This window comes from Erythrolamprus reginae, chromosome 1 (genome assembly GCF_031021105.1).
Source record: "Erythrolamprus reginae isolate rEryReg1 chromosome 1, rEryReg1.hap1, whole genome shotgun sequence".
NCBI classification, from domain to species: Eukaryota; Metazoa; Chordata; class Lepidosauria; order Squamata; family Dipsadidae; genus Erythrolamprus; species Erythrolamprus reginae.
In genome coordinates, this window is record NC_091950.1 from 354,502,297 (window position 1) to 354,746,873 (window position 244,577).

The 244,577-nt window shown below is 39.6% G+C and overlaps 2 protein-coding genes across 3 annotated transcripts; both read left to right on the forward strand.

Annotated features, from left to right (window-relative positions):
• The first annotated feature begins 3,426 nt into the window (after window positions 1-3,426).
• On the forward strand, window positions 3,427-137,470 carry PLB1 (phospholipase B1). Of its 2 annotated transcripts, XM_070740930.1 has the most exons (57): window positions 3,427-3,472; window positions 4,664-4,722; window positions 6,561-6,609; window positions 7,061-7,119; window positions 8,032-8,072; window positions 10,214-10,257; window positions 12,248-12,329; window positions 13,572-13,623; window positions 15,570-15,644; window positions 17,282-17,344; window positions 19,620-19,702; window positions 21,620-21,698; window positions 22,803-22,907; window positions 25,078-25,173; window positions 27,028-27,096; window positions 33,192-33,272; window positions 33,461-33,527; window positions 36,761-36,819; window positions 38,722-38,795; window positions 42,229-42,272; window positions 43,741-43,849; window positions 48,674-48,725; window positions 50,725-50,805; window positions 53,984-54,049; window positions 54,798-54,898; window positions 55,631-55,712; window positions 57,770-57,874; window positions 60,841-60,936; window positions 62,330-62,401; window positions 63,639-63,762; window positions 66,355-66,413; window positions 68,446-68,519; window positions 73,079-73,122; window positions 75,741-75,849; window positions 78,082-78,133; window positions 79,806-79,886; window positions 84,552-84,617; window positions 85,870-85,970; window positions 88,157-88,238; window positions 88,806-88,910; window positions 89,473-89,568; window positions 89,999-90,070; window positions 92,412-92,489; window positions 93,440-93,500; window positions 95,540-95,598; window positions 101,103-101,170; window positions 102,141-102,184; window positions 106,178-106,277; window positions 110,559-110,610; window positions 117,648-117,728; window positions 118,029-118,094; window positions 120,999-121,093; window positions 122,034-122,115; window positions 123,886-123,990; window positions 129,284-129,379; window positions 134,265-134,339; window positions 136,684-137,470. In XM_070740930.1, the coding sequence occupies exons 2-57, from the start codon at window positions 4,699-4,701 to the stop codon at window positions 136,900-136,902; spliced, it is 4,356 nt and encodes a 1,451-aa protein (XP_070597031.1). In that variant the 5' UTR covers window positions 3,427-3,472; window positions 4,664-4,698; the 3' UTR covers window positions 136,903-137,470. The 2 variants fall into 2 exon arrangements, with proteins under 2 accessions (XP_070597031.1, XP_070597040.1); XM_070740939.1 differs by lacking the exon at window positions 134,265-134,339.
• Window positions 137,471-200,985: 63,515 nt separating this feature from the next.
• On the forward strand, window positions 200,986-240,569 carry PPP1CB (protein phosphatase 1 catalytic subunit beta). Its single transcript, XM_070734294.1, has 8 exons — window positions 200,986-201,462; window positions 215,478-215,609; window positions 218,656-218,886; window positions 219,071-219,175; window positions 230,661-230,732; window positions 231,808-231,959; window positions 232,469-232,603; window positions 237,678-240,569. The coding sequence occupies exons 1-8, from the start codon at window positions 201,411-201,413 to the stop codon at window positions 237,780-237,782; spliced, it is 984 nt and encodes a 327-aa protein (XP_070590395.1). The 5' UTR covers window positions 200,986-201,410; the 3' UTR covers window positions 237,783-240,569.
• The last annotated feature ends 4,008 nt before the right edge of the window (window positions 240,570-244,577 follow it).

A 244,577-nucleotide genomic window follows, 5' to 3' on the forward strand; every position in this document is an offset into this window, starting at 1 on the left:
GGGGAGGGGGGAGTTGGATGGGAGGGGAGGAGAAGACATTACTCTTCACTGTATCTTCCTGAGGCACAGTTTCAAGGTCGTATGCGGGGGAATGGAAAGCAGCTGCATATCAACTCACACTTGGAGTGGAAGTTCCAAAAGCATCTTCTTTGAATATGATTGGATGATGGGGGTGGGTGGGTGGAGCAGAAATGGGAAGTACTCAAGAGGGGGAAAGTTTATACTTGGGTAATTAGGTGCATGAATTTCAGTTCTGGCTTTGCTTTATTGTGTTTCGCGTGACCTTTAGCAACCTATAGCTTTCTCAACAAAGGGATTCAAGATCGTTCTTGCATAAAGGTTCAAGCCAAGGCGAGTCTGACAGTGTGCTTCTGATGGAATGTAGTGGGCCACATTCCCAGGAGGAAGGGGCAGTCTGTCCGTCCATCCATCCATCCATCCATCCATCCATCTATCTATCTATCTATCTAATTTGACTTCTATGCCGCCCAATCCCAAAGGACTCGGGGCGGCTTACAACAGTATAAAACTACAAATAACAATAACACAAAAAAGAAGACAAGAAAAAAATGAACTAATTTTTTAAAATCCTAATTAAAACTTAAAAACAGTTCAACAACACACGTATTAGTTATTCATACCAATTCATATACAAGGACAAACTAGTAGGCCTGCCGGCATAGCCAGATCTTCGTGGCCTTACGAAAAGCCAACAGGATGGGGGCCATATGGACCTCGGGGGGGTGAGTTGATTCAATAAATTCGGGACAGTAACAGAGAAGGCCCTCCCCCATGGTCCCGCCAACCTGCATTGTTTAGCTGATGGGACCTGGAGGAGGTCTTCAACCTTGGCAACTTTAAGACTTGTGGACTTCAATTCTCAGAATTCTGGGAGTTGAAGTCCACAAGTCTTAAAGTTGCCAAGTTTTGGGACCCCTGCCCTACCATATGTCAGACAAATATTTGCCCAATGTAAGTGTAGTGAGCATGCACATGTGAGTGTAGTGAGCATGCACACGCACAAAATGATGTGCATACAGCACCCAGGAATGAAGATAAAAGGAACCCACTGCTGCTTTAAACCTATGGCTCTAGCCACTAACTTGACTACTTTGGCATATTTTATATACTTTATTTTCTTCTCATCTATGAAATAGTTGAATAACCAGGCTTTTGTAAATTTGCCATTAAAAATTAAAATACGTATACAGTAATCCCTCTTTTTTCACGGGGGATGCGTTCCAAGACCACCATGAAAAATGAATTTCCATGAAGTAGAGGAAATATATTTTTTTATGTATTGAATGTATTGGACTCCCTTTCTACAACTACTAAATGCAGGTGAGTCTTGCTTTATGATGGGTTATAAGAAATAACCCTTGCAATTAATGAAATTTATTATTTATTATCCAGTATGAGAATTTTTGTGCTCTTCATTGTGGAGGTAAAAAAATAGGGAAATTCCAATATTTACAACACCTACCAAACTAAGGAAAGCTGTAGAGCAGTTACATGCAGGAAAAACTGATCTCGTGAGACTATTTATGTACCCTATTAAAAAAAGAAACAAAAAAAAATTAAGATGATTTACTCCCCAAATCTTAATTTTATCTTCTCAACTTAATATATTTTCTCTATATAAATTCTTCATACATTTCTTATCTATGAATTGTTCACATAAATTCTTGGTATATTTTCTCTAATACTCCAATCTGAAAGACTGATATCTGGCGCTGGAAAACAAAATCAACCATGACTATTACTCCAATTTAGCATACAAGAAATAAGTGCAGAAATAATGTTATCCATATGTTATACGCAGCTGATATATTTGCACAGATTTATAGTTTGCGATAATTACACTTACATATCATTTATTTAGTATACTGAAGCCATATGCATATGACCAATATTCAGTTTATGATATAGTTGTAAAATATCTCCTTTCCCCTTTTAAATTTAAGACTAGAAAAACAACCCCCAAGGAGCAAAGCTCTTATCATTTCTCTGAGAAGCAGGGAAGCACTGTTTCTATCCCAACTAAGAAGAACATAGCCAGCTTTGACTGCTCTCAAAAGCTGGGAGTTAATAATTGCATGGAAGATAACAATGAAAGCAAAGTTTAATCTAGAAGTCAGGAGTGGTTACAATATGTCTAATCAATTCTATCCATAATTCACATAAACCAGGGGTAGGCAAAGTTGGCTCTTCTTCCGTCCCCTGTCCAATTGTCTCTCCTTATCTCATTTATCTTTTCTTCCTTTCTAATATGTTTACCTATACTTTTATATCTTTTCTTCTATTCTTTTCTTTAATTATATTATTACATATCTTTCTCTTCAATGTGTATTATGTATTGGACAAAATAAATAAATAAAAATAAATAAATAAATAAAATGTGGACTTCAACTCCCAGAATTCCTGAGCTTGCATGATTGGCTCGGGGATTCTGGGAGTTGAAGTCCACAAGTCATAGAAGAGCCAACTTTGCCTACCCCTGACATAAACAGTGCAAACTTAGCAAGAATTTAGCTGTAAATCTATAGGTAGATCTACAGAAATCTATATCTTGGAATCTACAGTTATTATACAGGTATTCCTCTTCTTTAAATTCTCAGGAGACATAGAAATGTAATTCCCAGTTTTGAATTAAATGACATTATAAAGCAGAAGATTGTAAATACAAATGTCCAAAGAAACATCACTGAGGAAGCAGTTCAGTTTCGACCAATTTTTCCATAATAAACTTATATAAAAATGGGAAATTGCAAAGTATCGTAGGTTACTTGCTTAAAGAGCAATTGCTCCTTTTTATTCTTTCTTTAAAAATGGTTTTGAAGTATGTAAGAGTCTTCTTACCTGGGGGCATCAAAATGTTAATATTTTATCACTTCGCTTTTTAAAGTTGCATTTTCAAATGAGAAAAGAGCAATAAATTTTATGGCAGCTGAATTATCTGCTCACCAAGTTATAAAAACTGGCACAGAAGAGAAGGCAATTTCTTGACCACGGAATTGTCATTTGGCAAGCAAAGCAAACATCTTTCCAGACACATTCGTTCAAAAAAGGAGCAAAGAATGAAGACGCTGCCGTTCTTCGTCTGTCTGCCCTTTTTCTTAGGTAAGATGCTTTTCCTTTATAAACTTCCCAGATATACATCAAGCAGCAACTCATTGAAGCAACTTATCTGAAAGCCAAGGCTGATAAGCACATCTTTGATGGCTTACATCAGAGGTCTTCAAAGGTGGCCACTTTAAGACTTGTGGACTTCAATTCCCAGAATTCTCCAGCCAGTTGAAGTCCACAAGTCTTAAAGTTGCCAAGTTTGGGGGCCCCTGGCTTACATGCTGAAGCAGAGAAAACATAACTAACACTAATTTAAGTTAGTGAGATAGATAATATATTTGAAAGGAGCTGCTTTATATTGTAACACCAAGATAGGTGTGTGTTGTGTTTTTTGCGGATGACAAAGGTAGGAACAATGGAGTGATAGTTATGAGGCACAGCTTCTTGAGAGAGATGTTTTCCCTATCACGATTTTGGATTGTTAACCATGGTTGGAATAAAATGCAGGAAAATGCCCAGGTCACATAGCACTTTTAAATTTACCTTCATTATTAGTAGAATGAAAAAGCAGGCAAGCCTTCATCTAACTAAAATAAAGCAAGTCTTTCTTGCTGGTTGAGTTCCAGTACTATGAAATGCTGCATACTTACATTAAAACTGATGGTCTTTCTCTTCAAAGTATTTTTTTAAAATTGTACTGGGTAAATACTAAGATTGGAAAACACCAGTCCTGGTAAAACTTGTATATACCGTATTTTTTGGAATATAAGATGCACCCCCCCCCCCCCCAAAAAAAAGTGGCTGAAAATTTGGGTGCATCTTATACTTTGTAGCTTTTTTGAAGCTTTCCCCCCCCAGCCCTAATGAGGTACTAATGATCTTCCCAGCTCTTTCTGGCTTGAAAGCTTGTTTTCATTGCTACTCCCTCTGAAAAAGGTTTTTTCAGCCCTAACAAGGTGCTAATAATATTCCCGGCTAGCAGGATTTTTTCATTCCTACTATCTCAGAAGAAGCTTTTTTCCAGCCCTAAGTCTTTGCAGGCTTGTTTTCATTGCTACTCCCTCCAAAAAAGGTTTTTTGAGCCCTAACAGGGGATAAAATAATGTGCTGAAGCTGACCAGACTAAGGACGCTAGACAGATAAATACCTAGTAGGTAGATTTTCCCCCTATTTTCCTCCCCCAAAACTAAGGTGCATCTTATACTCTGAAAAATATGGTATGTATTCTGTAATTAAAAGTTTGAAAGAAGTTCATAATAATATAATTTCAAAATTTGTGTTGTAGCCAACCTCTTTTTTTACACATTCTGTGCAGTTGTACCCTTCCCTATGAGAAAGAGCAACAAGATTAAATGCCAGTTCCACTGATGTATTTATGCAATTGTTTGATATTTTAATTAGATGCTGTTATTGGAAGAATTTTTAAGAATCAACAATCCAATAATTAGCAAGGGTATATGTTGAAACGTATCTGGTTATTTGTGTAGAAATTGAACGTTTACAAGCACAAAGCTATCATATGACACAATCACTATAAATCAAAAGAAAGTCCACTAGAATAAGGAAATAAATTAAACAAACACATTTTTTCTTAAAGGCACTGCAGCTCACATTCTGGCAACCAAGGATAAAATGAAAGAAGAAATTGAATTGGACGTAAGTCAATGTTTCTGCACAATTACAAGATAAAAAGGGATCTGTGACGTCTCTCAAACATGATCTATCATTCAGATGTGGCTATTTTTGAGCACAGGCATAAAGCCAGAAAAGCCAGTGTACTCAGGCCTCTAGCTTCCCAATTATTGAATCTGACTGGCTTGGCATATGAATTTAATTCCTATTTATTGGCCTCTATTAATTAAGCAGAGTAACCTAGCTTAGGCTTGTAAGGCAGGTAGATATAGGACACACAAAGCTGTGCATCATTATGTAGAGTAAATAAAAAAAATAATGGGAGGCAATGGGGAGGGATGTTATTCATATTTGGTTCTGAAATTTCTGGTTGCCCTGCTTTGTTTAAGTACATAGCCAACACGTTTGAGGCAAAAATTAGTTGGTAGTTCAGCAATGATGGAAGATAGTAGTCAGCTCTTTGTCCTAAAGAGAGATAAACTTCCTAGTCCAACTAGCTTACTATATGAAATCAAGAGAGCCACAACTGTCTTTCTCATCTCAGATTTCAAAGTGGTTTAGATGAACCTTATCTATCTAGGCTTCAATGTCAAATCTTGATTGATGAAGATAATCAGAATCTTCATTGTGCTTAGAATATCAAGTCCATGCTACAGTTGTTCTTGAATACTTAACAGAAGTCCCCACATTGATTAGGGAACTGTGGATTCTAATTTTAAGACTTCAGATTTTCTTTTTTCCCCAAGGAGTCTCCAAACTCTGCTAAAGGGTGGTTAAAATTACTAAGGACTGTCTGGTACCAGAACACATTGGTATAAACAAAACATCAGTGAAGGGCTGCAAAGAATTTTACTGCCACATTGTGGTTGTGGCTTATTGTGTGGGTATGGCTTGATGGTCATGTGACCAGGTAGGAGTGGCTTGCCAGCCATGTGGCCAGGTGGGAGTGACTTGACAATCATGTGACCGGGTGTGTGTGTGACTTAAAGGTCATGTGACTGGGTGGGAGTGGCTTACCGACCAAGATAAGTTTTTTAATAGGTGCTTGGACTCTTTTTCAGTTGATACTCAACCTTAAGGTTCAGTATGATAACAGATTAGCAAGTAGCTCAATTTTCTTTAATTGCTATAAAAGTTCAGTACTAGATAATAATTAAAATGATTAAAGCATTTTATGGGTATAAACATACTATTTAATTATTACCTATTTTAAAAGTAATTAAGGATCACACTTAGGTACTAGAGAAGGAAGGACAATAAAAAAATCCTATTAAGTATTCAATAAATAGTGCATAACTTACTACCCCCACTGTGTCACACACACCCCCGCCCCGGTGGGGGCAGCAACCCATTACTGCAAAACATGAATTAGAAGGTAAACAATAAAACATTAAACATAAAAAATACTGAAATTATTTGGAAAGTATCGAGATATTGATGATAAACACTGTGCTACCAGGCAAAGAGCCATGATGGCACAGCGGTTGAAGTGCAATATTGCAGGCTAACTGTAAGAAACTCCATCCTGACTGGGTCAAGGTTGACTCAATTTTCTATCCTTCTGAGGTTGGTAAAATTAGGACCAGCTTGTAAATTTGTAAACTGCTTAGAAAGTGCTATAAAGCACCATGAAGTGATAGAGATATCTTAAGTACTGTTGCTATATTTGATGAAGAATGTACACAGCCATTGTGATGATATGTCCTTGCAGACACACTCTTTTAATATTTTAAGTGACATGGTTTATAAACAAATATAGAGGATGAACTTTCTTGAAGAGGGGATGAACTTTCTTATTTTAGTATTGTGGATCTGATTGTCCATTATTGAGTGTCATTTCAATCATATTGTTTTTCCTACAGCCTCTAAGGAACTACAAGTTACAAAGTTCTCATCAAACTTCATCTTCAGGTATTTGTCCCAAGGAGCATATTCAAAGTAAAAGATAAGAGTTATCTTATTGAGCACACAAATGTGGAAGTCAAGTTTAGTTATGCCATCCAAATCCTAGATAAATCACCAGGGGAAAAATACAATTCAGATCAAATGAAAATGAGTGAAATAATGGATTGTTACTTTTTAATTGTATTTTGTTTTATTAGAATAAAATATTTAATCCTTATTATTTAGAATTATTCCAATCAAATCTTATCTGCTTTGCACATAGAATTTAAGAGTCTGTGTGTAGGAGTGCAAAATACAAAATATACCTATACTGTATCTACTTTTAGAATAAAGCAATATGCATGTGTAAAAGTAATTGCAATGTTTTGGATTTGCCTTTATTTTAATTTAAATAAATAGAGATAAGGAAAACTATTATTGTACTTGGTTAACTAAAGACTATGCTTTATTTCTTCAGTTCACACACTGCAACCATCAGACATTCAAGTAGCTGTTGCTATAGGAAGTTTGGGAAATGTGAGTATAGCAGTGAATTCTCTTGAAAAGGGATTGTGCAAAAGTACTATAGTCTTTAACCAGATAGAAAAATTATTAGTCAATTGAATCAAAGCAAAGTGGCCAACATGAGTTGGCTCTTACCCAACTACTTGATCTGCAGCATTCCTAACTTTTCTCTACCTATCAATCTGACATCTTTTCTTGAGCGAATTACTGATTTCTCAAGCTCCATACATCTAAATGGATTTATAAAACTTTCTGCCTTTCCCCCATGTTTCCCTTTCTTCATACATTCTTTTTTTCTTACTTGTAATATTTTCATATACTAAAGTGGTAGAAAATCCACCAAGTATGTAGTCTGCTTTAATTCTCCTATTCAATTTACAAAGTCTCTTCCTTAGGCTTTTTTTTTGTAGGAACCAACTTTTGTTCCTTCATCTCAGCAGTTCTTCTGATGCAAACTGGCATTCTCTTCGCACTTTTTCTGCTTGCCTTTTGTTCTTCATTTCTGTTTGTGGGGTTACGGATCACCATCGGAATGGGACTGTTCACCTTCTCCTGTTGGCTGCAGCTGTTTGGTCTCCAGCCTTCCGCCTTGAACAATTGGGTGCTGCCTTTTCTCTCTTGCTGAAAGGCCCCTAGCTCTTCGGCCCAGTCCTTCTGCCACAAAAAAAACCATTCAACATCAGCCTTTTGGCCACATGGGACACTTTGCTGCCAGCCAATCAGAGCGGTGCTCACAAAAAGCTAATTTGCAAACAGTCCTAGACCCAATCATAAGAGTGGATCAGGAACATAATTCATTGCCATCATTGAATTCTCCTTCAACTGTAGACCTAGAAACCTAGGTCTCTCTCCTTTTCCTCACCCTTTCTTTCCTGGTAATAGTTAAAAAAACGTTGGCATCTTCCTTTTTGTCTTTATTTCCAGGTGGGAGATTCTGGAAAAAAGGAAGGAGTTCTCTTCCAAAGGTAGTATTCTTTTTTAGGTTCTGAAGACATGTTATTTTCCATCTCTTCAGAATTCCAGATCTTTCCTTTAATAATAATGGTAAAAATCTGCCTCAGGCAGGAATCAGTATAGAAGGAACACAATATTATAAGAGAAGAGACCATCAACACTTTCTGCAGGCCCAGTAAATGGAGCAAATATATGACCAACCCAGCTGGAGAGCTGTTCCAATTGATAATATCTATGCAGTGATACCTTGTCTTACAAACTTAATTGGTTCCAGGACGAGGTTCGTACGGTGAAAAGTTCATAAGACGAAACAATGTTTCCCATAGGAATCAATGGAAAAGTGATTAATGCGTGCAAGCCCAAACTTCACCCCTTTTGCCAGCTGAAGCGCCTGTTTTCATGCTGGTGGGATTCCCCTGAGGCTTCCCTTGCTGGGAAATCCCACCTCCGGACTTCCGTTGCCAGCGAAGTGCACATTTTTGCAATGCTGGGATTCCCCTGCTAGGATTCTCCTGCAGCATCGCAAAAACGCGGAAGTCCAGAGGTGGGGTTTCCCATGGATGAGAGCCTCAGGGGAATCCCACCAGCATGAAAACGGGCACTTCACTGGCAATGGAAGTCCAGAGGCAGGGGATCCCAGTGGCGGTGGTGGGTTCATAAGGTGAAAACAGTTCGGAAGAAGAGGCAAAAAAATCTTAAACCCCGAATTCGTATCTCAAAAAGTTCGTATGAGGAGGGGTTCGTAAGATGAGGTATCACTGTGTAGTCAAATATATACCATAACATTATGATTGTATTTCCTTCATTTCTGTCCTAATACTGAACAGGGAACATACTGAACAGATACATTGGGATATTAGATTTATATCTGACAATGGTTTCTTTTTTAAAATGCAATTTACCACCAGTCCTAAGTGGATTAACTAGTAGGAAAAGAAGTGTCATGGTCCAGGTTCAGGATTCAGATTCTTGAGTTCCAACTGAACGTGTGGTATGTCAGCCTCAGAAAGAATTACATGAGGCTCATCCAACAGGCAACACCTGAGCAGCTGGAAGAGACGTGTAAAGTAATATAAGACCTTCCAATTGATGTACCTGTTGTTGTGAGAGGAGAGCAGAACACCAAATGTCTATTAGGCTTCTCACCAAACAAAGAAGTAGACCTTCGTGCCAGCTGGCTGCAGCTTATATAAGTATCTGCTCTGCCTCTCTTCTCTTTGCTGGAAGTAATGTCTGACTTCTGGCTTGTGTGTGAATTCTGTTCTTCAACTTCTGACTCTCGGATGGGCTGACAATCTTGACACAGAGCTTTGAAACGTGGACACAATTTTGGATCATTCTTCTGGAACGTTCCTGTTTTAAAACAAACTTTGCTTTGTTGACACTATTTACTTCTTTGATAACTATGCTCCCTGAAAGCAAAATTGATAATGTTCCAAGAGAGCATGTGTGTTGAAATTTGAAGCGTGACAGTGAGAATGTTTCCGACATGTCAGTAGAAGTTACATTTTCTCATCCTGAGAGCATATTGGATGATCAAAAGTCTGGGTTAGCTGACATATTTTATGTAACATTCAATTTGTCATATCTTTCTATATTGAATAATAGCAATTAAGATTTTAAGAGTGATAAGAAGAATAGATGAAAAGAAGGATCAGGGGAGACATGATAGCGGTATTCCAATATCTCAGGGGTTGCCACAAAGAAGAGGGAGTCGGGCTATTCTCCAAAGCACCTGAAAGTAGAACAAGAAGCAATGGGTGGAAACTAAATAAGGAGAGAAGTTACTTAAAACTAAGGGGAAATTTCCTTAGTGGAACAGCTTGCCTCCAGAAGTCGTGAATGCTCCAACACTGGAATATTTTAAGAACATGTTGGACAACCATTTGTCTAAAGTAGTGTAGGGTTTCTTGCCTGAGTAGGGGGTTGGACTAGAAGACCTCCACTGTCCCTTCCAACTCGTTGTTGTTGTTGTTGTTGTTGTTATTATTATTATTATTATTATTATTACAATCCTTTTAGGAAATATGATATCCTAAATATGACATTAAATGGAGGGGAGGGAAAAAGACAAAGCCTAATACAAAGCTTATATACTCTGGGACCCATTATTCTGTATGAAGGAATAATTAATTGATATTTTTATTTTTAGATCAGAACAAGAGTTTATTCAGGGAAGCATGAGAATACTTACAGGTATGTCTTAAATTCTTGGCAATTATTTTGTTACTCAATGATTAGAAATTTTTAAGAAGAGAAATGGTTCTCATTGTTTAGCCTCAAAGAGGAAATTATTTTCCCTCCTTGTTTAGCCTTGATCTTGTTTAGCCTCATGATGTTAGATAGTTAAAGCTGATGCCAATCTTGTAGATAATCTAACCCATTCCTTTATTGTGTACAGAAAATTTAGAAATAGACCAACAGTTCAACTGTAATCCATGAGCATATTGAAACAAAATAACAATGCAATAATAATAATACTGTATAAATCCCATGTATTACTTTTGCATTAGATCAATTATGGTGAAGTTTGTTGTGTGGTATTCTGTGAATTTAAATAGAGGTAAAATCAATTGCACATATGTGGTTAAAGGGTGGGGATCCAAACAGAGATCAATGGATATGAAATCTTTAATGTCTACCATTATTTATGTGGTGGTTTGTACAAGCTTTTTATGACAATGAATAGATTAAATAATGAGAGCCTGAGCTGGAGCACTTCAAACAAATCTCTCTCTAGTCTTTGTTTCTAGAACTTCAGCATGGAAGAATCATAATCTCCCTAGAGAAATAGCTTTGCTAAAGTGTACTTTCTATGTTTAAGCCCACTTGATACAGTCCTGATAGCAAGGGTCATGGAAAATATGTCTTTGCTTATTTTTAAATAACATTTGAAGAGGTATAAGAAATATGCCAGTTAAATGCCAGTTAAGCACTTAACATGCCAGTTAAGAGTTATATGAGGGATCAGACTAGAATCCATTTGAAGCTACAAACAAACTAAGTCCAACATCCCTTAAATTCCTTTGAGCCTTATTTAAACCCAAGCAAGACCCACCTATATCGCCAGGCATAGGGGAACTGAGACACCTCCCCCAGGTTTTTATATTTTATGTTTGGTATGTATGTGTTGTATGGTTTTAATTGTTGGGGTTTTATATATCTTTTCTTATATATCTAATATTAGATTTATTTAGATATTGTTTTTATTATTGTTGTGAGCCGCCCCGAGTCTTCGGAGAGGGGCGGCATACAAATCTAATAAATTGAATTGAATTGAATTGAAGTGTGAAGATTCTGGTACATAAACATGATAAGCAATAAATCAGTTTAATTGGGCCTTCAAATATGACCTATCTTTCATACCTGACATTATCCCCCATTAAATTTTTTTCTCCTGACTGAATTTGTCTGTACCTTTTAATTTTCCCTCATAATTGTTTTTATTTTATTAATTTTTGCTCACTTTTACCTTCTGTGAAATTCATCAACATTTTCATTTATATCTTTGGAAGTGCTCATGAACTACACTCCACCACCCTGTCCCCCAGTTTTGTGTTGTCTGACAATTCAATAGGTATTCCACCATTTCTTCTAGTGAAACTGGCCCTTTAGCTGTAAACTCAATTTCCAGCAGCTGCTCCTACTGAAACATTGTGCCCAAAATACAGCTAAATTCCATCCACTTTAATTTAATATGATGAAGAATCATTAATTAGCACTGTGAATATGAACTAATTATACTTACTTTATCTACTGTGCAATATTTTGCTTATAGCATCATTAAATAATATAAATTTCAGTTTTAGCCAATGTCAAAAATCTATGTTAGTTAAATCTGGCTAGTACTAAAATGAGAGCTTATTTGAAAATTAAAGGGTTGCACACTAAGAAGAAAACAATGACAAACTATTTCCAGAATAGTTTCATTGAAAATTTCAAGGTAGTAGCCATTTAAATTTTCAGGGTATAAGTTTAACTCAAAGGAAATGTTACTTCATTATATTACAATTAATATTATCACTAGCCATGATGAAAATTTCATTTAATCTTCCTTCTGTATCCCTTTAAAAAAAACAACTACTACAAACAATTCCCTAATTTGTTGCCTAATGGTTTCATTGTCATGTGTGCACAAGCAGTTCCAGAGCCTATAAATAAACTGAACCAAATTTATGTCTTTCAGCTCTTATTAGAAAGTATAATCCTTCTGTGAAATATTACTCTCCCTTGGGAAACAGTAAAATTTTATCAAGAAATGGAACTATGTAAGTTTATTTTTTTAATGTACTGGGCTGCTTCTTGTTCATCTGGATGTCATTGTTGCATTGCTGAATGATGCTGTGTAGATGAAAATTATGCAGAAAATGAAAAATGAAACATAGTTTTGAAATTGGACTAATTACCTGTTTATTTACTTGCTGCATTTCTCTGAAATGCTTTTGCTTGCTTTTCTTTTGGAAAATTATCAGAAGCATTCAATACTAAAAAAAAAATAATTACAGGGAAGATAATTGACAGGAAAAACAGGAAAAGAAAAGAAATGGTTAAAATCATTAAAGTACTAAGAATAACCATTAATTGTTATTTCTTTCATATTCAGGACTGTTAATAAAAAGGAAATTGTACATACAGCCCAAACAGTTGCTAAATGAGTAGTTGTAAATCAAGGGCTATGCCTAGGAAAAGGCGCTTTAAAAGCATTTCTGATTGTCATCAAATATGATGCTATTGGTTCCACCCATCCAATTACAGCTTTTCAGAAGCTTGGAAACAGGCTTACATTTCTGGCTGATTGCAGAGTCCCACAGTCATGTGATCATAATTTGTGATTTGGCAAAATAATAATAATAATAATAATAATCAGGAGAATTGATTCAGACCTACGGCTGTGTGATTTGCTCAATAACTGCTGTAAAAATAGTTGTAAAATTAGGTCAATTTATAACTGTCACAACTTATAACCAAAATTCCAATCTCAGTTGTGGTGGTAAACTGAGGACTACCTGTAATGTTATGTAGGAATGAGCTTGGGAATGTGGGAAGGGAAATGCTGCCTAGGGAATAATCCAATAAGAGATGGCATAGCCCACAGCTGCATAATAGAAAGAGAAAGAGACTCATAAAGTATCCCTCTTTAGTTCTCAGTCTATAAAGGAAATGGTGGGATATTTGTACTTTTGTAGAACCTGTTAAGGTGGCATTACAGTAAAGTGGAATCATCTCAACTGGTCATGTTTCCTTTCTGCTCTACCTGGGAAGGCTCATATGTCTGAAACTACAAATATCTCACCATCCTCTTGAGTAAAGTCCTTTAGACTTTCTAAATACTGCACACTCTACAGTACTTCTCATTCTCTCTTTTCTTGGCTTCTGAAAACATCACTTAAGAAAGGGCCATTTTGTACTTTGGAATGGCCTAGATTCTGTAGATTAAAATTCATCTTTCTACCTATAAAGAAAAGAACATTCACCTGCTTAGTCATTTCTCTCTTTGATTTGTGATACAGTAATCTTTTGGATCAAGCAAAAGAACTTGTGGAGAGTATGAGAGAGACCAAGGTATGTATATTGTAACATGTTAAAATACAATCTGTTTATATTTATAATCTCTTGAAATATTCAACGCTGGGCAAAAGCATTTTAATCCTTGTAGCATATACATCTGCTAGAATCGACATGTCTTTCCTGTGCATTCTGGCAATGGTTCTACCAACATTTGTTGGTTTCTCATGTCACACTTGTGTTGTAGGATCAACACTAATTAATTGTAACTTGAAATTATGCTTTGGATTCTCTGTATGGAGACCCTGACAATTTAAGTTGGAGTTAGGACACCAAAACACTAAGGACACAAAGACATTGAAGACCACCAATTAAGTTTATAATAATATCCTGTTGTCTTTTGCTTTTTCTTGCTTATAATATGATGATGGTCAAACTGTAAAAATTAATATATTTATACAAAATAGTAGCATTAATTTTTGGTCCTATGGAACTAGATATAATAGAATAGAATTCTTTATTGGCCAAGTGTAATTGGACACACAAGGAATTTGTCTTTGGTGCATATGCTCTCAGTGTACATAAAAGAAAATGTACATTTGTCAAGAATCATGAGATACAACACTTAATGATTGTCATAGGGTACAAATAAGCAATCAGGAAACAATCAATATTAACATAAATCATAAGGATACAAGGAAACAAGTTACAGTCATAACTGGGAGGAGATGGGTGGTAGGAATGATGGGAAGACTAATAATAATAGTAATGCAGACTTAGAGGTTGTACTACCAGGGAACACATTCATATTTCATGTACTAGGACAGTGATGCAGAATCTTTTTTTCCTCGGGTGTTGAAAGCACATGTGCGAGTGCCCACACTCATAATTCAATGCCTGGTGACAGCAAAAATGGCCTCCCCTTCCCCCCCCCAAACAGAGGTCCTCTGGAGGCCTGAAACAGCCCATTTCCTAACCTCTGGTGAGCCCAGTAGGCCCGTTTTTCATCATTCCCAGGGTCCAGAGCTTCTCTGGAGCCTGGAGAGGGATAAAATGCTCTCTGGAAGCTGAAAATGCCCTCCCAGAGCTTCCAGGTGAGCCAAAAATTAGCTGGCCAGCACACAAATACACATTGAAACTGAGCTAGGGTAATGGCTTGCATGCCAGCAGATATGGCTCTGTGTCATAGGTTCGCCATCACTGTACTAGGATTAAACAAATTGATATTTTTTAAAAAAATAAGGAATCAAATACTGTATATTAATATAAATTTCTCAGATGATGGGGAATTCTGAAGACCCATTCATATTAAAGAAGCATTTTTAATGAGAAACCCCATTCTAGTCACTCCCTCTTATCTGGGCATCATTCATTTTTTTTTCATGACAGGAACTTTCAGATTAGAGTCTAAAAGATGCTTTTTCAAGAGGGAACTGGACTTTCTGGCTTTTCTTTGGAGATATTTTGTTTCTTATCTAAGACGCTTCTTCAGGTGTGGATAAGAAGCGAAACTTCTTCAAAGGAAAACCAGAAAGTCCAGTTGCTTCTTGAAAAAGCATCTTTGTAATAACCGTGAATTGGATGACTGAGAATATCCAGGCTTTCAGATTTTTTCCAACATTTAAACAGGTGCTATTTTCATACTATCATAGTTCATAATATGGATAAGTGATTAAGGCATTATGTAGAATCCAGGAGACTGAGTTCTAGTAAAGTTTTAGGCATGAAATCCAGCTAGATGACTTCTGGCCAATTTAGCCCAACTCACTCATAGGATTATTGCTGTGGAAAAAATAGTTGGAAGAAAGAGTATTAGGTACGTTCACTATGTTCACTTATTTATAAAAATAATAATAATAGGATTAAAATATTTTTTTAAATGAAACAAATTGCTTAGTATGGTTATTGGGATTTGGCCATTCAGAATATTAAGGACAAGTGTACCAGCTGTTCCCTTTAACCTCTTCAGCTTCCTTGTGATTACTTGTGTTGTTTCCCTTTAGTTGTTTGACTATCAAAATGACTGGAAGCTAATCACAGTTTTTCATCTGTGTTCTTCACACAACTCTGACTCCCAGGTAAGTAAGAGGAGTGACTTATTATGACATAGGTAAATAAGAGGCATGATACAGTGGTACCTCTACTTACGAATTTAATTCATTCCGTGACCAGGTTATTAAGTAGAAACGTTTGTAAGTAGAATCATTTTCCCCCATAGGAATCAATGTAAAAGCAAATAATGCATGCAAACCCATTAGGAAAGAAATAAAAGCTCAGAATTTGGGTGGGAGGAGGAGGAGGAAGCAGAGGAGGAGGACAGTTGCTGCCCAGAGCAAAGGGAGTGTTTCTTTTCTCTGGGCACTGGCAGAGGTTTATTCCCTCTCCAAACACCCAGAGAAAGGAAAATGCTTCCTTAAGCACACTGAAAGGCTCCTCTGGCAGCCCAGAAAAGCCCGAGATGGCCGGGATTAAAGGGGGAATGGCAGGAAACTGACCGGGCCTTCGTGCCGCTCTCAAATTTCCTGGGAAATTTTTCTGGGCTTGTGTTCTTAAGTAGAAAATGATTCTTAAGAAGAGGCAAAAAAATACCCAGTTCTTGTCTAGAAAATTTCTTAAGTATAGGCGTTCTTAAGTAGAGGTACCACTGTACTTGGGAAATAGACTAAGAAATTGGATTAAATAATAAACAAATGGTGGATTTTGATGTTTCTTGGATGATGCCAGCTTTCTTTAGAATATGTAAGCCACCCTAGGCAGGGGCACCTACAGTGAGCAAAAAAGTCAAGATGGCAGGCATGACTATGTGGTCAAAGCTGAGCTCCATAATGCCCATTTAAAAAAGGGGGCTCGAGTTTTGATTACCTGGTCATTGCTGCTATATTGACTTTTTTTTAAACCACACCTACAAATGGACTTTCATGCTGTGAGTGCCATAGTTGATCACTTAATATGGAAAAATCATTTTATTTATTATTGCAGTCAGATTAAGTAGCAGATAAGAAGCACTGATATCACAGTGTTGAAATTTAGCAACAAATGATTTTCAGCAGTATATTTGGAATTTTTGCCCTTTTCATTTCATGAATAGAGATGTATAAATAATATGTAAAGCATATTTAAACTTATACCTACTCGGCCCCTAAATTCTCTTATACTATTCATGTTGATCCACTTCTGATGTTCTCATTGCATTGTTATCAATGCTTCTAAAGTACATTTTTATTTTTATTTTAAAAATTCATGCCAAGTCATGGATAGATTGCCCCTCTGCCTTACATAACAATTAAAACTTCAACAGACATTGTGTAAAATCAATCACAAGCCTAGAAAAATGTATACAGCTTTAATACATATTTAATACATATTTAATACATATTTAAAATATTTGCAAAATATGATAATTTTAGCACAAGAAAAATCTAACAGGGTGCCTGTAAAAAGTATATGCCCAGTTGGAATTAGGATTTAATTTTAATTATTGAATATAGATTAATGCAGGAAAGGAGACAGTTAACCCATAACCATTTAATGTATTGATTAAATTAAGAAATGGAGGATTCCCACTCTTTTCAAGACATATTTACTTGAGATTCCTTTCCACACTAGTGAAATGACAGATATGAGAGGCAGGCATTATTCTGAAATGTTTGATTTGGAGTGGGAAAAACATGTATTGTTGACCATTTTCTCATATAAATTGCTTTATTTTGAACAGGATATTTCCCGCCTCAACAGCATAAAGGAACTTGAAAGAGTATTGGATTTTTTATACAGAGAAGTATGAACATTTTCCCAGATTCAATAATTTTGAAACACTGAAATTATTCATATAGCCTTATGTATAGCAAATGCATATGCTTGTATCTGTGACAGCCAGTGTAATATAGTAGTTAAGGGAATACGAAAATCAAGTTCTTATAGGCATGGAAGGTAACTGGGTGATTATTTAAATCCTAAATTGAAAAGTTGAAAAATTGGGCTAGCAAAATAGAATATGATCTATAACAGTTTCCTTGAGTGCTGAAAGAGCATGTGCACATGCGCAATCGCACATGCGTGAGTGCCCACTCCCATAATTCAATGCCTCAGGAGGGCAAAAATAGCTTCTCCCATCCCCCCAGATGCCCTCTGGAAGCCAGAAACGGCTTGTTTCCCAACTTCTGGTGGGCCCAGTAGGCTTGTGTTTCACCCTCCCCATGCTCCAAAGGCTTCCCTGGAGCCAGGGGAGGGTAAAAATGCCTTCCCCCATCCCCCTGGAAGCTCTCTGGAAGCCACAAACGCCCTCCCAGAGCCTCTGTTTGAACAAAAAAATCAGCTGGCCAGCACACACATGCACATTGGAGCTGAGCTAGGGCAATGGCTCGCGTGCCAGCAGGTATAGCTCCGTGTGCCACCTGTGGTACCTGTGCCATAGGTTCACCATCACTGATCTATAACCTTCAATCAAAGGAGCTTCATCCTGCAATGGATTGATTCAGGCTGATATTATTATTACTATTATTAGTAACCTTATACTGTACTCACAAATATATATAGATCTACAGATATTCTTCCCACTATTATATTTGCCCCAAATATTGTAGTATAACAATAAATATGAGCTCCACTCAAACTATGGAACATGATTTTTTTCTATTTTTACAATAAAAACCTGTAAAAATGGTAGTATTTATAATAAATTTGTTGCCCATGCAAAATATCCCCTGTGTTCTGACTAAGCTTTAGCAGAACCAAGAAACAGACTCCTGTCCCCCCAAAAACCTTCTTGATTTAACCATTGTGAATTCATGGCATTCACACACAGAAAAATCCAGGCAATAATCCTTCCAAGGGTTAATTACAATAACAGACCTTATCAGTCCTTGGATAATTGCCAGATCCAGAGCTTCCAGTTGCAAAGCTGTAAATTAATTCCTGGCAAGAAGTCTCTGACCCACAAACTACAACTAAGATAAGCAAAGAAATACAAACTGTTGTCTCGTGTAATCACAATTCCCCTTTTGCTGCTATTTATTGCCCGGCCACGGAGAGGGCATTCAGCATCCATGTATGCCTTTCTTCCTGAGTCAGCCTCTGTTCCTCAGTTGTTCTCCTCTCCTGACAGTTCTGCATATACACACATCTGGAACAGGCCCCAGCTGTTCTTCTTCCCCACTTATCTCCGACTCTGAAGGCAGCTGGGCAATGTCAGACAACCCTGGCTCTATCTCTGCTTCCAACACAGAGCATCCCTCAGACCCTTCCCCAGACTCCAAGACTGGCACAAGTTCCTCCCCAATCTCCTCATTGTCTGTGTTTCCCATCAGCTCCCCTGGCAGCTGGTGGACCACAACACCCTGTGGGAAAATGTCTGATGGCCTAATTTATTCACATTGTATTACAGAGGCAGTTTCCAATGTTGCAACATGTATTGGTGTGCATAGAACAGTCCTTTCCCTCAGGTTGGGGAAAGTTGTTTTATAGTTTAAGGAAAGGGAATAAGAGCCAGCTCAGTCTAAAACACCTTTCTCATTATACTCATACTGTACATCACCTCTGTTGTATCTAGTTTGGCCTACAGATAATTGCTGCTATTATTTTACAACCCAAAAAGCTTAGTTTCAGTTATGTACAGTTATGCACATACATTAATGACATGTTTAACCTAGATACTCACTTGATCCACAATACACTAAATTCACACTAATCAAGTAGGTTGGGTATGTGCTCAGAAACCTAACCAAGAATAATACCAAACAACCTGTGGATTGGGGTGAGCTTCTTTGGTATGTTTTCAATTGATTTAAATATTATTATTATTATTATTATTATTATTATTATTATTTAGATTTGTATGCCGCCCCTCTCCGTAGACTATATGAATATTGTTTAAGTTCTTTCATAGACTAAATCGGTATCCATTGTCTCAGTGAAACTTCTTTATCATTCTCTTCCATCCTGAAATAGTGAGCAAAGATGCAAAGCCACAAACATTTATAGAAAAGATTGGTGGTAGAAGTCATTTTTTCTAATAGGAAATTATTATTTATTTGGCTATTCTTCTATCAATGCAGGTTCCTAAAGTCTTTGTAAATGTGGTGGATTTTACATTGCTACCAATCTCAACCCTTTCACACACAGATCAGAATTATGTCAGGTAACCCAAATTTGTTCTATTTATAAATTGAGACATTTTTCCTCTTCAATATTTATGTATTTGTTTGTTTGTTTGTTTGTTTGTTTGCTTGCTTGCTTGCTTGTTTATTTATTTATTTGTTTGTTTGTTTGGATTTATATGCTGCCCATCTCTGAGGACTCGGGGCGGCTTACAACATATAAGATATGTATTATTGTTTTCTTTAATTTTTCCTTAGAGGTTTGTTCCAAAAATGCTCTGTATGATTTGGCAATTCATTAGTCATTTAAGGCTTTGTTCATAAAAGATTTCCCTCAGGGCCATTTTGCCCATTTTATGTGTTACCTGAACATATACCATATGTGCCTGTTGATTAGCACTTGGTAGAGGAGTCTTCCTTAATGTGGTGCCTTTCTAGATTTCCCAGGCAGTTGAGGAATTCCCAGGTGAGGGATGTTTATTCTACTTTCTTAGACATGCCAGTAGAAACCACAATGACTTGCTGTGAATCATGCTAATGCATAAATGACAACTTATGCAGTTTGCATGATAACGCATGGTTTTATATAAGCAACTGAAAGTTCGTTTGATTACAGTATGATGGAAACACATTTCCATCATATTAAAAGGGCCTCGGTTGTGCAGTGGTTAGAGTGCAGTACTGCAAGCTACTTCTGCTGATTACCGGCTGCTAGCAGCAGATTGAATCTCAGTAGGCTCAAGGTTGGCTCAGCCTTCCATCCTTCCAAGGTTGGTAAAATGAGGACCCAGATTGTTGGGGGCAATATGCTTACTCTCTGTAAACCACTTAGAGAGGTCTGTAAAGCACCGGGAAGCGTTATATAAGTCTAAATGCTATTGCTATTTTTATTTAGGAAATGTCGTTTCCCTCCTTCTGTCCCTCTGGACACTTTGCTCTGTGGTATCAGATATCAGACTAGGAGTAGGTGCAAGTTCAAAGCTGTTCACTGATGATTCTCCATAATTTAGAGCCAGGCACTTTCTCTGCAGAGGAGTATTCTTGTGCTGAAGGAAAATGAAAGGCGAGAGAACTATTTTGTAAATTTAAGTTCCTTCTTAAAGTAGCATACATAAACGGAATGGAACATAGCATTCCATAAATGGAATGTAAATGGAACAAACATATTTGTGATAGATTGTTTCACTTTAAACATTCTAAAATGACTGAAACAAACACAACAAAAAATGAAGCCCATAACCTATTTTCTTCAAAACAAAAGTGAGTCTTAGAACCTATAAATTGACATATATTATGCATGACGATACCATTTCTTATGTGTACTTAATGTAGCACTTTGGAACATTTTTATCTATTTTGAGCATTTGGCTTTTGGGAATCTCAGAATTTTATCTGTTTAGCCACCCGATGTCCTTCGAGAGTTGGGGGGGAGCATAGAAATACATTAAATTAATTATCTGTAAATAAATATCTACATAGGAAATAATACTAACAAATGAACTTCTATTAAGTAGTTATCATGTCAGAAAATTATATCGATCTTTTAAAGTGGAAAAGTATATGCAAAATATTTTGAATCTGAAATATTTTAAGCTTGAAGCTTCCTATTTCAAGTTAAAAACAGTTGTTCTGAACTTCCTGGATGTGTTCCCATTCTGTTCCTGAGCCCTGGAAGTATTCCAAATTGAACAGCTCTTTGAATAATTGATTGGAATCAATGAAACTGGAATATTTCCAAGAAGAACACATCATCCAATTTTGAGCTTTGATTGAGGTAGTACAAATTCAAAACATTTTGCACACTCCAAAGGAAAAGATAGACTAGTTAATTATGCCAAGAAACTGTCTATTGAAAACACCCATTCTTCCTTTGCTAGATTTCAAGAAATTTTATGTTTTAAATGGAGATTTTATGGCCTTCCATGTTTTTACTTTGCTTTCCTATTGATGTATTCTAGGAATATAGTTCCTAATTCGTGCATTTGTTTCAAACAATGTTCCAAATTGGATGAATCTGTACAGAAATGGGTGTATCAGGTGAGTAAATACCAAGTTTAGTGAAAAGAGAATGTGCCTCCCATCGTATATTATAAATAGACAACCTGTTTTTAGGGTTTCATATCCCTTTCTCGTGGTATTATCCACTTCTACCAAGGAGTCTATCATGACCAGTTTGAGAGTGTTTGGAACAACATTGTTACCAGATCACCATCATTTGCCAAGCTGATGGAATGATGCAATCTATTGCTAAATATGTCTGATTACTTAGAGATGGCAAGAGTGTCACTGGAATGTCCTCGTTTTTGAAATACCTGCAGAATATGGAAAGTCTAGTGTGAAATCCAATGGTCTTTCTAGGGTTATGCTTTTCTTAAGAAAATGGATTTACGTGAAACATTTCATAGCTATTAGGGTAGCATTCATTCATTCATTCATTTATCTATCTATTTATTTATCTATTTATCTATTTATCTATTTATTTATTTATTTATTTATATTTATTTATTTATTTAATAAAAAAGTAATTTTATTTCAAATATACATTTAAAAGGACATTTTCTCAATCATAGCATCTTTACATTCATCATCAAAACAGGCAAAAAAGGTAAGTGAAAGAGAAAACCAGAGACAAGACAAAAACAAACTCTATATAACCCACCCCACCCCCACTGTCTAATTGACAGCTTAGTTTAAACTCATCGGTTTATCATACTGTGAATACTACCAGCGGATATTATTTGGTCATAAGTATAACCAAATTTCAAGTATTTTGTATTTATTCAGTCCTTTTCTTCGCTATCTACTCTCACAAATGGTCAGTTATTACAAAATTCTTAAATAAATCTAATATTTTTAAACCCTTTTAAACTTATTCATAAATCTTTTATACAGCTTCCTTTTCCCTCCTTTTGTCAAGCCAATCGTAAAATTTTCTCCATATTTCATATGCCATTAGGGCATTTTTAATGGTTGTTAAGGAATAAATTATTTTCCCTATTTCATTATTTTGACTATGCAGTTTTATTATTCAGAGTTATTAGACACGATAAATGGGTTTTATTTGATTTAGGGAGAAATGTGTATATTGCACTCAAATCTCTGTAGTTTTTTTAAAAAAGCTCTTTTTATCCCTTTCTATAGGATGCTTTGGAAAAGCTATTGGCATCCGAAAAGTATGACCTCAGGAGTGATTTTGCTGCAGGTCTCCAAATTTCATTCGAAGAAGTAAATATGCCATTTGCAACAGTAAGAATTGCAAGTTTCTTATTCTATCTGGGCCTTCTTCTTTTTTTCTTTTTCTTTCCCTTTTTTCTTTTTTTTTCATTTTCTTTTATTCCTTGTTTTCTCTCCCTCCCTCCCTTCCTCTCTCCCTCCATGTTTGTGTGTGTATGTGTGTGTGTGTGTGTGTGTTTGTTTGAGTCAGTATTGATTCCTGGCAACTGCAGTTTTCTTGGTAGGATTTCAGAAGTAGTTTACCATTGCCACCTTCTAGGGTTGAAAGAGTAGGACTGGCCCAAGGTCATCCAGCAGGTTTTGTACCTAAGGTTGGACTAATCTAGAACTCCCAATCTCCCAGTTTCTAGCCTGGTGCATTAATCACTGTAACCTAACTGTAAACCATTCCTCCTATCTCTCGCTCTCTGTGTGAGCACAGCAATCAGCAAATGGGGTATAAAAAGTTAGGGTTTTCTCTCCCTTTCCTCTGTCTCTGCTGTAGCTGACTTCTTTACATTCAGTGGCCTGCCTTACACCTGCCTGTCAGAAGTGGACTGCTAAGGTGGAAAGGTGGCATGTACTCACCCCCATGGCTCTGAGTGCTAGCAGAGTCCAGCACAATTCTGCTACTGCACCTGGGCATACACCTGTGTGTTCGTGCACGATTTCACTACCTGCCCAGGTGCAGTAGCAGAATTGTGCTGGACTCCGCTAGCACTCAAAGCCATGGGGGTGAGCACACGTCACTGTTCCACCTTAGCAGTCCACCCTGGTCTTATCCAGTGTCTGTTCAGGAATCTATGCAGTGTTGGCTCATCTAAGAAGAAAGTGAGTGGAGCAGGCATTAAGGAACAGTAGGATTAGCAGCTGATGAGCAAAGCACAGGGAAGGAGTATTGTGGAGAAGGCCTGTACCAAGTCTTCCTTTTCTAGCAATCAGTGCAATTATACTGCTGCTACTGCTAAAAGTTACTATGGTCCTGGTCTTCTGCAGACCTACTTATGAACATCCATCCTTGTTGCAAGTCAGAGGACTTAGGGTTGGAAAGTTAGATTAACCATCAGGACAGTCTTTGGAATTTGTCAGTCATGGATAGTCAAATATTATTCTATGGGGTTCGATTCCTCAAACCCTAGGAATTGAGTTCTCAGACCTTTGCCTTTTAGAGCAATAGCAATAGCAGTTAATATTACCTACCACTTCATAGGACTTCATAGCCCTCTAAGTCCGTAACAATTTGGATCCTCATTTTATTAACTTCAGAAGGATGGAAAGGTGAGTTAACATTGAGCTGTTCAGGATCGTTTATAGAGAACTATATACAGTAGTCCCTCACCTATCGCTGGTGTTACGTTCCAGACCTGGCCGCGATAGGTGAAATCCGCGATGGGGAATTTATCAACTGATAGTACTTATTTAAGTATTTATATTGTAATTGTTTGGTAATTTTTCATTGTTTTAAGTGTTTATAAACCCTTCCCACACAGTATTTATTTTAGATACAGTATTTAAATACAGTATTTACAATTTTAGATTTTTTTTTTTAAAAAAAACCTGCCGATCGAGTTCGGTGGGCTGTTTAAATCTGCCGATCGACTTCCTCAGAAACCTGCAATGAAGTGAAGCCACAGTAGGTGAAGCGCAGTATAGCGAGGGACTACTGTACCTAGTTTTAGAAGCTATAGTGCTAGCCTGCAAGAAGATTTGGAAGGAAGATCATGGATTCTAGGTGCCAAGTTGTCAAAACGTCACTGGGAGCACAATAGACATGAATATTGCAATATTTCACCACTGCAAAAAAAATCAATAAATAAATGGCTAAAATTGACATCAAAGATTCTTCATATGATGGACTGAAAACCTTCCCTTTTCCAAATAAACAATTATGCAGATACCAGTAGTTTTGTCGGAGGATTGTTTATAAATTAAACATAATCATTTTCCTATTTTTCTATTGTTAAGAAGATAATTTAAATGTTAATAATCTAATTTTAGAATGCAAAACACATATAGGATATGTATATAATTTATGTAGTTATGTAATACATATGAGATGACCTATTTGTGATTTTTTTTTAAAAAAATGTGTGCTTAATATACAAGCAAAATGTATATCAAGTAGTTGGGTTGCTTGGGTTGCCTGTTTTAAAATTTAAATGCAGAAATATTCAGTTCTCTTCCATTCTTAATTATGTTGCAGGCTAATCATGATATGGATTATTCAAAAAAGGAGGCACCGCTGAAAATCTCAAGAGGGGGAATTTCTGTTGTAGGAACAGGACTTTGGAACAATATGGTAAGAGGCATGAAAATATATGGAAGACTTCACAATCTTCCAATTTCAATCTAAGGAAAAGCCACAGTAAGAATGGGTATAGCCCTTTTTTCATGATGAGGTTTGAGATAGTGACTAATCAGAGGCATATCATCATGACTAAGCAAGAATTTGAATTCAGATGACCATCAAGCAAGTCTGTCATTCTGATTACTTCCTTTAGATAAAACTTCTTAAGCCCGGTTTCTTTTCAATGCATTGCCTTTCAATTCAACAGCCTCATAAAGCAGATACCCGTGACTTCTCCTGTAAATGATGAGCTCTAACTTTCTTTTGGAGGTGGGCGTCCTTCACTTTAATGACCCTATTTATCTGATATGGTAGGACAAAAGTTAAATCCTTGAATCAAGGTTGCAATCTCGGAGGACAAGAGCTGCATTTAGTTATCTTGATGATCTCTCTTTTATCCATAAACACACATAATGATGTCAAAGTTCTTGTCTCAGCCCTCCATTTATTGCAAGTCAGATGCCCTGATAAGCGAACAAAGGGTGGTATGGTAGATTATTAAATTTGATTTGATTTTTATTTTAATCACAACACCTGAATTCTCATTTAAAATCTGACTTATATGTTACTTGAGCTAGAAAACTGATTGTTGAATCTCCCTCCTTTTTTAAAAAGCCCAATTAAACAGTTTGCGATCTAAGTGTTCCAGTATTTTAAAAGAAAAGCTTTATTGCTAAACCATAAACTCCCCATTTCCCAAGTGGGAAATTTCCCATCTTTTGCTCAACTCTCCCTTTTAAGCAGTGAAGAGCTACCAAAATTTTTACTACCACACTGTGGGCTTGGCTTATGCATTTTCTTTCAACATCTTTCAGTGCAAATTGGGTGCTCTAGGGTGGAGCTCCATTTTCGCTACCCCACTGCGTTCCCCCCCCATCCGGGCAGTAGCCCACCCCTGCTTTTAAGCCACTTCCCATTCCTCTTTTCATAATTCTTCAAAGTTTCCCAATGAGCATCTCTCTGGGTGTCTCTGTATTAATGGCTTCAAATGGTAATATTCAAAAGATACTGTATAGCTGTCCCATTTGTTGTTAATACAATTATTGTAGTAGGAGAAAAGCCAGGGAAGCAGTGTGGAAATAAGGAAAGCAATTGTTAGACGAAGACATTGTCCACAGCATGCTACAAATTACGCTAACTTTACAGGTCTTGAGGCTGGCCTTGAACAATTCTGAAAAGAGGCAGAACACCACTTTAACCTGGTCTAAGAATTGTTGTCCTTCACTATCCAGGTTCTCTTATTACCAGAAGAAATTATCAGAGGGGTCCTCTCCCCCTTTATGTACTGTAGTTTGCAAGGGTGTGTGATCCATACAAGTGAAATGTCTGATACTGCAGAATTAAAAGGGAAAAGGGGGCATAAGAAAGATGACCTTATCAGATCAGCATCTCTAACAAGGAGGATTGATGCTGCAAAGAAAACACTCCACAAGAAATAAAAATAACAGAATAACCAAATCCTTGTAGGCAGATTGTTTTTCCTTAGTTATTTATTAAATTCTATTTACTTATTTATTGCCTCTATACCACCAGCCCCAAGGGACAAATGTCTTGTTCTATGAATCTTACAGAGAGAAAAATAGAAAATTACTTTATATCTCTCTATATTAGTGGTTCTTAAACTAAGGTTAGGACCAGTTTAGCCAAGTGCTTCAACTAAGAAACGCCTATTGTTTGTAACTTTTGCATTCAGAAGAAGGCTCTTGTAGTAGGCTTACAAGTCAATTCTGCAAAGGAAGAATTGGAGGACTGATCAGCTCAGCAAATCTCACCTATGGTTTTCTTTCTTCCTTTTTTAAATTTTAGTTGACTCCAGCTGGTCAGAAGAAGCCCTATTACTTCACAGAAGTACCTGACCCAAAGTGTCCTTCTCAGGTAGGAGAACAATATGTTCTACGCGTAGCTTTAATCTTATCCCTTTTTCTAGATAAATACTTTTTTCCCACTGGGGTGAGTAACATGCTCTCTGTAATTGGTGAACTACAATGTCTCATAACTCCAGCTGAGATGGCTTTTGCAAAGGCTATTTGATGTTTCTGTTTCAACAGCATTTACAAGATTGATTTCCACCCTTGCTTCAAACCAAGATTTATATCTAGTACCTTTCAGATTGTGGATAATAGAAATTATTCTCCAACATATCTTATGGCCATACATTCAGGAAAGCTGTTTAAAGAAATTTAATGCAGTCTTTAAAATCTGCTGATATACAGATAAGATTTTATTTCTCCCCCCTTTTCACAGTACACTATCCACTAAAAGTATTGCACTATGCCCATAAAACATGTAGCAAAATGTATTATAAATGTATATTTAGGGGTTTTAAAAAAGTAAATCTGAATAGATTTGCATGTAATTTTAGTGCATTTTAAAATAAAAATCTAGGTTAAGACAAAAACAGAACAAAATGCACAAAATATCAAAAAGAGAGATGCATCTCTAAATTATTGAGTACTTACTGTATTCTGTAACATAATTTCCTTTTTGGAACAAATAAATTGGTACATTCTATCCTTTGACCAGCATGATTTAATAACCTACTGAAGTATAGTCTAAAAGCTAATAAACAGTTATAATTAATCCCAAAGGTTAAAGGAAAGTGATTATTTTCAAAAAATATACCCCTTGCTGGGGAGCAATAACAAGAGAAAGGTGTTACATTTAAATCTTGATCCCATTTTTTTCCAGAAACATCTGATTGGCCATATGTAGTGATATGATGCTGTCTTGTTCTGTGAAAAAAACTCCATAGCAACCATTTTGAGCATAACAGTTCTGGAGCCATTTTGGACTAACAATCCTCTGCATATAGTCCTCAACTTGCAACTACAATTGAGGCAAACGTTCTGTTGCTAAGTGAAATGACAACTATCTCACTAAGTATTTTGGCTCATTTTATGACCTTTCTTGCCACAGTTCTTATATAAATCACCAGTTGTCAAGTTAGTAACATGGTAAATAAGTGGTTTCCCCATTGATTTTGCTTGTCAGACAGTCACAAAAGGTGATCACATGGAAGAATGGGTGTGGCCAATTCCATGGTGGCATAAAGTTTCCCTCGCTCCAGAGGGGAATCCTGATACACCCACCATTTGGAGACCTGGTTCTTTCAGAACCAGGTCAGAACCACCCAGAAAGGGTGGGGAATAAGAGGAGCACCTGCCAGTGTACTGAGAGGGGTGGCAAACCCCCCAGGGAGCCAGAACAGTCTTCTCGGCCAGCAGGGTTGGGATATGACTGTGAGTTGTGCTTGTGCTGCGGCAGCCACTTTTGCAAGGATTGGTATTGTGAGGTTGGAGTCATCTTGGAAGAGAGAACTGAAGATTTGTGCTAGAGATATAGAAGAACGGAGGCGGGTGAGTTATTTCGCCAAAAGAAAATAAAAAAGAGATTTTGAAATTGTTTAAGGGAACAAAAGGACGGAAATTAAGAAGCGGTGGTCCTGGTATGTGGATACATGAGAGAAACAAAAGTAGAAGGGATATATAACTAAAGCCCATCAATTAAAGATTTTGAATCATTTAAAAAGATTGGATGAAAGTCAAGAAATTTGGTTGGAAAAATTATGAAGGAATCACATGACCCCATCTCACTTCAGCTCTCATAAATATGAATCAGTTACCAATCAGTATCCAAAAGTTTGATCAGGTGGTCATGGGTATGCTGCAATGGTCATCATATATGTGAAATATGGTTATAAGTCACTTTCTTTAGTACTGTTGATACTTTGAACAGTCACTAAAGGAATGGTAGTAAGTTGAAGACTACCAGTAGTGATAGAATAATGCCAGGTCCCCTCTATCTTTGCATTTCTTTTTTTGTGTGTGTGTGTCAGGCTGATGTCTTACAGTATAGGAAAAAAACCCAAGTAGGGTTGGTTAATCATGACTTGAAGGGGAGATAGCATCACTGAGACATGAGGTAAAATTGTTCGATTATTCTAGTCATGCTGTAAATAGCTGATGAAACAGGGTAACAATCATCACCATGTTGTCACCACCAAACCTTCCACAAGAGTGGAATGAATTCCAAAGTCTAATTCAGGACAATTTTAAAGACAAAATTGAACTGCCACTTGACTGGTGTGCTATAGGGTTCTTGCTTGGGCAGGGGGTTGAACTTGATGGCCTTCATGGTCCCTTTCAACTCTAACAATAAACAAATAAACAACTGAACTTTAATGCCATGTCATTAAACATTGCAAGAACCCAAATTTTGGCACTCAAGGTACTAGCAGTTCCATATAAACAAAAAATATTTTGAATTAGAACATAGGAACTTAGGCAATTGCCTGTCTTGCCTAGTGTAATCTACAAAATCTGTCAGGATTCTCGAGAGTTTCAAGCAGGACTTTTCCAACTTCCAGAGAAATCCTGAATTCTTCCTGCACACAGCATATACTTTACAATGGAGTTTGCTTCTCTCCAGCCATTATGATCAGAATCGCAGCAACTGAATACATAGGAAAATTATGTTCCAGACTCATATCGGTGGGCTTTCAAATCTGTCCCCAAGGGCATTTATTCATCAGCAGGCATCAATTCTTCATGGTGTTAGTGTGTCATTGAAAATGGAAGAAAGATCTTTAAGTTCAACTGTGTTTCCCAGTTAAATGTACATTTTACATTTGCTATTTAATTCAAGGAAAAACAAAACTGTAGCCTGCTTGCGTGTGAAAATCTATTATAGTTGCTTGTTTAAACAAACGTGCCTTCTAGGGATGGTGTTCTTCTTTAAAAATAGAATAATAATGTAATAAAATAGAAACAAACTTACACCATTTTATTTGCACCATAAAATTACAAATTCGAGATCCCACATGATAAAAATTAAATGCTGAGTCAAAGTAGTAAAGATGAGGTTCTAAGCTCAGTCATGGAATAAAATAGCAGTTAAGTCACTAATGGTAGGTTAAATGGTAAAGATCTAAACTGATACGGTTAGCTTGTCAAAACACACCTTAAATTTCCCCGTGGGAAATGTTCCACAATTACAGGGCCATTAGCAAGAAACATTTTCTGTAAGAGTCTTCCCTCTGAGAAATAACCTCCTTGCATAACTACTGTGCTTCAGCATGCTTAAGAAGCACATATAGGTTCTTTTCGACTTACTACCACAATTGAGCTCAACATTTCTGTTGCTAAGTGAGAAAGTTGTTAAGTGAATTTTGCCCCATTTTGCAACTTGTCTTGCCACACTTGTTAAGTGAATCACTACAGTTGTTAAATTAGTAACATTGTTTTCAGCCCTTTGTAAGTTTGAATAGTCACTAAATGAATGGATATAAGTCAAGGACTATCTGTACTGAAGCCTGGCTCAAAAAGAGCTTTAGAGATCCAAATTACCATGTAAGCTGTTCTGTCTGGGTCCCCCCAGACGCCAACACCAACCAAAAAGAGTATCCAGACACACTGGTAAAAAGCAAAGGCAGTTTATATACTGGAAAGCAAACACAGGTAACAAAAACTGTCCTTACAGACAGGAACACGATGAAGCTTCACAGAGGTTTCACGAAGGCCAGGCAATAAAACAGGATTCTTACTGGCAAAAACAACACTGAAGATAATAAAACCCACGCCTCCCCCAAGTCTTTCAGCCTTCTAGGCCACAAGCCAAGATCAGAGACGCCAAGAATCGAAGCAAGGTCACAGGACTCCCAGTTGATAACTCTCCACAAGACTGTAAGGGCGGGCCTGCCTTTTCAACCCTGCTGAGGAGAACCACACCCAAACCCAGCTGTTGCCAATTCAGGGATGGAAATACCTTTCTACTTGGCCCCTTCTTTGAGCTGCACGTCTCTGCCTCATGTCTATTATAGCCTGTGCGTCTTCATCCAATGAATCCAGGTTACTAGCTGGGGAGAGGGCCCCCCCGGGGGTCTCAGGCTGCTCTCCCTCCTCCTCTTCCTGATGTTCCTCTCCCCCGTCTGCCTGGTCCTCCCCCTCCTGGTCACTGTCCTCCTCCTCTGGGCATGGATCCGGCAGAGCTCCAGCCGGTCCCTGAGGAGCCTCAGGCTGAATCACAACATAAGCAATGCTTGGAAATAAACCAAGTGTCACTACAAGTCACAGAGAGTATTACGAAAGAGCACTTGATACCAGTTAAAATCTTGCCATCAGGTTCTGCATTCGTAGGGTCGCGTCAATTTTTTCATCTTTCAAAAAGTTGTGACATACCTTAGGGATTGTCAATATGTGTGGTTACTTCAATATAATTTAGATGTGCTTGGTAAGTAATTATATAAATATCATAACTTTTCAACATCTTGTTTGTTGCATTAGCCATAATTCCTACTTATTCTGAGAAAGAGATGGGCAATACATACCCATATTTCCTAAAACTAAAAGAGGGGTAGAAATAGTGATGCATTTTATATACCGAATGCATCCATTCTTGGCCTCCTGAAGCCCCATCCCTGTATCCCATTTTTGCAAAAAGAGGGTTTGGGAGGCCTGCAAAGTGCTCCTAGGGACTGGGGGGGGGAGGCAAAAACACCCCCATCTTTGCAAAAAAGCAGGCAATAAATGGGCCCCTTTTTTGCAAAAATGGGGGCATTGTTGCCTTCCCCCAGCCCCTAGCTACACTTTGCAGGCTTCCCAAACCCTATGTGCAAAAATGAGTCAATTTTTGCAAAAAACAGGGATCATGGATGGTTTGGGAGGCTTGCAGAATGCTCCTGGGAGCTGGGGAGGACAAAAACATTTTTTCTTACTTGCCTCTTTGAAATCTTGGTGCGTCTTATACACCACTGCGTCTTATAGTCCAAAAAACACAGTAATTTGATAAACAAACTGACAAAATATTCCTACTATAGCCTTGTGTACAAAGGCTGCTGGCAAGTCAAAGAAATCAGCAGCTGCACTTTCCTAGCCTCTTTCTGAGAAATAATAATCTTATAGGATAACAAGCCTCTTTCATAGCCAGGTTCAAAAATAAACTCCATTTCATTCAAGAAAGTTTAGTTCCCAATAAATCTTGCATAAAAAGTTGACAGGGCTAATTTCAGTTACAATTGCATTTTGATTACGATTTAGCAATTTCTCCTAATCGATATAAACTACTCTATTTCACAGGTAAGGCAAAGAATTGTGATTTGGGGAGTTACAGTACATGTTTAAGAGAAGCATTCTATGTGTTATATTTTACCCATCTGAGTTTTATATGGCATGCTCTGTCCCTTCTTAAATTCATCTCTTCTGTGTCTTGATTAGATTTTGATTAGATTTATTGGATTTATATGCCGCCCCTCTCCGCAGACTTGGGGTAGCTCACAACAATGGTAAAAAACAGTACATAGTAACAAATCTAATATTTAGCAATCTAAATTACAGTTTTAGGTTAAAAAGTCCAAAAAAAGAAACCCCAATATATAAAAAACAAACACACAATCGAATCATACACAAAAACTACATGGGCTAGGGGGAGATGTTTCAATTCTCCCATGGCTGACAGCAGAGGTGGGTTTTAAGGAGTTTACAAAAGGCAAGGAGGGTGGGGACAATCCTAATCTCTGGGGGGAGCTGGTTCCAGAGGGTCGGAGCTACCACAGAAAAGGCTCTTCCCCTGGGCCCCACCAGATGACATTGTTTAGTCAACGGGACCTGGAGAAGGCCAACTCCGTGGGACCTAACCGGTCACTGGTATTCTTGAGGCAGGAGGCGGTCTCGCAGATATCCTGGTCCGATGCCATGTAGGGCTTTATAGGTCATAACCAACACTTTGAATTGTGACCGGAAACTGATCGTCAACCAATGCAGTTCCTCTTACTGCCCAGTATCCCTGACTTTCTCAAAGATCTTGACCATCCATGGAGGAATCAGATTGTAAATAATATATTTTTAGTACTTGGACCTCTCTCTGTGGATTGACCATAGAGACTTTCCATCAGTTGAAAAGATTGCTCTCATGACTTAATCTCTGATACCAAATGTTTACTTATTTTAATTGCTTTCACTATCTTATCTTTTCAGGAGTACCCGTACATCTTCACATACAAGAATAGTAATTACTCACCTTTTCCTGTGGTGTCATGGAGTGAAGAACAGCCTCAAGTATGGAAAACATTGGTTGCACAATATTTTATTATTACTGATTAGAGACAAAAGGAGGTTTGGCACAACATGTTTTGTGCCTCATTCTTTTCTAAGGAGGAATTCTGCCTATCTGTTCAACACATTCATCTTTCCCAGTACTGGAATACTGGAGATTGTGTATAATTCATTATTCTGTCTCTTTTCAGGAAACAAACTTTGGAACTATTATTCCATGTTCTGATCGTAACCCTTCTAACACAGTTCCTGTCTCAGGTACAGATTCTGTTTATGCAGTTATTTTAGTCTGCAAAGTCTGGAATCTCTCAATATTGATTAAGACAAAGATGGGAATCTTATTTATCTGTGAACTTGAGGAGTTCAAGGCATATATCCTCTACTGTCCGAATTTAGCAGAATTATAAGCAAAAATGCAAGGTCTTTTGATAGACTTTATAAGATGAAATGTATTCAGCATATAGAGGAATTAATATTAATAGTTTCTATAATAAAAAATAGTTGCACTGAGAATGGGAGATTTTTTAAAAATAACATACATATATACACCATCAGTCATGGGATAGTATAAGCCATTTATTTTATTTCCTTTTTTTGCATGGAATGAGGGTGAGGTCGCCAAATAGATAGATAGATTTTTTATTGGCCAAGTGTGATTGGACACACAAGGAATTTGTCTTGGTGCATATGCTCTCAGCGTACATAAAATAAAATATACATTTGTCAAGAATCATGTGGTACAACACTTAATGGTTGTCATAGGGGTCAAATAAGCAATGAAGGAGCAATATTAATAAAAATCTTAGGATATAAGGAACAAGTTACAGTCATACAGTCAACATGGGAGGAAATGGGTGATAGGAATGATGAGAAAACCTACCGTGTTTCCCCGATAGTAAGACCCCCCCGATTGTAAGACATATGGGGGGTCTCAGGGGGGTCGGCTAATATAAGCCATACCCCGAAAGTAAGACATATGTCTTACTTTCGGGGAAACACGGGGGGTATTGCCGCCGGGCCGATTGTCGAGCGGGGACGGGGCGCGGGAGGAGGCAGCGCTGCACCGGACCCCTCAGGCTGCTCCGCCCGGGATGGGGCTCCTCCCGAGCCCCCTTGCGCCCCTCCGGAGGAGCCCCATCCTGGGCGGAGCAGCCTGAGGGGTCCGGTGCGGCGCTGCTTCCTCCCGCGCCCCGTCCTCGCTCGGCAAGAGAGGCACGAAACCGCTGCTTATGCCGGGCGGCCCGCCTGGAACACCAGCAATGCCGCCGGGCCGATTGCCAAGCAGGGACGGGGCGCGGGAGGAGGCAGCGCTGCACCAGACCCCTCAGGCCGCTCCGCCTGGGATGGGGCTCCTCCGGAGGGGCGCACGAGGGCTCGGGAGGAGCCCCATCCCGGGCGGAGCAGTCTGAGGGGTCCGGTGCAGCGCTGCCTCCTCCCGCACCCCGTCCTCGCTCGGCAAGAGAGGCACGAAACTGCTGCTTATGCTGGGCGGCCCACCTGGAACGCCAGCAATGCCGCCGGGCTGATTGCCAAGCGGGGACAGGGTGCGGGAGGAGGCAGCGCTGCGCCAGACCCCTCAGGCCGCTCCGCCCGGGATGGGGCTCCTCCGGAGGGGCGCACGAGGGCTCTGGAGGAGCCCCATCCCAGGCGGAGCAGTCTGAGGGGTCCGGTGCAGCGTTGCCTCCTCCCGCGCCCAGTCCTCGCTCGGCAAGAGAGGCACGAAACCGCTGCTTATGCCGGGCGGCCCGCCTGGAACGCCAGCAATGCCGCCGGGCCAATTGCCGAGCGGGGATGGGGCGCGGGAGAAGGCAGCGCTGCACCGGACCCCTCAGGCTGCTCCGCCCAGGATGGAGCTCCTCCCGAGCCCCCGTGCGCACCTCCAGAGGAGCCCCATCCCGGGCAGAGCGGTCTGAGGGGTCTGGTGCAGCGCTGCCTCCTCCCGCGCCCCATCCCCGCTCGGCAATCGGCCCGGCGGCATTGCTGGCGTTCCAGGCGGGCCGCCCGGCAGTCCAGGTTTCATCATTCATTTATCTCGGCTCGGAAATTATGCGGGTCTTTCAATCCTGCTGCTTCTTTTTAGCTCCTTTCCTCCTTTTTTTCGGTGCCTTTCATCAGCTGATGGACCCCAAACATTGCAGACCCTGTGCTTTTCTGACTTACCCTCATTAAGGATGGAAGGCTGAGTCAACTTTGAGCCTTCAGGAACGCGACCCTTTCAATTTTTTTCCAATATAAGACATACCCCGAAAGAAAGACATAGGGGGGCTTTTTTGACTCGTGCAGTATACAGGTCCTCAATGGAAGGCAGGTTGGCAGCGATTGTTTTTTCTGCAGTTCTGATTATCCTCTGAAGTCTGGGAGTACTCTTGCCTGTTGATTGAGGAATGTTCAGAAAGCTGAGAGATGGAGGTTGATCTAAGGTCAAATAGATGTTCAACTCAAGATGTCCAACTTTATGATACATTCATCATGTTCCATAGGAAGATTTCTGTGTTTTGATTTTGGAAAGAGTTAGCCAAGGATCACTGCAAAGAGATAAGCAGCTTTAAAATTAGGTGACCTCTTCCAACTATTGGGAGTAGGGAATCTGACTCATTGTGGGAATCCTCTTCTATAAAGTATTAGAATAGAATTACAGAGTTGGAAGGGATCTTGAAGGTCTTCTAGTCAACTCCCTGTTTAGGCAGGAAACCCTATACTATTTCAGGCAAATGGTTATCAAATCTCTTCTTAAAAACTTTCAGTGTTGAAGCATTTACAACTTCTGGAGGCAAGTTGTTCCGCTAATTAATTGTTCTATCAGGAAATTTCTCCTTCGTTTTAGGTTGCTTCTCTCCTTGATTAGTATCTTCCACTGCATCTTGTCCTGCCTCCAGATGCTTTGGAGAATAGCTTGACTCCCTCTTCTTTGTGGCAGCCCCTGAGATATTGGAACACTGCTATCATATCACACTAGTCCTTCTTTTCATCAAACAAGACATACCCGGTTCCACCAACTGTTCTTTATATTTTAGAAATCTAAGCATTTGTAGGAATTTTCTCTTCCAGTTCAGTTATTCTTGTTGAATTGCTAATTATGCAAATGTGTTCCTTGCTTATGTTATATATTGGTTTTCCAATTATATTTATGTAGAAACTGGAAGGGTAATTTGTGTAAAAATGTATCTTTTAAAGGTCAATCTAGCTTCCTGTGAAAAGCTTCTAAATAATTTGATAACAACTGCTACAAATCAAAAACCATTTAATTTACTTGTTTTTTTTTTAAAAAAAATACAACATGCAAATTGTTTCTTGAGAAATATCTAGGAAATAATGTTGCATTAATTTCTTTGGAAGAAGAATTGGGGAAAATATAGTGTTCTGATTAGAAGGCTAAATTTCAAAGTTTAGTGAACATAACTTTTCAGGTTCTTATTAATTCTCCAAAGAAGTATATTTCAAATCCTAAAGATTTTCTAAAACTTATATCGTTCTCTTTCCTTTTTTTATAGTTCATAATTTGAGGCCAGGAGACATAAAAGTTATAGGTGCCCTTGGGGACTCATTAACAGTAAGTGTGGATCACCAAATGTACAGTGGTCTATCAGACTGAGCAATATAAAAAGCATTTTTGAATTCCAATTTGAAAAAGGAGGAACAATTGATTTTCAAGGCCAAATGAATTTTCAGTGTTTCCTTCTGCTATATTCCCAATGACACTGGGTTATTAATCGTCTTCAGGCTAGAAATACCATCTCTCTTGGCATTGTTTCCTATTTTCACATGGTAGCTAATGCAGCTTAATGGACACTGCAACATTTTTCTAGCAATAAAAAAATAAGCATCCTGATTGTGTAGTTAGCAAATAACTTGTCTAGTATGATTTTATTCTCAGTAAGTGGCAAATCTGCAAGCAATAAACATACAGGTAGTCTTCAACTTACAACTACAATAGAGCTGAAGCTTTATGTTGTCAAGTAAAAATGTTAAGCGAGTTTTGACCAATTTTATGACTTTCCTTGCCACATTTGTTAGGTGAATCATTACAATTTTTAAATTATTTAAAATAGAATAATAACATAGTTGGAAGGGACCTGGGAGGTCTTCTAGTCCAACCCCCTGATTAGGCAGGAAACCCTACACCAATTCAGACAAATGGTTATCCAACCTCTTATTAGAAACTTCCAGTGTTGGAGCATTCACAACTTCTGGAGGCAAGTTTTTCAATGATTAATTGTTCTAACTATCAGGATTCCCCCCCTTAATTCTAGGTGGCTTCTCTTCTTGATTAGTTTCCACCCATTGCTTCTTGTACTACTCTCAGGTGCTTTGGAGAATAGCTTCACTCCCTCTTGTTTGTAGCAGCCCCTGAGATATTGGAACACTGCTATCATGTCTCCGCAAGTCCTTCTTTTCATTAAACTAGACATACCCAGTTCCTGCAAGTTATACCATTGTTAAGTGAATCTTCTCCATTGCCTTTGCTTGTCAGATTACAGAGGTGATTACATGATCCCAGAACACCGCAGTTTTAATAAATGTGAGATAATTGTCAAACATCTAAATATAAATCATGTGATCATGGGGATGCTACAGCAGTTATAGGTGTCAAAACCTGTCATAAGTTCACTTTTTTCAGTGCCATTGTAACTTTGAACAATCACTAAGCAAACTGTTGTAAATTAAGGATTACCTATATTTTGCTTAAAAGCCCTGGGAAGGTTATGTGTGCTGCTACTTTTGTATGCAGTACAGATCTTACCTGTGAAAGCCCTATGTGTATGTCATAACACACACAAAAAGTCTGACATGAGCCTGCCAGATACTTATCTCCGATTGGTGTGTAATCCAGACAATAGCAATGCCAGTATATGGGTGTTGAATGGAACCCTTATTATTTCTTCCATTTTACCATCTCCTCTAAGGAGAATATAGTAATGTGTAGGATTTCTCCCAATCTAGTGCCAGAGAGTACCGCTTAAAGAGATGGTGAATCAACAGTAAGCTGTTTAGCTTTCTCATTGATGCGACTATGAACCTGGACATTATGTCAGTTTTGGACTGAGTTGGATCTTTGTAGCATTAGCAAAATACTTAAACCCACATTATGGGTTTCTTCTTTAAATTCATTCATTTCACCTTGCATCCATTAATTTTAGGCTAATGGAAGCATTTATCACTTGGATCAAAATGGGTTATGATTTTGCATTTCTGTGCAATTAGTATTCTTGAGAATGGAATACTATTGTACTGTATTTCTTAAAGGATTTATTTCTGATTTGTTTGATTCATAACCATCTCCTCACTTACTTTATTTTAAGTAAAGATTCTTATATAGAGCCAATTTGTTTGTCATTCTGCTTCATCCCATTATGAAGAGGCAAAATACTTTGAAAAGCAAATGTTGGGGATGTGTTCTTTGGATCATACTAGGTCACCTTCTAATCATTAATTCTGTTCTCTTGGTTATTAGGCAGCAAATGGGGCTGGAGCTTCATCAAATAATATGCTTGATGTGCTGGTAGAATATCGAGGTATTTCATGGAGGTGAGCACTCTAAATACTTTTGATTATACAAAATCTGCAATCTGTTTTGTTTTGTTTCCATGGGTGTTAAAAATCAGTTTGCTACCTGCTCATATAAACTATCAGAAGTACGTTTCTAATCTGTTTTGGAGTAATCCTGAAGTTGTCTCTTCAGTAACAATTTAGTAATGTTCATAATAATTGGTCAGCATAGGTCTACTTGCAATAGCAGATCAATGCTTAAAGAGGACTATAAATTAGTTGTGTTCAGAAAAGTTGCTGTGGTTTATAGATTGAAATTGTAAAGTATGGTACTAGTTTTTAATGTACAACTTAGCAGAGCTGTTGGAATGTCTATCCTGTATGTCCCTTGGATCCCCCCAGCTGCTATTTATTTTTATTTTATTTATTTATTTATTTATTTTGTCCAATGCACAATACATATTGAAGAGGATAGACATGAGTTATTATATATAAAGAAAGGATATAAAAGTCCAATACACAATGAGGGTTTTAGTGGGTATATATCAATATACACATAGTAAAATACATGATGAAGGTTATAGAGGAGATACTCATAGTAAAATATATCTAAGAAATAATAGAAAAGAAGATATAGGAATAGAATATATCAATGAAAGAATAGAAGAAGAGATATAGGAATAGAGGAAAGGTATATAGGAGATATAGGAGAGCAATAGGACAGGGGACGGAAGGCACTCTAGTGCACTTGTACTCGCCCCTTACTGACCTCTTAGGAATCTGGATAGGTCAACCGTAGATAATCTAAGGGTAAAGTGTTGGGGGTTTGGGGATGACACTATGGAGTCCGGTAATGAGTTCCACGCTTCGACAACTCGGTTACTGAAGTCATATTTTTTACTGTCAAGTTTGGAGCGGTTAATATTAAGTTTAAATCTGTTGTGTGCTCTTGTGTTGTTGTGGTTGAAGCTGAAGTAGTCGCCGACAGGCAGGACGTTGCAGCATATGATCTTGTGGGCAATACTTAGATCTTGTTTAAGGCGTCTTAGTTCTAAACTTTCTAGGCCCAGGATTGAAAGTCTAGTCTCATAGGGTATTCTATTTCGAGTGGAGGAGTGAAGGGCTCTTCTGGTGAAGTATCTTTGGACATTTTCAAGGGTGTTAATGTCTGAGATGTGATATGGGTTCCAAACAGATGAGCTGTATTCGAGGATGGGTCTGGCAAAAGTTTTGTAAGCTCTGGTATTCTTCTGCACAGGGGAGCCTTATGATTAAGCTTCATATGAGATTATTTGGGTGATTTGATTTACTATAATCAACATACTAATAAATCCTGTATCTGCAACCTTTAGCTGAACAGATCATTGCATCATAAGATAAAACGTTTTCAATCAAGGTATCTCTCATGGACTAATTTATAGAACGCTTAGACTCACTGTTTCCAAGGGAATGAAATTTGAAATTTCTGGGGGCATCAACACTGCCACACTGATGCAGTCAAATGATCCTGATTTTCAATAATCCTAGACAGTTTTTACCTGGGCAGAAGAGGGAAATAGCCACCCCGAGTTTTTGGAAAAGGGCAGCATACAAATCTAATAAATTGAATTAAATTGAATTGAATTGAAATGGAAGGAAATTTTAATTTTAAGTTTTTTTAAAAAAAATTCACATACAGACATTTTCACATATTTATCATTTCATTGCTCATTTCATTCTTTTACAAAATCTTTACACATATATTCTATATCTTATTGCTTTGTTAGTTCAAGGTTGCTTTTTTTAACCATCCTCCCTTCTCATCTCATACAGCCCTCCCTTCTTTCTTACCCTCCCTTCCTCTTCCTAAACCTACTTCCCCTCCCTCTCTCCTTCTCCTCTTCCTTACTTCCTCTCCTGCCCTCTCTCCTAACTTACTTCTCTCCTCTTCTCTTTTTTCCTCCTCCTCTTTCTTTCTTCTTTCTTCTTTCCAGCTTCCCACAAGGAAATTCAACAGAGAAGCCAACAAGAAGTTGGAAGTCACTCCTGTTCCTACTATTTTTTCCTCTGCCTGTGATCATTCAGTTCCCTGTTTAGATTAGGAAATATCTCTGAAACAAAGACCCAATGGGTCATGGCTTATCAAGTTTGCCTTTGAAAACAAAAATAGTTAGAGCATTTTATATCAGAGGAAATGTAATTTTAGATTGAATCAATGTTTAGGGGACAAGTGAAAAGGAGGAGGAAAGTGAAATAATGGGTCCCCCCCTCTTGCTTTCTTCTTCCCCCATCTGCTTTCTCGTGAGTACCAAAGTCTTGATATCCAAGATGGTATCCAAAAGTGGCAAGCTATTGATCTTCAAAGGCATAGTAGATGTTGTGGTTGGATCACAGACAGCTCCTTTACTCACAGACTCTGAAGAGGAGGAACCAAATAAGCATCTTAGGCCTATGTGGCTGTCAGAAGAGTCAAATAGTGAGGATGAGGAAGGGATGGATAGAATATAGGACACCCTGCTAGGGCCTTGTCTAGGTCTGATGAGGAGGGAGAGTTATGGATCCTATTTTAGATACATGGGTGAAAAGAATGCGTGGGAGACAAGAGCAGTTATGGAGACATAGAGGGAGGCCTTGAATACTGCTGTGCACAGTGTGTAATCACAGAGTGTTTAAAGGGGGAGGAGACTAGGAGGTTCCCTTTGCAGAAAATCAATGTTTATACCTACAAGAGGGAAAATGCAAGTTTAGAGTTTTTTCCCCCTCTCAAATATTGCTGCAGTCTTGAAAAAAATATAGTTTTGAGAAGTCTGTGAGTATTTCTGCTCCAGCCAAGCTAAATACTTTATGTAACAACTCTGTTTTGGAACATTTCTTATCAGTTTTGCCACTCGCTTTGAATTTTGGCAGTCGAAGGACATTCTTTACTTTAATTTGTGGTTTTCAACAAGTTTGCTTGTACAATAGACTATTATACTTCCCAACTGTGTGTCTGAGTATTAATTGGAATCTAATTGCTGGCTGGTCCTTGAGTCAGACAGAACAGTAGATACACAGATAGCAATTAGTGTTTATAAGGGAAACAGTCAGATATTACTTACCATAGAAGTGCCGATTTTTCATCATGCCCTATATTGCAGATTAATATAGTTTATGATTTCCGAATCCACAGCAGCCTTCTACTGAAGCCTGACAATCACCTTCCATTTTATTTGGATGGGGATTCAAAGTAGGCAGCAACAGAAAACTGAACAACCACTGGATCTTCAGATTCTGGGAAAGCGCTGGCTGAAAACATCTGATGCTGAAGTTTTGCTGAAGCTGAATTAGAACCAAGAAGTGCCTTAAATAAATAGGAGTTGAGTCTCAGGTCCAATTCCACAGTTCAAATAAAAAGAGATTTTTAAATGTTTGAAATATCACCAGACTTATTCTAAATAAACCTTTCTTGTTTGCTTTTTTTTTTGCTTTCCTTACCCCCGTCCCAACTCTGCAGCATTGGTGGAAACGAAAACCTAACAACAGTCACAACTTTATCAAGTAAGTATCTCTTTCTTAGAGGCTGTTGTTATTTGCAAAACTCTTTCATAATCTAGGGAGAAGACTTGAAAAAATGTTTAGCAAACTGTCAGATGAAATTATTTTGCATTCCAGGATCCAGGACGAGTAGGAATATAGGAAGCAGAAAGCTGCTGTACCCAAAGCTCTAATTTGCTGTCGTGTTTGCATTCACCATTTCGTAGGTTCTTAATAAGTTCTTGTTACATACTGACATATGGAGTAAATTTGCATAGCCGTTGCTGATTGGCCAATGTAGCGGCAGCAGAATTAAACGTCTGTCACTGGCAGCCAGGTTTCAGGGAAGCACTTAAAAGTGGCTTCCCTGCAACTCGCTGGCAGTTCTTTCCTAGTGAGAGCTGAAACTCAATAAAGGTGCTGAACTGTTCTATGTCTCGATTCTTCATTCCCATGCAAATCTAACAGTTCTGTATGCATATTCATGAGAAACCTGCAAAGAAGGTACCCCTAATGACCACTGGCACTTAGGCCTCCAGGAGCATGTTAGACCAAGAACAGTCCTTTTAAAGCAGTTGTTCTTAACCTGGGGATTGGGATACCTTTGCGGGTCGAACGACCGTTTCACAGGGGTCACCTAAGACAATGGAAAAAGACAAATTTCCCATGGTGTTAGGAACTAAAACTTCTATTCTGGCATCTTGGAACATATTTTTATAATCCGACCAATCAGGTGAAATATATTCCTCTATGCCCATAAACCTTTTTGCATCCAAACTAGGCTAAACACAAACAGACACATATCCAGATAGAGCAGTGATTTTCAACCTTTTTTGAGCCGCGGCACATTTTTCACATTTACAAAATCCTGGGGCACACCACCAACCAAAATGACACAAAATGACACCCTAAGACACTCTCCTCTCTTTTTCCATCCCTGTCTCCTCCCTACCCTTGTGTGTGTGTGTGTGTGTATACACACACTCTTGAACCAATTCCAAAAACAGGTGAGGGCTGGGGGTTTTCTCTTATTCTTTGGGTGCTTTTTATCATATGCTTTAAATCAAGAGTCACTTCTCTCTCTCTCTCTTTTGTTTCTCTCTCTTTCCTCTCATTCTCTGTCTCAATCATTTTCTCACTTCTCTTTTTCCCTCCCCTTTTTGCTCATTTCTCTCTCTCACTCTCCCTTCCTCTCCTTTTCTCTTTCTCTCTCTCTTGCTTTCTCTCTCTCGCTTTCCCTCTCTTTCTCTCTCTCTTTCTTTCTCTCTCTCTCACTCTCACTCTCTCTCTCAGCAAAAAGTTGCGAGACCGGAACCTGAGCTTCCTTCTTCGCGGCACACCTGACCATGTCTCACGGCATACTAGTGTGCCACGGCACACTGGTTGAAAAACACTGAGCTAGAGTATATAACCAGACAAGTTTGCGGGTGTTTGTTGTTGTTGCATCCAAGTGAAAAAGAAATGTATACATTTGCCTTTCATTTTTTCCTAGACATTATTCGTGAGTTCAATCCTTCTCTAGTGGGCTTTTCAACTGGCACAGGAAATGAGGACAAACCTAACTCTTACTTGAACCAGGCTGTAGCAGGAGCTGATTCTGGGTAAGTAACTAGAAAGGTGTCGGGAAGATCAGTTTATCTGTGTGTCTTGTGAGAGTAATTTATTATTTTAATACTAAAACTACTATTTTAATAACATAGTTATTGGGCAGAGATAGAACTTTGTTTTTATTGGAACTTTGCTTTTATTATTTTATTAAATAATAATCCATTTGTGAAGAGTTGGGGCAGGTTAGTAAGTATCAAGTTTACAACTTGGGAAAGAGTAATTTTAGCTGCTTCACTTTTTAAAAAATGATGTACAGTGAACCCTCGAGTTTCGCGTCCTCAAGGATCGCGAAAGGGCTATTTCGCGAGTTTTCAACCCGGAAGTAAACTCCACCATCTGCGCATGCGTGCCCTTCCACGCAAGCGTAGATGGTGGAGTTTCCCCGCCGGGCAGAGGCTTCCCTGGGTCTTCCCCCTCTTGCCCCCGTAAGACCCCAGCGGCGGCGCGAGCAACGGCGTGGGCGGGCGGGCGGCACGCGCGGGGACACCCCAGCTCGGCTCCCCAGCTGGGAAGCGGCCCCAGCAACAGCGTGGGCGGGCGGGCGGTGCCCGCGCGCTTGGGGACATCGCAGCTCCGCTCCCCAGCTGGGGAGCCGAGCTAGGGAGTCCCCACCGCGCGCGCGTTGCTGGGGAAAGCGCGCGCGCTTGGGGAATCCCTAGCTCCGCTTCCCAGCTGGGGAGCGGAGCTGCGATGTCCCCAAGCGCGCGCGCTTTCCCCAGCAACGCGCGCGCGGTGGGGACTCCCTAGCTCGGCTCCCCAGCTGGGAAGCGGAGCTAGGGATTCCCCAAGCGCGCGCGCTTTCCCCAGCAACGCGCGCGCGGTGGGGACTCCCTAGCTCGGCTCCCCAGCTGGGATGCGGCCCCAGCAACAGCGTGAGCAACGGGGTGGGCGGGCGCGAGCAACGGGGTGGGCGGGCGAAGGGCGGGCGGCAGTGGAAGCAAAAACACCATCTGCGCACGCGCAGATGGTGTTTTTACTTCCGCACCGCTACTTCGCTAAAAATCGATCATCGCGTGGGGTCCTGGAACGGAACCCTCGCGATGATCGAGGGTTCACTGTAATTGGTTCTAATTTATCACTGTATTTTTTCTGCCAGGACAAATCATTTCTTTTGAAGAACTTTTTCCTCAATCCTACCATTCTTTCCTAGGCTTGTGTTGCAAAGATATATATTTCCAGTACAGTTATTGCTCTGTGCCCATTCCTCCTTACCCTACATTTTAACCCAGCTGCTGTGGCCTAGAGGTGGAGCTCTTGCCTCAGAATCAGGAAGTTGTGAGTTCAATCCTAGGTAGAGGCAAATGTAAGATCTCCTGCTTGGGCAAATGGCTGGACTAGATGACCTGCAAGGTCCCTTCCAATTCTGTTAATTCTGTTAATTCTGTTAATTTATTCAGACTCTTGATCTGTCATCAGAGCAGTTATATTAGCTAAAGCAACCTGTGCCTCTCTCAGTGACATCTTGGTGGTGTGTTAAAATGAATCAGTTTCACAAAAGCAACATTGTACCATCATGACACAAGTTCAGTCTCCTTTGTACATTTATCACGACAGCACATGTACATACAAAAAGGGAATGCTGCCACTGTGCTTATTTTTTTATTTTTTTTAATCTCATCAGCCCCAATTTGGACAGCAGAAATAGTTCCACAAACCTCATGAGAGCCAAAGTATCGCTCAGAATTTCTGGGAGTCAGGTAGCATATTATTATTGTGTGATAGCGCACAAGCACACTCTTTGGGCACCTGAGGAAAAAAAGCTTTGCCATCACTGCTCCAGTGCAATTAGTTATTTTAATACTTAGATTTTAATACTTAGATTTCAATTTCTGATTGAAATCTTCTGATTCAGTTCTGAAAGGGAAGACAGATTTCCTACTTTAGGAATTGAGCCATAGCGACACCTGGGGTTTGTCATTTCTTTTTACCTTACCTTATCGACAGAAAAAGGTGATTAGAAACAACCATGATGTAAGCCTATTACAAAAAGGCCTTTCTTTATGGTATTAAGCTGCCGTTGGAGATATCAGAGAGACCAGTCCTCTAGAATAGCTCTGTTGTGGTTAGCTCTGGCCCAGCTCCTGCCCCAAGGACTGTGGATGTGGGGGAGACATCCACATGCTGCAGGCCTGTTTTGCCACAGGTGGAATCTTCTGATGAAGGCTCCTCTGACCAAGAAGACATGAGTGACAGGGAGGAGGAGAGTGTGGCAGACAGCTCAGAAGGAGATCAATTATCTAGCTCCTCCTTTGATTCAGAACAAGAGTTAATGATACAGCCACGCATGCGGAGAGCGATGCATAGGCAACAACAACTGAGAGAGTATTATCAAAGAAAATGAGGCCACCTGTGGTTGGGTGGGGCTGTGGTAATTAGTGAGGCTGCTATAAATAGCAGCCTGTGGGTTTGGCCATTGTGGAGGATTATCTGATCGTTGTGTTTCGCGACTGCTTTACTGATTTTGACTTTTTGTGTGCTGATTTTTCCCCACTTTGAAACTAAACCAGAGCAAAGTGTGTTTCACTTTGTGAAAGAAGAAGGGCTGTGAATTGCTTCACAGCTGCAAGCTAAGTATCACAGAACTGATAAGGGACTTGTACAAATTACCAGTTTGGTTGGAGACGAGTGCTCTTTGCTAGACCAAAAGAGTGCTTAGTTTAAGTGAATTTTCATTATAAAGAACATTGTTTTGAATTTTCAAACGTGTGTGTGTCTGAAATTTGTACTTGTGAATTTTTGGGAGGAGTCTACCAGAGAGCCCGACAGAACAAGTTCTAAACCAAGGTCTGTTGGCTGAAAGCTAGTGGGAAGGTCAGAATTCAATTCAGACTGAAATAAACATTAATTACATGGTTTATTTAAAAGTGGTTTTAATCTCTATTGAAGCACAAGCGAGGATGTCAGAGCAGAAGGGTTTTGAAGCTTATAATCTGTCATAATTTGTAATAAAACAAAAAAACCATAATTTCCTCTTACAGTTGGACCGCAACAACATGTGGTGAAAGGAAAACATCAGCCTCCTTGTGGGTACACTACACAATATCTGAACCTAGGACATAAGAAGGAAGGGGGATGTTTATAACATGTGCATCATTCATCTGAAAATTAATTGAAATTTAATCAGTTGCCAAAGTTTATACGATTAACAGTGTAAAATATATTTGGTCAGATAACAGTTCTATTTCAGATCTTATTTGAGGAAAGGAAGGTTGTGGTAGTCAGTCCAAATTATAGCTGCTTTAGTTAAATTCTGCCTTTGGGAGTAGTGTCACAATCACACCATTAGCATCTGGAGTATAAGGGGTGATAACTAACATTTATCACAAAATTGTGTTGTGGAATACCAATTCTGTGCCTAAGGAATACAGGAGACACTAGATAAAGAAAACTTTATTTATTTTATTTATTTATTCATTTGTCCAATACACAATACATATGGAAGAGAATAGACATGAAGTAATATATATAATGATAATATGTAAAAATAGAGGAGAAGATATATGAAAGGAAGAAAATATATATGATATATGAGATAAAGGAAAGACAATTAGACAGGGGACGAAAGGCATACTAGTGCACTTATGTACGCCCCTTACTGACCTCTTAGGAACCTGGAGAGGTCAATCGTGGATAGTCTAAGAGAGAAATGTTGGGGGTTAGGGGTTGACACTATTGAGTCCGGCAATGAGTTCCACGCTTCGACAATTCAATTGTTAAAGTCATATTTTTTACAGTCAAGTTTGGAGCGGTTAATATTAAGTTTGAATCTGTTGCGTGCTCTTGTGTTGTTGCGGTTGAAGCTGAAGTAGTCATTGACTGGTAGGACGTTGCAGCATATGATCTTGTGGGCAATACTTAAATCGTGTTTTAGGCACCGTCGTTCTAACTTCTTCAGAAGGAGGAGATATCAATACTGAGATGATTATAGAACTTTTATAAATGCATAATTCCATGGATACATTTCTCACTGGCTTATTTTGCCTTATGTATCAACCATGGATATAAAGAGAGTCAACTTTTATGACTATCTTAAGCAGTACTTGATCATATCTTTTTTCATTTGTGCATAATGTTAATGCGAGAAAATCTATAGTTTGAATGGTTTGATGTTATTGTCACTTTACAATCACTGTTTCCATGTATAATAATAGGCAGGACAGCTTCTTGTGAGCATTATTAAGTATCAGCTATCATGGCAAGGATTAATTATCTTTGAAAACAAAATAAAAAAACCCCTTTTTAAAAAGCCCCATGAACAGTATTTACTGTATCCTTGACAAAGAATCTTATCTGAAACACATCACATTTTGAACCATAACATATTTACTCTGGCATTTGGATTCTTTTTCCTTTCTCCCTTTTCTTCTAGCACTATAAGCAAAACACAGGATGCAATAAATCTACTTTATTTGGCAGGGACATTTTACAGAATCCTGTTGTAGTAACAAAAAGCAGACTCATTGCTTTGTATTCAGTATGTAGAAACACATAAGGGCTATAACCAGACTAATTCTTTGTACATTGAGAGATTCAATCTGTAGGTGCGTTGCATGCAAGGTGTCAGTTACCATGTTGCTCAATCACATGAGTTTTTGTTGAACAAAGTAACTTTTTATGGGTCATTTATATCAGTCTCCTTACCATTATTCATTCTTGTTCATATACTCCAAATTGCTTTATTGTTTGCTTGCAAAATTCATCTGTGCAATAGGCTCTATGTCCCTGAATTATTATTTCTGCTTTGTGTTTTCAGAATGATAGTCTGAGTAGCTCTGTTGCTCCTAATATTTTTTTGCCTCCTTTATTTTCTTTTTTAGTGATATCGCAGATCAGACCAGGAGGCTAATCAATTTGATGAAGAGTGATTCTGTGAGTTTCTGCTGATATGAACATTTTTTCAACAAGTAATTGTGACTTTTTATTGTTGAAAGAGGGAAGATGAAGTTCTGTCCTTTTGTATCTAATTAGTGGTTGCTATCTTTAATTGTTTCATTGAGAAAAGAAATAGATTTGATCCTGTTCAACAATTTAAAGTCTTATTGGCAGAAGTGGGCTGCTGAGGTGGAAAGGTGACATGTGCTCGCCCCCGTAGCTCTGAGTGCTAGGAGAGTCCAGCGCAATTATGCTACTGCACCTGTGCAGGTAGCAAAATCACTTACAGAGAAATAGGTGCACCCATGTTTCAGCACACTTTTTGCTTTCGTGCATGCGTGGAAGCAAAAAACTGCACCAAAACACAGGCACATCGGCATCTCCGTGCGTGGTTTTATTATTATTATTATTATTATTATTATTATTATTATTATTATTACTATTATTTATTGGATTTGTATGCCGCCCCTCTCCGCAGACTCGGGACGGCTAACAACAGCAACAAAAACAGCATGTAAATCCAATCCTAAAAATATCTAAAAAAAACCCTTATTTGTAAAACCACATATACTTACAAACAAGCATACCATGCATAAATTCCCCCAGGCCTGATGGCAGAGATGAGATTTTAGGAGCTTACGAAAGGTGAGGAGGGTGGGGGCAATTCTAATCTCCGGGGGGAGTTGGTTCCAGAGGGTTGGGGCCGCCACAGAGAAGGCTCTTCCCCTGGGCCCCGCCAAATGACATTGTTTTGTTGACGGGACTCGGAGAAGGCCCACTCTGTGGGACCTAACCGGTCGCTGGGATTCGTGCGGAAGAAGGTGGTCTCGTAGGTTTTGCTACCTGCACAGGTACAGTAGCATAATTGCGCTGGACTCCGCTAGAACTCAAAGCCATGGGAAGAGCACAAGTCACCGTTCCACCTTAGCAGCCCACCTCTGCTTATTGGTAACAGCATCTTACCAACTTTGGCTGATCTCAAAAAGCTAGAGTTGGACTTGAATGGCAGATTGTCAAAGATCCAAAGCTCATAAGAAAATTACGGAATTAAAAAAAAACTATTCTGGAAAAAGACAACCACAAACTCCTAATATAAATTATGTGATGTGTCCATGAAATCATCTGCAGTTGAGTTTGGTTTGAAAGAGAATTTATTTGAAAAAGATTTAAATATGCTTCATGAACTTTTGGAATTCCCAATTAATCAATTAACATATATTTTTACAAAATTATGTAAGGTAGCAAAAATACAGAAGGCAACTAGATACTGTCTCACAAGTAGTACTCCACTTTTGTTCTTGTACAAAAGAAAATGTCCCTTCAAATTATCTATCATCTCTCCCTCCCTCCCCCTCTCTTTCTCTCTCTGATTTTATCTATGTCCAAATTTATGCAAAACTAATTAGTTTAATTAATGTTCATTGAATTAGAGGTACTTACTACTACTCCTGGTCACATGCCTTAGACTCCAGGAACCCTACTACAGTTTCTAATTAGATTTGAAAACGTACATGAAGCCCCCACTCGTCTTAGAATTTTTCCCCCTCTGACTATTGAACAGGCAATACTGAAAAGCGAGCCCTAGATTTTCATTGGCAAAAGCTAACCTTTAGTACTACAGTGTTGGTACGATACATTGGTATACTTATTACCATCAAATCAATTCAATGTACTTCTTAAGTCTGGTGGTGTAGAGCCAATTTCATAATGAAATAGTATCGTAATGAACCAGGCATGATGGCAACATTCTTAGAGCAGCAGTGCTTCGTAGCAATTGGATTTCAAAGAGGCTTCTGTAAAAGAAATCTGTGATTTTTCATTTTATATAACTGATTAGTATATTAAAACCACACTTAAGATTGCTGCCTTGGTTTCCTAGCTACATGCTGATCTAAAAAACCCCAAACTGACTGTCCCCCTAATTGTTCTATTAACTCTTTCTAAGATGTTAACTCGAGCATTTTTAAATGTCTATTCTCTTTTCCTCCTAATTCAGAACATAAATTTCCAAGAAGATTGGAAGCTCATAACCCTTTTTATAGGAGGAAATGACCTTTGTGATTATTGTAATGATCCTGTAAGTTTCCATATATTTTACATTATTTCTAATATATTTCTTCCTATTCCCCTCCCCTATTTTTTTTAAAATAATGTATGTAATTTAAATGCTTACCTCTAGATATGCAAGTAGGAATTTTCCAAGTGCTCGATGATATATGTAAGAATATGATGTGCATAGAATCTGTCCTTCACATGGCTTCATTTAATATTAGACTTGTTCCATGTAATATCATGCCTACTGAATAACATTCAGGTTTACAATAGGAGATGGTAAGATAGTCATTCATTTCACATGAAGCTATTGCAGACATGGCACAAAGAAATAGAAATATTCTGGTAGTATCTTTTCCAATTTATAATAAATGGCATGAGTTTTCATGAGGTACCATAGACCAGTGTTTCCCAACCTTGGCAACTTGGAGATATTTGGACTCCAACTCCCAGAATTCCCCAGCCAGCATTCGCTGGCTGGGGGATTCTGGGAGTTGAAGTCCAAATATCTCCAAGTTGCCAAGGTTGGGAAACACTGCCATAGACTAACTCGGCTTAATCATATACAGTACAGGAAAACTCTCAACAAGAAATTTAGGCTTAGACTTTGCAGTTCCACTCAAGAAGAATTACACTGGAATTAACTCAAAACCTGCTATTGATGCTTTCTTAGATCATTTGTAGCTAACTCAATGAAAACGCTACCTTAAATGGCAGCCGTTCTTCCCTGGAACCGTGGCATTTTAGTAAGGGTGATAGTGGGTCATTGCTGAATCAGTATTTTAAAGAAAAATAAGTATTATATTTCCATGCAGGGCCTCGAGGTCATTCAACCTGAAGGTGTTTTTTTATCTCCTGTAATTTCATATCTTTTTTTATCTCCTGTAATTTCATATCTTTGAGAACTTCCACTGATTAGTATATCAGTGCTACTTCATTTTATAGATACCTTTCTGTTGATAAAGGCAGATGCCAACAGAGATAATAATAAACAGGCAAGGTTTGTACCTTTCTTACTCAATGACAGTTTGGATCTCTAGAAATCCTGCCATTTGTGTAATTAAAACACTTACATTATTTTACCTTTTTTTATAATTAATGATGATAAGATGGTAGTAAAGTGCTTATTTATGAATGCCTCCAAGTGATAATCTTTCTTTCTTTTGGCTCTTATCAACATACTGAAAAATGTAATTAAATATGTATTTTGGGTTGGGTTTCACAGCTCTACGTTTGGAATAATTAGCATTTAAATGCTACTTCTAATTTGTTAGTTTTAACAATTTTTGGAGCTCCTATGGGAAAGTTATTTTATGCTTATTTAGGCCTCTTAATTTCTCCAGCCTTTTAGTCTCCCTTGAGTTACAGCCTTAATTCTGTTTTGGTCATGATCAATGGCATGTGCAAGCTGCAGCAAGATTTGTGGTACAGTTCATATTTACATGAAAGTTCTTGCTCGGCTTCTAATTTTTGATTAGTTTCAGGATAAGTGAATTAATTAAATAAGAATAAGTACTACACTTAACTTTTTCCAAAGAGCCACATAAAATGAAGTAAATAAAATAATAATCTTATTTTAATAATAACCCAATAATAATTATATTTTAAATATACATCATAAATATTATAGTAAATCGTATTTTGATCTAATATCCTGGAAATCTAAACCAAACTGTCTCTTGCCTGGTTTCCTTGCATAGCAAATTTTGAGCAGTTCTCATAAGTTCTGTGTTTTGCTTTGAAACTGCATATCTGGTATAAATGACATGAAAAGGGGGCAACGGTGGGCTACGAGCCGGAATGCTAAATTGCGCTCACCGTGGCAACTCGTAAGTTCTTGCAAGGCCAGTGTGATTTTGCTGTGTTGTGGTTGGCAACACATGCTGCTGCACCTGTAGAGATAGCAATATCACGCATGGAGCCGCAGGAGCGCCCGTGTTTCAGCATGCGCGGAAGAAAAAAGACCCTCTCCGAAACACGGGTGCACCTGTGAACCCTTGCGCGATTTTGCTACCTCCACAGGTGCAGCAGCAAAACAGCGCTGGCCCTGCAAGAACTTATGAGCCGCCGCGGTGAGAACAATTTAGCATTCCGGCTCATAGCCCACCACTGGAAAGCGGTCTGTTTTTGGAACTGGCTGGTGTACTTTCTCCTTCTCCTTTCAGGACTTGTAGGTTTTCCCTCTTGCTGAAATGGTGTCAAGAACTAGTCAGGCATAGTCAGGTGAAGGTGAAGGATGCAAAAGCCTTTTCAATTCTTCCCCTCACAGTTTGATTTCTGTCCTCTGTGAGGGAGGTGGATAGAAGAGAAGCAGGTGATGCTGGGCAGGAAATAGCAAAGTAGATGTTGGTGCAATCATATCTGGGCTGAAAAAATGTGGGTGACCGCTAGATGACAGAGAGATATGGACTGTTCAGTTTTCTGCCATCTAATGGTCATCCATTTTTGTGAATAATCCAGATATGGCAGCCATAGAATGGCTGAATGGAAGGACAACAGAAAACATAGAGATGCCTGAGTGAGTAGAGATGCGTGAGACTCACAGGTTAGCTTACAACTGTACCAGCTTTTCTTTTCTCTCCCCTCTTTTTCTTTTCCATACTTACTGCTGTCAGCCTGAGACATCAAAAAAAAAACCCCACATGGTGATGCCGTGAAGACTTTTCTAAAGTTTCTAGTCAGAATAGCTCACGGAACATAAGAAACAACCTGGGCAAGGATTCTCTATTTACAAAATAGTAATGTTTGACTTACTGTTTAGAAAATTCTGTTTGTCTCCAGACTATGTTGTTCTTCTGACCATTATTTTCTGAGGATGCAGTTTAATGGTTTCCTGAGATAAACCCTCTGAAATGAAAGTGATGTGAATTGTTCCAGGGATTCTCCAGTTGAAAAACAAGTTTCCTTTGGAATGTTATGTTCAAAACACTTTGAACTGCTCCCATTCTCTGCCATGGTTCATACTCAGATTGAAGCTCATGACTACCTTTAATCCAATTACGGTGTCTGGGTGCTTCAAAACAACTAGATTATGTCAAACATATCGTAGAAAGGCGACCATTATGTCATTTGTGAAAAGTGCACATTAGTATAAATGGCAACTTTCAATTGCCAAATGTGCATAAAAAGTGACGTGATAAGGAAGAGCTATGAGCAGCTTATTTTACACAAAATTTATCTTTCTTTATCCTTTTCTTTCATAGATACGTAGCTCTCCAGAGTACTACAGAAGGAATATACAATCAGCTCTGGATATACTCCATAAAGAGGTACCAAAGGAATCTCTACTAAAAGGGGAAATGATTGGGGGAATTATTAGAATCAATAGTTATTTTAAGACTGTGGTTTCCAGTTATGAATTGCAATGGTTATTATTATTATTATTATTATTATTATTATTATTATTAATTGGATTTGTATGCCGCCCCTCTCCGCAGACTTGGGGCGGCTAACAACAGTAACAAAACAGTATAATCCAATACTAAAAACAGTTAAAACCCATTATATAAAAACCAATCATACATACAGACATACCATGCATAAAATTGTAAAGGCCTAGGGGGAAAGTGTATCTCAGTTCCCCCATGCCTGGTTGCCTGCAAGTATGCTTCAGAGGAGTATTGTAAATGTATTGTAACTGCAAACATATTTTTTTTAAATCAAAGGGGTCCAGTTCTCATAAGGTCATGAAAAATTGCAAACCCCCCCCCCCAAAAAAGTGGTGAAATTTGGGCATTCTTTATTTCCATAATTTTAAATATATATATTCAATTCATTTGCATTTGCATTATTGACTCCTATTAAACACTTCTCAAAAGTCGTTGAGGACGGCCATCATTTTAAATGGCTTTCCAAACAGAAATTGACATTCCCATGTAAAAATAGCAACAAAAGTAATCAAAATAGCGAACTGCCTCATAGAGTCATCTGGCAGTTCTTATGCATTACATGTGTAAAAGAACCACCTGGCTTGTAAATTGCTTCTACCTATTCTGTTTCACATGTACCTCTTTGCAGGTCCCTCATACATTTGTGAACCTGGTGACAGTACTTGACGTGATACCTGTGAGGAAACTGTATCAGGAGAAGAGCATTCCTTGCCCAAGATTCATTTTGAGGTTTGAAAGGAATTGATATTGTGCTGGAACTGGGGAAAATCTCCAATATCTGTGCTGATTGTGGTTCCTCTTAAGCAATTGCTTTTTACTAATTCTGATTGTTGCAATATAAAAATATAAACCAAGTACAGTAGTACCTCTAGATACGAGTTTAATTCGTTCCAGAAGGAAGCTTGTATGTTGAACAACTCGTATCTTGAACAAATGGCTTTAGACTTTGTTTTTCCCCTCCGAGATAACCAAAAGCAAGGATTCTTGCGCCACCTAGTGGACGCTCGGCTTGTATCCCGAATTTGAGCTCGGGTCTGGAACAGAAATTTCTCTCCCCTCATGGCTCGTATCTTGGAATACTCACATGTGGAGCAGCTCGTATCTAGAGGTACTACTGTACATGCAATTTACCTAAACGTATAGAAATAGTTTTGCAAGGGTCATGGATTATAGGGGCAGGATTGTCATCAATTCTGCTCTATAGAGCAGGGGGTCTGAAACTCGTGGCCTGGGGTGTGTCACGTGCTGGCCATGCCCTCCCCCATTTTAGGGAAAGAGAAAAATGTTGTGATACATCACACGACAACGTGATGCTGTGCGTTTGACACCCCAGCCATAGAGGATGCAAAGGTTTGCAGTATCACATGAAAACATAGTTCTGCGACATGAAAAGTTTTCCATTTTTAAAAATGTCTGAGATAAAGATTATATGGTCAACATGTGCCATTTTCCCCCCTCTAGGTCAATGTGTCCATGCATTTTCAAACCTCTTGATAATTCCTCAGAAATTGAAAAGTTGGGGTTTTTAAATCAACGGTACCAGGTAAGGGAAACACATTATAGAAATATACTGTATATAGTAGTGTTATATACCTCACCCTTTTAAAAACCAAGTGTGAATATATTAGATACTGTATTTTTGCCATTTTACTAACTCTGTTTCTGGATTTGGTTTTAACAATGAAAAGCAACTTAATTTAAAAATAGTGTCTTAAAATATCAAAGTTACATTTTGTCTTTTTCATATCTTCATTTAAAAGTTTCTTTTAGAAAGTTGGCCCCTCCTGGGCCAACTTTAGATAATAATCACGTATGCTAATTTTTTTTATCAATGAAACACACAGCCCATCCTATGTACATTTACTTACAAATTCAAAAAGTTTTGACATAAATGGAAATACATCATAATTCTATTAAATGCAAGTGACTAAAAGTTGCAATTATACACTTAACATGGAAATAGGCTCCATCAATACTTTGTGTTATAGAATTGACCAATAAAATACTGGTTCTCTTGAGAAAAGTGAGACTGTATTTTTCTGGCTGAAATTATTTTAACTTGTTTTAAAGCCTTTAAATCCACTGCTTCATTTTGGTACATTGACATATTTAAACAAAGAATAATGCAACAATTCATCCAATGTTAGACAGAACAAACAGACTTGGAAAGGCTGCTGTGTGCTCAATAAATATCAGTTTGCGGCTGAACCTCTCTTTCAGATTAAAAAAATAGGGATTCTAATTGTTTTGCAGAACAATGGATATGTGAAATTTTGTGGGCAATTTTAATCAGAAAACCAGTCCCCCCCCCCCTTAAACTCCGGCAATTCCATACGTTTTGACTATTTTCTTTGGAACAAACTCTTGCTTCCTCCTCCTCCTTGGCTTCTAGTTTCATAACTGCCATTATTCTCCTTTCCTTTCATCTTAGAGATCCTTTTATTTAATCTCAAATAAAATTCTACTTTTTAGTTTTTGGTTTTTCATGGATGTGTGTTCGGAATTCATCTCAAGTTATAGGCAACAATGAGATGACAGATTGGGAATCTTCTGAAGGACTTCAAATGAACCTATAGGTAGCTTCTCATCTTAGCAACTTTATGTGTGTCAATGCATGAGTGTGTCATAGAAAGACAAATTGTAAATCGCTAAATGTATATAATACACATGTACTGAAAAACCATGGATAAGATTAACTGTGGAATGGAAAAGGATTAATTTTACTCCATGGCCTTTGGTAGTTCAAAGGATGGGTAACTGTTGCGGTTAGTTCTGGCCCAGCTCCTGCCCCAAGGAATGTGTAGGTGCATGTGGGGGAGACTTCCACATGCCACAGGCCTGTTTTGCTCCCAGTAGAATCTGCCGATGAAGTCTCCTCTGACCAAGGAAGTGTGAGTGACAGGGAAGAGGGGAGTTTGGCAGACAGCCCAGGAGGAGATCAGTCATCTGTATCATCCCTGGATTCTCAACAAGAATTAATGACACATCCACGCATGCGTAGAGTGATGCATAGGAGACAACAACTGAAGGATTATTACAAGAGAAAATGAGGCCACCTGTGGTTGGGTGGGGCTGCTGTAATTAGTGCTATAGATAAAATGCAGCCTAGTGTTTTAGCCTCATGGCAGTTTATCTGATTCATTGTTTCATCAAGATCGTGATTTTTGCTGTTCAGGATTGTGTGTGTGGACTCTCTGGACTTTAGAATTGGACTCAATTTCCCAGTTATTGGGTGAGCAATTGGACTGCATTTAACCTGTGCCTTGTGTGTACCAGAAAATCCCTTTGACATTTAAAAAGGGAGCTGTTTCTGTTTTTCTGTTTATAAAAACTTTTCCCTTTTCCTTTTATCGTGTGGTGTGTGTCTTCCTGGACTAATCACCCTGTAATTACGGGCGGTTGAGACACGCTGGCAGAACAGGTAACTATGCTTGTAGGCAAGCTGGGAGGGGAGAACAATTGGCATTTCTCCCCACATAAGCCAAAGAAATGATTGAACATTAGTCCTGTATTTGACAACTTTTTGACAGATATATCAGCTTGTCATTTCACTGTTTAGCAACTCTAAAAGGAGTATTATAATGGTGTTTGTTTTTCTAGGAAGAAACTCATCGCTTAGTCGAGAATGGAAGATATGACACAAGAGAAGATTTCACTGTGGTTGTACAGCCACTGTTTGAAAAAACAGAGATACCTTTGACTCCGGTAATTGCAAATGTATTTTATTGTTTGTTTGTTTGTTTGTTTGTCAAAATGTGTACAAGATTATAGGTATGGTATAAACATACACAAAAGCAAAGTAGGTATAAGTAAATTTGGACAATAGGACAGTAGGACAGGGATGGTAGGCACGATGGTGCACTTAGACACGCCCCTTACAGACCTCTTAGGAATGGGTTGAGGCCAATTGTAGACAGTCTAAGGTTATACATGTACTACATTTTTGACATCTGTAAATTATAGGTGGAGCCTAGCTAACTTAAATACTATTGAGTTCAATGATCTCCTTTACATTTGACTGCATCTGAATCCAACACATAGTATAGTGAGACTGAGAATTACTTAGGCAGGAGAAGGATAGCAAAGCCGTGATGGTTGCAAGACATGGAGGGCTTTATAGGTGATAACCAACACCTTGAATTGCATCCGGAGACTGGAAGCCAGTGCAGCTCGCGGATAGTTGGTGTGATATAGGTGTGCCTAGGTACACCCACAATAGCTCAACTGTTCTGGACCAGTTGAAGTCTCCAAACATTTTTTAGGGGTAGCCCCATGTAGAGCACATTGCGATAGTTGAGATGTGAGGTGATAAAGGTATGAATGACCGTGCGAAGGGCTTCCTGGTCCAGGTAGGATCCCCATTGGTACGCCAGGTGAACCTGTGAATACATAAAGAAACATTGTCTTCTAGTTCATATGGAAACTAATGTATGACCACAGAGAGTCCTGACTGAAGATAATCATGTTGTATCCATTGACGCTGGCTATTCAATGATATCTACTTAAGTGTTGAATTTGGCATGGAAATGTATCACCTTAACAGGGCTACAATACTGTAAATTGCTCCAAAAGCAATTGAAAAAGGCATAGACAATTCCTTCGGTTTGGAATTACCAGACTTTAGTAATGTTCAGATGGAAATTATTCCTCTTTTGAGTAAATATATTTGTCTATTTTAATCCAAAGCCAAACTGTATAAGAAATAGACTTTCCATTAAAATGCACAAAATCGCCACTTAAAAAATTTAAAGATTTTCTTGTAAATGTATAGTGTTATATGCATTGCAGGACTGTGCCAGATTTCTCTCAAAGATCTATTCTACTTTCCATCTCTTTAAAATAAAATTATATACATCAAGCTTTTTTTTTTTAATGCACACATTTTTGGAATGTATGGACTGGATTTCAGTTTGCTCTATATAGATAACCTGTGGGGTATAGTGGTTAAAATATAGGACCTGACAATGGAAATTCTGATTCAAATTCATCTTCAAAAATCAAAGATAATTAAGTGACTTTTGGATAAGTCACACTGTCAGGCCAATCTCTTTATCTCCAGTTGTAGAGATGAAAGTGGAAAAGGGAGCACAATGTAATATATCACCTTCAGCTTCAAGAAGAAAGATGGAATATACTAGAATACTGCATCTAGTTTTATTTCATTCATTCATTCATTCATTCATTCATTCATTCATTCATTTATTTATTTTGTCCAATACACAATTAGGATTTTAGTGGGTATATATCTATATACACATAGTAAAATACATGATGAAGGTTATAGAAGAGATACTCATAGTAAAATATATCTAAGAAATAATAGAAAAGAAGGTATAGTAATAGAACATATCAATGAAAGAATAGAAGAAGAGATATAGGAATAGAAGAAAGGTATAGGAGATATAAGAGAGCAATACGAGAGGGGATGGAAGGCACAGTAGTGCACTTGTACTCGCCCCTTACTGACCTCTTAGGAATCTGGATAGGTCAACCGTAGATAATCTAAGGGTAAAGTGTTGGGGGTTTGGAGATGACACTATGGAGTCCGGTAATGAGTTCCACGCTTTGACAACTCGGTTACTGAAGTCATATTTTTTACAGTCAAGTTTGGAACGGTTAATATTAAGTTTAAATCTGTTGTGTGCTCTTGTGTTGTTGTGGTTGAAGCTGAAGTAGTCGCCGACAGGCAGGACGTTGCAGCATATGATCTTGTGGGCAATACTTAGATCTTGTTTAAGGCGTCTTAGTTCTAAACTTTCTAGGCCCAGGATTGAAAGTCTAGTCTCATAGGGTATTCTATTTCGAGTGGAGGAGTGAAGGGCTCTTCTGGTGAAGTATCTTTGGACATTTTCATATTGTAAAAAAGATATTCAGACTTTAGAAAGAGTGCAGAAAAGAGTAAGTAAGATGATTAGGAGACTGGGAGATAGAACATACTATGAAGAGTTACAGAAACTGGGCGTTAAGAGAAGAACCAGGGGAGACATGATAGTTCCAATAGCAGTGTTCCAATATTTGAGGGGCTGCCACTGAGAGGAGGGGGTCAAGCTGTTTCCTGAAGACCAGGGAAGGAATAATGGATGGAAAGAACAAGGAGAGATTTAACCTTGAAATAAGGAGTAATTTTCTGATAGTGAGTGCAATTAACAAATTGAACAGCTTGCCTTCAGAAGTTGTGGGAGCTTCATCATTGGAAGTTTTCAAGAAGAGATTGAACTGCCATTTGTCAGAAATGAGGTGGGTGGGTGGACTAGATGACCTAAAAGGTCCCATCCAACTGTGTTAATCTGTTGTTGTTGCTGTTGTTGTTATATAATCTAACAATCAATTAATTATTTGAAGCTTGTTGTGTACAGCATATATTCAGACTTTATTCTGTATATATATGCAAGTCCCAGTGGGTATGGCTAGCTGATGAGGCCAAAATAAGGCCGAAATAGATCTATCCTAGTCTCCCTTAATTTTCAAATTCAGCTTAAACATGTGACATATATATATATATACACACACACACACACACACACACACACACACGTTTCCATTTTTATGGTTTCTGTCCAAGTAAAGAGGGTCTAGTTCTTGAAAATATATTCAGCACATATTTTTGCTTTGCTGGAATAAATCAGCAGAGTTGCCCTTATGGAAATAATAATGTCTGGTTCTTACTTTAGGATGGGCTGCCAGATGCTTCATATTTTGCCCCTGACTGTTTTCATTTCCACCAAAAGATCCACATCCAGGCTGCTCGGGGGCTGTGGAACAACATGGTAAGAGATTGCTCTAGATGATTTTCTCTTAGTCCCATTCATAAATCTCCGAATGTGGACGTTTTGTACTAATAACATAGTCTAAGAATAATTTAAAAAGCAAAGAAAGAAAAAACTGAATGAGAACCTGATATATATGTTTCACATCTATAGAACTGGCATTTGTTTTATGCTTTAGGCAGGAAAAGTGAGAAGATTATTAGAAAATCTGCTAGTAAAAGGCACTGAAACTTTATAATGTCCTTAACAGAAAAACTAACAGGGGATACTCACCCTGAATATCATTGTTTTCTGATGATGGAAAGATGTTGGAGAATTACATTCATTGCATAGGTAATGTGCCAATGGATTTTTAACTGCTGTCCGCTTGCAGATTGTTGGAAACATAAGATTTAGAAAGCCTGGGTTAAGATACTTCCATGCTACTTTTGGCAGCCATTGTTATTGGCACCCAAACCCTCTGAATTGCATTTATACCACCCTTTTGAGAAGGTGTGCTGCCAAGAATGAAGTTAGGTGAATCATCTATGCTGCCAAGAATCATCTTAAGTTAGGTGCTTTTTCACTCTGGAATGGCATAACTTTCCACAATCAACTTTCCATGGTCAACTACCCTTGGCCAACTTGCTGCAGGATAACTCACTTTGGGACAATTCAACAATTCAATTTAATTATTTAAAATAATTTTAAAAACACTTTAATTTTTTGTCTTTCACATTTTATTTTGTCCTTCATTTGGCATCTTTTTAAAAAAAGAATCTATTGGATTATTTCTTTGCTATTAGTGTAACTCTTGTCCCATGCCAAGTTGTTCCACAATGTGTTGGTTGTGACAAATTGGCCATGGTGAATTGGCTGTGGCGAGTTGGCTATGATGAGTTGGCTAAAGCAAGTTTGCTGGGACGAATTGTTATAGATCCTCTTCCCTAGCTAGTAAATTGCAGAGTATAAAAATTAGCACTCCATCTCATGGTTCTAAGAGGTCAAAGAAGTGGACTTTCCACAAATAGGTAACTGGTTACATTGCAATTCCAGATAAAACACAGCAAAATATTTGCCATATTTCTTTGGGAGTAGTAGTCTAGCTACTTAATTTGGAAATTAATTGTCCCACTATGTTAAGCTTTACCTAAGGGGTGTAGCATTTGTATCAATGCAATCCGTTTGCTTGGAAAAGATCTGAGCCAGACTTTCTGCTGCAATATTATTTCCTCTGTGCATTATATCTTTAATATACGAAAAATTGCAGCATTAGGTAATTATAGTTCAAACATCAATAATGTATTGATTATCTAATTCTCTGAAGACTCTGTTATACTTTTTAATTATTTATGGCATATATTTCTGTATTTCCTGTTCTATGCTCTATATATTTTCTAATTATTTGTTATAGTTGGAACCCATTGCAGAAAAAACAATAATACAAAGAGTTGAACCTGAGATAACACTCAAATGTCCAAACCAGGTAAATGAATTTTCTTAGGACTCTATAGTACAATGTAATTTCCAGTATTATTGTCTTTCCCATTCTTGCTGTGCATGTGAGATTAATATTGCCAGCCTAATCCTGTTTCTTTTCTATGAACTGTATAAATTCTACAAAATAGGAAAAAAAACATTCAGTTGCAAAATTATCTGGGTTAGCCTTGACAGGATGCTGACACTAACATATATAATAGAAGTGAGAATTGTCCTATAATTTCACTAACCTCAGTGAGGAAGTTCTATGCATAAAATGAGACACCAGAAAATATATATGTATCTGGAAAGTGAGAGATGACTTGAGGAGAAGTGTCAATGTGGCTCCATCTGAATTCACTAGAATCCCTTACTCACTCCAAGGACCTAATAAATCACTAGTGAGTATCATTGTGATGTCTGAACTCCTGAAAGGTGAATGGATGAGAAGGTGCTCTCATGTTGGTCTTCTTTAGATCTTGCCACCCACATTGACTGCCTAAAAATTGATGGTTTTCCAGATTGGCTCTTGGGGAATATACTGGTCTAGACCAGGGGTAGGCAAAGTTGGCTCTTTCTATGTGGACTTCAACTCCCAGAATTCCTCAGCTAGCATGATTGGCTCTGGAATTCTGTGAGTTGAAGTCCACAAGTAATAGAAGAGCCAACTTTGCCTACCCCTGGTCTAAGGAATCGTGATAATTTCTAGAAGAAAGTATACCCAGAGTTCTTGGGTTATCTTGTTAATAAATATTCTTGGGATATCTTGTTAATAAAAGAAGATAACAGGAGCTGCATGATTCGCTCTCTGGATTTTGTGTGTGCGCGTATTTGATAGAAGCTCCTCTTATCAGACTAATCAAATCAATCTGTGATTCTGAAGGGCAGGTAACTGGCATGCCTCCCTCCTATGAATCCCATACTTAAGCAGTTATTCATCCCACCAAATGCCTGTGTATTTTCTTCTGAAGATCAACAGTAATTGAGATGTGGGGGATAAATGTGTGAGAGATTTAGATATAAACACCAATATGAGGGCAGTTGACTTCTGCTTGAGAAACAGTGCCTGCTTTAATCCTGTTAAGATTGTTGAGATCTCATAATCTCCTCTTATCTCACCTGGTTGGTCCCTAATCAAAGGTACAGAGGACTACAATATCTGAGTTATTTGTAAGACAGACTTGCCTCTGGAGGGCGCTGTGGGACCATCTTTTCACTTTGACTTGGCTATCCCTGTTCTGTAGGCCCAGCCATATTTTATGACATACAAAAACAGCAACTACACTTACCAGAAGGAAAATACTCCAGTTTATGGAAGCCTGATGCTGTGCAAGGATACAGCACCATCCATCAAATATCCTACTTCAGGTAATCTCAGCTGTTTTTCAATTTGTTTTTTTTTAGTTTTTTCCCCATTATACATACACAAAAACATTATTGCAATTTCCCAAGTTAAAATCAAAACAACATACAAGACAAAGATACAAATCACACATACATAAAATATGGTTCCACTAATACAGTTTTACATCATTGGAATTCTCCTTTCCAATTCTATATTTCCTCACTTATGGCTATTGTTTTATACCTAAACATTTTTTTATCTTTACCTATTCATCACTATTAACTATTATCCAATAATTATATGTAAGATTATATACATTATCTTACAACTGTTACAACGCCTTATCACATTTTTATGAGATTTTATTCTTATCCTAATTCACACATTAATTTTACTTTTCTTTTCGAGCCAATTGTACTATCTATCCCGAATTTTATAGTACCCTGTTTCCTCTCTCTCTCTCTCTCTCAGTTCCATGGTTAGTTTACTCATTTCTGCGCATTCTAGCACCTTGTGCTTTTTTTACAATCATAGCATTTGAGGGGTTCTTGTCTTTTTTCCAATTTTGTGCTAATGTAATTCTTGCTGCCATTATTATCTGTTGTATGATATAATAGATTTCCTTTTTCATATTTTCTTTCATTATTCCCAAAGAAAATAATTCTGGTCTTAATTCATAAAGTATTTTTTCCCCATCAGCAGTGTGTCATCTGGTTTTACAACTTTTTCTTATATCTTTTTACAATTTTCTCTCATTACATTCCCTTTTATCCTTTTTTCAATATATTACACATTTCATCTTGATATACAGTTATATTTCTTACTCATTTTTTCTTCAATTCCACACTCCTTTCTTTTGCTCTATCCATTTATAAAACATCTCCCAAACTGCATAAAATTATACCTGTTCTTTCTCTTTAATTGTAAAAAGCTGGCTGAAGAACTCTGGGAGTTGAAGTCCACAAGTCTTAAAGTTGCCAAAGTTGGAGACCCCTGCTATAGAGATCCAATTTGGTCTAGTGGTGAAGGCACCAGCCTAGGAAGCAGGAGTTTGTGAATTCTTGTCCTTCCTTAAGCACAAAGCCAAGTGGATGACTTTGAACTAGTTTGTGGTCATTGGGGAGAAATAATATTTTAAAGGAAATTTGGATTGTTCATTTATATACAAAATATAAAAGTGTGAGATTCACTCATGTGTATTTATCACTAAGTAATTCAAAAAGAGTTTGTCTGAATTTATTCTAAGGTATGTACAAGATTATAATCTGATTATTGTAAATTTATGAAAACATCCTGATGTTGGCTGTGATTTATACAAGTTTCTGTTGTACTGTACTACTTATTACATCTTTAAGATTTCTCAGAAAGATTTCTCAGGGTTTTTTTTCTGCAACATATCAGAACAGTTGCTAGCATTCTGGAATAAGTTTGCATTTCTTGTTGAAATGCATTGATGCAACATATGTCCAACTAGTTCATTAGCGTGTTTGCTCTTTGAATTGAAAAAAAAAATAGATAATTTGTGGCTCAGCTGCTAATAAATAGTTATTTCTAACTTTGGGACCTTACTTGCATTATTATACTATTTTTTCTTAAGAGTATGAATACTTTATATGTAGTTCATATATAGCAACTGCCTTATTTAGTGACTGTTCAGTTATGATGGCAATGAAAAAGTAACTTTACAACCAATCCTTGCATTTACAATCTGCTCAGGTCTGTAAAGCAAAGTAAAGACCACAAGCAGAGTTGTGTTTCATTTAGCAACCATTTCAGTTTACAACCAAATTGATGATCCCAATTGTGGTTGTTAAACAAGGACTATCTCTATTTATTTAGCATATTTAAAAACCACTACCTTCAATGGCTTTCAAGGAGAGGATAGAACCAGTGGAAACCATGAATTGGTAAAGTAATGCAATAATATTACATAGGTACAGTCAAGAGGTTATGTTCATTAACAGGAATGTTTGGAAGAAATGGTGAGAGATAGCTCTTTAAATCAAGGGAAGACCTAACTTAAAAGAAAAAGAAGCATTTCCTATGCCAAAAGAAGAATGGGCCTGGAATACGGTGCTCAGAAACCAGGTTAATGCCATCTGGCAGTATCCAGAATCTGATGGAGTCCCCACCAGCATTAATATAAAGGCATCATAGGTTGTACAGAAAGTACAGGGAATGCCCATCTGCTGAACTAGAACCACGACATTCACATATATGGCCACAGATATGAACGTGAAGGATTGGTATGTATGCATGTTGTTGTATCTATTTTACATTAGTCTTATTAGGGTTTTAGAGTTTAGATAGTAGTTTTTGACTTCTTTTTACTGTTTTGTAATATAAGTAAAATTAAATTAAATTTAAATAAATAAATGCATAAATAAATAAATAAATAAATAAACAAACAAACAAATAAATTCAATGGTATGCTCCTCTGTAGAGAACTGTGGGTGAAACAAAGGTGACATTGTGAAGAGAAAAAAGACAAAAAGACAAAAATTATGAATAAGGCTTTTTGTTGCTGAAATGAGCAAGAATTGAATTCTGCTTCCTGCAAGAGGTTTAATTACAACATTTATTTTCTTTGTTCTTTTCTTATTTTTGTTTCACAGTGCATAGCCTAAAACCAGCTGATGTGCAAGTAATAGCTGCCTTGGGAGATTCCTTGACTGTAAGAAGCCTGCTTCTTTTCTCATTCTTTTCCTTGGGAAAGCTACAGTTCCCTTTGTTTATTTAAATACAGAGTACAGGTCCAATGGCTGGCTCCTGGGGGAGGAGGAGGCCGCTCCCACTGGGGAAATATAGCTGTAGGTTCACCGTAATTCTCAGCCCTAATGAGATTTTTTTCACCTCTGACTCAGTATGAATCAAATCATTAGGGCTCAAGTTTTCATGTAAATCCAGTTATTAGGTTTCAACAAACCTAATAACTTATTTAATAACTTCATTAAGTAATTTAATCAGGCATTGATAGCAACTGTTTTGAGTTCTAAAGGAAAGCTTCATCATTCTTGTTACTTTATTCCTGACTGCCTGAACTTGAGCAAAGTTGGACTATTGGTATGAGTGGCAAAAGACCTCTGCATTACAGTTATAGTTTATAGTTTATTAGATTTGTTACTGTCTCTGATACTTTAATATAAAGCATGATAGAGACTGACCGTAAGGAAAAACCAAAATCAAGTTGTTGGTTTTTTGGTTTTTTTGTTTGCAAATGCACCAACTTTAAAATTTGTTGATAGCAAGATTTCAGATGAAGGATCACAACCCTTGGAATGTCAGGTATTAAAGTTTTATGAGCAGGTGTAGCTCAGGTGTTTTGGATGCATTCTAAGTGCTTGTTTTGTGTAGGTGGGATGGGAGGAAGAATTAAGGTGGCAGGATTTCCTGATTGTTCCAGAATGGGAGGGAAACACGGTGCAGAAGAAGCCTGGGGGTGGCCTAAATGAGGAGTACCCATATCTAAATTGTGCCTTTGCTCCTGCCGATCATTTTCATTTTGTCTCTTTGATGCATTCCATGGACTACCAAGCAGTGTTCTGTTTTTGTAGCACCTTTACACATATGCATCAACCTCTTTCAGACTTCTCTCCATTCAGCTTCACTTAAATAAATAATGGGACCAGTAGTACAAGAGCTCAGTGAACGGATAGTGTATCATTTCTCGATGGATTTCTCACCATATTGCTCCATTAATCTTGCTTCCTGCTCATAGCAGTTCAAAAAACCATTTTGTACATCCATAAATCTTGTTGATGGGATACGGTGTATGCCTCCCCTATGTCAAACCTTTCAAATGCTATGCAAGGGAGGGTTATAATAATGATGGGTGGATAAAAAATGGCAAATCCACCTAAACATCTGACCAACTAGGTGAGGAGTGGCATACAAATCTAATAAATTAATATTAATTAATTAATTAATAATAAATTTTGGGCCCACTTAGAAAATCTGTGCATTTGACAAAATTTTCATCTCAGTTACAAAAGGCTACACTGCTCGGATTCTTACATATACTATGTGAATACAATACTACGATCTAGATCAGGGGTGTCAAAATCAAGGCCCGGGGACCAGATCCGGCCTGTGGTGCACCTAGATCTGGCCTGTAGGGCCACCCTGGAAACAGTGAAGGACCAGTCATTGGTGCCTCGGCCAGCAAAAATGGAGCTTGCATGGCCCTCCCGAGTTCCATTTTTACTGGCAGGGGATTGTAGGAGGTCATCACAGCTTAAAATGGAGCTCATGAGGGCTATGTTTGGCCCTCCCAATCTCCGTTTTCTCTGGCAGAGTGTCGCAGGAGGCCTTTGCAGTCAGAAACGGAGCTCAGAAGCTCGTTTCCACTGGCAGAGCACTTAGGCCACAAAAGGCGCCTTCCCGACATGGCCACACCCACCCTGGCCCCCTGAGGTCAAACGCAATCCTGATGTGGCCCTCAATGAGATCGAGTTTGACACCCCCGGTCTAGATTCTTGGGAAGAACTTGATGTATATGAAGGCTAACAATAGTTAAAGAGCCGGCATCTGTGATCTCACATTTTTAGGTATATAATTATTATATAAACATGACTAAAAAGGGTCAGATGCTCATATTGGAAGCGCCAAAGACTTAAGGGGATAGTTTTATGTGAACAATAAAAAAGGAAAAGAAAACACAAAATGCATAAATGGTGAAATTGTTCTTTCTGTTGTTTCTGAGATAGGCTGGTATTGGAATAGGATCAGGACCAAATGATATGTGGGATATGCATACACAATATCGGGGTCTGGCGTGGAGGTAAGTCTGCTCTCTTTGGGCTCAAGTCATGGCTGGTTAAAGTGCTATTCATCAATCCTTGAATCAGCAGAAAAGTCAGCTACAATATTCTGCTAGGATCACAAGCACAGCAGATGGCGCTGTCCTTGTCTGCTTACTGCCAGTCTAGTCGCTGATGGAGTCCGTTGGGTTAATTTCACAGCTGGTGGGGAAAACATGCACTTGTCCTTCTCTCTTTCTAGACTGGGGCCAGTTTAGATAAATGCTTAGAAGAGCAGGTTTATCCACCTGTCAAGTTACCCAGCTAACAGATGGTAACACCTAAGAGAGACCCAGAGTATATAATGAGAGAGAGATTTCTCCCAGTGATTCTTGTAACACTGCCTTCATCCTCTTTTTATAACTTTCATTATTGCAATGGATTCACAGATGAGGGCTGAAACTACAGTTTGGCCTGAATCAGATCACTACCAGGACATGTCTGAGTCAGTAAAGAGTTGCTACCGGAGCAGTAGCAGACTGTGCATTGGTAGCATCCGCCAGATTGTGCAATTTGCATGCGACTGCTCCGGTGGCAGTCCTATAGGCACTGCCATCTTTTTTTGTACTTTTTGTTTTCTGTGCATGCACAGAAGAAAAATCTTGCAAGGGGATACACAGGTGTGAGATTTCGGCGATTTTTTTGCTTCCACGCAAATTATCAAAATCTCTCACACATACGTCCCCTTGCAAGATTTTGGTGCATTTTTGCTTCCTGTGCATGCGCAGAAGCAAAAACATGCTGGGGATGCACAGTATGCATGCACATGCAACACAACCAAAGCTGCTCACGCAGTGCACCGGTAGCAGCGGTAGCAGCAATCCTCCCCTAGTCTGAGAGCTGTTGCAACAGTTAGGCTGTGTGTTACTTGCAGTGGTGGGCTGCAAGCCAAAACACTAAATTGCGCTCAACGCTGCAGCTCATACGTTCTTGCGGGAGGAAGCAAAAATTGCACACGGAGCTGCAGGTGCGCTCGTGTTTCAGCATGCACGGAAGCAAAAAAACCTCGCTAAAACACGGGCACACCTGCGGTTCTGTGCGTGATTTTGCTTCCTCCACAGGTGCAGCAGCAAAATCGCGCTGGTCCCGCAAGAACTTATGAGCCGCGGCTGCGAGCGCAATTTAGTGTTCCGGCTCATAGCTCACCGCTGGTTACTTGTGAACTAGACTCCGTTTCCTTTCCACCATGGTTGGGAATGCAACTCACTCATCATGGATTTGCTGCTCCTGGACCATCACCACCTCTTTTATCCCATATTCCCTTCAATGCAAAGCAAGAACTTTGCAAGAGCCCCATATGCCGCTTGTGTGTGCCTGTGACCTATCAAAGGAATTGTTGATGAATACTCTTTCAGAAGATCAAAATACACTGAACTGGGCTATTTCTGAACATTCCGTAAAAAACATCAAACCATTCAGCAAGAAGGCCAACTTTATTCATTTTGCATTTTTTAAAGTCTCACCATCTATTCTATATCAAGGGGGCTAAATAATACCACTTTTAAGGGGTTTACCTGAAATGACACATCAAAAATGTAGAGAGCTGTTATTTGCTGATGTGCTAAGAATACTGTACTATGAGTCTATATCCCTTTCTCTGTAGGATTACAGTTTTCAGAATTTTCTGGAGGAGGTCTAATTCCTGAATTTCTTTATAATTGCTATGCTGGATTTGCTATGCAAAGGAAAGTTTAAAAGTTGCCCTTTCCTTCAAAATAAAGGTTGCCTTTATTCTGTAGAAACCAGAGTATATTTAGAATAAGAAACACTAGCCATGTTATGTGAAGGTTTCTATTGGTCATTAACAAGTTCAGTTTTTGCTCAGATCATACAATCATTAATACCCCATAAGCACTTATTCATTTATTGTCAGAGAGAAATTGGCCATGCCAAGAGGAGGCGTCAAGTGGGGAATTTGTCTGGAATCATTATGTAGGCACTAGATGGCAAGGTCTAAGCACAGGTGAAATCCAGCCGGTTCCCACCAGTTTGCCTGAAGTGATAGTAAATCCCCTCAGTTAATAGCTCCACTTAACGATTGCAGTTGGAATGCAGCTTGATCATACAGGCTTTAATGTATGCGTGATCTATCCAACTGCATTGCTTCTGCTGTGAAGCACACAATTTAGAACTTCCCTCACTCTTTTTGAAAGCATCTAGCGATGGCAAATTATTCCATTGTAAAAGTTCCAACCCTGAAATTTTTAAGAAGAGATCGGACAACTATTTGTCTGAAGTGTTATAGGGTTTCCTGCCTAAGCAGAGGGTTGGACTAGAGGACCTCTAAAGTCATTTGCAACTCTGTTATTCTATTCTATTTTAAATATTGGAACAGTGCTATTTTATTGTGAGTTGGACTAAGGAGAAATTTCTTAAGGGTGAGACTAATCAAGTTGGCCATGCCCACCAACACATCACCAAACCACACCCACCAACCCATGCCCACCAAGCCACACCCACAGAATCGATAGTGAAAATGTTTGGATTTCACCACTGGTCCAACTCCTCCAGTGATGGGCTACCAAAACTTTTACTACCACATTGTGGGCATGGCTTATGCATTTTGTTTCAACATCTTTCAGTGCAAATTGGGTGCTCTGGGGTGTAGCTCCATTTTCGCTACCCCACTGTGTCCCCCCTGGTCCAGGCAGTAGCCCACCCCTGATTATCTACTATATAAAGTGTATGTACACACACACACAGCACATCTCTTCTAAAATTACAGTGATCCCTCGAGTTTCGCGATCTCGATCTTCGCGAAACGCTATATCGCGATTTTTTAAAAAAATTAATTTAAAAAAAACCCACTTCCGCGTTTGGCTTCGGGAGTCAGCTGGGAAGCGGCGCGGCTGTTTTAAAAGGTCGCAGCCGGCCTGGGGGGCTTCCCAGCACCCCCCGAACCCCCAACCTGGGTTCGGGGGGGTGCTGGGAAGCCCCCCAGGCCGGCTGCGACCTTTTAAAACAGCCGCGCCGCTTCCCAGCTGAGTCCTGAAGCCAAACGCGGAAGTTCGCCTTTGGCGTTTGGCTTCAGGACTCAGCTGGGAAGCGGCGTGGCTGTTTTAAAAGGTCGCAGCCGGCCTGGGGGGCTTCCCAGCACCCCCCCAAATCCCCAACCTGGGTCTTCCCGGCCGCCCACGCAAAGGGGAAACCCCGGCTCCTCGCTGATGCCCGCCGCTCGCCCGCCTGCCAGCAAGAGGGGGAAGACCCAGGGAAGGTTCCTTTGGCCGCCCAGCAGCTGATCTGTTCGGTAGCGCAGCAGCAGCGAGGAGCCGAATCGGGGTTTCCCCTTTGCGTGGGCGGCAGGGAACGCAAACTCCACCATCTACGCATGTGCGGCCATAGAAAAAAAGGGTGCGCATGCGCAGATGGTGTTTTTACTTCCGCAACCCTACATCATGAAAAATCGATTATCGCGAGGGGTCTTGGAACGGAACCCTCGCGATAATAGAGGGATCACTGTATACACATTCAACCTCATTTACTGTAATAGGAAAAACATACCCAGAGTCCAGAATGGAAAAAAGAAAAAAAAAAGTCATGAACCAAAAAGGGTTCACCATCACTATTCTAGATTATCTCATCTAACCACAATAATATGTTTTGTTATAAAGTTGCATTTAAACATTCATTTTTAGATGATAAAATACCTTTGCATAAAAACACACACAAACATTATTTGGCTGGCCTACAGTTCAAAAGAATACTTAAAAGTGACCCTATTTTCACGAGAGAGAAAAACATGATGTTCCCAAAAGTGGAACTCAAGATCTTTGATTATTTTAGGATAGGATTGAGAAAATCCTTAGTTTTGAAGGTGCTGATGCATATGAGCAAAATTATGAATAGAATACCTGCATGGATAAATACTTTCTCAAACCTTCCCATTGAACGGAGTCGGGCATATTTGTCTCTGACATACGGTAGCTGTTGCCTGGTTTCATATCCCCTTTTTGTAAAAATGAAACTATTCAGTAGATTTAACATAGCTAATGACACAGACATTCTGAAAACTTCACCAAAGTTTTAATATCAGATTTTTGTTCAGGTTCTGCGATTCCAGCATTCTGGAACCTTGAAGGGAAAAATTGTGAGCTGAAACAGATTTATCCTTATCTCACTCCCTCTCTCCACCCTTCCTCTCTCCTTCCCTCCCTCATTGTGTACCTGACCAAAATTTTGCTACTGGTACTGCATACCTGACCGTACCTGTAGGAGCCCATCACTGAACTCCTCCCTTCCAAATGCTGCTGAACCTTATCTAGTCTAGCTCAGGTGCAAACTGTCAGTCTGGGAAGATTGCTGTGAAACAGGCATTGAGCCATAAAACAACTAATGTAAACTATTTACATGTGGGCCTGGTTGTTTGTGTCTCACATTAATACACCTTGTCCTGTCCATCCTTTCCTTTCCCTGCTATTTATATCAGCATGTCATGATTCCAGTTATCATTCTACCTAAACTGAATTTTTCCTGAAAAAGAAGTTCTCTTTTACACTAACAGGAACTTGGTATCTTTCTTCTTCTGTTTTTCTCATTGCAGCATTGGAGGAGATGCTTCATTAAAGAATGTAACAACTTTACCAAGTAAGTCAAACTCGCTCTTGCAATTGCCCTATGAGAAAATAGCAGTTGCTGTCTGTGGTTATTCAGAATGAGTGATTCAGTAAGGATGGAATCCATGACACATTGCAGCACAGAACTCAATGTTGCAGTTGATATCAGACTTAATCTTAAAATGAGGTATTGCTACCAGGTTTGAATGTTTGAATAATCAAAATATCATTTTATCTGTAGATAGGAAATAAGACAATTTTGGGGTTTTAAAAGACATTTATTATAGATGGTCAATTTATTTGGAGAATTTGAATTTACGGTAATAATAAATTACAATGAACAAATTATTTATTGGTAAATTGAAATCCTCTAATATTTGTTCTGCTTTGTTACTCTATAAAACATCTGTATTCTCATTTAAATTTAAATTTAAATAAAAAGAAAAAAGAAAGAAAAACATCTGTACTCCCGCTGAATAATATATATTTCCAAAATTAGTGAATAAGATGGGTAATATTAAAAAGCCTATAACAATTGCTCAAAGCAAAGCCATTTTTTAATTTAGAATGGCACTTTAACCAGAAGAGTAAATAGAAAAAAATGAAGGCAAATTAAAATCCTGTGCAATATCAACTTCTCTACTTTGGCAACCTCAAATTACCAACTCCAAGTTAATTTCAATCCTGTAATCTCCATATCAATTGTGATATTGATATGGAGATTACAGGATTGAAATTCTGTAATCTCCATATCAATTGTGTGTAATATATCAATTGTGTGTAATATATGTGTATGTGTATGCTTTGTATATGTATCTACCAGAAGACACACCAAAACTAAGTAGAGCTGTATGCATATATTACCTTTCAAATGAAAATACAATGTTTTAATTTATAAAAGTCATAATTTCCCATCTGTTATTTTTCCTTTCACATATGTACACAGACCACACTCACACATGGAAACCCTCTACACACACATATGAAGTCCCTTTCTCTTTCCAACATGGACAGCAAAACAAGGGAAACAAATGCTAGGCAGCCTTTCTAAATATATATATATTTCTAAAATTGCAGTTGAAGGCATATGAGATTCTCATTAGCTTTTCTTTGCATCAGCATTTCACGTTTCACCCTCCATATATCCATGTTTTGCTGTTCAGTATTTGTTTGTTTGTTTAAGTTGAAAGGGACCTTGCAGGTCATCTAATCCAACCCCCTGCTCAAGCAGAATCCCTACACCAGCCCAGTCATATGGCAGTCCAATCTCTTTTTGAATGTGTCGAATGTTGGAGTATTCACAACTTCTGCATGCAGGCCGTTCCACTGGTTGATCACCCTCACTGTCAGGAAGTTCTTCCTTATTTCCAGGTTGAATCTCTCCTTGGTCAGCTTCCATCTGTTGCTCTTGGTCTGGCCCTCTGGTGCCCTGGAAAATAGTGTGAATCCCTCCTCTCTGTGGCAGCCCCTCAAGTACCTGTATACCTCTATCATGTCCCCCCTAGCCCTCCTTTTTGCTAGACTATCCATGCCCAGTTCCAGTAACCTCTCTTTGTATGTCTTGGTTTCCAGTCCCCTTATCATTTTGGTTGCTCTCTTCTGTACCTTTTCCTGTGTTTCTATATCCCATTTGTAATAGGTAATCCTATTGTTCACTTTAGGAAACATAGATAGAAGACCTATAATTTAATAGAGCAGCACACGTTTTAGGTGAAAACAACCTCATATTCAATCTCTGGCTTGTCCAGTAAAATTGGGAAAGAATTGGAGTATTCCTGCTGATCAGTGATCTCTAAAGCAGGGACCCCAACTTGGTAACTTTAAGTCTAAAGGACTGGGGGATTGAAGTCCACCAGGCTTATAGTTGCCAAGGTTGGATCTCCCTGCTCTAAAGCATTTTCAGAAATATTCCAAGACATGCTAATAATATACAGTGGTACCTCTACTTAAGAATGCCTCTACTTAAGAACTTTTCTAGATAAGAACCGGGTGTTCAAGATTTTTTTTGCCTCTTCTTAAGAACCATTTTCTACTTAAGAACCTGAGCCCGGAAAAATTTCCCAGGAAATTTGAGAGCAGCACGAAGGCCCGGCCAGTTTCCTGCCATTCCCCTTTTAATCCCGGTCATCTTGGGCTTTTCTGAGCTGCCAGAGGAGCCTTTCAGTGGCGCTTAAGGAGGCTTTGGCAGTCCAGAGCAAACAAAGCATTCTCCAATGCCTCTGGAAAGAGAGTCCAGCATGGGTTATGCTCAAGTCTTATTGGTAGGGACTGAGTTTAAATTAACATAATTAACATGTTAATGAGGTATTTGTTTTTACATTGATTCCTAGGGGGGAAATTGCTTCTACTTACAAATGTTTTTACTTAAAAACCTGGTCACGGAACAAATTAAGTTCTTAAGTAGAGGTACCACTGTACTGATAAGAGGGATAATGGCCTTGTCCCTCTTACCAATATATTCTTGAAAAGACTTTGAGGACTTGTTTACATGAATAACTTCATAGAGAACTAATTTATAGTTAATTTGGTCTGATACAATGCTAGCCCTACGAAAAATAGATCACTACATCTAGTAACTCTTGAGTAAATTTTCCTCAAAAGAGATCCTTGATTTTCTTTCTTTCCTCCATGATTTGCCATTTCTTCCAGATATCCTTCGTGAATTCAATGCTAACCTCACAGGCTATTCAATTGGTATTGGTGAATTTACTGAAGCACATGCTATTCTCAATCAGGCAGTTCCAGGAGCACAGGCTAAGTATGGTTTGTTTTTGTTTTTAATTGTACGCACACGGCATTTGCAAAATGTTGCATTCTAGAAAGTTTATATTTTCTTCAAGATTGGTTGATTTAAGCATTCTTGCCCAGCAATTCTCCAGTAACAAATTTTCCGGAACAGCTAATAGTTCACAGTGTTCTTGATACAATCTATGCACTTCTAACATCATTAGCCAGAAATTGGCAACCTCTGTGGCCCAAGAGCTGAATTAAATTTTGACACTGCATATTTATTTATTTTTATTTAACCATTATGCTGCATTGTTGACATACAAATCCGTGTTTTGCACATATACATTACATCTGTTTTCTTCTCTCCCAGTGTTCCTGAGAGATTTTCTGGGAATAAGGCACTTTCTGTCCATTGCTACTGTTTGCTAATTTATGGTTTTCATTCTAGCACTGTTTAGAAAATTTTGTAGGTCCTGGAGAGCAGTCATACTCATTTTTGTTTCCAGTAATTCTGCTTATTTCTTCATTGATTTCTCTGTTGATTAGAAAAGAACAGAATGTGCTGTTCCTCCTGCTAATGATAGAAAATCAATGATCGGTTTATCTTAATCAGCTTCCTAGTAAGAAAAATAGGTGAAAATCCTGGATCCCTGACGTGCTGACTTTTGCAGGATTACTTCACGTAGGCGAAATAGTCAAAGTGACAGACTGAAAATGTCATGAAATGTCAGAAAATTATTTTTTATTAAAATGTTTACTGTTGTATTCTTAACGCTAGGGTTATGAGAGGTGTTCACAAACAATTCTGCTTCATACCCTTTCAGTTTTGGGTGCTGTCCCTCCACTTGGGTGGAAATTGTCTTGGGACAGTACAAAAAGACATCAAAGGAACAGAACATCAATATTATCCAACACTTTTATCTTGGAATTATAATGTAAAGGTTTGTTCTTTTGATATTCCTTGGCTTCCCGTATTCACTTGAGAAAGAGGTGGAGAAAAATAAGTATTCCCTCTTTCCCCCTTTTCCCAAAAGCTGCCATTATGTTCATTGATATTATTACAGTGCCCATGAACTAATAAATACTTTTCCTAGAAGTTATTATCTACTAAGGATAAAACAGATGGATATATTATATATCCTAGATTTTCACCTACTAGCCATATACATCAAGGAACTATCTTATCAAAGTTAATTATCTTCACTGATATGAAGCTGTTTCAGGAAATGTCAGGGCATCCTTATGTATGGGAAATCTATGAAAAAGGACAAATGAAGTAACAGACCAACAACTCACTTCTGATTCTGAGACCAAGGGTTAGCTCCTCTTCTATTTTTCATGACTATCTTCACTCCAAACTTGACTGTAAAAAATATGATTTCAACAATCGAGTTATCGAAGCGTGGAACTCATTACCGGACTCAATTGTGTCAACCCCTAACCCCCATCATTTCTCCCTTAGACTCTCCACGATTGACCTCTCCAGGTTCTTAAGAGGCCAGTAAGGGGCGTACATAAGTGCACTGGTGTGCCTTTCGTCCCCTGTCCAATTGTCTTTCCTTTCTTTCACCTATCATATATATTCTCTTCCTTTCATATATCCTCTCCTCTAAGTTCACTTTTACCCTTATATATATTACCACATGTCTATTTTTCTTCCTATGTATTTGTGTATTGGACAAGTGAATAAAATAAAATAAAATAAAACCTATTAAGATGCTTCTATATAATAGCTTCAAGCAGTAACTAATAATTCAAGAATGAGGTGACATGCTTCCTTTCTTCCATCCCTCCCCCTTCCTTCCTTCTTTCCTTCCTTCCTTTTCTCACAAAATACAGTAATTTCCAATACTATTAAATTTTATGCACAACTGAAAACAAAATGCTACCGTGTATATTTTTGCAGAGGCAGATCTGACTGGATAGATACTGAAGCTCCTAGCTGTTAGACATGAGTCATCAACCACTTTTGCTGATGAATCACTCCCTTTTCTAAGTACTGTTTTACTTATCCTATTGTAAACAAAAACAAATATATGATGGTCCTGTATTATAATGTTCCCTGGGGGACTTCCAGACAAATATTTGTATTGTGCAATTATCCTAGTCTTTTCAAAATGCTTTATTGCAGGAGGCACAGTGGTACTTGAATTTCTGATTTTACTATTGCTTTTTAACAGAGTTGTCTTTTTAGATATTTTTTCAGGCATCACTTCTCTATCAACTTGATTCATCTTTTTTCTTATTTTTTTCCCCATAGGGATCTACCAGATCAAGTAAAGCGTCTTGTAAAAATCATGAAAAATGATTTGGTAAGTTGGCAACATTCAAGGAACTCATTTATTTGTTAATGTTGTGCAATGGCTAAGCCCATATGGTGGAAAGTGAAGTATCAAATAATTCCATAAATTTTCTGGCTTTCCACACCTCGTTCCACTTCCTATTTAAGTTTTTAGCTTGGTAGACTCTGCTGTTTTCACCTATTTGGGACTCTTTGCCTGGCATTCACCTGGGGCGGGTATCTGCAACTTGTGGTTACGGAATTGCATGCAGCTCTTTCATCACCCTGCTGTGGCTCCCGGTCCGCTGAAGCCACCACTGGTTGGCTCCACCCCTCACCCTCCTCTCACAGTCACTCCTCACCTGGCCTGAGAAGGTTAGGGCAAGAGCGTGGGATAGATACTTGCCCCATATTCCAGAGCATGAGCGAAGCACCCCCATATTTTGCAGGTGCTTCTTCTGGCACTTGTTGGTGCTGCATACACCTTGACCACTTGAGGAGAGGCGCGACTTGCTCTTCACCCTGAAACACTGACCCAACCCAGCCCAGTTGTGGCCGATGCTCTGGATTGTAATGGGCTCCAAGAGGAGGAGAGGACATCTTCCCCATTGTGAGGTGTGCTAAATTTAACTGCTGCGCAAGGAGCTGTGGAAGCAGTGGGCAGGCTTTGGAGGTGGCAGCAGCAGTGGTATCAGGGTGGAGAACAAGTCATGCATCTCCCCAAGGGACCAAGGTGTGCACAAGGTTCAGCGGACAGGGACCAACAAAGGCCAGAAGAAGCGTCTGAGAGATATGGCAAGTACAGGGGCTCTTCGCTCTCTCTCTCTGGAATATGAATCGAGTCTCCATCACCTGCCGTCACCCTTATCAGGCCAGACAAGGAGTGCTTGGGAGGAGTGAAGGGTAGGACCAGCCATGGTGGGTTCAGCCAACAGGCAACCAGAGCAGGGAGATGAAATAGCTTCTGGGAACCTGAAATGACTTTTGATTTAAATATGGTAAAAAGCACCCAAAGAAGAAGAAAGAACAATATCAGCAAAAAAAACCCAACCTAAACTCTCACCTGTTTTTGGAAATGTTTTAAGAGGGAACACACACGCACGCACGCACGCACGCACAAACACACACACACACATGAGACAGAGAGAAAGAGACAGTCAGAGAGAGAGGGATACCTGTTTCCCACAGAAAACACCAGGAGACAAAAAAAACCCTGGGTAAGCGTGACTAGGAGTGAGTGGCATTGAGTTGGCCACACCCAGCCAGGTTTTGTGGCTCCCGGAGAATTTTATTCTGTGGGAAATGGGTCCAAATGGGTATTTGAGTGTTTAAGGTTGCAGACCTCTGACCTGGGGTGTATACATTGAAAGGACTCTCACAATCTATGCTGCCTTTCTGTAAATTAGAAGGTCAAAAAGAAATAATTTCAATAAGTCTATCTAAAGAGACAACTACAAAGAAATAAGATTAGGATTCAAATCACATATATCAAAAGTACATATCAAAGAGGTAGCAGCTGCCTCTCATGAAGCTGTGGGTTATATGCTTAGCAAGTAGTCCAAAATTTGGTGAACAGTCAAAATCATAACAATTTTGTGATTTATTCAGAATCGCGCTAAACTGCATTTTAATTGTTCAGTATGATATCGTTATATTTGCATGGATAAACCGGAAATGTTTATTATTTTATTCCTTTCATTCAGAAAACCAAATTGGAAACTGGCTGGAAGGTCATAACAATATTCATTGGAATCCAAGATCTCTGCAACTATTGCAAAGATATTGTAAGTTTTTAGAATGTTTATAAGTTGTGGTGAATGATTAATGTTGCAACTTTATACTAGAAAAAACCAAGTCCCGTAACTGAACTACAAGTACAAGTATAGAACTCAGTTGGAAGTTGTGACAATATTTGCACAATAATACCAGAGAGATTACTGTATTTTTCAGACTATAAATTGCACTGGTGTATAAGACTCACCAAAATTTCAAACAGGTAAGTAAGGAAAAAAAGTTTTGTCTTCCCCGGATCCCAGAAGTACTTTGCAAGCCTCCCCAACCCTCAGTGCACCCCATTTTTTGCAAAAACAGCCCATTATAACCCAATGTTTTTGCAAAAATGGGGTGTGCAGAGGGTTTGGGAAGCCTGCAGAGTGCTTCTGGGGGCTGGGGGAAGGCAAAAACACCTGTTTTTGTGAAAAACTGTCTGTTTTTCACCAGTTTTTTCACAAAAACGGGGGTGTTTTTGCCTTCCCCCAGTCCCCAGGAGCACTCTGCAGGCCTCCCAAATCTTCTGTGTATCCCATTTTTGTGAAAAGTGGGCCCAGTTTTTGCAAAAATGGGAGATGTGAGCAGAGCTTCAGGCCAAAAATGACTGTGTTTGGTGTATAAGATGCACCAACATTTCCATCCTCTTTTAGAGAGGGAAAAAGGTGTGTCTAATACTCTGAAAAATACGGTAGTTATATAATTTGAAGTAATTTTCTGGAATGAGGATAAAGCTTCAGGTATAAACTGAAAGGTGATCACTTTTTTCTCCCACCTACTTTATTCCATCCATGGTTGGATTGCAATTTTTTACAAACTCGTGGCAATTAACTGATAAACTCTCTCTTCACTCTGTAATTCTCCTGGGCTAATTTGATTCTTCGCAAGTGCCAGATTTGCACAGGGGAAAAAAAAATGAGGGCAGCTGTCTTTAGTATGCTATCTCAGATTAGTTCCAGAAACATTAGAACAAGAAAAGAAAATTAGGGAACCTCCTAGCTTTTCAGAAGTTGCATAATGTAGCTCCTGGTATCAAGCTAATGTTTCTGACACCGGTATTCATGTACCATGATGAAAAGTGAGTAACTGATATTTTCTTCTTTAAACTTTGGAAAATGTCAACAGTGGCTTGATAATATCTATTTTCTTGTTAGGAAATATAGTAAATGTATTTTTGCTTACAAATATACAAACTGAGCATTTTTTTAAAAAAAATGTAGATACTTAATCTCTAAAAGTATGCTGGTTGAAGTCAGGTTTATATATACATACATACATACATACATACATACATACATACATACAAACATATATGTTTTCGTAGATTTTCACGGGTACAGGTATGACGGTCTTGGCATATTTGGGTTTCTTCCCATGTCGCCAGAAATTTCCAAATCCTACACGGGAAGAAACCTGAATATGCCAAGACCGTCATATACATACATATATATATATATGTGTGTGTGTGTGTATATATATATATATGTCACATGTTTAAGCTGAATTTGAAAATTAAGGGAGCCAGCTGCAGAGCAACTGAATTTTGATCAAATGACCACATCGATGCTGCAACTGTCATATGAAAAAGGGTCATAAATCATTTTTTTCGGGGCCATCGTAACTTTGAACAGTTATGGAATGAACTGTTGTAAGTTGTGAACTTCATTGAGGTGGCCAGATGACTAAGATTGTGCATTATATATATATATATATGTGTGTGTGTGTGTGTGTGTGTGTATGTGTGTGTGTGTGTGTGTGTATATATATATATATATATATATATTTTCGTAGATTTTCACGGGTATATGTATGTAGATTGTTCTGAGTTCGGGTTTTGCCCCATGTAATAATTTGAGTGTCTATGCGACGTTTCGGTGAAATCACATTCACCATCATCAGGCTGAAGTTTCAAGCTTCCATATTTACAACAGCACGAAGCTTGAAACTTCAGCCTGATGATGGTGAATGTGATTTCACCGAAACGTCGCATAGACACTCAAATTATTACACGGGGCAAAACCCGAACTCAGAACAATCTACATATATAGATATAGATATAGATATAGATATAGATATAGATATAGATATAGATATAGATATAGATATAGATATAGATATAGATATAGATATAGATATAGATATAGATATAGATATAGATATAGATATAGATATAGATATAGATATAGATATAGATAGATAGATAGATAGATAGATAGATAGATAGATAGATAGATAGATAGATGATAGATAGATAGATAGAGATAGATAGATGATAGATAGATAGATAGATAGATAGAGATAGATAGATAGATAGATAGATAGATGATAGATAGATAGATAGATAGATAGATAGATGATAGATAGATATGTCATATGTTTTTGCTGAATTTGAAAATTAAGGTATATGTATATATGTATATGTATATGTATACGTATACGTATGTGTGTACATACATATACACACACAAACACACACACATACACACATATATATTGTCCAACCTTTAACACATTTTTTCCTCTTTGTTAAGAACTGCCAAGTAGGTATATCTGAGCTCTTTCTGTAAACTGAAGTGTCTGACCTTACAAAAACTAGCAACAGTTCTAACCTTGGAGGATTAAATAGAAATTAGCTTAAGTGATTTATTCTTTCCATTCCCTGCCCTTGCCTGAAGACCTAACACAACATTTTAACCCTGCCAAACTAAATGCAGTTACATCCTCCCACGGAAAACATTCTGTTATATTTAGTAATTATAATTTTTCTTTTAAAAAATTTGGATGGATGAATTTAGCATTTAAATGCCTGAGGGTATTTAGTAAGTCTATAGGTAGTCCTCTACTTAGGGCCACAATAGGGCCCAAAATTTATGTTGCTGACACATTTGTTAAGTGGGCTTTGCCCTATTTTACAACCACAGTTGTTAAATGAATCATTGCAGTTGTTAACAGTGTTCCCTCTAATTATTTTGGGGGGGTGGGCGTAAAAGTATAGTGTCTGAGTGGCAGTCCCTTTGGGACTGGGTGGCACAGAAATATTAAATAAACAAACAAACAAACAAACAAACAAACAAAGAAACAAATAAAAAACCCACCCTGTTTTGCCTCAGAGAATTTCAAAATAAAATACTGTACTGTGTGTCTATAACAGTGAGCTCATAATAGGGCAACTCTATCAATATCAAAATGCCACTTAAATAGTTGAGCTAGTTTCAAACTAGATTTTGATTTTCTTTCTCTCTTCCTTACTCCCATTCTTTTTCTTTCTCTTTTCCTTCCTCTCTTTTTTCTATCTGTTTCTCTCTCTTCCTCTCTTCCTCTCTCTCTCCTTCCCTCTCACTCTTTCCCTCTCGGCTTCTGGGCAGATTTGAAAAACTCTGAGTTGATGATGATTTTTAAGTGAGCGATTGCTCACTGCTCAGCTTAGAGGGAACTATGGTTGTTAAGTTAGGCTTAGGACCAGATTACTTACAGGACCGCCTTCTGCCTCATGTATCCTAGCAGTTGGTTAGGTCCCTCAGAGTTGGTCTTTTCCAGGTCCTGTCAGCTAGGCAATGCCGCCTAAGGGGGGATGGCAGGGCCTAGCGTAAGAGCCTTCTCCGCTCTGGCTGTTTGGAATCAACTCCCTCCAGGTATTTGTACTGCCTCCACCTTCCAGACCTTCTGCGAGGCTTTAAAAACTCACCTTTGCCAGCAGGCTTGCAACCATTGAGTGTTACTCCTAGCTCTGGCCAACGATTAGAATGTATATGGGATGAATGTGGGTGATTGTTTTTGTTGAGTCTGTATATATTACCATGTAAATAGTTGCCTGAGGTGAATGCTGTTACCAGGCAGATTGAAAAGAATAGGACGCGTCTGATTGGCTCAGACGCAGCACAGCTCTTTTGGGCGCGAGCCTTAAGAGTATAAATAGAGCCGAGTTTCTCATTGCCGGCTGGTGAGTTCCCAGCTGATTGTCACTTGCGGAAAGAGCTGAATAAAGGGAACCACCGTTTAGCAATTCGTCTGGCGTCTCAATACTTTTCAGTTTTAATGAACTGGGGTTTAAGATCTGATTTTTAAGCTTAGATTTCTTATATATTATATTATTGTATTTATTTTTGTTGTGATCTGCCCTAGAGTCTGCGGAGAAGGGTGGCATAGAAATCTAATAAATAAATAAATAATAAAATGATAAACATGGCTGTCAAGTGAATCTGGCTTCCTCGTTGACCTTGCTTGTCAAAAAAGGTTGCAAAAGATGATCACATCACTCTGGGACACTGCAACCCATCATAAATACGAGCCAGCTGCAGAGCAACTGAATTTTGATCACATGACCACATCGATGCTGCAACTGTCATATGAAAAAGGGTCATAAATCATTTTTTTCGGGGCCATCGTAACTTTGAACAGTTATGGAATGAACTGTTGTAAGTTGTGAACTTCATTGAGGTGGCCAGATGACTAAGATTGTGCATTGTCTTTCTAGCCCAGCTTTTAGTTCATTATTACCTGCATCATTGTCTGGTTGAGTTACAACATAGGACCGTACATGAATCCCATGTCATTTTTTCCAGTAGGGAGTCAACTTCCAAGAACAGTCACATATTTGAATTCATAGAATCCGCAACAATTCACTGAACCTTTCCTTTTCTATAATCAGTAAACAGCCTCTTTCTGTGTCTCCTCCCAATTAGAACCACTATTCAGCGGCAAACTTTTCAGATCATGTTCAAGAAGCGCTTGACTTGCTTCATACAGAGGTAGGTAGGCGGTTGTTGCTCGGAGAACATCTGTTCATTTTGTCTTACACAATCGTCCATTTTAATTTATTTTTGCTGATTCTTGTTCAAAAGCCATATGTCGCATGCTTTCGATTAAGGTCACATCTCACTCCATCTGCAAGGGGACTGCATTTTCTCAATACTCAAGGGGCATTATTTTATTGCTGTAATAAAATAATGTAATTATTCTTCCTTGTGTGGTCAACTGCAAAATAGAGCATTACAAATACACTTACATGTGTATCATAGGACCCAGTATAAAAATCCTAATGTTTTAATTTTACAGTCTCTTTTTCACTGGGTTTTGCTAGGGAAGTGATGGTAAAACTTTTTTTCCTGGGGTGCTGAAAGAGCATGGCCACATGCTATTGCACATTTGCGAGTGTCCATACCCATAATTCAATGCCCCAGGAGGGCAAAAACAGCTTCCCATGCCCCTTAGAGGCATTCTGGAGGCCAGAAATGGCCTGTTTCCCCAACCTCTGGTGGGCCCAGTAGATTTGTGTTTTGCCCTCCTCAGGCTCCAAAAGCTTCTGTGGAGCTGAGGCAGGTTAAAAATGCCCTCTCCCATCCGCCGGAGGCTCTCTGGAAGCCAAAAACACCCTCCGAGAGCCTCTGTGTGAGCCAAAAATCAGCTAGCCATCACACACATGCACGTTGGAGCTGAGCTAGGACAACGGCTCACGGGCCAGCAGATATGACTCCACATACCACCTGTGGCATTCGTATCATAGGTTTGCCATCACTGTGCTAGGGCATTTTTATGGAGTAGCCTGTAAATTGGAGAGGATTGGAAATGTGGTTTTGTAGTTGCGATAATAAAAGGATATCTTGCATACAAGCCAAGGAATCATAGGTTTCAGTGCTTAATGGAATGTAATTAAATGTAAATAGGAAGAGATATTTTTTTTAGTGAATACTGTCATTCGCTAAAATCAATAGAAGTGAACTTAGCATATTCTCTTTGCCCTAAATGATTACTTGCTAGTCCCAATCTTTCCTGACCCGATCCATCTAAATAAATTGGATTGTAACTCCATTATCTGTGATATAATGGAATAAAAACATGTCCATGCAGAGATAGGAATGTGAAGCGAATGCAAAGGGAATCTGGTGAAACCTGATAGGAGGCAAATTAAATTTGACAGCAGCTTTGAAACTGCTATAGAACAGATGCAAGCTCTGTGTTACATGTAATGCAATTTGGGTAATTAACTCCTTTCCTTTTCAGGTACCTAAAGCTCTGGTTAACCTGGTGGAGGTGATGGATCTTCTCCCTATAAGAAAACTGTTTCTAGATAGCAGATTACCATGTGCTGCGCACTTAGCACAGTAAGGCACTCTTGCATCCCAGTTATTATTTTATATAAAAACCAGGAGTGGGCTGTTCCAGGTTCACCCGGGTTCGGGTGATCCTCTAGCAAAGATTCTGCGTGATTTGTGATTCGGAAAACCCCCAAATTCCATTCCTGGCTGGCTCTACCTGCCCTGCCCCTCCCACCCCTCTCTGTGTGGCCAGTTTTGGATGGCAGGTAAGTGTAGGCCCCACAAGGAGGCTCAGGGAGGATGAAAAATGGGCATCCCGGAGGCTCCAGAAGGTCTGAAGTGGGCTCATTTCTGGCTTCCAGAGGGCTTCTGGAGCCCAGTGGGGGCTGTTTTTGCCCTCTCAGTGGCTCAAAAAAAGCCTCCAGAGCCCAGGGAGGGCAAACGCCCCCCCCCCAAAAAAAAAAATTTCAGAGGGAGAAAATACCCCTCCCTCCACCATGATGCAGGAGGCCAACTAGGCTACACCCACCATAGCCACATACACCCAGCAACCGGGCAGAGAACCTGCTGCTAAATTTTTTGAAGCCCACCCTGTTATGTAAGTAAAATACCCGGCGGCAGATTGACAGACCCGGCTGGGAAATTCAAGCAGCTGTCAAGCTGCGCCTCCAAAGGAAAAATCTTTAAGAGGAACCTCAAGCTGTGCCACTTTCTTTGCTTTTTGTATCGGGTTGCTTTTCTTATATTTTGTTACTTTGAGGTACGTTCCAGCCAATCTTAAATAAACAGATCAAGGCTACAACGTGGTCTTCCATTATTTCCAAACTAAATACACCCCAATAAAGACCACTAGTTTCCAATGACTAGTTCTGAAATTTAATGACTAAAAGAGAATTGCAACATACTTAAACTTACACATAGCCTTTACAACTAATATAACACAGAAAAATGTCCCACCTAAGATTACATTAAAATTCAACCACATCTCATTTTGCTGATGTATTTTCTCTGCTAAATCATGATTCAACATATATCTTTAAAAATAAACTTGAGATATTGCAGTACTTGGTCTTTCCTGTGATTAAACTGGCTACCTTATTTTATTTATTATTTATTTATTGGATTTGTATGCCGCCCCTCTCCGCAGACTCGGGGCGGCTAACAACAACAATAAAACAGTATATAACAATATCCAATACTAAAAACAGTTAAAAGCCCATTATATAAAAACCAATCATACATACAGACATAGCATGCATAAAATTGTATATCTCAGTTCCCCCATGCCTGGCGGCAGAGGTGGGTTTTAAGCAACTTTCGAAAGGCAAGGAGGGTGGGGGCAATTCTAATCTCTGGGGGGATCCAATACAACCTGGTCATTCACTCATTCAGATTTCTCTTGCACAAGTAAGACCTGCATGCTAAGTGCTGCTGTTTTGCATTTCATTACTTTATGTTCTCCCCCATTTCTTTACTTCTCCTTAGCATTCGATGGCCACTGAACACATCTGGTTCTTATTAAATTGATCCTCTCCCTGTTGAATAGTTATTTCTCAAGCTCAGCAATTTTAAGCTGTGTGGACTTCAACTCCGACAATTGCCCCAGCCAGAGTTGAAGCTCACACAGCTTAAAGTGTTGCTGAGGTTGAGAAATACTGTTCTAAAGAATTGGGCGGGGGGAGGTATTTTGGATTGCTGATGCTTCTTTTTGAGCTTTTGCTATATAAATTATAGAAATTGCAGCCTTATTCCAGAGTAGAGGGAAATTTTATACTCTAGATTTCATTTAACAAACAAAATGTCAATCATGACACTCAAGAGGCTAAATAATAGATATTCAGATACTTTCGTTGAACTAAAAGCAGGGATAACCTTGTGGGGAATTGTCTGTGTTTGCAGCGTGACACTCCCTGGCTTTTGTCACATCTTGCCCCTAGAAAATAACTAGTGCACAACAAGGTCTTCAATGTGTTGGGAGCATATTGCTTTGCTGGCAGCTCTTGCTTCATAAAAGGATAAGCCCAGAAATAAGAATGGCTAGAATCGAAACACCTGAATTTTTAATAACATTTTACCATTCATCATTAAGGAGAGACCACTACTAAAAACCTCATATTTCTTTGATCAAATAAAGTATATACGGTAGATATCTTCTTCCTTACTAGAGAAACTATTTGCTTTATGACTGCATCAGTCTTTTGTTTGCTTGTTTGTCCCATATAAGCCTTTTCTTCCTATATTTTCATATGCAGAGATCAGTGCAGTTGCCTTCTTTCCCTTAAAGAAGGCTCATTAGATCTCCTGGTGATGGAGGAAGCAATCAAAGCTTATCAGGTAGGAGTGCCATGAATCAATACTGCCATTTTGTGGATTGTCTATTATACACTCTTGTCATCTTGTTTCTAATATAACATTATACGTTACATTTGAAGGTTATATACTACATAATGTAAAGATACCATGTACCTCAATATGCTATGTTATAATCTAAAAATCCAGTTTTTAGATCAGGAGGGTCAAAGTCAAGTCCCACGGGCCAGATCGGCCTGTGATGCCTCTACCAGCAAAAATTGAGCTTGGGAGAGCTACTTGAGACCCTCCCAGGCTTCGTTTTCACTGGCAGAAGATTACAGGAGGCCATCATGACCAAAAACTGAGCCTCAACGGTGACGTAGAGCTGGCCATGCCCACTCTGGCCATGCCTACTCCAGCTGTGCCCATCTGGCCCCCCAAGGTCAAACACAACCCTCATGAAGCCCTCAATATAATTGAGATTGATGCCCCTATTTTAGATCATGAATTGTTTTGATTCAAAAACAAAAGATTAATCTCTTCTTGCTTGACTAATGGGAATTACTCAAGGAATTGAAGGATGGATCTTTATATTTCTTTCTTTCACAGAGCAAAATACAAAAACTAATTAAGAGTCATAAATATGATACTCGAGAAGATTTTACAGTTGTACTACAGCCATTCCTCCGAAATATTTCATTACCTGTTTTACAGGTATGTTCCAAATTCCAATTTGTTTCTTTTTTTGTTCGTCTGTACCAGAACAATTCTTCCAAGGTAAATACAAAACAATAATACCAGCAACAATAGCAATAATAATAATAATAATATCTTCATTTTGTACTATTTAAGGTGTTGTACATAATATTTCCATTCCCTATTTTCCTACAATGAGTATCCACAGAATCAAAGTAAATTTAATGTAGATGCATATATCTAAGAGATCCTGAAAATGCAAATGTAACATTATTTTGATATGTTTGGACTGAATTACAGACTCTGGGAAACATGCTTTATGAACTCATTCAACCATAAATAGAAAATGGCCTATAGAAACAAATCTGATCTGTAGAAGCATTGAAATTTCAGCCATTGCTACAGTACAAACTCATGGATCATTCATAATATTATCCAAGCAGAATCACATAACTATTTTCTAAAATATTGAGTATCTGGTGTGCTTTGAATCAATCTCCTAGTTTTCTTTGCCTTATATTTACTTACATTAGATATATTAACAACATAAAAATAATGACAATATTTTCTTCATTTTCAGGATGGGCGAATAGATACCTCATTCTTTGCACCAGACTGTTTTCATTTTAGCCAAAAATCACATTCCCAACTTTCCAGAGCTCTCTGGAACAATATGGTGAGGCACCTACTTCAGGGAATAATTCAGTTTTGAAATGGCTGTATTGTTTTATTTGATCAATGTGTACATTCCTATCCAAAACCCTACTTTTATTTCTGATAATAAAGTGATAACTTACTATCAAGACTAGTGAATCTAGTTGAAAGTCAATGCTAAGGACTATAATTTTCTCTTCATCCCCATTATATCTTGACTTCTTTTTCTACTCCACTCTTAGATAAATCTTGGGTAAATGCTGTATTTTGTTCTCAGAATTTTATAGGATATCCTGCAAGAAGATATTCTATTTGTAACCTTTATATTTGCTCATTGCTTTTTTAAATGTCTTTTTCTTATTACATAAAATCTGTGAAAGCAGTAAATGAAACAGTTGCATGAGATCTTAAATAAAATAACTACATAATCAAATCTTTCTTTTAACCTCCAGCTTCAACCTGTTGGAGAAAAAGATGTTTCCTTCAATTTTATGGATAACATAACACTAAGTTGCCCAACCCCGGTAAGCACAATACTGTTTTCTTCTAATGCAAGGGGTTGTGTGGGAATGAACAATTTGGAGATCAAAGCAACATCCAATAATGTTTGAATGTCAGCTTAACAGTTCATGCTTAAAACAGATGTCCTTTGATGATCTTGATTTTTGAAGACCAAGCAAATTTTCGAGTAACTTTTCTGTTGAAGGTGGAAACTCTTGGTTCTATTCCTCAACTATTAGACTGAAATTCTAGACAATTTTACCACAAAATGTAATGCACCTTACTTCTGATTCTAAATAGCATGTATAAGATTACACTTTTATCTTTTAATAAATTTATATCCTGTAGATCTCATATCCATGTACTAGTTGGGGGAAAGATCAAAAGCAACGTGAGGAAATATTATTTCAATGAAAGAGTAGTAGATCCTTGGAACAAACTTCCAGCAGACGTGGTTGGTAAATCCACAGTAACTGAATTTAAACATGCCTGGGATAAACATATATCCATCCTAAGATAAAACACAGGAAATAGTATAAGGGCAGACTAGATGGACCATGAGGTCTTTTTCTGCCGTCAGTCTTCTATGTTTCTATGTTTCTAGATAAAATATATTTCAGTGGCATTATTATACAGGAAAAAAACCCCATCATAGCTTATTCATAATAAATAGGCATAACTGCAGCATAATACAGATATTTAAAATTAGGTTTTTATTTTATTTGATCTTATCAGCTAATCAATGGCATTTGCCCAAATCTTCTTTAATCTATGGGATTTCATGATGGAATAAGGCTGCTCTACTTAATGTCATGGGGAAATATCCTTGGATTTTCTAGCCCAAATTATAGGCAAGATGGCCAAATACTTTATGGCTAAGCAATGTATTGGTTAGATATCACAGTGTTTCCACACATTGGCAATTTTAAGATACATGGACTCATACTCATATTCCCAAAATTCTCAAAACAGATGGGGAAATTCATCTTAAAGGCACCAAAGTTGAGAAACATTGGACTAGAACTATAGAGAATTAGCTTCATTCTGAGACATGAAAGATGAGCTCCATGCTACCTCTCAGCCCACACTACCTCTCTGGGTATTGCTGTCAGGAAATAAAAATAGAGGGGAAAGTACTATTCTTGATGTGTTGAGCTCTCGGAGGTATTACAAAGCCAACAAATAATAAATAGCCTCCCACACAACATGAGGCAAATGGAGCAAATAATATTTTTTCTATCTATTTGCATGTTAGGTGTAAATGCAATTAGCTTACATCTGTTAAAATTTATGATGTTTTTTTCCAGTGAGACATACTGTACAGTTTAAAACGTAACACAATAAAACCACAAAGATAGATTGGTTAATACTGTATTTCTTTTTTTAAAAAATGGGCAGGGGAATAGCACTCATTTTGGGTTGTTACAACATTTAGTGTAGTAGCATAATCTGAAAAGTGTTTCTTTACAAGGCAAGAGCGTTTGAGAGATTTGTTTGCATCTGTGCAGTGCCTACATTTGAATGTTGGAAGGAGGCGTCTTTTCCACTCTTCATGCACAAAGCAGCAAATCGTTCTGAGCAAACACTCCTATCTGACCTTTGATAAGTGTTTAGGGAAATGGGATTCTTCATACTGGTAGCAGCAGAAAGTGAGCATAGCTTGAGACACAGGTTAATGGGAAATTTAAGGCCTGCTATAGCATGTAAAATGTTCTAACATAGACTGCAAAATATTATTAGAATTTGGATTATTAAACTGCCTGTAATTCTAAATTTCGTCTTAACTGCCCAATTTTATGCGTCACATAAGCCAGCTATTACTCTTTTGCATTATTTGTGTATTATGTCAATGAAGTGATGTCTTTTTTTGTCACCAAATAGCCAACTTGCAGCACTGTGCAATATGTTGGATTGGTTGACAAGCGATATGATGAAACGATATAAACTTTTTTTTCACACAAAAGATTCCAAACGTTTTGCATTTTGCATCTTAATACCCTGTTTTCCCCAAAATAAGACATCCTCTTGATAATAAGTCCAATCAGGCTTTTGAGTGCACGCCAAGCGCTTATTTCAGGATTCAAAAAATATAAGACAGGGTCTTATTTTCGGGGAAATACTGTACTTATTTGAAGTGGTCTCATTATGGAAGCTTTTCTCAGTTCAAAACTTCCAGTTTGCCTCCATTATTCTAATAGGATGATTCCAAAATGGCCCCCTTTTTGTGAGGGAAACATTATTTGCAGCATTTCCATTGCTAGACTTACAGTACATACTTAACTGCAGTCAAGTGGCTTGAAGCTATGCTTCTGTTTTTCTCTATTGGAATTTTGAAGCTTGGCATTCATGTTCTTTCTCTATTAGCAACAACCTTTCCTGCTTACCTTCAAAAACAGCAATGCCACAAATCCTCCAGGAAACCCTACCAAGTTTCCAGACCAGGTAATCCCTTTATTATTTACTGTGCATTATTTATCTTAACATAATCATGGTTTCTGGTATGCACAGGATGCTTTCACATCCATACAGTTTTGTAACAACATTTTGAAAGTGATGATCCAGCATCTCAAAAGTAACTCAGTAGGCTTCATGCCTAACAGGGGCCTAGAATTTAGGTTGCCATGCTCTTATTTCAGCATCTTTAACCAAAGATGCTGAAATACCAAACTGTTTTTCAATCGTGGGCAAGAGTAATAAATAGTGCTGGATATTATTCTGTTCCTGACATCCCAAGGATGAATCAGTAATTTCAAGTTGCTTCTTGAAGCACAGAAATAGGATGTGGACATCCCTTTGAAACACAAGTTGCTTCTAGATTGCAATATAGCTTCAATATATAAAGCTCTACATGTCATTGGACCAGATTACTTATGGGACTGCCTCCTGCCACATGAGTCCCAGCAACCAGTCAGATCCCACAGAGTTGGCCTTCTCCAGGTCCCGTCAACTAGGCAATATTGCCTGGCGGGTCCTAGGTGCAGAGCCTTCTCTGTGGGGGCCCCAGCCCTCTGGAATCATCTCCCCCCCCAGAGATTCGTACTGCCCCCATCCTCCTTGCCTTCCGCAAGAATTTGAAGACCTATTTGTGCCGGCAGGCCTGGGGACATTAGACATCAGCCCCCGCCGATGAATGGAACATTTGCTGTTGTTAGAATGAGAGTGACTTGTTTTGTAATAAATTAGGTTTTTAGATTGGTCTCAGATTAGTTAGCTTAGTTTTAAATAATTGGATTTAGGATGTTTCGTATTGTTTTTTATATGCTGTAAGCTGCCCCGAGTCCCCAGAGAGGAATGGCATATAAATCCAATCAACCAACCAATAAATAAATAAATAAATATTACAACTATAGAAATCATTTCCAGTGATATGTTGGCTGAATTTTGTTTTTAAGAATTGGGGGAGCAATCTGCCATGTTCTGTACAGACTGAATCCAGAGAAGTTCCCATATCAGGTGAGAAATAACTGCTTGTAATAATAATAATAATAATAATAATAATAATAATAATAATAATAATAATAATAACAACAACAACAACAACAACAAACAACAATAACAATAATAACAACAACAAAACAACAGCAACAATAATAATAATAATAATAATAATAATAATAATAATAATAATAATAAAATGTATTCTCCTCTCTTAGTGCACATTTATGTAAAATGTTGGGGCTTGGGAAGAAAGTGACAACAAACATATGTAGTTTTTTATTTTCTTTTTCTATTTTTATAATCTTAAGCAATCTAGTGACTGTATTTTTCTGCTCATATTTTACTAACAATGAATGTTTAAACTTAGCTATATGTTTAAACTGTATGTTCAGGGTTGGTATGGATGAAAGTAGAGCATACAATGAGACTCCTTAAATCCCATTGACTATGGAATTTCAGCTGCCTAATAATATGCAAGATGGTCCCCAAAGAGAAAATTAATTGCCAAATTGGGCAACAAAGATAATGAACAATCTGGAGAACATAAGGCATATTTAGGTTGTAGTTTAGCAAACTAGGTCAGTGCTTAATATTATTGATCTGCCTGTTATATTCTTTTATTTTTGTACAACGCAGTCCTATGCAAGATTAAATGGAAATAGGCCCAAATTATGTGTACTATAAAGTGACCAGATTTTAAGATTGGGAAAGAGGGACACCATGGGTGTGGGGGGAGGCTAAAGAAAGTTTAGCCCAAAAAAATTAGAATCTTTTTCTCTCTCTCTCTTTTCCTCCCACTTTCTCTCTCTCCCTTCCTTCTTCTTTCTTTCTCTTTCTCCCCCTCTCTCTTTCTCTCTCTCTCCCTTTCTTTCTGTTTCTCTATTTCTTCCTCTTTTCTCTCTCTTTCTCCATTTCTCTCCTTCTCTCCCCCTCCCTCTTTCATTCATTCTTTCTCTCTTTCTTTCTCTCTCTTTCTTTCTTTCTCTCTCTCTTTCTCTCCCTCTTTTTTCTCTCTCTCCCTCCTTCCCTCCCTCTCTTTCTTTCTCCCTTCCTTCCTCTCCTCCTCTTCCTCCCCCCCCCCCATGAACCCAGCCTCTTCCCTTGGGCTCAGTAGGTGCTCTGGCCCAGGAGCAACTTCACATGGAGAGAGGGGGCGGAGCTTCCACTGCTCCTTCGGGCTCAGAGGCTGACAGGCGGGATGTCTGCAGCACAGGAGCCACCCGCCTTCCCTGCCCCGATGGTGCCTGGGTGAAGGCGAAGGTGGGAGAGGAGGCGGGATGGGGGAAACAGGCGAGCAAAACCCTGCACAGCTGGCGGGAAGTAAGCGCAGAGACCTCCAGCTAAGCTGGGTTGGGGCGGGGAGGGTGAGGCAGCAGTGGAGAGCTTGGAATCCCCTCCCTCCAGCCTCTTCCCAAGGGGGCTGGTTGGGAGAAAGAAAAAGCGGGACATTTTTCAAAGGATGCAGGATGCAGGACAAGATGAAAAAGTGTGACTGTCCCGCTGACGTCTGGTCACACTAGTCTAGTAAGATCTATGCCCTGGTAAGGATATTGGAACTCATTAGCTTTAGAAGTGCTCAACTTAACTTTTAAGTTATACCTCTCGCTACAACATGTTTAGCCTATCAGGATATTAAACTGGGTATGTCTAGTCTAACGAAAAGAAGAACTAAGGGTGACATGATAGCAGTTTTCTAATACACTATTTGAGGGCCTGTCACAAAGAAGAAGGAATCAACCTATTCTCCAAAGTACCTGAAGGCAGGACAAGAAGTAATAGATGGAAACTCATAAAGAAAGAGATCCAATTTAATCCAAATTTCCTGACAGTGTGAACAATTAATCATTCAAATAGTTTGCCTCTGGAAGTTGTAGGTGCTCCATCATTGGAAGTTTTTAAGAAGAGATTGGAAAGTCTTTTGTTTGAAATAGTATAGGGTCTCCTCCTTGAGCAGGGAGTTGGACTAGAAGATTTTCAAGGTCGCTTGCAGCTCTGTTATTTTGCATTCAGTATATGATATTCTCCTCCCCCAATTTTATTTCTATTATTTTTAGTCCACAGGCTGCAGCCAGCTGACATTCGAGTGATAGCAGCTCTTGGTGATTCAATGATGGTAAGTATGTCCACATTTTCAGTAATGCTGTTATTCCTAAGAATCTAAGAATGCCATCTTATTAAAATGACATCAAACACAAAACACCAAGAATAAACATGAAAGGCCTACAAGATTTAAGAACAAGAGGAGGATTCGGTTTACCCAACTTAGAAATATACCACCAAGCCACTAAATTACTATGGATTAAAGAATGGGTCAACCTTGAAAATCCTAGAATTTTAACAATAGAAGGCCACGATATAAATGAAGGATGGCACGCAAATTTGTGGGAAAAAGAACATTCAAAACATACTCAGTTTAAACAGCACCAAATTCGGAATACACTATTGACACACTGGCGGAAAGTCAGGAAAAAACACTACAGTGATCCCCCGCTCGTTGCGAGGGTTCCGTTCCAGGAGCCCCCGCAACGAGCGGGTTTTCGCGAAGTAGCGATGCGGAAGTAAAAACACCGTCTGCGCATGTGCAGACGGTGTTTTTACTCCCACAGCGCTAGCGAGGAGCCGAAGATTGGGGGCGGGGCGGCTGTTTGCCGCCGGCATGGAGGGCTTCCTAGCAGCCCCCCAAACCCGGGTTGGGGGTCCGGGGGGTGCTGGCTCTCGGCGCTTTTGAGCTGAGTCCGGAAGCGAATTCGCTTCCGGACTCAGCTCAAAAGCGCCGATAGCAAGCGGCAAGGAACGGCTTGTCTCGGCGCTTTCGAGCTGACCGGACTCAGCTCAAAAGCGCCGAGACAAGCCGTTCCTTGCCGCTTGCTATCGGCGGTTTTGAGCTGAGTCCGGAAGCGAATTCGCTTCCGGACTCAGCTCAAAACCGGCGATACCAAGCGGCAAGGAACGGCTTGTCTCGGCGCTTTCGAGCTGACAGCTCGAAAGCGCCGAGACAAGCCGTTCCTTGCCGCTTGCTATCGGCGGTTTTGAGCTGAGTCCGGAAGCGAATTCGCTTCCGGACTCAGCTCAAAACCGGCGATACCAAGCGGCAAGGAACGGCTTGTCTCGGCGCTTTCGAGCTGACAGCTCGAAAGCGCCGAGACAAGCCGTTCCTTGCCGCTTGCTATCGGCGCTTTTGAGCTGAGTCCGGGAGCGAATTCGCTCCCGGACTCAGCTCAAAAGCAGCGAGAATGAACGGCGTGGGCGGGCGAAGGGCGGGCGGCAGCGAGGAGTTTGCGTGGGCGGTGGGGAAACTCCTCGCTGACGCCAGCAAGAGGGGGAAGACCCAGGGAAGCCGCTGCCATCTACGCATGCGTGCCCGGCACGCATGCGTAGATGGTATTTTTGACTTCCGGGTTGAAAAATAGCGAAGTACCCTGTTCGCAATGGTTGGGGACGCAATAAACGGGGGATCACTGTATAATGAAATACCCAGATGGCTATCCACACTAGAAGCTCAAATTCATCCAAATATAATTAGCCAAGTACAAAAAATAACCTACGAAGTCCTATTAACCCTGCTGTTCTGTTCGGGTCTGTGAGACCCGAAATCAAGGTTTGAGACCCTGTAAAAAATTTTCCCTGCATATCTGAAACTTGAAATTTCATGACTTTTCATCATTTCAGGGGTTCTCTCTATGAGAATTTTTTTTGGGGGGTGGGAGATTTCTTTCTTGCTGAAAAAAAAAACCTCCCTAATGTTATGTTCCCGGGTCACCCTGACCCGGACCGAAAACTCTTCATTTGCAGTGCTTATGTTTGGTCTTTTTGAAAGCTTTTTTCACTTGGAAAGTAGTCTGAACATTTCTTCACACAATGGAATGAAAATTGAACTGAAAAAATTAATCCTTATTGGTTTATTTTGCCCATAAATGTGCCTCCCCCCCCGTTTTTGTGAAAGTTTTTTCAATTTATGGATAGTTTTGCTTGCAAAATGCAGTCTATTTTACTGGAGTTGGTGTGGGAATGGTACCTTGAACATTTCTGAATATAAGAAAAATATAAAGGAACTGAAAAAAATGATTCTTACTGTTTTTTTAACATCAGAAATAAGGCCTCCCCCCCCCCTGGCTGCTTGCAACAATTTTCACTTTTTATTTTTTTATGCTCCAAATCCGAAATATTCTTTAAAATCTTACGCATTCATTTACTCAATTTAACAATGCTGATCATCAAAAAAATATTTGTGGGGGTGGGGGAAAAATTTTTTTCTTGGCAAAAAAAAAGTCACATTTACTCTGTTCGGGTCATATAGACCCGGATCAAAATGATTTTTTTTAGGTACTTGAATTTGGTCTTTTTGAAAACTTTTTCCACTGGAAAACTAGTTTGAACATTTATGAACATAATGATATGAAAATTGAACTGGAAAAATTGAGACTTATATTTTTATTTTGATCAAAAAGCCCCTCCCCCCATCCTTTTTGAATTTCGTGTCAATTTATATTTTTTAAGGCTACAAATCCCTAAGGAATTTTCCCCCAAAAGGTTTGATATACTAAATTGAACAATCCTGAACATAAGAAAAATATAAATGAACTGAAAAAAATGACTCTTATTGGTTTATTGTTTTATACTCGAGTATAAGCCTACTCGAGTATAAGCCTATTTGAGTATAAGCATGGGGGCCCATTTATGAGCAAAATAAACCAATAAGGATCATTTTTTCAGTTTAATTTTCATATCATTATGTTCAGAAAGGTTCAAGCTACCAATCCCACACCAAAATAGAATAGTAAAATAGAATGCATTTTGCAGGCAAAATTATCAATAAACTCAAAAGTTTTGATATACTAAATTGAACAATCCTAAACATAAGAAAAATAGAAATGAACTGGAAAAAAATGATTCTTATTGGTTTATTTTTGAATATAAGACCATATCATTTTATTCTCGAGTATAAGCCTACTCGAGTATAAGCCTATTTGAGTATAAGCATGGGGGCCCATTTATGAGCAAAATAAACCAATAAGGATTAATTTTCTCAGTTCAATTTTCATATCATTGTGTGCAGAAATGTTCAAGCTACCAATCCCACACCAACTTTAGTAAAATAGAATGGATTTTGCAAGCAAAACTATCCATAAATTGAAAAAACTTTCACAAAAATGGGGGGGGAGGCACATTTATGTGCAAAATAAACCAATAAGGATTAATTTTTTCAGTTCAATTTTCATTCCATTGTGTGCAGAAATGTTCAAACATGTTTCCAGGTGAAAAAAGCTTTCAAAAAGACCAAACATAAGCACTGCAAATGAAGAGTTTTCGGTCCGGGTCAGGGTGACCCGGGAACATAACATTAGGAACTTTTTTCGAACAGAACAAGTCTTAAAACTAGAGAAAGACTTAAAGAGGAAAGCATAGTAATAGATTGGCTTCCATATTACCAAATTCAAAGTAGATATAAAAGGGACTTAGTAAAATTCGGAATATGTAATAAACAAAATGAAATAGACAAAATATTGACAGGATCTGACAAAAAATTTATAACCAAAATGTATATTTATCTATTAAATTATGAAAACATCGAAGAAATTGTTAAACCTAATATGATATCTTGGATGACTAACTTTGGATATGCAATTCAGCTAGAAGACTGGGGAAAACTATGGTCAGTTAACTATAAGATGACTTTGTCAACATCATATAAAGAAAATCTTTATAAAATGTTCTTCCGATGGCATTATGCGCCAGCGCGCCTAGCCAAAATGAATGTAAACATTAGTAACAAATGTTGGAAGTGTAAAAAAGAAGTGGGAACATACTACCACATATGGTGGCAATGTAACGAAGCAAAAAAAATTTGGATTCAAATTAGGGCATGGATGGAAGAAATATTGGGCTATAAAATTGAAATAAAACCGGAAATGTATTTATTAGGCATAATTAGAGGCAAACATAGCAAAGAAAACTACTACTTAATCAATCACTTACTTACTGCTGCAAGATTAGCATATGCACAAGTCTGGAAACAAGATAAGATTCCAAACAAAGAATCGGTAATTAAAAAAATATTAGACTGCGCCAAATTTAGCAAATTAACATACGAAATTCAAAACCAACAAAATAAGGACTATTACAAAGTGTGGGGGGAAATTTACAACTGGGTGGAAATTAAGAAAAAGGTATAGTAAATAGAATTGTTAAAAAAATAAATTTTGTAAATATATCAAGTGTAAATGTTTAATGTTGTATTGTTTGATGTCTAAATGTTTGTAAGTCATATAAAATAAAATTAAAAAAAATAAAATAAAAATAAAATAAAATGACATCAAACAGAATGTTAATCCTGAATGTTTATTAAATGAAACTTCATAATTGGCCATTTTAGCTGGAGCTATGATATTATTATTATTATTATTATTATTATTATTATTATTATTAATTACATTTGTATGCCGCCCCTCTCCGAAGACTCGGGGCGGCTAACAACAGTAAAAAGACAATATGAACAAATCTAATATTAAAAGTAATGTAAAAAAAACCCAATTAAAAAACCAATCATACATACAGACATATCATGCATAAATTTTATAAGCCTAGGGGGAAGGGAATATCTCAATTCCCCCATGCCTGACGACAGGGGTGGGTTTTAAGGAGCTTACGAAAGGCAAGGAGGGTGGGGGCAACTCTGATATCTGGGGGGAGCTGGTTCCAGAGGGTCGGCTCTTCTCCTGGGTCCCGCCAAATGACATTGTTTAGTTGATGGGACCCGGAGAAGGCCAACTCTGTGGGACCTAACCGGTCGCTGGTATTCGTGCGGCAGAAGGCGGTCCCAGAGATATTCTGGTCCAATGCCATGAAGGACTTTATAGGTCATAACCAACACTTTGAATTGTGACCGGAAATTGATCGGCAACCAATGCAGACTGCGGAATGTTGGTGTAACATGGGCATGCCTTGGGAACCCCATGATTGCTCTCGCAGCTGCATTCTGCACGATCTGAAGTTTCCGAACACTTTTCAAAGGTAGCCCCATGTAGAGAGCATTACAGTAGTCGAGCCTCGAGGTGATGAGGGCATGAGTGACTGTGAGCAGTGAGTCCCAGTCCAGATAGGGCCGCAACTGGTGCACCAGGTGAACCTGGGCAAATGCCCCCCTCGCCACAGCTGAAAGATGTTTCTCTAATGTGAGCTGTGGGTCGAGGAGGACGCCCAAGTTGCGGACCCTCTTTGAGGGGGTCAGTAATTCCCCCCCAGGGTTATGGATGGACAGATGGAATTGTCCTTTGGAGGCAGAACCCACAGCCACTCCATCTTATCCGGGTTGAGCTTGAGTCTGTTGACACCCATCCAGACCCCAACAGCCTCTCTCTCTCTCTCTCTCTCTCCCTCCTTCCCTCCCCCTCTCTCTTTCCCTCTGTGGTGTGCAAGTTAGAAAACAGATTCTTTCAATATCCAGGTTAAATGGTGAATACTTTATTTAGTAAATGAAGGTTTTCTAGAATATTCCTCCATGTTGGTAGATTGATAGTATGACCTCATCAGTAAGCATTACCCAGATGTTAACTTTTTGATTCTGTAAGAAATAATAAATTCATTTTGATTGCATTTTATTTTTTCTACTTTAAACAGATTGCTGAAGGCGCTAAAGCAATTGGTTTGAATGATATCAAAACAGCTTGGAGAGGACTTTCCTGGAGGTAAGTTTTTTCCTCCAAAATTTCCTCCATGTTCTATTAAAAGTCTTCTCCAACACTGCACCTCCCAGCTGTGCTAGGAGAGCAAGGTCTAGAATTCCCAACTGGAGGGTGTCAAGCTAAATAAAACAGAAGTAGAATACAGAACTGAAGATTCATGGTTGCAAAGTTCAGTTAATTATAGATATGAAAGAAATGAAAAAAGGCTGCATTATGGGAAAGTTCTTCCTACATCATATTTTCATGCCCAAACATGCAGTTTGATCTTTTCTCAACCACTTATTAAAGGATCTTTTAACAGTGTGCTACCATCTGGCAATCTTTACTGTGGATTATATTTCTATTACAAACTGAATAAATAGCTCCTGATCAAGATTGGAGATAATTCCTAAGTCATTAAGCCTCCACTAGGACTGGCACAAAGCAATGATAGGAAGCTTGCCTAATGCTTGTATGTATTAATGTGACAATCCTTATAGGAATAAGGAATATTCCTTATAGGAATATTATCACCAATTCTCCTCTGCATATTTTCCTCCTTGCAATATCTTTGTGGAATTCTGATCATTTTGTCAAATAAATTCAATTCTTAAGAGAACGATTTTTGTTATGCTGACATTGGGAATAAAAATACAATGCAATAATGTTATTAAATAGTATCTTGATATGCTTTGATAAGCCAAATGCAGAAAAATAAACAGGGCTATATTTTGCTGTTTAAGCTAACTGTATGTGCTCTCAAATGGTTTCTTCAGAAATTATGGCAAGTATTTTCTTCAGATAATAATTTTCTTTGGAAATTATGACAAATATTTGTTGTTTAAAATAATCTGGAAACTTTGAAAACAGAATTCACACATGCCTAATAGTTTATTTAGGAAGAGATTTGTTTTTCAAAACTCCACTTTACACAGTTGTTCTTTATAACAAATGGTATGTACTGGATGATCAATTTTTATTATTCTTTTTCAAGCACTGGAAGCGATGGAAGCTTGGAGACTCACACAACATTACCTAGTGAGTAACCTTAAATACATCAAAATACAAAATAGGAGTAGACATAATTAAATCTGAAATACATTTCAATTGTGAATTATTGCTTTCCACCTTTCCCCCCTATTAATTAATTAATTTATTTATTTGTTTGTTTGTTTGTTTGATTTATATGCCGCCCCTCTCCGTAGAATCGGGGCGGCTCACAACAGCAATAGAACAATTCATAACAAATCTAATAATTTAAAAACATTTTTAAAAACCCATTATTAATCAGACATACATACAAACATACCATACATAAATTGTATAGGTCTGGGGGAGATATCTCAATTCCCCCATGCCTGGTGGCAAAGGTGGGTTTTAAGGAGTTTACGGAAGGTAAGGGGGGGTAGTTCTAATCTCGGGGGAGCTGGTTCCAGAGAGTCAGGGCTGCCACAGAGAAAGCTCTTCCCCTGGGACCCGCCAAATGACATTATTTAGTCGACGGGACCCGGAGAAGGCCAACTCTGTGGGACCTAATCAGTTGCTGGGATTCATGCGGCAGAAGGCGGTCCCGGATATATTCTGGTCCGATGCCATGAAGGGCTTTATAGGTCATAACCAACACTTTGAATTGTGACTGGAAATTGATCGGCAACCAATGCAGACTGCAGAGTGTTGGTGTGACATGGGCATATTTAGGAAAGCCCATGATTGCTCTCGCAGCTGCATTCTGCATGATCTGAAGTTTCCGAACACTCTTCAAAGGTAGACCCATGTAGAGAGCATTACAGTAGTCGAATCTCGAGGTGATGAGGGCATGAGTGACTATGAGCAGTGAGTCCCAGTCCAGATAGGGCCGCAACTGGAGCACCAGGCGAACCTGGGCAAACGTCCCAGGCATCCTCCTCTCCTTTAGTCAAACCAATGTTCAACATGCCATTCAAAGCCATTATTATTAAAGTGATCTCTCTATATATGATTTAATAATGGTTTGGTAAGCAAGACTGATAATATAGTTTGCCAACAGTTGTGATTTAATTCCAAAAGTAAAGAAAACTTAATTTCACCATATGAAGAGGTATGTCAGTTGTATTCCCATTTCCCACTGAATGGGATAGAGCAGCGATGGCAAATCTTTTTTTGCTCATGTGTCAAAAGGGCAAGTACGCACATGTGCACCCACACCCATATGCAATGCTCTCCCCCTGTGAATGTGCACACAATCCCCTACACTGTCTCCACACACATGTACGCAGACCTCATTGAAGCCTCTGGACTGCTGGTAGGCCCATTGGGCCATTTTTTGCCCTCTTCAGGCTTCAGGAAAGCCTCCAGAGCCTGTGGATGGCGAAAAATGAGCCCAATGTCTTTCTGAACTTCTGGTAGGGCCTTTGGGTCTGTTTTTTGCCATCCACAGACTACGAAGCCTGGGGAGAGTGAAAATGGCCTCCCCCACCTTCTAGAATGCCAAATATCAGCTGAAGCTGACATAGGGCAATGCCTTGCATGTCCTCAGATATGGCTGTGCGTGCCACCTGTAGCAGGTGTGTCACAGGTTCGCCATCATGGGGATAGAGATTGGAATTCATCAGTTGTAAGGTTAGGGCAGATTAGGTTTAACCTAAAACAGACTAGCGATTGTTTGGAAATAAAATGCCTTCTTTGGTCAGCCATCGGGGAACAACATAGTCCAGTCAATAGAACAGCTGCCTTGCCCTGCCTACCCAGCCTTCAAAATATAGAGCTGGATCTATTATGTGGGTAAAAAAAGATAAGGTCTCTGCTTGGTAGAATATAATGCAGTCATTTGCTCCTTTGGTTACAAAGGGAAGTAATCCCCAGATACAAATGAGGTTAATATTGTCAAAAAGGTTCTTTCTGCAAGCATACACACCCAGCAGTGAGTCCAAATGAGGAAGAGGAAAAACCCAGTCAGTGCCAAAACATTAACATACTTTCTTACACTTCCAAATGTAAATAAACTCCATGCAATGGTAGCCAACTTATATAGCAGATACTATATGTATGATGGGTTTTGATATTTGCTGTCCTGTTTCTAAAGGATTCCTGCTTGTGTCCTGACTTCCAGGATATGCTTTGAGTTACTTCCCAATGTTACTCTTAATTCTCTATCTGCCAAGTTGTCTTATGCAATGTCATGGGCTTGTTACTTTTATTTGTCTTTCCCAGTGAAGGGCTACCAAAAACTTTACTACCACACTGTGGGCGTGGTTTATGCAGGATGCCCTGCATTTTCTTTCAACATCTTTCAGTGCAAATTGGGTGCTGTAGGGTGGAGCTCCATTTTTGCTACCCCACTGCATTCCCCCCCCCCCCAAATCTGGGCAGTAGCCCACCCCTGGTCTTTCTCCCTCACTCACTTAGGTTGGCAGATGCTCTATATAAGGCTGTGTCATTTTCTGTTGTTTTCCTTCCTCATGGCAAACTTTATGCAGAGTATAAGTATATTTCTGTCCTCATAAGCAATTTGGGAGGGAAAGATTGACAGGACCTGGCGAACCTGTTCTGTTCTTATGGTAGTCTATCTATTTCCTTCTGTGGTTGCACTGAATTTGTGTGAATTGATGCTCGCCACTTCCCTTGTTCTCCCTTCCATATAATCACAATGCCTCATTCTGTAGGAATTCTGAGAACTGTAAATTCCAGAACAAAGATGAAGGAATTGATACTATTCAGTAAAAGTTTGAAGAAAGTATCTCACAAGTATCCCTTAGAATCTTATATCTTTGGACTTTCAAGTCAAATAGGTCTTCAATAAAATATTGGACAGCTATTTGTTCAGGATGGGAAAAGGGCACGTGCCTTGGGCAAGGGAATAGAATAGAAGACCTCTTTCGGCCCTATGATTCTAGGGAATTTGAGGAGATACAGGGCTGCCTCTCACATTCTAATAATTCCAATTCTATTTTGCTCTTTCTATGAGGATGTTTATGAATTCTCATCCATTTTTACCAGTCAAATTTAATAGATATCATTATTTGTAACCATGTTCTATCTGCTTACCATGTAGCCATTCAAATGAATTGCCCATCTAAAACAGAGGTGGCCCTTCTCATTTAGTAGTGTAGTGGTGGATAAAGACATAGCAATTTAAACATAGAGTTTTACAAACTAAGTACTCATACTAATGTCAACTAGCAGTCAGAAGGCATGATGAAAGTCCCTAATTGCACAATACATGGGCATCTATTATATAGTTTCACTATAGTTTCAACTAGGGCACTCTGAATCTCTTAGCCCAGGGGTAGGAAAAGTTGGCTCTCCTATGACATGAGGCCTTCAACTCCCAGAATTCCTGAGCTAGAATGATTGGTTCAGAAATTCTGGGAATTGAAGTCCACAAGTCATAGAAGAGCCAACTTTGCCTACCCCTGTCCTAGCCCAAGTCAAGTCTAAAAATGCTAGAGAATTCCTAGAAACCAGGCCTTTGGTCAAATCAGTCATCAACAGGCACATAGACATGAACAATGTCTACACACCATTCAAAAGACACAAGCAAAAGACAAAAAAAAAGCAAACTAAAAGATCAAAACACTATCTTACTAGTAATCAATAGCCAACTAAACAGAGATTAACACCAAGGTTAATATTAGACCCACAACCAAGAATCAAATAATACCCCAACCAAGAAACTACCAACTCAGACAAACAGTAAACAATAACCTGGCATGAACATTACCATTGACACTGACAGGCAAGCCACTAGTATATACAGTAAATAGAGACCAAACACCACTTCTTTCCAGCATTGATAGCGATACCTAATATAGTAATGAAATATCTGCAAGATATTAATCAAGTTCAGAAAGCTTTAAGAACCCCATAGCTAAACTTTATTTTTTCTAATAATTGTCCAGAACAATTTGGAAAACTTTTGTCAAATGGGAACAAACTTTCAATGATTGTAAGGATTCAAAACCCTTGAAAGCTTTAAAAACCAACACTGGGAATGAGATGCTGGTTCTTATTTACTGCATAAACATTGATGTTGAATTTATCCTTCTCTGTCAGATATTTTGAAGAAATTTAATCCAGCCCTCGTTGGTTTTTCCACTGGCACCCAGAAGGAAACTGCTGGGTTCAATGTAGCTGTGGGAGAAGCCACAACCTGGTAAGTTCTTGTGGGAGATATTTGGGCAAGGAAATCCGTGATTGAAATAGCACTGGAATATTTGGCCTCACTAAACCAAAGCACATTCCAAAGCTGAGGGCTTTTCTTAAGATTAATCATCCCACTTGTTGGTTATAATCAGCTCTCCAGAATTTGGCATGCAAAGATTTCACCCGAATAAGACTTTGGATGAACTTGCTGGGGAATTAGAACATTGCAAAAATCCAGGGAGCCAGTTATCCACAGCATGAACTCATTTAACAAACTGATGAAATAATGTCCGACTATAATATCTAAGAAAGTGATTTAAAATTCATTTAGACTCCTATCCTCTGTTCTTCATTGGTGTTCTGTACCTAAAGTACCTCTGACACTATTATTTAGTAAATTATCCTGAAAACTTTGAGGAGTGCAAAATAAAAGTCTTAATACATTTTTTAAACTCTTATATAACATACTTGGAAGAAACGTTACCAGATTGTGCAACAAACTGACTTCCATTAACCCAGTTCTTTAGAAGGTTTTGCCATAAAGAAAACAACTGTAGTTGCTGTTCTTGTTTTCATTTTTTAAGGGATCTGATGATATCAAAATGACTAGGCAGAAGGCAACATCATCATGCAAATATCACAGTTATTGTTCTGATGTAATAAAACAAATACACAAGTCACACATTTCAGCATTTGCTTTCCTGTTTTCCCTATTGCTAGTGTCTATGATTTCATGCTATGGGGCAACAGTTCCACAGATTTTTCCGATCTTGTGATTTCCATCCTTGAGGCAGCTCTCTGTTGTCCCAAATGTATTTCTGTTCTCTCTCTGTTGATTTTGTTAACTACTTCATTTGGTAAAAACTAAATCCTGGCCAAACTCAACTGATTTCTATAATTCTGTCTGCCTTGGAAATATTTGAGCCAGTAGATGCCAATTCAGATCTTCTAAGTGGTCATCCATTGCTGGGCTGATAGCCAGCAAAGTGGAATTAATTCTTGGCAGACTCATGAACCTATATTCTATTGGTATAGCACTGCAGTTTTAAGATGTGAGTCTCATCTCATTAAGTCCATAACTGCATGTGTTTTTCATAGACAATTTAACTAAATTGTTCCCCAATACTTTTTCTGCAGTTCATCCCAATCCTCCTATGATATTAGTCTGATGTAAAAATCTAATCATAATCTTATAGTGTTCAATCTTTTACAGTATTATACCTGTTTGCATGCATTTCAGAACCCTAGAAAATGAGGTACCTATTTGATCACTTTTTGCCAAACCTTAGAATAGAACAGAACAGAACAGAGTTGGAAGGGACCTTGAAGGGCTTCTAGTCCAACCCCCTGCTTAGGCAGGAAATCCTACACCACTTCAGACAAATGACTATCCAACATCTTCTTAAAAACTTCTAGTGTTGGAGCATTCACAACTTCCAGAAGCAAGCTGTTCCACTGATTAATTGTTCTGTCAGGACATTTTTTCAAGTTGCTTCTCTCCTTGATCAGGTTCCACCCATTGCTTCTTGCTCTACCCTCAGGTGCTTTGGAGAACAGTCTGACTCCCTCTTATTTGTGATAACCCCTGAGATATTGGAACACTATCTATCATGTCTCCCCTGGTCCTTCTTTTCATTAAACCAGACATACCCCGTTTGTGCAACTGTTCTTCATATGTTTTAACCTCTAGTCCACTAATCATCTTCGTTGCCCTTATCTGCACTCTTTCTAAAGTGGCGACCAAAACTGAATGCAGTATTCCGAGTGTGTCCTTATTAAGGTGTTATAAAGTGGTATTAACCCTTCACATGATCTTGATTCTATCCCTGGTCAGCCAGTTTTGAATCCTTCTGGTGATGTTTCTGTCTAACCCACATTTTTCTACTTTTTCTAGTAGTAGGTTATGGTCTACTTTATCAAATGCCTTACTGAAGTCCAAATAAAGTATATTGACAGCATTCCTCTGATGCACTAATTTTGTCACTTTGTCAAATAATGCAATAAGATTAGTCTGGCATGATCTGTTTTTGATAAACCCATGTTGGGTTTTGGTTATTACTTCATTTGCTTCTAGATGTTAGTTGATGCATTGCTTGATTATCTTTTCCAGAATTTTCCCTGGTATTGAGATCAGGCTGATAGGTCTGTAATTTCCTGGATCTGTTTTTTTTTTTCCTTTTTGAAGATTGGAACTATATCAGCTCTTTTCCAGTCCTCTGGCAGTTCCCCAGTGCTCCAGGATCTTTGAAAGATATAGTTCAGTGGTTCTGAGATCTTGTCTGCCAGTTCCTTCAGAACCTTGGGGTGTAATCCATCCAGGCCTGGTGAAGGGTAGACAGGTGTTCACTTACCATTTTCTTCTCTATTTTAACTTGCATTCTTAGTATGTTTTTTGTGGTGCTGTTTTTGATAGGTTGGACTGTTTTTTTTCCTTTGTGTAAAAAAAGATACAAAAAAATGAGTTAAGTAGCTCTGCTTTCTCCCTGTTGCTTGTCACTTTCTTGCCACTTTCTCTCAGCAATTGACCAATCGATTCCTTGACTTTTTTCTTGTTTTTAATGTGTTAGAAGAAGCTTTTCTTCTTATTTTTTACTTTTGTCGCAAGCCTTTGTTCATTGTGAGCCTTAGCTTTCCTCACTTCATCTTTACAGGCTAGGACTATTTGCTGATATTCTGCCTTAGTAATTTCCCTCCCTTTTTCATTTTTTATATTTGTCCTTTTTTTTGTCTTTCAATTTGTCAGAGAGTCTAAATTGACTGCAAAGGGAGTTAGGGGTTAGACAGCAATGACTGTGAAAAAGTCCCTGCTTCCAGGTACAGCTCTGAGAATGTAAAGCTTTAAATTTCTGTGCAGGCTGTCAGAGCCAATCCTTCCACAGAATAATTGATCAAAGCTTCTCTTCTCTTTGACAAGAAGGAAGGCTGGCTGGCAGGTGGATGCTGTCTTGCAATATGACTGTTCACTGCAGAATCCGCTTCTTTCAGGGAATATATATATGTCTTGCTGGTTTCGTTCATGGCTTCTTTCCCTATACACACAGACAAATATTGCTCTTGGGGTGATAGTTCATAAAAGGGAAGAAGCAAAACCAAAGTGAATGACTTTTGTGGAACTTGATTTTTGCAAATTTCCAATATACAAAATGATCTGGTTCCATTCATTCATTAAACTTATCTCCTGGCTTTCCTTCGGGAAATTAAGATGATATATCGTCCTGCTTTTTTTCTCCCAATAACATTTCAAAATGGAATTATCTTTTAACCTCTCTTAATGTTGTAATAATAATAATAATAATAATAATAATAATAATAATAATTATTATTATTATTATTATTTATTGGATTTGTATGCCGCTCCTCTCCGTAGACTGTAATACACTTCTTCAACAGTTTAAGCAAATACATATCACCTGTTAAATAAAATATACCTTTAAAATATCATATCATTACATAAAAGAATGGGGGCACTCACTGCCTTTTCTATTATCAATTGGTGGTGGTGGTTTTCACACAACCAGCTAGAGGAGTATAACAGAAATACATTCATTGTAGTCCCTCTAAGCCCTGCCTATCTATATCCTTAACCTGGTTCACAGGTAAAGCTAAACATTCATTTTTGTTTTATTTGCTTCTAGCTTAACACAAAAATAATGCATCGGTTATGGCATTGCTGTATGTAAAAGCCCAATAGCTGGTTCAACAAACCATAGTTTGAAACCCTTGCTTTGTGCTTCGTGGAGTTATTATAAAGATAAAAGTTGGAGAAGAAAAACTTCCTGAAAATATATTTCAGGGTTTGGAATCTGAAGCAGAGCTAGATTCAGTTTTCAACCAGGGCTGCGGTAGACCTCAGGGCCAATTCTAATTAGGGATGGAAAATTACATAAATCTGATAATTCGTATGCAAAAGTAATATACTGTACGTTAAAACAGAGAAGTCATGCCAAGGTAAAGCTCCTATTTTGTGAAGCGAAAAACAACTTCCTGCCATTTTTCTTTTTATGCAAGAGGACTCACAATTTTCACGAATTACAGACTCCCCAGATACATTGCTTATTTCAGTATGTTGGTGGCACAAGAAGGTGGTTTATTTTCATCTTTGTTGTTTTGGTAATGATTGTTGACAGCTGGAGAATGATGAGATGTAACTCTTCAAGTCACACTATTAACTTCCTTTGGGAAATTCCAAGTTCATTCCCACAATACAGCTCACTGACAGTTTATTGGTTTCATTGAGGCTGCAATTTCAGGGCATGACATTTAGACATTTTTTTCTTCTTTGTTTCTCTAGGAATATTTCAGCCCAAGCGCATGAATTGGTAGAGCTCATGAAAAGGAACCCAGTAAGTCTATGCATTTTGGAAGCCTGAAGAAAAATCTAGAATCTTCTATGTTAAGTAGTCTTCCACATCATTGCAAAGTTTCAGATAATAGTTATGGTCAATATTCTGAAATCATTATTAAAAGGTTCTAATTCCCTTTTCATGAAATATAAATTAATTATTGCATGATCAATATCAGCAGATTGCTGTATATTACGATACAGTGTTCCCTCGATTTCGACGGGGGATGCATTCCAAGACCGCCAGCGAAAGTCGAATTTCCGCGAAGTAGAGATGCGAAAGTAAATACACCATTTTTGGCTATGGACAGTATCACAAGCCTTCCCTTAACACTTTAAACCCCTAAATTACCATTTCCCATTCCCTTTACAACCATTTACTCACCATTATTACTGGTACTCACCATTGAATAAGACACTTAGTGATCCTGATATTTATAAACATAATTATTTATTAACAATAATTATTTTTTTTGGTTATTTATTTGCAAAAATTATTAGTTTGGTGATGACGGATGACGTCATCGGGCGGGAAAAACCATGGTATAGGTAAAAAACTGTGAAGTATTTTTTAATTAATATTTTTTGAAAAACCGTGGTATAGGCTATTCGCGAAGTTCGAACCCACAAAATTCGAGGGAACACTGTACTTAGATTGTATTTGCTGCTGAAAATATCCACAGAGCAAATAGTCCTAGGAGATAGTAACAAATGGGCAACATTATCCTATTTATTTTTATTTAATGTTATCCTACTTTTATTATTTTTATAAATAACATACCCAGTACTCTTTCTTTCTCCTATTTTCCCCACAACAATCCTGTGTGGTGAGTTGGGCTGAGAGAGAATGACTGGACCAAAGTCACTCACTGAGCTGACTTTCATGGTTAAGGCAGGATGCAAAATCTCCTGTTTCTAGGCCAGCACCTTATCAAACTGACTGTCCCAAGTTAATATACCTGCTATTTATTTATTTTTATTATACTGTACACAAGTTCTAACTTTCACCTTAAGCACCATCTGATTATATTGAAAGTGTTTCTTTTTTCCAAGTTTTATTTTTTGAACTCCACCTTCTTTTTACACAATAAATACACAATAGGTATTTTTTAAAATAAATATTACATAATAATAGTTTCTAGCCTGGTGCCTTAAAAAACTAGACCAAACTGGATTTATGGGAAGAATCCTGTCTCCTAATGTAAGATGGAAAGAGACAAGGAAGAATGCCTTTCTTAACCCAAATATTAGAATATGTTTCTGAATGAAAAGAAAGCATAACATGTCAATTTAACACATTACAAAAGAGCCAAGGGTATTTATTCCTGCTGCACTCCCAAGAGTGGTGTGGTGGAATCTTTAGATGTGGTTTGGCTGTGGAAAAACAGCTGGGATGCCAATGGATCAATTAAATCAGTGAGCACCAAAATTTTACCTTTGCTCTTTGGATCATGCATTTCTAATCATGAGAGTTTTTAATGCCAACATATAAAAAGGCCAAAAAAGGGGAGAAGAGGGCAAATTCTGTCCCATCCTTCTATCTTCAATTCAATTCAATTTATTAGATTTGTATGCCGCCCCTCTCCGAAGACTTTAGTTTTTACTGCATGACATGGCAGAATCCTTGTCAATCATCATAAGCACTACCTTCTTACTTGTGTCTGATTGCAGTTTTACATTATGAAAAAGTAATAATCGAGCCACAGGCATGTCAGAAGTAATAATATTGTTTTATATAAACCAGGTGTAAAGTGAGTTTGCTCACTGTAGAAACATGCCCCCCTCCCTACAGTATTCAGCAGGTGAAGGCAGTGGTTTATCTTGCTTTTCATGTTGTTGCTTATTCTCTGTGTGCTTCTTTGAAATCTTACTTTCTTCAGTCACTCTGCCTCTTGCTACCTACATACCAATCTTTCACATTCTGTACATTTCACACATATCCATTACACTCAGAGGCCTTAGGACCTGGTCAAAACTTCTGAGCAAGTGTATAAGTCTTTAAATTTAGATTAGACCTAGCTTCCGTTCTGGCTAATATCAGGCACTTAGGAGATGTTGCAGAAATGGGGGGGGGGGGAAAGGCTGGAGCAGTGTTTCCCAACCTTGGCAATTTGAAGATATCTGGACTTCAACTCCCAGAATTCCCCAGCCAGCATTCACTGACTGGGGAATTCTGGGAGTTGAAGTCCAAATATCTTCAAGTTGCCAAGGTTGGGAAACACTGGACTAGAGGACTGCTGGAAGCTTTGCTGTAAATCTGATGGTTGATTGATTTTTACTTTCTGTATGCAATTTGAATTCCATTTTAATTGTCCTTGTGAAGATTAATCCTATCTGAACAGAACACACATATGCTAAATAGTATCTGCAGATAAAGGGTGCTGCAAAACTATTCTTAGTACAGCGGCGCACCTCTTATCTGCCCGGCCTGAGAGGCACGAAACCGGTGCTCATGCCGGGCGGCCCGCCTGGAATGCCAGCAATGCCGCCGAGCCGATTGCCGAGTGGGGGCGGGGCGCGGGAGGAGGCGAAGGCGCCGCCGCACCGGCCCCCTCAGGCTGCTCCGCCCAGGATGGGGCTCCTATGGAGCCCCCGTGCGTCCCTCCGGAGGAGCCCCATCCCAGACGGAGCGGCCTGAGGGGGCCGGTGCGGCGCCGCCTCCGCCTCCTTCCGCACCCCGTCACCGCTTGGCAATCGGCTCGGCGGCATTGCTGGCGTTCCAGGCGGGCCGCCCGGCATGAGCACCGGTTTCGTGCCTCTCAGGCCGGGCAGATAAGAGGTGCGCCGCTCTGCCCGGGATGGGGCTCCTCTGGAGCCCCCGTGCGTCTCTCCTCTCAGGCCAGGCAGATAAGAGGTGCGGCGCTCCCACAGGGAAAGGAGAAGGCGGCGGCTCAAGCCCTTCCCCGTGCGCCCCTCCGGAGGAGCCCCTCTGGCGGTTGTCCGGGCGGGTGAAGGTGGCTGGGGCTGGGACGCTGACAGGGACAGGCGGTGAGCGCTCGTATCCCGAATGTGGGCTCATAAGTAGAACAAAAATATCTCTCCCCTCCTAGCTCGCATCTTGAAATGCTCGTATATAGAGCAGCTCGTATGTCGAGGTTCTACTGTATAGAGATTATAAGAAATGGGAACAAAAAATGGCACCTTAAAACGTCCGACTTTGTGCTGGGATCTGCGAGGGAGTCTGCTTTGTAAAGTTGGCTCCTTCAAGAGTTGTAGTGCAATAACACAACTTTCAACTCAGCCTGGATAAGTAGTTTCAGTATTTATCAATGAGATAGCTGAGGTACAAGCGACATAGGGCACCACAAGCATGGTAAAGCAATAGTGCAACCCCTCCCATAACTAATACACCTTGAGCATGGAATTACCTCAACCTTCATATCTCAAATTTAGAAGCTTCTTAATTCTATGGTGCATGCATTATACAGTGATACCTCGACATACGAGTTTAATTCGTTCCAGACCCGAGCTCGTAAGTCAATCAACTCACATCTCGAACGAATGCCTTTAGACTTTGTTTTTTGCACCGAGATAACTGGAAGCAAGGAGATTCTTGCGCCACCTACTGGAAGCTCGGCTCGTATCCCAAATTTAAGCTCGGGTGTCGAACAGAAATTTCGCTCGCGTCGCGGCTCGTAACTTGGAATATTTGCATGTGGAGCAGCTCGTATCTAGAGGTACTACCGTATTAGAACATGAAGCATAGATAAGAAAGATGCTCTTATGTTGCTTGTCCAACATTCAAACAATTTTTTCCCCTAGATCTCTGAATGTCAGGGGCATTGCCCAATTTTTTTAAAAAAAATACAAACTATTTAGGACTGTTTTGAGAAAGAGGAAGAATAGAGAAACATCCTGCCCCTCGTCCTTTTACTTTGAGAAAGAAATCTGGGAAGGCTGCCAGGAGGGGCAAATGGCAATTGCGGGGGGGGGGATTTGATGCTAAAATAGAGAACTAGGTCTGGATGATGAGCCTGGATCAGCAGAGCTTTTTTGGACACTTCTGAGAAAGGCATCTGGGCTTCGGGCCATCACTCTATTGGCACATCATTTTGTGCAGCTCTGAAACGAGAAGCAGAGCATTTCAAAACTCCAGACTTAGTTAACAGATGTTGATAGCTTTCCACAGAGTTGTACATTTGGTTATCTATAGCAGCATCTATCCACCTGGGCTGAGCCGAAAGAGCTGAGCAGGATCAGTTTGGGATAGCATCTAGGTGGAAAATATTAGGCAAGAGTGGAATTATGAAAAAAAAAAAAATCCCAGAAGAAGGCAATAACAAATCATTTCCATATTGTTTTCCACCTCCCTCCTGAAAAGTACATGCAAGTATCCATGTCGTCAGAAGGAGTTGAGCTCATTGGGAGGAGGCTTTATCGTGACTTTTGGACTAGCAAAGATATGTAGAAAAAGGGAATTAATTTTCTTTTCTTCATTCTCATGTTCTACTTTCGTCTCTCTCTTTCTCCCTCCCTCCACCTCCTTTTCTTCCCCTCTGTGTCTGATTATTCCTGGGAGCAGCTGAGTGGAAACATTGACATTTAAACAAAAGTCAGAATAACTGCTGGGTTCCCAGAGATCATGATCCCTGATTACAAAACAGAAAGAAGTGATGTCAAACGCTGCAGGCATCCTTTGAAGTCAATGCGAGACAAAGTAACAGACCAAGGAAAGAAATTCAATTAATGAGACAAGAAATCAACAACATTAGTGATTTCCAGGCCACGACAGATTCTCCAGAACTGTTTGTGATATAAACTTGCTGCTCTAAAAATAGCTCTGTCCATTCCTTTTGGTCCTGCATATTACAAAATGTTTTCCACAGAATTACATCCCTCAGCGTTTCAAATAGTTGGCTGGTCCATAGGCTAAGCCCCAATCTCAGGAATACAAATGTACTCTATACCACAAAGCATTCCCCATCCTTTTTCTAGCATTTCTGGCAAGAATTCTGTTTTCATTACCGAAGAAATATTTCTGCCTTGCCTGCCTGCCTGCCTTAATTTATTTATTAATTTTGTCAAGCACATATTAGATAATATATATAAGTATAAATATGATTTGAATACATGAAATAATAGTAATGATGATTGCTGTGTTTGCTTAGAAACAGCCGGCCGGTTAGAGCCGTGCGATTGGCGTCCCTATCCAAGGTTCTGATAGGGCGCGTTCCATAGTTACTTTGTAAGCGGGAAAGCTACTGTGTATATGATTGGTTCCTGCCTCAGCCAGGGCTTGCTATATAACTCTGTATGTGTTGTTGGATTTCTTTAAGCCTGTACCTGCCTGTCTGGCATGAATTCTGTATTAAAGTGATCGTTGATTTATTTGATTTGTATGAATACAAATAAAAGGGGACATTAGGACAGGGACGGTAGGCACGCTGGTGCACTTATGTATGCTGCTTAGAGACCTCTTAGGAAAAGGGTGAGGTCTAAGGTTAAAATTTTGGAGGTTTAGGGATGAGACCATAGAGTCGAGTAGTCCATGTCAGGCATTGACCACTCTGCTGTTGAATTCGTATTTATGAAGTAGAAGTAGTCATGAAGTGCCTGAAGTAGTCATGAAATACCTGAAGTTGACAAGTAGAACATTGTAGCAGACAATTTTATGAACTATGCTTAGGTCATGCCGAAGGCAGTGTAGTTTTATGTTTTCTAAGCCCAGAATTTCAAGTCTGGTGGCATAAGATATTCTGTTAGGATTCTTCTCGTGAAATATCTCTGGACTCATTCAATTGTATTAATATCCGATATGCTTTGTGGGGCTCCAGACAGAAGAGCTGTGTGTTGAGAATTGGTCTAGCAAATGTTTTGTATGATCTGGTTAGTAGTGCAATATTACAAGAGAAGAAGCTAAGCAAAAGTTTACAACTCTTAATGCCTTTTTGGCAATGTCGTTACAGTGGGCTTTGGCACTTAAATCATTACATATGAGTACTCCAAGGCCCTTGACAGAGTGAGGGTCATCTACAAGGTCATGTCCACTCAGTTTGTGTTTTGTGTTCTGATTCTTTTTGCCAATGTGTAAGACCCAGAGCATTTGTTCGTTGTAGGCTAACATGAAAGCATTGCAGTCTTTACAAACCCAATCTTTCATATCCATTGTAAATTGACGCCTCTAGTATAAAGAAATTCTCAGAAGCTGTCTGGTTTCCCCCCGCTTTCAAATGCATTTCCATTTATCAAAGATAAGGAAAACAAGTCTGGCATTATTTCTTCTTTGGTGACTCGTGGCTGCTGTCTCCAGTGATCAAGCAGACCACCCACCTCCAGACAAAAGAACAGATTTCAACCTTTTTATTTCTATAAGATCCAACCAAAGCACATTAAATTCTGGGTTTTACAACAGTCAATGGCAGACATGGTATTGTGTTTATAGATAGAACTCATGATTTCCCCCTTCTCCCATGCTTATAATTACTATTTCATATACTTTGCTAATCTATATCAATTTATATAAGTTAGGAAAATGTTGCAGTCAATCCATCCTGTTCCACATGCATTGCCCACATTTCGTGTGGATGATTTCCCAGGAAAAAAAAATGTGGTCAGCCAATGGGGAACATTTGACTAAATGAAAATATTGGAATAGAAGACCTTCAAGATCCCTTCCAACTCTGTTGTTCTGTTCTATTCTGTTACTGGGTGTTTGAGAGAAAGAGTAAGGCTTGAAAGCCGCCCCGAGTCTTCGGAGAAGGGTGGCATACAAGTCTAATAAATTAATAATAATAATAATAATAATAATAATAATAATAATAATAATAATAATATGTGTTATTGATAAACAGCATTATTAAATTGAAACAGATAAGCTTCAGAATCTCCTTGTAATGATTCCTATTTCCATGGAACAGACTCGAGGCCACAAATTCTAAATTACCAGTAAACAATCTCTATAGTTCCAAGGAACAAATTTGAGGGCACCAGGGCAAAAGCACTTGAGGATGTCTTTTATTATCCGCAAATAAATTCTTATAAATATTTATACATTTATCATTTATAATACTGGATCTCATTTCTTTTATTCTACATTAGAACGTAAACTATAAAGAGGACTGGAAGTTAGTCACCATCTTCATTGGAGTCAATGACCTGTGTCGACACTGTCTAGATAAGGTATGCAAGAAGAATACTTGTAGGTAAACCTATTAAACCTATTAAAACTGAGGCTTATTAATCCTACAATAGCATCATTCTTCAAATTCTAGCTAGTTGATAAAATGGCAGAACGTCAGATGGTTATGATCTGTGAGATTTATAATAATTCCTCCCAAATACATGACATTTTTGTGAATATAAAATACACCCTATAAATAGAACTCAGGAAAATCAAGCTGTTTCATGGACATTCCATATGGGTGAACATTAGGAATTGTCAAAGATCGCATGAATAATCTGGTATTCTATCTTCTACAGGAGGCATATTCAGTGGGAAAATATGTAAACCACCTCCAGGAAGCTCTTGATATCCTTTACAAGGAGGTAAGAGTTTGAGACACTCTAGATGGCTGAATTCTTGCCACCTCTATTAAATGTTGCTTACTTCCCTTGGCATTTCCATGATTATTTTTCATTCCCATCATTCTATCCAAGTAGCTGGCATCAGTACAAACATCATCGAAGGGTCATCCGGTGACTATGAAAACTAATGGTCAAGAACATGGGTGGAATTGTAATATGAGGAAAATGACACCATGTTACTATATTTCTTCACCTCAGATAACATGAAACTATGAGGCCTATTTCAGTCTGAAAGAAGGCACCATGCAGCTTATTTCCCAGTAGTTCTGTTTTCCCCTTTCCTTCCCTTAGCCAAAGTTCGTGGCTTAAATGTGTGGTCTGTTATGTCTATTAAAAAAAGCTTTGAGTTGCCAAAATTACAGTCATCATTAATGCCTGTAGAAAAAAAACATTACATTCTAATAGAATTTAGATTCTAATTGACTCAGTTTTAGCTATAATGTAAATATCATTTATTTATTTATTTATTTATTTATTTATTTATTCATTCATTCATTTATTGGATTTGTATGCCGCCCCTCTCCGTGGACTCGGGGCGGCTAACAACAGTGACAAAAACAGAATGTAAAAATCCAATACTAAAACAGCTAAAAACTCTTGTTATAAAACCAATCATACATACAAACATACCATGCATAAATTGTAGAAGCCTAGGGGGAAAGATTATCTTAGTTCCCCCATGCTTGACGGTGGAGGTGGGTTTTGAGGAGCTTATGAAAGGCAAGGAGGGTGGGGGCTATTCTAATCTCTGGGGGGAGTTGGTTCCTGAGGGCCAGGGCCGCCACAGAGAAGGCTCTTCCCCTGGGCCCCGCCAACCGACATTGTTTAGTTGACGGGACCCAGAGAAGGCCCACTCTGTGGGACCTAACTGGTTGCTGGGATCATCTATAACATATTTTAAACAACTATTTTAAACAACTTTTGTCCTGTCTCCAACCTTCCCTTTTTAGGGAAGGTTGTTGAGAAGGTGGTGGTGGTGCAGCCCCAGGGGTCCTTGGAAGAAGCCGATTATCCCATATCAGTCCAGATTCAGGCCCTGGTACAGCACAGAAACTGCTTTGGTCGCGCTAATGGATGATTTCTGGCAGGCCCGGGATAGGAGATATTCCTCTATCCTGGTGCTTCTTGACCTCTCAGCAGCTTTCAAAACTATCAACTATGGTATCCTTCTGCACTGATTGGAGGCGTTGGGAGTGGGAGGCACCGTTCTGAGTGGTAATTCTCTTCCTACCTCTCCGGTTGATTGCAGTTGGTATTGGTGTGGGGGGCAGAGATTGGCTCCTAGGTCCCTACTGTGTTGGGTGCCTAGGGGTTGGTTCTCTCCCCCCTAACATCTACATGAAACTGCTGGGTGAGATCATCCATCGGCACAGGGTGAGTTTCCATCAGTATGCTGACGACACCCTGCTGTACGTTTCCACCCCATGCCAATTCAGTGAAGCAGTGGAAGTGATGTGCCAGTGTCTGGAGGCTGTGGGTTCTTGTGGGCTCAACCCTGACAAGACAGAGTGGCTGTGGGTTCTGCCTCCTCCAAGGACAATCCCATCTGTCCACCCATGGGGAAACTTTGGCCCCATCAGAGAGGGTCCACAACTTGGGAGTCCTCCTAGATCCACAGCTGAGGCTAGAACAACATCTCTCGGCTGTGATTAGAGTGGTGTTCACACAAGTTTGTCTTGGCACCAGTTGCAGCCCTATTTGGACAGGCAGTCTCCACTCAAAGTCACTCATGCCCTCATCACCTGGAGGCTCAATTACTGCAATGCGCTCTATATGGGGCTACCTTTGAAGAGCGTTCGGAGACTTCAGTTAGTCTAGAACACAGCCCCATGAGCCATTATGGGTGTACCTAGATACAACCATATTACTCCACGGGCTGCACTGGCTTCCGGTCAATCTCTAGGCACAATTAAAAGTGTTGGTTATTACCCATAAGGCCCTACATGGTTAGGGCCAGATTACTTATGGGACCGTCTTCTGCCTCACATATCCCAGTGACCAATCAGATTCCACAGAGTCTGCCTCCTCTGGGTCCCGTCAGTCAAACAATGTCGGCTGGCAGGACCACGGGGGAGGGCCTCTCTCTCTGTGGTGGCTCCAGCACTCTGGAACCAGCTTCCTCCAGAGATTCATACTGCTCCCATGCTCCTAGCCTTCCGAAAGGCCTTAAAAATACGACTTTGCTGGCAGGCCTGGGAGGGTCATTGAACACCAACATCTTTTTCTGGCCTAATGATGAATCAGTGATGGATGAATGTTTCATAGTGAGGTTTTTAACTTTGTATTATTTTTATTGTTGTTTGCTGCCCTGAGTCCTTGAGGAGAAAGGAGGCATATAAATATAGATATAGATAGATAGATAGATAGATAGATAGATAGATAGATAGATAGATAGACAGACAGACAGACAGACAGACAGACAGACAGACAGACAGACATAGAAATAGATAGATGACAGATAGATAGATAGATAGATATAGATAGAGAGAGAGAGAGAGAGAGAGAGAGAGAGAGATAGATAGATAGATAGATAAATAGATAGATAGATAGATAGAGTAGATAGAGTAGATAGATAGATAGAGTAGATAGATAGATAGATAGATAGATAGATAGATAGATATAGACAGACAAAGAGACAGACAGACAGACAGACAGACAGACAGACAGACAGACAGACAGACAGACAGATAGATATTGGTGAAGTGCAATAGCTAACTGTTGTTCATCTTTTCCTACTTCTGGGTCTGTGGGTTACACAAAGGCAAGGTATGTTCAGAATTAATCTGTGAATAACCTTTCTGTGTTGTTTTTTGACTGGCTTATGCTTTGGGGGATCAATAAAGCTAGTTATTGTAATTTCTGCAGCTCCCTCGGGCCTTTGTCAACATGGTGGAAATAATGGAACTCACTGGACTGCGCCAGATAGAAAGGGAAGAATCCAAATGCATCCTTCCAGGGGTGTACGTAAGCAGATCATGCATAGCATTCTGTACTGAATTCTATTTTTAGGGCTAATCTTCTTCATTCATAAAGCAGCCACAAAGAACTTTAAAATCTGTGCTCTGTCAGATACTATTGGATTTGGGAGCTGTGAAGCAGCAGATGCTCCAGATATAACACTGGGTTCAGTTTTTCTGTAACTCACGTGGCAGCAGCTTGTATTGATTTCCTTTAGCGATGCAACTACTTAAGAGAGATAACTTTGAGTTCCAGATTTTTTGTTCAGATAATAACAAAACTGAACACAAGCAGAACAGTACAGCACAATATCTGAACAGCACCAAAACATAGACTTTAAAAGTATCTCAATTAAGGTATTTCCTACTTTTTTTAAATCTCAGTAACCACGTCACAACAAATTCATTGTTTGGTGCAGTGTTTTGTTCATATTGCTAGTTTCATTCTCCAAGGTAAGAACAATGTGGAGCTTCTATAATTTTCTTGGAAATTTGGACCTTCCAAAGAAGGTATCAATGATTTTCCACATATTGATGAATAGCGCTAAGTAGCATTAACCAATCCAGCCAGTAATGAAGAATTCTGGGAACTGTAATTCAGCAACAGTTAAAGGGCCATATGCTCAAACTCCTATTCAATAAGCTACACAATGTTCATATCAGACAACAATATTTATTGCTTATAAATTTGCTACATGTAAATTGGCATCCTTGGTTATAGTAACAATGTACTATGTTTAGCCTAGAATAGAAGGATATTCTTCTGGTCAGTATGTTATTAAGGCAACAAAGATCAAGAACTCCCATTGCCATCCAAACACAGAAAAATATGGAAACTGACATGGATCAGCATATATTAGTATTTTTTCTAAACTCTTTATATTTAAATTTAAATTTAAATTGGTTCATACTCATCTTCACGTTCAATGTTGCTCACTTTTAGGAGCCTTTGTCCATGTTTTCTAAATTCTTGGGATAACTCTTCTGATCTGCAAGAAATGGAGATAATTAACAGAGATTTTCAGGTAAAAAAGTTCTTATTTATTTGATTCCAAGATCTCAGCCATGCATTATTTTAAGCAAACATCATAGGGATGAAACAAAATCTGTTATGGACTTTTTAAAAAATGATAAGCGTGATTTACCAAAATAAAACTTGCAATAGTCAGATGTAAATAAAATTAACAGAAAATGAGCTTATTAAACCATTTCCCAGATCAATAAGGCACTATAAACAGAGCATATCTAAAAATATTAGATGGGGGGAGTGAATATGGGAATGTTGAATTTAAAGACAATTGTTTGTGTGTTGGCTTTATTTGCAATCTAAGAAAATGTAGAGCATTTAATAGAATAAAGTACTCTTTGAAAGTGGTATTCATATGGAATGGGCTTAGATTGAGGGTAAAAGTTCATTCTATGAACTTGTTGGTTGGTTTCCGAACATTTTGTTACCAGGCTAGGTAACATCTTCAGTGGAGTTTATCAGTGTTTTTCAGGTGTGGATATGTCAGGTGAGGGTCAGCTATGCGTCTTCAGTGAGTCTTGTGATTGGTCTTGTAATAAGGAGAGTATATCAGGTCAGGGTCATTGAGAAGTGAACTGGTGGGGTTGGTTGAGGGTCAGTCCTGTCTCTGATTGGCTGTGTGGTTGATTTGGATTCTGAGGGGTTTGCATGCTGGTTGTAGGTCAATGTGTCTGTTGATGGAATTGCTTGTGTAATGCCAGGCTTCAATGAGCTCAAGAGCACGGCGGGTAGTAGAGTGGCCAATGAGTTTTGTGTTGCTCCAATAGAACGGGTGCTGATTGGTGCTGACGTGAGTAGGGTTTAGATTGTCTGGGGCTCCCTAGTACTACTTATATGAATGGTTTATTTATTTTCTAAGTGTGAATACTAGAAAGCAAAAAGATACCATTCATATATGAATGGCTTTGGAAGATCTTCCGTTCATCAAAACAAAAAGATCCAAAGGTGCTTTTTCAACTGGACTTTCTGATTTTTCTTTGAAACCATGATCTGGATGACTAAGAATCTCCATAGACATGTAACCTGGAAGACAAAACAGACATCCTGGGAAAAGGCAAGGAATAGTTTCAATAGAAGCATTCTGCAATGCATGTACTGTTTTAGATTTCATCTATAACTTGAAGTTGGAAATTCTCAGGAGTGATCAGCCAAGGTTTATTGATTCAGCAGTTGCATTCATCCATATACATTCGCTCATGACTAATATCAAACCCAAAATCTCTTTTTCCCATTATTTGTATTTTGTGCACCAATTTTGATGTTTTTAATGTTTCTAAACACTTACCGGTAACTTGCAGTATGACTTATGCCAGAAATTTAATGTGTCATAGCATCTGATAACACAGTTAAGGAAAGTCTTGCTTTGAGAACATCAAACATCCATTTGTCAGAGAATTATAAGGAAAGAAGAACTTTGACATTCAGGATTATAACTGAGAAAACATCAGCTGAACAGATATAAAAATACAGTAATTAATTTTAAAAATTATTTCAGGAACCAAGTTGGGTAGATTTTTATGATATTATCCTGCTTATACCACCATTTTTTTCTTCAAAACAGAGGAGCAAGTAAATAGAACCATTATTTCCTGCCAACATCTCAGAAAGAGTACAATTTATCTCTGTTGATCAGAGTTGAAACCCCAGAGAATCTATATGAATTGAGTTTAAGTGTATAGTTTTTAGAAGGCAGGTTATGTCTGAGTTAACATTTGTAAACTGAAGAAAAAAATGGCCTTGAAATTTACTACTGTTCATTTCCAAACAGATTAAAAGTGCAATGCTATTCAACAGTGGCCGTCATGATCAACGGGAGGATTTTGCCATTGTTGTGCAACCCTTTTTCCGAAACACCTTCCTACCACTAGACAGTGTAAGTTGCTGTGTGTTGGCGAAGCTTTCATTATTACATCTGAATTTGTTTTAATGCGTACAAGACATATACAAAGGGTGAGGATTTCATCTTTATAGCCACATTATCTCCCTTGTCTTCAAGGGAAACTGCAAAGAAGAAGGGCAGGTAAGCAAAACCATCATTTCCCACCATTGACCCAGAAACAATACAATTTAATTTAATTTTGTTGATCAGGTTTGAGACCACAGAGAATCTGTATCAATTGGATTTAAAGATTCTAAAAGGCAGGAATTAACTGATTCTGGATTTCAGGAAGAAACAAGGAATAATGTCTAAAGATAATACAAAAAGCATGGGGGTGCACCCACGCATACGTACACACACAGAGAGAGAGAGAGAGAGAGAGAGAGAAACTACTATGTTTAATTATAAGAATTAACTAAGTAGCCTGAAATATAAGCAGTTGAATTAAAGGAAATATTTAAAAATATTTAAAAAATTTAAAAAAATACTGACCTAATATGCAAGGCTTATGAGCGAAGAATTAGGGCAATGCATAATACAATATTTTAACAGGCCCATGAAAATGATAACTGGGTTTAAGACATACATTTTTTATTCAAGGGCATGCAATTAAGTATCTAAAATAACTCTTTCCCGTTTTAGCATCATATCAGTTTAGCCCTGCTTTGTATCTCTCCACTATTATTTCATCATTTCTCAGTTGATTAATTGGAGCTGGAAAGCTGAACTGCTGAAATAGGGTATAAGATGGTGATAGGAAATCTTAGTGTGGGTATTCAGGCTGTGATAACAAGTTTCTATACTAGTATTCACTTGGTGTAGTAATTGGATGGAATTCTCAAAATTAACAATTTATTAGGCCTCAGAAATTATCCAGGAAATAATTGAGCCTTATAATTGTATATATTTAATATCTTCATTCTGATATCATTTTCTTGTGGATTTAAGTGGTGGCGCAGTGGTTAGACTGGAGTGCTGCAGGCTACTTTAGCTGACTGATAGTTGACTGCAGTTCGGTGGTTTGATTTTCACCCATTCAAGGTTGAATCAGCCTTTCATCCTTCCGAGCAGGGCCGCCGATAGACGGGTATTACGGGGAGCGGCGTCCCGGGCCCCGGCCAAATTGGAAAATGGGGGGGGGGCGGGCCCGGTGCCCGCCAAAAACTCCCCAACTCCGATTGAGACAAACTCTGCCTCTGCAGCCCGCACCTTCTTCCCACCCCCAACGAGGAAAGAAGGCAGGGAGGCCGGCAGACAGGCAGGGAGCCCCGATGGCAGCCGCGGAAGGAGGAAAGACCGCGGGGTTGGCTCAGCCCTCTGGAAGCCAAGCCGCGCTGTTGGAGAAGCGGAATTGGGGAAGCCGGGAGAGGGCTGAGCCCGGCCGGCTTCTCCGCCGGCCTTGTGTCCCCCCGAGGATTGCAAGGGCAAGAGAGCCGCGCCTTTCGGCTTCCGGAAGTGCTGGGCCGGGGGTTCGGGGGGGGGGGCATGAACGCCGCCCGGAGCCAATGGCTTCTTTTGGGCTTACAGTACTCGAATTCCTGCTGCTGGTAAGCACGCGCGGGTGGCCGGGTGGGAAGGGCGAGGCGCGAGGGGGAGGCAAGTGGAGAAGCGGAGAGAGAGAGAAGTGGACCAAAAGAAAGAAAAGGGAACGAGAGGGAGGGAAAGAGAAATGGAGAGGAAGGAAGGAGGGAGGGAGGGGAGGGAGGGAGAGAAGGAAGGAAGAGAAAGGAGGGTAGAAAGAGAGGGGGAGAGAGAGGAGAGAGAAAGGAAGAGGAGAGATAGAAAGGAAGAGAGAGAAAGAAAGAGGGATAGAAAGAGAGAGAGAGTGAGAGATGCTCAGTGAGCCTTTCTTTGAAGTTGCCTTTCTTTCTTTCTTTCTTTCTTTCTTTCTCTCTTTCTCTTTCTCTCTTGCTCTCTTGCTCTTTCATTCTTTTTTCTTTCTCTTTCTTTCTTTCTTTCTCTTGCTTTCTCTCCTTCCTTCCCTCCTTCCATTTCTTTCATTCCCCCTCTCTATTTTTATTTCTCTTTCATTCTTTCAATCTTTCTTGCTTTCTTTCTTGCTCTTTTTCTTTCTCTCTTTTACCTTCCCTTCCTCTATTTCTTCTTTTCTTTCTCCTTCCTCCCTTCTTCCCTCCCTCCCTTCCTTCAGTCCTTCCTCTCTTACTCTCCCCTTTCATAAGTTTCAGTCCTTCCTCTCTTACTCTCCCCTTTCATAAGTTTCCTTGCTTCCTTCCTCTGTTCCTGTCCCTTCCCCCTTTCTTTCTTTCTTTCTTTCTTTCTTTCCTTCCCTCCCTCCATTTCTTGCTTTCCTTCTCCTTCCTCCCTTGTTTCCTCCCTCATTCCCTTCTTTCACTCCTTCTTCTCTTACTCTCCCCTTTCACACCTTTCCTTGCTTTCTTTGCACCCTTCCTCTGTTCCTGTCCCTTCCCTCTTTCCTTCCTTCCTTCCCACCCTCCGTCCATTCATTCACCCATTCCTCTCTTGATCGCCCCTTTTACCATTCCTTCCTTCCTTCCGATGTGGGCCCGGGCCGGCAGAGTAGTTTGCTTTTGCACCCCGTCTCGAGCTCCCTTGGTGCCAACCCGGCCCTCCCCACTTCAGAGAGAAGGGGGAGAAAGAGAGAGAGAGAAAGAGAAAGAGAGAGATAAAAAGAGAAAGATAGAGGGAGGGAGAGAAAGAGATAGAAAGAGACAAAGAGAGGGGGAGAGAAAGAGAGAGAGAAAGAGAGAAAGGGAGATAAAAGAGAAAAAAGAGAGAAAGAGAGATAGGAAGAGAAAGAGAGAGGGGGAGGGAGAGAAAGAGAAAGAGAAAGAAAGAGAGAAGGGGAGAGAGGGAGAGAAAGAGGTAGAGAAAGTGAAAGAGAGAGGGAGGGAGAGAAAGAGATATAAAGAGAAAGAGAGAGGTTGGGAGAGAGAAAAAAGAGAGAAAGAGATATAAAGAGAAAGAGAGAGAAAGGGAGATAAAAAGAGAAAAAGAGAGAGAAAGGGAGAGAAAAAGAGAAAAAGAAAGAAAAGTAGAGAGAGAAAGAGAGACAAAAAGAGAGGGAGAGAAAGAGAGAGAGAGAGAGAGAGAAAAGCAGGTGAGGGGGGCACACCTATTTTGCCAGCCCTCGAATGGGCCATAGGGATCCGGTGTATGTGGAGGGAGAGGTCCCCAGCTTCTGTTCTGCAGAGGGGAAGCCAAAGCCCCCGCATGGGTTATGCAGAGTGCCAGTGTTTGGGGCAAGGTGGGGGGGTGGGGGTCTTCCTTAACCCCCATTTCTTTGGTGGGGCTAAGAGGCCTGCCCAGCAGGGCTGATGTGTTGCGGAAGGTCTTGTCGAGGGAGACCAGTGGAGCCCCCCCCGCTCCCATCCCCAGGGAAGGGGGTTCTGGCATCACTGCCACTGGCTTTGGAAAGAAGCCCCCGGCCTCTTCAGGGGGTGGAGGGAGGGGTCCGTAGCACAGGGCTGGACAATGGCTGAAGACAGTTGACTGCAGCTTTCATAATTCCTCAGCCAGGAATATGAAGAAGACAGTTTGAAAATTTAAAAGGGAAGGAAGGAAGGAAGGAAGGAAGGAGGGAGGGAGGGAGGAGGGAGGGGAAAGAAAAAGAAGAAAAAAAAGGAAAGAAAGAAAAAGACGAAAGAAAGAAAGAAAGAAAGAAAGAAAGAGGAAGGAAGGAAGGGAAAAAAACCAAAAGAGAAAAAAGAAAGAAAAAGGGAAGGAAGGAAGGAAGGAAGGAAGGAAGGAAGGAAGAAGGGAGGGGGGCCCCAGACACTTAGGCTGTATGGGGCCCCAAAATTCCTGATGGCGGCCCTGCTTCCGAGGATGGCAAAATGAGGACCCAGCCTGTTGGTGACGATATCCTGACTCTGTAAACTGCTTGGGTGGGTGGGTGGGGGGGGCTGTAAAGCACTGTGAAGCAGTATCTAAGTCCAAGTGTCATTGCTATTGCTAAGTCCACCAGACTTAAATATGTCAAATGGTTAAATAAGGTCCAGGGGTGAAGTGTTTTTAATAGGAAAGTGAACACAAGAACAAGGGGACACAATCTGAAGTTAGTTGGGGGAAAGATCAAAAGCAACATGAGAAAATATTATTTTACTGAAAGAGTAACTGAATTTAAACATGCCTGGGATAAACATAGATCCATCCTAAGATAAAAAACAGGAAATAGTATAAGGGCAGACTAGATGGATCATAAGGTCTTTTTCTGCCGTCAGTCTTCTATGTTTCTATGTTTCTACTTAAAGCAAGAACTTATTAGCTTCAAAAATATTATTTCACACAATTTTAAATTTTCTCTCATCTTTTCATTTTTAAACAGGTACCTTATTTGTTTTCCATCCTTAGACACCGAGAGCCTCTAATCACCAGTGTCCCAGTGGATTAAAATAGGGCAAAACATTTTAATTAAAACCAAAAATATTGAAAACATTTTTAAAAATCTTTTTTAGAATTGAACAAAGCAGTTAGACCTATGTATTCAGCAAGGAATGCATTCCAAAGAGTTTGACCCCCTTCGCCTGAAAAACTTACTGAAACAGGAGGGATAATTCTTCAACACACCTCTAATGACTGTGTGTGTGTGTTTGTGTCTGCTGGGAGTGGGAATCGTGCAAAATGAGGCAATATTTCAAAAGCCTACAACTAAATTGTAGTCAGCTGTAGAGACAGCTATACCAGTGCTTTATCCTATTCGTGAAGGCCTACCTATGTAATTTGTGAGAATTGATGCTGACTTGGCAGCACATAATCAATCAAATGTCAGTGCTAAATTTTCAGTCAGAAGTAAGATAAATGCAGGGGGCTGGATATGGATTTTAATCCTGTGTTAGAAGCTGGAGGGAAAATACCCTCCACCTTAATATAGACATCCCTCTTTTTTTTTTTCAAAGTAAGAAAAAGCACTTTAGTAGTTGCATCCTGTACAGTATATTAAACGTAAATATTTATCAAAATTACCAATTGGAAAAGATGGTCCTTTGGACTTGAAGCATTATAGTCCTACAAATTTCAGATGGTGAGAGGTGTGTGTGTGTGTTTCTCTGTGTGTGTGTGTGCGCGCGCATGCCTGCCCCCCCCCTCACCGGCATAAATGAAAAAAGCCAATTGATCACTTGTGGTTGCTGGAACAGCTATATTTATAATCCTGTAACTTATCTTGGTTAAGGTAAGATTTGACTAGCAGATCTTGGTTCAGAAACAGAAGACAAGGAGCCAAAATGTATATGAGAAATGCCAGAGATTTGCTAACAAGGAATAAATGATTGTCTGAAATGGAATAATGTCTTGTATTAAACCATAGGAAGGGAAACCAGACCTGAGTTTCTTTGCAGTGGATTGCTTTCATTTCTCTGAGAGAGCTCATGCTGAGATGGCCGTTGCACTCTGGAATAATATGGTAAGTGAATCATATGCAGTAATCCCTGAATTCAAAGGGACCTCATTTAAGGCTTAGCCTCACAGCCATCTTAATGTGTTTTCCTCCTGTCCTTGACATTGGAAGAGACTATATTGCTTTCTAATGGCCTATATATTACTACCACTCAACAGTGAGCCTGTTCAGTGTTGCTGCTCTTATACAATTCAGTGGAGGGTGTTTTAGAACAGGTGTTGACGGAATCCCTATCATTCTTTTCCCTTCCACCCAGCATCTGGCTGGTCTTTAATTTTGCCAAAAAATATTCTGAATGGATCGTGGTGCCCGCATTTCATCTGAGGAACAGGTGACCTGCCTTTCGACACATCTTCCCCTTTCCCAAGTCTGGGCTGGAAAAAACAGCTGCATATCTGGAGAGTTTTCCGACCATACCCACTGGCCAATTATAAAAAGGGATGGGTTTGACGTAATGATTGCTTCCATTCTTTTGGAGGGCATATCATGATGGCTTAAAAGTCCAAGTCATGGGAATATTGATCGGATTGAACTTCTGGATAGAACTTTTGAAAACACACAATATATCCCAGAGGAATTTTCATAAGTTTTAGTGGTAGTATTGAGATAAGTAAAGTTAGAACATCAGTATGACTGCAAAAGAAATATGATGAAAGTTAGAATATCAATATGACTCCGATGATCTCTGAATTTTGTATCTTATGATTTATGATGATTGTATTTTATGATTATGATCATGATTTTATCACTTGTTGCTTGCATATATACTGAGAACTTATGCACCAGATGCAAATTCCTTGTGTCTAATCATACTTGGCCAATAAAGAAATCCTATGCTATGCTATGCTATGCTATCCTATGCTATGCTATCCTATCCTAAAATACCAATCCTTTAATATAAATTAGTGTCAGCCTTCACCAACGTGGTGTTATTTGGATGTGCTTCTCTTTAATTCCCATTATCTCTAGACAACAGAGCATTTAGCTGCAAATATAGTCCTTTCCATGAAGTAGGCCATTACTTTTTCTTTTCTTTGCAAGACCTGCCAATACCGAAAAGATGATTACTAGAGTGTTATACATTTCTTTAGCTAATGACTTTGCTAACTTTGTTCAAGAAAAAAGAACAGAAGAAGTTCTTTTTAAAATAATTATTCCCTCTCAAGATTTTTCTGGATCAGGCAATGTTAGAATATCTGGTGGAATTCTCTCTGAAGTCCTTCCAGTACAAACTGCAGAGGGGGTATGCCAAATCAGCACATTCTCAGCTGCTTTTGCAAACCACTTTTCTAAGTTTCCCATGATTTTTTAAAAGGTTGTTCTGGCCAGTGTCAATGAATGGTGCTGCCTTCCCATGAAAGCACAAGTTCCCTGAAGCAAAAACACAGTGATAATAATTGCCTGATAATCTTATTAAATGTTACAATAAAAGATAATAAATAATAAAATAATAATAATAATAAAATAATGAAAGATAACACTTCAGTAATCTATATCAGTCTTTTAAAGTAAATTAGATTTCTTTTTATGTATTGTTGCATTTATGATATTGTACGCCGCCCTGAATTGCTATGAGAAGGGCAGCATAGAAAATTAATTAATAAATAAAATAAATAAATAACTAATATACTTTTTTTAAAAAAAATACAAAATACAAACAATATAAAAGAAACGGAAAATAATAAACAAGAAGACAAAGAAAAGAAATATATAAATAATTTCCCATTTCATCGCAATTGTAATAACTTAACACTTTCTTTTAAAATATAGCAAAAAGTCTCTTCTTCCCATGTTTCATCTCTTATCTATAGATAATCCTTCAAACAGCCTCTTTGTTCAATTCTGATCAGCAAAAATGAATTAAGAATTATAAACATAATATATCTATTTTAACCTAGATCATATAAATCAAGTTTATGTTCCTTCAATTTATGTTGATTGGGAAATACTTTGGGCTGGGAAATACTTTGAATTTAAATCAAGTTTATGTTCCTTCAATTTATGTTGATTGGGAAATACTTTGGGCTGGGAAATACTTTGAATTTCATTATTTAAAGGTCTTTTGTAGTGTTGGGAGCACAAACGCATCATCTACCCTGTCTCCCTCCAAAATAAGACATCCCCTGATAATAAGTCCAATTGGGCTTTTGAGTGCATGGCGATTAGGCCAAGTGCTTATTTCAGGGTTCAAAAAAAATGCAAGACGGGTCTTATTTTTGGGAAACATGATATCTGTGAGTCATTTAAGAAGCAGCCTTTAATGAGGTTCAGCAATCATTACTTTTTCCCGTGCGGTCCAAAGCATTGCTCAATTCTTTTGTTTGTCAACTTTCACAATAATGATAATCAGCATAAATAGAAAGATGATATAACGTAGATTAGTTATGCCTTGTATCAGTGATAGCGAACATTCTTTTCCTCGGGTGCCGAAACAGTGTGCGGGCATGCGATATCGTGAATGTGCGAGTGCCCACATCCATAATTCGATGCCTGGAGAGTGTGAAAACAGTTTCCCCCACTGCTCGGAGGCCCTCTGGAGGCTGGAAGTGGCCTGTTTCCCAACTTCTGGAGGGCCCAGTAGGCTCATGTTTCACCCTCCTCAGGCTCCAAAGGCTTCCCTGGAGCTGGGGGAGGGCAAAAATGCCTTCCCCCATCCCCCTGGAGGCTCTCTGGAAGCTAAAAACATCCTCCCAGAGCCTTTCTGTGAGTCAAAAATCAGATGGCCAGCACACACATAGATGTTGGAGCTGAGCTAGTGCAACGACTCACGTGCCAGCAGATATGGCTCCATGTGCCACCTGTGGCACCCGTGCCATAGGTTCGCCATCACTGCCTTATATTATTGTAGCTAGTTAGATACTGCCTACTTTGACTTCCAATATTTTGCAAGATTCCTGCCAAGAATGGAATTAGGAAGAGGGTTTTTTTTTTCATGAAAAGGATGCATTCTATTACTCAGTTATGAAGTTTAGGATAAACATCCTAAGGCTATGATGGTGAACCTATGGCATGCAGTACATGTCCCCTAGCTCAGTTCCACCATGCATGCACATGCCTCCTGCCGCTTTCTGCTACCCACACCTTCCCAGATCTCAGAAGATTCCTCCTCCCAGCTCCGTTTGGGGATGGGAGGCTTCCCCCCTCCAAGTACTGTTTTGGGATGGGAGGCAAAAATGGGGGGACATGCATGGGGAGTTGTGGGGTGCAATAGGGGTTGTGTTTGCATGCATGTGCAGAGACAGAGTGCATGGGAGGAGCTTTGCATTATGGGTGTGTGTGCATGTGCAATAGCGCATGTCCACATGCTTTTGGCACCTGACGGGAAAAAGATCAGCCATCCCTGCCCTAAGGAATCAGGAGTTTGGGACTAAGGGCTATACTTCTGTCTGTCTCCTCTACAATATGAATCATAGTCAAAGCTGGAAGAAAACAAAGTTAAGGGGGGGGGGGAGTTATTAATAATCTGTTCTTCAGTCTTTATAGCCAACCAGAGCAATGAAGATTAAGAAAATTAGAGTAAAACATCATAGCAATATCTCAAAGTGCTTTTTCAAAAGGCAACAGGACTTTGCTTTTTCCTGAAGATGTTTCGCTTCTCATCCAAGAATCTTCTTCAGTTCCGACTGACTTCTGTGGGTACTGAAGAAGCTTCTTGGATGAGGAGCAAAAAAAAAAAAAGTCCAGTTGCCTTTTGAAAAAGCACTTTGGAGACAACCATGACCTGAATGGCTCAGAATCTCCATGGACATTATAGCAATATGACCCTATTAAGCAACTATTTTGCTCGAACAGAGGTAAGGATATATATGCCTGGTCATAGTGGAGTTCCCTGATTTTAATTTCATTGTGACAATGAGAACCAAGAAATTGATTGAATCTGCATCACACAAGCAGTTCAGGAAGTAGAGGCAGAGCAAATTTTCCATGATTTCATAGCTTCTTTTGATGCTGCAGCCAATCCAAGCTGAGGTCTAGCCTGCAGGGCTGTTGATAAATGTGTGCCAGAATTGCTCTCTCTTTAAGAGGAGGAAGCAATTAAGGTCTCTCCAGATCAGTAGGGAGATGGAAATGAGAGTGGGTTGCAGACTATCTGAAGGCCTTATCATTTTTCTTGCTCTCATCCCTGTCAGGGATTCTAATCAGGCAGCTGGGATTCCATCTAAATAAAACTGAAACAACAACAGTAAAGCAATATTTATTGCCTGTTGGCAGTTGCCAATTTCATTCCTCCTTTATGGTGCACTGCTTTTGAAAATGGGTGCTGAATCACATTTTGGCTAGCAGCCAGCTCATTCCTGTATTTCTGGCTATCTTTGGGAACCTAGGATACTACCCTGGCAACTTATGCTCACTTATCCTCAAGTGAATCCATTAAAATAAGGGTCAGGTTTCACAGGTTTGACATCTTTCCATTCATCTCTAGCCAAAGAGGCTCAACTATAGATACTTCTTGTCACAGAGAAGCTGACAGTGTTATAGGGGACATATATTCAAGCCCTCCCACATTCATTTATTATTTCGCCTTGTTAATTTGTTATTTAACATGAGCTTCAAAGTTGCTTGTAACAAGCTATTTTAATTCCTTTGATGTAGATTTCTCTTCTGTAGGCTTTTAGTGTCCTGATTTCAGGGGGGTTGTACGATTACTCAAGTGTAAAAAGTTTTGCCTTTATCCATAACAGGAAGCCTTGCTAACATTTTCAATCTCATAATAATGTAAGTACGGTCATATATTAAGAATTCCAGAAAAGCCAAAGCGAGAATTACTGAGTGCTGCAATATAAAGGAGCAATATATTATTTTTTTAAATGTGACTTTACAGTGTTAGTATGTGCCCATATAAAGAAGATAGGATTCCGTTTCTGTTGGAAACTCTTTGTCTCTCTTTCAGCTGGAGCCAGTTGGCTATAAGCAGTCATATAAACATTTCACAAAGGAAAGGCTGAAGCTCAAATGTCCAACCTCAGTAAGTAGCAAGTTAGCTCCTACAAAACTCTAACTGTGAACATCAAAGCACAAGAAAAGTCCTTCTGGGTGAAAACTAAAAGCCATCTGGTCCAATATCTGATGGCGAACATATGGATGTGCACCACAGGTGCCACTGGAGCGATATCTGAAGGCATGAGAGGTGTTGCCCTATGTCAGCTCCAGTGCGCATGCGTGCGCTGGCCAGCTTGTTTTGAACTTTTGGGGCATTTTTCCTCTTCCCAGGTTTCAGGAAAGCCTATTGAACCCTGGGGATGACGGAAAATGTCCCAATGGGCCTACTGGAAGTCCAGAGCTTCAGTGAAGCCTGTGCACATGCACAGGGTGGGCTGTGTGTCTGCACGAAGGGCAGCGCAGGGGTTGTGCTCATGCGCAGGGGGTTGTATACAGTTGCGGGCAGCAACCGGTGCTTCAAGGTGCACTACTCTGGTAGGAAAATCCTGGATGCATGTGTAGCTGCGCCTCCTCGATGTACCCCCATCTGAGTCCTTTGGGATTTGGCGGCATAGAAGTCAAATAAATAAATAAATTTGGCTTCTGTGCACATGAGAGCAAGATTTTGGGTATTTTTGCCTATTTTTTGCTTCTGCGCATGCACAGAAGTAAAAATATCAGCAAAAATAGCCAAAATCTCAGTCTCATGCATGTCTTTGTGCGAGATTTGGCTTGCTGAGCATGCGCAGAAGCCAAATCTTGTGCCAACGGGTTTATATGCGACCGATGGACACGTGCCATCTGCAACAGCCTCCGAAGGCACTCCAGTAGAAGGCTGCGTGAAGGACAGCATGGGAGTTATGCACATGTGTAAGCAGTTGTGGGTACACATGCGCACACTATCGTACACGCGCACACCCATTTGGCACCCAAGCAAAAAAAAGAAAAAAATAGACAAAGCAGATGCTTTTTGGAAGCCAATAAGTAGGACTTAAGCCTTTTCCCCATATGTAACCATTAATTCCAAAGTTAGTATATATTTACCACTTTGAATCTGCCCAATAATCCCATGTTGAAAACTTTCTAAATTAGATCTGATGTTTTTGTATGGGAGCAATGCTGTGCAGGATTTTAAACAGCAAAATCAGGCTGTTTTCTTCTTGTTTTCTCTCCTCCTCCTCCTTAAAATGCCAAGGATATTTGCTGAAAGTTCATTCAGACCAAATCTCCCATTGTTTTTAATAAACAAGAGAAAGAACCAAGAGCAAAATGCACAAAAATGATAGAAATACATACATTGTCAAAGAAAAGAACAAAAGCACATATAAAAAGTTTTTTTTAACAAAAAAAGTAAACAAAATATGACAGGAAAAAACAATATATATCATTATAACAAACAGTTGCAATTCTATATATACACCTATCTAAGACAAATATTCAAATACAATATGTATATATTTTAATTTATGTAAGTTCATTTTAACCTATTGTATACTTTATAAATGACTCCCAGATTTCATTATACTTGTCCATATAAAATCTCCATCTGTTCATCAGCAATCCATTTATAAATGGCAAAACCAATCTTCTTAATCCATCCTTTTTTTTTTAGCAGCCTCCAGCAATTCTTAAATTGGGACACATTATTAAAACTTTCCAATCATATTTTCCCAATTAATATTATCATGCCTGGTCTTTAGAATGTTTCCATCCAATATAGAATTATATACTATAAAAATTTCCCTGAAGTTGTAAATATTTCTGAATGTGAGAGGAAGAGACAGATTGAGTTCACAGACTACAGCAAATAGTCTAAAAACAGATGTCAGAAATATACTTTAAGGAAATGGGTAAAACAATGTATAACAAAATGGGAAAAGAAGCCTGTACAAAAAGTGAAGTCTTTTAGCATGAGTAGAGCATCAAGGTAAGAATAACAACAGTAAGCAGAGTTTAGAATGGAATGGAATGGAATTGGAATGGAATGGAATAGAATAGAACTGAATTTCATTGGTCAAGTGTGATTGGACACACGAGGAATTCATCTTGGTGCACATGCTCTCCGTGTATTTAAGGAGTTAAGACAGTAATGACTTGTACCATCTCCAGTCATCAGTAATAAAAACTCTCCTTGCTTATATTTCATTTGGATTAAAGTAAATTGTACATTTATTAAAAAGTGCCAAGCATCATGAGATTTATGCAGTATATAAACAATCTAATTGCCTAAAAATTTAGATAGTATCAAGGCTAGTATAACATCTTGAAGTCATACTTATTGCTTCCCTATTGAGAAGAAATGTTTACTGCCTCATACCCTCAGAATAGAGCAACCGATAATAAATAGATTGTTCTCTAAAGGTTCTGTAAATGTTTTCTTTCTGCCGCAGGAATACCCATATCTTTTCACATCGAGAAATAGCCAAATGCATAATTCAGGACTTGAAACAACGTCCAATGGAGACAGCGTGCCTTACTGGGCTGTGATTATAGCGGCTACAACTGGAATTTTGGCAGGATCCCTGATTGTTTGGGGTCTGATGACTCATAAAACCAACAAGCACCCGAGGGCAAGAGATGCAGCAGCTGAAGAGAAGACAACATTTTAAATGTGCATGTGAGCCAAAGAGGTTTAACATACGTTACCTCTAGTGACATGAAAAAAAGCAACATGGAAGCTTTGCACATGCTATTTTTAACTAAAGTTTTCCATCTAAAACTGGAAGAAATGACCTCATCTCATCTTGAATAGCTAGACAGTGAAAGCTAATGCTTAGCAGTTATTAAATGTTAGAAATATAAAGAGATCTTACCTGGCAAATAAAATAACATATGTAATCTCATTTTCTGAAAAAAAAAATATTATTATCCAGTTCTGTGCCATTTAGCAGATTTTATCGTGTCTATTGGCTCCTCTTCATGATCCTCTTGCCATATCTAGTTGTAATCCTCTCCATCTTTTTTCTTAACTTGGAAGTTAAACCTTGAAATAAATGCACAATGGATTTGGAATGGTAGTTCACATGTGCTCTCAACATGGAACCATCTATATTTTTTGTTGGTGTAATGGAGACGTCACGTTTCCAGTGTTCCTAATTTCTTCATTGTGACAGGGTCTTCAACTTCCCTTGGATTCATAAGGTTCAATAAATGCTTTCATGCAACTCTTCAAGAGTCCTCAACCCACCTCAGTCATTTATTACAAATATAGCTAGCAGCATCATTTCATTTGGTTTTCTCTATTAGCAAAATTCCCAATTAGATAATGACACTCCAATGCTAGCTTTCATTTCTTCACCTGTTGATAATGCTGCTGCTTGCCTTTCTAAACTGCCTTCGAAAGAAAGTATTTCCCCTTCTTTTCTTGAATAAGGTTTCACGACCTAATTATGTGTTTGCAAGATACAATTTTGCTCTAATATGTTCACCGGCATGATTCTTTCTAATTGCTTTATTCTGTATTTATATCCTGTGTTAGAGATAAGGAAAAGGCTAAATATATTTGCAGCAGAGGCGGAGTAACGACGCGGACACAGAGAGCTGGATTTAAAATTGGGTCATTTTATTAATTAATCAAATTTGCATAATTTATTCATTAAATTAGCATAATTTAAATAAACATAACAAGGACCCGCAGGGTCAAACAATTACTTCCGGGGCGGAAATGATGTCAGAAAAACTTCTGGGGCAACTATGGGCATAGCTCCATGCTGATCCAGGTGAAGGGCCCCGCCCTCCCCTGCATCCCAGCCATGCACCTGCATGTGGGAGCTCTCGCCGTCTAACCCCTACAAGGGGATAGAAATGGGCGGGACCCAAGGACAGGTTCCCCCCAATTGCTCAGGTCGAACTAAAGGCACCATGAGCCTTGGAGAGAACCTGTCAATCATCCCCAAAGATGCCCAACGGAGAACACGCAGTTGCTAAACACCACCCAATTTCCGCCCCTAACCTGCCTACCCAAATGACCAAAGGTAAGCCAATTTTTAGACTAATCGGGGAGCGAAGCACCCCTTAACCATCCATCTGTCATCGCAGTGTGGAATAGGCGAAAAAAACGGTCGCAGAAAATACCAAGACCACCAAAAATTACTGGTAGCTCACTACAGGACAACTCGTGTAGGACAATTCAACAAATACAAAAGTTAAATTAATTTTGAAGGAACTGTGGCCAATAATAATAAAGTCAATCCAGAAACAGAAGACTAACAATAATTTGAATGAAAATGAGGTCACCAATAATAAAAGTAACTGAATGAAATGATTAACGCAGTGTTGAGTTGTCCTGTGGCAAGCTGGCTATGGCAAGTTGTTCTTGCAAATAGAGAAGTGGATTGCCAATAAACTTCACCGAACTGCAATTTTGCAAAGAAAATAGTTTTATTGCAATTTGGAATATATTGCAGTTGATGCATATAAATTTTAACACCATTAATATGGTAAGATCACAGAGAGTTGGTGATGCTTTCAATCTGGCATAGACTAAAAAATAACTGCTTGAGTGCTATATTTGTGTATGTAATACTTGATTTCACAACTGGGCTATAAATGCAGCTAATTGTTTTTAGCAACTCATTCCCAGCTTAATTTGCCTTGCAAAAGCATGTGCTACTCTTAGGTTGTAGGAGGAAAAACACTGTAAAAGTATAAGTGTATTCTGTAAACTTGGATTTATAGAAATTCAGCAGAAGACATACACTGTGTTGATTGGAGATTAACATTCAATTAGCTAGCCAGGAGACATCATCTATCCAATTGACTGATCTAGAAAGGTTATGCACAGTGGACCTAGGATGGGGAGTTATCAGAAATCCCAAATTGTAGGTTGGACTGAGAAATTGAAAAAACACTCTCTTTTTTTGGTCGAGAAAACGAGTCTTCGGACATTGAATTTAACTTGGAAAGTTTAGAAGACAGAATGAACATTTTCAAGATGAAAAATAGGTTACAACATGCTAAAATAATTAGAGGATAGGAGGAACAAAAATTTTGTAAAAAATATTTGGGAAAAACTATTTTGAAACTTAGCCTTTATCTTTACTGTATACTGGGTAAAGGACTTTCTTTTAACCATCCTGCAACTCTGTTTACTCACTGCTGGATAACTTTAGATTCTAATCTTAGCATGCAGGAGGCAGAACGCAGGATTAAGTCATATATTCTAAGACCACAGACAAATTTGCACTTGTCTTTTTTTTTAATCACGAAAGCGAAATTTCATTGCAGCAGTGTTTAGATTCACAATCCAATAATCCAACACAGCAACCATCTTCTTGCATCTATTACAGAGCAAACAAACATCTAGACAGCCTCATGAATTTGGGAAGAGGGTTTAATCTGTTTCAGATTACTGGGCTAGAGAATCTTCATCCAAAATAGCCTGGTACAGGTACAGTATATACAGTGTACAGTATATGCAGTGATACAGTATATGCAGTGAAAGGCTACTAATTTTTTTACTACCACACTGTGGGCGTGGCTTATGCAGGACGCCCTGCATTTTCTTTCAATATCTTTCAGTGCAAATTGGGTGCTCTGGGTGGAGCTCCATTTTTGCTACTGCACTACATTCCCCACCCACCCCGTCTGGGCAGCAGCCCACCCCTGAGTATATGCCTCCTGCAGTATGTACCAAATGCTAGTATGCAGTTGTCCATGAGCAGATTTGTATGCCGCCCCGAGTCTCCGGAGAGGGGCGGCATACAAATCTAATAAAAAATAATAATAATAATATAAAATCAGCTCATATGTGAGCATTAAACAAAAAAAATCCTGCTAATCTTGAATGCATTTTTCTCTTCTCCTAGCACAGAGAGAGAGGGGGGGGGGGAGAGAGAGAGAAAGAGAGAGAGAGAGAGAGAGAGGGAGGGAGAGAACGCTTTGGCTTTGCAGTCTCATCATTCTGGCAATACTGCTAGGAAGCAATATCCAGTGGACTTCTATTGATCTAAAAGAATAAAGTGGATTAAACCTGGGTATTATCTGGAGAATTCTAGAGCTGACCTGGTTGTGGACCACTCACAACATATCTGAGACTTGGACATTGAAAAGCATCTAGAAAGAAGGCAGAAACAGTGGACCTCTGTACTACAGCCAGGAAAACGAGATGGATGTGCCATTTCTGTCAACAGGAGCCAGGCACAATCCCAAGCAGAGTTTGCATCAGCTTTATTATTATTATTATTATCATCATCATCGTCTTTATTCTGGCAATTAATCAAGTCTTCTACCATCTGGCCCATAAAATTTTATAAAAAGCACAGCAGCCTGGTTATTTAATCAATACTTACATCTCGGGGCCAAATGGCATGATAAAAAATGAGGCAATAAATAGAATGCAGCATTCGGGTTGATGGAAAGGTGACAATTCCCCCCAAAATAGATTCAGCTTTTCCACCAGGCAGCCCCAGCTGGTGGGCGGCCAGGGGTCCTTGAGTCTGATGCCTTCCCTCTGCAGTCATCGTTAAGGGAAAATAATGTCATGAGTAAGGCTGCCAATTAGACTGTGTAGCCGAGCTACATTTCACGGGCTGTCTTTGTTTACAGTCAACAATTAACAATATAATTGCTTTTGGTTTTTCTATCCAGTCTTTGTCAGTTGGTTTCCAAAACACTTTTGCAAATGTTGTTGACCTTTCTGCTGGGGTTTCTCACCATTTTGCCTTCTTTCTGGCAAACAGAGAAAGGAAGTATGTCAATGTTAAATCAGTAGAGGCAGCTCTTACTCTTTGCAAGTATGCCCTACTACCTGTTGTAATGTTCCTATGATTTTGCTTTCGGGAGAGGGGAGTTTGCTTTACTCACCTGGGAGGGGGGTTTTAGGGGAAGATTCTTTGAAAGGAGAGGGAACCGCCTCCTTTCCTTGTAGTAGCTGTTTATATAGTAGCATGCATGCTCTGTTTCTCACCCTCAAGGAATGAATGAAGGAATTCAGCGAGTTTGCAAAACAATAATAAGGCCAATACACTCACCCACCTGCACCCAAGGGTGAGGAACAGTGCATTGAACAATATGGTTTTTAAAGGCTTTTTAAAATGGAAGCAAAGAAGTTACCAGCTAAACTTCTGGAGAGGCTATTTCAAGTGCCAAGGAAGAGAAATGGAGAAGTTCTGCCTCTGGACCTCCCCATCAACATATTTCATGGTAGGACTTTCTGCATTACTTGTTGGCAGAAGTGTAAATTACAGAGTGGTTCTACTTGAAGGAGGCAGTCCAAAAATATCAAAGAACCAAGTATATATGTTAAAACCAGCACTTTTGAATAGCACCTGAAACCTATCAAAAGCCCATGAGGTGATTGAAAGTAGAATTTATAGAGCTAGAATGTTTTTGATTAATATTTCCTGTAATGAAATGTAACAATCGGTGTGTAGCAAAAAGAAAAAAACCCACCCCACACTCATGACTTATTATATGGATGTGGCTTGGTGGTCATGTGACTGGGTAGGAGTGTCTTACGGCCATGTGACTGGGTGGGAGTGGCTTACTGGCCAAGTTAAGTTTTCAAATTGATGCCTGGACTCTTTTTCAGTTGATTAAGTCACATTATTTGAATAGCCACAAAAAAGACAAATGATAGACAGCATTATTTATTGAGGAGCACAGTAACATTTTAAATCTTTGTATGATAATAGATTAGGCAAATAGCTCAATTTTCTTTAATTGCTATAAAAGTTCAGTTCTAGATAATGATTAAAATGATTAAAGCTTTAATGGGCCAAACATACTATTTAATTATTTCCTATTTTAAAAGTAATTAAGGATCATACTAAGGTACTAGAGACAGAAGGACAATTAAAAACTAATAAGTACTGTATTCAATAAATAATGCATAAACCTACTACCCCCACTGCCCTCCCCCACCCATGGGGGCAGCTGCCCATCACAGCTTGCAGCCTTTCTCTGGGCTTGCCTACTCTCCACTCTTCTTGCCCTTGAATGAGTGAAGTCGACAGCTGTTCCTCATCAGAAAAGATTTGCTGCCTATCAGCACCACTGCCTGTCAGCAGCCGATCCTCTTCCGTGTCTGTGCAGGCAGGCAGCTCTCTGTCTGGTTGACCAACTGCCCAAATTCCCGAGGGTCCTGGGATAGTATCTTCCTCAGCCCCTCGCCACTCCAAACATCCAAAGGGAAACATGCCTTCCCTTTTGGACAGTCCCACTTCCAACTCCTCCTCCTATCTGGGATCTGATGGGAGCATGACATTAGTAATAGAGACCATCAGGCTGTAGGCAGGAGGGGCAATTTTTAAAAAATGCTCCCAAAGGCAGTGACTTTATCCACCTTCCTGTAATTGCTAAGATAACAGATGTGTCCATGTAGTCATCAGGAGAGAGGCTTTGTCTTAGGTAAGTTAGTTAGTTGATTTATTTGTTTGTTAAATTTATTTAACAATTTAAATTTATTTGCTGCCTTAGCTTGGGGCTTCTCTGGGTGATTTACAACAATAAAAAGGAAAAAAGATTTAAGAACATAAGGAGAGCCATGCTGAATCGGGCCAAAGCCCATCGAGTCCCGCATTCTGTGTCACACAGTGGCCCACCAATTGTACATGGGGATCTTGAGCAGAAGGAGAGGGCAAAACCCTCCCTTTCCCTTGACCCCCAATAAATGGCACTCAAGGGAATCCTGCCTGCCTCAACCAACATAGAGGTGGCACATAGACATCCATTAAAAATATAAAAATAAAATAGTAAGGAAACAAAATGATACAAAGCAATGGAAGCACAATGAAAGGAAATTAAAAATAGGAGCAGAGAGGGAGCAGGAAGTCCAGGGGGAGGGTGGGATCAGCTAATTATAGCAATAGCATTTAAATTTATATACCGCTTCACAGTGCTTTACAGCCCTCTCTAAGCGGTTTACAGAGAGCAAGCATATTGCCCCCAACAATCTGGTCCTTATTTTACTGACTTGAAAGGATGGAAGGCTCAATCAACCTTGATTAATTAGTCCAGCAGCCACCTCCAGTGATGTATTCCCCTACTGAGTCCCCAGGCTAACCAACAAAGTTCTGTTTTCAGGTCCTTGTGAAAGGATGGAAGAGGGGAAGCCTCACCTTGGACAGCAGTTAATTTATTAAGTCAAGTTTAGCTCCATGTGACTGTATGGTCTTGACCTATCCTCATGAATAACTTGTTACTTTTCCAAGGATGTATCAGTAATTTCTTAGATTCCTTCTATCCATCTGTCCATCTCTTCCCCTTCTTCTATTTCCATCAGCCTTGTCATGCATAAGTACTTTTTTCTAATCCATATGATAATGTTACCTAGTTTGGTAAAGAAATGTCTGCAAAAAAGCCACCAAGCTCAGAAAGGACCGAGGACCCCACATACCAATCAATCATCTCTTTAGTACATGCTTTAAATTGTTGTCTACTTGCTGATTACTACCCTGACGTTTCAGATTAATTGGATTCATTCTTATAGTCCATGCTACTCTCAATAACTGAGTCTTCAGAGAAGGGTGGCACATAAGTCCAATAAATAAATAAACTATTTCCAAACCTACTATTTTCTGTCTGTTATTTCTTCTCAATGGTAAATTTCCATTTGCAGTACATATTTCCTTTAACTGTTCTGATCCTTGTTGTCACAGAAATGTTTATGTATTAAATTTATATGCCCCCGTCTCACTCTATAAAGAAATTCTTTGTAAAATGTTCTAGTCATGCCTTTGTCTAGGTTTAGTAGTATATTCCTTTTATTTCATCTTTATGTCTCCAGCCCACTGTCCAGCTTCGGTTATTCTTGAATCCAAGAAAATAAAATCACTCCCATCTTTTTTACTTTGGGCTAGTAAAGTAATATTGTGTAAATATTCAAACTAAGTACAGTATTCTATTGTTCTATTTTTAATTCTAGGGATTATTTGTTCCTATTATTTATTTTGAAACAACAATTGTTGACCAACATGTCTTAGATCTGTATAATTCAACAATGTCACAGACTTCAATCCTAATTTTCCCCAGTTAATGTAGATGGGCAGTTATGGAATGTCCACATTTTTAATTCTATAGAGTGAAAGGCAGAATTGTTGCAACTGCTAATGATCTACCCTATTCTCAGAGTCTTGATATATCTCTGTGAAATCCAACTAGAAATTAATTTTATTTTACTGAATTGATGGTTTAGACACCATGCCAAACATCATCACTATTATTATTAAATATGACAGTAAATAATTGGATCCCCCCCCCCTTTTGGGAGGTACTGTTCACCATATTTTCATAGCTGAGAGTGGAGTTCTTGGACTCATCCACATTAAAATGTGGCCAAACAATTTGCATGAACATCCTATCTTTCCTTTTTCATTGGCATCTGAAGCTTTTCTGACTTCCCACACTCTTCCTAAACCCCAAGGGAAGATAACAACAACAAGAACAACAACAACAGAGTTGGAAGGGACCTTGGAGGTCTTCAAGTCCAAACCCTTGCTTGGGCAGTAGACCCTACACTATTTCAGACAAATGGTTATCCAACATCTTCTCAAAAACTTCCAGTGTTGGAGCTTTTACAACTTCTGGAGGCAAGCGGTTCCACTGATCAATTGTATTACCAAACTTCTCCCAGGTATCTTGCCTTGGTTTTTCTAATTCATCTGCACTACACTGTAATCTATATAGGCTAAAAGTGATTAAATGTTCTGAAAAATAATGTGTAAGCAGGTTCAGGGAAACCCCATAAAAATTTAAAAAGTTGAGGCATCTAAATAGTCCAAGCAGAATTGAGAATGGTTGGATGACTTGGAAGATTTGGAACTAGAAACAAAGGGAGAAAGAAACAGAGCAGAATAATGTGTCATATAAGACAACATTGTGATTGGCTGATGGGAAAGTTCAGCAACAAGCTTTTCACTTTGCAATGTTTTGTTATGGGTCCTTCTTAGATAACTTTCCATTCTAGAGTAGGCAACCTACTGTCCACCAGATAGAACTTCCTCCTTATAAGTGAACTTGGCTACAGCTGATGATAAGAATTTGGGTTCATCCAGGGAGCCATAGATTGCTGGTGCTATTATTAATATTTACAGGAAATTATGGTTTCTGGGGATCCAGTTCAATGGATTCCCTGTTGTTTGTTCAAATGATTAAATCCCCAGGTGCAGATTATTGCCTGTGTCCTTTCCTGTAGTCATTTCTAGAGAGGTACCACACTGCTATTCATTATTACAGTTGATTCTAACTATGTAAGTGGTTAGCTTGACTGAGCAGAGTCTTGTCACTGGTTCCCACTTAACTGACATGGCTAATTGGAAGTTAGATCACTCTGGACAGTTTGTTTGCATAAAACGAGGGGTATCCAAAAAGGGATTGGAAATGCATTCGCTCATCTCTTCCTACACTCCCTCCTTCCTTCTTGGAATACATCCAGAAGAAACACAAAAAAGGAAAAGATAAACAAGAGCCCTTCTTCCATTCCAGGAACGTGTGCTGACATCAGCTCCTATGAACCAGCACTTTCATCATTGCAGAAAGGTTTTTCAGTCTTTTACCCTTACTTAGACATTTTCTGTACTCTAAACATGGGAGTGCAGGGGACTATAAACAGAAGGACATTTTTTTCTCCCACAGAATCAAAACTATAAAAACCACTGGTGATTATTCCTAAAATGTTCGGACTTGCTGGCCTAAAAATTCATTTTGTCTCAATGGGCTAAACATACAGTTAGCAGTAGGTGAATCTAACCCATAAAAAGGAAAAAAGGGAGAAAAAGGCAGGCATTCTCTCTTTCTATTCCATAATTAAATGGACACAAACATTTCTCCCTTTTTCTTTCCTGCCTAACAACAAAGCGGAGTGGCTGTGGGTTTTGCCTCCCAAGGACAATTCCATCTGTCCGTCCATCACCCTGGGGGGGGGAGTCACTAACCCCCTCAGAGAGGGTTCGCAACTTGGGCGTCCTCCTCGATCCACAGCTCACATTAGAGAAACATCTTTCAGCTGTGGCGAGGGGGGCATTCGCCCAGGTTCGCCTGGTGCACCAGTTGCGGCCATATTTGGACCGGGAGTCACTGCTCACAGTCACTCATGCCCTCATCACCTCGAGGCTCGACTACTGTAATGCTCTCTACATGGGGCTACCTTTGAAAAGTGTTCGGAAACTTCAGATCGTGCAGAATGCAGCTGCGAGAGCTATCATGGGCTTTCCTAAATTTGCCCATGTCACACCAACACTCCGCAGTCTGCATTGGTTGCCGATCAGTTTCCGGTCACAATTCAAAGTGTTGGTTATGACCTATAAAGCCCTTCATGGCACCGGACCAGAATATCTCCGGGACCGCCTTCTGCTGCACGAATCCCAGCGACCAGTTAGGTCCCACAGAGTTGGCCTTCTCCGGGTCCCGTCAACTAAACAATGTTGTTTGGCGGGACCCAGGGGAAGAGCCTTCTCTGTGGCGGCCCCGACCCTTTGGAATCAACTCCCCCCAGATATCAGAGTTGCCCCCACCCTCCTAGCCTTTCGTAACCTCCTTAAAACCCACCTCTGTCGTCAGGCATGGGGGAATTGACATGTTCCTTCCCCCTAGGCTTATAAAATTTATGTATGGTATGCTAGTGTGTATGATTGGTTTTAACTTGTGGTGTTTTAAAATTAATTTAAATATTGGATTTGTTTACATTGTATGGCGATTGCTGTGAGCCGCCCCGAGTCTGCGGAGAGGGGCGGCATACAAATCTGATTAATAAATAATAAATAAATAAAAGCAGCCAATAGTTGTAGAGTTTCCCCCCTGAAAAAAGAACTGAATACAGAAAGCAGTCTCATATTGTGTTTATTTTAGCTCATGTCAAGTAGGGAATTATATACCCCTCAATTGTTGCTGGACCGATAGCAATACGTGGGCTGGGGTTTGTAATTCAGTTTCCGGTCACAATTCAAAGTGTTGGTCATTACCTATAAAGCCCTTCATGGCACCGGACCAGGGTATCTACGAGACTGCCTTCTGTCGCACGAATCCCAGCGACCGGTTAGGTCCCACAGAGTGGGCCTTCTCCGGGTCCCGTCAACAAAACAATGTCACTTGGCAGGGCCCAGGGGAAAAGCCTTCTCTGTGGCGGCCCCGACCCTCTGGAATCAACTCCCCCAGAGATTAGAATTGCCCCCACCCTCCTTGCCTTTCGTAAGCTCCTTAAAACCCACCTCTGTCGTCAGGCATGGGGGAATTGAGACATTCTTTCCCCCTAAGCCTTTATAATTTATGCATGGTATGTTTGTTATATGGATGTTTAGTTTTATAATAAGGGTATTTTAGTTGTTTTTAGTATTGGATTTGCATGATGTTTTTTATTACTGTTGTTAGCCGCCCCGAGTCTACGGAGAGGGGCGGCATACTAATCCAATAAATTAAATAAATAAATAAATAAATAAATAAATTCAAGAATACCCTAAGAGGTAGAGCTTCTCAACTGTGGGACATGAGTAAGCTGTTTTCCTGGATTCAAGATAGTTCTCTCTTCAAATTCTTCTGAAAATATCAAGTGCTGAAGCATAATCCCTCTTCATGCAAAGCAGGTATTCTTGGCAACTCGTGGCTTTTGGGGGATTGGGCTGATCTAAAGATATCCCAACAGAGTAGAATATCCAGCTGAACATAATAATGATAAAGCATGATATTGCCTATCTGAATTATCTACTATACCAGACGTCTTCAAACTTGGCAACTTTAAAACTTGTGGACTGCAACTGCCAGAATTCTCCAGCCAACATAGCTGGCTTAAAAATTCTGGGAGTTGAAGTCCACAAATCTTAAAGTTGCCATGTTTGAGTACCCCTGTGCTATACTGTACATATACAAAACCCACCCAAATGGGGGTGGCTACAGAGAATATTCCAATGGTAATTGATTTTACCTTTTCAGTTCTTCTGATGGGAAGCAGTAAGAGTGCCATACTGGCCAGTGAATCCACAAATAAAAAGGTTATGGAGTATAACTATACCTCTGCTTTATATCTGAAAGCTTTACTTAATTGTCTTGGGTGATAGTTCAGTGCTACAGCAAGGTTGAAGAAGAAAAATAGCTCAAACATTAAGACCAAGTCACAGTTGATGATAGTTATCCAGAGGTGTCTTCTTAACCACCATCAAAGTCAGGGGCCCTGATCATATCGCTTGAAAAACCATGGCTGGCAAATCTTCCCTTTAGACATCAGCCAGGACTGCAAAGATATTTGTCCAGCCAACTGAAGCTTGTCAATATTTACCAGAGATATTTTATTAGAAGCCCTACATGGCACTAGACCAGAGTACCTCCGGAACTGCCTGCTACCGCACGAATCCCAGCGACCGATAAGGTCCCACAGAGTTGGCCTTCTACAGGTCCCGTCGACTAAACAATGTCGTTTGGCGGGCCCCAGGGGAAGAGCCTTCTCTGTGGTGGCCCCAGCCCTCTGGAATAAACTCCCCCCGGAGATTAGAACTGCCCCACCCTCCTTGTCTTTCGTAAGCTAATCAAGACCTACCTATACCGCCAAGCATGGGGAAACTGAGACACCTTCCCCAGGCTTTTATACTTTATGTTTGGTATGTATGTGTTGTTTGGTTTTAAATGATAGGATTTTATATGTCTTTTTCTCTTTTAATATTAGATTTGTTCCACTGTAACATTGTTTTATTATTGTTGTGAGCCGCCCCGAGTCTTCGGAGAGGGGCAGCATACAAATCTAATAAATTATTATTATTATTATTATTATTATTATTATTATTATTATTTATTAGAAGAGTCCTCCATCCCTCTGCTCATAACAGAATATGTTAAAATTAACTACTACAATGTCCTAGCTGTCAATGAATACTTCAGCTTTAACCACAACAATACACAAGCACATAATACAAACTTATGGTAAACAGCAGAAAACATGACTTCAGTAACAGAGTTGTCAATGCCTGGAATGTACTACCTGATTCTGTTGTTTCTTCCCCAAATTCCCAAAACTTTAACCATAGACTATCTGCTGTTGACCTCACCCCATTCCTAAGAGATAATTAAGGGGCACACACCATTGTGCCTACGTCCCTGTCCTAATATTCCCTTTTATTCATATCCATTTCATGTATTCATAATCATTTATATACTTATATCTGTTATCTAATACATGCTTGACTAATGAACTAAATGAGAAATAAATAAAATAAAATAATAAATAAAAAAGTAACAGCAAAGGATTACTTTACACAATAACCTAGAAGCCACGCCAGTTGATTTAAAGACAAGGTGTATAAGAGTGTGTGTATGTGTGATCATTTGGGTTATCCACATTGCAATTTGATCCTGATAGCTACCGCCTATGATTTAGTGCCATCCTGCAAAACAGCAATTATGGAAATAATTATTATAACTGAACTTGCCCGTTTAGCATTTGGATATATATTTATGAGTCACAACGTATCCAATGGGTTTAAGAGTTATTTTTAAAAATACAAGAACTGTTCTTTGTTCCCTTCCAGGCTTTTATCTCTTGTCACCTCATGTTTGTTTTGCTGCTTCCTTCTAAACAAATGAGGAACTCTACTGACCTTGTGGCACTGTGCCTCAGTTGCAGATCTGGATGTACTTTGCATTTATTCATCCAGAAGAGGGAAAGGGCTGAGTTTGGAACACGCTGGGTTTTATTTTCAACAGAGCCCAGAGATTGCTCTATTGTGCACGTCCTGAAACACACCAGAGGGCAGGAGCAGGTAGATCAATACTAAAGGTGACAGTAATTGCAAGCGGGCTACAGCTGACGTAAATGCTCTCAGTTGAGCCTGTCAGCTGTTCTGGTGAGGCAGCCTGATACAGAAAGTGAGATGTTTTCTCCGTTGCTAATTCAGCCACTACCTCTCTGGGTTGCTCTAATCAGACTCCGTTGCCTTCCCTGAGACTGCCACTTCTAGGGTTCTGTCAAGCAGGAAAGTCATCTACATACCCTTGTGGCTGGTGTAATCTGTGCCTTGGGACACAGATGCCAACTGCCATGAAGATCTGCAGTTCCAGAAAGGTCTTGCAAAGATAGCCCGGTTGTGTCACATTAAAGCAAGTAACCGCATTGTTGTTAATGCCTTGTGTAACTGATAATGAAATTCAAGTAAAATTAATAGAGTTGTTGAAGCGTGGAACTCATTACCGGACTCCGTAGTATCATCCCCTAACCCCCAACATTTTATCCTTAGACTGTTTATGGTTGACCTCTCCAGATTCCTAAGAGGTCAGTAAGGGGCGTGCATAAGTGCACTACAGTGCCTTCCGACCCCTGTCCTATAGTCTCTCCTATATCCCATATATCTTCTCTTCTATCCCTATATCTTTCTTCTATTCTCTCATCGATTTATTTTATCCTATATGCTCTCTTCTATTCTTTCTCTAATTCTGTTTCCTTGAAGGTGTCCTCTACTACCTTCATTGTGTATTATTGTGTATTGGACTAACTAACTAACTAACTAACTAACTCAATCAATCAATCAATCAATCAATCAATCAATCAATCAATCAACCAACCAACCAACCAACCAATCAATCAATCAATAAAAGTGGAATCATCCCCATGTTTAAATAAGGGTGAATTTAAATTCACACCCATTCCTTGCATTGGGCTCTGCTGGGGATGCTATTCAGGAGTGGATTCCACTTATGTGCGCCACCGGTTCGCATTGCCATGTTATACACATGCACACTCGCTCAGCTCACGCTCATCCCTTCATGCAATTTTGCTTCCGCACATGCTCAGTAGCAGGATTCAAGCACAGCTGTGCTGATCAGCTGTGCTTTGGGCAAAGAAATAAAGGTCAGTATCAACCTGGGGGCGGGTAGGCGGGAGGGCTTTTTTTGAAGCAGCTGAAAAAGAGAAGCCATCCAAACACGGAAAAATTCACCAAAAATTAAAAAAGGAAAAAAGAAAGAAAGAAAAAAAGATGGCGGTGCCCACAGACCGACACTAACCAAACTGGATCTGTGATGCTATAATCACATCTCCAGTGAGTTGTGAACAGTTCAGGTAATCTGGTCCGAACTGGGAGGAACCCACCCCTGATGCTACTGCTCATTGTCTTGGTATCTCACCCATCCCTTTCTTTATGGGTACAAAGATGCCCTGGTTCATAATTCTAAGTTGTTTTGTAGATTCAACTCTGTCTTAACATATATTAGGTTTCAATTCTCATCAGATTGGTCCTACTGGGAAATGTAATTCAATGAATATCTGAAGAAGCAAAATCTCAGAAAATGGACAGAGGATAATGCTTCCTTCTTACAGCAGAATGATATCAGTCAATGTGGTACATTAGATTACAATTTCCATTATCCATTTAAGCATTCTCATCAGTTATAGTTACTATGAAATTGTGGTTGGACTTATTTGAACTGAAGAATGACAGTTATTATAGTACATTTAATGTAGGAACATATACTACTGGGATTTCTCCCACCGCCACCACCATCTAAATAGTAGCTGTGGAAATGGATTATCTGTATAAAAAATATATATTCTGTTCTCTACAGATTATTGTCCCTGAAATTATAATTCTCTTGAAAAACAGCCACACCCAATCACATACCGTGTTTCCCCGATAGTAAGACCCCCCCGATTGTAAGACATATGGGGGGTTTCAGGGGGGTCGGCTAATATAAGCCATACCCCGAAAGTAAGACATATGTCTTACTTTTGGGGAAACACGGTACTAAAAGTGAGGGAGGCGTCCGCTACTCCCGCCGCCGCCTTTGCTCTCCCCGCCGCGCCTGGGGCTGCCTGCCTGTCTGCTGCCGTAGCCGGGCTGGGCGCGGGGCATCCTCGGCGTTGGGCAGCAGTGGGAGGAGCCGCAGCCTCCGGAGCCGGCCAGCCGGGTGCCCCCAGGATGCGCATCGTGGACCGGCCCCGTCGCGGCACAGGAGGGATGGAGGCCGGGCCCGATGGGCAGCCGCGCCTGCCGCGCAACACCACCTAACGCCGCCCGCCCGGAGGAGAAGAGGCCTCGCCCGGGCCGAAGCCGCCTTTGCTCTCCCCGCCGCACCTGGGGCTGCCTGCCTGCCTGCTGCCATAGCCGGGCTGGGCGCGGGGCATCCTCGGCATTGGGCAGCAGCGGGCGGAGCCGCAGCCTCCGGAGCCGGCCAGCCGGGCGCCCCCAGGATGTGCATCGCGGACCGGCCCCGCCGCGGCGCAGGAGGGATGGAGGCCGGGCCCGATGGGCAGCCGCGCCTGCCACGCAACGCTGCCTAACGCCGCCCGCCCGGAGGAGAAGAGGCCCCGCCCGGGCCGAAGCCCGAAGACGAGCCGGCCCCGGTGCCCGGGACAATATAACACATACCCCCAAAGTAAGACACAGTGGGGCTTTTGGGGGTAAAAAGATAGTAAGACACTGCCTTACTATCAGGGAAATACGGTAGTAGCAGCTTGTAATTGTTTCTAATTTTGCCCTAAAAAGCCTGGGGAAATTTAGCACATTCAAAGCACCACTACTAGTAAGGCTCTATTTCGTAAAGGTATTTGAATCTCAAAGCGTTCAGGCTTAATGTTAGGGTATTTGAATGGCTTATATGCAACTGTACATCTATCTTACTTAATACATTAGTCATAGTCACCCATACTATTAATCATAGGGTGTGTACACTGACTATAAGTTTTGATTACAGAACATGGCTGAGAAGATCTGAAGACTTACTTTAAATGATACTAGGGCCACATTGCCACTTGCACCTAATCATAGGGCAATCATTTCCTACAATCTCTTTTTTCTGATGGGCCCACATAGAAACATAGAAGACTGATGGCAGAAAAAGACCTCATGATCCATCTAGTCTGCCCTTATACTATTTTTTTGTATTTTATCTTAGGATGGATATATGTTTATCCCGGGCATGTTTAAATTCAGTTACTGTGGATTTACCAACCACGTCTGCTGGAAGTTTGTTCCAAGGATCTACTACTCTTTCAGTAAAATAATATTTTCTCACGTTGCTTTTGATCTTTCCCCCAACTAACTTCAGATTGTGTCCCCTTGTTCTTGTGTTCACTTTCCTATTAAAAACACTTCCCTCCTGAACCTTATTTAACCCTTTGACATATTTAAATCTTTCGATCATGTCCCCCCTTTTCCTTCTGTCCTCCAGACTATACAGATTGAGTTCATTAAGTCTTTCCTGATACGTTTTATGCTTAAGACCTTCCACCATTCTTGTAGCCCGTCTTTGGACCCGTTCAATTTTGTCAATATCTTTTTGTAGGTGAGGTCTCCAGAACTGAACACAGTATTGCAAATGTGGTCTCACCAGTGCTCTATATAGCATGAGTGAAATAGCGGTAGCCCCCTCATTCTAATATGTCACAAAGGTAGTCTTCAGCTGAGTATCAGCTAATACGTTTTGTAACCTATTAATGTGGAGGAGATCAGGCTGTCACTCAGTGGAAACAGAAGGCATAAAAAGAGGATTGGGAAAGGGACAGTAAGTGCCCTGCTAATATAGTTACTAATGACTCAAAAATGGATCATTAGTGGGGCAAATATCCAATTATAGGGATTGCCTGTTGTAATATATGGGACTTATAGGAAGTAAAGGTTGTAACTGACAACTGGGGGAATGCTATCAATATTTTGTTGCAGATAAACCAAATGGTAGAATAGAATTCTTTATTGGCCAAGTGTAATTGGACACACAAGGAATTTATCTCGGCTGCATATGCTCTCAGTGTACATGAAAGAAAAGATACATTCTTCAAGAATCATGAGGTGCAACACTTAATGATTGCAATGGGATACAAATAAGCAACTAGGAAATCAATATTAATATAAATCATAAGGATACAAGCAACATGTTTAAGTCATAAAATCATAAGTGGGAGGAGATGGGTGATAGGAACAATAAGAAGACTAATAATAATAGTAATGCAGCCTTAGTGAATAGTTTGACAGTGATGAGGAAATTATTTGTTTAGCAGAGTGATGGTGTTTGGGGAAAAATTGTTCTTGTGTCTAGTTGTTTTGGTGTGCAGTGCTCTGTAGCCTCGTTTTGAGGGTAGGAGTTGAAACAGTTTATGTCCAGGATACGAGGGGTAGTAATTGTTTTTTCTGCAGTTCTGATTATCCTCTAAGGCAGTGGTCCCCAACCTTTTTTCCACCAGGGACCAGTTTCAGCAAGACAATTTTTCTATGGCCCGGTGGGGGCGGAAAGGGGGTTTAGCTTATCGTTCCATTGTCTCTTCCCCCCCCCTTTTTAATTTTGTGGGGGAGTTGAGGTGACAGAGGGAGGAAGGGTAGGAGGGGGCGGTTTCCTGTCTCTTTCCCCTCCTGTTCACTCGGGACCGCCGTTTGCCTTTCAGCAGTTCCAGAGGACACACACACACCCCGTTCTGGCTGGGATTGCAGCAAGGAATCCCAGAGCAGGGGGAGGTGCCTCCACGGACACAGTCACCTTCCTTTGCGATCGCTGCCTGCTTGGAGCGCCCACCAGTGCCAGGTCTGGTAATTTTCTTGCAGCAAGGAATCCTTCCAAAAGAAAATTACCAGAGCTGGTGGTGGGGGTTTCATGGTCACACACACACCCCTGGCTTCGATCCCACCCAGGACCCCGGGAATAGGGTGGGGGAGCCTAGCAAAAAAAGAGCTGCACAATGCCAAAGCCTTTTCGTTTGAGCTGCAGGCAGAGCGAGGGCTTTGCAAGGGCTTCGCAAGGAGGAAATAGACCACTTTTGACAAGAGAAGAAAGACAGGAAAGGAAGAAAGCAAGCAAGCAAAGGTTTTCTCAGCCCGAGGCAAATGGCGGTCCCAAGTGAACGTGAGGGGAAAGAGACAGGAAACAGTTTGGCACTCGCCGTCTCCACAGCAGCTGCTGACTCCGCGGACCGGTGCAACATGCCTTGCGGCCCGGTACTGGTCCGCGGACCGGCGGTTGGGGACCCCTGCTCTAAGGCATTCGCTGGCTGGGGAATTCTGGGAGTTGAAGTCCAAATATCTTCAAGTTGCCAAGGTTGGGAAACACTGCTCTAAGGTTTGTGTCTGTCTTGTTATAACTTGGTATAACTTGATGTGGCCAGCTCACCGCCACCAGCTTGCCAACAGCAAGTCGTTTCTGCCAACTCACTGTCACCAAGTCATTGCAACCAAGTCAACATGGCCAATTCACTATGAGAACAACTCACTTCAATGTGGGCAAACGGAGGTAGCCAGGGTGAGTGGGTAGGCAGAGCACAGAGCAGCAGCCCCCAGGGGCTTTCCCAGTGGGGGGAGAGCTGGCTGGGCGGAAGAGTGAGCAGGTGGGCAGAGCTCAAAGTGATGGCGCCTGCAGCCAGTGGCTTCCCATATTTATACACCCGATCAATGCTGCTGCTGTGCCCCGCTTCAGGCCATTTGGAGTTGGCCAGTGGGCAGTATGGGAAGTGGGAGGCAGAAGAGGAGTATCCCATTTTCACACACACACTCCTGCCTCTGCCACTGCTACAGGCCATTCAGCAGCAGCAGCGTTTAGGCTGTTTGGCAGGCAGAGCTGGTGGTGCAGAGACGGTGGCAATCAGATGCATCCCAGAGTTCCCGGAGCTCAGCATAGTGACAGCAGTGTGGGGGGGAGAACATGGGATGCACCCAGCTGCCACTATCTGTCACACACACACACACACACACACACACACCAGTGATGGGCTCCTATGGGTACGGTCAGGTACGCAGAACCGGTAGAAAAAGTTTTGTCAGGTACACAGAACTGGTAGAAAAATTTTTCTTTTTTTTCTTTTTTTCCCTTTTTGGCTCTGGGTATGTTTTTCCTACTGCAGTAAATGAGGTTCAATGTGTATAATTTTAGAAGAGTTGTGCATGCGTGCGTGTGTGTACGTACACATACAGTTTATATAGTAGATAATGTATATTTTTGTGTGTCTGTGTACAATATGTATGTACACATATGGCATATATATATAGAATGAAATACTATATTTTGGATGTTCAGTAATAGTAAATATTTAAGGAAATTGTATCTCTTTGAGGCGAGGAGAGGCCAGACACCTTAACCCTAACCCTTGATGTGAGTGACGTCAAGTTGGCCACCTTTAAGCCAGTCCCATGACCTTCAAGACACCCCCTGGTCACATGATCGTCAAGCCACTCCCACCTGGTCATATGACCGGCAAGCCATACTCCACAAAATAAGCCATGACCACAGTGTGGTAGTAAAAAAAATTGCAGTCCTTCACTCTCTCTCTCTCACACACACAGACATACACAGAGCTAAATAGCCCAAACTCCAAACAGCCCAGAGCTTTGTGCAACACCAGTAATTGCAGCGACAGCAGTGTTTGTGTATGAAAAATGGGAAAACCCTGGCCATCACTGCTGCTATGCACTCTACACACCTACTCTTTTGCCTCACTTTCCCTCCCGTAGGAAGCCCTCAGCCTCTGCTGCTCTGCACTCTACCCACCCGGCTTTCCCTCGGGCTGCCTGCAGGAAGTTATCCCTGTGGCAAACTGGCTGCGTTGAGTTGTCCTGCAATGACTTGGTGTCATGAGTTGTCGGAGGTGATGAGCTGGCAGTGGTGAGCTGTGCAGGCTGAGTTGGCTAGGCCAAGTTGTCCTAGATCTGCAAAAGGTCAGTGCTTTTTCTCAAAGAGCAACATAGCTGAAGTTTATAGTTGATTTTATTTATTGTATAATCTTTCTGCTCTGACAAACAATCAGTGGGGCTAATAACATTTAAACTCCAAAAATGTTAGGGTTAGAGTGTTATATTATTATTGTTGTTGTTGTTGTTATTGTTATTGTTATTATTTTATTATTTATTATATTTGTATGCCGCCCCTCTCTGCAGACTCGGGGCGGCTCATTTATGTTCATTTATTTATTTATTTTTGTAGTCGGAGAATCTAATTCTCTGCAGCAGACCTAAGCATGGAATTACTGAAAAGTCTCTTTGTTCAGCTTTGGTTACTTTAAGGCAATTTCTTTTTGCCTCGTTAAGCCACGTTTGGTGAAAGGCAACCCACGTGCTTGGAATAGGAGGTCTGGCTGAAAGAACTCTGACTTCTATAATCTATTTATTCAGCATGGCCTTCCCTACTTGGTGGCTTTTGGTTGTGTTTGCTCATTTAGACAGAAGGCTGGCTTAGCCTACCCCCACATTTTTTTGGAAGGGGGAGAATGGCTATATTTAAAAAAAAATTCACTTACTTACAAAGTAGGACTCATGCAAGTTTTGAATGCTATATAAAATCCTACAACATAAAAAAGGCAAAACGGTTTGCATGGCTCATTTAACAAAGTCGATGTTAACATATGCTTTCTGTTATATCCTATAAATGTTTTGCTAACTGAACCTGCACAAAAGAAGCATTGCTGTTGCCAATTTTAAACAGAAATGCATTTAAGTTAAACTTTTCACACCAGTGTCATGTTTCAGTAATTTGTTTCAACCTGGAGAGAGATATGGATTTCTTTCATCTTGTTTCATTTGTCCCCATATTTAGTTCTCCCTTTCTGTTTATATCTGATTTCCTTCTCCATCAGGGTGTACTTAAAATAGATTAGGCTACAACATGAATCAGATCAGTCCTACAATATTCAATATATACAGAGGCATCTGGACACAGAAGATTGCTTTAAGGCTTTTTGACATGTTCATCGAAGATTTGTGCTAGATGAAGTCAGATTAATACAAAATTAATTTACAACAGGGACCAGCTTCATATAAATCACTAACCATTAATCAAACTTTATGAATTAGAATGGTTGAGTTCATACATTACAATACAAAACCCACCTACACAGTTACCTGTTTTACTGCAAGATGATTTTCTCTTGGAAAAAAAGATCTTGTGGTTATAAGTAAAATGCATAGCAAAACAGTTTTTATAATTGTACTTAGCTCATATCTTCCATGTCTTAGACTAGAGCTTTTCAACAGTGGCAACTTTTCATTTCAGCTTTCAACTCCCAGGATTCCTCAACCAACAAGGCTTTATTTTAGAATAACAATTTGCAAACGTAGTGGGGGAATTCAATGTTTGGGACTAGATCAGTGAAGGGCTGCAAAAAGATTTACTACCAGACTGTGGACATGGCTTATTTTGTGGGTGTGGCTTGCTGGGGCATGTGACCAGGTGGGAGAGGCTTGGTGATCATGTGACTGGGGTGGCTTAAAGGTCATATGACTGGTTTAAAGGTGGCCAACTTGATGTCACTCACGTCAAGGTTTGGGTTAGGGGGCCTGGCCCCTCCTTGCCTCAAAGAGATACAATTTCCCTATCTATTTACTATTACTGAACATCCAAAATATATTATTTAATTCTATCTATATATGCCATATGTGTACATACATATTACACACAGGCACACAAAAATCTACATTATCTACTATATAAACTATATCTGTAATGTACAGACACATGCACGCAGATTTCTTCTAAAATTATACACATTTAACCTCATTTACTGTGATAGGAAAAACATACCCAGAGCCCAGAAGACAAAAAAAGAAAAAAAATTCAAAATATTTCTACTGGTTCTGCGTACCTTACCAAAATTTTTCTACCGGTTCTGCGTACCTGACCATACCAACCCATCACTGGAGCAGACAAAACATAAGCAACCTAAAACAACCCCAAAACATGCTTCTGCAGAAATTGTTTATCACTTTTGAAATGGAAGGCATTCATGAATTGGTTTTTTTGAAAAAGGAGACGGATAAACCCCTATCTCCACAGATATGAATTTATTTCCTTGCAAACCGCTTTTGCTATTTACTCGAGGAACATTTAATTGCTGAAAATCCAGATGCAGCCAAACCAGTAATAAAGATGTACACAACTCCATCATAGACACATTCTGTATACTACCGCAAATAAATTGAGAGCAGGCTCAGCAAAGACCCATCTAGATATATTTGGAAACCATTTCTGAACTTAGTGCTTCATACCTAATGCTTGAAACAGGGGAAAAAATGAAAATCTTATCGTAGGTTGTGATGGTTAATTTTGTTGTTACAGAAGTGGCTTGTATCCAGTGATGGGCTCCTATAGGTACAATCAGGTGGGCAGAACTGGTAGAAAAATTTTGGTCAGGTACTGGTAGAAAATTTTGCATTTTTTTCTTTTTTTTTTCCTTCTGGGCTCTGGGTATGTCATTCCTATCGCCGCAAACGAGGAGGTTGAATGTATATAATTTTAGAAGAGCTGTGTGTGCGTGTGTGTACATACACATACAGTTTATATAGTAGATAATGTATATTTTTCTGTGCCTGTGTGTAATATGTATTTATACATAGAATTAAATAGTGTATTTTGGATATTTAGTAATAGTAAATAGATAAGGAAATTGTATCTCTTTGATGGGAGGGGAGGCAGGCACCCTAACCCTAACCTTTAAGCCACTCCAGTCACATGATTGTCAAGCCACTCCCACCTGGTCACATGTCCAGCAAGCCACACCCACAAAAAGCCACAGCCACAGTGTGGTAGTAAAGGCTTTTGCAGCCCTTCACTGCTTGTATCTATCAGAAATGTAAAGCAAAAGATTGAGGCTGTTATTGTACTTTGTATTCTACTGCACCAAAAAGAGCCAGAAGCCTCCTTTTTTTATTGTTTTACTCTACTTTTCCCTTTCCCCTTCTTTCCCCTCTGATATTTATTTCCATTTCTATTTTATATTACAATAACTCTATTTTTTTTAAAAAAAGAAAGGTATATGTGATATGTGTTCCACATAGAGAGATGTGCAATCCTTATTCCAACAATCAAACAAAGCTGCCCTGGTCAAATTTCTCTTGGTTGGTATCTTGTGGTTGTTTGAATTATTGTATCTCAGGATTAGTAGCTCAAAATTGGACCTCAAATAGTTTTTCTTTCTTTCTTTCTTTCTTTCTTTTTTTGTTGTTGCAAATGGGAGACGGGACACCTGATGTTTTTGCAAGACAATGTTTTCGCATCCTGATCTATACAACTACATCATCAGGCTTAGTGATTTATTTCGCCATCATAATCTATGCCATGCAAATATTCAGAGACTTTAAAGATGTATATGTATAACTTTTGGCAATTAACACATCTATTTTTCTAACACCTTATTACTAGTGTTGGGCGAACCGAACTTGCACAGTCCGGGTTCGTACAGAACTTTGCGGTGTTCGGCATGCCAAACCCAAACCCAATTTTTTTTAAAAAATCGTGTTCTGGTTCGGCATTTGTGCCGAGCACCGCGAAGCGCCACCGACCGGCTGTCATCTGCTGAGAAGAGGAGGAGGAGACGGATGCTGGTGTCAGCGGAGGAAGGCGAACACCAGGGAGCTGTCAGCTGGTCGGGAGGCTGGGAGGGAGGCACAAAAGGAGCTGAGGAATCCCACGATTCCGGGGGCGGAGCTTTGATGTCACATATACTGGCAGGTTGCTAAGCACGCCAAGGTGATCACTTCCTGGATTCTGGGGCAGCACTAGAATGGAGGGAGGATGGAATCCAGGAAGTGATCACCTTGGCGTGCTTAGCAACCTGCTGGTATACGTGACGTCAAAGCTCCACCCCCGGAATCCCTTCATGGGATTCCCCAGCTCCTTTTGCTTGCGGCGCAGCTGGGGCATCCTTTCACGTAAAAATAAAAATAAATAAAAATAAAAAATCCATAAAAATAAAAAACGATGGGATTCTTGGGGCGGAGCTTTGACATCACGGAGTGTTCAGAGTTCGGGTTCGGCCTAACTTTGCGTGAAGTTCACCTGAACTCGCCAAACCCGAACACCATTGGGTTCGCCCATCACTACTTATTACAGATTTTCTGAGTTTCCTTGGATCCAGAACAATCCTGTAAACCATAGAACCATATTGGTAAACCTATGGCCCGCATGCCAGAGGTGACATGCAGCGCCCACTCTGATGGCACACTAACCGTCACCCTAGTTCAGCTCCGCCATACATGCGTGCGTGCCTCCCACCAGCCAGCTGGACTTTGAGTCTCTACTATGCATGCGCAAGAGTGGGGTATATAGGGAGAGCGTGGCATCTGCGGGGGTCACATGCACATTGCATTTGGGGGGTTCAGGCATACATGCACATTTGCGCACGCACACTTGCATTTGCACATACACACACTTTGGGCACTCGGTCCAGAAGAGGTTAACCATCACTGTCCTAGAACATCCATATTTTTTTTCTATTGGATTAGACCAGATACACAAATATCTTCATAAAACATAGGTGATGCAGCACACAGCTGTTCAATATTATTTTTACCTTCCAATATAGAAACGATTGCTTTAGAATTCTTTTATACTGTATATAATTCATCCTTTTTTAATAAATTGCTCCAAAGCTTTTCTTTAATAACTATCCTCCCAAGTTTGCAAAAACAACCACAAAAAACTCTCACCAACATAAATTAATTTTTCCGGATTGTCAAATGTGTCCTAGTTGAATAGTGTCTATACAAGTTTTCGGTTGTTATGTTCGAACCGGCAGGTATGCCAGTACACTCTGTACTTCACGAAGCATCCTCTTCCTTCTGGAATTATATACTTATTTATGTACGTAAAACTTTGAGTCAATGTTGACTCTTGCCAAATCCCTGCAGTTTTCTGGCAAGATTTGCCTCCTTCCTAGGGTTGACACAGAGTAATGGCCTAAGGTCACCAAGCTGGCTTTGTGCCTAAGTTGCCACTAGGACTCGTCTTCCAGTTTCTAGCCTGGTACCTTAAACACCATATCAAACTGGCTCTGCTGGAATGATTACTTTCCCCATTATGATCAGTAGATCATAATGGCAGCAACAGAGGTGGGTTCCTCCCAATTCAGACTGGTTTGCCTGAACCAATAGCGACCCACTGGTGATGTCACAATGATGTCACAGAACCAGTTTAGTTGGTGCTGGTCCGTGGGCACCGCCATCTTTTTAATTTTTTAAAAAATAATATTTTTCTTCTGAGCATGCACAGAAGCTGAGTTTCTGGTACTAAGCATGTGTTGCCATCTTGTTTTGGGGTCTTTTTTGGGAGTGAGATCAGGGTCTGCTCCAATGTGAGGATGAAATAACTCACTGCGTCTGCTGGGACTCCTCCGGTTCCTGATTTCCTAATGATTCATCAGGAAAGCAGGAACCGGAGGAGTCCCGGCAGATGCGGTGAGCTCTTTCATCCTCGCACTGGAGTTGACCCTGACCTCCACGGACGGGTCACAGATAGCGGGCAGGCCAGTCACAGACAGTGAGCGGACCGGATGCCCCTTGCCCAGGTCTGTTTTATACTGATACCATTCTAAAACTGCACTGGTTCACCTTTGCAATATTTTACTCTATCCTCTCTCTTTTTCCTCTTTTTAGATAATTGTGGTCCTTCTGGAACTAAAAGTCTTGGGTGTTTGGCAGAAAGGTGAAATTGACTACAAATTAGACTGCAGAAAATACGACTTCAGCAATAGAGTGATCAACACCTGGAATGCACTACCTGACTCTGTGGTTCTTTCAGAAATCCCCAAATCTTTAACCTTAGATTGTCTACAGTTGACCTCTCCCCTTTTCTAAGAGGTTTGTAAGGGGCTTGTGCCTACCTTCCCTGTCCTACTGTCCTATTGTCTTCTTCTTTTGTCTGTTAACTAATACATGCTTGATGAAACAAACAAACAAGCAAACAAACAAATAAAACTATGGAGAAAGCTCTTGGGAGAAAAGTGTTTGTTGTTTTGACCTATTTCTTTTTTATTTTCTGCGTACATCAACTCTCCATCTTTATAAGCGATGATGTCAGCTTTTTTGACAGGTGGGTGTGTTACATTTTTCTACAGGGGTGGACAAGATACAGTATGTGGGAAAAGTGATGAGCCTTCTGTGCCATAAGCCTTATTTATATATTTATTTCTCAAATTTCTAGGCTGCCTAACTCTAGAATGAGTTTGGGTGGCTTTACATGATAACAAGTGCAATGTTATGCCTAAAATAGGCATTAAAAACAAACCATTGCATTCTTCCATACAGGTAGTCCTTAACTTACACAGGTAATTGTGCATAAATCTGAGTCCTTCGGGATTGGGCAGCATAGAAGTTGAATAAATAAATAATTAAATAAATAAATGTATGATTGTTTGAAGTTACAATGGCCAAGGAGAAGCACCCGGGTTATTGGTGCTAGTTTAAATGGCAAGTGAGAAAAAGGCTTAAATTTTTTTATCTATCTCTTTGAAAAGGGCTTTGAAAATCAACTTCACTTTACGTAACACTCTGTCTCAAACTATAGTAGGACAAAGCCATATGACACTGAGATAATGAGTAGAACGCTACATAACAATTAGTCTAATCTAATCTTGCTAGCCAGGATAATGGAGAATGTTGTCTCATTCTGTATTGCAAGATTTTCACTGCTGGTCTCCTTGGTTTCTCTTTACCAAACTGAGAAAGGGAAGCATAACTTTGTCCTTTGCAGCTGGGGCAAAATATCTCGAGTCCACATGGTTAGATCAGAATGCAACAATTTTGTTGTAGCTATGCCTTCCAAGGCAAAGGAATGCTGCAGGAATTCAGCTTGTTTGTCAGTTGTTGGGAAACAGAGCTCCTTCTATGAGTAAAAGGAAAAACTACTTGAGTTGCTATAATCCAAGGGAAAAGTCACTGTAAACAAGAGCAAGGTTCTCCTGGAAATACTTTCCTTGAAAAGAAATCAGAAAGTTCTCAGAGAAACCAACTGTGAATCCAAATATTTGCCCAGGGATTAAAGACAGCCTCCTTTGTTTCAGGATTGTCTAATAAAACAATAAGTGACACCTGGTAATAACCAAAAATATTTAGTGTTTGGATATGCTTTCAGATGTTGAAATTACTCCCCAGACATTGCTTAAATTGGCCAACAGAGAACAGCCGCTTCTTAGTGATGTTGTCTTTCCCCCACCTTCAGTAAAGCAGCACATGAAACTTTCTTCAATATTCAAGATTAATGCTAGTCATAATAAAGAAACATAAGAAAGGAAAACTGTAACCTTGATTGTTATCCACCAGTTTAGACAAGTATAAAGGCCAATGCCTAATGTCTGCATAACCTCCATGTAATTTGAGTAAGACTTATAATGAAATGCTAAATGAACTTTCGGGAGCTATTTACACAACCACCCAAGGAGCTTGTTTATACTGATTCTCATCCAGCAGGAGTGCCAATATGAAATGGAAAAACAAATGGATATCATGGCTCTTGTGCATCTGGAACGGAATAGGTGCAGACTGAAACTATTCATGTTATATATACAGAAATGCAGGAAGGTGACTTATGCTGAGACAGACTGTTGGATAATCTATTATTTACAGAGAATGGCAGCTGCCCACCATGATTTACAGGAAAAAGTCCCTTTTTCACTGTAAATCCTTGCATTTGAACTTGCGATTTTCTAGGTGCAAGGCATGTGCAATATCATGAATTGTTGGCCATAGATCAGGGGTGAAATCCAGTAGGTTCTGGAGAAATGGTAGTGGAAAGTTTGAGTAGTTTGGAGAACTGGCAAATACCATTTCTGAATGGCCCCAGAGTGGGGTGAGAATGGAGATTTTGCAATATCCTTCTCCCAGGAGTAGGGAGGGAATGGGGATTTTGCAGTATCCTTCCCCAAGGAGTAGGGAGGGAATGGAGATTTTGCAGTATCCTTCCCCCAGGAGTAGGGAGGGAATGGGGATTTTGCAGTATCCTTCCCCCAGGAGTAGGGAAGGAATGAGGATTTTGCAGTATCCTTCCCCCAGGAGTAGAGAGGGAATCGGGATTTTGCAGTATCCTTCCCCCAGGAGTAGAGAGGGAATGGGGATTTTGCAGTATCCTTCCCCCAGGAGTAGGGAGGGAATGGAGATTTTGCAGTATCCTTCCCCCAGGAGTAGGGAGGGAATGGGGATTTTGCAGTATCCTTCCCCCAGGAGTAGGGAAGGAATGGGGATTTTGCAGTATCCTTCCCCCAGGAGTAGGGAGGGAATGGGGATTTTGCAGTATCCTTCCCCCAGGAGTAGGGAGGGAATGGGGATTTTGCAGTATCTTTCCCCCAGGAGTAGGGAGGGAATGGGGATTTTGCAGTATCCTTCCCCCAGGAGTAGGGAGGGAATGGGGATTTTGCAGTATCCTTCCCCTAGGAGTAGGGAGGGAATGGGGATTTTGCAGTATCCTTCCCCCAGGACTAGGGAGGGAATCGGGATTTTGCAGTATCCTTCCCCTGCCACATCCACCAAGCCACACCACACCCACCAAGTCATGCACACAGAACCGGTAGTAAAAAAATTTGATTTCACCACTGCCTTAGATTAATATTGTGTAGACATGTCCAATTTTTCCTGTCTAAATAAAATAGCTGGTAATGTCAAATCAACTCAAAGGCTACTTCTCTATGCATGCAGTCCAAAATATGGAGATTATAAGACCATATGTATATCTCAGGATCTTATTTAATAGGTGGTGGGTGTATTTGTGCTTTCATCTTTGTGGTTCATAATCTCTTTGGCCTTCTGAAAATAGCACTCCACATTATAGTCAATCTCTTTTGTTCAGTCTGGCTGAAAAAAACCCAGTAGGCTTGCAAGAAAACTTGTAATTTATTTTTCTATACTTTTGCAGCTATTTTGTATTCCTTGGGACTACATTCTGATAGTTTCTCCTGATGAGTAATAACTTCCTTCAAAACTTGTCTACTGCAATCAATAAATGTAGTAAGGCAAGTAATTAATGGAAGCACTGCTAGTGTTTAAACCCATAATTTACTGTTGACTTTAAAATGCAGTGCATCGTAGGGTTATGGCAAGTTTTGTTTCATAGTAAGAACAAGGTTGTTTTGGGTTTTTTTTGCATGAGCTGCAGAATGGAGAAAATCATCTTAAAAAGTAGGATTAGAACAGAGTACAGTGATACCTCATCTTACAAACGCCTCATCATACAAACTTTTCAAGATACAAACCCGGGGTTTAAGATTTTTTTGCCTCTTCTTACAAACTATTTTCACCTTACAAACCCACTGCCGCCGCTGGGGTGCCCCACCTCTGGACTTCCATTGCTAGCAAAGTGCCCGTTTTTGCACTGCTGGGATTTCCCTGAGGCTCCCCTCCATGGGAAACCCCACCTCCGGACTTCCGTGTTTTTGTGATGCTGCAGGGGAATCCCAGCAGGGGAATCCTGCAGCAGAAAAATGGGCTCTTCGCTGGCAACGAAGAAACGCAGAAGTCCGCAAAAACACAGAAGTCCGGAGGTGGGCTTTCCCATGGAGGGGAGCCTCAGGGGAATCCCAGCATTGCAAAAATGGGCGCTTTGGCTGGCAAAAGGGGTGAATTTTGGGCTTGCACACATTAATCGCTTTTCCATTGATTCCTATGGGAAACATTGTTTCGTCTTACAAACTTTTCACCTTAAGAACCTCGTTCTGGACCCAATTAAGTTTGTAAGACAAGGTATCACTGTATTCTTGAAATGACAGGAAACTAGAATGGTATGAAATTTCTGTTCATAATTTCCAATCCCTCTCCAAGGTAATGAGTGGCAAAGCCTACCACATTTTATATATTTTAAAGGCAATGCGTGTATCCCACTTATAGAGAGCAAAGAAAAAATTGGATATTTGGAGATCCAAAAATAAATAAAAATTGTAACTGTTTTGTAAACAGCTGCTTAGAATGGTTTTGTTATTTTTCAAGCACACTGTTTAAACACTGTTTAAACACCCATACATATGGGTGTCAAAAGAATGAATATAAATAAAAATTATTGAAAAGAACAAATAAAAATGAAAATGATTGATGTGGGTGCTCATGATATAAGATTTAGATAATCAAAGATAAAAGAATGATGAGAACTATGAATGTAGGGCAAATAATTTTTGTCAAGAATGGAGTTTTGGTGGCTACAGAAGATAAAGAAAGAAATTAGAATGGCTGTTAAGAGAGATAATACGTCCCAATTTTGCAGTGTAGAATTAACACAAAACTTATAAAGATTAGTGTCCAAAAAGAGTGATTATCAGGATCTGATAAACACCACCAGATTATTGGAAAAATGTAGATTGTTATAGGTGGTATCAGCGCAGAAATATTAAATTATGGATATGATTTCTTTATAGAATGGTTAAGCAGCTTGTTTGATATGCATTTGTGTCTGATGATTGAAAGAATCCTGTTATTCCCTTATACAAGAAAATAGTTAACAGCAGTCAATTCAGAAATTATTATACAGAGTCATTAGTTTGCCTAAAAATATTTGGCAGAAAAATGATTGAAAATGTACAAAAACTGGCAACAGGAAGTATTTGGAAAATGAAATTTAGCTTTATGCCAAGTAGATGTACAGACTAATTTAATACTTTTCTAGGTATAGTCCAGATTTTTATATTGAGAATTACAAGAACATGAGAAATAAAGTTTATTGTGCACATGTTGATATACTGCTTGGCGACCTGGCAGAAAAGAGGAGAGGATAGTTGTATATGAATGGCAAGCGAGCGCACGAGCAGTTCCATTTGTGTAAATGGTGGGCACATCCACACACTGCTCACAAATGGAACTTTGTGCATGAGCAAGTGCACCTGCCACTCATAGAAACATAGAAGATTGACGGCAGAAAAAGACCTCATTGTCCACCTAGTCGGCCCTTATACTATTTCCTGTATTTTATCTTAGGATAGATATATGTTTATTCCAGGCATGTTTAAATTCAGTTACTGTGGATTTACCAACCACGTTTGCTGGAAGTTTGTTCAAAGCATCTACTACTCTTTCAGTAAAATAATATTTTCTCATGTTCACTTTCCTATTAAAAACACTTCCCTCCTGAACCTTATTTAACCCTTTAACATATTTAAATGTTTTGACTATGTCCCCCCTTTCCCTTCTGTCCTCCAGACTATACAGATTGAGTTCATTAAGTCTTTCCTGATAAGTTTTATGCTTAAGACCTTCCACCATTTTTGTAGCCTGTCTTTGGACCCGTTCAATTTTGTCAATATCTTTTTGTAGGTGAGGTCTCCAGAACTGAACACAGCATTCCAAATGTGGTCTCACCAGTGCTCATGAAAGTAGAGCTATGCACACACACTCACTGCCACCTGTGTGGCTTGGGAACCCCTGCTGTAGAGAACCATGCGATAAAGCAAATTATAGAACATTGTATAGATAGATGAAAATAATGGCATGGTTATAAAATGGTTCAATACTAGTCAGGCTCTAAGGCAGGTATGCATGTCCCATATAAATGTATATGCCGCATTTATGGTGACATTAGATGTGTATTTGTTATGAACATGAGTATGCATGTGGTTTGTTTCAAATACAAATTATTGGCAGTGAATATGAGATATGTTATGCTACAAGGTGTATGGACTTTAAACTTAAGGTATTAAAGACAAAAATAATTGATTTTAATAGAGGAAACACACCACATGATTGCAAGTTACACATTCATGATGAAAGACTATGTGTCTTGATAAAACATTTACTAAAGACAATCAAATGGATTAAGAAAATTTTAGTAATGTAAATGTTAACAGATTTTTTTTTAAAAAATATTAGACTTCTGTGCTGCCCCTCTCGCCAAGGTGATTAATGGATGGCATATGGTCCGCAATAAAGTATGGATTTTTTTTACCCAAGCATCAAATGTAGTTGTGTGTAATAAATTTCTGTGTACTTTGGTCGAGTGAAAGGTGGGATTGTATATGTCAGAAGAAACATTGCTGATTGTAGTGGGAATGGATTGCTTAAGAATATGATACACTGTAAAATGTAAAATAAGAGCAGGGAGGTTCAAAAACAGAATAAATGAATGTAGACTAAGTATAAAATCAGAATGAGGAATAACTACTAAAGATGATATGAATGAAGGGTGAACGGTTTGAGAAGAAGCAGAAGATTTAATGAGTTATAATTGGGTGGAGTTGATAAGCTCCACAAAGAGAAAAAGCAATATATGAAATGAGTCCATGGACACTGTAGAAACAGAAACAGATAGAGAAGTATTGAACAGCACCTTGGATAAATCAGGTTTAATTCTATTTCTCTATTTCATAGTTATTTTCTTTGGTTTATTATTTCTTTCTCCTTATCTGTGGTTTGTATAATTTATCTACTGCTAAAGGGAACAACATAATGGATATGTATCTTTGCATGTAAGTACTTCATGTGATGATTTATGGTCCAATCTATTTAGTACCTATCAGACAATATCATGAGGTTTTTACTTAACACTGTGCAGATCTTGAGAGGTGGACTTACCATGATTGATTTTATTAGAATGAATATGAAGAAAGTTGTTCTTTTTCTCTAAGTTTTCATTCTGATATGTATGGCCAAAAATTAATGCTGACATTGCTTCAGGTTCTACAGAAGATGGGGCATTTCAAATTTCCATTGAAGAAACTCCAATTACTACATGCTGCTTGGTATAAGTCCATGTGTAAAGTATCATTAATAGAATAGAGTAGAATTCTTTATTGGCCAAGTGTGATTGGACACACAAGGAATTTGTCTTTGGTGCATATGCTCTCAGTGTACATAAAAGAAAAAGATACATTTGTCAAGAATCACGAGGTACAACACTTAATGATTTTCATAGGGGGTCAATAAATTTATTTAACAATAAATTTCAGAAAACTGTAATATTAACAGTTGTCTTTCAAATACCCAGCCAGCTCTATGTTTTGTTTCCTGCTTTGGAGATTGAATTCAATATTCGACAGTGAAAGTTACCATTTTAAAATTTCACTGTAGTGAAAATGAGTCTGAGCACAGGTGTGCAATAAACAATTTCTGAAATGAACAGGGGGTTCTTGTTCACAGTATTGACAACAATTTATGAGCTCCAAATGTGGATAATAGAAAAGCTGCTTAATGATTTAAGTACTGTAAATTCCGTCTATTAAATATGAAGGCTATATATTATAGTAGAAATGCACAGTTATTAAATAGAAAGTCAATATTTTTCAGTAATTTTTACAGTATTATGCTGTATTTTGTAGTTATGTGAGGCAACAACCAGGTAAAAAGCCAGGATTATCCTTCAGCCGAAAATAGCTAAAACTAACCAAGAATTTGTTGGTTTTGGTTATTATGGGTAAACAAAACCTGGACTTGAAAAATAAAAGCCAACTTTCATATAAGTCCATTTTGTCTAAAAGTCTCTTAACCTTCCTTGACTATTTCTGAAAGTTTTCTTTCAAAGTGTTCTAATTTCTGTATTGCCTGCCAAAGATTCCCCATCCTATATTTCCCACCATGTCATTACAATGTTTTTCCCCACTTAATTTTTGGATGTCAGGATGTTGCTAAATGCTCAGGAGACAGGCAGCTATAAAACCTGCAGTGCACCTTTCTTTATACAAATACATTGCTGTAAATAGAATAAATGATGGCAAAGTGACAACAGGAGGCTTTGTCCTTAGATCTTTTAGGTGGTATACTTTCATCACAATGTCTCAAGCTTTCTTTGCCTGAGGCTCCTTTTGTTCTTTCTATTCACTTCTAATTGAATGGAATCAAAAGTACCATAATGCCAAAATACTGATAATTTTCACTTATTTTGGACTTTGCCAAAGACACTCAAACATCATACAGAGAAACTGTAAGTCAACATTGGTAAAAAAAGTAATGTACTGTATGTGGTTTAATTTTATTTCAATGTATAAATGCTGCTGTAACTTGAAAAATGAACTATCTTCACAGCATTGATAAAGACTAATCAAGGGTCTTCTCTACTAAAATTAATTAATATATTTAGCATATTTTACAAGACAAATTCCAGTCCTTTTGAACTCCCATATATCAAATGACTTTTTTACGGCCACATTTGTCATTTGAGCAACATGCCAAGTTCCACATTACCGAAGTAATTGATAATGTTATCTACATGTCATTAAGTATAGTTTATGAGTACTCTCAGGTTAAGTACTGCATAACTTCCTCTTCTGTGATATGAAACATTAAAAATTGATAATATCTGGAGGATTTGGAGGAAACATTAAGGCATTATGGAGCCATATATGAGTCTGATGCACTATGTTATGCACCTTCATTGTCTAACTATCCCCCCCAAATTGTTGAAATGGATTGTGCTTATTTCCAAGTAACAGTACATGCGTCTATGGTAACTACTCAAAACTGGCATCAGCATAGCCAGTTATGGAAAAAGAAAGAGAAAAAAAACCACTTTCTGAATGATAAATTTAAAAAAACCCCATGGACTTGTTGTGGTTAGCTCTGGCCCAGCTCCTGCCCCAAGGACTGTGGATGTGGGGGAGACATCCACATGCTGCAGGCCTGTTTTGCCCCCGGTGGAATATGCTGATGAAGGCTCCTCTGACCAAGAAGACATGAGTGACAGGGAGGAGGAGAGTGTGGCAGACAGCTCAGAAGGAGATCAATTATCTAGCTCCTCCTTGGATTCAGAACAAGAGTTAATGATACAGCCAGGCATGAGGAGAGCCATGCATAGGCAACAACAACTGAGAGATTATTATCAAAGAAAATGAGGCCACCTGTGGTTGGGTGGGGCTGTGGTAATTAGTGAGGCTGCTATAAATAGCAGCCTGTGGGTTTGGTCATTGTGGAGGATTATCTGATCCTTGTGTTTCATGACTGCTTTACTGACTTTGACCTTTTGTGTGCTGATTTTTCCCCGCTTTGAAACTAAACCAGAGCAAAGTGTGTTTCACTTTGTAGAAAGAAGAAGGACTGTGAATTGCCTCACATGCTGCAAGCTAAGTATCACAGAACTGATAAGGGACTTGTACAAATTACCAGTTTGTTTGGAGACGAGTGCTCTTTGCTATACCAAAAGAGGGCTTAGTTTAAGTGACATTTCATTATAAAGAACATTGTTTTGAATTTTCAAAGGTGTGTGTGTGTCTGAAATTTGTACCTGTGAATTTTTGGGAGGATTCTACCAGAGAGCCCGACAGAACAGGACTTATAAAATATCACCAGTCAGTCAGGAAAAGATTGCTTCTGTTGAGAGAACCAAAAGATCACCATCTGTCAGATCAAACAGAATCAGCACAACACAGCAGATCAGTAGCAATTGTGACCAATGAATATACTTGTGATCTGAACAAGAAAAGGGCAATGGATATTTAGCTATAGCAACTTCTCTTCATGTTCCAGTTTTATTTCTTTCTGCTTCACTAAAAAGCTGCTTTGCCCTTGTACTTTTCCCAGACTCCTTGTGCTTGGCATATTGCCCCAGAGTTTAATAAAAGCATTCGTCTCATTCAACTGGTTCGGGATATTTGGCAGCTGTTAAAATCCTCATCCCTTCCCCCTCTTCCCTGCCTCCCATTGCCCAAGATAAATAATCCAGAAAAGCAAATGGATGATAGTTAAGATGACAATTTCAGAATTTGTTTAGAGCAAGAGAAAGGACTGCCAAGGACAGAAAAGTGGACTATGGTTCTGAAAAAATGAGTGTTGGACCCAACACAGCAGGGTTTTTATTTTATTCACAGAGGTCACTCACATTGTTTTTTGTGCTAAATTGTATATTCTGTAGGAGTGCTTGGAAGAATAACAGCTGGTTTATATGAACAGTAAATTATGTGGTAAAACTATTCCTGAGGTTGAGCTATACAGAATGAGACCATCAAGTACAATCTTAAGTTTGCAAAATGTTCCAGGTTCAGAAATACATAAAATACATTATTTAATCCCCATCATTAAAAAAGATAGAGGGGGGAGAGAAAGAAATAGTTTCATTCCATATGAAGCAGTGGAAGTGATGTGCCGGTGCCTGGAGGCTGTTGGGGCCTGGATGGGTGTCAACAAACTCAAACTCAACCCAGACAAGACGGAGTGGCTGTGGGTCTTGCCTCCCAAGGACAATTCTATCTGTCCGTCCATTACCCTGGGGGGGGAATTATTGACCCCCTCAGAGAGGGTCCGCAACTTGGGCGTCCTCCTCGATCCACAGCTCACATTAGAAAAACACCTTTCAGCTGTGGCGAGGGGGGCGTTTGCCCAGGTTCGCCTGGTGCGCCAATTGCGGCCCTATTTGGACCGGGAGTCATTGCTCACAGTCACTCATGCCCTCATCACCTCGAGGCTCGACTACTGTAACGCTCTCTACATGGGGCTACCTTTGAAAAGTGTTCGGAAACTTCAGATCGTGCAGAATGCAGCTGCGAGAGCAATTATGGGCTTCTCCAAGTATGCCCATATCACTCCAACACTCCGCAGTCTGCATTGGCTGCCGATCAGTTTCCGGTCACAATTCAAAGTGTTGGTTATGACCTATAAAGCCCTTCATGGCACCGGACCAGAATATCTTCGGGACCGCCTCCTGCCGCACGAATCCCAGCGACCGGTTAGGTCCCACAGAGTTGGCCTTCTCCGGGTCCCGTCGACTAAACAATGTCGTCTGGCGGGACCCAGGGGAAGAGCCTTCTCTGTGGGGGCCCCGACCCTCTGGAACCAGCTCCCCCCTGAGATTAGGATTGCCCCCACTCTCCCTGCCTTTCGTAAACTCCTTAAGACCCACCTTTGCCGTCAGGCATGGGGGAACTAAAACACCTCCCCCTTGCCCATGTTGTTTTGTTGATTGATTGACTGTGTGCCTGTTTTTTATATATACTGTTTTTTATGAGATTATTAATTTCAATTGGAACTGGATGGGTGGGCATTGGATTTGGTATTGTGTACTGTACTGTTTTTTATTATTGTTGTGAACCGCCCCGAGTTTGCGGAGAGGGGCGGCATATAAATCCAATAAACCTAACCTAAACCTAACCATATTATATGCAAGTGCTATGTCTGCCGTGTTCACTTCTTCTTATGAAGTATCCACAAATTATTATTGCCAAAATCATTACTGTCATCCTTTCTGTTATTTTAAGGTAGATAAATACTTTACAAAGCAGAATGGACAATCCTCAGTAGGGAGAAAGAGGGAGGGAGGAAGGGAGGGAGATTAAACTATTTGAACAGAAGTACCTAAGAACCAGGTATCAAACTCAGATTGAGGACCATATTCAAATCCATCCTTAACCATGGGTGTTCAGTGGATGACTTTGGACCAGTTGTTTTCTCTTAGTCCAAATAAACTTACAAGATAATGGGGTGGGGTGGAGGATGGTCAAATACTATTTTGAGCTCTTCCAGGAAAAGAAAGACATAAATAAAATAACATTTAAAAAACAACTCAGCTACATCAGACCAAGAGGATCCAATACTGTGTTTCTCATAGGCACTAGCCAACTGCATGCCTCTGGATTGTAGGGCAGCAGAAGATGGAGAAAGACTCTACTTCCTGCACTGTTCCTCTGCAAGTAATATTTAGAGGGAAAGTTCAGCCTGGAGGTTACATTGAATCTGAAGACTTTTTAAATAAACCATGAATTTATCCAATCCTGGGTTTAGACCATCCAAATTAGTGTACATCACATTTTTGTGGTAACAAATTTGACATGCTAGTTATGTACTGCAGAAGTGCATTGTCTAAATTTCCTTCCAACCAGTATCACTGAATGGTTCCTGATTCTAATCTTTTGAGAGAAGAATAATATATTTTTCTTTCTACATTGTTTATATTATCCATAATCAAATCTCCTCTTCAATTCCCCCCTTTCCAAACTAAAAGCCTTGAAACCTTGTTTGGGCAGACTAAATGGACCATCAACCTTCTATGTTTCTATGGATCTTTTATCCTAAGAATCAGTCACCCTGACACCGATACTTTAAGTAGCCCTTTTCTATAATTTATGTAAATCCACATGCAGTTTCAGTCCCCATACTTGAGAATGAATGAATTAATGAATAAGTACACACACATTCATTCATTCATTCATTCATTCATTCATTCATTCATTCATTCATTCATAAGTATGGGGGTTTGCATAAAGGTATTACAATGTTGGATTTTCAGTTCCTTTACTGTTTATCACTACTATGGAATTTGTCATTTTTCTCAACTGCCTGAATTGATATTTTCATTTATCTTTTCACTGAGTTGATATTTTCACTGATGCATGCAGATATTTCCTTCCTTGATTATTGACAGCCCCAGATCCCTCAATATACTTGTATCTGGGAATTTAAGAGACGGTTGCTACAATATGCAGCAGCATTCACTCACTTAAATTGAACTACATTTGGTGAATGATTTATCCAATTTAAAGAAATCCATCTGGAATTCTTTGCAAATACTTTTGGTTTTTGCTACCAAAATAGTTGAATAGTTTAGAATTAACATGAACGTAACCAAGTTAAGATTAATTTGCATCACTAATGGAGAGCCAATATGTAGCACAGTGCAAATATAATAGAGGGGAAGTAACTTTGATACTCTCCACAATAGCATTACATATGTATCAGTCGAACTAAGAACTGCACACTCAGAAATAACAGTGCTCTTTGTGTTTTTTAATCTTATTTGTGTATAATGTGCAGTGTCTGAAGAAAGTTTGGGCATTAGTTTAATACAGTGCTTCTCAATTATTTTCTGTTAAGCGCCCCCCCCTCAGGAAGAAGTAAACATTTTGCACCCCTCCCCCCAACTCTCCACCAGGACGATTGTTTGCAATGTTCGGCACGTTTTTGCTGAAAAAACTCAAGCGGCTTATTGGCGTGATTGGGGTGTAATGTGTTTAAGTGGCAACTTAATTTATTTGGCTTCACGCTGTCTGCTGCCAACATTTTTAGACATAGTAAACATACTGGTCTTTCCTCGTCTCCCACCATAATCACAGTGAAGCCAAGCACTACATACGCTTCATCATATTTCCTCACCTTAGCTTTCGGGAGACTTACATTTGTCTCATTATCTCCATCTCTCTCCTCCTTTCTTTTCATCCCTGTTAAATATTTTTCCATGGTGTCTCTTAAGGGTTTGTTATCTGCACTTCATATCTCCTACTCTGTGCTTTGTGCTATTGTTCTGTGCAAAATACCCCTAGTCCCTGCGCGAAAAAAAGCATGTTCCTCGGGGTCATATGCCCCCTCTGGTATCACTCCATGCTCCCCCAGGGGGCCCACCCCACTATTGTAGGAACACTGGCTTAGTACAAGATCTGCCTCTCTCAATAGATTGTAAAAAGAGATATATAGGAAAGAGACTGATAAATGTGCACCTTAGGATAAAGATGTAAGAATGTCTGGATTACTCCTCATTTGCCTCCAGTTTAGGAAGATCAAATAATAGACCATTTCTGCTTCTTGAGCCAACAACTGTTGGTTAGGCAGACCCAATATGTATGCCCTTGCTCTAATGAGGATCCATTAAAAAAATATTGATTATATATTGTATTATATTATATTATATTATATTATATATTATTATACATATATATATACAGTATATCTAATGCTCATAGCAAGTACAACTGTAATAGCATTCATTTAAAGTTCATATACAACATAAAATAAACAAATGATGCCACAAAGGTCTAAAGGAGCAATACAAGAGGAAATGTTATGCTTGTTCAATCTCCTTTATGTAATTATTCTAAGTATGAATACACCAAATCACATACAGTTAAGGATCACCACACATCCTAAATCAAATTTCAAAGTGGTTTCTTTGAAAACCTTAACTAGAACCTAACCCTGGTTTTCTGTCTTGACTCGACTCTCTTGCCTTCTACGGTTTGTCTTTTCCTTTGTGGACAATGTCCAATTTGAAAGTCTTACAAGCAGTCTATTTACTGAGTCCTGACCAATTTCCTCAGATGGTTCTCTGGTTGTGCACCTGAACACAGCTACCAGTATCTTTCTCCACAGGTTTTTACAGCAGACAACTGAGAAAGGCCACTTGCATTAAAGTGGACTTCAAACAGCAGAGACCAACACAACAGCATTTAATCTGTGCTAGAATCAGATGCCCACTATTGTCCTGAAGCAATGCTATAAACCAAAGATAGAAAACATGCTGCCCGCCAGGTCCTTCCCTTGATGTCTACCAAGCTCCCTGCTCTATTTCTATTTAAATTACGATTTTAATTAAAGTAAAACATGAAGCCAGGGTGCTTTAGAGGAAAGCATTAATTTCTAGAATCAGATTTATATGCAGCAGTGCCAATGGGTGTCTCAACACTCTGTGAAAGCAAGAGGCATACTGAGGATACTTTATTTTTCGTAAATGGATGCTTTGTGAGTAGTTATGCTCACCATGGTAGCCATTCTGCAAACAGCCAAGTTCCCTATAGAAGCCATTTTTCAAGTGCAACCATCAAAAATATCCTGAAAATTTTAACAGGACTTTTAGAAACATAGAAACATAGAAGACTGACGGCAGAAAAAGACCTCATGGTCCATCTAGTCTGCCCTTATACTATTTCCTGTATTTTATCTTACAATGGATATATGTTTATCCCAGGCATGTTTAAATTCAGTTACTGTGGATTTACCAACCACGTCTGCTGGAAGTTTGTTCCAAGGATCTACTACTCTTTCAGTGAAATAATATTTTCTCACGTTGCTTTTGATCTTTCCCCCAACTAACTTCAGATTGTGTCCCCTTGTTCTTGTCTTCACTTTCCTATTAAAAACACTTCCCTCCTGAACCTTATTTAACCCTTTAACATATTTAAATGTTTCGATCATGTCCCCCCTTTTCCTTCTGTCCTCCAGACTATACAGATTGAGTTCATTAAGTCTTTCCTGATACGTTTTATGCTTAAGACCTTCCACCATTCTTGTAGCCCATCTTTGGACCTGTTCAATTTTGTCAATATCTTTTTGTAGGTGAGGTCTCCAGAACTGAACACAGTATTCCAAATGTGGTCTCACCAGCACTCTATATAAGGGGATCACAATCTCCCTCTTCCTGCTTGTTATACCTCTAGCTATGCAGCCAAGCATCCTACTTGCTTTTGTCCATAAAGATTGCCTGCCCATTATTAGAGTGGCACAATTTTGATTTAAGGCTACTTCTCACTTTCCTAAATTTTTCCTCCATCCAGGTATTCTGATCATGTCAGGTGGCACTGAATTAAACTCTTTTTGTATTGTCTCTATTATTAAATGCCTGCATAGTAAAAAAAAGATTTATAAAAAAGATGTACAATATTAACTCAGAGCCTTACGGAAGGTGGGGAGAGTGGAGGCAGTGGGAATCTCTGGAGGGAGTTTGCTTGCGCATGCACAAAAGCAAAAAAAATCATCAAAATCTCACACACATGCCTGTCCCCTCGCAAGATTTTGCTTCCTGCACATGCGCAGAAGCAAAATCTCACTCGGATGCGCATGCACCCCGGGGACCTGAAGCTGCGCGCACAGCACACCAAGAGCAGCGGGAGTGGGAACCCCCCAGGGATATGACGATGCAAGTTTGACACCCCTGGTCTAAAAGGATGTAAATGACCAGCCGTCTGCAAGGAATATAAATCCTTCTGCTCCCCACTATCCTGTCAGAGCTGAAGAGGATTCTTGGATGAAAAGCAAAAGGAAAAACAAGAAAGTCCAGTTGTCTCCTGAAAAAGCACCTTTGGGACAACCATGACCTGGATGACTAAGAATATCTACAGACGTTCAGAGTCTGCCAAATTCTAGCCTGATGTTTTTAACCACTATATGATAGAAACATAGAAGACTGACGGCAGAAAAAGACCTCATGGTCCATCTAGTCTGCCCTTATACTATTTCCTGTATTTTATCTTACATGGATATATGATCAAAGGGGAATGATCAAAGGCAACATGAGAAAATATTATTTTACTGAAAGAGTAGTAGATCCTTGGAACAAACTTCCAGCAGACGTGGTTGGTAAATCCACAGTAACTGAATTTAAACATGCCTGGGATAAACATATATCCATTGTAAGATAAAATACATGAAATAGTATAAGGGCAGACTAGATGGACCATGAGGTCTTTTTCTGCCGTCAGTCTTCTACGTTTCTATGTTTCTATGTTTCTATATGTTTATCCCAGGCATGTTTAAATTCAGTTACTGTGGATTTACCAACCACGTCTGCTGGAAGTTTGTTCCAAGGATCTACTACTCTTTCAGTGAAATAATGTTTTCTCACGTTGCTTTTGATCTTTCCCCCAACTAACTTCAGATTGTGTCCCCTTGTTCTTGTGTTCACTTTCCTATTAAAAACACTTCCCTCCTGAACCTTATTTAACCCTTTGACATATTTAAATGTTTCGATCATGTCCCCCCTTTTCCTTCTCTCCTCCAGACTATACAGATTGAGTTCATTAAGTCTTTCCTGATACGTTTTATGCTTAAGACCTTCCACCATTCTTGTAGCCCGTCTTTGGACCCGTTTAATTTTGTCAATATATTTTTGTAGGTGTGGTCTCACCAGCGCTCTATATAAGGGGATCACAATCTCTCTCTTCCTGCTTGTTATTCCTCTAGCTATGCAGCCAAGTATCCTACTTGCTTTTCCTACTGCCCGACCACACTGCTCACCCATTTTGAGACTGTCAGAAATCACTACCCCTAAATCCTTCTCTTCTGAAGTTTTTGCTAACACAGAACTGCCAGATTGAGCATTCCTTTTCCCCAAGTGCATTATTTTACATTTGGAAACATTAAACTTTTATTTATTTATTTATTTATTTATTCAATTTTTATGCCGCCCTTCTCCTTAGACTCAGGAGTAGCACTTTTTAGCAATAGCACTTTTTAACAGAGCTAGGCTATTGCCCCCACAATCCGGGTCCTCATTTTACCCACCTCGGAAGGATGGAAGGCTGAGTCAACCCTGAGCCTGTGATGAGATTTGAACCGCTGACCTTCAGATCTACAGTCAGCTTCAGTGGCCTGCAGTACAGCACTCTGCCTGCTGCGCCACCCCGGCTCTGTAGTTTCCATTGCTTTGATCATTTATCTAGTAAAGCTAAATCATTTACCATATTACAGACCCCTCCATGATGGTAAAATTACTTTGGTAAAACTATGTATTTCAAGAATTAGAATTAAAATAAAATGAAGAACTGCAGTAATAGGTGGGTAATAATTGAACACTAGCAATAATACAATCAATACAGGCAACATTGAAATATTATTCAATACAAGTAATGGGAAAATAAAAAAGGTTTCTTCATTTTATTCATAATCAAATACAGTTATTTTCCAATTATATAAAAATAATAATAGATTTTATAGCATAAATAAGGAGTGCACATCTTCCTAATAGCTTCCTAATAACTCAGGCTGGTGTAAACCCCTAAAACAAGCCTAATCTGCAGATTACAAAGTAATAATCCCAAAACAATCAGTTATCTCTCGCTACCACACACACATGACTTCAAAAACAGCTAATTACTTCCAGTAGCAAGTAAGCATTTCTAGCGATATTACTGCAGAAATAAGAAGCTACCATTATAAAGATCCTTTCTCTTGTGATCATTTGCCACATGGAATCTGTAAATATATTAAGAGTTTTTGGAAAATCTTTGATACATGAACTTCAGATTTCCAGAATTTTCTATCCAGCATGGACATTTCTAAGAATTCTGGGAGTCTGAATTCCACACAACTGAAACAAACAAGTTGGAAACAGCTGACTGACTTTTGAATCAGCCCCTCTTCAACTTGCAATATATACACACTGTGAGGTAATTAGGAACCATAGTAACCACAGTAATATGTAAAGGCAAAAATGTCAACCTGCCAGAGTTCTTGGAGCAACAAAATCCTTCTTAACCCCAACATCATGCAACAAAGAAGTAAAAGAAAGTGGTATTATCCCCTTGCATCAACCATGCTTTTAGTAAAATGGACATTTTTTCTGATTGTTGATAAGGGGACATGACTGGCTTCTATGAGGAGAACCTGGACAAATCTCCTCTGTTTTAGTCAGAAGCACCTTGAATCACTGAAGGAGAAGTTATAGCCTGTTTGCAGTTTGGCAGACATGATACTTTCTTCAAGAGCTGTAACCATGGTTTCACATCATCTGGTGATGGGAAGGGAGAGATAGCTTCTCTAAACATGTACGGTTCGTGATGTTGCCTGAATTTTTTTAGGTTTTCAAAGATGGCAGATATGCCCATGATTGCAGTTTGCCTTCAAATTATTTGCAATACAGTACATTTTAGAGTGAAAAATGGAGGCGATGTATAAATTTGACCATCAGTGACTGTCTGCTGTGCTGAATCCAGAATGAAGAGCAGCAGAGGAACAGGGAATTCAACTACAAATTATTCCAGCCTCATTTTTCAAATGTGCATTTTATTTAGCTCTGCAGAGATTAGAAGGTGACTATTGAAAACACCCCCAAATTCTACAAATCCTGTTTGTCTAGGGGGGGGAATTAAAAACTCATATTTAACCACAAAAATGTAAAAAAGTCAATAACCTTTTTTCTTTTTCTTTTGGACCTATGATTTGAGAATGCCCAATTAAACGGATTTGGTAGCAGGTTCAGGAGATGACAAAAGCTTTTAAATAACCGGCAATTATTTTCTAATAGAATTCACTCCCGTGAGATGGGGTGCCTTTATATTTGTCTTCAGATTTTGAATACATTCAGTGATCTGCAGTTTAATGAATCATGCCTTTAGTAAATTACCTATTCATTTTAACTTTTAATTGTACTTAATTAATTACAGTAATTTCTCCTGCTTCACAGACTGAATAGGGGAAAATACTATTGTGATTATCTGCATGTCAAAACTTGCCTGGTGAAAGCTTAATATGCTTGTTTCATTTATCAACAAGCTGGTTATTATGATAATTATGTATATATTGCCAAACAATAGAATTATTACTTTTCTAAACCCCTGTAGGATTACTTTTTATATGAGAGGCTTGGAAAATTATGCCATACTTGACTCATATTTTAATGGCATATATAATTCAAGTGTCCCTCTGTGCACACATAGGAAGAGTTTAATCCAAAATTAAAATCTTTATTAAACGACTCTTCTAAGGTAACCCACTAACATCTTACAAAGCCTTAATTAAATTACCTGTTCATTAGCAAATTACCAAAAAGGAAAGGCAACAAAAAGAGCTTAGGTGGGCTTGTGTAATTTTCAGAAGCAAGGTAATATGTTCATTGTTGAGATTTAAACAGAATTATTAATAATTGCATTCTCACCTTAGTTGGAAAAACTATAACAATGTATCTGCCTATTTTGTTCTTTCCACATGGTGACTGTTGTTAGGCAGCTGGGGGAAAAAACAGGTTTTTTTAATGTCTAGATTCCCCACACCCAATGATTTATCAAAACCACACAGAATCCTCATTCAAAGCACAAATGATTAGGCTCAAATCATCCTACTTCTGACACACTAATTCAAAATCCCAGTACAGTGTTCCCTCGATTTTCGCGGGTTCAAACTTCGCGAATAGCCTATACCACGGTTTTTCAAAAAATATTAACTGAAAAATACTTCGCAAGTTTTTTTCTACACCATGGTTTTTCCTGTCCGATGACATCATATGTCATCACCAAACTAATAATTTTTGCAAATAACCAAAAAAAACAATTATTGTTAATAAATAATTATGTTTATAAATATCAGGATCACTAAGTGTCTTATTCAATGGTGAGTACCAGTAATAATGATGAGTAAATGGTTGTTAAGGGAATCGGAAATGGTAATTTAGGGGTTTAAAGTGTTAAGGGATGGCTTGTGATACTGTCCACAGCCAAAAATGGTGTATTTACTTCCGCATCTCTACTTCGCAGAAATTCGACTTTCATGGGTGGTCTCGGAACGCATCCCCCGCGAAAATCGAGGGAACACTGTATTCTGGAAAAGGCTTTAAGGCTGGAAATGGTGGGAGAAAAGAAGAGGACAAAGAGCAGCAAAATGGACAGTCTGGAAGTTTTTTCGGAAGTTCAGAAAAATGGCCTTCTGATTTGCCCATTGTGCTGTTTTTTGCACTCCAGGAAGCTTCCCTGAAGCCTCTGGAGGGCAGAATGGTCTTCTCCAAAGCTGAAATTTTTTCGAACTTCTGGTTTGCTTTGATCGTTTTTTCCCACTGTTCCAGGCTTCAGTGAGGCTTGTGCACGTGTGCGGGGGTGGAGAGCGGTTGTGCTCATGTGCAGGGGGGAGGGAATGTGTGTGGACATGTACACACGTTCTAGCACGCACACACATGCACCTTTTTGGCATGCAAATAAAAAAAGTTCACCATCACTGACCTAGGGTTTGCATTTCCTATAGCAGAGCTGTCAAACTTCCAGCCCGCAAGTTGGATATGTAATGCACTGGCCACGCCCATGCCCAGTTTAGCGAAGGGGAAAATAGTCCCAATACATCACATCATGCTGCCGTGACGATGTAGGTTTGACATCCCTGGCCTATACATAACCCCTACATGACCCCATTGGAATCTGACAACCGCCAATACAATATATGTTCTTGCACAGGGACAGGAAGCTCAAGTGCAAAGCCCCAAAGAAGATATAAATGCCACCCACTCTCAACTCCATTTTGTCAGCTGCCCAGAACCACAAACCCATGTGGTTCTGCTTCATCAATAAACCATCTTTCCAAACAGCCTCAATTTTTCCAGTGTCTTTCTCCCAGCTTGGAACTGAGGCAGGTGGATATTTCTTCCAACACTTTTGTGAAAATACTGAGCTTGATGGGAAAGGGGAAAAGAGATTTGGGGTTATATCCAGGCCTTTTTTCTGGAAAAGCTTAGAGCTGGCAAAATATTCCCCCTCTGCTACTGCAGATGTACATTCCATCACATGGAGCCAGTTGCAGTGGCAACAGATGCATCATTGCGAGATTTGAAAGAACAGATTGGAGACAGATTGTCATGGAGACAATACATCAATCTGATTCCAAGAAATAAAAAACATCTTCATAGCACATAATCAATTTTTATATCTAAAATGGCCCAATAGAGCATTATTTTTATTAGAAGACGCTCTTTGCTAATATGACATCAAGTATAATAAAAAGTAAAGCCTTTTTGAAAAAGCCTTTATATGAAAGGATTTTCCAATAAAATGAGAAGATATATAGGTCCAACTAGATTCCTTTATGATTATGCTGAGTCTACCACCAGATTTAAAAATACATGTATATAATAGTTAACAAGATGCCCATAGAGTTTAATATGTCAAAAGGGAAAAAGATACTGAAATAATTAAAAAATAATTAGATAAACCTAAAAGGGCCTTGAATTCTAAAGAAAAAGTAAAGATTAGAGTATATTGCAAATATATATATTTGTAGACCACATGTGAACATTGGGATTTGAGCCACTGTTTTCTCCTAGTTTCCATTTTCCTAAGCTGATTCTAGGTGGTTGGGAGAGGTAGTATCAGACCTGGGCAAGGGGTGGCCCATGGGCTGCATCCGGCCCGCCCACTGTCTGTGACTGGTTTCCTGGAGGAGGAAGCCATAGAGTGTGGGGGGGGGGAAACAAGTGCCTCGAATGAAAAGGACAAAAAAGCACCCACCAACAAGGCTCTGTTAGAGTCTCACTGTCGCGGGACAAATCAGGGTCACCCTTCCTCACGGCTCTCTCCTCTCTGCAGTGCCAGACAAAAGGCAGCGGGTTGGGAGGGGAGGGCAGTTGCTGAGGCTTAGGGCAGCAGCAGCCCAAACGTGGCAGGAACAGGCTGGGCAGCCAAGATGGGGGGAAAAAACAACAGCCCAGAGGATAGGATAGGATGCAAGGCTGCTGGGGGAGGCGGTGGGGGGCCATCACAGAGGGGAGGAAGGCAGGTGGTTGGCTTCATACCATATTGGGTGTTATTGTGCCATAAGTGAGTGTTATTGTGATAATGTGTGGGTGGGGCCAGCCAGGAGTGGGGGTGGGGGCTGCTGGGGAGGGGCAGCGTGAATGAGGAAGTGAAGGGAGGAGGGGGAGGAGAGCAGAGGGGCAAATAAATAAATAAGGAACAGGGGGGAGGTTTGCGCTCTTTGTGTGTATGTGTATTGGAAGGGGGTAATTTGGAAGAAAGAAAATAAGAGGGTAGAACTGAGTTAATTATATTAGACCAGCCCTCTAAAACCATCCCAATTTCTCATGCGGCCCCATGGCAAAATTAATTGCCTACCCCTGGGTAGTATTGTGCTTTGTTCTCTCTTTTCAACTAACATGAAACCACCTGGTTTCAGTTGGTTGGAAGTCTATTTGTCCCTAGCTAGGAGGTTTATGCAATAGAGTGACACAGATTCAGGAAAACTGGTGCCTTAAACCAATTATATAAGATTACTTAGTTATTAATAAATAAAATATTTACTAAAAAAGACTGCATAAACAGTGAATATCAATACACAAGGACCTCATGCCACACCTGTTGGCAATTCCTTAAAGGAATTGCATCTTTTCCTTCATGTAATCCCAGGAAGAGATACATTTGGTTTAAAGACATGCCAATAGATGCAATCTACATACCCAAGGAAACTCTAAATTACCTTTTCACTTTTGAATCCATCTCACTACATAGCCATATTTGCTCATTGCCAATGGACTACTTCAGATGAATTATATCAGGTAGCTTAGCCAGGCTCTTTTCCCCTTAATAAATTGAAATTATGAATGTCTAAGAAAAAGTTGGTAATTTGCATTTTATATAATTATAGTGTTCAAGGACAAACATTAAAAAAAAATTAACATAGCATTACATGCAATGTGCAAAAATACCTGACAGAACATGCAAACTTTCAAAAGCAAGAGGGAAAACAAAAAAATCATGAAATAATGGTCTATTCATGGATATTAGCTGAGAGGCTCAACATACACCTCCTGGGTGGGAAGTGTGTTCCATTAGTACTCTCTGCCATTATAAACTTTTTAAAAAAGAATTGGATCATCATCAGAATAAATTCACTTCTATGTAATGTGAATAGAAGCAAGTCATTGAATAATATCACATGATAAAATTATGCATTCCTATTGGAAACTGGCAACTGAAACCTCACCTGAAATATATAAAGGGACAGTCAGTTGGAGAATGGTATTTTCATATCATTGGGTCTTCGAAGGTGGGTCTTCAAAGCTTTGCAGAAGGCAGGGAGAAAGGGGGTAGTACGAATCTCTGGGGGGAGCTTGTTCCAAAGGGCCAGGGTAGCCACAGAGAAGACTCTTCCCCTAGGCCCCTCCAGACCATATTGTCTGGCTGATGGGACCTGGAGAAGGCAGACTCTGTGGGCCCTGTCCAGCTGCTGGGATGTAGTTTATTTATTTAATGAACTAGTTTATTTTAGCCTCAACTACAGTGTTTTCAGAATCACACTAAAACACTACCCATAGGTAACTTAAGGTAAATCACACCAAACTCCATTGCAGAAAATATATGTTCAGCAACAGAGTAGTCAATGCCTGGAATACACTACGTGGCTCTGTGGATTCTTCCCCAAACCCCAAAAACTTTAACCATAGGCTATCTACTGTTGACCTCACCCCATTCCTAAGAGGTCTGAAAGTGTGTGTGTAAGCACACCAGCGTGCCTGTCCCAATGTCCCCTTTTATTTATATCATTTCATGTATTAATAGTCATGTTCATACCTATATCTGTTATCTAATATGTGCTTGCCAAAATAAATAAAATTAATTTGCAATACCAAATCTCTGCAGTGTTTGTGAGTATTGTAAGTCCTTTTCCCATTAGTAAGTACTTGCTTTACAAATCCCAGCGACCAGTTGCACGAATCCCAGTGACCAATTAGGTCCCACAGAGTGGGTCTTCTCCGGGTCCCGTCAACTAAACAATATTGCTTGGCGGGACCCAGGGGAAGAGCCTTCTCTGTGGCGGCCCCGAACCCTCTGGAACCAACTCCCCCCAAATATTAGAATTGCTCCCACCCTCCTTGCCTTTCGTAAGCTTCTTAAAACCCACCTCTGCCGCCAGGCATGGGGAAATTGAGATACTCTTCCCCCCTAGGCCTTTACAATTTTATGCATGATATGTCTGTCTGTCTGTATGTATGTTTGGTTTTACAATAGGGGTTTTTAACTGTTTATATTGGATTGTCCTATGCTGTTTACTACTGTTGTTAGCCGCCCCAGTCTACGGAGAGGGGCGGCATACAAATCCAATCCAATCCAATCCAATCCAATCAAAATTATTCCTATTATGCTACTTGAGAAATTCAGCTGCAAAGTGCCTGTCTTTGGAGCTTTGTGTATCCCCTTTATAAAGTAGAAACTGCTAATTTGAGACGAACAGGAACCAGCTGACAAATGCACACAGCAGGAAGCATAAATGTTGATGAGGCACCAATTGAATGCTGTTCCTTATGCTCTTGTTAGGAAGAATTTATTGGCTCAGCATTTTTTAGTTAATAGTAGTGAAGATGACCAGAGACTGGCCTCAAACTGATTTTGCATAATGCAAAGTAGTAATAATAGTATGTGGATTCTATTTTGGGTGAAGGAAAATAAATCTCTTTGATTCTCCTTTGAAAAATAATTTGAGGAACCTTCCTTCTGAAAAAAGCAGTTGTCCCATTATGATTCTGATTGGCAGTATAAAATTCAGAGACAGCCGGAAAAGCTGTGTAGAATTGCTCCAAACAGTGAGATGGGTTGTGTATGTACAGTATGTATAAAAATATCAAGAACTCTTAACAGATCTTTGAATATTTTGTGATACATCTGTTTAATCTGTAATTCTGACTATGTTATGATTCTATCTAAACGGTTCAAATATATTAGAAGTTGTGTATTACAGTAATTAAAGCAAAACATGAGTCTATAAAATTGTTTTCTGATAGTGGTACTGATACGCCTACTTTCCTTAAACATTTTACAGCTTTTCTTTATATTGAGAAGGCCACCTTTTTAGTTTCTCTTGTTAAAGCAGTGCTTCTCAATTAGTTTCTGTTACCCCCCCCCCCCCAGGGAGAAGTAAACATTTTACGCCCCCCCCCCAACTCTCTGCAGGGATGATTGTTTGCAATATTCAGCGTGTTTTTGCTGAAAAAACTCGTGACTTATCAGCATGATTGGGATGTAATGTGTTTTAAGTGACACCTTAATTTATTTGGGTTCATGCTGTCTGCTGCCAACATTTTTAGACACAGTAAACATAAAGGTCTTTCCTTGTCTCCCACCATAGTCACAGTGAAGCCAAGCACTACATACGCTTCATCATATTTCCTCATCTTAGCTTTTGGGAGACTTGTTAGTCTCATTATCTCCATCACTCTCCTCCTTTCTTTTCATCCCTGTTAAATATTTTCCCATGGTGTCTCTTAAGGGTTTGTTATCTGCACTGCATATCTTCTGCTCTGTGCTGTGTACCATTGTTTGGTGCAAAAAAAACCCTACTCCCTGCGCAAAAAAAAAGCATGTTCCCCCTGGTTGCACACACCCCTGGCATCGCCCCACCTCCCCTCCCAGGCCTGCCCCACTATTTGAGAAGCAATGTATTAAAGTAACAGCCTAATCAAAGGAGTGACTACTCCAATGTAGGAACCTACTTACTTAATCATTCTGGGGAGAATTTCAGATCAAAAGTGGTCCATGCAATTTGTTAGCATAAAAAGCCTAGTACTGTATCATGACAGCCTTAAAGCAAACTGTGACATGATGAATACAGTTAAGTGCCTTCGGTCTAATCTAATGTTTATGCCAACCTCACCACCTGCATCTTTTCATTTAATAGAAACAGCTTTTGAAAATTACTTTGAGGATGAACATTTTCCTTTATTGACTTCCCTCGAGCCCAGAAATGAAGCTTATATTTCACTGTATATGGGGTTTTTTTTGTTTTATCACAGGCTAACCCAGCTGTACTAAGTTCACTTAGAAGAATAAAAACAACCAAGCCTGAAATAAAACTTGTTGCATTGTGAATTCCTCTCTACATGGGTAGTCTAAGTGCAGGTCTAATCATTTAGCTACAACTTGATTAAGTGAATTGCTTTAGCAATCTGCAGGAATTAAGCTATTATTTTAGCAGATTGTAAGGGTTCAGTATTAAGTTCCATTCCATCTTGCTGCCTGAGTTTTACCTTGGTATAAATCTCAGGATGGGAACTTAAACATTTACATGGGTTAAATGTAGGGGTGAAATCCAGCAGGTTCTGGAGAACCAGTAGCAAAATTTTGAGTAGCCTGGAGAACTGGCAAATACCACTTCTGGCTGGCCCCAGAGTGGGATGGGAATGGAGATTTTGCAGTGTCCTTCCCCAAGGAGTAGGAAGGGACTGGAGATTTTGTGGTATCTTTCCCCTGCCATGCCCACCAAGCCACATCATGCCCACCAAGCCATGCCCATAGAATCGGTAGTAAAAAAAATGGATTTCATCACTGGTTAAATGTCTTGCACATGCTGTCATTCTTTTAGCCTGATTATACACTACTCCAAATAGGAGCAATGTAACTGTTCCTGAAGATACTGGTAGTCCTTGACTTACAAAACCAACTGGAACTGGAATTGGTAGTGAGATACAAAGTGAGGTTGTAGTTAGAGAGATGAGAAGGAAAATTTTACATAAATGGTACTACTGTATACACCAGCACAACTTTCACACTTCCAGAGGAAAGGGAAAGGTAATTGTTGGCATGGTTGCCAAAAGAAAGGAATTTTTATGCATATGTTCTGGGAGTGTGTTGAAGTTCAGAAATTTTGGAAGGAAGTGCAGAATGAAATAAATAAAATGTTAAATATTAAGTGGATAATTACAAAAGAAATAGCGATATTGCTTAAACAAAGAGAATTAAGAGACTTCAAAGAAATAAAAACTGCAGCATTAGAAAGCGCTTAAGCGGTAGTGGTATTGGGTTGGAAAGGTTCTAAAAAATGGACATTACAGAATTGGTCCTGGTACATGGTGGATCACATTCACTTTGAAATCATGGAAATAAGATTAAACAATTTTGACAAAAATAAATTGGAGAAGCTGATGGTACGATGGAATAAGGTGAAAGATTATATGCTGACGAAAATGTGAAAAATAAACTCAAATCACTCTTTCAATAATAAACAAATGCAAAGTAGAGCTAAGGAAATAAAAGAACATAAATTAGTAAATATTTGAACCCCTCGCAATTGGTGGTGGTGGTGGTGGAACTGTCAGTCGGGTGATGGGCACATGCACTGTGCACCGTTTTATGTTTGTTTTATGTTAATTTCAATGTGCAAAACCAATAAAAATATATTTAAAAAAACAAAAAAAACAAAGTGAGGTTGTAGAAAAGTGACTCATGCCCAATTTTACAATACCGTATTTTCCGGCGTATAAGACGACTTTTTAACCCCTGAAAATCTTTTCCAAAGTGGGGGGTCGTCTTGTACACCGGATACTGATTCCACAGTATAGAAAATTCGCCGGATACTGATCACACAGGCTGTAGAATGTGTGATCAGTATCTCATTACTACCGGTACCTCACTGCAGATTCCGTGATTCGGTTCCGTGAAGGGCCGCTCTCTCTCACTGCCAAGAAACCCCCCCACCCAGTGAAATGGTGCGCTCCCCGGCTGCCGATAAGCTCCGCCCCTTTCATGTATCTGGCCCTCCTATTGGTTCCTTCCCCTCTGCCTTACAGACCTCAGCACACGCTCCGGCTGCCGATAAACCCCGTCCCTTTCATGTATCTGGCCCTCCTATTGGTTCCTTCCCCTCTGCCTTACAGACCTCAGCACACGCTCCGGCTGCCGATAAACCCCGTCCCTTTGATGTGTCCGACTCTCCTATTATAGTAATTGCTTCCCTGCCTCCCACATGTTGAAATCAAATCTGATGGGGTTTTTTTCATTTTTATTTGGTGTGCGTCAGAAGAGGGGTAGTCTTATACGGCGAGTATATCTCAAATTCTATATTTTAACTGGAAAAGTTAGGGGGTCGTCTTATACACCCAGTCGTCTTATACGCCGGAAAATACGGTACTTTTCACTGTGATCATTATATTAATCATGCAATTATTAAGAGAATACAGTTTCCCACATTGACATCAATTGTCAGAAACCAGCTGGGAAAATTGCAAACGGCAATCGTTTGACCCCAGGGTCTTGTATTCCATGCCGTTTGCCAAATTTTAATCATATGACTATAGGGAGATTGTAATGGTCATAAATATGAGGGCCAGTCATAAGTCACTTTTTTTCAGCATTGTAACATTAAATGGTTGCTAAATGAATAACCATAAACTGAGAGCTAAATATAATATTTACCAGCATAATTGAAATATGTAATAAAATACCCTCAGTCTTATTTAGGAATAAATTTATAAAATAAGAATGTTTATATGATTTAGTATTATAAAAAATTTAGTCTGAGTTAAAATAACCTGCCAAGATGTTCACTTGCAGCACTCTAGGCATCCTGTTTCGGAGCAGCATGGTCTTTCCGTTTCACACTCGACAGTATTTAAATAATCACATTTCACACTTTGTTGACTGTAGTTTCAGATGCATGATTGAAATAAATTGCCAGCTTGTAAACCAACAGAACTATCTTTTCAATGTTAATTGAAGCATATTCTTTAACAAACCAAAACTATTAATGTTGATAATATAAAATCTAGTGGTATTGAGAAATATTAATGCTGAAAAAAATGATAACATAGCGTATAATTATATACGTTCTACTAATATGGAATAGCAGTCTTAAGCAGGTATTGGTAATCAGAGAGGGGTATTAACCAGTTTCCATGTTACATGGTTATATGCATGATTTCATGTTTCATTCACCCTAACAGAAAGAGAAGATAAAATGCCAAATCTGGCTGACTGTGCAACCAGCCATATTAATTAATTAATTAATTAATTAATTAAGTATCAATTAAGATTAATACATGCCCTACATGGCATTGGACCAGAATACCTCCGGAACCGCCTTCTACCGCACGAATCCCAGCGGCCGATAAGGTCCCACAGAGTTGGCCTTCTCCGTGTTCCATCAACCAAACAATGTCGTTTGGCAGGCCCCAGGGGAAGAGCCTTCTCTGTGGCAGCTCCGGCCCTCTGGAATCAACTCCCCCCAGAGATTAGAACAGCCCCCACCCTCCTTGTCTTTCACAAGTTACTTAAGACCCACCTATATCGCCAGGCATGGGGGAACTAAGACATCTCCCCCAGGCTTATTATATTTCACGTTTGGTGTGTATGTGCTGTATGGTTTTTAATTGTTGGGGGTTTTATGTATTTTATTATTAGATTTGTCCCATTGTTATACTGTTTTTTATTACTGTTGTGAGCCGCCCCAAGTCTTCGGAGACGGGCGGCATACAAATCTAATTAATAATAATAATAATAATAATAATAATAATAATAATAATAATAATAATTTAAGATTAATAACCATAACCAGACTATGGTAGCATCTCTTCTCTTTCAGTCATTATTTGATGAATTTGAATAGAATAGAATAGAATTTTTTATTGGCCAAGTGTGATTGGACACACAAGGAATTTGTCTTGGTGCATATGCTCTCAGTGTATGTGAAAGAAAAAGATACATTTGTCAAGAATCATGTGGTACAGCACTTAATGATTGTCATAGGGGTCAAATAAGCAATGAAGAAACAATATTAATAATCAATAATAATTGTAATACTATAGAAATATTTAGGAAAAATATTTAGGAATCTTTCTCAATTAAATGCTTCTGGATAATTAAAATCTAAACTCTCCTAATCCTTAAGTAGTACTTATCGGTGTTGAAGTTCAAGAGATCTTCTGTTGGGTTAGGTCAGTCTAGAAAATTGATTGGTATGAATCATTGGCTGAGAGTTTCTGGATTTGTACATTCCTTTCCCCCCTATTATTGATACTTAAATAATAGGTAGTCATTTAAAGAATTCTTGTTCACCGAAATGTGAAAGTAACATGCTTCTTTTGAACATTTCTTTATTAATTGATGATGATTATGCTCTAGGAAGCTTGAAACCAAGTTGGGTGATATTGTCATTATAGAAAACATAAAAGAATTTTCATATATTGTACCTTTGGAGTATGATCAAATTGTTGGTATGTAATACTGTATATTTAATATATGATTAACATTTGCTAATTTTAATATATTCATATTCTTATCACAATGCAAATAATCGTGCCAAAATTATTTGTAAAGAAAGATGATGTGAAGTCTTCCTTAATTTAGTTTGACTCAGGATTAATCATGACAGTCATAAAGAATTGATTCATGGTGCAATTTTCAAATCAATATTGACATACTGGGGATCAATGAGCCAATCACAATGAGCCAGAATAATGTGATGATCTCATTCTGTTCAACAGAGATGTATTATTTGTCAGCAGGAGCCATATATTCTCCTTAAAACTAATAATGAAAATACCAAAAAGCTGGTACCAAAGATATCTGAGTCATGACTATGTATCCATCTCCTTTATTTAGGCAGCTACTACCACTTTCTAAAGCACTCTGTCCAATGTTGAAACAGCCCACACCATTGCGAAGTTTATTCCAAATCAATTTATATTTCTTCCATTTTAAATTCATATTTTTCCTTGAGCAAGAGTATGCAAATTTCTTCAGCCTGACACCCTAAAAATATTTGGCTATTGTAACACCTCTTCGATCTTTATAACATTTGTTCTTAGTCCATTTTTATTGTTTTCCTCTAGTCTTGTCTAAATGACATGGACAAATGGTGAGCCCACTCCTAGTGAATGCTCAAAGAAGCCGGGAGGTAAGTAGCTTCATTTCCCATCATTCTATCCCTTTTGCTGCCAAACTGTTTTTTAAAAACACAATTAATAATAATAATAATAATAATAATAATAATAATAATAATAATAATAATAATAATAGATTTGTATGCCGCCCCTCTCCGAAGACTTAGGGCAGCTCACAACAAATATTTAGCATTACCATTATTGTAGAAGCTGTTTAGCTCCTATTGGTTTGGGTCATTTTTTCACCACTCATGCGGCTGCAATGTATGTGCATCTTGCATGTGAGAAAAAGAGGAAAAAAAATACAGAGATGGACTGCCTTGAGAAGCCCTGTTTTTGCATGTTCTCTACCACAGTGTTTCTTAATCTTGGCAACTTTATCATGTGTTGACTTCAATTCCGAAGCCTGGTCCTGAGGAATTCTGGGATGGATGGTTGGTTAAATTTTCCAAATAGTTCTCACAACATGGGAGCAATTAGTTCAACTTCAGGCAAGACTGGGTCACATATGTTTACCCACATCACACAGATTATGTATCCTGCAAATAGGACCAATATGCCTGTTTGATTTGTGCTTTAGAAACTAGTGATAGGGTTTTTATGATGGGTCTGGAGTCTGTTATCTTACAGCAAGAATGAAAAGGGCACTGATCTCTGCTAGACCACCAGGTCCAGCTACTGACATTATTTAGCTCCATGGCACCACCAAATGTTACTGTACATATGGTAATTCTTCCGTCTGATTTGTGGAGGTATAAAGCAGTCATGTGAGGTTGTGTGAGTTGCAACTACCGTATATCATTTGCCTCTCAAAAGTAAGCATATGCATTCCTCAGACCACCAGCAGCAGGTTATCCAAACTCAGTGCAATCTTACAGTACTACCCAAGTGTTTATAGGCAGTATGTTAATATTTCCAATCCCCTGTTGGTTTTTATAGGACTAGCAAAAGGTAAATTGCTTACAAACTGACAGCATCTCCGTCCCGTCCCCCCCCCAATGAATCGTTTTGTTTACAGCCACTATGCCCATTCCTCAATGCTGCGCTTAACTGGGAAGTATGTGGGGGGAGGGGGGAGCTTTGTTTGTTTGCTATTTAAGCAAAGAAATATTAAATATAACTTTTTATTAGAAACAGAAGCTGAAATCCCATGGCTCAGCTAATATGTCTTTCTGAAATACAGGCTGTAACTCTGGATGATTCACTTTAATCCTACATTTCCACTCCAGCAAAAATCAAATAAGATTTTATTAAACTTGCACACCACCCAATTCTCTATCCCTGTGTAGGTGGAAAAATTAAAAATTAAAGGTAACATGATAAATTAAGGCAGCAGCTATTGATAAACAGCTAAGGTAGTAGCAGTAGGTAATTCTTGCAGCTGTGAATTTTACTTTCTTTTTAAAAATCTTCAGTTACAACTAGTGATGATATTACTAAAATGGGGAGGGACTTTTTTGCTGAGATGGGTAATTTAAAAGTAAAGTTTTGTCCCTTTAAAAGATCCTAAAAATTATCCAGAAACAAAAGAAGTCTAAATATTTTGGCTCCTACTAACCCCATGGGGCTTCATGCCAAAATGGAGTGCTGGCAAAGTACATGCAAGCTGTGGGTTGCTAATCCCTGTAATGTAGCAACAAAACTGTATTGTAATGTAATGCATGTTCCTTTCCAACTAAGTTCCTTGTTGGGAAGAACAGATTGAAAGTATTTACTTTTATTTTGTACTCAACACTATAATTTATGAAGTCAGAATTTAGACAAAGTATACTGATATGTCAAAAATGCATTACATTAAATTGGGCTTCACATCCTGGCTGCTTAAGATAATCATTTAAAATTAATCATAACTTAGTTTTGGACACAGATACCTGAAATAAAAATAAAAGCAACTCTTTATTCTTATAAAAGTATGAAATAATAGGAGATGCTAGTACATGGCCATCAATGCTAGGTACAGTAGGGTTTCATCTAAAATGAATAAATTCTTCCATCTTCCTCACCAGCAACTACTGTATTATGATACTACCATATTAGTTTGGCATTACGGTACTATTATACTGGTATTACACAAAATAAACTTCATCCTCTCTTTTATTTGTGCCTTTCAGTCAATGTTGATTCCTGGTGACTGCCTGGAAAGGTCTGTGACGTTTTCTTGGCAAGGTTGTTTTGGGAAGAGATTTGCTATTGCCTCTTTCCTAGGGCTGAGAATAAGTAACTGCCCCAAAGCCAATTGGTAGGATTCATGTCAAAGGCAGTTTCCCAGTTTCTAGCCTGATGCTTCATTGTTACACCAAACCATCCCCTACCTAACATAATTACACGAGCATATATAACTGTTTCCTGCCTTATTTACAGTATTTTCAGGCTTTCTATTTACTTATGGAAATTAATGATGGAACAGGTGTTTGAAATTCAGAATTCTAATTAAATTTTGGTCTTATAGACCAGTGTTTCCCAACCTTGGCAACTTGAAGATATTTGGACTTCAACTCCCAGAATTCCCCAGCCAGCAAATGCTGGCTGGGGAATTCTGGGAGTTAAAGTCCAGATATCTTCAAGTTGCCAAGGTTGGGAAACACTGTTATAGATCAATGATGGTGAACCTATGACACAGGTCCAACAGGTGGCACATGGAGCCATATCTGCTGGCATGCAAGCTGTTGCCCTAGCTCAACTCCAATGTGCATGTGTGTGCTGTCAACCTGATTTTTAGCTCTCACAGCAGTTCTTGGAGGGCATTTTTGGCTTTCAGAGAGCCCCTGGAGGGATGGGGGAGGGTGGTTTTACCTTCCCCCCCCCAGTTCCAGGGAAGCGTTTAGAGCCTGGGGAGGGTGAAACACGAGCCTATCGGGTTCACCAGAACTTGGGAAACAGGCCATTTCCAGCCTACAGGGGGCCTCCGGGGGGCAGGGGAAGCTGTGTTAGTCCTCCCCAGGCACTGAATTATGGGTATGGGCACTTGTACCTGTGCAATAACGTGCGCCCATGCCCTTTCAGCATCCGAGGGAAAAAAGATTCGCCATCACTGTTATATACCTTTCATAACAATGAAAAACTAAAGAAAAAGAACTTTAGCTGAAGCTGCTTGCCTAGGCAGTTTTACAAGTGTTTGTGAAACTTATGATGCCATGAGAATTTAACAGAGTTCAATGAGACTAAAAAAAAAAATAGTTCACTTGAATGCAGCAAATTTTACTCCCCGCTTTATTGTATTGCTTGATATATTTAGTGCTATTGCTAACATGTTGTAAGCCGCCCTGAGTCTAAGGAGAAGGGCGGCATAAAAACCGAATAAATAAATAAATAAATAAATATTTGAGTTCAATACTGACTTTAATACAGCAAAATTTATATGATTAAAATTAAGTTTCTATTATTAAAAAGCATAAAGTACATTTTTTTAAAAGTACAAGTAATCCTCAACAAAACAGCTCATTTAGTAACCTTTCAAAGTTACCACAGCACTGAAAAAAGTGACTTATGACCATTTTTCACACAACTGTTGCAGCATCCCCACGGTCAGTGTAAGAGTTCCAAATAGCATCCAAAATTAAATCAGAATCCGAGGCACAGCATTCCTTAAAGTTCCAAATTATTAACAGAGCCATGTTGGAACACCTATGAGAAACCTGAATCTAAATCTCCAAGGGTTTCTCCAGCCAGTTTAAAGTTCATTCCCTTGCTCCCAAACCCACAAGTTCATCACATTGACCAGTCTTTTTCTGCCGTGTCCATTACTTCCATCAACTTCTGGGCAGGTACTGAACAAAGGATGACCTTGAGAATCTAAAAGGATTTTTATTTATTATTAGAGTTGGAAGGGATCTTGCAAGTCATCTAGTCCATGATGGCGAACCTATGGCACGGGTGCCAAAGGTGGCACGCATATCTGCTGGCACGCATATCTCCTGGCACATGAGCCATTGCCCTAGCTCAGCTCCAACGTGCATGTGTGTGCTGGTCAGCTGATTTTTGGCTTACACAGAGGCTCTGGGAGGGCGTTTTTTTATTCCAGAGAGCCTCTTGGGGGATGGGGAGGGTGTTTTTACCCTCGCTTCAGCTCCAGAGAAGCCTTTGGAGCCTGGGGAGAGTGAAACATGAGTTTACCGGACCCATCAGAATTTTGGAAACAGGCTGTTTCCAGCTTCCAGAGGGGCCCTGGGGGTGGGGAAACTGTTTTCGTCCTCCCCAGGCATTGAACTATGGGTGTGGGCACTCGCGCATGCCCACGGTCTTTTGGCACATGAGGGAAAAAAGGTTCGCCATCACTGATCTAGTCCAACCCCCTGCTGGTGCAGGAGACCCTACAGCACGCTAGTCCAATAGCAGTCCAGTCTTTTCTTGTAGGTCACTAGTGTTGGAGCATTCACCAACTCTGCGGGCAAGCTCTTCCATTGGTTGATCGCTCTCACAGTCACAAAGTTCCTCCTTATTTCCAGGTTGAATCTCTCCTTGGACAGCTTCCAATTGTTGCTCCTTGTTATGGCTACATCTCTATATCCCTCATGCAACAGCCCCTCCCAAATTCCCACAGCAAGAATACATTCTAAAGTATAACATGTGGCAGGCCAAAGTCTCTAAGTCTATAATGGCTTTGGCCTGACTATCACGTGATCAAAATTTGGATGCTTGGCAACCGGTTCATATTTACAATTGCAGTGCCCCAAGTCACATGATCATCTTTTGCAACCTTCTGACAAGCAAAGTTAACAGGGAAGCCAAATTTACTTAACAATCGTGTTACTAATTTAGCAACCGCAGTTGTTCACTTAATAACTAGCAAGGTAGGTTGTAAAATGAGACAAAACTCACTGAACAAATGTCTTGCTCAGCAACAGAAATTTTGGATTCAATTATGGTTGTAAATCAAGGGCTACCTGTAAAAATCTTATGAAATATAACCAACTTTCTACCATTAGAATTTTGTCTTTGGATCAGAGATTCTGGAAATTTGTTTTTGTTTACTATCTAATAGGTTTTTTCGTTTGAAAACATTTGAAACCTCTACTCAAGGCAATAAAACAAACTGGTCAAAGATTTATTTTACACCTAATGAAAACCTTCATCATGGCCTTTTGATAAGCTTGATCCACAGATGGCCTGTTAATGGGTCTAAATCAAATTGGAAAATAGTATCCATACAAAGATCTCTCATGGGCCCAGTAATAGTCCAGAGTTTGTGTTCTCTATCTCTGGAGTTTTTAAGACTGGGCAGATACAACTTGAGAATTGTTTGATTCATTTTGTGCACATTGCAAGTTTTGCTTAGATATATTTTGTGTTTTTTCAACTATCATTATTATAAGTCTGCAGTTTTTTCTTATTAATTTACATTACTTTAGTCACATCACAGGTCGAGCTGTCAACTATCAGCTATGGAATATCTTCCAACTCTGTGGCTATCTTATTCTTTCTCTAGTATTTCTTTTTTGATTTCTCTTTTATCATTCATGTTATTTACTGAATTAGTGAACAAAATATTTTTAGTTCCTATCTGTAAACTCTGCCACAAACGTTCATGTATTTTTATAAGTCCAATAAGATTAATATGAAGTACTGTAGTTTAAAATGAAACTGATTTCCCTGCAGAAACACAACTCTATGCTGGTACAGCATAGGTAAGACAAGGAAGCTCAAATATGTAAATCAATCTTTTCAGCCCTCATTTGGCATTAATGTGAGAACTGTTCAGAATACTATACAGTATTCAAAATACATTCAGAATTCTAATATTAACATAAAATTTGTCTCTTTAACAATAGCTCTCACAGGGAACTTGGATAATGCCTTTGTAAGAATATAGTGTATATCATTATTTCTTTAGAGGGAAGAGAAATATTGAAGTGTGAGTGTTATTCTTACCCTTCTAAGTTCTGTGCCCTGACAAGCAAGCTGTGCCCTGACAAGCAATTCTAAATGTTGGCATACTTTCAGTGCTTTTCAGTGCCTATCACAATTCTTACTCTCAACCATCAGCAACCTTATAACAACACTGGGGTTAAATAAAACCCAATGTAGCAACATCAACAGTAATGCTCACAGGATCCCCAATGATCCTTTTGTCATTGTAATTGTGCAGATTTACAGTGGGACCATTGTAATCTCTGGTGGGTCCAGCCCCTAACATGTGTTCATTTGGTCAGTGCACACATAAGGAGCCTCTGTCTATCCTGTAGTCTTTGTTTATCTGATACATGTGCGCTGTTGGCTTTGGTTGTGTAAGGATAAATGAGTCTTGACTAGCTGTGGTAATAAATGGAGTGCTTTATATTCACCAATAAAGTTAGCTATGCTCCTCATGGTCTTGGATTATATGTAGAGGTATCATGAAGCAAAGAGTTTATATCCTACAGAGAGTCTATTTCTACAATCTTATCCACCACTCCTTATATTTCAGTGAAATAAATGTTAAATGGAAACATTATTTCCTTATATTGCAAAATGAGGAAGATTATTTTGAAGTCAAGTTTATGGACTCTCCCTATTTTACAAAACTCAAAGTATGAAGCAGATTACTTGGCAGTTGAGTCAAGAAGTCAATTGCTTCACAGAATCAGATCTATAGGCTTCAAATTGGTAGGAATGTCCTCTCCTTTGCAGGCAATTATAGGATTTTTAGATCTAAACTACAAAATCTGAAAAAGTGCTGGACAGCAACAGAAAATTACTTTTCTGTAATTCTACCTCTTTACTCCCATTCAATGGAGGTGAGAAGTACCCTCAATTTTTGAGCCATTCTCCAGAGAACCCAGGATTTTTTAATCCCGAGCGCCAGAAAATAAGGTCAGAAAGCAAAACAAGTTCAGATTTGCAACCTTTTAAGAATGGTGGAAAACCTTCAAATGTATAAAATGGCTCGTATAATGCGCAGGAGTGGCATTACATAACACTAAGGTATGTTTTCAAAGCTTATACAGGAAAGAGCACAAGCATGTAACTATCCCTTTCTCTCTGAAAATGCATCAAGTAACTAATGTAATTAGTAATTAATTAATGTAATTAAGTGGAGGGTGGGCGGAACGACCACAACAAACAACACGAGCTCGTTTTTCATCAACAGCTGCGATTCTGCCTTTACCGAAGCTAACCCTTCGGCTCTTTCCGAAAGATTTTAGACTTAGAAAAAGGACTAATGAGAAACTATAAGGACCACTACATCAGGTAAACATTGCAGTAGCCAACTACACCTCCCCGTCTCGATGTTTTAAAACTCAGACCCGACCTTCTCGTTACTAAGATACTAAAGCTGATAGCAAGAAGTGGGAAAGGCAGTCCGAAACAAGCCTCGTCCATGCGCGGCGGCCCTTGAGCCTATTGCGCTTGCGCAGCCTCTCCTGGGGGGGGGGGGTGTTTAAAAACCGCTTCAGCCTTTCGGAGGCGAACCCGAGATACTCCCGCGCGGTTGTTGACAAGAGGCGCGCGCTTGTGGAAAGGAACGAAAGGCGCCTGCGCGGAGAGGCCTAAAACCCAAGCAGGAGGGAGGGGGGAGAAACGGCGGTCTCGCTTTCGTCGCTTTCTTTGCTCCCTCCTCCTCCTCCTCCTCCTCCCTGCACGGCGGCGCTAGGGAAGGAGAAAGTAGGACGGGGGTCCCCGTTGGACTGGGCGCTTTCGGGGGCTCTGCTTGGGAGGGCTGGAGCCGCGGCCGGGAGGAAGGGAATCTGAGAAGGTGCTGTTGCTTTCACCGACGCCTCGGTGAAGCGCCTTCTGTGTTTCCGCCCGGGACGAGTCCATTGGTTACAAAATGGCGGACGGGGAGCTGAATGTGGACAGTCTTATCACCAGGCTTCTAGAAGGTGAGTGTTGGCGGGTCGGAGGAAACGCCGAAGGGTGGGCGGGGACCCGGTTCTCGGACTTGAAGGACGAAGGGGCATTGTTGTTTTTTTGAAGCGCGGGGAGCGAAGTTCTTCCTGGGGGGGGGGAGAAGCGAGGCGGGAGAGCCTGGCGAAAGGCAGCGGAGGTGCGGCAATGCTTGTAAGCGGACACATGGACTCTGCCGACGGGGACGGTGGGGAGGTGGCCGAGAAGATGGTCGGGTGGCCTTGTTCTTGTGAATGCGCTCCGATGGAAGCCTCCCTAAAACCTTCCGCCGCTTTGGTCGAGCGCGGATGGGAGCGTAGCTCCAAGTGGCCTTTATCGCCCACTCGCTGCCTCTCCAGAAGCGAGGCTGGGGGTGCAGAATCTCCCAAATATGTATTTATTTATTTATTTATTTATTTATTTAGTAAAATTTATACGCCGCCCAACTCCAGTGGACTCTGGCCAGCTTACAATAGTTACAACAATTAAAAAGCAGTGTGAAAAAAAGTTGCAATATCAACCACAGTAAAAATATAAAAAAACATAACAATCCATAAAAAACTCATACATACTCTCAATCATTCGTGGTTAGGCAAAATTGCGCACCTCCCCAGCCAGATTTCTGGGTAGCAGCTTTCGTGCTCTCCTCCAACCGCCACTACTTACTACTACTACTACCTCTCGGTTCTTCAGTTACTACGACGAGTCAACTAGAAAAGCGCAATGTAGATAAAAAATAAGAACCGCGGCTTTTATTAAAAAAATAAATAAAACCGCCCGCTTCTATCTCACCACACCCCGTTAGCTACTGCCGACCTTAAGTAAGGTAGAGGGGAGTTAGCCTTTAATATAATTAAGACTGCTGTACATTAATCCCCAAAGAAGGGTGGTATTATCTGGCATCCAACACGTGAAATGGTCCTGGTGCGTGAAACCTGAGGCTATAATCTCAGGTGCTATATAGTGCCCCATATATGTATGCATGTAGGTACAGTAGTACTTATACACACACCAAAAAATACAATTACTGTACAGCCCTGGAGTACAGTATTGGTAACATACTTTTTTCTTTTAGTGTGTAACCGCCATCTAATAATTTCTATGGTTTTCCAATATTTTATTGTGCTGAGAATTTGTGTTAACTTTTTTTTACATGCCCTATGCATTTTTCTTTATTTTCTTTCTTTATTTGATTGTACTTATATGCTGCCCAATCCCATGGGACTCTTGTTCTGTCTTGCTGGAAATTTCCTTTATTTCTTTGTAATTCACTTAAAAATCCTGCTTTTTGCTTAGATGGTTTTACATTGGATAAAATACTTAAAAGGATTGTACAACATAGAATAAAACTGGATCATTTGAATTTCAACCAAAATATTTATAGTAATTTGTACAGTAAAAAATAAATTTACATTTCAGTAGAAAAAAACTTTAGGATATTCACTTTTCTTTATTGCATTATATACTGGAAACTTTAATTCAATTTAAAGCATAACTTATCTAAACTTCCGAATTTTGGTGCATTTCTAGAATAGAATAAAAGAAAATAGAATAACAATCTTTGTTAACTCTCAGCTGTGATGAACACAGCGGGTTAGAAAAGGCTTCTATGCATGAGTTTGCTGTAATAGGTTAGCAGTCTACTTTGCAGATGCAATTTTCTATGCTCTGTGAGTGAACTATTTGATATTGAAGAGGAGGTAACTTTAGCACCACCTATATTTTGTTATTCTAAATAGTGTTGCTTGGAAGCTTACAGTAATTCAGCTGTTCTGGGGTTATAGATAGGGATAAGATGCCATCTACTGAGGATAGGCATCACAAAGGACATGATTTAGACATGATAGGTTAAGGAAAGCAGAAAAACAGAAGCCATGCTAGCTTTCCACAACTGTGAGACAAAAGTTACTATTATCAAGCATGCAGTTTAAGGATTTTGGATTGATGCAACAAAATGTGTGTTTAGGATACTAGTTATATTTTTTGGATGAAAGGTAATGTGTCTAATTAAAATAAAGTGTATAGGTTGTGAGTAGTTACTGCGAACTGAAGATACTTAACAGCAAGATATTTTGTCTAATAAAAGATGTTATTGTAAGATTGACTTTGATAAAGAATTTATTTTTTAACTTTTAAGAATGGTTGAATCTACTTATTTTTTATTATTCACATTCATGGCTGAATTTATTTATGGAAGATGCAGTCTGAGAAATTAGGAAACGTTTTCAAGGCACTATAAGGCTAGGATAAATAATATCTGGGAATGACTTCAATATTTTTTGTTTTACAGTTTTGATTGCCTTTTTCTGCTCTTCCAAAAATAGGATAATCAAAATGTATGAGAGACTGAAGCACTACTTGTCTGAGGGTAACTGAAGAATGGAGTGTTATAATTGGGAGGGGGAAACATTTAGGTAATAGGGAGGAATATAAAAAGCATTTCCAGGGGGAATTTTCTCATACTTGAAATACCATGGAATTGTTAAAAGAAAAAAGTAGGGAAAAATCTGCTTCATGGAAGTTCCATAGAGGTTCGTGGTCACAATACATGTAGAGAATGACTTAAAAGAGTTAAATTCCTAGAGCAGTGATGGCTTTTTTCCTCAGGTGCCGAAAGAGTATGAGGGCATGCTATCGCGCATGCCCACACCATAATTCAATGCCTGGGGAGTGCGAAAACACCTTCCCCCAACCCCGGAGGCCTTCTGGAGGCCAGAAACGGCCTGTTTCCCAACTTCTGGTGGGCCCAGTCGGCTCATGTTTCACCCTCCCCAGGCTCCAAATTCTTCCCTGGAACTGGGGGAGGGTAAAAACGCCCTCCCCCATCCACCTGGAGGCTCTCTGGAAGCCAAAAATGCCCTCCCAGAGTCTCTGTGCGAGCCAAAAATCAGCTGGCTGGCACAAACATGCATGTTGGAGCTGAGCTATGGCAACACCTTCTTTGTCAACAGATATGGCTCTTGTGCCATAGGTTCACCATCACTGTCCTATAAGGGAATGTGTTTTTTTAACAACCATTAAACATTTATTTATTTATTGGATTTATATGTCGCCCCTCTCTGAAGACTTGGACCAGCTCATATACTCTGTATGTATAGTTTTTCTTTTCAGAGGCAGTGTTCTTTTGGCCACCATAACAAGACAAAGCTCTTACTTGATTTTGGTCTTTCCAGACTCATTTAATTGATAACCATAAAACACCACATGCTGAGCTAGGGAGATTTCTAGTTTGATTCAGCAGGGTTATTTTTAAATACAGGCCAGATGCACGATATGCACTGTCCTATAGCAGCTTTTTTTGTTTTTAAATTGTTCTAGGCATAACTACAACAATTGTGTTCAAGGAAAATAGGTGGGGAAGACCCTTATTCCATTAAGCTTTATGGGCTAAATAGTGTGGTATATTATGTTGTTTTTCTGAGCCAGAATGTTATGGTGTTTAGATTTTGGTTAGTTTGGTTCATGAGAGGGGAAATAGAATAGTGCCTTCCTTGAGTTGGTCTGGCTGGCTGAATGTTTTGTACATAAAGCAAAACAATTTTGCTTTCAACTTTAATATTAGTGGTTAGACTATGCTTGAATTTTTTTTAAGGTTAGTCTTTTTACTTTCAGAAATCTGTTTCAATTTGATATCAGCAAATAGTTGGTTAGGGTTCAAATTAGCTGTAATTCTGATTTCTAAATGAGTTACAAATTATTTCATAGTCACTACTGGACTTTTTGAATGCTTTATTGGTATTTTGTTAAGTACTAAAATCCTATTTCTAATAAATGGTAAAGTTTGTACAACCTATTGAGCTAATTTAAGAATTGAATATCAACAAGGGAAGTTCATTGAAATTTTTAGGAAGCAATAGTTACTGTGGGGCTCCAAATGCAATATAATTTCCTAAATTTAGGGGTTTTTAAGCTTTCATTACATACATTATTCTTACTATCAAGAAGAAATAACATATGTTTTTTTGCTGAAAGGTCATGACTAAATGATTTACACAAATCCAGTGATTATCTGAAATATTCTAATACCGGTATATAGGTTTGTAATCTGAAAATTGTTTTCATCAGCATTTGCATGTTTTTCCTGATATGTGCGAAATTTATTATCATATTTATTAATAAAATTGTTTATACTTTCAAGGATACACTTCATAACTCATACCCTCTAGAACTTGTAGTATTGCAAATATGTAAATGCTGTGTGTAAAAAAATAAATCTGCTTTTATGCATAAACTGAAAATGGCAAAACGTACATAAACTGAAAATAAAGCAAGTGCTGGATTCTAGTTTAGAAATATAGGAGAATTTTTGCTATGATTTCATAATATAATTGATTCAGCATTTAAAAGAAGAAAATCCCATGTTGTATTAGAGGAAGAGTAGGTGTTAGCATGTTTTCTGAGTGGGCTTTGGACTTCTTCCATTCTCATCTGGCATGTTCAGTGGAAAGGGTTAGAATGATATTTACAAGCATCTGGAAGTTATTATACACATTATTCTATCTTAAACTAGCATGCTTGTGAGCAAAGCAGTTACGAGTTCAGATTTCCAGTCCTATAAATTCTCTTAATGGTACTTAACTGTTGTCTTTGTCTTAACTCTTCTGAAATACTGGATTTGTAATAAAATAAGTGATTCGTGTAAAAGTGAACATTTACAGTACATTGAATCTTTAAAGAAGTCAGTTGGTGGGTTCTTTTAATCTGCAGAAGAATCAATATTCTATTATCGTATCTGATTACTCCTGCCCAATGTGTCTGGCTGTTATGCTTGTGCAAGACTTTGATACTTTGTTGTGCACCATATTCTTAGAAGTATGCTCTGAAGAGAGAGAGATGTCTTTCTGAATATTTTAGGGTTTGTATTTTTTTTGTAGTCTTGTGGGTGGGATGAAAAGGGATCTTGCACTTGGCTTAGATAGTGGAAATACTCTGAAGTATGTATAAGTATGGAATAGTATGCATGTTTTTCACATATTAAAATCAATTTTGCTCAAATTTAAGACTAGTGTATTAGTTTTAAAAATTCCACCTAACAATTCACTACGTGCATGAGTTTCATAAAGTAGAATAATTAGCATTTTGAAAAGATAAGTAATGGTTCTCCAAACATCTAGAAACAAGCAGATCTGTTATTAGGAGCCCACATGGGTTTGTCAAAGCAAATTAAAAAACAAAACAAATCATGCATGTGGACTTGAATAAGGCATTTGACAAAGTAGACTATAACCTACTTCTTGGTGAGTTAGAAAAATATGGAATATTGCCACTAGATGGATTTGTAACTTGATGACCAATTTGCAGTTGGAACTACATCTTCATGAAGGAAAGCATGCTGGCCCAGCACTCTTCAGATCTTCATAAACAATTTAACGAGAGGATAGAAAGGGAACTCATCAAATTTGTGAGCAATATCAAGCTGGTGGAAATAGGTTCAAGATCTCAGAGGATCTTGACAGATTTGAATACTGAGCCCCATCCATCAAAATGCAGTTCAGTTGTGAGAAAAGTAAGGTTTTACACTTAGGCAATAAAAACCAAACTAAAACCAAACCATGCATAGGTGAAGAATAGGTGGAACCTAGCTCAACATCATAAATGGGAATCTGTGTCCTAGTGGACAGTCATTTAAATATGAGCCAGCAGTATGCTGCAGTTGCAAAAAACCCCAAACCGTACTACTCTCCTTGGCTGCAACCATGGAGGTTCAGTTTTAAGGTCACAAGAATCCATTTTTAGCCACCATGATAAAAAAAAAAGTATGTCAACATTCAAAGAGTACAGAGAATTGTAACAAAAATGATTTGGGGGATGGAGGTTAAAATTATGAATGGTTGCAGGAACTGGAGTCTAACAAACAGAAGGATATGGCAAAGAGGAACTGGAGTCTAACAAAGAGAAGAGATATGGCAGAGAAGAGGTTCAACCTATTCCTCAAAGCACCTGAGGGCAGAACAACAATTAAAAGATAGAAGCTTATTAAGGAGACAGCCAGCCTAAAACTAAGGAAGATTTTCCTGAAATAATTATTAAACCAATGGAACTGCTTGTGTCCAAACGTTATGGGTGATCCATCACTGGAGGATTTTAAGAAGAGATTGGATAGCCCTATGTGCAGAATGGTACATGATAGTAATGGCTAACTGCTTTGTTGTTGTATGCTGAAAGCATGTGATATAGCAGACCCACACCCCTGCAGCCATAGTGCATGCATGTGTGATCTCATCCCTGCATGCCCCATTCCTGTGCATGTGCCCTCCTGCACTCCTCATGTGTTCTTGCCTGAAACCTCCTGGGAGCAAATATGGGCTGTGGGATGGCCACACGCTGCACACACAGACTCCATTTTGGGCCTAGTAGGCCTCCTTGCAGGTTCTTGGGAACAAAAATGGATTGCACTGCCAACTCCCCCTCCCACACACCCCATGTTGGGGCTAGTAAGCATCCCTGCACTTATAACTAATAATGCAATGGGCACGTCCACCTGTGCCCCTCACCCATGAATGCATATGCAACCCCCTGTGCTCCTTCCTCCCTCCACATGCATGTGCATCTCCTGCATGTGCTCTCCAGAGACTTGAAAATCAGCTGGCTGGCAGGAGGTGCGTGTGCATGCGCAGTGGAGCTAAGATGGGGCGATAGCGTGCGTGCCCGCAGAGGGTTATGCTTGCCACAGGTTCAGCATTACGGGTATAGGGTTTCCTACTTGAGTTGAGAGTTGGAGTAGAAAACCTCCAAAGTTCCTTCCAACTCTATTCTGTATTTTGTATCTTTAAAAAAGCAGTTGTTTCCTTTGCTTCTGGAGTTCCAATTGAAAACCCAGTTCTTAAAAGATGGCAAACATTGATTTGAATTTTAAACAAAAACCTATATTAACTTCTTTGTATAGTGAAGACATACAGTGATACCTTGTCTTACAAACTTAATTGGTTCCGGGATGAGATTCTTAAGGTGAAAAGTTTGTAAGACGAAACAATGTTTCCGATAGGAATCAATTGAAAAGCGATTAATGCGTGCAAGCCCAAAACTCACCCCTTTTGCCAGCCGAAGCACCCGTTTTTGCACAGCTGGAATTCCCCTGAGGCTCCCCTCCATGGGAAACCCCACCCCTGGACTTCTGTGTTTTTTTGATGCTGCAGGGGATTTCCAGCAGGAGAATCCCAGTATTGCAAAAACGAGTGCTTCGCTGGCAATAGAAGTCTGGAGGTGGGGTTTCCCAGCAAGGGGAGCCTCAGTGAAATTGCAGCATCACAAAAATGCCGAAGTCCTCAAAGCCCCACCTCTGGACCTCTGTTTTTGCGATGCTGCAATTTCACTGAGGCTCCCCTCGCTGGGAAACTCCACCTCTGGACTTCCGTTGCCAGCGAAGCGCACATTTTTGCACTGCTGGGATTCGCCTGCAACATCACAAAAACACAGAAGTCTAGAGGTGGGGTTTCCCATGGATGGGAGCCTCAGAAGAATCCCAGCAGCGCAAAAACGGGCACTTCGATCGCAATAGAAGTCTGGAGGTGGGGCATCCCAGCAGTGGCGGTGGGTTTGTAAGGTGAAAATAGTTTGTAAGAAGAGGCAAAAAAATCTTAAACCCCAGGTTTGTATCTCGAAAAGTTTGTATGATGAGATGTTTGTAAGACGAGATATCACTGTACCTTTCTTTCATGTTGTGAGCCATCCTGAGTCTTCAGAGAGGGGTGGTATACAAATCTAATAAATTTTTATTTATTATTATTGAGCATTTCATGCAGTTCTGTTCAATGCATATTGTTGGTTTTCTGCTTCACTTTTTTGGGGAGGGGGCTTGCTAGTAAAACTGCCATTTGTTTCTGCATTCTTCAAAAGTCATGGTCTAAAAATAGTGTATTTCAATATTGAATATGACATTATGTAGATACTGAATAAGCAACAATTTAAAGAATGTTAGTTGAAAATCGGAATAGCATGGACAGAATATGGAACAGGAGTCACTATATTAGACAACAAGCTTGGCATACAATTGAGTGCAAACTGAATATGAACTATATTGACCATGAAAATGTTTCAAAAAGAGTAGTACTGTGTTTTTTGGAGTATAAAATGCACCTTAGGTTTTCAGGAGGAAAATGGGGGGCGGTCTGCCTATCAGGTATTCATCTGGCTAATATTCTTAGTCTGGTTAGTTTCAGTACATTATTTTATCCCCTGGTTAGGGCTTATTTGGAGAGAGTAATAATGAAAGAACCTGCAAGCTGGTAAGACTTGGGAACATCGTTAGCACCTTGTTAGGCTGGGAAGAAACTTCTCTGGAGTAAGTAGAGCAATGAAAAAAAGCCTGCAAAAACTTTTGGCTGTAAAAACATTCTTCTGAAAGAGTAACAATGAAAAAGCCTGTAAAGTAAGAGCTGGGAAAATCCTTAGCGCCTAGTTAGGTTTCAAAAAAATGCTTTGAAAAAGGCTACAATCAGAGTATAAGACACACCCAAATTTTCAGCCTCTTAGGGAGGAAAAAGGTGTGTCCTATACTCCAAAAAATACTATACTGTAGTTTCTTTCTCTTTGATATGACTGGATGGTAGTTTGTCAAGAAGCCACAGTATTGACTTATTGCACTGAAAATGTAAGATAGGATTTAATTATTTCCAAGGTGTCTTTCAATTTCTGATACTATAAAAGTGTGTTGCTGCTTTCTAGATGTTTTGAAACTTTCTTAGTATTAACTGCAATGTAGAATTTAAAGTTATGATTAAAGAAAGCATTTTAATCATTTAAATGTGTACTTGAATATTCTATTTAATACATTAAGTAAATGAATACACATTATTGATTGTCATATAAAATAGTGTTAATACAGGTACATTGTTATAAAATGATTAAAGTGGGAATAAACTGAAGTTAATTATGGATGTTCGGAAGATATATTTGTTAATGCTAGAAGTACCATCGCCAAGCAAGATTTTTAAATCATATTAAAGCTATTTAGAAATTGTCTTCAATGAACAGCAAAAAAAATAGTAATAGGTTTCATCTCAAAAACTGAACTCACTCAAAGAAGCTTTTCTTTTAAAAAAAAAGATAATTTGATGCTGAAGATTTTTTTAAGAGAGAATTGCTTAGGAGCACTTTCTGTGAATTGTTTCTAAAATCTATCTTTTACACATTTTTTGGTTTCTATTGTCAGAATCCAGTTTGAGAAATTATTGTTCAGTTTCCCTTCAAGTTTGTTTTTATGGAAATCTTTTGCTTCCCTGAAACTTAATATTTCAGTTTCTCATAAAAATGCTATCCACATTGTGCAGGAACCACATCTTGCTGTCCTCCCCTGAGATGATTTTTCTTTACTCCCACTTCAGAATATATTAATTTTGGACATATTTCAGCGGTTTTTTTTAGGACTAGTGAACAGAATGTTGCTTATAAAGCAGATTTTTTGGCTTATTTTCACTTTTCTTTCTGGCTAATAGTTCCAATTCAAAATTTAGTTTTTGTGTTGTATTTGAAACAAAAGAATTAAAACTCTGTATTAAACTGCAATTATGAATGACAATAAAATACAGCATTTACAAAAAGGGCTAGATATTGTTCAGCAACAAGAACATTATTGTGAGTGTCTTATATAGTACATTAATTATAATAGCTTTTGCTGAAGTAGTTTTTCTTAGGTAGATTGGAAGAGGGTGAATTGGCGATACTAAGTAATGATAGTTCATTGATTTAAAACTTCCATTTGAGTATAACTTTTCTTTATTTCAACCTATCTATAAATAAGATAATTTTTCTGTTGACTGCTGCAAACTTTATTTTTATGGACAAGATTGCATTATGTAAAACTTAACAAAATAAGTCCAGTTAAATTAAGTGAAGTTTTCTGTTAACCCTATGATGGCTTTATGTCCCCCCCCCCCCCCAACATTTCATCTAAGTAAGTAATATTTCTGTATGCTTATCTTTAATCAATTGGATTCTAGAGTATTATATAAATATTTTTTTTCTAGAGGTTGAAGAATAGAGATGAAGCCTTTTTTGTTTTTGTTTTGCTTTTGTAATTAGATTTTAAACTTTAAATAGATCACTTATGTTTGAGGTAATTTCCATTTACTTACATGTTAAGATACAGTATAGAACTAGCATGATATGTTTGAGTAGGATTAGGGAGAACCATGAAACATATTGGTTAATTTTGGGCCAGTTATTTTCTCCCAACCTAATTTTCACAAATTTGATGTTTCAAATGAATAAAGCATAAAATAATAAGATCCTCATGTAAAAACTGCCTGAGCCTCGGGGATGAAAATTTAGGACAAAAATAAAAATAAGTATGGAATAGTTTGTTTACTTCTGGGGTTATTTAGCCAGTGAAATTTTCACCAGTCACATAGATGTCCAAACATATTTTGTTGGTTATTAGTTTTTAAAGAGTAGAGGTAGTCCTTGACTTAAGACCACAATTGGGACCATGCTTTTTATTGCTAAGTAAGATGTTAAGTGAGTCACACCTAATTTTACAACTTTATTTGCAAGGGCTGTTACTTATTAAATGAATCATGCAGTTGTTAGGCAAGTCAGGCTTCTCCCATTGACCAATTGTCTGCCTGGGAAAGTTGCAAATGGTGATCACATGATCCTGGGATACAACTGTTGCTAAGCATCCAAATTTTAATTATGTGATGGTAGGAATACTATGATAGTTGTAAGCTACTTCTGCGTAATAAACATTTTATCTGACAAATGTGTTTTTCTCAGAAGTGTAAAATTCTTTAATTCTGCTATGGCATTTAACTTCATAGGGAGAGTAGTTTTTAACTTATCTCTGTTGATAATTTATCAATGTCAAATTTCTTATCTGACACTGCAGAAACATATCATTACTTTTAGTAACTAATATTTGGAAATGGGGAAACCTCCCTATAAACTATGCACTTGAAAAAGGGCATAGCTATACTCTCATATTTTCTTGAGGTACATTTTTTAAATTCCAAACCCAGTTATTGCATTGCTAGCAATGGAACATCTTAGGTTCATAGTTTCTTACTTTTAAAAATCCATAATTTTGGATTGACATTAAAATATAAATATACTATTTCCTCTCAATTCTTTTTTAAGGTGGAAAGTCAAAGCCTGCTTAATTCAATATGGTATGACCTTTCACAAACTAGAAAATACTGTAATGGTTATTTCATCATCTAAATTTTTATTTTTATTTTTTTCCATTTGGAATAAAATTAGTGACAGTATTTTTTGCAATTAAATTTTTCAGTCTCACCCGATATCAGTTTCCTCTTGGAAATCTAAAATGGAAACAAGTATCTACCCAGGATATAAGAATAACTAGACTTATTGCAGAAAAACTAGAGACTTATGAAATAATTCCTGACTGTTGTGTATAAATGCAAGTCCTGTTTATAGTGAAATCAATGTTCCTGTCTCGTGTTTCTCCTGTCCATACTGTGTAACAGTTTAAAAATCAAAAACAGGAGAGATGGCTTTCATCTCGCTCTTGTTTGTCCTCTGTTTTGATAATGGAGTACTGTAATCTGGTATTAGGCTGTTTACTTTTGACATTTGAGAACTGTTTCTCAAAATACAAAATGAATAAACAGAATGGAAACAAATTACTTTGTTAATTAATTATATTAGTTCAGACTCCCATGAGGCACTAGCCGTATTTAACATTTTTGATATATTTTGGATGCTTCCATAAATATCGGCTCTGAAGTTTTCTGCATAAAGAATTTTTCCCAAAGCAATTTTCCAACTTATAGATTGGCAAGATTTAAAGATAAATTGTCTACTTGTTTAATGTGAAGTAGAGAAGAGTATGAGTTCCAAAATAGAAAACACTATGGATCCTATCCATAATCTAGTACACAACTAGAACAACTCGTGATACGAACCCGGGGTTCAGCAAAATTTTGCCTCTTCTTACGAACTTTTTTCGAGTTACGAACCTGCGTTCGGAGACAGCTGGGAAGCCGCGCGGCTGTTTTAAAAGGTAACAGCTGGGCGGCGGGGCTTCCCAGAAGCCTCCCGAACGCCGGTTCGTAACTCGAACAAAGTTCGTAAGAAGAGGCAAAATTTGGCTGAACCCCGGGTTCGGTTCGGGAGGTTCCTGGCAAGCCCCCCAGGCCGGCTGCGACCTTTTAAAACACCCGCGCCGCTTCGCAGCTGTCTCCTGAAGCCGAACGCGGAAGTTCGGCTTTGCCGTTCGGCTTCAGGAGACAGCTGCGAAGCGGCGCGGCTCTTTTAAAAGGTCGCAGCCGGCCTGGGGGGCTTGCCAGCACCCCCCCGAACCCGGGTTCGGGGTTCGGGGGGTGCTGGCAAGCCCCCAAGGCCGGCTGCGACCTTTTAAAACACCCGCGCCGCTTCGTAGCTGTCTCCCGAAGCCGAACGCGGAAGTTCGGCTTTAGCGTTCGGCTTCAGGAGACAGCTACGAAGCGGCGCGGGTGTTTTAAAAGGTCGCAGCTGGCCTGGGGGGCTTGCCAGCACCCCCCCGAACCCGGGTTCGGGGTTCGGGGGGGGTGCTGGCAAGCCCCCCAGGCCGGCTGCGACCTTTTAAAACACCCGCGCCGCTTCCCATCTGTCTCCTGAAGCCGAACACGGAAGTTCGGCTTTGCCGTTTGGCTTCAGGAGACAGATGGGAAGCGGCGCGGGTGTTTTAAAAGGTCGCAGCCGGCCTCGGGGGCTTGCCAGAACCCCCCCGAACCCCGAACCCGGGTTCGGGGGGGGGTGCTGGGAAGCCCCCCAGGCCGGCTGTCACCTTTTAAAACAGCCGGAAAGCCGTTTTTTTGGTTGCACGGATTAATTGACTTTACATTGTTTCCTATGGGAAACAATGTTTCGTCTTACGAACTTTTCGTCTTACGAACTTCCTCCTTGCACCAATTAAGTTCGTATCATGAGGTATTACTGTATATATGTCTTTAGTCAATATTTTTATTTGTACAATTTAGTGATGGCAAATCTTGGGTGAGCTCACGCACGATTGTGCGCTCATTCATTCATTCATTCATTCATTTTTTATGCTGTCCTTCTCCTTAGACTCAGGGCAGCTTACAACACACCTATAATTCAGTGCCCTATGTGCCCCTGCACATGCACACATGACCCACGTGCTGTCCCACCCCCACATATGTACACTCCCCCATGCCCCGTTTTGTGCTTAGCTGGCCTCCCTTAAGGCTCCGGAGGCCAGAAACGGCCTATTTCCTGACTTACGATTGGCCTGTTTTTGCCCTCCCCAGGCTCCAGAGACTTTCTTGGAGCCTGGGAAGGGTGAAAATGGCCTCCCTCCTCTGATGGATGAAAACACCCACCTCCACCCCCGAGCCTTTGCACCAGCCCTGTACTTACCATGTGGAGACTCCTGGGAGGGGAGGGGCAGTGTGGGCAGGGGCAGCTAAAAATCAACTGGCTGACAGGTGCATGTGCGCTGGAGCTGAGTTAGGGCAACTGCTCGCATGTCCACAGATATGGCTACACGTGCCAGTTGTACGCATGCCATAGATTCGGATAATTGATCAACTATATCCACATTGATACAGTTTGTCAATACAACTAGCATTATTTCACATGTAGTTTGGTCCTTTAAGTAGTCCATTCCATAGGAAAAACCCCTGGAGTTATATTCTTTTTCATGGCTTGCTATTAATACACTAATTTTATGTGATTTTCATTTATTCCTCTTTTTCCCATACCAGAAGAAGTGGGGACCTCCTCTTTGGTCTTCTGTGGTTGAATTAAAATAAATAGTACCCTGTTTCCCCACAAATAAGACATCTCCTAAGAATAAACCCAGTCAGATTTTTGAGTGCTTCATCAGTCCTAAAAAACATTGTGGCTTCAGTGCTTCATCAGCTTGAAAGAAGTCAGTGTGATTCGCCTTTTTCTAGTAATAGGCAGTGTATGTAAGTACAAGCTCCAACTTAAATAACTAATTTGGGTTAAAAACAGGAAACAAATCATTCTTAACCCGGGAACTGCCTTTTTTTCTTGACACTTTAAGAGATTCAGAATTTTAATGTTTTGATGCTTCTATTTGCAGTGCGAGGATGTCGCCCTGGAAAGATTGTGCAGATGACAGAAGCCGAAGTTCGGGGTTTGTGTATAAAATCACGAGAAATTTTTCTTAGCCAGCCCATTCTCTTGGAGCTAGAAGCACCACTGAAGATCTGTGGTATGTGCTAATTTCTTTCCTTTTAAAAAAAAAACAACCTTTAAATTATATGACAAAATTTCTTTATGTTGATGATGTAGTTCAGTTATATAAAGAATAAACACAGCAAAACATTCCAATCTGAAAGGATGATTGGCTAAGTAATCATTTAGATTAAAATTAAATGGAATGGATATTAAAGAGTAAACTAAGAACCAAAATGTATAGTATTCTATGCAGTTATTTTGCAACTATATATTTTGGATCTTCTGAAAACTTTCCTCTAAAGTTCTTTGTCTTTTGATCTAAATTTCAAGAATGGCAGATAGTTTCAAGACTTTGAAGGAGTAGCAGAATGTCATTATGCTAGTTCTCACAATAACCTTCATTTTCCTAGATTAATACATAGTACAGAGAAATCTGTTATTTACATTCATCTTGTCAAGTGGTCAGAATGTCATGTAGGCTGACATGGAAAGTAGAAAATATGTAATGTTAAGTTGCAATTAAAATGTATTGGCTTTACTGGCCTTTTTGTTAGGTGTAACCAAATGCTAATACAATAAAAAGAGATTTCTTGGTTGTATTATGTAATTTAATTTTAAATTTTAATTAAGTTTTAATTTTAAAACTTCTGTTATGTGTTTACTATACCAAAAAAGTGTAGAATTTAGAAAACAAAACTTAGAAAAAAGAGGCCTCTTAAAAATCTTTAAATCTCCATACCTTTAAAAAAAAAATCAAAACTACTTATGATGAAAATAGGGAGGTCTCAAGACTTTCAAATAAATCTTTAAAAGGTTTATTAAGGATTTTTAAAAAAATAAACTTATAACATCAAGATGATATGAACCCCATTAGCTCAGTGAGCTTTAACGGTGAAGGTTCATGTTCCAAAACCTGACTCACAAGGAAGCTGGAAAAGGGGGGCAAATCTTATAGCCCTTTTCGCTACTCACACACCTTTTGGAATCTTTACTTCCGTTCTGGGATAATTAGCAAGTGGAAATCAGTGTTTGTATTTGAAAGGAAGAAATTACAAAAAAGTAAGCATACACACAATGGAGAATAAACATTGAAATAAATGTCTTGGTACCTTGCTTGTGGCTGCTTAGGATATAAAAGGAAGCTTTTAGATGAAATTAATTAAGAACATAGACCTGAGTGCTAGTCAAGGTTGCAGAATTGAGCTAACTTTCTGTTAGCACCCTTCAAGGAAGTGCAATCTGACCTGCAAAGAAAAGCAATTTAGAAAGCAAGAGCTTTTCAAAGCAATCTCTGTCCCCTGCAAGAGAGGAAATTCTGGGAATTGGGGAAAATATTTTTAAACAACAACAACAACAACAACAACAACAAAAACCAGTTTAGGCCATTAGGCACAGGACAGCCACCCTGAATTATTTATCAAATAGTAAAGACAGGATAAAAAGTCTAATGTAAATAATCACTAGGAGTCAACACTGACTCAAAATCACAAATAAAAAAAGGAAGGATGACATTTCTTTTGTTTGCAGAATGAAGTTGTTATTTATTTATTTATTTATTTATTTATTTATTTATTTATTTATTTATTCAATTTTTATGCCGCCCTTCTCCTTAGACTCAGGGCGGCTTACAACATGTTAGCAATAGCACTTTTTAACAGAGCCAGCATATTGCCCCCACAATCCGGGTCCTCATTTTACCCACCTCCTCAGGATGGAAGGCTGAGTCAACCTTGAGCCGTTGATGAGATTTGAACCGCTGACCTTCAGATCTACAGTCAGCTTCAGTGGCCTGCAGTACAGCACTCTACCTGCTGCGCCACCCCGGCTCTTGTAATGCCAGAACAATGGTGTCATAATCATTGTTGCTGGGGAAGATTGTAGAATTGAGCCAATTTAGATTACATCCTACTGTCCTTATTATTTACAGCCATCTGTTGGCCTCCCCCCCTTTTTTCATCCTCTTATGAGAAATAAAATGAGAAGATTTTGCTTTCATTTCCACATAACCATGTCCAACTAAATTACGATTTTTAAATGGGTTATCTTAACCATCCAGGATGTGAGCCATAATGCGAAGCTAATGTGCTTCAGCACATTGTAGTTCAACATACAGTATATTGTCCAAGTTCTGTTAATAGTAGTGAATTGTAATTGAGTAAAAAATACTTTCAAAGCATATATATATAAATACATAAACAATAACATAAATAAAAATATTATTTTATATTGTATACAGATGCCCATAAAAATATATGGGCAGCTGTATACAAGAATATAAAATATCAAAGTTGGTATTAGAACAATTATAATGTCAAATTGTAAGTGAAACCTAAAAATATCTTAGCAAAAGGACTGTCTATAATTGTTATCTGAAGAACGTGACATGAATGTGGGAGACACATCAAATTCAAAATCAATTATAGTTCGATCATGTCCATAAATCGATTCTGTTTATAATTTCCATTTGTGATAATATCAGTTTTGATTACCTAGATTTGATTATGTGCTGATGTTGCTACTGGCAAATTGGCACACATCTTAATGCATAGGATTGAGGTTAACATTAACAATTATAAACAACTGAATGTTTAATAGTCTTAATGAAAGCATTAAAAGGGGCAATGAAGGTGTTCTATTTTAATAATTTAGTAAACTTGTATGGTGCCCAGCACTCAAGACTCTGAGAGTCTCACGACAAATTATAATAAAACCAATAAGACATCAAATAATGATAAAAGATGGGAAGTTCAGTTGAAGCAAAGAGTCTCACTTTCTCTCACCAAAGGACTTGGTAAAAAGACAGGTCTTTACAATTGTTCTAAACAGCAACAAAGTAGGGCCATTCAGAACTTGGGGGAGCCCCATACCATATCCAGTCTAATGAGCAAAACAATTTATAAATTATTTGCAAAATAAAGATTCAGATAGGCAGAACCTTGATTCACTCTTGGAGCTTATTATATTAATTATTGGAGAACTGGACAAGCAAGATTCTGTTTTTAATTTCCAGTTGTTTAGATAATTGTAAATTGATACAAGCCTCATGATACTTGTAATACATTTGTTCTTAATTATTTTAGGGGACATTCATGGCCAGTATACAGATTTACTTCGATTATTTGAATATGGAGGATTTCCACCAGAAGCTAACTATCTTTTTCTGGGAGATTATGTGGACAGAGGCAAACAGTCCTTGGAAACAATCTGCTTGTTACTTGCTTATAAAATAAAATATCCTGAGAATTTTTTTCTCTTGAGAGGAAATCATGAGTGCGCTAGTATAAATCGCATCTACGGATTCTATGATGAATGTAAGTTAAATTTTCTGTAAATGATTCTCTTTTATGCAATGATGGAATATTTTGAAATGCTTGATACATTTAGGGTTTTCAAGTTTATGATGCATCCTCTTGCAACAAGAAATAGTTCAGCAATTCATGTTATATAACTTTGAATGGTCATGTTATAGTGTAAATATTCTTCCAATTTCATTAGGTAAACGAAGATTTAATATCAAACTCTGGAAGACATTTACAGACTGCTTTAATTGTCTGCCTATTGCAGCAATAGTAGATGAAAAGATTTTCTGCTGCCACGGAGGTAAGGAAAAACTCATTTTTATATTGATGAAATTATTTCTTTGTTGAAAGTTCAATTAAAAATATACAGAAATGTTTGATTTCTTTTCAAACAAAATGTGAACTATATGATCTCCCTATCCCCTAGAACAGTGTTTCCCAAAGTGTGGTACGCGTACCCCAAGGGTACGGAAAGAGTTTGGTGGGGATTACACATTCAGAATTTTTTTTGAAATACATCTTACCTTTTCCAACTTCATATTTATGTGAAGTTGCTTTTTCAGCATTTGTAGACATGAAGTTGAAAAAAAGGAACAGACTATTGAACTGCATCTCAGATTAAAATTAACAACCAGGGAACCAATTTATGACGATCTGTCATCTCAGCACAAACAATTTCATCCTTCTCATTGATCCAAATAAATGTTATTTATAATATAACTTTTATTTATATTTTATTATGAATAATTTTATTTTTCATTTATTATTATTTTGTGTATCTACCAAAAAAAGAAAAAATATTTTGATTGTTATTAAACTACATCCTTTTTTAAAATGAGGGGTACTAAGCGTTATGGAAATTATAGAAGGGGTACACATATATCAAAAGTTTGGGAAACACTGCCCTAGAATATTAACATTTTCCAAGAACCTGTCCAAGAATATGTAATAAATCAGAAATTCAGCTCCCTAAGGAGGGAACATAAAGCTTGCAAACAAGGCATGGCAGTTTAATTCATTTTCTCAGTTGTGAAGAAAGATAGGTTATAAATTTGAAGGACCAAATAGAAATGTTGAAATGTATGCTTGCAGTCTTAATTTTTGCTGTATCATTTACTATTTCGTCTTTTATTATCCTTTGCAAATATTGTAAGTAGGACTTGTGAGGCAAAAGGGTATGCATGTTGGCTTTGTTTCAGAGAGCACCAAAGTCAGTTGAGATGAGCTAGAAATCCTAGGACAACATAACTTTGAGCTGAAATTTAAATTATCTAGTCCCATCTCAATAACTATACTATTTTGGTGATATTGCCAGTTTCATTGAATGCTTCTGTAATTCAAGAAGGAGCATTTGCTAGGCCAGAACAAATCTGGTATGCTGAGATAACATTTTTGTTCCAGCTTTTTGACTCCTTGAAGAATACAGATAGAGTGCCTAAAATGTTTCTGGAAGAGGAGGTAGACCTTAGACTATGAACCTCCAGAAAGAACCATCTACATTTCTCATGGGGTGGTAAGCATATTTCTTTGAGCCATTCACAGTAGAAGTCTGAATTTTAAGCACTTGGCTCAGAGGGAAATGAATCTCAAGAAATAGATCATAACCTAATATTCTAAATTAAAACAAGTGTGTTTCAAATAAGCTTATCCTTAAAATAGCTTGATCAGAATTCCAGCTTCTGATACACAAGTTGCTTGATGTGAATTTGTCTCATCTTATTTTGTAAGCCGCCCTGAGTCCGGTGGAGAAGGACAGCCTAAAAATCCAAATAAATAAATAAAAATAAATTTGTTCTACACATCTAGACTTTTCTATCTGAAGAAAAGTTTGAACATGTACTCAGAAAGATAAAAACTAACTTTAAGATTCCACAGAGTTAAATGAAAATATCAGATTGATCTCTAGACTGAACTATTTTCTCAGGTTATTAATGGATTCTATCTGATCTAGAATATGTATTTATGTAAGCACAGAATTGAATATAGTGGTCTTATTTCATGAGTGGAATGCAGGCAGATCAAAGTCTTCATCTTGTACATCCTGTCCTTCAGACCTGTGCTATATAATTAAGAAATTCCGTAGAACTAGGTCCATGCATATTTGCTTTGTACATGAGGAAGTCTATTAGAATAACGTTAGATTTAGTTTTCTGTACAAAACTTTGTTATGACCTTTAATATGGTTTACTTGTGGTTGTTTTGTTTTTCCCCCCACTCAATTGTGAAATAGATAATAATTGTATTTCCAGTTTTGTTAATTTGTCATAAAAGTCTAGTTGTTACCTTCACTAAAATATATGTATTGCTTTAATAAATCTTAGAGTTTGAATTGACAGGCTTCATTTCTAAAAACCATGTAATTCTTTGAAAGCTTTTCAGAAACAACACTCACTGAGTTTGATTTGGGTGTAGTTTGTTAATTCCTTGTGCAAATTCTTCCTATATCATAGTACAGTGATCCCTCGAGTTTCGCGATCTCGATGTTCGCTAAACGCTATATCGCGAGTTTTCAACCCGGAAGTAAACAACACCATCTGCGCATGCGTGGCCTTTTTTTCTATGGCCACGCATGCGTAGATGGTGGAGTTTCCCCACCGGGCTGAGCGGCTTCCCCTGGGTCTTCCCCCTCTTGCCCCGGTAAGTGGCGCGAGCAAAGGCGTGGGCGCGCGCGCGGGGCCCGCTTCCCAGCTGGGAAGCAACAACACCAACCAGGTGGGTGGGGGAAGCCCCGGCGGCGCGCGCGCGAGGCCTGCTTCCCAGCTGGGAAGCAACAACACTAACCGGGTGGGTGGGGGAAGCCCCTGCGGCGCGCGCGCGAGGCCCGCTTCCCAGCTGGGAAGCAACAACACTAACCGGGTGGGTGGGGGAAGCCCCTGCGGCGCGCGCGCGAGGCCCGCTTCCCAGCTGGGAAGCAACAACACCAACCGGGTGGGTGGGGGAAGCCCCGGCGGCGCGCGCGCGAGGCCCGCTTCCCAGCTGGGAAGCAACAACACTAACCGGGTGGGTGGGGGAAGCCCCGGCGGCGCGCGCGCGAGGCCCGCTTCCCAGCTGGGAAGCAACAACACCAACTGGGTGGGTGGGGGAAGCCCCGGCGGCGCGCGCGCGAGGCCCGCTTCCCAGCTGGGAAGCAACAACACTAACCGGGTGGGTGGGGGAAGCCCCGGCGGCGCGCGCGCGGATAAGCGGCAGCAGCGAGGCGGCGGGGAAACCCCAATCTTCGGCTCCTCGCTGCTGCGGTAGAAGTAAAAACACCATCTGCGCATGCGCAGATGGTGTTTTTACTTCCGCACCGCTACTTCGCGAAAAATCGATCATCGCGAGGGGTCCTGGAACGGAACCCTCGCGATGATCGAGGGACCACTGTATTTGCTAATTTCCTAGTCTAGTAAATTTTATTGTACTATAAGTGTATGTTACCTGGGACTGTGCTGGTTATCTTAAAAAGGGTTAAGATTGCCTTTGACAATTGGAAAGCAGTGTTTTGTATCCTAAATACTATTAAGGGTGATTTAAAAATAGTGATGGTTTTAAAAAGTAGAAGTCATATAATCCATTACTACATTTCCCTTTATAAGTATATTTGTAGGCATGCTAGATTCCTGTAGTGTTTCAACTTTTTCTTTATTGACTCTTTTTCTTAATCACTTTGATTACGGGAAATTGTATGTTTTCTGGATAACATTATTTATTTATTTTGTATATCATACCTTTATTATTTTTACAAATAACTCAAGGCAGCAAACATATTCACCTATTTGTCCGCCTATTTTTCTCACAATAATAATCCTGTGAAGTGATTTGGACTGAGAGAGCAATTGGCCCAAGGTCAACTATCTGCCTTTGATGGCTAAGGTGGGACAAGAACTCAAGTTTCCCTGTTTCTATCCCAGTGCCGTGTGGGACTTTAAAAAAAAAAGTTTTAGAGTTGCTGACATTTTTTAAGGAAAATATAACTCCGATCAAACGTATTTATTTGAATTGTTTTATGGAGGAAACAGCCTAAAATCTAAGTACATTCAGAATAAATTCTTAGATTTTCTGTGCTCAGCATTTTTCCAACCTAGAAAATAGTTACTTTGTGGAGATGACTACAATTTTTAAAAAAATGTGGCATAAAAGTTTCAGTGTGTTGCAGGTATGCAGATCTGTTTCAAGACATGCAAAACATACCAAAATATCAGAAAAACGTAAAATGTGTAGTCTAACCCTATGCTTGCTTACTACACTGCTCAAAAAAATAAAGGGAACACTTAAGGGGATGGACAAAAAATGGAAACACTTGACTTTTTTGGCATCATAATGTTTGAACGTGTTCAAATCAATCAAAACTTGACATATTTTAATGTTTGTTTTTTTAATTCTGTTATTTGATGTCTTTTTAAACTATTTTTTTATAGAAATTTAAGGAAATTGGTTATAACCTTCTAGAAATGACAGACCTCTTAGACTTTCAAAGAGGTCAAATTGTTGGTGCTCGAATGGCAGGCGCTAGTGTAACAAAGTGTCCGAATGTTTGGCGTTTCAAGAGGTAATGTCTCAAAAATAATGACTGCTTTTGAAAGAGAAGGGAAAATGTCCTCAGCCAAGCACGAGGACTGGTTGAAAGTCGAAGTTGTCTGAGAGAGACCGTCGGACTCTAAAGCGAATTGTTAGAGCGAATCGCAAGACCACAGCTCCTAAAATCACTGCAGAGCTCAATAGACACGGAGAGAACCCAGTTTCCACAAAAGGGAGCTTCACAAATCTGGATTCCACGGAAGAGCTGAAATTGGAAAACCTCTTCTCTCAAAGACAAATGTTTCAAAGCGTTTAGAGTGGTGTAGAAACCACCAGAAATGGTCCCTCGAGCAGTGGCAAAATGTAATTCTCCGTACTGAAGGAGTGGGTCCAGCAGTCACGTGGGGTTGCTCCTGTCCAATCCGATGGGACTGAGCCTAGTATTAAAAAAGCCTGCTGGATCCGCCCCTTCCCCAGAATTCGCTCAGTCCCGCTATCCAGCGGTCGTGTGAACGCTCGTTCCTTTCAAAACACCTTCCCTTCGATCTTTCTCTTCTAAAAACAGTAAGATTATTCTATTATTAAAGCTTGCCGGTAGTGGATTCTACTCAGCCCTACCGGGCTTCGAGTTTGGGGGAGAAGTGAGCGGCACAGCCATTCGCGGTTTATTTTCCCTCCGTGGTGTTGTTGCGGCCGGCCTGGAATTTAACCTTATTCCTCTCGGCCTGGAGGTCCTGCCGGGGCAAGCCACTGTTTACATAACGATTTAAGGGCTATTTACCTCCTGCGGTGTGGGACTTGATTGTCTCCCGGACTTAGTTCCCTCCGATTGCAAATTAAACGGAGCGGGTTTTTTTGGCGCGAAGGCCCTCGCGCCCAGTAACTTCGCACTTTCGGTTTTGCCCTTCTTGGTCAGCCATCAGTGCTTCCAGTCCGCCGCTTGACCCTGGAGTAGCTGTGAGTCCCTCAGGTCTATTCTCCACGGAAGTGGCCTCCAACCAGTGTGCCTTGGTTTACTTAAGTTAAGTTTTGTGAGGCCTGCCACGCTGCATTTAGGGACACGAACTCTTGGTATTGTCCGGATTGCCCCTAAGTCGCAGCCGCTCCTGGGCCTAGGAGCAGGGTCACCTCTCCTCTTGGGAAGCTCATTAAATTCTCTCCCCCCCCCCTAAATTTCTTGGCTCAAGCCTCATCTTCTGTAATTTGTTCAGACTATGGCTTCTTTTCCCAAGAGAGGCACTACTAAAGGTCCCAGAGAGGTTAGGCCTACTGGTGATGAATCTACTAATATGCCCCAGGCCTCTTCCTCCTCTTCTTCAGGGGCCCATTCCTTGGCTAAGTCCACCAGGGCTGAGAAGAGAAGGGACCTAGCCCTACAAAAAATACATGATAAATCAGCCAAACGTTTAAAGGTGCAGGCCCAAGTGCATATGAATCTTAAGGCAAGAGTATCCACGGGGCTAGCCGCGCAAGAAAAGCAGGCTACACCTTCCACAGACCCTCCGGAGGAAAATCTTCCTTATTTCATGGAAGAACAGGAAGACAATGAGGTAATTTCTATGCCCAAATTGTTTAAGGACGCCTTGCTCAAACAGTGGGACCACCCAACCTCTGGCTTCACTCCCACTTCCAAGGACAAGAAGCTTTACAAGCTCTCTCCCTCCTATGAGGAACTCCTAGCATGTCCCAGGCCAGATGATCTGGTGAAGACTCTTCACTCGGCTGCGGCCATGCCTGGCGAAGCAGAGGAGGTCCTCCGTCCAGAAGACAAGCGTCTTGAGCAAATGCTCAAAAGAGGTTTCTTCGCTGACTCATGGACCATTAAAAGTGCTGCAGCAGCATCCTTCTTTTCCAGAGCCATGCTCTTGTGGCTTCGTCAGCTCCAACAACATCTACCTCCAGATGATCTACGAGGCCAACAAGATTTCACCAAATCTTCGCAGCTGCCCAATATGTAGCGGATGCTACTCTCCAATCTTCCAGATTTGCAGCCAGGTCAGTAGCGGCCTCCACAACGGCCAGAAGACTTCTACGGCTCCGCCCTTGGCAGGCGGGAGTAAGGCAGAAGTGGCAGTTAGCCATGGGTCCTCTGAAACGCAATCTCCTCTTTGGAGACCTTCTGGACCCTCTCCCCACAGAGACCACGGACAAGAAAAAGGTCTTAGGACCTACCACCAAGAAGGCCTCTAAACCGCAGTCCTTTCGGCGCACAGGGCGTCAACAGGATCAAGGGTTCGCCTTTCAAAAGAATCCAGGTCAGTATTCCCCTCGATTTCGATCCCAATCTAGAAACTCCAGGGGCAGAGGTTCCCGCTACCAGAGGGGATCCTCCTCTACCAGAGCCTCCAAAAAATCCAGATGTTGAGTCTCCCTCTTTTCCCATAGGCGGTCGCCTGGCCTGTTTCTCCTTCGCCTGGCACCGTTCTTGTAAGGACCCCTGGGTCATTGATACGGTGGAAAGGGGTCTCCGTTTAGAGTTCATTTCTCCTCCTAACCGTTTTATTTCTTGTCCTTCTCCCAGCTCCTCTACATCTCGTATCCGAATGGAGGAGGCTATTTCTCATTTGTTAGCTATTAAAGCTATCCAGCCGGTCCCCTCTCTCCAGAGAGGCTTGGGCTTTTACTCCATCCTCTTCATGGTCCCTAAGACCTCTGGAGGTTGGAGAGCCATTTTAGATCTAAAAAAATTGAACCAATTCATAAAATATAGGAAATTCAAAATGCATTCCTTATCCTCCATCTTGGCCGCCCTGCATCCGGGGGATTTTATGGTCTCCCTGGACCTTACGGAAGCCTGCCTCCATACCCCCATTGCCAAAGGCCATAGAAAATTTCTGCGTTTTGCCTTTCAAGGCAGGCATTTTCAGTATAGGGTAATGCCATTTGGGCTCTCCTCAGCTCCCAGAGTCTTCACTAAGCTCTTGGGATCCCTGGCGGCTCATATCCGGGCCTCGCCCATTCATATTTTATGTTATTTAGATGACATTTTAATTCATGGGAATTCAAAAAATGGAGTGGCTGCAGATCTCTCCTCCACCATGTCGGTTCTACAGAACCATGGTTTCTCTATAAATTTCAAAAAGAGCCACCTTAAGCCATCTACTTCCATTCTACATCTGGGAACGGTCATTAATTCTGAGATATCCCAGGTTTTCCTCTCTCTTGAGAGAAAACGCAGCATGTTGGATCTCATCGCTCGTATCCTATCCCTGCAATCTGCCTCCATCGTCACCCTATCCTCCCTACTGGGAAAGATGGTGTCTTGTATTGGCATTGTCCGCTGGTCCCGTCTTCACGCCAGGGAACTACAGTGGCTTCTGTTACCATTCCAGAGATCGGGCCATAGCAACTCGACTCGTCGCATCGCCATTCCACCGACAGTTCGCAGATCCCTCAAGTGGTGGACTTCTCCAGCCCTAGACAAGGGATCTCCCTTCCGGTGCCCAGACCAGTTTGTTGTCACCACAGATGCCAGCTTCTCGGGCTGGGGAGCCCATGCCCAGGGTCTTCTAGCCCAGGGCACGTGGTCACCGGAGGAGGCTTCCAGGCCCATCAATTGGCTAGAATTAAGAGCCGTGTCTCTAGCTCTAAAGCAATTCAAACCTCACATCTCCAACCAGAATGTTCTGATTCTTACCGACAACATAGCCACCAAAAGCCACATTTGCAGACAGGGAGGCACAAGATCCAAGGCCCTCATGAGGGAGGCCCTAAAGTTAGGCCTTTGGGCGGAGAAACATCTCCAGTCGCTCCTAGCCGATCACATCTCGGGGAGCCTCAACGTCCAAGCGGACTGGCTATCGCGAGCAACCATAGATCCAGGAGAGTGGAATCTCCATCAAGCACTGTTCCACCGAATCTGCCTCAGGTTCGGCCATCCAGTGCTGGATCTGTTTGCGACCGAAGCCAACGCCCAGCTCCCTCGCTTCATCTCCAGGTTTCCATCCCCGGGAGCAGAGGCAATCAATGCTCTCAGGATCCCTTGGCCTCCAGGTCTTCTGTATGCCTTCCCTCCAATTCCAATTCTGCCAGACGTGGTTCACAAGATCATCCTAGAGAGGGCTCAAGTAATTCTGATCGCCCCTCACTGGCCTCACAGGCCCTGGTTCGCGGACCTCCAACAGCTGTCCGTCCAGGACCCCTGGCGACTCCCCGTTTCGGAGGATATGTTGCGGCAGGGGGCCTCCTTCCACCCGGATCCGGAGTGGTTCCACCTCACCGCCTGGCTATTATCCGGAGAGATCTAGACCTGCGAGGGTACGACCCAGACACAGTGGAAATCATCCTGAAGTCTAGAAGAGGGTCTACCAACCGGATATACGACCATACTTGGTCCAAATTCCATCAGTGGTGCTCGCAGGAGGGCTTATCTCCCTTGTGTCTTCCCATTCACAGGATAATCTCCTTCCTCATGAAAGGTTTCCACCAAGGCCTCTCTACCAGCACCATCCGTCGCCACCTGGCAGCCATCTCTTCTGTCTTGGCAGGGCCTCGCAGGCAGCCCCTCCGCTCCTTTCCGGAAATCCAAGAATGTCTCAGAGGAGTGGCCAACCTCAGACCTGCTAAGATCCACAGATATCCTTCCTGGGACTTGCCACGGGTTCTCCATTCCCTTACTCAGGCACCCTACGAACCCCTGAAATCTGCATCCCTCAGGTATCTATCCTTTAAGGTAGCATTCCTGGTGGCGATTACATCCGCCCGACGCATATCTGAGTTGGCAGCCCTCTCTATCAGGCAGGACCTCTGTCAGTTCCATCAGGACAAGGTGGTTCTGCGACTGGACCCCACCTTTCTACCCAAGGTCAGTTCCATGTTCCACAGATCCCAGGATATTGTCTTACCTTCCTTCTGTCTCCAACGGGAGCACCCCCTGGCAATTAGATGGCACACTGTGGATCTTACTAGAGCGCTAAAAATTTATATTCAACGCACAGGACCCATTCGGAGGTCTGAAGCACTCTTCGTGGCCTATCATCCCAGATCCATGGGATCCAAAGTGTCCTCATCAGTAATAGGCCATTGGATCAGAGGGACCATCTCTAAGGCCTATGAGACAGCCTCCCTCTCCATTCCAAGGAATATTACAGCGCACTCCACCAGAAGTGCTGCCACATCTGCCGCTTGGGCGACTCAAGCCCCGTTGGAGGAAGTCTGCAAAGCAGCCACTTGGGCCTCGCCAAATTCCTTCATAAGGCACTACAAAATCGATTCTTACGCCTCAGCGGACGCTGCCTTCGGCAGAAGGGTACTCCAATCCGTTATATCTCACGATAGCAATCTAATCCCACCCTAGGGACCTATCTATTGGGTATGTCCCACGTGACTGCTGGACCCACTCCTTCAGTACGGAGAATAGGCGTTGATTGCTTACTTGAACGCCTCTTCTCGTACGGTGAGTGGGTACAGCAGTCACTTCCCTCCCTTCTGTGTGGTCTTCTATGACTTCTATTCCTACCTTTCTTCTAACATATGAGAGTTGAACATTATGGAGCTTCACTACTGAGCCTAGTCTACGGATTCGCGAATTCTGGGGAAGGGGCGGATCCAGCAGGCTTTTTTAATACTAGGCTCAGTCCCATCGGATTGGACAGGAGCAACCCCACGTGACTGCTGTACCCACTCACCATATGAGAAGAGGCGTTCAGGTAAGCAATCAACCCCTATTTTCTCTGATGAATCATCGTTTACCATTTTTCCAACCTACGGACGTGTTTACATTTGGAGACAGCCAAAAGAATCATTTCATCCAGACAGCCTTCTCCCAACCATCAAACATGGCGGGGGTTCAGTCATGATCTCGGGTGCTATTTCTTGGAAATCCGCTGGGCCAATGATTTCCCTTCATGGAAGAATTAACAGCCATCACTATTTAGGAATTTTGGCCAACCAAATTCATCCTATGGTTCAAGAACTGTTTCCAGAGGGGGATGCCATCTTTCAAGATGACAATGCACCAATCAATAGAGCAAGGATTGTTAAAGAATGGCATGAGGAACATTCTAATGAAGTTCAGCATCTCATCTGGCCAACACAATCACCAGACCTCAATATTATTGAGCATTTATAGTCGATTTTAGAGATTCAAGTAAGTCGATTTCCACCACCATCGTCTCTAAAAGAACTGGAGGGTGCTTTAACTGAAGAATGGACTAAAATTCCTTTGGAAACAATGCACAATTTGAATCAATACCTCGGAGAATTGAGGCTGTATTTGCCACAAAAGGTGGACCAATACCATATTAAAAGATATTTTGATGGTTTTTCAAGGTGTTTCCATTTCTTTGTCCACCCTCTTGACTCCAAATAAATCAAACTTCTGTGAAATCAAACTGCCCACTTAGGAAGCAACACTGATTGACAATCAATTTCACATGCTGTTGTGCACATTCAACTTTGTACAGAACAAAGTATTCAATGAGAATATTTCATTCATTCAGATTTAGGATGTGTTATTTGAGTGTTCCCTTAATTTTTTTTTTGAGCAGTATATTTGTACTCCCTGCCTTGGATTTCTTGTTTTTCTGTACTGTTTTAAAATGATGCTGCTACAGCTGCATACCAAACCAAAACCATCAAAGGCAACCTTTTACTTACTAGTGAAGTTTGAATTGTGCCAATAACTCGTGTCTAGTCACAGCAGTTCCTTGCAGCAGTCTTTTCTGAGATCCAGAGTGCTGCCTGTAGCTCAATTCTGTTTCCTGAGGATCACCTCACATAATGTAAGCAGATGGTAGCAGAAAATAACCTGGCTGCTGTACAGTGGCACAGGAAGAAAAATTAAGATAGATTCTGCTCCCATTACACAGAACATTTAACCGTACTGTTAAAAAAAGGCTGCGGTTGTTAAAAGTGTTTGCCAAAAACACAGTTCTTAAAATGCCTGTGCTTTGGTTTTGAGCATGGAATATACATTTTAAATATATTAATATATTTTAAAATGGTGAATGGTTTTATATATGCTTATCAAAAGTAATAATCAAATTCCTACTCTTATGCCAGTTCACTGAAATACAACTATTATCTATTAAGAGTTTTGTCTTATATTTATATGTAAAGTATTGGATATGGGTCAGTTAAGAATTCCTTTCCTGTTGTTCAGACATGTAAAAAAATTATAGTGGTGCTCTATTTAAAAGTATAACATCAGTGTTACTAACACTAATTACAAAAGGGACTACAAAAATCCTTAAGGCTGATTAATTTGACTGTGTTCAACTGAAAAATATAGAGAATAAATGCTATTGATCATTTTTTTACAGTAAACTTAAAATCTCCTGTTGTTACAGGATTGTCACCAGATCTGCAGTCAATGGAACAGATCCGAAGAATTATGAGACCCACAGATGTTCCTGACACAGGTGAAACTTTTTTAAGGATAAAGAATATCCTCCTGCAACTGCAGTTTTAGTAGCATACTCTCAAAAAACTTTTGAGTCTGGTCCTGAAACTAAAATATTTAGAAATTAACATACATCCCCTTGAATTTCATGGGAGGGGGACTAAAAAAATGTTATTAGAGTTAAAGCTTTAACTTCTGTAAAGTTAATTATAGAAAATGCACTGTAGACATTTTCTAATTATTGATGCTGTGGCTTGACAATGGGAATTTGGTCCCACTGGGTTTAGTGAGTACTAATTATTACTTAGTCCCACTCTATATATTAAATTGCTTTTTAGATTTTAAAAGTTGAGGTAGGCTATTTGTATATGAAATCTAGCCAAACATATTGTTTATCAATTTGGGCTCTAAGGGTTGTTTGTGTCCAAACTAGGTTATTAAATTGTATTACTTTTTACAAAGTGATTTTACAATGCTTAGTGATTGTAGCCTTAGAAATTAAATATATATGTTTATGTTACATATATATAAATAAATTTAAATGCAATAGCAAGAGCAATAATCAAATGTTGCATGACACTTAGAATATTGACAAAATTTCCATCTGTCAATTGCAAACGTTGCTGATCCACACATACATGGCAATACATTACAAAAGGGATGTCAGACTCAATTTCATTGAGGACCGTGTTTGTCTTCAGGGAGCTGGGGTGGGCGTGGCCTGCTCAATGTCACTCATGTCAGTACCTGTGGTATCCTGAGCACTCAGCCAGGAAAAACGGTCTCCCGAGCTCTGTTCTCAGCTGCGATGGTCTCCTGCAACCCTCTGTCAGCAAAAACTGAGCGGGGAAGCGCCCTCACTCCATTTTTGATGGCAGAGGCACCACTGGCCGGTCTTTCACTCTTTCCAGGACCAGATCCGGCCCCAGGGCCTTGAGTTTGATGCCTGCATTAGAACACCGTAGGTTTTTGGGAAGAACTTGATGCAAATGAAAGCCAACACTAACTAAAGTAATGGCAGCTATGAGTTCATATTTTTGCATATATAATAAGGTTGTTTATAAGTCTTAATGTATACTTTCTTCCTTTTTAAGGCTTGCTCTGTGATCTCTTGTGGTCTGATCCTGACAAGGATGTACAAGGCTGGGGTGAAAATGACCGTGGAGTTTCCTTTACTTTTGGAGCTGATGTGGTCAGCAAATTCTTGAACAGACATGATTTGGATTTGATTTGTCGAGCTCATCAGGTATGTAAATATGACTGCTAAAATTTAGATTTTATTTTTTATTCCCAGAATTTATGCTTTGGCAAGTTTTTAATTTTTTAAAAATCTTTTGCATTCAGTGTATTCTGGCATGTAGATGAGCCATTGTAAATTGGATTGCAGATGACTTTTACTTTTGTTAATACAAATACCCTGTTACACTCAAATTGTTTCTGTGAAATTATTGTACAGAACCATAGTTATTGTCATACTATATGTTCATGTATGCCTTCATTTTAAAAATCACTATAAAAATGTAGTGCTTTTGTATAGGTAGTCTTGCTTACACATATCTACATACATGCATGCATATTCATTTTCTTTTATTCTTTTCATTGTTTTGATATCTAAACTTTAAAATTAAAAATCCTGGTTTTTAATATGTTTCCAGCTATTTTTAGACAAAATATTTACTCCTTAACAAGTAATCTCAAATTATAGATATATTTACAATTATATTGATGGTGGCTTTCTGTTCTCCTCACTGACAGGTGGTTGAAGATGGCTATGAATTCTTCGCTAAACGACAGCTGGTTACTCTATTTTCTGCTCCTAATTATTGTGGAGAATTTGACAATGCTGGTGGCATGATGAGTGTGGATGAAACTTTAATGTGTTCTTTTCAGGTAGGTGTTTTTGTGTTAAGATATTAACCATAAATCATAAATTTACAAGCATTAGTATGTTCCTGAAACTAAAATAATAGAAATTAATTGGAATCACTTAAGATAATATTTAATTGAATCTTGATTGAAGATTAGAATTTTGGATTGTAAAGGCTAAGCTCTCTGTTGGAAAGCACTAATTATTATGTCCATTATATCAAGCCAAAATAAAAGACCTGAAAGTGTGAATCCAAACTTGAGCTTGATCTGTCAATGGAATCTTTTGATAATGTAGGTAAAATAATACCCTGATTAGTGCAAAGTACAAACGGGATTTTTTTTATTCAGATATTGTCATTTACAAAACTGCTCCCATCTCTTTCTGATACAGCAATAAATGAATGCACTGATTTTTTAAAATTTCAGTTTAGCAGTAACATGGGCGGTTTATAGAAATTGAACGAATGAATGGGTATTTGTAAACCTCCCCATTACGAAATGTTTTACACACACCTACAGTTTTATGCAGTTTTATGTTGTACACCATTCATGTATAAGATAAAAATATACGCTACTTCCATGCTACTCTTGGTGTATTGGAGCATGGATCAAATCAGCCTGATTTATTCCGAACTCCAGATAAATTTCCAAAATGCTCAATGTTTTTTCTACAATCAAAAACATAGTGACAGAAATTGTTTTGTTTTGTTTAACAGGTCGGAAATATTCCTAAATGATAGTTTGTGGATAATGAGAATCCTTTTAAGCAAAACTGAATTCTTGTTTGGTATTTCTTTAATTGTATATGTAATGGACAAGGAAATAACATGTAACAAATTTTGTAACATCTCAGACCTTGTGAATATATCAGCCCAGCTCCTTGTTTCTCCATAGTGGGTGGAGCTAACAATGGGATGACACTGTCCCTTCGGCCAATGAGGACTGAGTCTGTTAAGGTTAGGTTAGGTTTATTGGATTTATATGCCGCCCCTCTCCGCAAACTCGGGGCGGCTCACAACAATAATAAATAACAGTACAGTACATAATACCAAATCCAATGCCCACCCATCTAGTTACAATTTAAAATTAATAATCTCATAAAAACAGTATATATATATATATATAAAAACAAAACAAAACAAAAAAAAAACAGGCACACAATCAATCAATCAACAAAACAACATGGGCAAGGGGGAGGTGTTTTAGTTCCCCCATGCCTGACGGCAAAGGTGGGTCTTAAGGAGTTTACGAAAGGCAGGGAGGGTGGGGGCAATCCTAATCTCAGGGGGGAGCTGGTTCCAGAGGGTCGGGGCCCCCACAGAGAAGGCTCTTCCCCTGGGTCCCGCCAGACGACATTGTTTAGTCGACGGGACCCGGAGAAGGCCAACTCTGTGGGACCTAACCGGTCGCTGGGATTCGTGCGGCAGGAGGCGGTCCCGAAGATATTCTAGTCCGGTGCCATGAAGGGCTTTATAGGTCATAACCAACACTTTGAATTGTGACCGGAAACTGATCGGCAGCCAATGCAGACTGCGGAGTGTTGGAGTGATATGGGCATACTTGAAGAAGCCCATAATTGCTCTCGCAGCTGCATTCTGCACGACCTGAAGTTTCCGAACACTTTTCAAAGGTAGCCCCATGTAGAGAGCGTTACAGTAGTCGAGCCTCGAGGTGATGACGGCATGAGTGACTGTGAGCAATGACTCCCGGTCCAAATAGGGCCGCAACTGGCGCACCAGGCGAACCTGGGCAAACGCCCCCCTCGCCACAGCTGAAAGGTGTTTTTCTAATGTGAGCTGTGGATCGAGGAGGACGCCCAAGTTGCGGACCCTCTCTGAGGGGGTCAATAATTCCCCCCCCAGGGTAATGGACGGACAGATAGAATTGTCCTTGGGAGGCAAAACCCACAGCCACTCCGTCTTGTCTGGGTTGAGTTTGAGTTTGTTGACACCCATCCAGGCCCCAACAGCCTCCAGGCACCGGCACATCACTTCCACTGCTTCGTTGACTGGACATGGGGTGGAGATGTACAACTGGGTATCATCGGCATATTGATGATACCTCACCCCATGCCCTTGGATGATCTCACCCAGCGGTTTCATGTAGATATTAAATAGCAGGGGGGAGAGGACCGACCCCTGAGGCACCCCACAAGGGAGAAACCTCGGGGTCGACCTCTGACCCCCCACTAACACCGACTGCGACCGACCGGAGAGGTAGGAGGAGAACCACTGAAGAACAGTGCCTCCCACTCCCAACCCCTCCAGCCGGCGCAGAAGGATACCATGGTCGATGGTATCGAAAGCTGCTGAGAGGTCAAGGAGCACCAGGACAGAGGACAAGCCCCTGTCCCGGGCCCGCCAGAGATCATCCATCAACGCGACCAAAGCAGTTTCTGTGCTGTAGCCGGGCCTGAATCCAGACTGCTGAGGACCTAGATCAGGGGTCGGGAACCTATGGCTCGCGAGCCAGATATGGCTCTTTTGATGGCCGTATCTGGCTCGCAGACAGGGCTCCTAGCACTGAGCTCCCGCTCGCAGCTGTCCCCTGGCTCCTGCTCGATGCCACGGTTTTCGGCGTTGTCCTGCTGGGCCCCAAAGACGGAAGGCAGGAAGAAGGAGAGCTCCATTCTTCTCGCCTTTTTCCCGCCTTCCGTCTTTGGGGCACAGCAGGACAGCACCGAAAACCGCGGCATCGAGCAGAAGCCGGGGGACAGCTGCGAGCGGGAGCCCCAGGAGGGAAGTACCGGCAGCGCCCCGCCCAGCTGAAGCTTCACTGGCGTCGGCGGCAAATGTCCTTCGTGGCCCGGTGGGAGGGGGGGGGGGGCTGCAGCGGCCGCAGGCAGTCGCAGGGAGATGGCGGCGGCGGCGAGAGGGAGCTCCAGCTGGGCTGGGGGTTCGGGGGGGCCATAAACGCCGCCCGGAGCCAATGGCTTCTTTTGGGCTTACTTGAATTCCTGCTGCTGGTAAGCGCGCGCGGGTGGCCGGGTGGGAAGGGCGAGGCGCGAGGGGGAGGCAAGTGGAGAAGCGGAGAGAGAGAGAAGTGGACCAAAAGAAAGAAAAGGGAAAGAGAGGGAGGGAAAGAGAAATGGAGAGGAAGGAAGGAGGGAGGGGAGGGGAGGGAGGGAGAGAAGGAAGGAAGAGAAAGGAGGGTAGAAAGAGAGGGAGAGAGAAAGGAAGAGGAGAGGTAGAAAGGAAGAGAGAGAAAGAAAGAGGGATAGAAAGAGAGAGAGAGAGTGAGAGATGCTCAGTGAGCCTTTCTTTGAAGTTGCCTTTCTTTCTTTCTTTCTCTCTTTCTCTTTCTCTCTTGCTCTCTCATTCTTTTTTCTTTCTCTTGCTTTCTTTCTTTATCTTTCTTTCTCTCCTTCCTTCCCTCCTTCCATTTCTTTCATTCCCCCTCTCTATTTTTATTTCTCTTTCATTCTTTCTTTCTCTCTTTCTTGCTCTTTTTCTTTCTCTCTTTTACCTTCCCTTCCTCTATTTCTTCTTTTCTTTCTCCTTCCTACCTTCTTCCCTCCCTCCCTTCCTTCAGTCCTTCCTCTCTTACTCTCCCCTTTCATAAGTTTCCTTGCTTCCTTCCTCTGTTCCTGTCCCTTCCCCCTTTCTTTCTTTCTTTCCTTCCTTCCTTCCCTCCCTCCATTTCTTGCTTTCCTTCTCCTTCCTCCCTTGTTTCCTCCCTCATTCCCTTCTTTCACTCCTTCTTCTCTTACTCTCCCCTTTCACACCTTTCCTTGCTTTCTTTGCACCCTTCCTCTGTTCCTGTCCCTTCCCTCTTTCCTTCCTTCCTTCCCACCCTCCGTCCATTCATTCACCCATTCCTCTCTTGATCGCCCCTTTTACCATTCCTTCCTTCCTTCCTTCCGATGTGGGCCTGGGCCAGCAGAGTAGTTTGCTTTTGCACCCCGTCTCGAGCTCCCTTGGTGCCAACCCGGCCCTCCCCACTTCAGAGAGAAGGGGGAGAAAGAGAGAGAGAGAAAGAGAAAGAGAGAGATAAAAAGAGAAAGATAGAGGGAGGGAGAGAAAGAGATAGAAAGAGACAAAGAGAGGGGGAGAGAAAGAGAGAGAGAAAGAAAGAGAGAAAGAAAGGGAGATACGTACGGCTCTCGCGGAATTATATTTCAAAATATGTGGCGTTTACGGCTCTCTTAGCCAAAAAGGTTCCTGACCCCTGACCTAGATAATCGGCTTCATCCAAGGACCGCTGGAGTTGAAGTGCCACCACCTTCTCGACAACCTTCCCCATGAAGGGAAGGTTGGAGACTGGACGGTAGTTATTAAGCACGGCTGGGTCCAGGGAAGGCTTCTTGAGGAGGGGGCGCACAACCGCCTCCTTATAAAGGGGCGGAAAGGACCCCCTCCCCAAGGAGGCGTTGACAATCTCCTGGACTCAGCTCCGTGTCACCCCTCGACTGGCCGAAACCAGCCAAGAGGGACACAGATCCAGTAAACAGGTGGCGGAACTCACAGCTCCAATGGCCTTGTCCACTTCATCAGGTGTCACCAAGTCAAACTCCTCCCAGACAGATGGACAAAGATGTTTAGCCCCAGTCACCTCGACTGACTCATCCTCACAATGACAGCAGTGGGATTACTGTCACTAAGCAGTGTGGCCATGTAACATCACCCATGCTTTATGATCTTACTACTTAGCACTGAAAATTCTATTCCCAATTATTGAATTATCAAAGTGTAGTATTTTGAAGGGATTGGTTATATGTGTTTCTAAGCCCCAGTTTGCAAAATGACTTCTGCATAGTAGAACAAATAATAGTAGCAGATCTGGTAGTGATAATATAGCAAGACATATAATTATACAAGGTGAGAGGAAACAGTCTAAGATTATATAATCCCAATTACAAGCTTATAGACTCAAAATAGTGTGTTTATATCCAGGTTAACTGTCCTCCTTTTTGCTATGGATTTGTGATATTGAGTAAGTTGTTTGTTTTATTTTCTATTCTTTTCAGTTTCCCTACATGAAAATTGATATAGTTAGTTCAGTCATGGCAGCTCTTTTATAATGACACAAAATGCCTTTTTAACATGCAAAATATTTCCCAGCTAATAAAGACTGAACTTTTTTCTCTCTCTTTAAGATTCTGAAACCTTCTGAAAAGAAAGCAAAGTACCAGTATGGTGGACTGAACTCTGGACGTCCAGTCACTCCACCTCGCACAGCTAATCCACCGAAGAAGAGGTGAAGAAAGGAATACAGTAGAAAATCATCAGATCTGTAAAGGACAAAACTCCATATATACAGTATATAATAAGTGTGCACTGTAAAACCATCCAGCCATTTGACAACCTTTATGATGTCACATCTTTAACTTAAAGAGACGGGTAAAGGATCCTTAATATTTTCTAGTTGACAGATGTGCAACACTGTATTGTAATAAGTATACACCAAGTTCCAGTAATCAACATAAAGTAAATCAGATCTAAACAAATTATTTTGGTTGCATACATGTCAGTTTTAAAGTTGACCAACATCCCAATTTAAGCTTAATGTAATAGTTAAATCAGATGAGAGCATGATGTTTCATTTGTGTAATGTGGTCTTACTGTTGCTTGATTGCTTTTATTTCTATTTTGTAGCTAGAATGATGGCAAGGTATCTTAGTAATGTTCCCTGGCTAAAAATGAACTGTGGAAGGGATTTGAATAGCCAGCTGTTGCTGTTCTTTCTCTTCCAGTAATCTTGCTGACTAAGTGTTTGCCCCTCTAATAGGAGTCTGGTGATTAAAGACAAGCCAAGCTCAATCTAGTTCCTACAGTAATGTTCCTTTTCCAAAGAGACTAGAAATCAGTGTTTTTTCATGAAATAAAACTTGTTACTTAGTCTGCCACTTCGTGCACTGCACCATGTTAAACTAACATTATACTCACAACAACACTTCATTCAACTAAGATAGGTCAAAAGTTGTATTTCTTCTTTGTTGGTCCTGGAATATCTTGCATTAGATTTTATTAGCATGAAACATTTCTCAGCATGCTTAGCTTTTTGATGATGCCATACTTGCATTAAAGTGCATTCTGCATATCTCAGAAGACGTGAAGATTCTTCTCTGACAGCTTTGGAAGTGCTATTTCTCCTCCCTTTTCTTTCCTGCCAACACTCCAGGAAGGTTATTTAAATGTATATTGATAAATAAACAGTAGGGTAACTAAAGCTAATGGTGGTTGAACTGTCTAATACAACTACATGATTGTAAGACATATGTCACAAAGAATGATACCTTCTGGATTTTTCATGATCAAAATTCATATTCATGTAGAGAATTCTGCTTTGTAGTGTACGTATAGTAGCAATAATTTCTGTACATGATCAAGAGTTGATGCAGTATTTCTTTTCTTGCTTTCCTTTTTTAAGGATTCATATTAATAAGTGTAAGGTCATGTGTAAAGTTTGTAAGACAAAAATTGAAAGGCAAAGATTTCATTGAATAGGATTACAAACTTTTATTGGACACTGACAAACTTGTAAGATTTAAAGGGTAAGGTTACAGTTTGTACCATTCTGTGTGCAACAATAAATGTAAAACTTTAATTTTGCCTTTGCAAATGTTACACTGAGGATTTGAAACTTGCATTTTATAAATAGCACGTATTATGCAAGTGATTTATGCTAAGTGAAGTTCTTTAAATTTAAGCCTCTTTTCTAATTTCAGTTTGTTTTAAACATTAAATGTAGTTTTTTTCCATTAGTAAAGTTGTTTAATTCATTTGAAGTCTGACTGTTTATTCCAATCCTTTTAAAAATTCATTAGCTCTTAATGGCATGCATTAATTGCTGTGTGGGCAAAAAGTTTGATAACAATGCTAATATAAACATTCAATAAGGGTATTTAAAAACTGTATTATTTTCCTAAAATTACAGAACTCTATAATAAGAATGGTGCAGTGCCAAGTACAAATGTCACTTCCAGAACAATGACTAATTTTCAGTTGCAGTTATCCCGCACAGTGATGAAAGTCTCATTTGACTGCAAACAGGTGAACTTGAGTCATTAGCTAGATGAGAAATTCATGCCAATAATCACAGAAATTAGAGAAATAGAACCAAAGCTTACATATCTGCTGGTCAAAAATGATCCTTTATTTAAGTGTTTTAAAACATTAATTCGTACATCTGAGTTTAACGTTATTTGGGGGGCAGGAGATGCTGTTACATCACCGCTTATCTAAGCATGCAAAACCTTATTGGGAGATGGTAAGTTTTTACTTATCAATATCCTGTAACTGATACATCTCTAATCATTTCTTAATATCAGGTAACAGCATAATTTTAGTATCTGAACAAATAATCACTAAAATCACCACTTTTTCTTACAAACATTTATGAAAGAATAATTTATTGCAACCATTTAAGGGCACAGGTCATATTCAGTCCTTAGAACTGGTCTATGAATATGAAATTGCCCTTGATATATGAGCTCTGGCATGTGATAAATTCAGTTTAAAGATTAGTAATATTTCATTTGCAGTTCCGTTAAAAATATTTTGGTCATGGGTGCATATCCTTTCTGTATAACCAGAAGTTGTAATGTATTAAGCATGATTTTAAATATTATTTTATTGTCTGTCTTCTTATCCCCTCTTTTCATTCATTGCATAAAATAGGAACAGAGTTCCTTTTTCTGCAATCTTTCTGTAAAGCTGGTGTCACTTTCTAGTAGCGTTTTTCCGCAGTTTTATTTCTAAGTAGCTTCTATTTACTGTGTGGAGTTTTCTTTCCTGCCATTGTTCCATCAAGCAATTTGCTTAAAGACAATCTTGTGCAATGTGGATGGGCTGCTAGAAGATTCCAGTATGAAAGTAATTCACAGGATAGTTTTTGAACAAACTGTATAAAATACTTTTTTTCCACATGTGTGAATGGACATTGTTTAAAACCCATCTTGTGGAAGCAAAATATATCCAAGCTGGTTGTGTCCTGCCAACTTGGAGAAATATTGAGTTTTAGGAATAAATACAACTAAACCTCTTGATTCTGTATTCATGTCCTTATTTGCACATTAATGCATTTCAATTGTACACATTGTCTCAAGTTGTATCTGCTGTTAAATCTGTTGCAGACGTGATGTTTTGGAAATGAAGGACATCTCTAAATGCCACTCACTTCGTTAATCTCAAAGGCGAGATAACCGGTATAATCCAGTTAAGTTCTTACTTCACTAGAATGGATTAGGTTAGCTTTCTGTGCAAGATCCCAATATCTACTGAATTTTGGGAAATGTCTAGAACTACATACTAACCAATACCCATATTTCATAGTGGTCAGTATTGTAGATATAAGCTTAGACAATTAAAAAGGCAGAAGAAAAAATGTTTCCATGGAGAGCAGATACTAATACACACAACCAAACATTTAAGAAACATGGAAACACACAAAAGTACAGTCTTTTGGGTGAGCAAAGCAACATGAATTATACAAGTGACCACCCCCCCGCAGATAGAAACTTTATAGAAATATTAAAATATATACACGTTGCAGATTTAAGAAATCTCAAGTTATTTTGTAGATACCCAACTTATGTAAACACAAAAGATTGGGGGAATTTTGTTTGCTATTCTTCTAGTAGTTATAGTCTAATATCTGTTTCTGCAATTAACCAAAAAAAGGAAACAATCCTTGAACATGAGTTCATATTGTTTATATATGAATCAGATTCATTTGTTGCAGAATTTTACTTTTGCACTTGCTCACAGATGTATTAAGAGAATGGACATAAAACTTGTTGGTGGCTTTAATGATTAAGAAGCTGTGAGAGTATGACATTTCCTGCCAGGACTTGAAGACATTGAGTCTCATCTAATCCATGATTCAAATACACTAGGTAGATGAATACCTTTTTTTGTGTGTGCAAGTTTGGTAGAATTCCCACATCTTGTCAGACATTTCATTCGTCCCCACAAATAGATTTGTGGAGATTGCCAATAGCAATGTTTAGAAAGGTGGAATGAAAATTAAAATTATGTAATTACCGGTAAGTAATATCTGTTAACTCAGTAATATCTGTTAACTCATTATTTCTTGATTTGAGAGAAACTAAAGTATGTGCAAGCTACCAGTTTGAAATGTATGTTTGAGAGACTGCTCTGATTTTTATTGGAATTCAAAGATTTGAAATAGTATTGGACCTAAAGGTTTGACTAAATTCTATGGTCTGCGGAGAGGGGCGGCATACAAATCTAAATAAATGAAATGAAATGAAAATAATTGGTTGGTTGTGTCTTGAATAAGTATTCAGAAATTCATATTATCATCCCAGGGCATCATCAGGTGCTTGTTCAAAGGAAAACAGATAAGAAAATCTTCATTGTCAAAAGCTGAATTTTGAGAAGTCTGTAATGCCAGGAAGAAGGGAAGACAGACAATTCAATGGCATATAGACAACCCATCTAAATAATAAATATATCCAACAGCTGCTGATATTGCTTGTTAGAATGAGATGAAAATAGATAGTTCATCACCCCAGTATTTTTCTTTTCAGTTAGAATCTACCCAAAATCTTGTTTGAAAAGTTATGCTAAGGATTAGATGAGTGTTTAGGTACGCTTAACGTTTATTTCTAGTTTCACTGAATTGATAAATAATCTAGTATACATTTTTTGTCAATAATAGGAAAACTGTTTTCTAAAAGCACCAAGGTTGCTTAGTTCTGACCTGAATTGGTTACACAGAAGTGCTATAAAATTTTAAAATTATTATTTTATATGTTGCATTTCTTAATTGTGTATTGTTTGCTTTCCACTATATTTTTATTTTGGTGAAAGGTTTTTAGTAATAAGAGACAATAACATGACTCATTTTAAGTCATGGTTCAGTTTGAATAGTCTACATTTGGCTGAATTTACATTTAACAAAAACCGTAATGCTTGTATTGCATAGTAAGGGTACCTCAAGTTTTAAATTACATATGATGGATGAACCAAAATACTGTATTTTTCGGAGTATGAGATGCACCTTAGTTTTGGGGGAGGAAAATAGGGAAAAGAATCTGCTTATCAGGTATTCATCTACCTAATGTACTTAGCCTGGTCAGCTTCAGCACATTATTTTATCCCCTGGTTAAGGGCTTAAAAATTTTATTCTGAGAGAGTAACAGTGAAAGAGCTTGCAAGCCAGTAAGAGCTGGGAACATCATTAGCACCTGGAAAGAAACAGTGAGCAAGTAGAGCAATGGAAAAAACCCTGCAAAGACTTAGGGCTTGGAAAACATTCTTTGCAGAGAGTAACAATGAAAGAGCTTGCAAGCGGGTAAGAGCTGGGAACATTGTTAGCACCTGGTTAGAGCTGGAAAGAAACATTTGGAGCAAGTTAGACTAATGGGGGGGGGGAAACCTGCAAAGGCTTATGGCTTGGAAAACATTATTTGCAGAGAGTAACAATGAAAGACCTTGGGTACATTAATAGCACCTGGTTAGGGCTGGAAAGAAATATTTGGAGCAAATAAAACAATGGGAAAAAACCCTACAAAGACAGGGTTTGGAATACATTCTTGGTAGAAAGTAACAATGAAAGAGCTTGCAAGCAGGTAAGAGCTGGGAACATTGTTAGCACCTGGTTAGGGCTGGAAAGAAACTTACTCAGAGCAAGTTAGAGTAATGAAACCCTGCAAAGACTCAGGGCTTGGAAAACATTCTTCACAGAGAGAAACAATGAAATAGCCTGCAAGGTAAGAGCTGGGAAGATAATTAGCAGCTAGTTAGGGCTGGAGGGGGGGAACGCTACATTCAGAGTATAAGAAGCACCCTAATTATCAGCCTGTATAGGATGTGCGTCCTATACATCAAAAAATATGGTATGCCACTATGGTTATAAAAAAAGGTAGGAAAAATAGGACAGTTTCTATGATTATCACTTTTACTTTGGCAGTAGTCATATTTTTATAGGAACATGCAGATGAAAAAGCGGAGCAGGCTGCACACACTCTGGAGAAGTGAACAACTTAATTGTAGTAGTTGCTGGGTGTTAACTTCCATCTACCTGGAGTTTGTAGCAATCTTGCTTGGCTATTCCTCTTTGCTCGCCTGGGTTGTTTAGTTTTTTGCAACTCTTGTCAGCCAAGGAGTCCTTTTTTTTCTAACCACCACTTTCTTGTGACTATTTTATTCTGAGAGGGTTTTTATCTGCAAGATTACCTTCTGCAGATTGCTTCATTCTTCCTAGCCCACCAGGATCGGTGAGTAGTGAGCCAGCCAGCTCGTTAGTAGTTGTGGCTCCAAGGGAATTTTTTCCCCTCAGACCTGTCTTTCAGATGCGGTAGATGTTGCCCTTGATCTGTGGCCAAGGGTGAGTGTGCAGGTCCCTACTGGCCCGCTGGGATGCCTGCTACCGCCCGGGATGTAATCAGCCTTTAATTCCAGGGGCTATCATTCTCTCGAAGCCTTCTCCCGAAGTTTTGCCATCTGGAGCGCAGGCGGGTGAGCTTCCCCACCCTCCAGTTAGATGGCACGACAGCCGCCACCTGATGAGCTTGTCTTGAGGCAGTAATGGTGTGGCCCAGGGCTATAGGCCCATTGAGTTCTCTGTTCAGTGGCCCTGAAAATGACAATTTAATGGCCACCATTTTTTTGCCATATGGTGCGATCTCCATTTTGTCACCGAGTGATGCGGCTGCCACAACCACCGTTTGTTGAAGTGACATTGGAGGCTTGAGAAGTCTGCTACTAATATGGGCTTTTTCTCAATTTCTCTTCTACAGCACTTTGGGAGGGGGGACCTCATCCTTGCACTTCCAGGCAGCCTTTTCCAATGTGTGTGTTTGTAATCCCTCCAGGTCGTTGCTATTGCCTACCTATATAGGCTACCATCTTCCTCACTAGTGGCTGCCATTTTTGTTTTTCAGGCCTGTTTGCTGAGCTTATTTCCCTTTTGCTGTGGAGAGCTCAGACAACAATATCAGGAAATCCTGCACCCAGGTCATTGGAAGGCTCACTACTGCTTCGGCAGCAGCTGTCTGGTACTTCCTGGGATCCCACCAGTATTTGGT

Coding starts and splice junctions, on each gene's coding strand:
- PLB1 (XM_070740930.1), top strand. CDS start 4,699: ATGAAAGAAGAAATTGAATTGGAC. Junction 60,937..62,329: donor GGGGGCTGTGGAACAACATG/GTAAGAGATTGC, acceptor TATTTGTTATAG/TTGGAACCCATTGCAGAAAA. Junction 93,501..95,539: donor CAGAGAAGTTCCCATATCAG/GTGAGAAATAAC, acceptor TATTATTTTTAG/TCCACAGGCTGCAGCCAGCT.
- PPP1CB (XM_070734294.1), top strand. CDS start 201,411: ATGGCGGACGGGGAGCTGAATGTGGACAGTCTTATCACCAGGCTTCTA. Junction 215,610..218,655: donor AGCACCACTGAAGATCTGTG/GTATGTGCTAAT, acceptor TAATTATTTTAG/GGGACATTCATGGCCAGTAT. Junction 219,176..230,660: donor GATTTTCTGCTGCCACGGAG/GTAAGGAAAAAC, acceptor CTGTTGTTACAG/GATTGTCACCAGATCTGCAG.